This window comes from Macaca nemestrina, chromosome 2 (assembly GCF_043159975.1).
Source record: "Macaca nemestrina isolate mMacNem1 chromosome 2, mMacNem.hap1, whole genome shotgun sequence".
NCBI classification, from domain to species: Eukaryota; Metazoa; Chordata; class Mammalia; order Primates; family Cercopithecidae; genus Macaca; species Macaca nemestrina.
This window is the reverse complement of record NC_092126.1, coordinates 160,336,140-160,624,497: the sequence shown is the minus strand read 5'-3', so window position 1 is coordinate 160,624,497 and position 288,358 is coordinate 160,336,140. Positions and strand designations below refer to the sequence as shown.

Here is a 288,358-nt window from a genome sequence, read left to right as displayed (position 1 = left end):
CTAGAATAGTCTTTACTATTGGGCTAATTTAGCTTTAAAGTGTGGTCTTTTTAGGGTCTCTTTACCAAATGCTGCAGGTTTTTAATAAGATTTTTCATTCTAATCAGTCAGAGCCTGAATGTTTCCAAACTCTATACAAGTTCTTGTAGCTGTTCAGCTTAAATTTCCCCAGTAATTTTATTTACCAGTCTCATATGGTCTACCCTTAAAGTTATACCAAAGATTCACAGGAATCCTTATGTATATTTCTAGAGCTCTTTCTCTGGCACTCTGCCCCACAAATACCGTTTGTCTCAATCTCTATTAATTCCAATATCTGTGTCCTCAACAAACCCTGCTTGGCTTTCTTCTATCCTGTGCTTAGGTAAATATCTCCAGAAAGAAATCTGTGGATATTCTGGGGACTCATCTGTTTTGTTTTCCTTTCTTCCAAGATCACAATTTTACTATGCCAATTGTCCAATGCCTGAAAACACTTGTTTCATAGATTTGGTCCAGTTTTCTATTACTGTAGTGGGAGGTCTAGTCTAGTATCACTTATTCATTCATGGCTGGATTGCCCTTAACCTTTGGAAAAACATAAACTTTCTATTCAATAGTAAAATACATACTGAAAAATTGGATAAGTATAGTGTACAGCTTGATGAATTTTCTTTTTTTCTTTTTTTTTTGAGACAGGGTCTCACTTCGTTGCCCAGGTGGAGTGCAGTGGCACAAACATGGCTCACTGCAATTTCAACCTCCAGGACTCAAGCAATCCACCCACCTCAGCCCCCCAAGTAGCTGGGACTACAGGTGTGCACCACCACGCCTGGCTAATTTTTGTATTTTGTTTTTTTCAGAGAGGGTTTGGCCATGTTGCCCAGGCTGGTCTTGAACTCCTGAGCTCAAGCAATCTGCCTGCCTCGGCCTCCTCAGCCTCCCAAAGTGCTGTGCTGGGATTACAGGTGTGAGCCATCATATCTAGTCCAGTGAATTTTCATTAATTGAAAACACCATGTAATCAACACCTGGATCAATAAGAACATTACTAGAACTCCAGTAATCCCTTATTGCTCCTTTCTAATTATTAACACTAATAATTGTAACTAATTGGTTACCTAAGGGTAACCAATATTTTACTTCTATTACCTTATATGAGTTCTTATTTTGAACATTATGTAAATGGAGTAATATAGTAATCATTTTTTGTGTCTGACTTATTTCACTCAATTTTTGTGATTGTAAAATTCATGCATGCTTTGCATATAGTTGTAGATTATTGTCCTTCCTATATAGTATTCTATTATGTGAATATTCTTTTTTTTTTTTTTTGAGATGGAGTCTTGCTCTGTTGCCTAGGCTGGAGTTCAGTGGTGTGATCTTGGCTCACTGCAACCTCTGCCTCCCAGTTTAAGCAATTCTCCTACCTCAGCCTCCCAAGTAGGTGGGATTACAGATGCCCACCACCACGCCTGGCTAATTGTTTTGTATTTTAGTTGAGACAGGGATTCACCATGTTGACTAGGCTGGTCTCGAACTCCTGACCTTAAGTGATCCACCCCCCTCGACCTCCCACAGTGCTGGGATTACAGGCATGAGCCATCGCGCCAGATGAGAATATTCTAAAATTTATTCATTTCATGAACATTCTTATACATATGTTTTCCGGTGAATATATGAATACATTTATGTTGAGTATATATCTAGGACCAAATCTATGTTAGTTCAGGCCTTTCTTCTGAACTTTAGACCTACATATCCAAATCTACTTGACATCTCTATTTATAGACATTTCAAATTTAACATATTCCAAGCCATTTGCTCCTCCTCCTGTGTTCTGTGAATCAGTAAATGGCTTCTTAATCCATCTAGTTACTTAAGGAGTTATCCTTAATATTCCTCTTTCTTGACCCTTCCCGGCAAACCAATCTGTTATTAAGTCCCTTGGATACCATCTCTAATTTATACATATCTTGAAATTATCTACCTCTTTCTGTCTCTAACTCCCATTATACTAGTTCAAGCCATCATTTCTGGCTTTGCCTGATGCAACTGCCTCCAAATGGCCTTCCAGCAGCCTTTCTTGCCCTCTTCCGAACTATTCTCCACAAACAGCCTGAGTGATTCTTAAATATGCAAATAGGATCCTACTTAATAGTCTTTATTAGTTGCCCATTGACCTTGGGCTGAGATGAGACAAGGGCCAGACCATGCTGGCTCTTATTGGCCACATTACAGATTTCAGGCTGTATTTTGGAAGTTTCTCCTTGCTCCCTACACTCCATCCACACTGACTTCCTTTTACTTCCTAGAGCACACGAAGTTCTTTCATGCCCCAACAACCTCACACATAATAGTTCCTTGACGGGTAACATTCTCTAAGGTTCTTTAATATGCCTGCAGCTTAAAAGGCACTTATTCAGAAGTCTCTTTCCTGACAGTCCAAAATTAATTCATCATTGCACCCACTAATTTTCCCTCCCAGTACTGATCACAATTTATAATTCTGTAACTATTTATGCTTTCATATCTTTTGCTCCAATTACGTCTTAAATTCCATCAAGTGTTATGTCCACTCCTGTAACCCCGCGTTTAACACGGTGCTTGGCACATGGTAAACAGCCAGTAAATGCCTGTTTAATAACGCATGACCGATGCGAAAGCTGGAAGGGGTCAAGGGGTCGGCATCTGGCACTTCTCTGCCATAGTTTGTTTCCTTCTTGTGTGTGGGTATAGACGGGGCCAGGTCCTCTCCTTGCTCACCCACAGGGGGCTTTTCTCCCTGTCCCCTTTATAAGTGTCTGCTGTAGGGGCCGCGTGTGAAAGACAAAATGCCTGCAGATACAGGGCGGCGAGCGGAGGGGATTGGCCCTATTTCTAAAGTCAACGTAGTTCTGTCATCAGAGGACTGTACTTTTCTGGCGCAGGTGGGAGAGACGCTGCCAATCTCTCCTGGAGCGGGTGGGACTAAGGCGGGTCCTGGGATCGGGCGGGTTGTTGTGTCCTTCCTGCAGAATCCGATTGGCCTGGGCGAGCCGAGGGAACGGGGGCGTGGTTTGATTCAGCGGGCGCGAGCCACGTTGGACGCGGCGCAGCCCCGCCGAAAGGCCCCTCCCAGGCCCCACAATGCACTGCGGGGTGCGTCACTCGGAGCGGCGGGTCCCGTCTCGACAGGTATTAGCCGGCCCCTCCCAGTCCTCTTCTTCCTTTCTTAGGGGTCGTTCGAACCCCTGCCGGCCTCTCCCCTCCCTCTCCCTGCCTCCCGCGACAGCCTCGGTCTTCGCCCTCGGGACTGAAGACCTACCCGACGGGCAGGAGCCAAGTCCGTGCCTTTGGGGTGGGAGCCGGGGCCGCGGAGCGCTGGAGGGACGGGCAAGCAGGGACCCCGTCCCCTTCGACTTGAGGTTTCTCTGGGGCCACGCGGGCGGCCGTTGCGCCTCGTCTGAGCCTGGGGTATTGGGCAGCCAGGGAAGGAGTGTCTAAAGGGGAGGGACAGTCGCACTTGGCTGTCAGTAGGTTGGTAGGGATTCCCTGGCGCCCAGTTGTCAGAAACACGGTGATCTACCTGTGTAGGTGGCCCGCGGGAGCTTGAGGTGGTATTTCCTATTTCTGTTAGGCAGAATGGGACTTGAACCAGTGTCTTACTTTACGTCTTGCGGGGATGGAGTGAGCACTGAACCCAGATATTTGCCCGTGTTGGCTCACGGAAACCTCTTGAGACCCTGCCTCAAGAGTCACTTTGGGAACGATGTGGCAGAAGGGAGACCTGAGCAATTGGCTCAACAAGTGGAGGAGGCTTCCGAAAGAAAAGGACAAGCCCCAGCTGTCCTGAATCTCTCTGCCAGTGAAGACAGCTTAAGATAATTTTTCTCCTGCTGCTTAGTTTCCTGGGTCATCCACCTGGGGCAGGGGGCTAGCTTGAGAACCAGTCCCTCCTGGACCTATTCAGCCAAGGCAAAGCCTAGCCCAGAGCAAAAATGTCAGCCACCAGACTGGAGATGTTGGGAACTTCAGTCAGGGGAACAGCCACTTTTCAAACTCTGAATCACTTTTCATGTTATTGATATTTGCTTACATGCTAAGATCGGAAGGAATCAGGCAGTGCCTTAAACGGTACCTACAATTTCTGGCATATTAAGGTTCCTTCAGTATTTGATTCTGACACCTGTGACCGTATCCTAAAGTAATGGGACATTCGGGTATTTCCTATGTTGAAAACCATCACATCTGTTTAGTGCCTTTTTGTTTGTGTGTGCGTGCAACTGGTTAAAATCGAAGTATATCTTATGTTGGTCTATGAAAGAGGCCCAGGTATCACAGGGGTGCCTGTGACCTTCCTTGAGTGTCTCACAGAGTTGTTAGAGTTGGGTCTGAGTTTAAATCCCTACTTTGTCACGTACTAGTTTAGGGATTAAAAAAATTCCTTAAGCTTTCTGGGCTTGAATTTCCTCAAAGGTAAAATGGAACTAATAATACCTACTTCACAGGTTTTTGGAAGGCTTAAATGAGGTAATGTGTATAAAGTGCGTGGTCCATGGAGAGTAATCAATAAATAATATAGCAAATATTTAATATAGTGCTTTTAGTATGTTACAAGGCAGTGTTTCAGGCGCTTTACATGATCCTATGAGATAGATACTATTGTCATCTTTAAAATAAGCCTATGAGATAGATACTGTTAGTAGCCATAATGTATAGATGTAGAAAGGCAAAGCTTACCCAAATTTACATGTCTGCTACATGGTGGAGCCAGGATTAGAACCCAGGCAGCAAGTGAATAGCTAGTTTCTATATCCCTGGTTTCTTATCTCTTGTTGGTTTTGGTAGACTGATGAAGCATAGTAGTGTGTAGATACTAGAAACTTAGACTGAAGTACCAGTTCTGCTATATACTAGCAGTGTGACATTGAGAAAGTAAGCCTCAGTTTCCTCATCTGTAAATTGGCAGTTCTACCTACCCAACTGTGAACTATGTGGCACTATACAAGTGTTGGAATTGACACATTTGAGCATGTATTGGGGGCCCTGTCCTAGATGTGGGTAAAATCTGTTGTGAAGCCTGAGGTCTTATACATACTGTGCAGTGTAAGCACCCATAATAGGAATGTCACACACTGCTAGTGAGGTAGAGGGCATAGGCAAAATGACAGAAATTCCATCCTCTTTATCACCCAATCTATCCCCCACCCTCCCTGTGTATCACAAGTAGTATAGCTTTCTGTCCAAATTAACTACCACCCTTTCCCATTCCCACAGATCTCAGCTAGCACTTGTAATAAAATAATATGTACCATATTGGTACTGTCACATATGCAAGATAATTTGATAAGCAAATGAATATTAAAGTTCTCCCAAAATTTTCACACACATACATATTTGAATGAAACAAGTTCTTTTAATTTAAATTAGGAGAAAAACCTAATATCTCAAAACTGATTTCACAGATATTATTACTAAAAAATAAAGGACAAGAAAAGTAAGTCAATTCAAAGACCAATATTAGGTAAATAGTACAGATGGATGAAGATAATTCTGAAAGTGGTACTTGGATGACTGAAGACTGGGAAATTACGAACTAAAACAAATATGAGTGCTTTTGCCCCCAGTATAAAATGTTTTTATCTTAAAAGTGGCATTTGTGAAAGCATTTGGTTAGAACGTATATACAAAATCCACTTATATGTTGGGCTTTATTACCTTTTGAGAGATACCTTCCTGAGACATTGAGCCCATAGTCATTACCCACACAAGGTTCTGAAGAAGAGGGGTGTCTTGTTATCTTGGGTCTGAGAACTTGCTAACCATTCATTACCATAGTAGTTTGGCATTGTGGGAATTTATTTTCCTCAGACTTTACATAAAAGTTTACCCAGATTTACCTAGATTCTAACTTGTGCTTTTTCCTCCAACAGTTGCTGATGGGGAGAGGAAAAAATAGCCACTGTTCCGGTTCCCTATGAGTTAACTGCTGCTGTCCAAAGGCAGGTGTAATATTTTCTGTGTATTAAAGGTGAGGAGAAATGGCCCAGTGCCCTAAACATTTATCTATGACCCTGATAAGCTAAAAACTCCTAAATCTTCCCATGCAATTGTTGTAACCTCTTGCTTTCCACAGTTCCACTGATTCTTCCTTGGGATTTTCCCAACCACAACCCTCCTTAGACCTTAAAGATACTTTAACCTAGTTTAGGCCTGACACGGACAGATTTCCTTTTCTGCTAGTGCAGTCTAGATAAGATTAGTTTAAAAAACAACAAACTATATTATGAATCCAGGGTAAAAAGAAAAAAAGTAGGGGTATGTTTATTGAATTGATGGAGCGACAGCTTAGCCTAAGGTGATTGGAGTCTGTCTACAAATTAGTTAAGCCTGACGTTGATCATTGGACATTCATCCCAGTTTGTCAGGCTTAAATTCAAGTGGTTTGGATGCTGAATCAAATTACTCTGGTAGGAAGAGGTTTAATTTTTTCCCTAAGAAAAATCTTATCTATAGATATGTAGAAACAATTCTCTGACAACCTTGTAATAGTTTTGACAGGGAATGTCACTGCTGTGTTCTGCTTTTGGTTAAAGGCTAAAGTATGTATTAGGAAAATTTGAGGCTGGGTGCAGTGGCTGACACCTGTAATCCCAGCACTTTGGGAGGCCGAGGCGGGCAGATCACTTGAGGTCAGAAGTTTGAGACCAGCCTGGCCAACACAGTTAAATCCCATCTCTACTAAAAATACAAAAATTAGCCAGGCTTGGTGGGGGGCACCTGTAGTCCCAGCTACTTGGGAGGATGAGGCAGGGGAATTGCTTGAACCCAGGAGGCAGAGGTTGCAGTGAGCCATTGTACTCCAGCCTGGGTGACAGAGTGAGACCCTGTCTCAAAAAAAAAAAAAAAAAAAAATTGAAATTTAAGTTTGTCCAACTTTAGTTTTACAGTTAGTGAAGTGGTGGGCAACACACCTATGTTGTTTGCTCTTTTCATCTGAATTTCTCTAATTTGGGGGTGTTTCTTGATGGTAGCACTCTTTGTTCCTACTATCTGGCAAAATTCATGGCACACAGTAGATACTCAGTGAATGTTTGTTAAACGAATGGAACTCAAAAATTGTATTCTTTTTACAGTACGTGTTTTAGAAAGTATGGATCATATATTTATTGATCTGTCCTCCAAGTCATTAAAGAATAACTTTGAAGACTACATGAAATTTGGCAACCTATTAATAAAGACTATTCCTAATATTTCTATTAGGATCCTAGAGAGGCCAGACATAAAGTAATGCAGTCTACTTTTATTTTACTTTTTGAGACAGGATCTCGCTCATCACCCAGGTTGGAGTGCAGTGGCACAATCATAGCTCACTGTTGCCTCGAACTCCTGGTCTCAGGCGACCCACCTGCTTCAGCCTCCCCAAAGCAAGGACTGTAGGCGTGTGTCACCGTGCCCAGCTGATTTTTAAAATTTTTTTGTAGAGACAGAGTCTCACCATGTTGTCTAGGTTGGTCTTGAACTCCTGGCCTCAAGCAGTGTTGGGATTGTAGGTATAAGCCATGGCACCCAAACCAATCTACTTTTAAATACTAAAATATGGGTATTTAGAACTGTAAGTTACAACTTGCCCTCAAATTAATTCCCAGAATGGTTATTGTGTTGCAGTGTATTTCTGGAAAGACAACAGTTTTATAGTTAAATAATAAATGCTTAAGGGTATAAAGTAAGACATTTTCTTACTTTCTTACACTTAGGCTAAATGTTACAGTTTTGATTTAATAATTAAATAAAACATGGTAAAAAAAATTTAAAGAGGAGTTTATAGTATAGGTATCTTTTCAGGGATCCCAGCTTTTTCATGCCACTGCTTTTAGAAGAGAAAAAAACTGGATGAATGGAAAAAAACACCGATTGGGATATGTCACGCTGGGACTTTAGTTTGGAGATTCCACTGTAATAAAAAGACTAATTTGCTTCTGGATATTTTTCTCTTTAAATGAATGGAGGGGCTGGGTGTGGTGGCTCACGCCTGTAATCCCAGTACTGTGGGAGACTGAGGTGGACAGATCACTTCAGGCCAAGAGTTTGAGACCAGCCTGACCAACATGGCAAAACTCTGTCTCTACTAAAAATACAAAAATTAGCTGGGCGTTGTGGCGTGTGCCTGTAATCCTAGCTACTCGGGAGGCTGAGGCATGAGAATTGCTCAAATCTGGGAGGTGGAGGTTGCAGTGAGCTGAGATCGCACCACTATACCCGCCTGGGTGACATAGAGAGACCCTGTCTCTAAATAAAGGAGAAAAATATTAAAGGGTAATGACACAGTAACACCTAGAGATTTCTCCTCCTTCCTCATGAAAAGAGGAAAAAGGGATAGTGAACTTAATGCATTAGCTTTATTAGTTGGGTTAATTTTTATTGTCAGATCAGTGATCACCATGAATGGGAAGTCGGATTTTGACTTCACACAGCAGTGAAAATTATCAACTCCTGATTTACAAGCTTTGTAACAGTTGGTTTTCTGTGGGTTTTTTTTTTTAAATATGTATTACTAACTCATTTTTTCCTTTTTGGAATGAGATAATATTGACCTAGATGAAGTGGTCAGGTAAGGATTAATTTAGTCTCTAAGATACAATATTTTTAGAAGAATGCCTATGAGATTTTAATCAAATTTTTGAATTTTCACCGGTTGCCTCACCACTAGTGAGGAAGCCCTTAGTGACATTGTGCCTGACAGAGAAGAGTCATCACTTAATCTTAGATAGTGAACGTGTTTTCATTTAATGTTTTAAAAAGTATGAGCCTTAGACAGTGAGCAGATTGTCAAGCCCTATCTCACAGTCAGTGGTTCAGAATTTTGAGGGCAGAGCCCAGAAATCTGCATTTTTAACTATCAACTTCTTATGCAAGCTGAAGTTTGAGAGCCACTGTATATTTTATGAAAGGTTGAGTGACTGTTGACCTGAGCTCCTTCAGACTCAGGCCTGTGAAGTCCTTTCATCTGTTTTTGTAAAGCAAGAAGAGAATCCAATAAAATAGGCCATTAAGATTTACTTCCTGGTAAAACAATTGAGAACAACATTAAAACCAATATCCTTTAGCTTTAGGATTTACTTTAAATAATTTTTTTTCGATTATAAAAGTAGTATATGTCTACTGTGAATATTGAGAACATTTAGGAAATTACAAAATAATAATTACCCATAATACCATTTCGTAGAGGTGGGCATATTCTTAATTTGGCATCTTTTTCTGCATCCATTTTTCAATCCCTTTTTCCTTCTCTTTATCTTTGCCTCTTTATCCTTATGTTTGTGTAAAACAACATTTGCAATTGTTATCCTGCTTTTTTCTCTTTAACATATAAGCATTTTACCACATTATTAAACTTTTTCCACAAACATAACTTTTAGTTGCTGCGTTATATTCTGTTATATGAATATACTATAATTTACTTAACCATCACCATGTTATAGGATATTTAGATTGCTTTCAGTTATTTGAGTGGAAGAATGTCTGTTTAAAATTTTGTCTGGATTTCTGATTATTTTTCTCAAGACAGGTATATATTTAAATTTATTGAGGTCAAAAGATATGCCTTTAAACTCCTGTTGAAATTGCCAAATCATTTTGAGAACTGTTTGTACCAGTTTTTACTTCCATCTGTACTTATGAGAATGCCAGACAGAAGTATTATTTTTTAAAAAGCTAATGTGACTGGGTGCGGTGTCTCACGCCTGTAATCCCAGCACTGTGGCGGGCGCCGGTGGTCCCAGACACATCCTATCCTGTGGCATGGGATCCCAGGCTGAGGCAGGAGAATTGCTTGAACCCTGGATGGGAGATGTTGTAGTCAGCCAAGATGGCGCCATTGCACTCCAGCCTGGGTGACAGAGCAAGATGCTGTCTCAAAACAAAAAAAGCTAATATGTTAAGTGAAGCATAATATGTTATTTTAATTTGTTTTGTTTTGTTTTTTTCCTGAGACAAAGTCTCACTCTGCTGCCCAGGCTGAAGCTCAGTGACACGACCTCAGCTCACTGCAGCTTCTGCCTCCGAGGTTCAAGCAATTCTCCTGCCTCAGCCTCCTGAGTAGCTGGGATTACAGGTGTGCACCACCATGCCCGGCTAATTTTTGTAGTTTTAGTAGAGAAGGAGTTTCATCTTGTTGGCCAGGTTGGTCTCAAAACTCCTGATCTTGTGCTCTGCCCGCCTTAGCCACCCAAAGTGCTGGGATTACAGGTGTGAGCCACTGTGCCTGGCCATTTTAATTAGTATTCTTATATTACTTGTAAGTTGAACAGTTTTACATATGCTAATCAAGTTTGGCTTTAATTTTTATCTAACCCAAATTGTTCATTTTGTTTTAGGTCTTCTCTGTTGGTTGAGATGTCTATGATTTTATCTGCCTCAGTCATTCGTGTCAGAGATGGACTGCCACTTTCTGCTTCTACTGATTATGAACAAAGCACAGGAATGCAGGAGTGCAGAAAGTATTTTAAAATGCTCTCGAGGAAACTTGCTCAACTTCCTGATAGATGTACACTGAAAACTGGACATTATAACATTAAGTAAGACTTCAGTTTGCTTCATTTGACTCGCTTGCCCAGTAGTTGTCATTTTAATGAAGTTTAAGTGGTTGCAATAGAAAGGAGTGATTAGGAAAGCCTGTTCAAGTCAAGAATCATATTCTGAGCTTATACTAAATAGTCATCATGTCAGCCGCAGCCTTTTTGTAGTTTCTTTGTGTTTATATCTGGCTCTAGGAAATTTTATAGTTGCACAGATCATAGGTATTCCTCTTATAAGTTCATCACTAAGTATTTATTTGCATTCTTACTTACCCAGGGGTGTAGTAGGCAAACTATAATTGGAAATAAAATTTTTTTACCTAATATCTGCCCTCAAAGAACTGAAGCAGCTTACATCTAGTGGGAGGGGGTAGCACTTATCACTGTATCATATATAAATCAAGTAAAACTGGGCAAATGGGTTAGAGAGTGACTATTTATGGTGGTCAAGGGACTCTCTGAGAGGGTGACATTTGAGCAGAGACCTAAAAGATGAGAGAGGAGGTAGTTACATGAAGGATGCTGTGTATGAAGAGCAAGGCAAAGGTAGCAGCCAGTGGAGAAGCCCGTTTTTACATACCAAGAGACAGAAAGAAAACCAGTGATCCTGAAGCATTATGGACAATTAATAGAGTTGCAGAAAGTGAGGCCAGAAAGGTAGGAATGGGGCAGGTTATGTAGTAAGTTTGGAGTCTATTAGTCTGTTTAGTTTAATGCAGTAGGAAGATACTGGGTAGTTTTAAGCTGGAGAGTTACATGATTTCATTTGGCTTAGAGTAGGTCATTCTGGCTGCACTGTAAAGAATAAAGGAGAAAGTGGAAGCAGAGAGGTCAGATGGAAGACTCTTAGAGAAGTTCAGGTGGAGGTGCTGATTGTAACGAGCTAGGGTTGTAATGAATAGAAATAGATTGGGGCTATATTTTGGGATTAATACCAGCAAATCTTCCTACTGAATTGAAATGGGATGTGAGGGAAAAAGAAGAATAATCACCTGTAGTTTTTTGACCTGAGGAACTGGATGAATAATGAAGCTCAAATGAGCAAGAAAGGAGAGGATAAGTGTGTCTGATTGGTAAAAAGTAAGAGTGCTGTTTGGACATGTTAAATCTGAGATGCCCATTAGACATCCAGGGGGCACTGCTAGGTAAGCAGCTGGAGATATGAGTCTGAAGCTTAGTGAAGAGGACAAGTATAGACATTTAGATTTGGAAGTCAGCCTACAGTTTGTGATTAAAACCATGGGAATGGATGAGACCACCTTGGAAAGCTTAGACGTGAAACAATTACGGAACGATTAACGTCTGAGCAGCTTGATATTGATTACACATACAGAAGGAAATAAGGTAAAAATACAGTCCATATAGGATATAGTAAACAGAGGACTTCATTGTTGAGATGAGACATGAGCCATGTCCTGAAGAATTAATAAGAGTTGGCTAAGGTAGGGAGGAGGACATTCCAGGTGTACGGAGGAGAGGCAGAATAAGCAAAGAACATGACTTAGCATGGTAGGTGTGTTAACATGCTTATCCTGGGTCAGTGGATGGTGATTTAGGGATAGTTGTGAGACACGTGTGATAATCACTATGGGGCCAGATCTTGGATTGCCCTGAAAGTTCAGATTGAAGGGTGTCACTTTGAGGTAATATGTTATAGGAAGTCTGCTGCAAATTCAAGGGAAGTGACTTGATAAAAAACAGTCCTGAGACAGTGGAACTTAGGGTGAGATGGACAGTCCAAGAGGAGAGAGATAAGGCGGAGAGGCCAACTTGTTATTAGGGCCTGAAATAAGAAAATAAATGTGCAAATGAAAATTAGAATGCCAAAAGAACTAGAATGATAATGAAGAGAAATAGTTTGATTGGGGATCACTTTGAAGTTAGATCACTTCAAAAGAAGTGACCAAGCTGGATAGGATGGAATACCAGAGATGAAAAGAAGGAAGAGGCAAAGATGACTGAAGCCTTGGAATTGGACAGAATGATGGTGTCATTGCCAGAAATGAGATCTTTGGAACAGACTGTTTATGAGGTGTGAGGCAGAAGAGAAAGATAATGAAGCTCCATTTTGATCATTTTTTTAAGACACTGGGGCTTGCTCTGTTACCTAGGCTGGAGTGCAGTGGCATGAAGACAGCTCACTGAGCCTCAACCTCTTGGGCTCCAGCGATCCTCCCACTTCAGCCTCTCAAGTAGCTGGGACGACAGGGGCACACCACCACACCCAGCTAATTTTATTTTTAGTGGATGAGGTCTCACCGTGTTGCCCAGGTTGACCTCAAACTCCTGGGCTCAAGTGATCCTCCTGCTTGGCTTCCCAAAGTACTGGGATTACAGACATGAGCCACTGCACCTGGCCCACTTTAATTATTTAAGTTGAGGTTTTAGGCCAGGCACAGTGGCTCACACCTGTAATCTCAGCACTTTGAGAGGCTGAGGCAGGCAGATCACTTGAGCCCAGGAGTTTGAGATCAGCATGGGCAACATGGGGAGACCCCGTCTCTACAAAAAATTAAAAAATTAGCCAAGCATAATATAGTCCCAGCTACTCTGGGGACATAGGTGGTAGGATCGCTTGAGCCTAGGAGGTTGAGGCTGCAGTGAGCCGTGATCTCACCCCTACATTCCAGGGTGACAGAGCAAGACCCTGTCTCAAAAAATGTATATATAAATAAAATAAATAAATTGAGGTTTTGACAAGGTAGTTCAGTGGAGATGGGATAGAGATTTTGGAAACATTCACGTAGATGTGGTTGATATTGTGAGGGGAAAAATGCCTACTGGGTTTAGAGAGAGGCCCAGGATAGAACCTTAGAGAATGTCTACAATTTCTTGGATCACCTGGGTAATGGTAAGATAATGGTAAGATGTTATATTTAATTGGGGTTTCTGAGGGCTTAATTAGAAAATATTGTGATTATGGTGATTAAAATATATGTAAAATGATGTCTCAACCTACTTCTATTTTTTTAGAGGAAAAACTTGAAATATTTCAGTATTTTATTTAATAGTCTCTGTTAGTGCCCTGGGTCATTATTCTGAGTTTTATTTGTGAATGTATAGTGGTATAAACAAATATCAAAGTTATAGGAGATTGGCTTGAATGTATATTAATTCTGGTAGGTGTGCTGTACTTAAACACTTTTGCAATTTTTTTCTTTTGACTCTCTTTTTTAAAATTAAAAAAATTTATTTTGACTGTTCTTAAAAGTAAAATGTAACATTTTAACATCCCTTCATTCTATTTAACTGAAAATTCTAGATTTTGTATTATGTAGTTTTATTTAGTTGTACTCCAGCTTATTCCACACAAAGGATTTGAGGCAATTTAGGAAAAAAAAAAAATTGAAGGGGCCAAGTAAGGGAGTCAGAAGAAGGAAAATAGATACAGGAGAATAATAAACTACAGTAACATTTCCTTCTGGAGATGCAAACTAGATAGTCCATCCATTTATTAGAGAAAGGTTGCACATATTACCGTTGACTTTCCTTGTGGCCAAAGCAAAGGGGAATAATCCATAGGTTTTAGTGTCCATTGGATAAAAACATTGTTTTTCCTGTTACTGAGACCTGAAGTACATAAAGAGGACAGCATTTGGATAACATTCTTCCAGCAACCATAATTATGAGAGTTCAGGAGTGGGATAAATCAGCAGAAGTCTAATCTGGTCTAGTTCAAGAATACAATTCAGATAAGTCAAAAGGAAAAGATTACCTGGCTTTCAGAGCCATGCATAGAAAAATGTCTATGCGTGTTTTTTTGTACCAGACCTTCAATAAGGATTGGAAAACAGAAGTTCTAGTTCAAGTTCCTGACAAGGACCTGGATTTCATGTATTTTCTATCGCTAATAAGAGATCTTGTGGTTTACTTTATGTTTATTGAGATTTTTACCTTATATGACATTGAGCTTAGACTGAAATGCATAAAATTGAGAATTTGTGTGTTACCTGACTTAAAATTCTCACATCACAACTCTTTTTCTAACCACTATGAGTTTGCGAGATAAAACTCACAGGTCTGCCATAGCAACGTCGTAGCACAGCCTGAAATTGCCACCATGCTGTCCCTTTTTTCTCCTAGCCATATTAAATGCTTCTTTCCTTCAAACCCTACTTGTTTTGAATCACCTTCTTTCTCATTACTATTTCATGTCTCTAATGATCTCACTGCTTTCACAGATCTCCTGTAGAACTTGGTTGACTGCCTTTTTCATCACTTACTAAAGTTTCTTATTTTTAATTTTATCTCTCTATCCTCTCTATAACAGGGTTGTAATTCATTGAGGGAATTGATCTGCCATGGCTTATACTATTTTTGATTCCTCAACTCTTGGCATTGTGGTTTTCAGATTTGTATAGAAATTGAGGTACTCTTTCTTCACAGAATCTCAAAATCACTAAGTGTATAATTATGTGCCAAATGAGTTGATACCTCACATTAAATTCTGGTTGAATAGGCAAGGGAAGACCAGAGTTTGAAAGAAAAAAAAAATAGGGGAGTAACATTTAAAATTGAGATAATTAGGCCGGGTCTGGTGGCTCACACCTGTAATCCCAGCACTTTGGGAGGCCAAGGCTGGCAGATCACCTAAGGTCAGGAGTTTGAGACCGTCCTGGACAACATGGTGAAACCCTGTCTCTACTAAAAATACAAAAAAAAAAAAAAAAAAAAGGTCGGGTGTGGTGACGGACATCTGTGATCCAAGCTACTCAGGAGGATGAGGCAAGAGAATCACTTGAACCCAGGAGGCAGAGGCTGTGATCCGAGCTACTCAGGAGGCTGAGGCAAGAGAATCACTTGAACCCAGCTGAGATCGTGCCACTGCACTCCAGCCTGGCGACAGAGTGAGACTCTGCCTCAAAATAAATAAATAAATAAAATTTAAAAATAAAATTGAGAAGATTCCTTTAGTTTTCTCCTCCTCTGTATTGGGAAAATGATGAATTTCAAATGAGTGTAGTGGCTGGATACTTCTGCTTTGCCAGTGAAGGACGTTCTGTGGAGCGTGGCTTGTGCTTGCACAGTTCCTTGTGCGTGTCATAGTAGCTACTAAATGAGGGATGGTTGTTTTGGGAGTATGACAGCATTCAGAGTGACAGAGAAACCTTGTTGATTGGGCAGGATGGTGTGTAGTGTGGGGTATTCAGTTTTATGATTTCTTCTCACATTCTGTAGTGATATTCCAATTCTCTCTATATAAAATTTTAAGGAATTCATCTGTTTTATAAGTCGAAGGTTTTTTTCCTTAGACTGTAATTTTTATTTATTTATTTATTTTTTTGAGACAGAGTCTCGCTCTGTCGCCCAGGCTGGAGTGCAGTGGCCAGATCTCAGCTCACTGCAAGCTCCACCTCCCAGGTTCACGCCATTCTCGTGCCTCAGCCTCCTGAGTAGCTGGGACTACAGGCGCCCGCCACCTCGCCTGGCTAGTTTTTTGTATTTTTTTAGTGGAGACGGGGTTTCACTCTGCTAGCCAGGATGGTCTCGATCTCCTGACCTCGTGATCCACCCGTCTCGGCCTCCCAAAGTGCTGGGATTACAGGCTTGAGCCACCTCGCCCGGCCACTGTAATGAATTTTTAATGAATAAACTTATGTTACCACTTAAGAGAAAAAATGGCTAAAGTAAGTATGAACCATATGAAAATTAGGTTGAGTCATCTGAGATCTTTAAAACTTTGCAATTGGCTTTAGAGATTTAAAAATCATAGTTGTACATTTTGAAATCTCTTTATTTAAACAGTAAGATGCTGAAAAGACAAATACCTTTTGGGAAGCCAGTCATATCCTATTGTGAATTTTAGTGCAAGAAGTAAAATTTTTTAGTTCTTTCACTGTGAATTCATTTGAAGCCAGATAATGGCTGTGAGCCTCCTAATGTTCTTTCCTTGCCTTAGGGTTCACTTTCTCCCTATGTTGCTACCTCCAGCCAGGAATACTATTTTAGGCTTACCTGCGTTTTGGCTTTAGTGTCTAGCAGTCTTTCCCTTTCACTCTTTCGGGATATTTTCTGATTACTAGAGTAACAACTTAAGCTATAACCCAATTATTGAGTACTTGCAATTGCCAGGTACTTTACTGACATTATCATTAAGCTTTCTAACAGCTCCGTGAAGGGCTGTTAAATAGCGCTCTTTTCCATTGCTGGGGCAGACACACAACTCACATTAGCTTAAGGAAAAATGGGTATTGTGAAGGGTAGTGGTGGAGCTGGCCTCACAGATGTTGTCAGGAATCTTTCTCGTTTCTACATTGTCTTACCTTTTGCAGATAGATACTGTCTACAGACTTGAAAACACTACACAGACAGCTCTAGGCTTACTTCAGTCCAACTGAGCAACTCCTCTCCATGTCTCAAGAACAAGACATTGTTTTTGCTTGTGTAATTGACCATTTCTAGACTAATTAAACGTTGTTGTCAGAGGAGATGAGGTACTCTTATTTGGCCAAGACTGCATCATGTGTCCTTACCCCTTTGAGCTTTACCACAGGCAGACAGAATGGAGCTGAAGGTAATTCCCCAAAGGGAAAGAGGGAAGGGATGCTGGGTAGTGCTATCACTACCCTATTTTACAGATAAGGTAATTGAGACTTAGGAATGTAAAGCAGATCCTTCAACATCACAAAAATAGTAAACGATATATCTGAACCACAATCTTGGATTCAGGAATTGCATTATTATCTGGTAAAAAATGACTGCTGCTCTTTACCCTTAACCCCTTTCTTGGCAGCATGTGTTCCTAATTCTCCTAATTATTTTCACTTTTTATGGAGAGAGAAATGAACCAGGGAAGAGAATGAAGAGAAATACCACACCTCTCTTTTATTGGTTGACAATGATGAGGAACAGAGTATATGTGAATCCTAGAATTGATGGGACAGCATTGTCTCATTGGAGGCTAGGTGTTTGAAAGGGAGAGGGTGTGGCAGGGAAATGCAACCAACCTGTAGCTACTAAACCAGTTGGGGGAAGGAGATAACCTGGGTATTCGATTTTCCTATTTTGTCTCATCACTGGCATCACATTCCTTTTCTCCTGCTTATTATGGCAAAATGTACAGCTTTTCAGCAGCATATATGTTAAATAGGCTCTTGTGAACTGGCCTAGGAACCTAATTATTGTTATTGTACAGTTTCTGTGGGAAAATGAGATCTGGGTGCAATAAGCTTTGGGAAATATACCCAATACATAAGTTATGGATTATCTGATCAGTTATCTAAAAAAGTCGGGATCTTCATCCTCTAGAGTGTGGCTGTGTTAGGGAAGTGAGAAAGGGTGAATTGGGAGATTAACTCTGAAGAAAAGGGAATAAAGATGTCAAAGGCAATCTTTGCTTGCTCTGTGTTTTATCCAAGTCGCTCATGGTGTAGTTACCATTGGCTTCTTAAAATGATCTCAGATTCTTCTTTAGGTTACTGTTGTGAGTTACCGTCATCTGGCATATTTCATATTAATAAATATTTTCCTTTTTAATGATGTTAAAATTTGTGGCTAAAATGGGTCTTTTATTCATAGGATGATTTATTCATGATTTGGCGCTTCACCATTGGAGGGTAATTGAAAGTTAGCCATGTGAGAAAGGAGTAAGTGAGAAAATAGGAAGTTCCTGGTAAAATGCTACATGTGGTGGACACTCAGTGTTACTGAGCCTTCATTCTTATCTCCTTACTCTCCCACTAGTGGCAAAGTCTTTTGTTTTCATCTTGTTTTCTATGAGACATATTTGGTGATAATACAATTCATAAGATATACTCACTTTGTTAATGTTGAGCCTCTCTATTTAATTTTTTTTTTTTTCATTTTTAGAAATGGGGTTTTGCTCTGTTGCCCAGGCAGGAGTGCAGTGGCACAATCAGCTCATAGCATCCTTGAACTCCTGGGCCCACGCGATCCTCCTGCCTCAGCCTCCTGAGTAGCTGTGACTATGGGTGTGTGTCACCACACCTGGCTAATTTAAAACAATTTTTTGTAGAGATGGCATCTCACTTTGTTGTCTAGGCTGGTCTCGAACTCCTTGGCTCAAGTAGTCCTCCTGCCTCAGCCTCCCAAAACATTGGGATTATGGTGTGAGCCACTGTGCCTGGCCCTATTTAATATTTTAAAGTTTCAACACTTTATTTTAGAGACTAGAATTCAATGTGGAAGGCTCTATTCCAAAACTTTTTTTTTTTTTTTTTTTTGAGATGGGGTCTCGGTCTGTCACTCAGGCTGGAGTACAGTGGCAAGATCTTGGCTCACTGCAAGCTCCACCTCTTAGGTTCAGGCCATTCTCCTGCCTCAGCCTACTGAGTAGCTGGGACTACAGGCGCCTGCCACCACGCCCGGCTAATTTTGTGTGTGTGTGTGTTTTTTTTTTTTTAAGTAGAGACGGGGTTTCACCTTGTTAGCCAGGATGGTCTCGATCTCCTGACCTCATTATCCACCTGTCTCGGCCTCCCAAAGTGCTGGGATAACAGGCGTGAGCCACCACGCCCAGCCCAAAACATTTTTTTATATTTGGCAAATTTAACAGTAGATTAGAGATGGTATGTCCTATTAAATAACTTTTCTGCACCCAGGAAAGCTGTTCACTGGGCAAACATGACTACAAAGGATAAGCAGAGTTTCTATGTATAGTGGTACAATTATAGCATGAAAATTACATGTTATATGTAATACAAATAATATATCAGTTCATAAATCAGTTTGCAATACTAAATCCTTTGCTATATATGTACCTTGTCATTTAGCATGCTACATTTTATGTATATATCTTGGTTTGTAAATCACTGTGATAAGTACATCCCCAGTAATTATATGGTAAGCTCCTGGCAGGCAGGGACTTTAACTTTGACATCAGAGCCTGTGAAGTAGAATGCTGGGCCTGTGCTAGGTGTTCTCTCTGCTGAGAGGAAGATCTTTGCTATTACTAGTTATTTAGTTTGGTGCAACAGGCCAGAATTGTCCTAATAATGTCAGTGTTTAATTGGTGATATGTAAAATTTCTTTGACAGTTTGTAAATAAAATTAGATACCAGAAAAAAAGTTTAATATGTAAAACCATTTATTCATTTTGTTGGATGTAGGAATCACTTGTGGAATGGCTTGGACACATTATAGAATTAGCTTTATAGCAAAGAGATTAGAAGGGGTAAATTTCCTGTATCTGGTATTTGGACTTCTGCCAGTCTTACCTGTTAAGTTATACTTGACCCTAAAAAAGTTCCTAGTGGGTGTGCCAGGGAGGAGAACCAAACATGTAATGAAATTGGATAAATTCCTCAGGTAAAAGAAAAGCAGTGGCAATAAAGACCAAACCTCATTGGCACCAAAGCCCGGAAATGGAATGGAGCTAGACAATATAAAGGAAATTAGAGCGAAGTAGGAAAAACCTTGGCGATTTAAAAATTGTGCCCAAGGTAGAGAAAAGAGGAGAGAGAGTGTGTTTGTATGTGTGTCTGTCTGTGTGTGAGTAATGACAGTGATAAAGGGAGAGCAGACAAGTCTTTGAGACCTGCATAGCCATTCTTGAGGTACTCACTGTGAAGGTGAGTAATTCTACATGGCTCTTGAGAACATCCCTCTCTTAAGGACATGTCGAAGATTTACTGACCTGAACCCTAAATAAAGCCTTCTGGAGAACAGTAACTAGAAGACAAGTGAAGTTCTACTGTTTTCTGTCGTTTAGTTAAGTATTTATTGAGCTGCTGCTTCGTGTAGATACGACTAAGCTGTGCAATTACTGGTGCATGATATACTCAACAAATTAGTGTACAAATTAGTAAAAGAATGATGCCACCTTTGCAGTCATTTATTCACTGAGCACTTCTTGTTTACTAGACACAAAATATTCTAAGTGCTAAGAATATAACGGTGAGCTATACAGAAATCATCCCTGCTCTCATGGAGTGTGTATATTAGTGAGAGAGACATTGCAACAAAAATATATTAATATACAATTACAAATTGGGTTAGTTTTTGAAGAAAACTAACAGCTGCTATGATATACTGTAGGAGTGGGATCAGTTTAGATTGTGTGTTCTGGGAAGGACTTTCAGTCTAAGAACTGAAGGATATGTAGGAATTAGCCAGGTCAGAATTGGAGCACTGGGGAAGACAAAATCATGAAGTTTCTCAGTTTGGGAGTGGGAGGGCTGGAAGTGGGTTGGTATCCTTGGGGATCTGAAATAAGGCCAGTGGGTGGCTAGAATGTAGAGAGGGAGGAGTAGAGTTGTACAAAATGAAGTGGAGTGTTTGGGAGGGCTTCCAGAAGATAACTGTAATACAGGTTCCAAAACTCTCGAGTTTCGTTACTCTTAATTTAGGGAATAAAATAGAGATTGATTTGGAAAAAGTGAGAAAACATTGGTGAATTTGGAATAATTGGTTAATCTATGCTACATGGAAGTTGCTATTGTATTGTGGAAAAAATGTGGGCCTTGGAATCAACTAACTTCATCCCATCTTTGCTTCTTAATGGTGTGTGACCTTGGATAAGTTACTAAGCCTCTCTGAGTTTCTTTTCTTTCATTTGTAAAGTGGAGATAATAGTGCCCCTTTATTGTGAGAATGAAACTAAATATGTAAAATACTTAGCAAAGGGCCTAGCTTATACTAAGTGGTCAGTAAACTACGGGGTGCTATTACTCTTACTACTATTTCTCTTCTTTCTCCTCAAGGCAGATAGACATCTGCCAGACTATCTATAAAATATTCACTAGGTGAACCTGATGAACACAGCAAAAGCATGCACAAACTGGCATGCCTATAATGACTTTAGACTATTTTATGGGTAGTCCTCAGTGAAGTGGTGGGAGTATTTCAATCTGTCCCATGATTGTTGAAAAAGCAGAATTTTTTCCATCACAAACATAAATGGAACTGTATGTACTTTGGGAAAACTAGCTTTGCATTTCAAATAAAGCATTACAAAGCTAAATTTACTATGAAAAGCCATAATGTTATAGAACACACTATAGCCTTTTCAGAGAGAATCTTGCAACTGTAGTAAAATAAAGACTTCCTGAAAATGCTCACATGCCATGTTAAAGACATAGGGTTTCCTTTATTTTACATACAATTGTCTAGTTACATTTAGCACAAGTAAGATAAACCATTTGGGATAAACTGTCATGTAGGTGTCTGTGGCTGACTCTGTTATTAATATGGAAATACAGTAAGACTCTGACACAATACAAAAAATGGATTCTAAAACCTTCAGTCGTATTAATGAAGGATAATCAAATAACTCCTAGCTAGCCAGTTGGGAGTTCCTAGGGTGTGGAAGCCAATTACCAATTGTCTTCAGGTTATTGAGGTTATTATGGGGTATATTTGAATGCTAATGACATGTTAAATAATTTTGATAATGACAGTGAAGATTTTTTTTGGAAAGAGAAAATCATTTGAGAAAGCATATTTTGGCCTTTGATTTAGATATTAAGTTGTAGAAAAAGGCAATATGCTATGGCTAAATTAATTTGACTATGATCCTTAAGAAGAGATACATTTTACTTTGTAAGCACTATATATACACATATAGAAAACTAAAACAAAAGTTTTATGAAACAATATGTATTCCAATACTTTCTGTTATATTTTACTTCAATTTCTGGAAAATGCTGTAGTTCACTAAACTAGTTTCATGACATAGTGGTTTACAACTTGCACTTTGAAAAACGTTGCCCTAAATGAGTGTGTATTAAGTGATGCTTCAGAAAGGAACAACCAGGCTACTCTAGAACCATAAGATCAGAACTATTTCACCACTAGTATATCCCATACCACTAGTAATAGATGACTAGTAGGTGCCAAGCCCATTTGGCAACCTGGGATGGTCTTTTAAAAGGGATTCATATATATATATGTGTGTCACATGTATATATTCACACACATATTTACTTGCTTACACACAAGCTCTCACAGGAAGGATACATAAGAAATTATTACTAACATGGATTGCCCAAGGGAAGGAGAACTAGGTATCTGGGCAAGAGTGATAAGACACTTTAAGTGCCATATACCCTTTTATTTTTCATTCTTGTTAAATTTGAATCCTGTGAACTTATTTATTCTAAACATTAATAAATTCTGCTTCTATGTTATTCGAGAAAGAAAACAGTAAGGTGACCAGTATGGAACAGAGTTTTACAGTAAAGATTACTGTGTTGGCTGGGCGTGGTGACTTATACCTGTAATCCCACCACTTTGGGAGGCCAAGACAGGCAGATCACTTGAGGTCAGGAGTTTGAGACCACCCTGGCCAACATGGTGAAACCCCGTCTCTACTAAAAATACAAAAATTAGCCAGGTGTGGTCATGTGTGCCTGTAATTCCTGCTACTCAGGAGGCTGAGACAAGAGAATCACTTGAACCCAGGAGGCAGAGGTTACAGTGAGCTGAGATTGTGCCACTGCACTCGAGCCTGGGCAACAGAGCAAGATTCCATCTCAAAAAAAAAAAAAAAAAAAATTACTGTGTAGATTAGCAGAGTCCAGCATAGGAATGGGGAATTACATCCTGCATGCTGTTTACTGCCCTTGATGTAGACCAGCTATATTGACAGTGCTATGCAATGATGTTTAGGTGACTCATTAAAAAGGGTTACTTTGTGTTTTGTGCTCTGCTTATTTATTATAGTGGGGTATATACTAGATTCTGGAAAGCTTTTTTTCCAATAGAATATGGTTAATTTTAATGTTTCAATGCTTTTTTTTAATTTTTAATTTCTAAATTTGTTATTTAGAAGTAATTTCAAACTTACAGAAAAGTTGTATGAGTAAGAAAAGTTCAAATAACACCTGTTCCCATAGTCACCTTTGGTCAACATTTTACCACATTTGTCTTCTCATTTTATCTACCTACCTACTTAACTATCTGATTTATTTTTTTTCCTGAACCCTTTCTTCATAACTGCTTCAAAAGAGTATTTTCTAAAATTAGGGATATTATCTTACTTAACCACAGTACACGTGTCAGCCTCGGTAAATTTCTTGTTCATACCATACTTTATCTACTGTACTGCTAACTTTCCTTTTTTGTCAGTTGACCCAGGAATATGCTTTATATCATTTTTTTTATTGCTTTTTGGCACAGGATTTGGACTAGCATTAGGAATTGCATTTAGTTGTCATATCTCTTTAGCTGCTTTTTTTTTTCTTGGGAGACAGAGTCTCTCTCTTGTCACCCAGGCTGGAGTGCAGTGGCGCAATCTCGGCTCTCTTCAACCTCCATCTCCTGGCTTCAAACGATTCTCCTGCCTCAGCTTCCTGAATAGCTGGGATTACAGGCATGCACCACCATACCCAGTTAATTTTTATATTTTTAGTCGAGACGGGGTTTCACCATGTTGACCAGGCTGGTCTCAAGCTCCTGACCTCAGGTGATCCGCCCACCTCGACCTCCCAAAGTGCTGGGATTACAGGCCCCCACCGCGCCCAGCCTCTTTAGCTTCTTTTGATTGGCAACATTTCCACTTCCTTTATTTCTTTTTTACAACCCTGGAATTTTTAAAGAATACACTTTTTCCTTTTTAAAAATAGAATGTTGATCATTTTGGTGTTTTCTTATGATGAAATTCAAATTATGCATTCTCAGAATATTATATAGCTGATGTGTCTTTCTCAGGATATAACATCTGGAGACACAATATCCATCTAACATTAATGATGTTAGAGAGTACTTGGTGAAGGAGTTGTCTAGCTTCTACTGTATAATATTTTCCCCTTGCAACTAAGAAACAATCCATGGAAAGACATTTTAAAACCATGCAAATATACTAATCCATAAAAATTTCCCCCTAGATTTAACATCCATGATTGTCCTTGCCTGATCCAATCTTTACCATGTTGGTTGCAAATGCTGATTTTTCCATTGCTAGCACTACCTCTGCATTTACCAGTCAACACTCAGCATTCTGTTTTAAGCCATAGCCCTCAGTTCTACTTTTGCGTTTTTATATAAACTCATAAATTCCCACCTCCCATGGTTCATAATCAATTACTGTGTAAAGCAGAGGATTTGATTCTGGGGCATGTCATTGATGACTTCAAGAGGTCAGTGATCACCTTGAAATTGTGTGCAGTCTTCTGTGTTCTGACATCTTTCTAGGGAGAGTGTTCCTTTCATCAGAATCTTGAAAGGGTTCTGGACTCAAAAGTGGGGAACATGTTGAAGGGTTAGACTTTAAACTGTCTGTAATACTTATAATACATTTGTATATCCGTTCCCCTGCTTTTTACCCCTAGTGATAACTGAAATGTTAGAACCATATTGTATGTCCCTCTGTAGTACATTCTATTTTTTGTCATCTGTTTTTAAACCACAACTTAAAATAGTACTGTATTTTGGTTCCTTTAAATTTTTTCCTAGAATATATAATAAATGTTAAGATCTTCATTGCCACCGTAGTAGCAGTTTATGGTGTATGGAGCCAGTCTTGTGAAGCAGTGAATTACCTTGATTTAATTTGAAATTTTAAAACCAATGTTTTTTACACTATAGTTTTATTAGCTCTCTGGGAGTGAGCTACATGATGTTGTGCACTGACAATTACCCAAATGTTCTCGCCTTCTCTTTCCTGGATGAGCTTCAGAAGGAGTTCATTACTACTTATAACATGATGAAGACAAATACTGCTGTCAGACCATACTGTTTCATTGAATTTGGTAAGGGCCTGATTTTTTTTTCCTTTTTATTCATCTCCATCCAATCATAAGTAATTTTAAATCTAATATTGGGTGGAGGGGGGACTTCAGCTATCTTGCTTTTGATAGAGTAATTTGGTAAATGATCTATAAATTATGGTAACTTTTTACTTAGATGCTTATTAGAAAAAAAATTGTGTTTGAACTGTGAAGGGGATTTTGAGTATTGGTCCAAAGAATTAATGCCAGAGGATAACTTCTCAATGAGAAATTTGTAAGCCAGAGATTCAGACTTTTGTGTTTCTGTAATAATCTTTTATAGTCTGCTTCATGTAGAATAGGGGATGGCAAACATTTGCTGGAAAGGACCAGATAGTACATATTTTAGGCTTTAAGAATCATATAGTCCCTGTCACAACTATTCAGCCCTGCCGTTGTAGCTCAAAAGCAGCCATAGGCAGTACGTAAATGAGTGCAGTTATATTCTAATAAAACTTTACAGAATAGTCAGCAGGCTAGATTTGGCCTGTGGTCAGTAGTTTGCTCAACTTCTGATGTAGAAGGAAAAAGTTGTAAATAGTAAAAATAAAATTCCACTTGGAAAATATTTAGGAAATGTCTTATATTAGTTTTATTCAATTTATTCTTTAAAACCTACATTCTAATGGTGTAAGCAATAACAAGAAAACAGATTTATAAAAACATGCAACTTCTAGTGTGTGTTCTTATGTAATTGCAGCTGGTAAATCTGACAGATTTAATATTTCATGAGATAGGAATCTGTATAAAAATCAAGACTTTGGGCGAGGTGTGGTAGCTCATGCCTTTTATCCCAACACTTTGGGAGGCCGAGGCAGTAGGATCACTTAAGGCCAGGAGTTCGAGACCACCCTGGGCAACAGAGAGAGACTCTGTCTGTACAAAAAAAATAAATAAGCTGGGCATGGTGGCAGCCCCAGCTGCTTGGGAGACTGAGGCAGGAGAATCACTTGAGCACAGAAATTCAAGGTTACAGTGAGCTATGATTGGACCACTGCATCCCAGCCTAGGTGACAGAGCAAGACCCTATCTCAAAAAAAAAAAAAAAAAAAATGAAGACTTTGGTTTAAAGTTAAAGCTCTTTTTCGTTTTTGCAATTTCTTGAAGTGGATATAATACACTTAGGTAGTGTTAAATCCTTAGTTTATTTAAAATTACTGATTTCTAGAGGGTAAAACTGATGACTCCATGATATATTAATCATTAAACACAAGTAATATTGGAATACTTCATGACAAATTGAACAATTTTGAATAATAAACTACCTGTAATATTTACTATCCATAAGCATCATATTCTGAAACGATTAATTGACAAGTGACTGCAAGGAAATTTATGTTTTATTTTACATAGATAACTTCATTCAGAGGACCAAGCAACGATATAATAATCCCAGGTCTCTTTCAACCAAGATAAATCTTTCTGACATGCAGACGGAAATCAAGCTGAGACCTCCTTATCAAATTTCCATGTGCGAACTGGGGTCAGCCAATGGAGTCACATCAGCATTTTCTGTTGACTGTAAAGGTGCTGGTAAGATTTCTTCTGGTGAGTTCTGGATCTCAGTTATTTTATTTTTTAAAAATCCTTGGGAAGAACTGAGAAGCTCTTGAAAATGAATTACTTCATTCTAATATTTTAAATCAAGTACATGAGAGAATATAGAAGTTCAAAGCAATCGTTTTTCAGTGATTTATAAAGTAAGCTACCAGATATGTGACTAGTCAGGAAAATACTTTCAAATAGCAACCTCAGAGGATCTCTTTGCTAGAAAAACATTTTTTTAAATTTAAAATTTTTAAAAGTTAATTTTCATGGGTACATATTCGGTGTGTAATATATTTATGGGGTACATGAGATATTTTGATACAGGCATGCAATGCGTAATAATCACATTAGGGTAAATGGGGTATTCATCACCTCAAGCATTTATTATTTCTTTGTGTTATAAACATGTTAGTTGTACTCTGTTATTTTAAAATGTACAATAAATTATAAGTTATTGTTGACTGTAGTCACCCTATTGTAGTATCAAGTACTAAATCTTATTCATCTTAGCTAACTGTATTATGTACCCATTAATCATCCCCCTTTCTCCCACCCCCACTACCCTTCCCATCCTCCGGTAACCAAAATTCTACTCTCTATCTCCACGAGTTCAGTTGTTTTAAACTTTAGCTCCCACAAATGAATGAGAATATGTAAACTTTTCCTTTCTGTGCCTAGTTTATTTAACTTAATAAAATGTCCTCCAGTTCATCCATGCTGTTGCAAATGACAGGATCTCATTCTTTTTTTGTGGCTGAATAATACTCTGTTGTGTATGTGTGCCACATTTTATGCATTTGTCTGGTGATGGGCACTAAGGTTGCTTCCAAGTCTTACCTGTTGTGAATAGACTGCAGTAAACATGAGAATGCAGATGTCTCTTCGATATGCTGATTTCCTTCCTTTTGGGTATGTACCTCGTAGTGGGATTGCTGGATTATATGATAGTTCTCTTTTTAGTTTTTGAGGAACCTCAAAACTACTACTGTTTTCCATAGTGGTTGTACTGATTTACATCCCCACCAACAGTGTTCCCTTTTTTCCACATCCTCACCAGCATTCATTATTGCCTGTCTTTTGGATAAAAGCCATTTTAACTGGGGTGAAATGATGTCTCGTTGTAGTTTTGTTTTGCATTTCTCTGATGATTGGTGATGTTGAGCACCTTTTCATATACCTGTTTACCATTTGTATGTCTCATTTTAGAAATGTCTGTTCAGCTCTTTTGCCCATTTTTTAATAGGCTTATTAGATTTTTTCATATAGAGTTGTTTGAGCCCATCATATATTCTGGTTATTAATCCCTTGTCAGATGGATATAGGGATTCACATTCCCTTGTCATTTTGCAAATATTTTCTATCATTCTGTGGGTTGTCTCTTCACTTTGTTGTTTCTTTTGCTGTACAGAAGCTTTTTAACTCAATATAATGCAATTTGTCCACTTTTGCCTTGGAGGCCTGTGCTTGTGGAGTATTACTCAAGAGATGTCCTGGAGCGTTTCCCCAATGTTATCTTTAGTAGCTTCATAGTTTGAGGTCTGAGATTTAAGTCTAATACATTTGATTTGATCTTCATATATGACTAGGAAAACATTTAAGGTTTCTTTGTAAACATTTTTCTAGAAATGAAAAATAGGTTATTTGTACTGCTTATTTATAGGCATGTAAAGTGCTTTACATTTTGTCAAAATGGCTACATTTAAGGCCAGAGTGCTTGACTGTCACAGGTGTAAATACTTTAGTGATCATCTGCTCAAACCTTCCATCCCAAAGAAGGAATACTATCTTCAACAACTGTGAAAGGATATAAACTTTTGCTTAAAATGAACACCTCATTGTTTTATAAGGTAGCATATGACATTGTCAGACTGTATTTTTAAAAAAATTATTCCAACCTAAGCCTTTAGGGGAAAAGAAAATCTTCCTTACGTAATTGAGCTAAAGTCGGCTTCCCTATGTCTACCAGTTTGTTTTGTGATCTCTTTCTCCCTTCCTTCAGCAGAACCAGAAAAACAGTTAAGTCAGCAACTGTGTGTCCTTTCCATCCTCTTAGTCTAGTCTACTTCATATAAATATCTCCAGTTCACCAGTGAGAACACATGGACACAGGGAGGGGAACATCACACACAGGGGCCTGTCAAGGGGTCAGGAGTAAGGGGAGGGATAGCATTAGGAGAAATACCTAATGTAGATGATGGGTTGATGGGTGCAGCAAACCACCATGGCACATGTATACCTATGTAACAAACCTGCATGTTCTGCACATGTATTCCAGAACTTAAAGTATAATAAAAAAAGAAATAAAAATGCAAGACAATATCAACTATAGAATACAAGACAAACACATTTATCATTGTGTATTGACAAAGGGTGAAATTTTCAATTAAACTGTAACAAACATGCACCTTTTTGAATCACGAGGTCAGGAGTTCAAGACCAGCCTGGTCAAGATGGTGAAACCCTGTCTACTAAAAATACAAAAATTAGCTGGGCGTGGTGGCAGGTGCCTGTAATCCCAGTTACTTGGGAGACTGAGGCAGAGAATTCCTTGAATCCAGGAGGTGGAGGGTGCAGTGAGCTGAGATCGCACCACTGTACTCCAGCCTGGGTGACAGAGCGAGACTCCATCTCAAAAAAAAAGAAAAAAAAACACCTCCAGTTAACTTAGCCTTTTCCTTTATGGCATTTCAAGTTCTCCCCATCCTAAAAGCTTCCTCTAGACATGCTTTAGTTTGTTAATATTCTTTAAATTTGGACTGAATACAACACTTCACATACAAATGTGGGAGAAGAGGGTAACAAATTTTATAAAAATAATCCAGTCAGTTAGTAAACAAGCAGAAAACAATAACAAGCCCAGTTGGTCAGGGGTGGTAGGGGGAGGGTGGGCCAGTACCCAGATTGTTACAATATGTTACCTAAAATGTCCAATTTCCAGTAAGTTATAAGACATGAAAAGAAACAGGAAAATGTGGCCAAGCATAGTGGCTCACACCTATAATCCCAGCAGTTTGGGAGGCCGAGGTGGGTGGATCACCTGGGGTTGAAAGTTCAAGACCAGCCTGACCAACGTGGAGAAACACGTCTCTACTGAAAAAAAAAAAAAAATTAGCCAGGGATGGTGGTACATGTCTGTAATCCCAGCTACAGGAGAGGCTGAAGCAGGAGAATTGCTTGAACCCAGGAGGCGGAGGTTGCAGTAAGCCGAGATTACACCATTGCACTCTAGCCTGGGCAATGAGTGAAACTCCGTCTCAAAAAAAAAAAAAAAAAAAAAAAAAAAAAAAAAAAAACGGAAACAGGAAAATATGACCCATACACTGTGAGCCGGGGACGGGGACAGAATGTAGGTAACAGAAACTGCCTCTCAGAGCAGTCAGGTGTCAGATTTAACAAAGACTTCAAAGTAGCCATTATAATTGTATTCAAAAACTAAAGGAAACTATTAAAGGAGTAAAGGGGGAGGTATGATAATGTTGCATCAAATAGACAATACCAATAAAGAGAAATTATTTTTTAAAAAGTGGAAATTCTGGAATTAAGTAAAATTATTAAAATGAAAAATTCATTAGAAGGGCTTAACAACAGATTTGAACTGGCAGAAGAGTTAGCAATTTGAAGATAGAGATTATTTAGTCCGAAAAACAGAAAAAAGAATGAAGAAAAATGAACAGAACCTCAGAAAAATAGGGGGCATGCCACCATAGGTGTGACAGGATACTGAAGAAGAAGGGAGAGAAAAAGCAGAAAAAATATTTGAGGAAATAATGGCTGAAAAGTTCCCAGATTTACTGAAGAACATTAATCTGCTCTTCCAGGAAGCTCAGTGAACTCCAAATGGGATACACACAGGAGATCCACAAATAGATGAATCATAGTAAAATGCTGAAATCCAAAGACAAGAAGAAAATCTTGAAATCAGCAAGAGAAGAAGAACTTGTCACTTAATGAGTTTACCTGTATAACAAACCCGCACACATCTATCCCTGAACCTAAAATATAAGTTAAAAGAAAACCAAAACTCATCACTTACAGTGAACCTCAATAAGATTAACAGCTGACTTCTTAGCAGAACCAATAGAGACTAGTAGGCAATGGAATGACATACAAAGTGCTGAAAGAAAAAAATAAAAACTACTAGTAACCAAGAATCTTATATCCAGCAAAGTTATCTTTTAAAATGAAGGCAAAAGAAAGACATTTACAGATAAATGAAAGATAAGATAATTTGTTCCTAGCAGAATCACCTTATAAGAAGTAATAGAGGAAATTCTTGGCTGGGCGTGGTGGCTTATGCCTGTAATCCCAGCACTTTGGGAGGCCGAGGCCGGCAGATCACAAGGTCAGGAGTTTGAGACCAGCCTTGCCAACATGGTGAAACCCCCGTCTATACTAAAAATACAAAAATTAACTGGGCGTGGTGCCATACACCTGTAATCCCAGCTACTCAGGAGGCTGAGGCAGGAGAATTGCTTGAACCTGGGAGGTGGAAGTTGCAGTGAGCTGAGATTGCACCACTGTGCTCCAGCCTGGGCAACAGAGCAAGACTTCATCTCAAAAACATAAAATAATAATAATAATAATGGAAATTCTTTAGGATGAAAACAAGTGACCCTAGAAAATGATTTGAATCCATTTGAAAAAAAGCAAAGAACAAGGGTAAGGATAATTAAGTAATTTAAAAAGACAGTAAAGGCCAGGTGTGGTGGCTCATGCCTGTAATCCTAGTACTTTGGGAGGCCAAAGTGGGAAGATCCCATGAGCCCAGGAGTTTGAGATTGCAGTGAGCTAGGCTGCCCTCCAGCCTGGGCAATAGAGCAAGACTCTGATGCATAAAAATACATTAATACATTTTTCTTCTACTCTCTACTCTTAACTGATTTAAAAAGTGATCATATAAAACAGTGCATATATAATATCATTTAGGCCTATAACATATAGAAATGTAATATATTTTCCAATACAGCAAAAAGGACATGGGCGGTAGTTAAGTTGTACTGGGCTAAAGAGATTACTCCAGATAGTAATTCATATCAACAGGAACTAATGAAGAAAGCCAGAAAGATAAGATAAACATTAACAAGAGCTATAAATATATAATTACTATCCTTTGTTAGCATTTTTAGAAGACATAAAATTCTATAAAGTTATAATTTATAACAATGTATTTTGGAGTTTGTGATGTTTATTGATATGTATAACAGCAATACCACAAAAGAGAGAGAAAGGGAATACAGCTATATAGGAGTAATGTTTCTGTGGCTCATTAGAATTTAGTATAAATTCTTATAGTTAAGATGTACATGGTAAGCTTAGAGCAACCACAAAGCAAATAAAAAGTAGTAAAAAATTATTGAAGTAAAATACCGTACTACTAAATATTCACTTAATGCAAATTAGAAAAAAAAAAAAACAGTGAAGGAAGGATAGAGCCAAAAAAAGCATCAGATGGATAAGACAAAAGGAAAAAAATGGCAGATGTAAATCTGTATCAATAATAATAATATATGTGACTGGATTTTAAAAGTGTTAATATATTAAATAATCCAGTCAAAAGATGGAGATTGTAAGATTGGAGTAAAAATTAAAAAGCAAGATGCAACTATATGCTGTCTTCCTTAGATTCAAATATATAAATAGATTGAAAGTCAAAGGATAAAAAAAATACATAAAGAGCAAAAGAGAGCTGGAGTAGCAATAATAATATTAGACAAAATGGACTTTATGACATTGTTATGAGAGGTAAAGCATGACATTTTATAATGATAAAAGGATGAATCAATTAAGATAGAGCTATAAATGTATATGCATTTAACAACAGAGTCCCAAAGTACATTAAGTAAAACCTGCCAGAAGTGAATACAGAAACAGACAATTGAACAATAATAGTTGAAAACTTAAATACACAACTTTCAATAATGGATAGAACAATTAGGCAGAAAATAAGAAAATACAAAACTTGAACACCTGCACCACCATACACCAATGAGACATAACAGACATCTATTAGGATACTCCATTTAACAACAGAATTTATGTTCTTAAGTGCATGTGAACTATTCTCCAGGATAGACCTTATGCTAAGCTAAACAAAACAAAAAGAAAAACAAAACCTTCATGAATTTAAAAGGATAGAAATAGTACGAAGTATGTTCTCCAGCCACATTAGAATGAAATTAGAAGTGAAAACAGAAATTTGGGAAACTCACAAATACGTGGAAATTAGAAAATACATTCCTAAATAGTGAATAGGTCAGAGAATAAATCAAAAGGGAAATGTGTACTTTGAGATGAATGAAAATGAAGACTCAGCATACCAAAATTTACAGGATGTAGCAAAAGCTATATTTAGAGGAAAATTTATAGCTGTAAATGCGTATGTTTAAAAAAAATAGATTTGAAGACAACTTTCCACTTAAAGATAATGGACAAAGAAAAGCAAATTAAACCTAAAGCAAACAGAAGGAAGGAAATAACGATTAGAAACAAATGAAATAGAGGATAGGAAAACAGTAGAGAAAAATCAACAAAACCAAAAGTTGGTTCTTTGAAAAAACTGGCAAACCCTTAGCTAGATTGACCCAGAAAATAATTACTCAAATTAGAAATGAAGGGGGCAGGCACAGTGGCTCACGCCTGCAACCCCAACGCTTTGGAAGGCTGAGGTAGATGCATCACTTGAGGCCAGGAGTTCAAGACCAGTCTGGCCAACATAGCAAAACCCCATTTCTCCTAAAAATACAAAAAATTAGCTGGGCATGGTGGCACATGCCCATAATCCCAGCTGCTCAGGAGGCTGAGGCATGAGAATTGCTTAAAACCTGGGAGGTGGAGGTTGCAGTGAGCTGAGATCACACTACTGCATTCCACCCTGGGCAATAGAGTGAGACTCTGTCTAAAAGAAAACAGAAATGAAAAGGAGGGCATTTCTCCTGACCTTCTAGAAATAAAAAGGATTGTAAAGAAATACTGTAAACAAGTGTATCCCATTAAATTCAATAACTTTGATGAAATGGACAAATTCCTAGAAAAACACAAACTACTGGTAATGATGCAAGAAGATAATCTGAATAGATCTATAAAAGCAAAAAGATTCAATTAGTAATAAAAACTACCCACAAAGAAGACTCCAGACCCAGATACATTTACTGGTAATTTTTACCAAACAGTTAATGAAAAGTTAATAAACAATTATTTACAAATAGTTCCAGAAAAATAGTAAAGGGCCAGGTGCTGTGGCTCACACCTGTAATCCTACCACTTTGGGAGGCCAAGGCAGGCAGATGGCTTGAGCTCAGGAGTTCAAGACCAGCATGCGCAATGTGGTGCAACACTGTCTCTACAAAAAATACTTCCGTATTCTGTGACGCCAGTATCACCCTAATACCAAAACCAGGCAAAGTCATCACAAAGAAAGTAAAATGCAGACCAACATATCTTACGAATATAAACACAAAAGTCCTCAACAAAATACAAGCAAACCCCATCCAGCAATGTATTTTAAAAATGAGAACAGGCACTGTGGTTCATGCCTATAATCCCAGCACTTTGGGAGACTGAGGCAGGAGGATCACTTGTGCCCAGGAGTTTGAGACCAGCCTGGATAACATAGGCAGACCCCATCTCTACAAAAAAGTTTTGAAAATTAGCCTGATGGTATGCATGTGTAGTCCCAGCAACTCAGGAGGCTGAGGTGAGAGAATCACTTGAGCCCAGGAGTTTGAGGCTACAGTGAGTGATGATGACACCACTGCACTCCAGCCTGGGTGACAGAGCAAGACCCTGTCTCTAAAAGAAAAAATTATAGTTATGTGCTACATAACAACATTTTGTTAATGATAGACTGAATATATGGTGGTGATTTCAAAAAATTATAATAGCATATTTTTACTGCACCTTTTCTATGTTGAGATACACAAATACCATTGTATTACAGTAGTCTACAGTAGTCACTACAATAACATGCTGCACAGGTTTGTAACCCAGGAGCAGTAGGCTCTACCATATAGCCTCGGTATGTATTAGGGTGTACTATCTAGGTTTGTGTAAGTACATTCTATGATGTTTGCACAGCAATATCACATAATGACACATTGTTCTGAATGTATCCCCATTGTTTAAGGATGCATGACTGTACACCCTGACCAAGTGGGATTTATCCCAGGTGTGCAAGTTTGCTTTAACATCTAAAAATCAGTTAATGTAGTATATTGATAAGAAATTAAAAAAAACACGTGATTATCTCAATACATACAGAGAAAGCATTTGACAAAATTCAACAGCCTTTCATGGCAAAAAAAAAAAAAAAAGAATAGAAGGGAACTTCCTCAACTTGATAAAGGTCACTTATGGAAAACCCACAACTAACATTATACTTGATGGTGAAAGACAGGATGCTTTTTCCTAAGATCCAGGGAGAAGACAAAGATGTCTGCTTACACTACTTCTACTCAACATTATACTGGAAGTTCAAGCCACAGCTGGCCATTGGACAAGGACAATAAATGAAAAGGCATGTAGATTGCAAAGGAAGAAATAAAATAATTCTATTCACATATGACATAATCTTTCATATAGAACATTCTAAGGAATCCACTGAAAAACTATGAGAACTAATAAATGAGTTCAGTGAGGTTGTGGGATACAAGATTAATATAAAAAACAATGGTATTCTATATACTAGCAATGAACAATCTGAAAATGAAATTAAGAAAATCCTATATACTGAAAACTATAAAACATCATTGAAAGAAATTAAACAAGACCTAAATTAATGACAAGTAGTCTCATGTTCATGGATTGAAAAACAGTATTGTTTAAACGGTTGTACTTCCCAAATTGATAGAGAGATTCAGCACATTGTCTATAAAAATCCCAGCTTTTTTTTGTAGAAATTGACAAGATGATCCTAGAATTCATATGGAAATGCAAAGGATGGAGCATAGCCAAAATAATCTTGGAAAATCTTGGAAAAGTACAAAGTTGGAGGACTCACACTTTCAAACATACTACCAACCTGCAATTGTCATGACTGTGGTTCTAGTTTAAGGATAGATACATAGATCAATGGAGTAGAATTGAGAGTACAGAAGTAAACACATTATGGTTATTTAATTTTCGACAGTGATGCCAAGACAATGGTGAAATAATAGTCTTTTAGACAAATGGTGCTAGGACAATTAGGTAGCCACATGCAAAAGAATGAAGTTGGACCCCTACCTAAAAAAAAATATAGATTAATTAAAATGTATCCTTAAAATTAACAACAAAACTATACAACTCTTAGGAGAAAACATACATATAAATCTTTGTATAGTCTTGTATTAGGTTTTTAAGACTTGACACCAAAATCACAATGAAAAAAGAAAAAATACACCAGGCACAGTGGCTCGCACTTGTAATCCCAGCACTTTGGGAGGCCAACACGGGCAGATCACTTGGGCCCATGAGTTCAAGACCAGCATGGGCAACATGTTGAAACCTCGTCTCTACAAAAAATACAAAAATTATCCAGGCATAGTGGTGCACGCCTGTAGTCCCAGCTACTTAGGAGGCTGAGGTCGGAGGACGGCTTGAGGCTAGGAGGTGGAAGTTGCAGTGAGCTAAGATCGCACCAATGCAGTCCAGCCTGGGCAACAGCCAGACCTTGTCTCAAAAAACAAAAGAAAAAAATGGGCAAGGTGGACATCATCAAAACTAAAAACTTTTTTGGAGATAAGTTCTTACAATGTTGCCCAGGCTGGTCTCATGCTTGTGGGCTCAAAACAGTCCTCCCACCTCAGCCTCTAGAGTAGTCTGGATTACAGGTGTGTACTACTTCACCCAATTCAAAATTGAAAACGTTGTTCTTCAAATAACACTATTAAGAAAGTGAAAAGGCAACCCACAGAATGGGAGAAAATACTTGTAAATCATATGTCTGATGAGGAACTAGTATCTAAAATATGTAAGTACCTCTTACAACTAAACAATAAAAAGACATAGTCCAGTTTAAAAATGGAGAAAGGGGCCAGGCACGGTGGCTCAAGCCTGTAATCCCAGCACTTTGGGAGGCCGAGATGGGCGGATCACAAGGTCAGGAGATCGAGACCATCCTGGCTAACATAGTGAAATCCCGTCTCTACTAAAAATACAAAAAATTAGCCGGGCGTGGTGGCGGGCGCCTGTAGTCCCAGCTACTCGGGAGGCTGAGGCAGGAGAATGGCATAAACCCAGGAAGTGGAGCTTGCAGTGAGCTGAGATCCGGCCACTGCACTCCAGCCTGGGCGACAGAGCGAGACTCCGTCTCAAAAAAAAAAAAAAAAAAAAAAAAAAAAAAAATGGAGAAAGGATTGAACTAGGCATTTTTGTAAAGAATTTGTACAACTGGACAATTAACACATGAAATTGTTACATCATAGTCATTAGGGAAATACAAAGCAAAGTTACAAGGAGATGCCACTTCATACCTATTAGGATAGCTAAAATTAAAAAGATAGACAGTAACAAGCGTGGATGAGGATATAGAGAAATTGGAACCCCTATACTTTGCCAGTGGGGTTGTAAAATTATGCAATCACTTTGGAAAACAGTTTGGAAGTTCCTCAAAAAGTTAAAAAGAGTTACCGTATAGTCCAGCAATTCTACTCTTAGTTATACCCCAGAGAAATGCAAACATATGTCCTCACAAAAATGTGTGTATGAATATAGTATTATGCAAAATAATTCATGAATAGCAGCATTATTCAAAGCCAAAAAGTGTGGACACCCAACTGTCCATCAACTGATGAGTGGATAAATAAAATGTTATATATCCATATAGTGTATTATTATTCAGCCATAAAAGGGAATAAAGTACTGATATATATAAAACAACATCTATGAATCTTAAAAACATTATGCTAAATGAAAGAAGTCAATCATACAAAGGTCACATATTAATCATTCTCTTTATATGAAATGTCCAGAATAGGCAAATCCGGAGAGACAGGAGCTAGAGGAATGGAGGGAAATAGGCAGTGACTACTACTAATAGGTACAAGGCTTCTTTTGGGGGTGATGAAAATATGGAATTAGGTATTTACAATTGTTGTACAACTCTGTGAGTATACGAAAAACTCCTGAATTGTGTATTTTAAAAGTATGAATTTTATTGAATATGGATTATATTTCAATTTTTAAAATCACTAATAAATTCAATTATTACTTTGAAGACTTCCAGTTCTAGTAGTGATGGAGTAGGTAATTCAGATCACCAGTCCCACTGAGTACATGTAGAAAAGCTCAATGAAATGTATATATTCCATAGAATATATGTGTCTCATCTAATATAGAATTTAATCCTATATAATCTTCCTGATATCTCTGGAGATCCAACAAGATTTCTAAGAATTAGTGGGATACAGAGGAGGATGGAGGCCCAGGGAGATGAGCTCAGTGTTCAGAGCTACTTTTTCCTTTGGTGCTTTTACCCATTTTGGAGAGAGCAGTTGACAGATTACAGAACAGGGTCTGCCAAGATGGTGAACCTTATGAGCATCTCTCCAGCTTTGGTTTATGACCTCAGATTTTTTGCACCCTAGGAATATGGGTGAGCTTAGTTTTGAATCATACTGTTCTCTAAAATTGGAGTGAGGTGATTCCACTGTGCTAATTCTCCAAAGGTCCTGGCAGAAGCAATCAAATATCTTCCTTGGAAGAAGATAGTGTCATAAGCTTCAAATTATGTCTACAACAAGATTTTGAAAATAAAATGTTTAGCGAACAATCATAGATAATTAAGCACCTTAAGAGACTACACTACATGAGCAAAGATCATCAGAAACGCGCGCGCGCGCACATGCACACACACACACACACACGCACGCACGATCTGATAGAAACAATGGAAGCCAGAAGACAGCTTAATGATAACTTTGAAAGGATAAAAGAAAATAACTGCAAATGTAGAATTCTGTGCTTTACAAAAATATCCTCAAAGAATGCAGTGGCAAGAATAGATATCCGTGTATTTTTCCTGATCCTGATATTAGCAGCGAAAACATTCAGTCTCTAGGTTTTGCTGGTCATATGGCCTCTGCTGGTATAACACATGAAAGTAGCCATAGGTGTTACATAAAAGAATGAGTGAGGCTGTGAGGCAATAAAACTTTATTTACAAAAATAGGTGGTGAGCTAAATTTAGTCTGTGGGTCATAGTTTGCCAACCTGTGCTGTCTGCTAATCTCTGGCACAGAGTTGACATAACCTTGTGACAGTATGGTAAATATACTGATATCTTTATCAGATAAAAGTACAATGCTTCTGATTTTTCTCTGTTTATCAGGATAGAGAAAAATGTGTTACCAAATGAGTACCTACAGATCAGAGAATGAATTGTTTTGTTCTATAAGAAGACTGCATTTGGAAAAGCACATGCAGTTGAAACCTACAATAGTCTACTGTCATCCTCCAAGACACATCCATTTGGGAGACATACTGGAGAGTTAAATGGGAATATAATAGGAATTGCTACCTATATGTCTTTTAAGCCTTGGATGGTGGCACTGATCGCTGTAATTACCTTGATGATATTTGGGTTGGGGGAGCTCCAAAACTTCCATTGGCTCTTCCTTCTCTAACTCCATGGGTCTGAGAGTCAGTATTGCAAAAGATATCTGTTCATTAATATACACTAAGGATTCAGGAATATAACCTAAATTAGGGGTGGGGGTCCAACCTGACTCACCAGGATGTGGACTCTATTAGAAACTCCATGTATCACCTGACTTCCATAAGTCCCCACCCTGACCTGCAGTAACATCCTGGATCACCAAACGTTAGACACTTGGAAAATGGGGAGAGTCTGGTATTTGTTACTGTTTTAAGGAAGAGGGGCCAGGTGCAGCGGTTCATGCCTGTAATCCCAGCACTTGAGGAGGTCAGGGTGGGAGGATGGCTTGAGCTTAAGAGTTTGAGACCAGCCTGGATAACAAAGCAAGACCCTGTTTCTACAAAAAATTAAAAGATTAGCTAGGCGTGGTGGCACGTGACTGTAGTCCCAGCTACTAGAAAGGCTGAGGCAAGAGGATTGCTTGAGCCTGAGAGGTTGAGGCTGCAGTGAGCCTTGATCAAGCCACTATACTCCAGCCTGGGTGACAGAGTGAGACCTTGTCTCAAAAAAAAAAGTTTTGAAAGCAACTCACAAGTAGAACTTAACTTTAGTTTTATTTTTGAGATGGGAGTCTTGCTCTGTCGCCCAGCAGGCTTGAGTGCAGTGGCGCAATCTCGGCCCGCTGCAACCTCCACCTCCCAGGTTCAAGCAATTCTTCTGCCTCAGCCTCCCGAGTAGCTGGGATTACAGGAGCATGCCACCATGCCTGGCTAATTTTTGTATTTTTAGTAGAGACAGGGTTTCACCATGTTGGCCACATCTGGTCTCTAACTCCCGACCTCATGATCTGCCAACCTTGGCCTCCCAAAGTGCTAGGATTGCAGGCGTTCACCACCGCGCCCAGCCTAGAACTTTTTTTAATATAACTTTAAATATACTTTTAATTCAGACCAAGCCTACATAATATTTTTTATAGTCCCCAAGTTAAAATATATGTTTATGTTTTGGAACTTCTAAATAAAACTATTCAGTTTATTTTAGAATCTGGTTAATAGTTACTTGATAAACATCATTTTTCAGGCTTTTCCTCCCTCTGTTACAGTACCTTACTCTCAATATCTTTTTTGTATTTCTTAACTTTTTTCTCTTTCCGGTCTTTTGATCCTCTCCCCACAGTCTGGCATGAGTGTTTTTATCTTGCCATACTTATCATGTTCTGAAGTCTACAGATGTTGTTCATGGTTTTAAAATGTGAAATGAAGGGTACTGTGTTCTGCTTTTACTTCTTTTAAAACTGCTTATTATGGAAAATTTCAAAGTAAACAGAATAGTATAAATAAACAGAATGGTATGATTAACTCTCATGTACCCAACTATACCAACTATATCAACATTTTGCCATTCTTTTTTCATCTGTACTTCTACCTGCTCCCCACTCATCCACTCAGTAATTTATTTCTACATTTTTTTCTTAAGGGAGATTTACATATATTAAAATGCACAAATCTTTGCTATGTCCACCCCGTTTTAAAGTATATGTTTCATTATTACTCAGGTATGGTGAGGAAGAGATGACTATCATAAAAAAAGATAGTTTGTTATACTCACTGATCCCTAGAGAAGGGAGCACACAAGGATGTACTGATGTGGGTCAGGAGGAAAATGTGGGCAAGAACTTTTATTGTGGCTTTGGTGGTAAGGAATGGGTGAGGCAGGGTAAGGAGGTTTTAAGATTGGCTAGTTTGAATAATTTCAATGGACTCTGGGGCATAGGTTCTATCTCTAATTGTCTGATACCTGGCCCTGGGATGATTGGGATAGGGAAATAGCCCTGGGTGTGATGAGAGCCTTGTAGAAGAGTTGGTTGGTAGCGTGAGTCTGGATTGATTGGAATGCATATGAAAGGTGGACTCAGGCGAGTTGTTTGCCATCCCTAGGAATTAGCTATCCCTGGGAGAGGCAGTTCTTCCAGGGCTAGCAAGGCCCGAGAGGTCAAAGCATCAAAAATACAGAATAAAAAGACATGATTAATAAACGCCCTTATCACAATATAGGACATTTCCATCTCCCCCATAAAGTTTCTTTGTGTCCCTTTTCAGTCAATTTCCACCATCCTCTAGACAACCACTGTTTTTATTTTTTTCCACTGGAACTTTATTTTGTTCTAGAACTTTATATAAAAAAAGACTACATTATATGACCATTGTGTTCAGCTTCTTTTGCACAGCAAAATGTTATACATACATGTTGCCTGTCTCAGTAATTTGTTCCTTTTTATTCCTGGGCAGTATTCCATTGTATGAATGTACCACAATTTGTTTGTTTATTCTCTTGCTGATGGACATAAACTTCAGTTTTTATTATTGTACATAAAGCTACTATGAACATTCATCCTTTTGTTGACATGTATTTTCATTTCCCTTGAGTAAATATTAGGAGTGGAATTGATAGGTCAAAAGGTTGCCTGTTTAACTCTAAGAAACTGCCAGTTTTCTGAAGTAGTTGTACCATTTTATTCCCAAAAAGCAATTTATAAGCATTTTGATTACTCCACATCTTCACCAATATTTAGTGTTGTTAGTCTTTTTACTTTTATGTTGTGCTTTAAAAAAGAAAACTTCATAAAACCCTAAATTTAGGGTTTAAACTGATAGAAACACTTCTGTCAGTTTCTCTGACACTTGTATATTTTTAATCTCTTTTATCATTTTCTAGATAATTTGTCAGTTGCCTGAAAATGCTGCTCTGTTTTGGCTAGTGCCCACAAGCCAAATAGATTTACTAATCTCTCTTTCTTACACACACATACACCCCCCCACCCCTCATAATCCAACAGGTATTTATCATTTTTTTCTCTAAAGTATTATGCTAAATTTTGTGGAGGCACTTTTTAGAAATATAGTAAACACATTAACCGTACTCAGAATGGGAAAGGGAAATACAATCCAATAAGTAAAACACATAGTAGAATGTGATACATGCTCCAAAAGAGGTAAGAAGGAAGACACTTTCAGATCTTGGAGCCTTGAAGGATATGCATGATTTTTATAGATGGTGATGATAAAGAAGGGCTTCACTGATGAAAAGAATAGTGTGTTTTTGTGCCAGACTGTTAGTCTCATTCGGTCATACTTCAGTAATAAATTAGGCTCATTTAGATGGAACTGACCTGAAATTTCTCTCTTATCTTCCACAGACTGTTTCCCTAGGCATTTTGGGCATCTTTGAGATTTCTAAAGGTACTGTCTCTTTGAATCCTCATAGGACTATTCTGGGACTTTGCTTCATCAATTATTTTTCCTTTTTCTTGATTCTTCTATTTCATCTTCACTAAATTCTTTCATTCCACCTATGTATGTGTTCAAGTCTGCCTCCCTCCCTCTGACATTGTAGGAGAAAAAAGAATTATTTTCTCAATCCTGTTATCTCTGTTAAGCTTTCATCCTGTTTTTCTCTCCTTTAACTTCAGTAGTATTCACTTAATGCTTCCACCTCTTAACATCACCAGTTGTTCAATCTCTTGCAATCTGAATTTGGTAAGGAAAATGTGGTTCATGTATACAGTGGAGTACTATTCAGCCGTAAAAATGATGAGATCCAGTCATTTGCAACAGCATAGAGGGAACTGGAGATCTTTAAGTGAAATAAGCCAGGCACAGAAAGACAAACATTGCATGTTGTCACTTATTTGTGAGCTCTAAAAAGCCCGCAACCACTTTTCTGATTTTTTTTTTTTTTTTAAAGGAGAATTAACTAGCATCTCCTGGTCAGTAAGTCTAATACTTTTTACCTTAAGGTCAGATTTTTGTGGCCTATCTATAGCCACTGTTAGCCATGTGTTTCTTCTTGATGGTCTCTCCTTCCTAGGTTTCTCTTGATTCTCCTGCATCTGCCTTGCCTGACTCTTCTTCCATCCCTTCTGACAGTGTTTACCAAGGATTTCCCTTGGCCTGCTTCTTTCCTTGATCCTCATTTAAACCTTTCCCTTCAGCTGCACACCTCTTCTGCTTTTCCAACTCTACTGCTATTCCATTCTTCAGTTGCTTGTTAAACATGGCCCACCATCACCTCAAATATGATGTTTAAAATGTCCCCATTTTTTATCGAACTTAAGTTTCTTCCTGTGGATCTGTTGCTAAGTACCCTCATCTTTCCGATCACCTAGAGGTAAAACCTCAACATTTCTTTGAATTTTTTCCCCTTCTGTTTGCCACATCTAATTAGTTGCCAAGTCTAATAATTTTAACCTCCATGACATCTCATTTCTTTATTTTTCCCCATTTCTTTTTTTTATTATTTAATTTTAGCTTTATTATTTAATGAACTCCCAAGCACTCAGATTCCCATTTCTACTGTGACTATTCTGATTCAGGCCCTGATTTCAGTCAGTCTTTTGCAGTGACTCTCCCACAAACTTCCTAATGTAGAATTGTAGAAAGAGCATGGGCTCTGCAGTCAGATAGACCTAAGTGCTAATTGTGAAGATGGTCCTTCTGGCTGTCTGACTTATAGAAACTTATTTAATCTTACTTTACAGATGAGAAAGTTTAGGCACAGAAAAATTAGTCATTCCAGTTCAGTCACAGAGAAGTTAGTCATTTCTACCTCATCAATGAAGTATGCAGTTCTGAAGGGTAAATGGGACAATGTGTGGTTAGTGAGAAGGTACTCAGAAAAATATTATTTCTCCCTCCCTTACTTTTGATCTCTTTACAACCCATTAATAGATTAATATTCTTTAAGTATAACCTTCATCATATGAGACTCTTGTTCTTCAGTGGTTCCGCATTGTCTAATTTTCCATAATTCTTAGCCTAGAATTGTATACTATCTATCAATTTGTGTCCACCTCCCTTTCTGACCTTATTTCTCCCCACTTTTCACAAACATCGCTTTGAACCAAACCAAACCACTAGCAATGCCCTATAGCAGAATGGCTGAGAACATGAATTCCAGAAGCATCTAAATCCAGTTCATGTACTTACTTTGTGCCCTTGAGCAAATTATTTAATGTCCCTAAACGTTTCCTATTCTGGGGAAGGGGAGCAGGATAATTATAGTGCCTACTGCATTGGGTTGTTGGAAGGATAAAGTGAGACCAAGTATATAGTGTTGAGAGCAGTCACTGTTGGTAGTAGTAGTAGTAGTAGTTGATGCTTTTGTTATTTGTTTCTCCCATTTCCATCTCCATCACATTCACGTTCTTTTCTCTGCATGGAATGCATTTCTTCTCCTTTGTACCTGACTACATTTTATCTATCTTCAAAGATCTTTCGTGGTTCTAGTCACCACCCTCCCCTTTATCTTTCAACTTCATCATTCCTTGCCTCTTTTAGCTTAGAATGCTTATTACCTTCATATACTTATCTGTTTTATCTCTTTTATAAAAGACTAGAAGTGCCTTGAGGATGGAACATGTAATTCAATTTTTGTATCTTCTAAAGCATAGCATCTTACACAGAACCAGGCCAGAAAGTATTTACCGAATAAATATATTAATTTACTGAAACCAATAGCCCTTTGTTTCCAAGGGATTTATTCTTACTTCTTTAGGAACTTTTGCAGAGTCTCCATAAACCATTGGTACATTTTCAGAAACATTGAATTTTGTTATCAACATGCCATCCTTGGGTTCAAGAAGACTAAAGAAAAGACATTGTAGCAGAAGGCAATAATAACAAAAGCAAAACAAAACAAAAACTGACCAGGTGACACTGCTTTGGATTCAGCAAAATTATTGTTTTTCTACACTGGCTCTCATTTGTTACTGTTACAAATACTGTACACCAAATATTATAGTACCTAGAATAGTGCCAAATTAAGCATCTCTGGATAATAGTGGATCTAAAATCTGTTTTACTGAAGTAAAAAAAAATAGCATAAATAGCTAATACATTAAAATGTGGTTAATATCTAGTTCAGTTTGTTAAAATGAGAAATTATTCTTAAGGAGTGTCACCTTCTTATATTGTGGGCAGATGAAGTATTCTCTTGATAACTTCTCAAGGTACAAGCCACAGAACCTGGGAAGTGGGTGGGGGTGGAAGTGGGGGAATCTCTAGAATTTCTTCCCCACAGTGATTTGGCACAACGCCAGCCTGTCCTTCATCAAAGGTGTACTGTGTTCTTGTTAAAGGAGGCTTATGCTTTTTAAAGGCTTTTATGCCTTTAAATATTTTTGGTCATTTTGAAATAATTTATAAGTGGTATACTATCATTATAAAAAGTGTTCTGAGGCTAAGAGGCAAATGTTAGAAATTTAAGAAATATTTAATTTACATATATGTATTTTTTATTTCTTAAATAGGTATTCATCAATACACTAAAATGGTAATATTTTTCCATTGAATAATGGCTACACCTTACTTGACTTAAAAAGCTAAGGTTTTTTTAGTTATAATACAGAATATTATTTGAGGTTTTTGGTAAGGTAAACTTGTTTTATATACTTTGGGGTGTGATTTATGTAACCTATTCAGTTGCCAGGTGGTTTTATTCTTGAGACCTATATTAAGAATTTCCTTTTTTAGTACAGGCCAGTTCTCCCTTACTCACTACTGAAAAGGGGTGGGGAGGGAGGCTGCAAAACATAATTAATGTATAGACCAATTAGATAGATTTTTAAATTGTGAAATTTTTTTTTTCTTTACTGATATAACACTTGGAAGCAATGTTGAATAGAGACATTTAATTTTCTATTGTCATAGTAAAATCTCAAGGAAATTGAGAGCAGGCAGCTTGGGCACCAAAGAAGTTTAAGAAAATGTTATTTAAGCACTTTCTGCTGAACTAGGGGAATAAATACTTTTTTGTGATATGTGGATTCTTGTGTTTTTGTAACCGTTTAGGGAAGATGTTCTGCTGTAATGGCTGAATATAAGTTGCAGAGATTTAAGCCCGCCCTTATATTAATATTCCACCTCATTAACTTAATTGTTAGGGCGTTTACACTTCAGTGATTTAAATAAAATACTCTAAATGTGATTCTTTTGTCTTCTCTTTCCCTCTGTCTCCTGTTTGAGGTCTAGATGATTATGTATTTAGTTTTGTGTTTTCATGTAGACCCTGTTGTTAATTCTATTAAGCGTAAGATGATGATGAAGGGAAGCTATTGTATAACTCTTATGCTGCTAAAGCCCTGGAAGATAAGGGAATGTATTTGTGAAAATAAAATGGTCACTTCTTCAGCTGGTGTTTTATCATTTTTACCTTCCAGTGTTATTCAGAGGACCAGGAACTTTATAGCTATAAGACTATTCTGTTTTGGAGTTCAGATTGCTGATTATATATGAGCTTTCACACATATCCAGTGATATAACCCTAGAACCCAGATAAGGGAAAGTTTTGTTTAAAAGTAAGCTATGTTTGTACTTAAAAATGTTTCCTAAGCATTTTCAGCAAAAGTAGGATTATTCGATGAATTTCCAAGCAAAGTCACCTTTACAAATACTTGCACCTACTTGCAAATAGTAGACATATTTATGCAGTAAGTTTTTTCTAAATGATTTGCTGCCAGTTGTGAGCATTCCTTAGCACTGTCTATCCCAAATGCAAGTTACATGTCTTTGTTAAAAATGTAGAGAAAGGCCAGATGCAATGTCTCATGCCTGTAATACCAGCACTTTGGGAGGCCAAGGCCAGAGGATCACTTGAGGCTGGGAGTTGAAGACCAGCCTGGACAACATAGTGAGGCCCTGTCTCTACAAAAAGAAAGACACATGCACACATATGTTTATTGCGGCACTATTCACAGTAGCAAAGACTTGGAATCAACCCAAATGTCCATCAGTGACAGACTGGATTAAGAAAATGTGGCACATATACACCATGGAATACTATGCAGTCATAAAAAAGGATGAGTTTGTGTCCTTTGTAGGGACATGGATGCAGCTGGAAACCATCATTCTCAGCAAACTATCACAAGAACAGAAAACCAAATACCGCATGTTCTCACTCATAGGTGGAAATTGAACAATGAGATCACTTGGACACAGGAAGGGGAACATCACACACCGGGTCCTATTGTGGGGAGGGGAGGGGGGGGAGGGATAGCATTAGGAGATATACCTAATGTAAATGACGAGTTAATGGGTGCAGCACACCAACATGGCACATGTATACATATGTAACAAACCTGCACGTTGTGCACATGTAACCTAGAACTTAAAGTATAATAATAAAAAAGAAAGAAAAAATTAGCCAGGCACAGTGGCACATGCCTGTAATCGTAGAGAGTCGGGAATCTGAGGCACGAGGGTCACTTGAGCCCTGGAGTTTGAGGCTTGTAAGGGGCTGTGATCGTGACCCTGTCTCAAAAAAAAAAAAAAGAGAAAAGTTAATTTTTCAGGGAAATGAAGCTTTTATGTTGTCAAGCATTTTTCATTTTATAACAGTATTTAATTGTGAATATATGTTGTTAAATAATTCTATGAAGTATCTGTTTGACCCATTTAAGTTGAGCAGTGAATTTCTGTTTTACCTAAGTTCATTTGTGAGGTATTGGTGTTCATTTCTAACTATTTATTTTATTTTCCAGCTCACCAGCGACTGGAACCAGCAACTCTGTCAGGGATTGTAGGATTTATCCTTAGTCTTTTATGTGGAGCTCTGAATTTAATTCGAGGCTTTCATGCTATAGAAAGTCTCCTGCAGGTACTGTGCTATTTTTGCAATTTCAGGTGACTGTGCCTGTTCATTCTACTTGTTACATAATTGATTTGAATTGGATTGGGTATTAGTATAATTTACAGTGCAAGCTCAAAATCTGTGTTTTTTTTTTTTTTATAGCTGCTTTAGCCTCCTTTCTTCTAAAAGCACTGGTTGGCTTCTTTGATTCCATCATCACATGTTTATTTATCATCTGCTCTTTAGGAGGCACTATAGGCACTCTGGGGACCCCAAGATGTGTGTGACATAGGCCTTGCAGTCTCATAACTGAAAGTTGAACTGGGAAGGCAAGGAAGTAATTGCCAAATACACAGAGTTGGGAAGGGGGAGAGGTCAGTATAATCAGGATTGGAGAAGGAAGGTTTTGTGGAGGAGAGTTGAGCGGGCCCTGGAAAGATCTGACCAGACAGACAGCAGTGGAAGAATGAAGAGGGCACACATGGGCTGTGTTTGTACCACTTCTGCGTATTCCCTACTTAGTTCATCTGCTCCTTTTTCTTTTTTTTGTTAGTGGCTTCTTAAAACTTGAGCTTCCTGGAAAACCACAAATTTATTCAGATATTTCTAGCTATTTCATTTTCAAGTGGAGTTCTTTTCAGAAACTATAGCTATCAGAATATACTAATTTTTTCTCTTACACTTTTTGTAAACTTTTTGAAATTTTCTTCAAGGTTAGCACATTTGAGACTGCACAGCTTTCCTTTCCTGTATTTCTATTCACTTTCTCTGAAGAACTCTTGACACTCCCACATTATAAATCAGTCCTCTTTCGTTGGTCAGCATTAAGTACAGAATACCATTTGTAAAAATCCACTCAGCATACTTTATATTCTGTTTTTAAATTGCTGTTACTTTGGGGAACCCTCGGAGGGTATCTTTCTGCATCTATTTAGCCATGTAAAGCCAACAGCAGATGACATCACAGGTTCCAGCAGCAGAGCTGTTCCTAAAGGATATGTTATGACTTCCTAATTCCTCTTCCAAACACCCTTTGCCTGCAGGTTAAAGCTCCTCTCCCCTTTTAGGCACAGGACAGCCAGCTGCCTTCCCTTGGCCTATTTCTTATCCACATGCCAGGTCAGATTTATTCCAGCAGAAGGAGTTCGGTTTTCAGCTGTTTAGATTACCTAACAAAAAGAAGAAAGAAAGGCAATTTGGAGATTGCTGATAGAAAAAGCTTATAAATAAGATACTCTTTTTTTTTTCTTTTTTCTTTTTTTTTGTACTCAACATAGTAGAAATAACGGTAGTATAGGGGTGTGAAGAGTTGTTGGTGAAGCAGGCTTGGGCTTGGGTAGAGAAAATATTGACCACCGCAGAGCCTCACTATCTTTGACTTATAAAACAGTATACAAGTTATGGAACCTGGGGCTTAGACTGCATTACCTTTAAGTTAAAATTCAGACAAGGCTATTGTATTTCACAAAACCAGTTTAAGGGAACAGTAATTTATTTCAGCCACTCAGATCTTATATCCCTCCTCTTCTTGGGCTGATTTCTTTTTTTCTCCTCTGATTTAAAACTTAAAAACTGAGGAATGTAGTATAAATTACAGCTTTTTGCTTTTGAGATACTGCAACAGGCTAAAGCCTACCTTGTTTCTTAATTGTTCCTTGTCTTCCCTCTGATCAGTAATGTCTCTGGCTCATTGCAATTGATAGAGTTTTAGGTTTCAGAAGAACAATAATCTGATTAATTACCACTTAAGTGTAACTGACTGACAGCTCTGAGATTTCTCAGCCTATTACATTTTTAAAAGACGACTTTACAGACCATGAATATAGATAGAAAATCCTCAACAAAATACTATCAAATTGTATCCAACAATGTGCAAAAATAATTAACACCACAACCAAGTAGAATTTATCCCAGGTATGCAGGGCTAGTCACTATTAGAAGCCAATTAATCCATCACATCAACAGGCTAAAGAAGAAAAATCACATGATCATATCAGTAGGTACAGAAAAAGCATTTGACAAAATCCAAACCCCATACATCATAAAATCTTGGAGCAAACTAGGAATAGAGGGAAACATCCTCAATTTGGTAAACAGCATCTATTGAAAGAACCTACAGCTAACATCATCTTTAATGGTGAGAAACTGATGCTTCCCCCTAAGACTAGGAACAGGGCAAGGATGTCCCTACTTACCACTCTGTCCAGCGTCATACTGGAAGTTCTAGTTGATGCAATAAGATGAGAATAGGAAATAAAAGATATACAGATTAGGAAGGGAAAAATAAAGCTGTCTTTGTTTACAGATGATGTGACTGTATAATATTGTTGATTCTTTTTCTATGTAGAATATGCCCCATGTGTGCAGCACCACACCCAGCTGATTTTGTATTTTTAGTAGAGATGGGGTTTCACCATGTTGGTCAGGCTGGTCTCGAACTCCTGACCTCCAGTGATCCACCTGCCTTGACCTCCCAAAGTGCTGGAATTACAGGTGTGAGCCACCTTGTCCAGCCTCACATGCTCTTATCACTCAAGAAATTACAAAGGACCCTGTGTCAACACCAGGGTCAATGACCAAATGGAACAAAACAAAAAAGATCAGATACGGAAACAAGAGTCTCCTAGCATCTTTATTTACAAGGGTTTTAGGAGCTCTTTGTCAGAAATCAGGGGCAGAGGAGAGAAGAAAAATATGTGGAACTCTCTGCTTAATTTTCTGTAGACCTAAAACTGCTCTTAAAAAGTCTATTTTAAAAATCCATCATTAAAACATAGACTTTCTCCATAATAAGAAGTTGGAGGGGCCGGGCGCGGTTGCTCACACCTATAATCCCAGCATTTTGGGAGGCTGAGTCAGGTGGATCACGAGGTCAAGAGATTTAGACCATCCTGCCCAACATGGTGAAACCCCATCTCTACTAAAAATACAAAAATTAGCTGGGTCTGGTGGCGCGCGCCCATAGTCCCAGCTGTTGGGGAGGCTGAGGCAGGAGAATTGCTTGAACATGGAAGGCAAAGTTACAGTGAGCTGAGATCACGCCACTGCACTCAGCCTGACAACAAAGTGAGACTCTGTCTCAATAAAAAAGAAAAAAAGAAGAAGAAATTGGAGGAAAACTGGAAAGGGAGGAATGTTCTCACTCTGGGCTTTGATATTCTTTAGTTAGGTGTTGCTCCACTTGGCAGTTACAGTAGAACCGGTTGTGCCCAGCCCATTCTTAGGAAGCAGTAGATTGGGCCTTCTCTTCCTGTGGAGGGACCGAGCCTTCCCCTGCACACAGGCCAGGTGAGGATATTAGAGTCCCCGCCATAATGGAGCCTGAAATCAGGAATTCATGTTTCAAGGTTACATGTACAAATTTATGCCTTCTCAGAACAATGGCCATTTTGAGAAAGCCAGTGAGAGACAGCCATACCAGGTCCTCTGGCCTAGCACCCACCAGTCCCTGCCAGCTCAGCCCAAGTCTCATCTAGGATAACTTGGTGGAACAACAATATATTTTAATTTGCATAAAGAAACTCTAGAAAGATAAGAGACTAATGAACATGTTCGGAACTGGACAGATGGAAAATTGGTGGGAATGAGACTTTTGCTGGTATATATTTATATGTATCTTTTATATATTATTTTTAATTTTTGAATCATGAATATTTCACATTTTAAATAATATTTATTAGCACCTGTTATGTAAGCAGAGAAAAAAGACAACTTTTGTTAACTTAATTAGTAGATTTTTAAGCAACAAACATTTCAAGCAAGTAAAGGTAAATATGTTTGTGGGGGAGCCTGAACATTTTGCAGGGCATTGCAACTTCTTCCTGTCCCATGTTAGATTTCAGTTTTCCTAGAAACTTAGAGATTTTTGTTGTTGTTGTTGTTTTTTATTTAAAACAGTTCGTCACAACTATGGTGGTGGAGTGTGAAAGAAGCATGGGGTATAAATTATGAATGGGGAAAAGGTTAGAGTGGTCTTTATTAGTAGGTCGTTTATAATTTGGGAACTCTGTGTATAGGCTTGTATGTTTCTGATGGTGGATACAGAATCTTTTCTTTTGTCTTAGACTAAATTACTCCAACATTTCTTACTTAGCTGATTCAAGGAACAGTGAATTGGTTCACATGGGATTCTTAGCTATCTAGAAAATGAGGGCATTGGTACCTGCCTCTGTGTTCCCTTAGCATTTAAAGTCTGTTCAGCCATAACCCACCTGAAGTATTCCACGTACGCTCATTTAGTAGTTGAGGTTCCTGAGAGTGATTCTCAGAGGAGCAAGAAACAACAGAATACAAAGTTGGGGATAATGTAGTCCACAAGTAATTTGTCACTCATAGGTAGTTTTAAAAGATTTTCCAGCAAATTCTGATCCTCTCACCTAAATGAAAATCAGTACCTTTGCAAATCCACTTGACCAAAAGTAGAAACTCCCGTTGTTCCAGTTATTGAAGACTTTATATCTGCATTGAGTACGATGTTGTGGTAAGTAACGGGTGCTTGGAAATATTTTTCCTTTCCTTTTCCCACTGTGAAGATAAATGAAGGAGCACTATATTAGTGTTAGAATTATCTGCCTTGTAAAGATTCTGTGTCCTAAAAGATGGAATGGATGATAAGTGAACAAAAGGAGAAAATGAAATGTCAGAATGTAAATGGATACAATGATAAGAGCTTTAAACCAGATAGGTTCAGGAGTGCAAACTCGAGTAATTTTCCAAGTACATCCTTAGCCTGACTTAACCTGAAAGAAAATACATACAAAATTGGGAACCAGAGGTCTCTTACTTTTAATTTTCCCTTATTGAAGTCTGTTTTATCATTGTTCACAACTTATATTGGATAAAAGATCCTTTTTATCTTCACTAAAGCCATTAGTCTTAAGACATACTCTTAGCCTTCTTTCTGGTTGATCATTACATTTTCATTAGGAATAATCTCAAATGTCACTCTAGATAATTTTTGGTTAGTAAAGGTTGAACTTTCTGAGGTGGTCTGCTCTGAAGACTTGAGTGTAAATCCCAGGACACAGGACTTAAAGTTTTATCTATTTTGAAGTTACCTACAGTGGTGTTACTCATATCACAGTGGTGATAGGAGAGGGGGAAGGGCAGTACCCCAGATTGAGTGGGCTTACTGCTTCTCTGATACTTGATTTAAGAGCAAAGGACTTATTTGGGAATTATAATTTTAGATCTGACTGAAAATATGTCATGTATTTCCTGAGTGTGAGTAATATATAGACTTTAAAGCTTACTTTTTTAAAGCCATGAATTCTAAACACTCTTTTCAAATGCTAGAAATGGCTGCTACATTTATCTCTAGTATCTTGAGGCTCATTTAAATTTGAGGACCCACATGAATCAGCATTCTTATATATTATTAATGGTGTTTGAAGATTCAGCACAAGTTTGTTTCTTCCAGATTATTAACTGCCTCATAGGGTGATAGCAAGGGATTTATTCAAATATGTAGCACTGAAGTTCTTCTTAGTATCTAAGTTTAGACTGAGGAGGCTTAGGATGGGTATAGTTTTTTTAAGTTCATAAGTTTATTTTGGTGTCCACAGTAATATATAAATTAGAGTATTTTCACTTCCTAACTTTGCTGAGTTTAGAGATGGTAATAAGTTTCTTGTGAATTGATACCTTATGAAGGCATAAATTTGGCTTATATTACATGTATTTCTTTAAGGATCAACCTTGAAATGATTACATTAATTAGGCTAATACCAAACTGAAAGTAATTTGCGTATGGCACATTAGAAAACAAATGGAATCTTCTGATATCTCAGTAGAAATTCTGGCCTAGAAGTTAAAATACCTGGGTCCCATCTGCTAGTAACTAACTTTGTGACCCTACATGGGTTGTTTTACCTTCTTGTATCTCATCTTGCAATTCTGCAAAATGAAGGTTTTAGACTACATAAGCCCAGGGACCATTTCTTAGGTCTTAGGACAGGCAGTCTAAGATTTCTCTGATTCTAAAATTGTTTGTAAAAGCTTCTACAAAGCAGAAGTCATCAACTTGCTTTTATTTCTTATCTTCTTTCCTATAGACTTGTTAATACCTTTTAAAGAAATTATGTCCCTGCTGGCCAGGCACGGTGGCTCACGCTTGTAATCCCAGCACTTTGGGAGGCCAAGGCAGGTGGATAGCGAGGTCAGGAGTTCGAGACCAGCCTGGCCAAGAGACCAGCCTGGCCAATATGGTGAAACCCCATCTCTACTAAAAATATAAAAATTAACTGGGCGCAGTGGCAGGGGCCTGTAATCCCAGTTACTTGGGAGGCTGAGCCAGGAGAATTGCTTGAACCCGGGAGGCGGAGGTTGTAGTGAGCCGAAGATCACGCCATTGCACTCCAGCCTGGGCGACAGAGCAAGACTCCATCTCAAAAAAAAAGAAAAGAAATTATGTCCCTGCTAATACTTAACAGAACTTTTTCATTTATTTAGTGACATATCTATGCTAAGATGTGGTGTCTACTTTCATTCAAAAGAAATAAAAGTATTTTTTCTGATTATATGCTAATTCATTGTTAAAGAATTAGGGGATCATACAAGACAGTGCCGTGAAATAGAAGATAATAAAGATTAAATAACATTTAAAAATGGAGAAAGAAAATAAAAAAGTTATAAATAAATAAAAATAACATAAAAAATAATTGGGTGAAATGTATAAAGAATAAAATAAAAATTATCCCCAGATTTTCATATAGGCACATATATCCGTTATGTCCTTTTTTTCACTTAATATCAAAAAGTAAATGTTCCCTAATTATTATAAACATTTTAATAGTATCCTCCTAATACATTGTGTGGCTACTATATGAGGCTTTTGTTTACCTTCATCCTCATCTTTTTTTTTCTTAAAGAGACAGGGTCTCGCTATGTTGGCCAGGTTGGTCTTAAACTCCTGGCCTCAAACAGTTCTCCCATCTTGGCCTCCCAAAGTGCTAAGATTATAGCATGAGCCACTGCCCCTGGCCCCATCCTTATCTTTAAAAGAAAATTTACTTTATTTCTTTTCAGAGCAATACATTGGTACTCTAGTATCCCCTAAAGGTGAATAGTGACATTCATAAAGATTTGTATTGGAACTCCTTACCTCTGCCCTCTTCTTTCCCTCCTCTGCCTTTCTCCCTGTCTCTGTTTCCCCAGCACTGTCCACCGCCACTTTTGTCCCTGCTGCTGTCCTCTGCCCACCTTCCAACCTCTGGCTATTCCTTCACCTACATTTCATCTGCGCTTCCCTACTGGCTCGTTTCCCTCAGCCCTGCTGTTCTTTAAAAAAACAAAAATAACAAAACCAAAAAAGCCTCTTTACATATGTTCTCTTCTGATTTTTTGAGAGAGTAGAATATGTTTGTTGTCTTGTTCCTTTGCCCTCTATTTCTTAGTCTACTATGATGTCTTTTCTACTCCTGTAATTCTCTTAGATATCCACCATTAAGCTCACCGGTGTCCTTTCAGTTGCCAAATACAGCAGCTACTCTTTAGAGTCGAGTCTTATGTACCCTCTCTGCCTCATCTGTCATTATGTTCTTCCTTTTAAACATTTCCTTGTTTAATTTCAAAAAATAAATTTTATTTCAGGAAACATAGACACAAATCACTGTTATAGTTTAATGTATTTACAGTTTTCTTCTTGACAAATCTCTTATCCGTTCATTTTTGTGAAACCATTTTCTCCCATTTTGTTTTGTTTTGTTTCCTTGTTTCTCTTCCTATTCCTCAGTTTATTTAATAGACTTTCTTCCTCCATCTGTCCTTTATATAGTGGCATTCTCCAGTATTCTGTCCTTGGCTTTGTATTCTTCCAACTCCATGCCTTCTTCTTGGTTACTTTCATAATGGCCTTTTTGAAAAAATACACATATATATACATAAACACACACACACACGCAGTAAAATATGCGCTTGAAAAATTTCAAAGCCTATAAGAGTTGATATTTTTACAGAAAAGTAATTCTCTCCCAATTTTCTTCCTCAGAGTCATCCTTCTAGGGAGATTATGTGCATATGCTAGTATATAGGTATTTATATATTTACTTATGCAATTCTTTAAAAAAATTTTATAGAAATGATAACATACTCAATACTAATTTGCATCTTTTTAAGTCTAAAAATATGTAGGAGATTATTCCACATCAGTACACAGAGACCTATTCTGTTCTTTTTAGTGGCTGCATGACTGTGTATTAAATATTTGTGTTTTCCTTTCCCTGCACCACATAACATCTTATTTTGAAATAATTCAAACTTACAGAAAAGTTTAAAGAACAGTAGAATTAACATCCACCCCATATACCTACCTACCATTTTCCTTCTTTCTTTCTTTTTTTTTTTTTTACTGAGTCATTTGAAAGTTAACATTGTAGGTATCATCTCAGTTTATTGCAAAATTGAATTCAATATGTATGTCTTAAGGGCTAAGATATTCTTTTACGTAATCATAATCCTCTTAATCACACCAAAGAAATTTAACATTGGTATAGTATTACCTAATAGAAAATCTGTATTCAAATTTCCACAGTTGCCCCCAGAATGTTCTATATAGTGTTTTGTTCCTCTCTCTCATCTAGGAGCTAATCAAGAATTGAGATTTTTACTTGGTTGTCATAGGCCTTTTGTTTAACTAACTACTATTAAAATAGAAGACTGCCAAGTTAGATCTCTGGATCAAACTCTTTCCTGAAGCAGACTGAAATATCTGCTAAATATAATTATTTGGATGTCCCACTAGCAACTCCAGAATAGCATGTCCACAGTGCGCTCAATATTTTCTGCTCTTGAGTTACTTTTCTTCCTATACGCCCAACTTAGTGCATGGTATCATTCAAGCATTGCCTAAACCAGAAGCCTCTGAGTTATCTTAATCTCCTCCCTCTTTGACACAGTACATGTTAATTCCTTTGCCTTTGATTCTCTTCCTACCTTGTCTACCAGGTTCAGCCTTTAAGACCAGCCTTTAAGACCCAGACTTTAAGCTTTACTCCCTTTAGGAAGCCTTCCCTGGCCTTTCTTTTTTCTCTATGCAGAATTAGATGTGTCTCCATTGGGCTCCTTTAGTATCCTCTACACACACCTGTGCCATCAGTTCTTACTTTGGGTGGTAATTATTGATTTACGTATCTGCCTTCTTAATTAGATATGTTGATGTGGACTTAACTCTCTTCTTTTTCTTTTTTTTTTTTTTTTGAGACACAGTCTCGCTCTGTCACCCAGGCTGGAGTGCAGTGGCACAACCTTGGCTCACTGCAAGCTCCATCTCCCGGGTTCACGTCATTCTCCTGCCTCAGCCTCCTGAGTAGCTGGGACTACAGGCACCCGCCACCATGCTCAGCTCATTTTTTTGTATTTTTAGTAGAGATGGGTTTTCACCGTGTTAGCCAGGATGGTCTCCATCTCCTGACCTCGCGATCCGCCTGCCTCAGCCTCCCAAAGTGCTGGAATTACAGGCATGAGCCACTGTGCTGGCCGGACTTAACTCTTTTCTGTACTAGGGATAGTAACAAAGTACCTGGCTTGTAAATGCTTAATAAATATTTATTAAATGGAAGAATAGGCTAATAGGCAGTCTTCTCTTTATCAATTAAAGATTTTTCAAATGACGCAGACAGTAACCCCAGGGAGAGAGGAGTTAGTGAATGTTTCTGAGTATTTACTATGTACCAGTTACTTTTCTTTGTATTTGCAAATGTTATTTCACTTAATCTCTACAACTTTTAGCTTTCAAAAGAAGAAATTAAAGTTAAGTAACTGCCCCAGATTGTAAGTAAAGATTCGAACCCAAGTCTGACTGACTGTAAAAATATGCTTCTAAGTGTTTTAAAGGCATTTAAGGCTAGACGCGGTGGCTCACGCCTGTAATCCCAACATTTTCGGGGGCCAAGGCAGACAGATCACTTGAGGTCAGGAGTTCAAGACCAGCCTGGTCAACATGGTGAAACCCCGCACTCTACTAAAAAATACAAAAATTGGCCAGGCATGGTGGCGGATGCCTGTAATCCCAGATACTTGGGAGGCTGAAGCAGGAGAATTGCATGAACATGGGAAGCAGAGGTTTCAGTGAGCCAAGATCGTGCCACTGCACTCCAGCCTGGGTGATAGAACAAGACTCTGTCTCAAAATAAACAAAGGCTAGGCGTGGTGGCTGACGCCTGTAATCTCAGCACTTTGGGAGGCCGAGGCGGGCAGATCACAAGGTCAGGAGATCGAGACCATCCTGGCTAACACAGTGAAACCCCATCTCTACTAAAAATACAAAAAAAGCTTAGCCAAGCATGGTGGCACGCCCCTGTAATCCCAACTACTTGAGAGTCTGAGGCAGGAGAATCACTTGAACCTGGGAGGCGGAGGTTGCAGTGAGCCAAGATCGCACCGCTGCACTCCAGCCTGGGTGACAGCAATACTCCATCTCATAAACTTAAAAAAAAAAAAAAAAAAAAGGAAAAGAGAAAGAGAAAAAGGGTGATTAAGAGAGTTAGAAAGTCGAAATTTAGAGAAAAAATACAGTATCCAATTGTAGGACAGTAAATTATAGTATATCCCCACAATTAAAGGTTATATAATCATTACAAATTGTGTGGTTGAGGAATATTTACTGTCTTGGGAAAGTGTTTATGATGTAATGTGAAGTACTAAAAAGTATATGAAAGTATCAATCTATTTTTTTTAAAGTGTATCTACATACACAGAAAAGACTGGAAGGAAATACATGAAAAGGTTAGAAGTAATTTTCCCAGAGTTGTAGCATTTATAGGTTATATTAATTTCTTTTTTGTATAGGCTGTATTTTCCAGATTCTTTACAATGAACATGAACTTTTATAATCAGAAAAAAGGTCATTTAAAAACTAAAGGACTAAAGAAAAAATAATCAAGCAGAACTTATTTAAAGTTTTAGAATTATTACACTGGAAAGGTTTCATGTTGACCTTCCTTGTCTCTGGGGTGCAACAGGCCTGAGCATCCCAGACAGATGAGTGGTTCCTATTTTAAGATCTTCTCACTAGGATAAGCCAGCTCTCCTCTGCCTTACAGTCTGTTCTGTTGCCCAAAAACCAGTACAAAAGAAATTTTCCCTTTATACTATTTTATGAAGAAATGATAATGAGATACTCTTCTGTGTCTTGTAGAAATTTTCATCGTATAAAGAGATTTTTTTCTCTCTAATATAAGAAAAGGGCCAAATTAATGCTCCTGCCTGGAAGAGAAAAAAAATGTAATGCTCCTGTCCGGACTTTATGTTTTACTGTATAAAAACATTGAAAGAAGTTGATAATGTAGATATTTAAGAAGAACCAGAAAGGAATAGGAAAGCATGAGTTGTTACCTGTCTCCATTAGTTTTCTTTGCAGAGACATTCTATGCATGAGGTATCTGTTTTTCCTCTGGGTGGCTGTTTTTCTAGCATAGCATGCAAGACTGATTAGTCTTAATTTTTCTCATTGGGATTTAGCACACTCTAGTGGATAGTAGCTTTTCAGTTTTCACAGTTTTTTAGAAAATCGTATCACATTACTTTATTGGACAATTCGGTGATATACTTACTAGTAGTAAAGTTTGTCAGTATTTGAGTCAAGTAATGACCCTAGTGAGCCAGAGTAACTTTGTCAGCCACTGGGGCGTTGTACATTTGTACGTGATTTTTTTAGTAGTAGGATGAGAGGCTTTTAACAGTATGTCAGAACTTTTCCCCAGTGGTTTTCCTCTTTTGAGTGGAATGAAATTGTTGGGGGTGGCCAAAATGTAGAGGAACACTTTTACCTCTACCTCACACTCTTTAGGCCTTAGAATGTGCTTTATGTTTTCATTTTAGGACTCTTGAGAATTTTTATATACCAGTGTGTGACAATTTTGACTGTGTGTAAACATTGTTATAGCCTATCTTGATGGATTGTTTCTGGAAATGGGCTCCCACCAGAAACAAAAATAATCTTTTATTTTGCTTTTGCAGAGTGATGGTGATGATTTTAATTACATCATTGCATTTTTCCTTGGAACAGCAGCCTGCCTTTACCAGGTAGGTTTTCTTCCATTTTAAAGAAACACTTTCCATTATTGTTTATTTCAGGTATCAATTCTAACAATTGATTGTGCATTTTAAATAAATTATTAAAACTCTGAGTTATTTGCTTCTCTTTTAATTTGAGCCTCTTTTAACTTTGTGACCTACATCTCCATTTTGAGTGGACATAGATCCCAGTGAACCTGATGTTAACCTTTTTCCTGTGCTGAGGCTTCAGTGGTGGTATGTCATCTGCCTGTGGTAGTAAAGACCACTCCTAGGCTGGGTGTGGTGACTCATGCCTGTAATCCCAGTACTTTGGGAGGCCGAGCTGGGCAGATCACTTGAGGTCAGGAGTTCAAGGCCAGCTGGCCAACATGGTAAAACCTTGCCTCTACTCCTCTACTAAAAATACAAAAATTAGCCAGGCATGGTGATGCATGCCTGTAGTCCCAGCTACCTGGGAGGCTGAGACAGGAGAATTGCTTGAACCCAGGAGGTGGAGGTTGCAGTGAGCCGAGATCACGCCACTGCACTCCAGTCTGGGCAACAGAGCAAGGCTACATTAAAAAAAAAAAAAAAAAAAAAAGACTACCAGATTTTCTGGTGTTTGATCATTCAGCTTCCAGGTTCTGCTTATACTCTAGGCTGAGGATTTTGTATTTGGGGGAAGTTTTTGAATAGAGAGTGGCACAGCAAAAGCAGGATTTTCTGATTCAATTTAGCAGTAATGAATAGAATGGACTATAAGAGCAGAGAGACTGGAAGCAAGGAAATGGTTTGAAATTATTACTACAGGTAGAAAGTAATGCAAGCTAACATCGTAATGGCAATGAGGATAGAAAAAAATAGACATTGAGAAGGAAGACTCACTGGGACTTGAAGACTATGAAACTTAAGGAGGGAAGAGATTTTGCACCTGGGTGACATGGAGACTGATAGTCACATTTCCAAGGCCAGAGGAGGCACACATTTGTAGGAAAGGAAGTTACCGGTTACCCAAATGCAAGAATGTCTTTGTTAAAACATGTTACAGCAAGCAAGGCGTTTTGACCTAACTTTTTTTATAAGTGACACATTTTTCTAGCTTGAATTAAAAAAAATTAATATTAAGAGTCAGAACTGCAAATATAAGACTACCTAAAGTTCAGTGGACGTCTTTGGGGACATATTTTGAATATATGTATTTGACTTTTACATAAAGACATTAGACATTTTAGTTCCAGTGGCCCCATTTTTTAAAACTGCTTGATTTTTTTTTTTTTTTTTTTTTTTAAACGGAGTCTGGAGTGCAGTGGCGCAATCTCGGCTCACTGCAAGCTCCACCTCCGGGGTTCACACCATTCTCCTGCCTCACCCTCCCGAGTAGCCAGGACTACAGGCACCTGCCACCATACCCAGCTAGTTTTTTTGATTTTTAGTAGAGATGGGATTTCACCATGTTAGCCAGGATGGTCTCGATATCCTGACCTCATGATCCGCCCTCCTTGGCCTCCCAAAGTGCTAGGATTACAGGCATGAGCCACCGCGCCCAGCCAAAAAATTGCTTGATTTTCTTAACCATTTATATTATCTTCAGAAATTTTCTGTCAAATCTGACATTTAATAATGAATGACATTTCATGCAGGAAATGTGAAAACTTATATTTGTTAATGTCACATAGTCTTTAATTTTATGAAATATTGTATATATAGTTTTTTCTTTTCTTTTTTTTTTTCTGAGACAGAGTCTTGCTCTGTCACCCAGGCTGGAGTGCAGTGGTGCAATCTCGGCTCACTGCAAGCTCCGCCTCCCGGGTTCAGGCCATTCTCCTGCCTCAGCCTCCCAAGTAGCTGGGACTACAGGCGCCCGTCACCACGCCCAGCTATTTTTTTTTTTTTTTTTTTGTATTTTTAGTAGAGATGGGGTTTCACCGTGTTAGCCAGGATGGTCTCAATCTCCTGACCTCGAGATCCACCCGCCTCGGCCTCCTAAAGTGCTGGGATTACAGGCGTGAGCCACCGTGCCTGGCCTCTTGTATTTTCTATTTTAATTTCTATCGTGTCACAAAAGGGATAATATCTCTCTTCTTTTTTTTTTTTTTTTTTTTTTTTGAGACAGAGTCTTGCTGTGTCGCCCAGGCTGGAGTGCAGTGGGGCAGTCTTGGCTCACTGCAAGCTCCGCCTCCTGGGTTCACACCATTCTCCTGCCTTAGCCTCGCGAGTAGCTGGGACTACAGGCGCCCGCCACCACGCCCGGCTAATTTTTTATATTTTTAGTAGAGATGGAGTTTCACCATATTAGCCAGGATGGTCTCGGTCTCCTGACCTCATGATTTGCCCGCCTCCGCCTCCCAAAAAGTGCTGGGATTACAGGCGTGAGCCACTGCTCCCGGCTAATATCTCATTTTTTAAAGTGAGAAAACTGAGGCAGTTTCAGTACTGTTCTGAGATCACATAGTCAGAAAGCAGTAGAGTCAGGACTTAACTCTGGGTCTCTGATTTTGAGTATTGTGTTCTGTCTACTATATCATGCTGTCTCTAGGCAAAATTCCTAATTCGTGTAATTTTTATAATGTAATAAACTCAGTTTTATAACTATACACATGATCTCATTTGATTTTTATCTAAAACTGTGAAGTATTAGCTTTAATATAATTTTATAAATAATCATTCTTGTAAAATATAAGTTTTGGTTGCTTTGTCTTAAGTAATTGTAAATGCTTAGTAATAATGGCAGAATGTATTGAGCTCTTATTTTGTGTTAAGCCTTTTATATTCATTGTGTTAAATCCTCACAAAAAGGAGGATATACCATTATATCCTCCTCACTGAGGTATAGACAGTTCTTATAGCTTATTAGTGACTTGAACCCAGATCTCTGTGACTTCAGAGCACTTGACTACCAGGCTGTAGATATGCACACCTCTGTTACATTTGCCAGAACAGCCTCAGGTAGTTTTGAGAGTTGCCTCATGGTAGAGTGGTGTCACTCAGGTGTTCTTTTACTTGAGAGAATTAAATAAATTCATGTTTTAAAAAAGAGAAGAAGAAAACTAATTTCCTTCACATTGAAAGGTATGAAACTTCCTGCTTTCTAAATATGATGAGCAGGGTGATAATAATGCTGTTTTTCCCCCCACAGTAAAACTTAAGTAATTATGTTTTACCATATAACGTGCTCTGTCTCCAGTTGTCAGGATATTTTTAAATCCTCTTTAGATCAGATCTGAAAAGCCATTACTACATTGTTTGTCACCTTTTTCATCAGGATGCAGGTGCTTATGGAAGCCCAAAGCTCAGCCCGATAGGATTAATCTTGATATGGAACATTTCAAATAGAGTAAAGGATCAGTGAAGAAACTAGAGACTATTCCTGTTCCTTCAGTGTTTTACTTTGAAAACTTGAAACTTACCGAAAAGTTGAAAAACCAGTATACTTAGAGTCATCAATTGTTAACATCTTGCAACACCTTCTTTATCTCACTCCCTCTTTATATGTGTGTGCGCATGGCGTGTATAAACAGACCATCCCCGACTGGAACTTTTTTAACTTTATAATGATGCAAAAGTGATATGCATTCAGTAGAAGCTATGTTTCAGGTACTCACATGACCATGCTGGTTTTCAGCACACTATTCAATAAATTATAGGAGACAATGAACATATTTTAATAAAACAGGCTTTGCATTAGATGATTTTGCCCAACTGTAGGCCAAAGTTTTGAGCGTGTTTAAGGTAGGCTAGGCTAAGCTATGATGTTTGGTAGGTTAATTGTATTAAATACATTTTTAACTTAGGATATTTTCAGCTTATAATGACTATATCAGGATGTGACCCTATCATAAGCCAAGGAGCTTCTGTTGTTATTTGTAAAGTAAGTTTCAGACATATGTGTATGGGTAAAGTTTTTCTAATTAAACTTTTTATTTTGGGATAATTGCAGATTTACATGGCGTTGCAAGAGAGATCTTATGTACTCTTTACCTGGTTTCCCCCAATGTTATCATCTTGCAAAACTATGTAAAACAGTATCACAACCAGAGTATTGGTACTGATATAGTCAAGATACAGAACATTCTTCTCCCCACAGGGATCCCTCATGGAAGCCATATCCACTTCCTTAATCTAACCCCTCCTTAATCTCTGGCAATTACTAACAAGTTCTCCATTTCTAGAATTTTCTCATTTTAAGGACATTATATAAATGAAATTATATAGTATATAACTGGCATAGTTCAGAATGCTATAAGAAAATACCATAGATTGGGTGGCTTAAACAACAGATGTTTCTTTCTCATGGTTCTGGAATCTGGGAAGTCCAAGTTCCAGATACTGGCAGATCACGTTCTTGCTGAGGGCCCTTTTCCTGGCTTGCATAAGGCTGCCTTCTTAGTATATCCTCACACAGAGAAAGTGCTGAAATCTCTTCCTCCTCTTACATGGTCATTGATTCCATTATGGGGGCTCCGCCCTCATGACTTTGTCTAAACCTAATTACCTCCCAAAGGCCCCAGCTCCTAATACCATCACATTAGGGATTAAGGGCTTCAACATTTGAATTTAGAGAGGACACAAACATTTAGTCCGTAACAGTAACCTTTTGTGGTATGCATTTTGTTGTTGTTGTTTGTTTGTTTGTTTATTTAGGGGACGGAGTCTTGCTCTGTCACCCAAGCTGGAGTGCAGTGGCCAAATCTTGGCTCACTGCAACCTCCGCCTCCTGGGTTCAAGCAGTTCTCCTGCCTCAGCATCCTGAGTAGCTGGGATTACAGGCATGTGCCACCATGCTTGGCTAATTTTGGTATTTTTAGTAGCGATGGGGTTTCACCATGTTGGTCAGGCTGGTCTTGAACTTCTGACCTCGTGATCTGCCCACCTCAGCCTCCCAAAGTGCTGGGATTACAGACATGAGCCAGATAGGCATTTTTTTCACTCAGCATAATTCTCTGGAGATTGAGCCAAGTTGTTGCATAATCAATTATTTGTTGCTTTTTATTGCTGAGTAGTATTCCATGATATGTATCAATGATTTGTTCCTTTTTTTTTTTTAAAGACAGAGTCTTGTTCTGTCACCTAGGCTATAGTGCAGTAGTGCAATCATAGCCTCACTGCAGCTTTGAACTGGGCTCAAACTCCTGAGTAGATAGGACTATAGGTGTGTGCCACCACACCCAGCTAATTCTCTAATTTGTTTTTGTAGAGATGGGGTCTTGCTATGTTGCCCAGGCTGGTCTTGGACTCCTGGCCTTAAACAATCCTCCCACCTCGGCCCCTACAAAGCTCTAGGGTTACAGGTGTGAGCCACAACATCCAGCTTCATTTACTTATTGAAGGATATCTGAGTTGTTTTAAAATATTGGCTATTATAAAACTGCTATAAACATTTATGTGGAGGTTTTTGTGCGGACATAAGTCTTCACTTCTTTGGGATAAATGCCTAGGAGTACAATTGCCAGGTTATGTGGTAGTTTTATTAAGAAACTGAAAAACTGTTTTCCAGAGTAGCTGTACCATTTTACATTCCCTCCAGCAATGTGTGAGTGATATAGTTTCTCTGCATCCTCACCAACATTTGGTATTGTCACTATTTTTTATTTTAGCCACTCTTGTGTGGTGATAGCTCATTGTGGTTTTAACTTGCATTGTTTAACATCATTAGCTAATGATGCTAAACATTGTTTCATGTGTTTTTCATTTGTATATTATCTTCAGTGAAATGTCTACATCTTTTTATTATTTATTTATTTATTTATTTTTTTAAGACAGAGTCTCGCTCTGTCACCCAGGCTGAAGTGCAATGGCATGCTCTTGGCTCACTGCAACCTCTGCCTCCCGGGTTTAAGCGATTCTTCTGCCTTAGCCTCCTGAGTAGCTAGGATTACAGGCACCCGCCATCATGCCCAGCTAATTTTTTGTTTTTTGTTTTTTGTTTTGTAGAGATGGGGTTTCACCATGTTGACCAGGCTGGTCTTGAACTCCTAACCTCAGGTGATCCACCCACCTCGGCCTCCCAAAGTGCTAGGATTATAGGCGTGAGCCACCGTGTCCGGCCTTGCTTGTTTTCTAATTGGATTATTTGTTTTTTCACTGTTTTTCTTAGAGTTTTTCATACAATTGACCCTTTATATTTGTGGGTTCTGCATTCGTGGATTAAACCAACCATGAATTGAAAATACTTGGAAAAATATTGCATCCATACTAAACATGTACAGACTTTTATTTTTTGTCATTCCCTAAAGAATATAGTATAATAGCATTTACATTGTATTAGGTATTAAAAGTAATCTAGAGATTATTTAAAGTATACAATAGGATGTGGATAAGAGTTAAATGCAAATATTGTGCCATTTTATGTCAGAGACTTGAACATCCACAAATGTTGATATCTGAGGGAGGTCCTGAAACCTATGGATACTGGGGACAGCTATATATTCTAGATATTAATCCTTTGTCAGAAAGGAAGTGTGCAGATATCCTTTCCCAGTCTATGTTTAAAAAAAAAATAGTTTCAGATCAGTCTGTATCTTGTCTTTTCATCCTCTTAACAGGGTTCTTCACAGAAAAAAGTTTTTAATTTTGATAAAGTTCAGTTGATCAATTTTTCCTTTTATTGTTCATGCTTGTGGTGGTCAAGTCTAAGAGCTCTTTGCCTAACCTAAGTTTCTCTACTATGTTTTTTCTAGACCTTTTATTACAGTTTTATATTTTACATTTGTGATCCATTTTGAGTTAATTTTTGTATGAGATGTGAGACTTAGATAGCTTAAATCAAGGTTCCTTTGTCTATATTGTTCCAGCACCATCTATGGCAAAGGCAATTTTTTTTTCCTCCATTAAATTGCTTTTACACCTTTGTAAAAAATCAGCTGGACATACTTGTGTGAGATCATTTCTGGGTTCTGTATTTTGTTGCATTGATTTTTTTGTCTATCCTTCCACCAGTACGACAACATAGTATTGATTACTGTAGCAGTATAATAGGTCATAAATTTTCTTAGTAGTTATAGAACTATTCAAATTATGTTTCATGTTGAGTGAATTTATGGTAGTTTGTGTTTTTTGAGGAAATGGTCCATGTTATCTAAGTTATCAAACTTATATGTTTACAGTTGGTTGTAGTATTCTCTTATTGGCCTTTTGATGTCTGCAGGGTCTGTAGTGATATCCCCTGTTTCATTCCTGATAATGGTAATTTGCATGTTCTGTCTTTTTCTTTGTCAGTCTTACTTGTTAATTTTATTGATCTTTTCAAGAGCCAGATCTTTGTTTCTTTGTTTTTTCCGGTTTCAATTTTATTGATTTCTGCTTTTATCTTTACTATTTTCTTCCATATGCCTGCTTTGCATTTATTTTGTTCTTTTTCTAGGTTCTTGAAGTAGGCGCTTACATGATTGGTTTGAGAATTTTCTTTTTTATAATGTATGCACTAACTCCTAAAGATTTCCATCTTAGCACTTCTTTAGCTGTATTCCATAAATTTGGTATGTTTTATTTTCATTTTCTCTTAATAATTTTTAAAATTTCCTTAAGACTTCCTCTTTGACCTGTGGATTATTTAGAATTGCATTGTTTCTCTTCTAAATGTTTGAAGATTTTCTTGTTATCTTACCATTACTGATTTCTAGTTTGATTCCATTGTGATCAGAGAACACACATTGTGTGATTTCACTTCTTTTAAATTTGTTGAGGTGTCTTTTATGGCCCCAAAGTATGGTCTGTCTTGTTACATGTTCCATAGCCACTTCAACAGAATGTGTATTCTGCTGTTATTGGGTGAGTGTGTTCTGTAAATGTTTAGATCGTGTTGCTTGGTATTTTCAAGTTCTATATTCTTGCTGATTTTCTGTCTAGTGTTACACCAGTTGGCTAGAAAAGAGTATTGGATTATAGATTTTTCCATTTTGTATTTCAGTTCTATTGCTTCATGTATTTTGTAGCTATGTTGTTTTGTTCGTACACATTTAGGATTGCTGTGTCTTCTTGGTGGATGGGCCCATTTATCATTATATATGTTCCTCTCTGTCCCCATTTATTTTCTTTGCTTTGAAATATTTTGATATTTATCTGGTATCAATATAGACACTTTTGCTTTCTTTTGATTACTGTTTATGTGATATATCCTTTCCCATCCTTTACTTTTAACTTTCCTATGTTATTTAAAGAGAGTTTCTGACAGACAGCATAGAGTTGATTCATGTTTTTTAATCCACCCTGCCAATCTCTGTCTTTTCATTGCTGTACTTATTTATAGTTAATGTAATTATGGATATGTTAGGGCTTATTTTTTGTTTTTTTTCATTTTTCTTTTTTTTTTTTTTTCTTTATTTTCCTGTGGGTTACTTTAACATTTTAAAAGAATTCCATTTCAGTTTATCTGTGGTATTTTTTAGTATATCTATTTGTGTAGCTTTTTAAATGATTGCTGTAGGCATCACGTAATACATACTTAACTCTTTATGGTCTTCTGGTGTCGACATTTTACTAGTTCAAGACACCTTATCTCCCTAGATGTGTTTTTGCTCTCCCCTATTTATAATTGGCTCAGATATTTCCTCCACATATATTTAGAACCACATCAGCCAGTGTTATAATGATTTTTGTTTTAACCATCAAACATAATTTGGAAAACTCAAGAGGAAAATGAAAACCTATTGTATTTACCCATATTTTTGCATACCATGTCCTTTTTTCTTTCCCCACATTTGAAGATTCCATCTTATTGTTTTCTTTCTATTTAGAGAGCTTCCTCTAACCATTCTTTTATGGTAGATCTGCTAGCAACAAATTATCTTAATCTTTCATCTGATAAATGTTTTTATTTTCCTTTTATTCCTAAAGGATATTTTTGTTGAATACAGAATTCTGAATTTGGCAGCATTTTTTTCTTTCAGCCCTTGAGAAATGTTCTACTTTTTTTCTGGCTTCTGTGGTTTCTGATGAGAATCCCACTGTCTTGTTACTGATGAGAAATGAATTATCTTATTACTGTCAAGTGAAGATGGATGTCCAGAGTCCCACGTGTTCTCCACTGATACCACAGTAAGAGGGTAGAGGAGGGATTCATTGCCATCTAGTGAGAACGAAAGTCCTGGCTTCTACCTGCCGTCTCTGAAGCCACGCTGAAGGGTTAGAACATCTGCTTACAATGTTCTAGGCTCTCAACATTTGGTGGTGTGGGTATGGGTGGGTCACAGGTTTTTTTGTGTTTGGCTAGAGTATAATAGTTACTGTTTAAAAGTTTTCTGTCTTGCTAAGGTGCCGCTTTCCTGGTCTTTTACCAGAGAGAGCAAGATCTTACTGAGTTACTGAGGGGTTTTTTTTTGTTGTTGGTTGGTTGTTTTGATATGCATGCATTGGCGTTTCTAGTTGCCGGCTTCTTCAGCTCCAAGTCTGGGATATATGAAGCAAAAAAGAAAACTCAGAGAACCTACCACTGTGTCATTCTTGGATCTCAAGATCCTTTATTTGTCTGCTTTTCCTCCACAGTTCAGTCTTCTTATGCTTGTTTTACATATAATGTCCAGTGTTTTTATTTATACTTAGTGGGAGAAATAGGGAAAAGTGTGTCTGCTCCATCTTCCCAGAAACAGAAGTCCCTGAGCAGTTGTTTTTAAAGTAAGATACAGACATGATATTTTTTACCTTAAAATACTTCATGATGTATCTTCTGAGAACACAGATATCTTTCTACATAGCCAGGACTTCATATCACGTCTAAAAATTTAACATTGATAAAATGTTATCTAATATAGGATTCCTATTCAGATTATTTCAGTTGTCTCCAAAATGTTTTCTTTGGTTATATTTCCCCGATCCAGGATTATGCATTTCATTTGATTGTCGTGTAGTTTTTGGTCTGTGATACAGTCTCCCAGCCTTTTTGTTGTTGTTCTGTTTTATTTTGGTTTTGTCTTTCATAACACTGACTTTTTTAAGGGTTCAGGCAAGTACCATATAGAATGACCCACAATCTGGATTAGTCTCTGTTCCTCGTGATTAGATTAAGGTGAAATATTCTGGCAACAGTGCTATATGGGTTGAATATCTCTTGTTGCTTCAGTCAGGAAACGTGATAAGTTTAATCATTTGGTTAAGATGGTGTCTACCAGATCCCCATTGCAAAGATATCTTTTTCTTCTTTGTAATAAGTATTATGTGGGGTAGAGACCCATTATTTTAAAAAGCCCTGGAAAACCATGAATTAAATATATATATATATATATATTTTTTTTTTTTTTTAATTACTGGAAAAGCTAGCTCATTTTTACAGTAGCATTCCAAGCAATAAGTATAGATAAAAACTGGAAATATAAAATCACCATTAAGCGAACACCACGGTAATCATTGTTGCAGGCAAGAATCATTAATGGATACTAAAATTAATGGGCAAAAGTATGATGAGATAAGATATTCACATAATCTCAACTCCCTGCCCCAAAGACAATAATTGCAAAGAGAATAGATACCACCTTATTAAGTGATCCAATTTAACATGTAGTAACATGTATTGCATATCACCTCTGTGGTATTCTTGCCAAAATTGTATAACCTTATTTCAATCTTGACAAAACATCAGACACACCCAAGTTGAGGGACATTCCTACAACATAACTGATTACTACTCTTCAGGACTGTCAAGGACATGAAACTTTTTTTTGTTTAAAAAAGATGGAGGAGCTGTTACAGATTGGAATAGACATGACAACTAATGCAATACAGAATCCCAGATTAGATTCTGGACCAGAAATCTAGTGGGACAGTTGGCAAAATCTGAATAAAGTCTGTAGATTAGCTAAGAGTATTGAATCAATGTTCATCTCCTGGTTTGATGAGGATACTATGATTGCATGATGATTACATGATTACATGATGATTATACTATGATTAAATAAGAGGATAACTGGGAACAGGGTGAAGAGTATACAGGAACTATTTTTGCATCTATAAGTCTAAAATTATTTCAAAAGAAAAAGCTATTTTTTTCTATTTCTTCAATCTTATATGATGAAAATCACTGATAAATACTTCCAATTCATTTTGCTTGGATAGCAGTCTTCTTCTTAAGTAAACAGTCCAAATTTATATAAGAACTAAACATATTTAACAGAACATTTCCACATTCTTTCTGCATTATAACAGACACTGGAATGTCCTTCCCATTCTGAAGCCTAGATACAGTTCCCCAGAGAGACCTGGGCCTCTCTCCTTAGACTTTGTGATTCCTACACTTACCAGGTTGTGAGTTTTAGACATCTTCTAGAAAACAGTTTATTCACTCAACACATTGAGCACTTACTGTGTCCCAGGCACTGTTCTGGGCACTGGAGATAAATGAGGAAATAACAGTAAAAAATCTCACCCCTCATGAAACATAGTTTCTATTGAAAGCCTATGGATGACAAACAAAATAAGCACATTTCTCAAGTATGTTTATAGTATGTTGTGGAGAAAAATAAAGCAGTAAAGGGTGAATGTGAGGATAAGCAGGGGCGGTGACGGGGAGTACTTTCTTTACTGTTTCATCTAAAATAGCACCCACTATCATTCTTATCATTCTCTATCCCTTTTTCCTGCTATCTCTTTTTCAAGACATAACTATTTGATATTACGTATTTAAAATACATCTATAATTTTTCTCCATTAAAATTTAATATCTATATGAGCAAGGGCTTTGTTTTACTCACAACTGAAGAACAATGCCTGACTTGTAGCAGGCCCTCAGTAAATATTTGTTGAGTGAATTCTCCCTCAAATGTTCAGTCAGATGCTGTACCTAGCATAGTTCCTTGTGTTCACTGGGGGACTAGTAAAATGTTGTGGATTTCATTAATACTCAGACTCAGGTTATATAAGAGTCCATTTTGTAGAATAGCTTGTATGCACTTTTTGTATTTTCCTGGATGAGAATGGAACCCCTGCAGACCCTGGGAATGCTTCTTAGTTGCCTGTCACCATGGGGAATTTGCCCAGCCTGTTTACAAGGGAATCATTCCATTGCACTTCCATTTAAAATATGATACAAAATGCTTTTCTTCTGAAAAATGAAAAACGTAAGAGGAAAAGTCTATGTCCCTTTCAAACTGTGGAACTTTCATAGCTGAATGTCTTAGATATATGCTACATTATCTTATCCCTAGATAAAAAAAATAACCTTATCCATTCTTGTATTTTACTCTCTGGCCTGTTACAATTTTATATTAGAAATACCTGTTTCTTTTCCTGTAACACTAATCATCTTTCATTTTTATATTTTGAACAGTGTTATTTACTTGTCTACTACACCGGCTGGAGGAATGTCAAATCTTTTTTGACTTTTGGCTTAATATGTCTATGCAACATGTATCTCTATGAACTGCGCAACCTCTGGCAGCTTTTCTTTCATGTGACTGTGGGAGCATTTGTTACACTACAGATCTGGCTAAGGCAAGCCCAGGGCAAGGCTCCCGATTATGATGTCTGACACCATCCTTCAGATCTATTGCCTTGGCTTCAGGGGGAAAAGGAGGGAACATATCATAACTGCCACTGTGATGAAGAAGCTGTTCCCCACAAAGGAGAAGCTCTGCTTTCTTTCTCTCCAACTTTCCTTTTTTAAAATCAGCATGGCGTGCCTGTGAGCATGGAAGACCTTCTAGGAAAAGTCCTCAGAAGAATGCTGGCCATGAGATTATCATTCAGAGGAGAAGATTTCTCTCTTCAAGGCCGTAACAGTGGAAGAATAGTCGTATGCCATTGGAAGACTTGGCCAGCCGTCCTGAATCCTTCCTGAAGAGTTCAGAAAATAGATGTGGTATTGCTCTGAGGACCAGGCAGGAGGAACTCTACAATCTGAGTTTGCCTTTGTGAGGCATTAGTATAGACCAAATAAAAAGCTGCAGAAATTGGAAAGTTTATGTTTTAAATAAATGACTGTGATAAATATCAGATTTTACATTGTTGCAATGTACAAATATTTTCTTTGCTTTGAAATATTTTGATATTTATCTGGTATCAATATAGACATCAGATTTGCACATTTATGGTACTAAGAGTTTATAAAGTCCAAGATGGTGTGAAATTGGTTCTTTTTACTTTTATATTTTTGCTTGAATCTTAACTCTGGAAATCACCTGATGTAGAAGAAGGCTGTGATGAGCTCGTCTCTGGAACATCACAAGTATTGAAAATACAGTAATGGATGTTTCCTTTCTAATCCATGTTTATTGTTTCTTTTGAAATCACGTCTAAAAACTATGACTCATTAGACTATAGCTGTTGTTTCCCAAACTTCAGTCTCTTGAGTACTACTTGTATTATTTTCTTAATATTTATCTTTTATATTTTAAAGTTTTTTTAAAAAACGAATCCTGCTCCAAGTGGAAAACCAGTATCCGTTTGCCGTAAATAAAAGGTAACCACAAAATAAATAAGACGAACACAAAAAATGTTTTTCAGTTCTAGCTAGAAACTAATGCCTAGAAAGGCTCCGAATCTTAGGCTCGCGCTTTGTGGCAGTGAGGGAGATGTTACCAGCACCAGCATGAGGCACTGTCTCTGGAATAGTCAGAGGATGAAAGGAAACTGTAAAGGGAATGACGTTCTCATTGTGATTCAGCATTATTCTGTGTTGTGCACCACTTAAAGACATCTTGTTTGCCACCAGTGGCATGGGTCCTGCACTATGGAAATGCTTGACTGTACTAAGAATCAGAAGGTAGCTTTCCTAGCAACTCATTATTTTATGGCTTTGAGGAATTAAGCCCCTAGTATCTGAGATAACTTACTTGCTTTTTGATAACGTTTTAAAGATTGTTTAAGCAGTTATGAATTAATAATATAGGAAGCACAGTGTGATTCCATTAGCAAAATCTGTAACTCTCATGGTTTTGGAAGTCATCTTCATGAGTGATTTTCCTTTGTTTTTTAAAGAAAATATTTCAAACAAGGAATTCAAAGGATGCTGAAATTGGATATCATCCAGAAAAACAGATCCCATTACATTGTAATTGTTGTTACTGGGCATATTGATTAATTAGAAGAAATAGTCCAGAGGGTAAAGTTAGTGAACTGTCTTGTTTGCGTGAACCAGTATTTGTGGATATGTCTAGAACTGTAAAATCTTGCTTAACTAGAATGTTAGTCTGCACCCTCCTTTTAGGAGAGTGAGGTAAAAAGACAGTAAGCTTATGATATCAGGGATTCATGTAAAACAGGAAACTATAGTTTGCTCCAGTTTTCTGCTCTAACAAAAGTATACATATTCTGAGAGATACCCCAAGGCATCACAATATCCTGAATCATCAGAACACCATTGAATTGTGTTGGGCATTTTGTAGCCAGGAAAGTGAAGTGGTTCAATTTAGAAAGGTTGTCAAGCCAGGCACGGTGGCTCGCGCCTGTAATCCCAGCACATCGGGAGGCTGAGGCAGGCAGATCACTTGAGACTGGGAGTTTGAGAACTAGCCTGGCCAACATGGTGAAACCTCATCTCTACTAAAAATACAAAAAGCTGGGCACGGTGGCGCGTCCCTTTAGTCCCAGCTACTCGGGAGGCTGAGGCAGGAGAATCGCTTGAACCCAGGAGGTAGAGGTTGCAGTGAGCCAAGATCATGCCACTGCACTCCAGCCTGGCCAACAGAGCAAGACTCTGTCTCAAAAAAAAAAAAAAAAAAAAAAAAGATTTTCTAAACTAATGGTTAAAACAGAGTTTTCTTGTAAATAGGGAAGTTGAAGCGTTCTGGTTAATTGAGATTTGGCTCTGTATTGACACAGCTCGCACTGGTTTGGTTTAGGAGCTACCTCCTTGTCATTGAATTGACCAGTTACAATGTTTGGTATTCAGATACATTCAGCAAGAACACTTGAAAACTCCTCACCAACTATTTTTTTTTTTTTTTTTTTTTTTTTTTTTTTTTTTTTTTGAGACGGAGTCTTGCTCTGTGCCCCAGGCTGGAGTGCAGTGGCGCGATCTCGGCTCACTGCAAGCTCCGCCCCCCGGGTTCACGCCATTCTCCTGCCTCAGCCTCCCAAGTAGCTGGGACTACAGGCGCCCACCACCACGCCTGGCTAGTTTTTTGTATTTTTTTAGTAGAGACGGGGTTTCACGGTGTTAGCCAGGATGGTCTCGATCTCCTGACCTTGTGATCCGCCCGCCTCGGCCTCCCAAAGTGCTGGGATTACAGGCTTGAGCCACCACGCCCGGCCCTCACCAACTATTTTTAAAGGCTTACTTTGTTTTTTTTTTTTTTTTTTATTTTTTCACTGGCTATTTTGAATAAGAGGATGTTTACATCTTAATGTAAAAAAATGAAAAGTATAAATGTTTTATGTATAGAAATGTTTCATTATTTGGTGCCTATATCTCCATGTTTATATCATTTCCCTACCTGTATCATGTTGCCAAAAAAAGAACTGAATTTAGAAAAAGAAATTGGTGTAAAGAAGTCCTGGCCAGGCACGGTGGCTCATGCCTGTAATCCCAGCACTTTGGGAGCTCGAGGTGGGTGGATCATGAGGTTAGGAGTTCGAGACCAGCCTGGCCAACATAGTGAAACCCCTTCTCTTCTAAAAATACCAAAAAAATAAGCTAGGCATGGTGGCGGGCACCTGTAGTACCAGCTACTTGGGAGGCTGAGGCAGGAGAATCGCTTGAATCCGGGAGGCAGAGGTTGCAGTGAGCCAAGATCGCGCCATTGCACTCCAGCCTGGGTGACAGAGTGAGACTGTCTCCAAAAAAAAGTCCTTAGGCTCTTTAGAAAGAATCACATTAGGCCTTCATGGTGTATGATCTTATGTTTTATATTGCACTTTTACTTCTAAGAACAAGCCTGAGTTTACCTCCTCATAGTGAGTTTTGTAGCATAGGAGCTACAGTAGTAGCTGCCCTCATTCTAAGGGGGAGGACACAGAGGTGATGAGATGGTAATGACTTACCCAGTTCACATAGCTAAGCACACACAACCCTGATCTAGTGCAGGGCTCTTTGCACTAGCATGGAACTAATGAAGGTGACCAGTGTTATATTCAGGCAATATGACTGTTCTTGGTAAAGCCAAGGAATTGAGGGGTTCTGAAATTGGTGAGTACAGGCCTGCTGCTGGGATATTTTATCCTAAGAGGTGCATTTTAATTTAGATAATTCCTCAATACTGCTTTTTGATTAAGGTATACCATGAGAGCAAAGATACCCTCTTTTATATACTCAAAATAATTGCAATATTTGCTTGCTTTTTTTTTGGTCTGTATTTGAAATGTATTTACATTAATACCTGGCCTCTTTCCCAAAAGCACTTGAAGCAGCATACCAAGAAAAGACATATACAACCATGTTAATGAAATATGAACAGAAAGGGAAGAAAAACAAATGAAAATTGAAAGGAGGATTTACATACATTATTGTATGTAAAATTTGATTCTGGAACTTTCCGGAACCAAGGCTAAGGGAAGGGAAAGAAGTTATGCACTGCCCTCTCAGTAGGTCAGAAGCATACCGGTTCCTTAGGGGGAGCCTTTTCTGATGCCTTCCAGTAAAGGTGTTCTCACTGGGGTCCTGTGAAGTGCTAAAATGAACAGAATTCTCGATTTTCACACATGTACATGTTATGATTGTGCCTTGGATCCTTGTGCCAACTTTCAAAGGCTTCCATTTCAGGGTTTGGGGGATTTGTGTAGGTGTGGTTAATAAAGGATTTTGTTTTCATAAGAATCCTAAGCTGAAAACAAGTATTAAGCTTGAAAATCATTTGAGACAAAGGCCTTAAGACATGGAGAACCTTTACCCAATTTTGCAATTAGCACATTTATATTGCAGTAAATGTGGTCTTCACAGTGGAATCTAGTGTGGAGAGATGGATGGCTCCATTTCTGTTAGGCTGCGTGTGGAACCCCATTAGACTCCTACTTTGTAAGGGGTCCACAGAGACCAGAAGTTTGTCATAAGGGACCTAACCTCCGTGGCTCCTGAGGTTAGCTGCTCCCCTAAAAGACAATTGCTTGGCCTTTATTTCAAAAGGTTTACTAAGTGACCTAAGGCCATACTCTGAGCTGTTGGGTTTCCAAGAAACTCAACAAAGTGTGTGTGTGTGTGTGTGTGTGTGTACACCTTCCTTGTTACTATTTTAACGGACTTTTGGCTCACTGTAAGAGTTAGAACTTCTGTGGAGTGTGTGGTAAAAGAACACATACAGCCGGGCGCGGTGGCTCAAGCCTGTAATCCCAGCACTTTGGGAGGCCGAGACGGGCGGATCACGAGGTCAGGAGATCGAGACCATCCTGGCTAACACGGTGAAACCCCGTCTCTACTAAAAAATACAAAAAAAAACTAGCCGGGCGAGGTGGCGGGCGCCTGTAGTCCCGGCTACTCGGGAGGCTGAGGCAGGAGAATGGCCGGAACCCGGGAGGCGGAGCTTGCAGTGAGCTGAGATCCGGCCACAGCACTCCAGCCTGGGTGACAGAGCGAGACTCCGTCTCAAAAAAAAAAAAAAAGAACACATACATTCAAGAGCAGCCACCACTCAAAACCACGTTGAACACTTAGCCTTACCACAAGTTATAGGTCACTCTTTAGGGCCACATTCTTTGTCTATGTTCAAGGCTTTATAGTATTTTTCTGCCTTATTATCTCTAAGGAACCAAAGTCTTTCTCCCTAAAAATGCTGTGGTACAATAAGATCTGATTTTAGGGTTAAATTGACTTTAGCAATATCCTCACTAAAAGTTAACAAAAGAAACCCGGCTCCAGGGGTTATGACTGAGTTTGTGCGAAAGGGCTGAGTCCGCTGAGAATGTACTCTGAGCATTACTGGTAAGGTTGGAGGTGTCTGATCATTAGTGTTCTGGGGCTGCTGTTGAATGTTGGCAGATTGCAGCCTCCTGTTTAAGCATCGAGCTTTTCAAAGAGAAAAACTGGCTGCCACTCTTGCAACGTCTCTTTCTTGAGTGGCCAAGTTTTCTAGGTTATTTAGCAGATGAAATCAAAAGAAACGTGGAAACACTGTGGTTGGAAGCCACATGGCGCGCATCCTTCTGCTTGTTAATGGTGAGTGGTGTTGATGCGTGGGCATTCAGGTTTCTTCTGCGTTGGCAATGCTGATGTGTAATCAGTTTTCTCAGCACAATTGGGGGTTTTAGGAAACAGTGAGAGATCAGCCTTAGTTCTCAGAGTTTTTGAAATCAATATCCTAGCCTTATGAATCGTTCCTTGTGTTTCCTTGGCAACAAACAGTATTTTCAGCCCAAACCCACCCACAGTTTACATTCACCCCTTTCTCCTGCATCTCACAGCGCAGCTATACAAGCATCACCCAACAGAAAGCACATTCAGGCGCCATCTGACAACAGGAAGCAGGACTCAGGCATTCCACTCCCCATTTGCTCCTGGTGTCCCCTCCCCGGCTCTGCCTTGCTTGCTTACCTTCTTTGTGCCAGCACTTTTCTTTGAGGTTGGGTTGCAAAGGATCTTACCTAAAGATGAACAAACTATTTCTCCCTTGCACTTTGAATTCCTCCAGTGCCTAGGACTAATGAGAATGCTTATTAGCTCATTTTTTGGGCCAGTGCTGGCTTCTCCGTAGTTAATCCTTATGGCAGCATGAGGTGGAGCAGGGGAGGCTATATCATTTACATTTGAGGAAACCAAGACTTAGGAACCTGTCTTTGTATGATCTGACACTTAGTGGTGGATGTGAAGTTCAAATTTGGAGTTTGGGTTTAAGCCGCTTAAAAGTTGGTGCTCATTTTCCTATGCCACAGTGCATCTCAGAAAGAAACCTCTTAGGGAATGTGTGTGTTACGACAGCTGGGTTCTTACTGTTTTAGCAGCAGTGTGAACAGATGAAGCAGACATGAAGGGGGAAATGGCAATGTATGCTGTGTGACAGGCACTATGGTAAGCATGTCATCTTCACTGAAAGCATTTATGAAGGTTTTCTCTTTTGAAAATGAGCCACCTGGGCCATGAAGAAGTTAAGTGACTTGACCACAATCACAACCTAACCCAAGTGGTAGCATCAGGATTTCAGTCCGGATCTGACTCAGAACTCAGATGAGTTCTTAACTACCATGTGATTTTAAGCTGGATAACATGGAAATACGTTTAAATATATAAGGAATATATATACAGGTAATAAGAGATCAGGTCAGTGCTAAGTCCTACAGTATAGATGTCCCAGGTTGAATAAAATAGTTTCCTAAAATCTCTACATTTATAAGAATGACATAGGACAGATGGCTGCAAGAGGTATAGTGAAGCTTATGTATACCTTAGCTATTGGGGCAAGAAGTATACATTTTAGTACTTGTACTAAAACTAACATATAAATTAATGACTCTTGATAAGGAAAATAAAAGCATTATTGGTGATTTGGGTGTTACAAACATTGCTTTGCCTAGCAAAATGCCAGAATGGGTTGATTATTTGACTTGACATCATTTCATGGGAATTCTGTTAGGTGATTAGGGAATTTGTAATCCCTCTGAAAACATTAACCAAAAAATAGAAGAGAACTTTTCACAGTGTAAAACAGTGTTTAAGAGTTTGGAGCCAGAATCATCCCTGGCTCTCTCTTTTACTAGCATGATGACCTCAGCAAATTACTTAATCTTTCTGCCTCAATTTCCTCAGATGTAAAGTGGGGATAATAATCATACCTTTGGCAAAGCAGTGTTCTGATGATTGAGTGCGTAAATGTAAAGCACTTAGAGGCTGGCACAGCAAGTGCTAGGAAAGCATTTGCCACCACGTTGTGGTCTTCCTTGCTGCAGTTACTTTAAAGGTAGTAAGAGTCTTAAATTGCAAATGCCCCCGAATGTCATAAATCATTGCACAAAACTTTTCAGAAGCCACCACTTAAGTAAGAATCCCATTGAAATATCTAGCAGGCAGGTGCTTGTGGACAGACTTCTGGGCAGGGCACTGGAGGTGCATCCAGAGAGAAGAGGGGGTTGAAGGACTCACATTTGCCAAATGCCTGCTGTATGCCAGGTGCTTTGCCCACCTTAACAAAGTCCTCCAGAGGGAAGGAAGTAGGATGAAGCCCCGTGTCACACACCTGGGAGTGGTAGGCTGTGCTCGCCAGTACCTGCAGAGTCTCTCAGGCACTGGGGTGCTGGTGAGTGAGGGAGGTGCCTCTAGGAACCTTGCCCTATCCAGTGTGGAACCAGCATTTTGGTCCCAACACACCTGACTTGGAACATTCGAATCTGATCTACAGTTTGCTCATGGATGGTGGCAGCCCTCGTGCCCACACTCTAAGGGCCCTCGTGAGTGTGCACACGTGTTGATGGGAAGTTGAGGGGTGTGGGGAGGCAGCCACAGCCTTCAGCTGCAGTATCATGAAGATGCTGGGGACGTGAGAGCTAAAAGGCACTCTTAAATTGCACAAATGCAACATGGATTTTAAAAGAATCTGAGGCAAAAGAGACCCTCCAAAAAAACCCATGTGAGCCGGGAGGGGACTGCCACTATGGCTAACAAAGTGGGGAAGCAATTTTGCAAAATAAGAAAACTAGTGTCAGGCTAACCAGAGATGCTAACAAACCTGAGATTCCAGGCAGATCTAAATTAGAAATCGGTCAAGGGAAAACACAGTGATAGTCTCCCTTATGGATTCCAGTGAGAATTCTTTAAATTCATGGTCCTGATGGAGTAGCAGTAGGAGAGAGAGGCCCCTGGGGATGCATAGGCCCTCAGTGATTCAGCTCTGCTCACTAGACACTCAGGCAGGTGAGGTTGGGCGCTAGGAATCCCGTGGGGACTGGATGCCTGCCTACTTGGCTCTCAACCCTAGGTGAATCTTATCGTCTTCACCGTCTTCCTCCCCTTCCCTCTCTGGACCCTCTGCTTGCTCTGTGAACCTGGATTGATCTCCACTCGCCCCTCACTCCTGAATGGGGCCCTCGAAGGGAGAGGCCCCTGGCTGTGCTGATGTCGTGAATGCTGCTGGGCTGGACTGGTGTCTGCAGGAGGACAAAGCAAAGGCTGGTTCTGACTTTGGTTTGAAGGTGATTTTCCCACAGATTCCCCCTTGGCACGATGCTTTTACCTCATTTGTCTGTGCCTTTGGCTCTAATCTTAACGTCTTAATTACATTGTGTTTACATTTGCACGGTACATGTGGTCTGGCACTTGAAGACTGGATGAAGAGTTACACAAATATTTAGACTCAGGGAGTGCTAGTGGAGGGAGAGAACCTGGAGACCAGCCACTCCAATGCCCTCATTTGCCTTTGCTCATGTCCGTCTCATCAAGCAGGGACGCTGCAGGTGGGAAAGAAAGATGGCGAGAGGACAGCCAGTATCACATTTTCCTTCCCAAGACAGGGATGAAAAGCCACCAAGACGGCTTTTGTGAAAATCCGGAAGGACAAGAAAAGCCCAGTTTAGTCATCGGATCTCATTTCATCTATTGTTAACCTTGACGAGTGGCGAGTCCACTGTTCCTGCCAAGCTCTTCAGTACCCAGCTAGATGGGCACCCTGAACAGAAGTGCTTCTGGGCTAGTGCCATAGGGACTGCTCTGAGTACCAGGGTGGCCTCAGGCCAGGCTCCGGTCTTTTCTCGAATGGCTTCCCAGGCCTGAGGAGGCACAGGTGAGAAAACGTATGTGGAAGCTCTCTACACACCGTGAAGTTCATCCAAATGGAGCGGGATGGTCTCTGGTCTGCTGTGCCCACCCCCTCCCCAACCCATAAATAACAGCAGCCTTTCCAACTCTCCTTCTGATCCCGTGCTCAGTGTTGGGGGCCTTGCGGTGGGCAGCCAGGGCCAGCATGGCCAAGCCCTGTCAGTTCCCTTCCCTCTGAAGGTGAACTGGACAGCATTTGTTCTCTGTAGCGTGTGATTTGGATTTAGACAAATTCAAAAACTGCCGGATTTCAGAGCGTGTTTGTCACTGCTGTCGTCGTCCTCTTGTTCAGGCAGCAGTGAGAATCTGCTCAGCACTTGTGAGCACTATATGCTGAAATGCCTGAGAAGGCTTTCCTCCCTGCAGGGCCCTGGGCTCAGCACCTTTTTCAGGCTCCAGGAAGCTCATATCCCGCTGATGGACGGCTCGTGGTCCTCGCAGCACTATGGAAAACCCGCAGCTCCTGGCATCATTTACAAGCCACCCAGGTAATTTCGCTTTTGGAAAAGTTCTGTGAATGTATTTCTAACTTTTGTCTTAAGAGTAACGTGGCTAGCTGGTGAATATTTATTTCCAGCCTCTCCAATGCACCAGGATTCACTGTCTTCCCACTGATTAGCTGCTACACTCAAAGCATCACCATGCTGGCTGAAGTCTGGTCTTGGTTTTAGTGATGTCTGCTGTCAGTGGGCGTTAAAGTGGTGTTCAAAACTCACCCCACCTATCAAAAGCATCTTTTCAAATAAACAGTTATTTAGTATTCTAGATATGAATATGCCTTTGGAAAAAAGTAGACCCTCGTAAGGGAAGAACAAGTAAGTTCTCTGGGACTAGCTCAGTGGGGATGGGGTTGGAAAGGGCTTTTGAAGGTTTTGAGTTGCATTTCCTTGGCGTCTACACAGCGGTTTCATGGAGGCTGCCTGAGGGCCTAGTCTCTACTGGCCACAGCAGAGTGGACGTTGTTTAGGAGCTGAGGTTCCCACTTAGGCCAATTGGCCCCTAAAGTTTGAACATGTAATCATTCGGTCTCCTTTTCTAATGAATGTACTCCAGCGTGAAAACTTCTCAGCGTTAAAGTCACACCTCAATAAAATGGCATCTTTCACCAGGCACGTTGAAGTCCTAATGATGTCTACCTTCTTTGGAGCAGGAGGCCACATGCCCAGGACTGTCACATCTATGTCCCCACATGGCTATTGGTCAGTGAAGCTGTGAAATCTTTCACTGCTGCCTTTATTTACACCTGTGTTCAACTTCACGTGAGCAACCCCCTCTGAATTTCTTTCCTTAACCCAAATATAACCTGGCATTTGATGGCACAGCAGGCAGGAAGTGCTGACAGGGGCCCCTGCCTCCCCTACCACCTCTCCCTTCCTCTCAGTGGGGAGAGGAGTCCTAGGCCTGCAGGAGGTTCCCTGCATGGGGTTTGATGGCAGACAGGCCTGCTCTGAAACTCATCTCTGTTCATTACCAGCTGTGTGGCCTTAGGCAAATAACTCAACCTCTCTGTGCCTCAGTTCCTTCATCGGTACGATTAAATGCGATAATGTTTGTATGGCGCATATCCCAGTGTGGCACACAGAGAGTGCCATCATTATTAGCTATGCAGGTCAAATCAGTTCACTTCTGGCCTGCAGCTTGTCCGCACTCACCTGCTTGGGTCCTTTCCATTATCTGTGTTCCATGCCTGTGTTTTCACCTTTCTTTCTCGTGGCATATAAACATGTTTGGCTCATCTGTTTAGAGCATCCTTCCCTGGACCTGGTCTTTTCTGTTCTGATGCTGGATTTTGTATCCCCTTCACTCCTGGTCCCTACTCAGCCCTTGTTCCTCAGCCTCCTGTCCTGGGTGCACCTGCTCCCCAGCCCCATACACTGACTCTTGCTACGGTCACTAGTGTTCTCCCACTGGCCGCCACAAGGACCGCAGTCTTCAGCCAACATTATCTCTATAGCAAGGTGCTGTCCCCTGCTCAGGGGAGTTCTCTGCCCTCTGTGACTCCCCTCCCCAGCACCCCGAAGGCTGGGTGCACTGTTCTTCACACCAGGGCCAGGGCCCCCTGGCCCAAGCTGCAAATCAGACCAGGACACATTACCAGTGAAAGTGTTTAATAGTTAAATTATTTAAATAGACTTTTCAATTTCCATGGGAAATCATAATCGTATCTGTTTTTGCAAGAGTAGGAATAAAAAGAGTGCACACCCCTTAGAGGGAAAGAAGAGCTAGCACTGCACCTGCACGCTGTCACCAGTCACTGCTGGGATGAGAGAGGGGTCCCCATGGGGCCGGGAGGCCATGACCATGGGGGAACACGGGATGAACTCAGCACACACACTTTACTCAGGTTGGAAGCAGAACGAAAACCCAACACCACTGGCGGGCGATGTGGAGGGGCAGGGAACTTGAGAACAACAGCTGGAAGAAAGCAGGCCTCCAGCCCTCGACGGCAGGATGGCAATGCAGAACTCAAAGGATGGAGCAGCAGAAGCACGGGACAGACTCAGGCTTGGCAGTTTTGGGTCCGCACACTTTGTTTCTCAGAGCTGTGTTCGAATTGTGGTGGGATTAGTGTGCGGCGAGGGGAGGGTGGTGCTAGAGCCCAGTGAGAGGTGGTGCAGGTGGATATCAAAGTCACATTGTGGCAGCTGGCACAGAGCCACCGCCTCATTGCCTCCAAGCTCATGTTGGAGGTGAGGATCATTCTAACCTGAGAAGCAATGGGAAGATTTGGGCATGGGCCCTAAGGAGTCCATCGAATTCTGTGGTAGAGTATCATTTTCCAAATGCCTTCCTCATAGCTTATAAAAATAGTATTTTTTTCTTGGTATATTTAACTGCCTTCTCCCGACAAAACAAAATTCCTGCTAGCTTTCCCTGTGGACTCTAAAGCTGGGCTCTACCCATTCCTCTGCCTGGTTTGCCGGTGGAGGTCAAGGCCACTCCCTTTCCTCAAACCCGAGGGCTGCACATTGCAACCCTGTCTGAGTGCAACCCTGTCTGAGTGCACAGCTCCCGGAAGAGCCACCTGCACCTTGGCCAACTGAGTAGGCCAGGGAGGCTTGGCTTTCTTGCCCCAGCCTGCAAAGCACCCGGCCTTCTGTAAGCACTCCAGAATCCGGGGGAGCCGCCTCTGTAAGCAGCAAACGTCTGAAATCTCAGGGCGTGGAGGGTGGAGGGCGCCACACTGCCTGCCTCAGGATGAGGTTGCTTCCCTTGGTTCCAGCTCGGCCTGGGATGGGAAAGCAGCTTTTTGTTTTCTTATCATTCCATCTGCGTTTTGCTTAGGGGAAGCAGGGTGTGTGCATGTGTGTACACACGTGTGCATGTTTCAGAGAAAGATGGGGCAATGTGTCCATGCATCCTCCTCCTTAAGCTGAGCATATGGTACCCCAAAAGCACACACCCACTGCTCTGGTGGTACCTGCGAAAACCCAAAACTGCCAAATCTGAAAGGAGGGAAACGCATCCTGTGTGAGACCAGTTCCACAGCATGAACACACGCACATATACACCAGTACATACGCCAACATACGCACAGTACAAATGAGCACACGCCTCGCTGTGCACGGCTGTTTTCTAATATAGAGAATTTACAAAATATAGAATTTGGCATATCTGTGAGATCTCCAAGGCTTTCAATAATACAAAATAAAAAATACAAAAAAGACAAGTGGGGATCCCTGCCCTCCCCCCGAGTGGCGTCCTCGTTTGCTTGTGGGTCTCTTACACGCATACAACTAGCATAGTCTAAAGAAGGGCACGGAGAACTTGTTTTGTTTTATTTAATAAATATTTTTCTCAGAATCACCACTCCTTGCTTGGCGTCCTCTTGCCTCCCCCTCATAATTAGTTCTGTTTCCCTCCTAGGGCACTGTCTGTGTGCGTGGAGGTGTGGGCAGAGGACCACGATGAAGGCCACAGTCCCTCCAAAGCCAGCACTCCTGCCCCAAAGCCCCTGCAGGCGCAGGGTGGCGGCCTCTCTGTCTGAAGTTTAAAGGCTCACATAGAAAAGCAGACCCCTGGGGTCCCTAGGCTCCCCCAGGCCAGAGTCGAGCCCGTCTACCCCCAGCTGAGTCGGAGGCCCCTCCCTCAGCCCTGCCCTTGTCCGGGCCGCGCCACACACACATTCCCACGGCTCCTTTCCACCTGTGCAGCAGCACCTGTTAGAAAACTCAAGCTTCAGACCCAGTCTAGCAGAGTCTTCTACAGAGGGAAACATCTTTGGTCAGCTGGGTGCTCGCAGGACGCTGGCACCCCAGGGCCTGGGACGGAGGCCGCTGCCCACCAGCAAAGGCAGCAGCTGCTCTGGAGTCCAAGTGGAAAATCTCAACAGCGCAGCCCTGCGGGCTGGAGCATGGCTTCCCCGCCACCCCCGGCACACAGAGAAGCTGCTTCCGTGACTCTGGAGGCCAGGCTGCCTGGCACCGTTGGCCAACAGCTGCTAACTGAGCGGGGGCCCTCCATTGAGGAAGTAGGTCATCATCTCGCCTTTGCCCTTGACCTTGACCACGCCCCGGCACTCCAGTTGGTACGTGTTGGCGGCCAGCACCTGGTACATGTCCGTGGTGACCTGTGGGGGAAAAGGAGGAGAGGGGACAAGCCACTGATGGCCTTGGCCATGAACTGCTGTGGGGTAGAACCACCTCTGACTGCCCAGCCCTGCTGCCACCCCTGACACAGAAGGAGGGGGCAGCTGCTCCACTGTGGCGCTCTCAGAAAGTGACAGCAGCTCACCGTGGAAGGGATCCTAAGAAAAGAGTGATGCCAGCTCTCACCCTCAGCACCTGTTCGTGCCAGGCACTGTGACGGGCAGCTTGCGTGTGCTGCTTCAGTGCCACTCAGTGTGGCCTGTGGTCCATGGACTGACTGCCCTGAGTCCAGGGAAGTTCAGGAGTGGAGAGTAAGGGCGGGGGAGCTTTCACAGCCATCTGACCTGGCTGCAGCCCGTCTCCAACGGTGTCCCCGGTGCGCTGTACAAAAGCATCCCTCCGTGACAGATCAGAATGATTTTTAAAAGCTGTTTTTCACCACAGGTCGTTTGAGAGCCTTTGCTTATCTCACTGCATCTTCCTGTGAGGTGACTACTATTATTACCCTCAGGCTCAGAGCATCTAAGTCACGTGCCTGAGGTTACACACTTAATAAACGGCAGGGCCTGGGTTTAGGTCCAGGTCTTGTTACCTGGCTCTGCTTTAGCTTTTGGAACAAAGAAGGGAGCTCACTGATGGCTTCATTAATTTCACTATCCCATTGCTGGGTGAAAGAGGAGAGTGGCGGGGGACAGGTGTGGGGAGTGGCAGCACGGCCAGTGCCTCCTGTGATGATCCAAGAGCCATTTGTGAGCGTCATCAGAGCTCCCCACCCCAGCCACGCTGCAAGCCCGCTGCTGGGAGCACCAGGGAGCAGGGGCGGGAGTGCTGGGTGGGCTGCTGAGAGGGACCCCACTGTGTTACTAGCTGCAGTTCCTGTGTGGCAAAGCCCCACGCAAGGTAAGGTGCTGGGTCATTGTGGTGGCTGCTGTCCCTTGCACCTGTCCCTGAATGGGCTGGAAGCCTTGGAAACACACATGCCTCTCGCTCCTATCTCTAGGCCCATCCCGCTGCCCTCCTCAGCAGGAGGAGGTGAGAAAAGGCCATCAAGGCCAGGCCCCTCGGCCAGCTTCCACACCCCAGCCGGGTCAGCTTCCACACCCCAGCTGGGTCAGGCTGAGTGGACCAGGACTGTGCTTGGGGTCAGGCTCTTTATTCAGAGGCCCTGTGGGGGAGAGAAGTCGGGACATTTAAGCAGTATCATCAGTGTTGGCAAAAGGCCTTAGAAGCAGCACAGTTAGCACCTGGAAAAACTGAGACCAGGCGAGCTGACTTCCCAGAGCCTCACACAGAACTGTGGGTGAGGGCCTTGCAGGGGACTACTGCCCAGAGCAATGCCTCTGCCATCAGACTACAGCAGGGAATCAAGGAAGGCTCGAGAAAAAGCAGCAGCTGAAGAACAGCAGGCCTGGAAACCACAAGCCCAGCTTGCAAAGGAGGGAGCAAGGGGAAAAGGCCTCTGAGTCTCTGGCCAGGGCCCTTGGCTGCTGGGGCTGGGGGAGGCACCATCCCAGGGCCAGCAGCCTCCACTGGCTCTCCTGAGCCAGGCCAGGAATGCTGCAGGCTCAATGGGTAAGACCTGCTCCCTGCAGACATCTTTGTATCCTCTCTGTGTGCCTGGGCTAGAAGGCACTGGGGCCTGCATGTGCACTCTCGGCTAGGCCTCTACAATCAGATCCACTCCCAACAGCCCCCAATCCCTTCCATGCCCAGTAGAGGGCTCTGCAGAAGCCTGAAGATCTGTCCAAGGTGCTGAGGGCCTGAAACACAATTGTGTTCTCCAAGCTTCCAAGCGTCAACAGCCCCAACACCCTTGAATCTGGCTGCAGAGATTCTGAGTGGGAACTTTGGGTGGCCTGTCCTAAAGACCTCTCGGTGTCAGACACAGGCCCTCCCATGGGGGTGAGGGGTGGCGGATTCTCCTGCACTCACCTGGATGCGGTCAGGTACACCAGTGCTGTCCATGCGGCTGGCCACGTTCACGGTATTGCCCCAGATGTCGTACTGAGGCTTTCGTGCTCCTATCACCCCGGCCACCACGGGGCCGATGTTGAGCCCTGCAGGGGAGAGGAATCAGCCACACTCATCAGGTTAGGACTGACACACGTCTGGCTTGACCTCGCCACCATCTCTCTCTCCACATGCCACAGGTCCTGACTCCCAGCCTGAGACACCCATGGGCCTCCAGGCCCAAGGCCGTGCTTAACCCTGCCTCCCGCTTCTCTGCTCCTATCAAATGCCTGTGAATGCAAGACACAAGGAGCCTGCACCTGTGTCCTCGACACCTCTCAACCAAGAGCGCCCTCTTCAAGGCCTCCTGTATAATGCAGTTGCCTTTCCCTAATCCTCTTCCTCTTGTAGCCATTTAGGCTCAACCTATCAGACTGGCTGTCTCCCTCTTCATTTTTCTGTTTCTTTCCTCGCTATTCTCACTCTTAGATCCTGGCCAACTCATCACCCTGTGCCAGTCTCCTCTCTCCGAGTACTCCTGCTCCCCCGCCTCTGAGCTGGGGCAGGCACACTGCAGCGACCAAGCTCCAGCTACCACTTCGGCTCTCCTCCGCCCACCTTCCCAATCCCACCCAAGGCAATGCTGAGCGTCACTGCCTCTGAGCCTTCGATGAGCTGCTTCTCTCTCCTGAGGCGTTCTCTTTCCTCCTCCCCAGGCTAAATCCTGCCCCCACGTATCTGGTTCAACTGATATTCTCTAGACATTTCCTGTCCTGTCTCCAGGCATGGGGCATTCCTTTCTATGTAACCTGCCGGTCTCATACTGTCCTCACTAAGCACCACTGTTGCCTGTTTCTTGTATGTGAAGGGCACGACTGAAAACACAGCAGAAGCTCCAAACTAGGCCCCTGGTGACCCTCACTTGGTCAGCAATGCCATCAGTCCTCAGGACTTCCTTCCATGACCCTCCTCATCAGTCCTTCCAAGCCACAGGCAGCTTTATACCCCATGTGCCATCACCAGGCTGGACTGTCCATCTTGCTGACTGGACTGAGCCCTGATGGCTTCTATATCCCAAAGCCACGCCACCCAGGGAAGATAGGCCTGAGTCTGTAGGAAGGGAGCTGCCACACAGGCTCCCAGCTGCCTGCCCGGCTCCTTATCTACCTCTTGGCAGATTCTACACTCAGTCCCTAGGCCTGGTCCAATCAAGGAGTTGAGGCTTTTCAAAAACACACACTGGGAGAAAAACGCAAACCAAAGCAGGCGGACAAAACACAAACCAAAGCAGGATGGGGTGAAAGGAAAACAAGAATGTCAGTGTTACACAAGACCAAGAGTGTATGACGTTAATGCAAAAATGTAGGCTGCACATCACTTAAAGCGAACTCCCAGCTGGCTGTCTCGGGGCCTCCAGCAGCCAGTGCAGGATGCAAACCTGGCCAAGCCCACAAAGCACTGTGCCTATGGGATACAGCAAGCCAGCTGGCCCAGGGAAAGCCCGATTCCTGACACTCTGGCTGCAACAAAATGTCTCCTAAGGACACGAATGATCACAATACTGGTTTTTAGTCATCCAATATTTCGGTATAATGTGTTAATTTTGAGAATTGAAATGCCCGTATTTTTATGGGTGATAATTGTGATTTTTAAAACTTTGAAATCTGAATCACTGATGGTTTGAAACATACCCAGGGAGTTGATAATGCATTAAATGGCGAATAGAACAAAGGCCTGCTTGTTCAGAAAGCATTCTTTACCTCCACAGACCTCAGGAGGAGCAACACTCCACTGCGTCAGCTTTCTATTGCAAGACCAACTTGTGCGCCATCAGACTGTACACCCTCGGTAAGATCCATTCTAAGGACAAAAAAACTGCAGAAATGCCTCGAGCTTTGTGGAACGAGTTCAGAGCTGGCATTCCACAGTCATTTTATGGACACAGGAGGGTGGAACACACGGGGCAGTGTGTACCTGGGTTTTCATTGTACCATTTTTTCAACTCTTCTCTAGAGTTGAAACTTGTCAAAATAAAAGGTTAGGGGTAATGAAACAAAACTGACTTAGAAAAAAAAAAAGAAAAATACATATGTTTTTGGTTCAAAGACTTTCTGAGCAAGAATATGGTCATGACTATTTTGAAACTGATTCAGGACCTCTGTCGGACGCCACAGAGGCATTGGCACAGCCCCTCCAGAGCCATCCAACCAAGGCGAGGCACGTGACAAAGAAGGAGCCCAGGCAGATCCAGGGCTCTGACCTATCACAGGCTTCTCACCGTTTCTTTCCCTGGTTTGTGTGGATGAACAGCCGCTGGAAGATTTTGCTCCCCACCTCGACTCAACAATAACCCTACTTGAAACTTGTGTAAAAAGAGCAAAAAGTTACTCTTTAAAAAGTCGGAATAGAATCATTTCACAGTCACTATCACATGATTCTTTGAATGTTTAGTTTTTTCAAACTGTTTCACTTTATTTTGCTAACGATTTTGCAGCTTACATGTTTAATGTTCTAAATTTGCAAATTTAATGACTGGTAACATGTTTATGCATTTTGTATTTAAAATGTATCCAGTATTTGATTTTACTGTTTTCCATTTTTACTGAATGAATGTGGAATACTTTTAAATAAAACAATGCTGTTAGGTCAGTATTACTTGAAATAAATGGGACTGCCATCTGCCCGTGCTGCAACTACCAGAAGGCCCCATGCCCTCGGCACAGAGTACCCCCCACAAAGCCCTTCGAGCAGGCACAGCCTGGGCCCCACCAGGCCATCCCTGCATCTGAGTGAGGTGGGAACTCACCAAGGGGTGTCCTGCCCATGTGGCCCTCATGTCAAAAGGCAGCAGAGGCATCACCAGGCTCTGGGCGGGTTCCACTGTGAGTGACCCATGCCTGCCCCCACCTACTAAGGGCAGGGAACACGCCACATCAGCCTCGGCTGCCCCTGGCCTTCTACCTTGGGACCACAATGGCGGATGCGGGCTGGGGTATGGGGGAGCTCCTGCCAGCCCTCCTCCTGACTGCACCCTGGGCTCAGCACTGCCGGGGGCCCCACTCACCGATCTTCATCTGGAAGTTGTTGAAAGAGTGCTCATTGATGTACTTCATCTGGTCCATCAGCTTCATGGCAAAGTCGGCCAGTGCCTTGATGTGGGTCTTGCCCACCTTGTCGTAGGTGGAGTCGTTGAGGCCGGAGGCAGCCATGTAGGTGCTGCCGATGGTCTTGATCTTCTCCAGCTGCCGGAACCGATCCTCGCTGATGATCTGGATGAAAGAGGCCAAACCTGGGTCACCCTCAACCCTGGGACACCGAGGGCCACAGGGAGGGACAGAGGATGTGCAGGGAAGTGCAGCAGCATGGCCCTTCATGTGTCCCCTCTTCACACAGTGGGCCTGTCTCCACCCTCATCAGTATGATGCTTGCAACGCTCCTGACACAGCCAGGCCCCTCCACACTCTCACCCGCCGGACAGTGCCTCCGGGCTACCTGCCCACCCTCATGCCGAGAGCCCTGAAGACAAGGTCACTAGTCACCTCTGAATCTCTTGTCTCCTCTTCAACAAGCTCACTCCCCCATCCCACCCAGGGAAACCTCCATTTGTCCAGCAGGACACGCTTTCCCTACCCCCTGGCCCCAGCCCTCCTAGAAGCCTTCCCAGACTCAATTCAGCCAAATCCCATCACTCCACTGCCCCAGGAGTCTCGCAGGCTGTTCCCAACACTGCCTGGCCCAGCTCCATCGTCTTGCTCCTCTCTGCGCCCTGTGTCCAGGCCATGCCAGCCCGCTGGGGTGGCCCCTCTGACACCGATGACTCAGGAGCTCCCGGGGGCGAGACTGCGCTACAGGGCTCCGCATCCCCAGTTCCTCCACACGCCGGGTGCTCAACAGAGGTATGAGAAGGAAATGAAGGAATGCCTCAATTTGGCCTCCGCTGCTCAGGGCCTCGCATCTTTGTCCTGCCTCCTCCCTTAGCCGAGGGACTCCTCCTACCTTTGGTTCTCTCAAAGCCCTGGGTCCTGACACTGAGTTGTCCCAGGCCCTGGGGCCCCGTGCCCCCTTGATGGCGTGAGAGGAATGGCAGTCAGCGAGCCAGTCAGGCAGCCGCCAAAGGCTAAGTTCAAATAGTGTGGGCTGAAACCCCAGCTCTGCCACTTACTGGCAGTGACCTTAGGCCAGACACTTGAAGTCTGTCGGCCTCAGTTTCCTCATCTGTCACATGATGATGAGACAGGCCATGTGTCCAAGGTGCCCATTGCAGCACCTGGGGACATAGTCAGGTTCCTGCTGGTAGAGCTCTCATCATCACTGTTTATGTCAGGATGGTAGAAGGGGACGCCAGGTCTCTTTACATCCCTCCCACACCAGGGACCTGTAGGCCCCTCCCAGGAACACAGCCTGACCCAGGCCCCACTGTGCACCTCATCAAAGTCAGCGATGATCTCATTGAGTAGCCGCAGGCACTCGACACCCTCGTTGTTGGCCTCCAGCTCAACGTAGAACTCGGAGAAGTTGGCGATGGAGGCGAACATGACCGCCACGCACTCACAGGACTGATAGTAGAGCTCATCGTTGCGCCGCTCGCGGGCCAGGAAGTGAGCGGCCACATCCTTGGGCAGGATGTTGTGCAGCAGCCGCCGGTTGTAGGCCTGCAGCTCCTCCATCTCCTCCTTCTCCTCTGTGGCCTGGGAGAAAAAGACTGCAAGTCACCCAGATGCCAGCGCGAGCCCAGGTGTTGGCCCCTCCACCTCCTCCTCTCCATGGCCTGGAGAAAAAGCGCCAGTCACGCAAATGCCAACTCGTGCCCAGGATGTTGGCAAGTACCGCTGTCTCTCCTCCTCCCTCTGCTGTTTCCACTTCCAGGTTTTCTCCAAAGAGCAGGACTTCGACAATCAGAAAAGACATTTCTGAGCATTGAACTCTCTCTGCCGGCCTCTCTGGGGGTGCTGAGCCTGCAGGGGGGAGCCCCGAGCAGGAACAGGCCTGGAGGCGAGGCTGCAAGGATCCTGTCTGCCAAATGCCAGAACCAGGCTGGAGGGGAAAAGAATCCAAAACACAGCCCACACAGCCCTCCAGCTCCGCGGTGCTCCTCCACTGTTCATTACCTTAATTGATGGACCTGTGGGGGAGAACAGCCCAAAGCCCTGCCCAGTGTCCCTGCCTCCCAGGAGGGCAGACTTGCCCCAGAGCCAAGTGCAGCCAGGAGGAGCAAGTGCCATGAGGGACCCCCTGGGATGAGGATGGGACATCACCAGTGACTTTAGTTTACCCCCCAGTTTGGGTCCTGGGTCTGTGCAGTGGGATTTTGTGGTCACCCACCCTCCAGGTTAAAGGATAGTGCAGATCCCTTGCGTCAAGAAGCCAGTAGTGCCCTACACGGTGCTGAAGGGAAGAGGTGTCACACACTGAGGTGTGGCAAGGAACCATCTAACAAGAGTCTTCACGAGACACTGCATTGTAGTGGTCAGCTGGCTTCCTCACCCGTGGGGGCAGATAACATGGCCCCCTTTAACTGGGAGAGACCGTGTTGGCAAAACCAACCAGGAGAAGATCATTAATTAGCAGAGCCACTTTGAAAAGTCTGGCTGGCCCACTTGGGCTTTTCCTAACTAAATGAAGACACCTTTCTGCTCGGCTGCAAGTAGAATCTACAGCAGGACCAGGACTGACTCTCAGGACCTTGGCTGTCCCTGTGGGTGGTGGCTGTCCATGGGGAAGGAGCTGGCGTCCCTTTCCAAGGCTTCAGGACCTGGGTCCAGCAGGAAGGAAGAGCTCCCAGGGCAGAAGATCCAGGACCCCAAGGCTCAACGGCCAGCTCTGCCCCTAAGGTGAATGGGCTCCTGACTGTGCTGCCTATGGCCTGGTGGCCTCTGGAGTCCCTGGGAATGTGGCTGTGAGGACAGGGATCAGCCCGAGGGGTCCTGGATGCTAAAGGGCCCCGCCTTCCACCACCACCCACAGAGGTGCGGGGAGTCAGCTTGTCTGTGCTATCTTCTTGCCCAGTCTTCCTGCCCAGGTAACCTAAGCTCCTGGGAGGCAGAAATGCCCCTCCCCAAGAATAAGGCTACCTGTGTCTGGCTCTGAAACAGCTGTGCCCATGGGAGAAGGCTGGGGGTGGGGGCCATTCCTGTGCTTCTTCTCACGGGCTGTCCCATGGAGGAGCCCGGCAGTCAGTTATTTGCCTCTGAAAATGCACCACACTAGACAGTCCTGCTCCTACCTCTGCTGAGACACATGCCTGGGGGCCCAGGGATGCCAGGAGCACTGCAGCTCCTTTGATGCACCCTGTAGGTGGCAGACAGCATCAGCCCAAAGTGTCAGACAGAATGGAGGTGGAGGCTGGGGGCAGGGCTGCTAGAGCAGGCTCCTGCTGGGGGCAAAGTCAATCCCCAGGGCCAGGCCAGTTGCTATGGCCACCTCTGCAAACTCCACCTCAGCACAGGTGGGCACCTGCCAATGGAGCCAACTACTTCTGGGGCTGGGCCCTGGCAGGGCAGAAAGGTTCAGGGGGCTACAGCCTCTTGGTGGCCCCACTAAGGTCAATGCTGGAGGAAGGGACAAGAGCAGGCTCTCCTGAGAACTCAGACCCTGCAGTTAGGCCAGGAGGGGGCCAGGTGGGGACCTGGCAGGTCAGAGCGTATTCCTTGTGCAGGTGCTTCAAGAATGCTGAGGAGTCCACCTACCAGCCAACTGTACAGGGGCTGCTGGAGCCAGTCTGGGGGTGGGGCAGGGACTATCACTCACCCATCCCAAGGGCCTGCTTTCTGGCGTTTCTTTATTTGTATTTATGTGCTGTTGGCTCCCTCTCCCAAAATCCCAGGGGAAGAATGGGAGAATGAGGGACCTGCTGGAAAACTTCAGGGAGAGAGGTTGCCACAGGCTGGCAGGTAGACACAGGCTCACTCACACATTCCTACACACACACACACGCACACACACTCATGTGCCTGTGTGTACACACAGACGGGGAGAGGGTGGTGGGGGTCACGACTGAGCAAATAAACACATATATGAAAGATAATGGGAGGGGACTTTCTCATTGCCAGAAATGACATTGCAAGCATGGAAAAGGGAAGGCTGGGAAGAAGCCTGAGGTATTGGATTAAAATGGGAGATAGTGGTATGAACTCAGGATTATTAAAAGAAGATCTATACAGACGGATACTGAAGTAGTACAGATACATATGTACACATGCTTCCACGTATGTTTCCACACTTACATATCTTTCTTAGCGTTGTCCATGGAGAGGACCTACAAGCGCGAGCACACCAAGCACTCAGACCTTGGTTTCTAAACACCACTCTCTACTATAAAGAATGAGGGAGGGCTCTTTGAAGAAATCAGATTCCTGGGCTGCAGCAGGGAAAGCACAAGATTACCCTGAGATCGCTTGTGTTACAAAGTCAGGAAAAGCTCAAAGCGTGATGGAGACCTGTCAGATAACACAGACAACAACTTGAAATGCACATGGGCCAAACCTAGGACAATTTGAGTATTAAAATAGTGAAGGTTGCAGATGATAACCCACTGGATTACACGGGAATCTGTGAGTCTAGGCTGAGGTAGAGAAGTGAATAAATAAGCAAATCAATGGAGGAGGAGGGACAGCTCTTCTGTGTAGTAGAATGCCAACCAGCAAGTCCAGAAGGAATGGCGGACACTGGGCATTGCTATCGGGCATTTCCACCGCAGGCACTGAGACAAGCAGGAGCCACCATGGATGCAAAGGTTGCTGGGCAGAGATTTGCTGAGGATCAGAAAATTACTGGAATATCAGACTCTCTTTCCATAAAGTGCTAGTCAAATACAAAGGGGGAAAGGGGGACTTGACAGTGGAGAAATCTGGTGATGCCGGCTGAGCAGGCATCAGGGCTGACATCAACAGTGGTGGGATGGGTCAGCGCGGTAGAGTCTCTCAGTGTGAGGCATCGAGGGGTGCCTGGCTCCATTTCTGTGTGCTTCCTCCAGGAAGGGCTCAGCCTGAGTCTGGACATGGGTCTGAAGGTCCCAGAATAACAAGTTCTTTAAGATTGGCAAGGACTGTGAGACGAGGAGAGACTGAGGATCTGCTGCAGACCCGAACAGCTCGATGCAGAGGGCCCATGCACAGGATCCTGGACCAGCATCAGGACAGGTGGCAACACTAAGTGGGGCCTGCCGCACCCCTGGTAATTGCCTAGGTGGGGAGGGTGTGCAGGGATGACGCAGGGAGTGTCCTTGTTTTTGCAAGGTAGACATGGGAGTATTTAGGGGTGATGAGGCATCATGTCAGAAAGTACATATGGCAGGGGGTGATAGAGCAAATGCAGAAAAATGCGAGCCTCCTGAAAATGTTCCCAAAGAAGAGGCGATTGAGGGAGAAGGCAGAGGCCTGACAAGGGGGGAGGCTCACACAGGATCTTCCCCAGGGTGCCCCAGCCCAGGGCTTCCCAAGGGCATTCTGCACAGAACCCTTCTGGGATTCTCCCTGGTTCCCCCAAACTCGGGGGATCCCCCCAACTACAGACCTCCATGCTAAGTTCCAGCCAGAACCCATGCAAAATACTCAGCAGAAGGGACAACCATTTGCCCCCATTCTCACTCAGCATCCAATAAAAAGCGGGGCCTCCTGCTCCAGCCCAAAGACTTCCATTCTGACGCCTCTAACAAGTCTGGGATAGAGGAGGCCAAGGAGAGCTGTGGGTGAGCTCAAGTGGTCTGGAGATAGGGGCTGGGCCAGAAGAGGTAGAGACCAGGCCAGGCTAAGCTCTGCACAGGGCTGGGCTGGAATAAAAGGTGTGAGGCAGCCCACAGGAAGACAGGGCTTTCTCCTGCTGAGCGTTCTTGGGCACTCCCTCTTGGCCCTTCCGAGATGCTCCAGCAGGTAACCTGGCCCACGGGCACCCCTTCCTCCAGGGAGACAAGGCACAGGGCACGGGGCATGCATCCTGGAGAGCCATGTTGGCTGGAATGCACGCAGCATGGTCAACAGTCTTTGCTCCTTCAGTCCATCCCCTCTGGAGGAGTCTTCGACCCAGCTCTGGCCAGGTCAAGCCCTGCTGAGCAGCCTTTGGTACCAGCTCCCTACCCTGGCCACACTCCTTCCCTACTCCTCCACTCACCTCTTGCCACTCTTCCTTCCCCCACCGTCCATTGCTGCCCCCACCACAAAGGACCTGCCCGCACCTCCCCTCTGTCCCTGCGTGGCAGCACACAAAGTAAGTGCCCCGCCAGTATTTGCTGACTTCAAAGCATGCCTCCTGGGCCCATCAGAGTCCCAGCACTGTCAGCATGGGTTTGTCTGCATACAGTAAGTCCCAGGGTTTTGCCCCTTGGCTCCAGAGAGCAGGGAGCAGACCCACGGGGACATGGGGCATCAAGTGGCTTCGATGGGGCCTGAGCAGGACAGCTTGTCAGTGTAAAACAAAGGCCCAGCTTGGCGTGGCCCAGGACACGAGCCTGTTGTCTCTGTCACCTGCTCCCAAATGCCTCCCCTCCCCAGGTCCAGCCCCAGGTCCACCCACCTGCAGTTTCCAGAGGAAGTCGAGGCGGGCAGTGGACTCCACCTGCTGGGCGTGCAGGTACAGGGCCAGCACAAAGACTGAGATGATGATGGGCGTCACCACCTTCAATGCCACCTTGGTTGCGTGCTCAGGGCTGTGGGTAGGAGGTGGGCAGGCCTGAGACCGCCCTGGCTCCTCACAGCGGGCTCTGAGGACCCCCCACCCCCACCCACTGCTGTCCTGTTTTTCTTCCTCCCACTATACCTTCCCCTGTTCCTTATCCCCCTGCTCAAACTTTGCCTCACACGTGCCTCCTCCAGGAAGCCTTCCTGGCTGGCGGCCCCATCTCAGACCCTGCTTGCACCTGCAGCTCAGGCAGCCATTACTCCTCTCCTGACGCCTCATAATCCCCCGTCACTTGGGAGCTCCCCTCTTGTCAGATCAGGGAATGTTGGACAAGACAGGGGCAGTGGGTGCAGTACAAGGGGGCCAGGCAGGCCATGCTGACCCTGTCACTGGACAACCTTGGGCAAGTGTCTTAATCTCTCTGAACTTTAGTTTGCTTATCTGTGTACAACAGGATAACAATACCCACATTTCAAGATGGTAGTAAGGATTAAAGAGATATTATAAACAAAATGCTTAGTGCAGCATCTGATAAACAGTAGGTCCTCCAAAACTAGTAGCATTATTGTCTAATTCTATTTTTGTTACTAATAGATACTCTTAACGAAAGCGGCCATTCCAAACCCTATGTCTCGTGCCAGCCAAGAGCTCAAGCCCTGGAAGGCTGCACAGAGGCTCCAGTCACCACCTCCCCCCTTGCCCAGGCAGCAGCCTTCAATGCAGGGACGGGTCCCACAAGCGCTGCAGCCCTCGCCTTTATTCCTCAACTCCAGAGGGAAATTGGGTACCAGCTTCCATTCTCCTGGGTCTGGGGTTCTCACAGGCTCCTGGGGAAGGGCTTGAGGCTAAATGCTTTAAAATGAGGCCTATGGAATGATCTGAAGCCGGTGATCCCAACCACAGAGCCTACAGATCACCTTGGCAGGTATCATGAAAGTGACCAGGGCCTCTGCCCCTCAGGATGTCTTGCTGCCCCAGGAGGAACCAGCCTCCCTGTTCCTGCTGGCCTCCTCCTTCATTACCCACCTTGCCACCAAGGCCCCTCCCACCTGGGCACCAGCTGCCTTCCCTGTCTGTTCTCTGCTGAGGGCAGGGAGCGGCCCTATCTGAGGAGCATCAACTCACCACTGGGAGGTCCCGTTGTTGAAGAAGTCTCTGTGAAGAGAGTTGGGGAAGACTGGTCAGGGCCACCCTTCGGCATAAGGCGGCCTCCACTCCCGCTCGGCCTCCACTCCCGCTCGGCCCCCACGCCCTGCTCGGCTGTCCCCACCACTGCTGCTCCTGGCTCCCCAGCCCCAACCCCTCCATATTCAAGGACACTTTCAGGATGGGAGGTGGTAGAAAACGCAGCCCCAACTAGCACTGGATACTCATGACCACAAACCACCCAGCTCTTACCTGAAACCCTGCCTTCCCTGACCCAGCCCATCTGCCTGGGTGGAGGCCTGCCTGCCTCTCCCTCTCCCAGGCCTCTGCTGCCATCCAGAGGGAGTGGAGGAGATCCCACAGCTGCACTGCTTGGTGTGGCAGCCGCTGGCCACGTGCAGCTGATGAGACTTAACACGGGGCTGGTGCAAGTTAAAATGTGCTGTACGTGTAAAACATACACCAGGTTTTGAATAATTAGTGTAAAAAAATGTAAGATATTTCATTAAAAATTTTATACTGATTATATCTTAAAATGATATTCTGGCTATATAGTACTCATTAAATAAAAGTCAAATTATACTTTTTGCCTTTTTAATATGGCTATAAGAAAATTTTAAATTACATAAGTGGTTTTTTTTTTTTTTTTTTTTTTTTTTTTGGAGACAGAGTCTTGCTCTATCTTCCAGGCTGGAGTGCAGTGGTGCAGTCTTGGCTCACTGTAACTGCCACCTCCTGAGTTCAAGCTATTCTTGTGCCTCAGTCTCCCAAGTAGCTGGGATCACAGGCACATGCCACCACGCTTGACTAATTTTTATATTTCTAGTAGACACAGGATTTTGTTGGCCAGGCTGGACTCAACTGATCCGCCCACCTCAGCCTCCCGAAGTGCTGGGATTACAGGCGTGAGCTACCGCACCCGGCCCACTTTTTATCTATTGGAAAATGTTGCCTTAGAGCCAAACCACGGTCTCCCAATCCAGAAATAACCTTTACTGTCTGCTGCCAGCTTCAGCACCTGAAGAGGAGATGCTGGGGACGGGGAAGGAGCAGTAAGAGGAGGGCAACATTCCCTGCTCCAGTCCCGACCCATGGGGAGAAAGTTCCTGGACCCTTTCTTCCTCCTCAAAGGACTGCAGCCTGTCCCATGGTCGACTGCCCCACGTCTTTGTGGTCATCTGCCCACGGCCCCTACACAACCACCAAGAAGTTCTTCCTTGAATATGACTTAAACCCTTCATTAGAGCTCCACTTTCTCAGGCAACACCACCTTCCCGAGAGAGAAACATTCCTGAGTTTTCTGTGTATCCACATTGTACCTCCACTGCCTAGGCCAGCGGCTGGCACATAGCAGGCCCTTAATAAATATTTTTGAATGAATGAATGGGTGAACAAAAGAACGGATGGGTGAATCCCTTCCTCTAACTCAAAAAAGGTACAGTTTGCTACATTTTTTCAGGGGACACAGAACTGTCACTTTTTTTTTTTTTTTTTTTTTGCACTTCTTGGTGTGTGTGTAGGGAGTGGTGATGCATAGAAAAGAGTATGATGAATCAGGCACTTTAAATACATCTTACTACTATAGGCATTGATAATCTACAGGTCACATTTGCCAAGCTTCCAAATTAACTTGCTTCGGGGAGGTCTTGTGATTTACACCAATATCCTGTCCCTGAGTGAAGAATCTTATCTGAGCTCCTCAAATTGCTGATGTACTGATTAATGCATAACCTATTGATATAAAAAAATGCTGATTCATTTCTGAATCATGAATTTGTACTGATTGCTGGCATGTAGACATTTTAGTCTGTATGTTGTGATCTGTAGCCAGTGATTGTAACCCTCCAATGACAAAGGACAACTCTGGTCTGAGGAGTCCCCTTCCCTTCTACTTTCTTACGAAAGCATTCCCGAAGCTTCTGGAACACACCCAACTTGGTGTGTGTATCTTCCTGGCCAATCCTCACATTCGGCTTCCATCAAAACTTAATCAAATTATTTCTGCCTCAACCACCTTCATTTAGGTTGACAATATTCCCATTTTACAAGGAAAAGGTTATGAGGTTCAGAGGAATGACCAATGTGTCTGATGCTGAGATTCTAACCCAATTTCACCCGAAGCCTGAGGTCTTTCCCCTCATGGAGCCACCTCCCTTGGAAATCTGACATCTGTCACTACATGGCCATGCTGACTATGGGGCCAGACAGCCGTGGGCCCCACCTTCACGCCCACTACTTCTAGGACGTGGGACCTAACCTCTGCCACCACAGCCAGGAGCCTTTCGGTAGTGCACAGATGCCCCGCCTTATGTGGTGGGTCTGCCTATTTGGCTGGGTTGCTGGAGGATGAAGAGGAACAGCAGATATCCAGGCACCTGCCTTGAGGTGGGACACAGAGCCTGTGAACAACAAAGCTTGTCCCTCTGCTCCCACACACCTTACTGCCTGGCTCTGCTGGACCGTGACTCCTCTGAGCCTGGGGCAGCTGGACTGAGCTGAAAGCAGCCCACTGGAGGCTGCCCTGGCAAGGGAGGAGCAAATCAGAGAAAGAAACACAATGGGGCCTGGTGACCTGAGGCCACTCCAACTACTGGGGACGGGAAGGAAGGAAAGAAACAAGGCCGTTTCGCCAGATGTCAGGGCTGGGGAGGAACAAGACACTCTCCTCACAAGTTCCCCGTGGTGCCGGAACCCTAAACCTCCTGCTCTTGCCACCTCCGTGCAATGTCCCGTGCCCCATGGGGAGCGTGAGGAAGGTGTCCCGTACATGGCATTGGCGGTGACCAGCAGGTCGGCATTGTCGAAGAGCGTGACACCCGGCACCTCCACGATGAGCACGTAGATGAGCTCGATGGCCAGCATGAGCGCCAGCTTCCCGATGCAGTTGATCTGCAGGAACACGGAGCAGGCCAGCAGGCTGAGCAGCACGCTGTAGGTGAAGTACTGCGGGCAGAGGGCAGTGGCATCAGCTCCCCAGGCCCTGCCCGCCCCCTGGCCCCGTGCATCCTCCAGTCTGAGCTGGCTCAAGTGAGGCCTGGGCTGGGCATGTTTCTGCTGATGTAAATTTCCCAACAGGTGTGATGTAAGGCGAAGGGCCCTGGTTAGGAACCAGGAGATGGGCTCCAGCTGGAGTCTGGCCATTGCCTGCAGGACAGCCCCACATTACAGCTACACTGCAGGCCCAGGCTGCCCTGGGTTTCAGCCGTGATCCAGGCTGGGCTTTGTGTGCCTCGGGCTGTGTGCTCAGCCCCTCTGAGCCTCAGTGTCCCCTCTGCAAGACTTCCTATCTCACGGCTTGCTGTGATGAACACAAGCAAGGAAGCCCTCGCTGCACTGTCCGGCACCCTCAATAACCGTGGGGAGCCCCTCATCTGCAGCTTTGAACCACAAAGCTCCAAAAGCTGAATGTGTTTTCATGACTCCTGCAGGGGCCACGCCTGAACGGAGCTGCTCTGGTGACAAGAGCTGACCTCACTGCTGGGACGCTAGTTATCTTTATCATGTCTCCTGTGACATGCAGACATGCTACTACTGTGGAAATATGACCACTTCATGATCAGACTCCACTGGGGGTGGGAGGCAACCTTTTAAAATCTGAAAAATTCTGAAGTCCAAACAATATGGGGCCCCAAAGGTTTCAGAGGAGGGATCATGCCCTGTGCTGTTCCCTCTGGGGAAGCCCCTTCTGGTCTCTGAGCCTCCGTTTCCTTCTTAGACAACTGAGGGGCTGAACCAGGTAATCTTGGAGGTCCCCATCTGCTGCTGTCCCTTGATGCACATCAACCTCGGTTATTGTTGTTATTATTTTTAATTTAGCACCATTGTTTCTGAGTCAGGCCTCCAGACATTTAGTCTTCGCACACAGCCTCGGCCCTGGGCTGCAGCAGCCCCCAGGGCAGACCCTCAGCCTCCCCAGGCCTTCTAGAGCCAAGGAAAGACTGCCCAGGGCCCCTGGGTGATTGGTTGCTGGGGGAAGCCTCCCATCACCACTGGGAACAGGAGCAGAAGAGGGAACGAGGAGGGCAGCCTAGAGGAGTAAGCTCAGAGCCCCAGGGCCCCGGTCTTTGAGAGGAGGGATGGGAGCTCCAAGAGCCAGCCTGGATTCCCATTCAGACCCTGGCCCAGATAACCAGGAGGCCAACACTGGATGCTGGGGACTCCCCCGGGCCTGGTCTGTAAGGAGTTGCTGAATCAGGAGAAACCTTTGAAGGGGGTGGTCAGCTGGTGGGGGCTGAAGGCTGGCACCAAGCCTCTCCCACAAATGAGGAGCCAGAATCTGCCCACTGCCACCCTCTCCCCCCGGCCTTAGCCTCACCAGGGGAACCACCACCAAGGGGCAAGTACGAGACTGAAAATAGCCTCTGCTCCTCACATACAGCCCTCAGAAAGTTGAAGTGCTCCTGTGGGCTCTCAGCCAGATGTGAGAGGCAGCGGAGGCTAGGGAGGCGAGGCTGGGGAGGGGAGGCTGGGTGCAACATGGCTGCCTGGAAGAGACAGAGAGCTTGCCACCAGCCCGGGGGGGGGGGGGGGGGCGGGGGCGGGGCAGGGGTGGGGCTGCACCTGCCTAGGTGAGCAGGGGCCAAGCCCTGGTCCTCCCTGGGCCTTCCCTGCCCTATCTGTACAACTGAGAGCCAGATCCCAGGCTGGGAGGGAGGCCCACACTGGCAGCCCACAGCACCCCTCAGCTGCAGTCACAGGCCCTTTGGGAGCTGGATGAAAACATGAACCTCTCTCCAGAAAAAGGCAAACTGCCCCCATCTTACTGGCTTCATGTGTGCACCCATAGGGAGCTGGGGGTATGAGACGGGGGAGGCTGGAAGCCCGGCCCAACTGCTGACTAGCGAACTGCTCCCTGGCAAATGCAGCACCGTGAATGAAGCACCTTGCACGCCACAGGTGCTTAATATATGCTGCTCTCCGAATAAGGATACGTGGCATTATTTTTAAACCCAAATGCCTGTGGGCACAAAATTTCTTTTTGAGGTGATAAAAGTATTCTAAAATTAGATGATGATGATGGTTGTACACATTGGTGAACACACGAAAAGCTACTGAACTGTGCACTTTGAACAGGTGAGGTTTATAGTAGTGCTGGTTTGGGATTGGGTTGCTTTGCTCCCCTCTCTCCTCTCTGACCCTAACAGCTGGGGCTTAGGTGGGTTCTCCTGAGGTGGGGTAGGGTCTGCTAGAGAAGCGGAGGGTCCAGAAAGTTTTGCCCTCGGATCAGGAGCACGAACTCTGTCTGGAGCCGGACAAGTTGAATGACAGCTCCAGCTTTGTTGAGTCCTGGCTGTGTGACCTGGGTAAATTACTTAGCCTCTCTGTGTCTCAGGTTCTTCGCCTCTACAAAGGAGATAATATAACACTTAAGTCATAGGCTGTTGGGAGGATTTCATTAGTAAGTGTGTATAGAGCCCTTAGCCACAGTCCCTGGTAAGCACTATAGAAACAACAGCTACACCACTGTCATCGTCATCGTCATATGGAGGAGGCTCCCCTTGTTCCCAGTGTCTGGCATGTAGGAGTGAGAGACATTGGGGTAAGCGGGTCTGTAGAAGACAGTGAGCTGGTGAGACCCTGTCCTTCAGACTGTCCTGAGCAGCTGAAGGGACAGTGGGGGAGGGCAAGGGACTCTTCACCACTCCCTTCCAGCCCATGCGCACCCAGTACCTCGGGGAAGTTGCAGTTGGGCCAGGGGCTGCCACAGAAGCCCTGCTCATCGCCCAGGCTGTAGTTGGCGGCCGACTCCACCACATGACATGCGTTGACCTGGCTTGCGCTGATGTTGTGCTCCTGTGCCAAGCAGCCCAGCAGGTCCTTGGAGTTGCACGTGAACTGGGGGCAGGGAGGAGGGTGGTGAGGGGAGGGTAAGCTGCTGGGGGACAGGCAGGGCAAGCCCAGCCGCAGGCTCCCACCCGTCCTCCGCCTCAGGTGCAGTATGACACTGATGGGGACAAAATCTGAAAGAGGCTGAGGAACGGGCAAGGTTTGCCCAGCTGCCCTGGCTGGAGGGGGTGTGGCTAGCGTGCCCTGCCAAGGAGGGGCTCTTAAGCATGCCTTGGGGACATTCCCTAAACTCTTCCTGGCCCCACCAGGCTTGAGAATGAAGAGCTAAGAACTTCACTTAGTGGGAGAGTAGCCAAGCATAGTGGCTCATGCCTATAATCCCAGCATTTTGAGAGGCCAAGGCCAGCGGATCACTTGAGCCCAGGAGTTTGAGACCAGTCTGGGCCTGGCAACATGGGGAAACCCCATCTCTAAAAAAAAAAAAAAAAAAATTAGCTGGGCATGGTGGTGGTGTACACCCGTAGTCTCAGCTACTTGGGAGGCTGAGGCAGGAGAATGGCGTAAACCCGGGAGGCGGAGCTTGCAGTGAGCTGAGATCCGGCCACTGCACCCCAGCCTGGGCGACAGAGCAAGACTCTGTCTCAAAAAAAAAAAAAAAAGAACCTACATGAGGCACATTGAGTCAAAGCTTATCCCAGACCCAGGAGCCACACAAATAAGAAAGTCTCTCCTAGCCCTGCCGGGCAGGTACATGGCTCCAATGGGTTTGATCCAATCGGGCTGTGGAGGTGCTGGGAGATCGTGCAGCCACCCACCATGTTGACAAAAGCTGCCAGGAACACCAGGGTGATGGTGAACACCCCAACCAGGGTGCTGTTCATCTTGGACCGCACGATCTTCCTGGAGAGAGTCTGCAGCGGGGAGGGGAAGAGCTAGGGTGGGGGTGGGGGGGAGAGAGGGAGGGAGGGAGAGACGGAATAGCATTCAGCAAGGACTCCACAAATGGCCCCGGGAGTGTAGTGGACCTACCTGTGTCTCTCCCCAGCATGACCCCCGGGCCTTCCTGGTGGCCCTCCCAGCCTGCAAGTCTCCAGCCTTGAACTGCTGCACCATTGCTTCCAGGTCAACAGCAGGGCAGATTCTGCAGCTGACCAGGAGCGGGACTATGTGGGGAACCCAGGTGAGAGAGGCAGGATGAGAGGAAAGATGGTATCTTGACCCAACAGAGAAATCAATAAAAAAGCACATTGGCCCGCTGTGTGCCATCAGGGAGGGACGGTGGGTGGCAGCTGAGGAGTCGTGGAGGGCTCAGAATGTTCCCCGGAGGGTTGAGAAGGCTTCTGGGAGGGAGTGGGCAGTGGTAGGTTTAAGGATTTGGAGAGGATTAGGCCTCACTCAGGAGGAGGAACTGAGCAGCAAGGAGCAGGAGGGAGGTGGATGTGGCCCTGAGCACTGAGTGAGCTCTGTCCTTAGCACAAAGCTCCATGGACCTGCCATTTCCCTCACCCTCTCCTCCTCTGTATTCTTCCACTAGACAAACCATGTCTACTCAAAGACCACCTGCAGCTTTGGTAATTAAATGATTGGGCTCCTAAGTCCCATTTCTGCCACCAAATCTGATGCAGCTGGCCTTGTAAATGATGTCCCCCTCATCTCCCACGCAACCTAGGCTGGAAAAAGAACCTGATGGACAGAGAAGCAAAACAGTGGATCCATGATGCCCCACCCCTACCTGCCCCAACCCTTCCTGCTGAGGTCTATCTGCTACAGACATCTAGGTGTCCATAAAACCCCCCAAGGGCAGACAGGGTGGTTGAAAAAGCACTGAACCAGGAGTCGGGAAGCCTGGGCTTGGCTTGGTTTTTCCTTTCTGTTCCTGAGCAAGCCACATCCCATCTCTGAAGTCTCCTATTTGTAGGGCTCTTGGGACCTTTGGGCACCCCCAGCTTTTGTGGTGAGTGAAGCAGGCAAAGGTCTCTACCCCAATCATGGGCCATGAGCATCCCTGAAAATTCTTGCTGAAAGTGCCAGACCACAAGGCTTCTCCATCCCCTGATACTGAGAGTGTCTGTAGTTGGCCACACTGACAGCTAAATAGGTCATGGGGCTGTAGCATCACTACCATGTGACCACTCATTCCCAGTGGGGAGGGGAACTGGCTTGTGTGCTGCAGTATTTGCTGCCAACTCAAAAAGGTGTCGGGCCCTTGATCCAGTGTTCTTCAGCTGCAACCCAAACCCACTACGTGTGCAGCATCCACGAGGGCCCATCACATGGGACTTCAGTGGCAAAGGGACTTCAAACACAAATATGCTGACATTCATGCTGCTGACTGTAACATGAGTAATAAAGTTTTTCTCTCTGACCCAGGAGTCTCGTGTCTTCTGCCAGCCTCTATGGAACAGCAACCAGCAAACTCATTAGCTTGTAAGTAGGGTAAAATCACACCTTACACCCTTCAGAATTCTAGACAAAAAGTCAGGTCCCTGCTCATCCCCGGGTCTTGGGCTTGGAGCTGGCTGTGTGCATAGGGAGGGTGTATATCTTTCTGACCCCAGAATCCTCCTCCACCCTTCCAGCAAAGCCATTTCCTATCAGCAGAGGGAAAGAGGGGACCACAAAGACGGATAGATCACAGGAAGAACTGCTGCCATGGCAGAGGTCTGGCAGTCTCGCATAGGCTACAGGCTGAAAGATGAAGGCCTGGGACTCCATCTCCCCAGCAGGAGAGCCTCCCAGGTATGCTCCTATACTACCAAGCCTGTGGCACATGTTCTGAGCAAACACTGGGATAATAAAAGAGACCCTCTGGGATAATAAAAGAGACCCTCTGACCAAACCATCTTATGTGGTAGAAGGAAAGTTAAGTGTGATCTGAAGAGCATAAGCTTGTATTAAAATCTTGCTTAATAGACATAGAAATGAATCAAATAGATTAAGGGTCCAGAAACAAATCCTTCCATTTATGGCCCAATGATTTTGACAAGCGTTCCAAGACAACGGTGAAAGGACAGTCTTTTCAACAAATGGTGCTGAGACACACGGATATCCACAGGCAAAAAAAATGAAGTTGGGTCCCTACTGCACCCTATACAAAAATTAACTCAAAATGGACCAGAAAACGTAAATGTAAAAGCCAAAACTGACAGAACTCTTATGGGAAAACATACAAGTAGATCTTTGTGACTTTGGATCAGGCAACGGTTTCTTAGAGGTGACACCAAAGGCACCAATCAAAAAAGAAAAAATAGATAAATTGGACTTTATTAAAATTAATTATTTTTGTCCTTCAACTAACACCATCAGGAAAGTTTAAAAAAAAAAACAAAAAACAAAAAGTATTGGTGAGGATGCAGAGAAGCTGGAATCCTTGTGCATTGCTGGTGGGAATGTAAAATGAGGCAGCCACTGAGGAAAACAGTAGGGCATCTCCTCAAAAAAATCAAGCATAGAATTATTATATGATCCAGTAATTCCACTTCTGGGTATATGCCCCAAAGAATTTGAAACAGGGACTTGTACAGATACTTGTACACCCTTGTTCACAGCTGTATTCTTCCTAATAGCCTGAAAGTGGAAACAATTTAATCGTCCATCAATTGATGAATAAACAAAATGTGATATATCCATACACGGGAATATTTTTCAGGCATAAAGAGAGTAAAGTGCGTTACATGCTACAACATGGATAAGCCTTAAAACTAATATGCTAAGTGCATGAAACCAGTCTCACAGGGCCATGTGAGATTCCCTTCATGTGAGATGTCCAGAACATGCGAATCATAGAAACAAAGTAGATGAGTGGTTGCCGAGGGCTGTGGTGATCAGGGAGGGAGGAGTGACTGCTAATGGGTCGGGGGGTTTCTTCTGGGGATGACAACAACGTTCTGGAATTAGCATCAATAGTTGAATAACTTTGTGAATATACTAAAAACTAGTGTATTAAAAGTTCATTCACCTGTATAAAGGTGAATTTTATGGTATGCAAATTATGTCTCAATGAAGCTCTTATTTTAAAAAATCTTGCTCAGCCTCTTACTGGTTGTGTGATCCTACACTCTGAGCTTCAGTCTCCTTACTGGGAAATTGGGAATAGCTCTCTCCCAGAGTGGCTATCAAGACTTAGCAAAGTGATGCATTTGAAAGTGCTCTGTAAGCTGTTAAACGCAACAGAAAAGTGAGTTAATATTTGCATTTTAAAGAGCTATATTGCCGATAAGAATGAAAGTCCTTATTTCCCATGTAAAGGAATTTTTGGTTTCACAGCTGGGTAAAGTGTTTTGGCACTAGCATGAGGGATCTTACTCTGAAATGGTATGACAGATGGTTTCAAATCGCTGGCTGCTGAAAACTTTGTCATTCTATCTCCATCCCCTTTCCCCACCCCCACCCCAACTCCTATTTGCCCTACGTTGTTTAAACTGCTGAGTTCTGATCACCCCATCCACTGATTGAGAGGCTTCCTTCATCATTTTGCAACCACCAATGTAATGACTGATAGAGGCAAAGGTTACTAATGCATGCTAAAACTTTCTTAACAAAAGGTGGTCGGGGAATAGGGTATGCACATTAGCTTCCTGGTGAATATGGGACCAGGAGCCCCACCAGGACCATCCAGAGGCCAGGAGAAGAACTGCAGGCTTAAAAAAAAAAATCAACGTTAGATATGGCTCTACCAGCTAATGAATGACTGCCTGTGCACTGGTTTGCTTGCTACAAGTCAACTTCCCTCCACACTCTTTTTTTTTTTTTTTTTTTTTGAGACAGAGTCTCCCTCTGTTGCCCAGGCTGGAGTGCAGTGGCACAATCTCTGCTCACTGCAAGCTCCGCCTCCCGGGTTCACGCCATTCTCCCGCCTCAGCCTCCAGAGTGGCTGGGACCACAGGCGCCTGCCACCACGCCCGGCTAATTTTGTTTTTGTATTTTTAGTAGAGACAGGGTTTCACCGTGTTAGCCAGGTGAAACCAGGATGGTCACAGTCTCCTGACCTCGTGATCCGCCCACCTTGGACTCTCAAAGTGCTGGGATTACAGGCGTGAGCCACCGCGCCGGGTCACCCTCTACACTCTTTAAAAAGACTTTCTCTTGACTTTAAAACCTCAGTAGGAACTCAGGAATTGCTGCTTTTTTGAAGTCTCCAGAAGATTTGACATCCTGTCTTGATATCAGTTTATAGAGTGTCTCATTTCCTATAATTAGAGAGTTCATCTCTATGTCAACCCTAAATCCAGATTTTACCTCAGTGTGGATCTTAAAACTCTTGGCTGGGTGCAGTGGCTCATGCCTGTAATCCCAGCACTTTGGGAGGCTGAGGCGGGTGGATCACAAGGTCGGGAGATCGAGACCATCCTGGCTAACATGGTGAAACCCTGTCTCTACTAAAAATACAAAAAATTAGCCAGGCATTGTGGCAGGCACCTGTAGTCCCAGCTACTTGGGAGGCTGAGGCAGAAGAATGGCATGAACCCGGGAGGTGGAGCTGGCAGTGAACCGAGATCATGCCACTGCACTCCAACCTGGGCGACAGAACAAGACTCCGTCTCAAAACAACAACAACAACAACAACAACAACAACAACAACAACAACAACAAAACTCTTTGCCAGGGGCAGAGTCTCTTTCCAGGGCTACACCACAACTGCAGTCAGATTGTGGAGAGGATTTTCCAGCAGGATAACTGTCTGTACCAGCCAATCACTTAATGCCTGCTCACAATCAGAGCCCAGAAAAAGAACTCATGTTCAAAAAAGAAGTTAAGAACCAGTACATTCCCAATCTGATTAATTCAAATCAATTCAACATGAAAAACAGGAGTGGGAACATAGTTAATAAACCATGATTGGGGTAAGGAACAGTTTGATCCTGGCCTCTTTGAATGTCTCCAGGCACGTTGAAGACTTCCCTGGGCCCCTGTCTGTGATGCGGGGCTAGGGTATTGCAAAGATAAAAGGAGGGGATGAAATTGGATGGCAAAAAAGTTTAAGAATACAGCCTCTTTGACAAGGAGCTAATAAAAGAAGCAGTAGCTCCTACTTCAGAAAAAGAAAAAAAAGGTAAGAAAACCACAGAGGTCAAACCTGGCAAGTAGAAGGGGTCTACCCAGTGCTCTCATCACTTGGCCTTTCAGGAGTCAACTGGACATATTAGCAGAGGCAGTGTCCTGGAGGGGAGGCTCATGGGCTCTGAATTAAGAGCCACCTGGTTTTAAATCCTAGCAATAACCACTTCCTAACTATAGGATCTAGAAAAAGCTGTCTAACCTCTCTGGGCTTCCGTTTCCTCATCTGCAAAGTAGATTCAATAAAAGCCACCTTTGAGGCTCAGGAAACACAGCTTAAAGTAGCATAGCTTGGATGTGGATCCTGGGCTGTCCTGTCTTGAAAAACACAGGGGGAACCTACGATATGCCTCCTGGAACGAAGACCTCTCCATCTCCTAAATGAATGATGTGTGTGATGAGATGTGAATGGTGAGAGGAATGTGCCCCCTGAGCATGCAGGCAGAAAGGTGAACATGGGAATCCTAAAATCCTCACAGGATAGAAGGCACCTAGGAGGGGAGGGGTACTGGTTGCACAGTTAGACCCTATTTTAGAAATTGTGGACCAGGACTTGAGTTGGAGTGGTAGAAAGGAGAACCAGCAAGGTGGGCTTAGCTACACACAGGCTGCAGGGAGAGGAGAAGAGGCTCTGTCGGTGACTGCAGAGCAGACAGGGCCCACAGGAGGCTCTGGTCACAGATCCCAGGTGCTCATATGATCAGGTCCAGGGGATCAGTACGAGGTAGACCAAGAGCAAGCCATCAGGCTGGGGGATAAGAGAGATTCTCTCTCTCACACACACACACACACACACACACACACACACACACACACACACACACACAGAGCTACACAGCTGAGTTCCCCCACAGGGCCTATCTGTACCTAAGTATTTGGAGCTGGCTAAAGAGGGAAGGGGCTGCACTTAGGAGCCATGAGCAAACTCCCTATCCCTGGAGGTGATCAAGCAAAGCAGAGGCTGGCGCACCCCTTGCAGGGTTATCACTGGGAAATCCAGCCTCAGGTGGGTGGCTGGGCTCTCTCACTGCATGGGCCCCTTCCAACCTGAGATCCTCTGAGTTGTGGACAACGTGTGATGGTGAGCAGGGCTTTAACATGGTTTTCTCTAGGAAAAGCAGTTCTGGGGCCCAGGTCAGCACAGATGCCAAGGGAAGGAGGGGGGGTTTGTGCAGATGTGCAGACTTGCCCTCTAAGACAGCATCTCCAGAAGGAAGCACTCGGGGGGACGGTCCCCAAGGCAAGGCATCTGAGGGGCAGTGGGGGCTCTGCAAGGCAGCTGAGGCTCAGGAGTGAAACCAGGACTTGAGGACACGATGAAGACCAAGGCACCAAGTTAGCCCCACTGAGAAATCCAGGGGAGTGTGTGAGCTGCACTGAGCTGTGTCTGGAAAAGACTGAACAGGCCCAAGATAAAAAGGCCACCAGAGCACTTAGTAAGAAGGCAAAACCCAACCCAGAAAGGACCAGGGAAAACTGCTCCCCAACAGCCAGAGAAGACAATTCACTCAGCCGACACTTTCTCATATTTCTGTCTTTGAAAAGGTTAAAATATGGACAGTTTAAGGAAGTTAGTCCACGTTGTTCTGGGAAAATGAAAAAGTAAATGAAATAGAGAAAGAGACTGACACTACCTGGCTTGGGGGTAATTTAGGAACTGTCGCATCTCTTTGCAAAGCCACTCCCTGTGACTTCTGAGAGACTGAGAAAATGAGAAAAAGTTTCTGAGTTCTGGTAAAACCACAAATGTTTTTCAAAAAGAAAACAGAAGAACCCTAAACACTGCAGGCTAGTCAGCTTCATGTCAGCACCTGCAAAGGTGAGAAAATGAACTTCATGCGGTCAACCCACTTGTGCCACGGTGCTCAGTGACAGGCTGACATCTGCATCAGGGAAGAAGGGGTACTGTTCCCTGCCACGCACATGGCAGGAGGTAGAGCCAGGTAGAATCTCCTTTCATGTCTTCACCTGCAAGCTGTTTAACCCACAACACGAAAGAGGGAAGAAGAAGAAGAATTCAATGGAAAGAAGTTCATATTACAAATGACTTTTCAAATTGGGCTCTGCGTTCCAGAAAGTGGATAAACCCTGAGAAAATGGCTAATCAGGCCACGAGAGAAGGAGGCGGCAGGGATAGGAGCTGAGGGTGGGTGCTGGAGTCTATTTAATGGGTCGACCACCAGCCCAGAGCGGCAGGTTCCAGGCTTCATAAGCCACTCAAGTTCTTTAATGAAGCCTTCTATCTGTAAGATGGAAAAAGCAGGCTACCTAGCTGGATGGTATGGGACTGGGGGGACGGTGTTTGTGTGGCCTGGGGATGGAGGGTGAGTATTCCATCTACCAGCCCCCTCCCCCACCCCAAGGAAACTGAGGCCTCCACAGAACAGAGGCAGCAAAAATCACTGGGCTAGACAAAAGAACTGAGAACATGCTCAGTGAATTTGGCATTGATAACAAAATAGGCAAATTCAACAAAAGAAGGCAGGATGATTTTCATAACTCAACTTGAACTGTGGGGAAAAACCTCATGAGACCAACAATGGCCAGTGAAGGTGGCTGCAGGCAGGAAAATGGGCCCATCCTTCCCCTCCTCCACAACTGACTGCAAATCAGGAAACTCAAACGGAATGAAATCAGTAGAGCTCAGGTTCACCTAAGTCCCTAACAGAAAAGGAAGGAAATTTAGGTTCAAGCTTAAAAAATGGCAGACTATGCACAGCTTTGATTCTGATTTGAATGGGCTAATTAAGTGCCTGAAACAAACAAACAAAGAATGACTTTGCCTCAGTTCCTTACTTAAAAAGAAATGTTCTCTTTGGGGTTCAGCAAAATAACTTTTAACTATGGTGTACTTTTTTTGTAGGTGGCTGTGACTTTTCATTGTGGCAATATTTATACAACACAGAATCTGACATTTTAACCATTGGTAAGTGTACCATTCAGTGGCATTAATCACACTCATGTTGTGCAACCAATATTGCTATCAATTTCCAAAACCCTCTCATCACCCCAAACAGAAGCTCTGACCCCATTAAGCAATGATGCCTGCCAGCCACTGGGAATCTCTAGTCTGCTTTCTGTGTCTATGAATTTGCCTGTTCTAGGCATTTCATATAAATGGAATCAGATGACACGTGTGACCTTTTGTGTCTGGCTTCTTTCACTCATTGTCATGTTTTCAAGGTCCTTCTATGTGGTAGCATGAAACGGCGCTGCATTCCTCTTCGTGGTGGAATAACATTCCACTGCAGTACACGGCGCATTTTGTTTATTCATCTGTTAATGGATGCCTGGGTTGTTTCCACTTTGTGGCTATTGAGAAAATACCGTGTCCTTTCACAGCCACGGGATGAAGAAGTGGAACTGTCCACTCTGGATAAAGCAGGCTAGGGGGGCCTTGACAACTGCAAGACCAAAAGGCAGGAGTGGCTGAACATGGGGCAGGAGGGAGGAGGATGTGGCCTTGAGGAGGGAGGGTCAGTGGAGAGGCAGGGAACCAGCTAATGTTAAGCCCTACGATGCAGCCTATCAGATGCTACAATACCAGCAACTGACGGAGCACGCGGCTCAGCGTGGTGTGCTTCTCAGACGTGCCCGATGGCTCTGGCTGACCCTGCCCTCTCTGGCTGTCCACCTCTGCACCTGGCAGGGGAGGTGAACCACAGAAGGTGATTCCTAAGGTCCCTTCCAGTTCTGACAATCAGTCCAACAAGACCTTGACCACGATGTGACTATACAGTTAACAGACTAATAACGGCCCTCTCTGGAGGGTGGAGAGAGAAAGGGGACTTTGGAGGGGATGAAGGTCCAGTTCCTCCAGAAGGAAGACATGGTGCTCACTGCAGAGGAGGGAGTTATGGCAAGGCTGCACCTGAGTGCCCCACTGCCCACCCCAGAGGCTTGGCTCCCAGTGAGTGTCAGGGAGGAGTCGGAGAGGCTCAGCAGATGTGGGAGAGGCAGATCTGCCCCAGGGATGAGTGCTTCCTGGGGGCCAGCCTGGTGCGTCAGGGAATTCTGAAACCACTGGTGAAGAAACTGAGGGAAAGGCCTGATGGGCACGGCAAACAGGAACATAAGTGGTTTCTACCACAGACCAGAATGACCCGGAGCCAGGTCACATTGAGGGACACAGCCTGGACAGGGGACACAGCACGCCTAAGAGATATGGGAGAAAAACTCAGAACAAGAGCCACATTTCTGCCGCCAACACCAGCCGGCTGTGTGGCCCGCTTGGAAACACCGAATCACTCTGGGGCCACACTCCTCACCTATGTGCTAGGTGGCTCAAGACCTATAATCTCTGAGGTCCCCTCCAGGGAAAATTCCAGAGCACATGGGAGCACCAAAGTGTGTGTCGAGAGAGACCTCCCCCACGCCCATTCTCTCAGCAAATATTCACCGGCCACTGCTCTGTGCCAGGCTTGGTGCTAGGCGCCCTTCCTTCCTTGTGCATAACATGAACAGGCGCAGTAGCCACAGCATCTTCTGGTTGCAGAGATTTGCCAAGGGCAAGTTAAAGCAGCCAGTGAAGAACAGGTTCCCACGGACCATTTGCCCACCTCCAGGTGAGCTTGCTGCCAATGCCAATGGAGAGGTGTGGCTGGCAGCAGGCACTCTCCCACCCCTGCCAAGCACAATACTTGGGCCCCTTCACATTTCAGGCCCCTGCGTAGGGCCCCTACCAGGGCTGAGACAAGCGGGAAGAAGGTGGCTGCAACCCAGCTGTCAGCTACACTCACCTTTACGCAGGAGTAGATCACAGACACAAACACCACCAAGGTCAGCAGCAGGGAACAGGTCAGGTAGAAGCTGAGCATGAATACAGAGCTGGAGGGAGAGAGGAGGGGAGGGAGAAGCCAGGCTCAGGTGGCAGGGCTGCAGCTTCTGGGGGGCCTGCCTGACAAGCAGGCCACAGGTCCCCCGTGCCCATCCTCACAGCTTCAGAGGGCCTGGGCTCTGAAATCCGGAGAGGGAACCTGAAGTTGCTCCATCTCCCCTAATCCACTGCCCAGCCTTTTGCACTGACTGCCTGAGCCGGGCTTACCCAGCCTTGCAGGTGGATTCTGGAGCCCTCCCCATAAGGGTATGGTTCCCTCCCCTTCCGGTGGGGACAGCAGCCCACAGGAAGCTGAATGGAGAACCAGGTGACACCTGATAGGTATTTTGCCTAGTTATCAGCTATTCACTGATGTGCTTCATTTAGCTTGGAAGAACCACCTGGTGATTCCCTCCAAGTCGTCACTCACGGCTCCATAAACAACTGTGAAGGCTGAAAGCTGATTGGATCAGTGGCCTTCGTTTCTAGAAATGCCTTTGTCAGCAGCACAGCCAGTCACTCTTTGAGAAACAGGGGTGACTGTCTCTTTAGAAGGGCAGAATCTCTAAGCCCCACCCCCTTTCCACTGCCAGGTCCCAAAACAAGTCTGTGGGACTGCCAGGTCCCACAGTTTTTGCTCCTCTATTCCTAGCCAGTTCAACAAGAAAAATGCAAGGATTTCCCTCTGCCCCTCCTTTCAGATGCAGATCACAGGTGACCTTCAGCGCCACCGCGGGTGGCCACCCTCAGACAAAAGAGCTGTAAGTGACTTTCCATCCGGAACTTCCCATTGGCCCTCCTGGGGCAAGGGCTGGCCTGGAGACAACATACCCCGCCATACCACCAGGTGGCTGTTCAAGGGAGGAAGAGTGGCCTGAAGATGCCAGGTGTTGTTACGGGGTTAAAAGCCAGTGGGGGGCGTGAGAGGCAGGTGAACACCTCTAGGGAGGATTCAAACAGCATCTTTGTTCCAGGCCTCCACGGAAGCCAGCACTTAGCTGCCTTCAACAAACGGAACAAGACAAACGAATTCTCTTCAGAGGAAAAGAAAGACCTTTAGAGTGGCTTTTAAGGCTTTCCTAGAGAGGAGGTGGCTAGAGAATGACCTCTGCCAATGTCTAAGCCACTTGGAGGGAATGAAGCCGTTGCAGGCAGGGCAGGTAACTGAGACGACCCAGCCCTCAAGACGCTGCAGAGAAGGAAAAGCAGCAAAGAGGCAGGACTATGCACTCAAGCTACAGGGACTGTCAGTTACAACAGGATTATAAACCAGATTGCCTTTTTTTTTTTCTGAGACAGAGTCTCGCTTTGTTGCCCAGGCTGGAGTGCAGTGATGTGATCTCGGCTCACTGCAACCTCTGCCTCCCAGGTTCAAGTGATTCTCCCACCTCAGCCTACCGAGTAGCTGGGATTACAGGTGTGCACCACCACGCCTGGCTGATTTTTGCCTCACCACGCCTGGCTGATTTTTTGCATTTCCACTGTGTTGGCCTGGCTGGTCTTGAACTCCTGGCCTCAAGTGATCCACCTCCCTTGGCCTCCCAAAATGCTGGGATTACAGACGTGAGCCACTGTGCCCGGCCTCCAGATTGTTTCTTGATACTTGTGGGTCCACATCAGTACAGAAAGATGGGGTTTTATGCCAACAAGGAGCCCAGCTCTGCACAGCCTCAGTGCCGGTGTCAACCAGAGTGGAGCTGGCTGCCAGTGCCTGGTTTTCACCTGTGGCATCCAACAGAGTCACGGCAGATACAAATGTAAGGGAGATCTTTTCATTCTTTTAATAATGTTGTTAAAAATAAAATACACGTCGACATCATGTACCTCCTGCTATGGTACACGGAGAAGGACACATCATCACTTCAGTGGGAGCCTTGCCAAAATCTAATCATGAAAAAACATCAGACGCACTCAAATGGAAACTACAAATTAATTGGCCGGTACTCCTCAAAAGTGCCAAGGTCATGAGAGACAAGCAAAGGCTGAGGAACTATCACAGATGGGAGGGGATGGAGGACACGAATTAACTACATGTGACGCGGGATCCTGAAAAGGCTCCGGGAACACAAGCTGGATAGTGAGGGGGAAACGACGAATTAGAATAAGGTCAGTAGATGAGTTAATAGTATCATTTTAGTGTTGATTTCCTGGTTTTGATCATTATACTACAGTTACAGAAGTTGTCAACATTCGGGGAAACTGGATGCAGGACGCACAGAATCCCTCTCGGCTACTTTTGTAACTTCTCAAAGACCATTGTTTCAACATGAAAAACAGAAGGTACTGGCTTTGGGGACTCTTTTTTTTTTTTTTAAATTTATTTATTATTATTATACTTTAAGTTGTAGGGTACATGTGCATAACGTGCAGGTTTGTTACATATGTATACTTGTGCCATGTTGGTGTGCTGCACCCATCAACTCGTCATTTACATCAGGTATAACTCCCAATGCAATCCCTCCCCCCTCCCCCCTCCCCATGATAGGCCCCTGTGTGTGATGTTCCCCTTCCTGAGTCCAAGTGATCTCATTGTTCAGTTCCCACCTATGAGTGAGAACATGCGGTGTTTGGTTTTCTGTTCTTGTGATAGTTTGCTAAGAATGATGGTTTCCAGCTGCATCCATGTCCCTACAAAGGACACAAACTCATCCTTTTTGATGGCTGCATAGATGAAGCAAGGCTTAGAAGATACAACCAAATTCAACCAGTGGATTTTGAGTAGATCCTGGCTACAAATAAAACTAAAAGTAGAAGACGTTTTGGGGGACAGTTTGGGAAATTTGAATATGGACTGGGTAGTAGGTGATAGTAGGGAATTTATGTTAATTTTTTTGGTATATAAAGTATTGGGGTTAAGGAGGAAAATGTCCTTAAATTAGGTGTACATTGAGGTTTTTATGGGTAAATGTCTTTGTGTCTAAGTTTACTTTAAAACAATCAGAATAAAATAGATGAAACAAACACTGCAAAATATTAACAGTTATTCTATCTAGGGGATGGGTACTGATTAATTACTTTACTTTTCTGTGCATTTGAGGAATTACATAATAAAAAGTAAAAATATGTATTTATGCATACACTTATATGTATGTGTGTATATATATGTATAGGTGTATGTGTATAGGTGTACATACATAAGGCAATTATGTTTCTCTTTCCAAGCGAGACTCTAATGTGAATGACAATTTAACAAACACCTCATTTCCAAAAGCCCTGCATACTTCAAAGTACCCCCCATAGAAGCCACAGGCTTTCTCAGTGACACAGCCAGTCCTCAGAAAAGTTCAGAAACACCTCTTTGTGAAATACTTTCAGAACTTGAAATCCATTCTTAGAAATATCCACAGTAGTAGAAAACCTGCATCTTTTGAATATATATGTATTTTTTTTTCCAAGAACTAAAGGTTACACAGAAAGTGGCCCAGGGAATACTTTGGGTGACTCAACTGTCAGTGGTGGGGTGGGTTAATGGGACGAGACAATTAAGTGATAAAAAGGCGTCTCTTGACCAGGCACGGTGGCTCACACCTATAATCCTAGCACTTTGGGAGGACAAGGCGGGTGGATTGCCTGAGCTTGGGAGTTCGAGACCAGCCCGGGCAACATGGTGAAACCCTGTCTCTACTAAAATACAAAAAATTAGCCAGGCATGGTGGTGGGTGCCTGTATTCCCAGCTACTCAGGAGGCTAAGGCAGGAAAATTGCTTGAACTCGGGAGGCGGAAGTTGCAGTGAGCCAAGATGGTGCCTCTGCACTCCAACCTGGGCAACAGAGTGAGACTCTGTCTCCCTCCCCCTAAAAAAAGCATCTCTCGTACAGCTAAGCAGCGACCGGTGAGAAGTCGCCCATCCTGGAATGAGCACATCATCTTCCTACCCAAAGAGGTCAGAGCCCTGGCTTCCTATCCCACTGAGGGCACACTCAGAAACTTCTCTCCCTGCCTGAGCAAGTGTAGGCCAGACTCCCTGCTCTGTTCTCCTAAATGACCACCCCCTCCCAACCCTGGGATTCCCTGCAGCCAGAGGAAGGAGCCCAAGAGGGCTGGGGATACTCACTGGGGCACGATGGTGATCTGGACAAAGCAGATGAAGAGGAAGACGAGCGAGGCACACGCCACATAGGCACCAAATCGGTCGTCTACCTGCTTGGAGTACTGAGAGGAGACGGGCATGGTGAGAAGGGCCAAGACACCTGGCCCAGTCCACTCCAGCCCTGTCAATCCCACACACCCAGGGCAGCCACTCAGGGCTGGTCACCTGTGCGGCCCACTCCCACAACAGGGAAGACCCGAGGACCAGAGCCAGACTTAGACCCCAGGAAACCATTCCAGATCACCAGACGGTGGTGCCTTTGGAGAGGGCAGTTGAGAGGGATCTGAAACCTTCTGCAGGTGGGTCACCTTCAGAGTAATCCACACTGATCACGGCTGTACATGACTGCACACCATCTACCCGCTAGGAAACATGCCAGGTGTCTACAGGCCTCATCTAGCACCCCCACAACAGCCCGGGAAGTCAGAATATAACGGCTGTCATTTCTTCTTCAGAGATGAGCAAGCTGGGCCTCAGAGAGCTCAACAAGACTTGTCCAAAGTCACATCTGAGGCTCCTCACCCCAGCTCCTCCCATGATACCAATCAGCCACACTGATGGAGGTTGGGCTGGCACAGTCACCCAGAGTAACACCCAAGTCAGGTCCATACACTGCTGGTCCCTTTCCACAGCTCCGCTTCGCTGATTCAGTGTGCTTGTCTGGTTGAATGCTGATGAGCATACCCCAAGTCCACTTTAACTGAACCCTGGGGAGACGCTGCCACGTAGTGCAAAGAGAACTGACTGGACTGGGGTCTGGCTCCAGCTCTGTCGCTGCTTCACTGGGTGGCCGAAAACAGGTGCCCCAACCACTCTGGGCTTTAGCTTTCTCATTCACAATGTGAGGAAATGCAACAAAGAGATCTTGACTATCCCTGCCAACTTTACCACCTTGAGGTCTCAGTGTGACAAAGCAGTTGGGCTATCCATCAACAATGATAATAACAATAATGCAAATAGCAACGAATATGCACCGAACGCCTACTATGCGACAGATACTGTGTCATACATAGAAACTCTGCTGGGCATGGTGGCTCATGCCTGTAATCCTAGCATTTTGGCAGACTGAGGTGGGTGGATCACCTGAGGTCAGGAGTTCAAGATCAGCCTGTCCAACACAGTGAAACCCCATCTCTACTAAAAATACAAAAATTAGCCGGGAGTGGTGGAGGGTGCCTATAATCCCAGCTACACAGGAGGCTGAGGCAGAAGAATCACTTGAACCCAGCGGGAGGAGGTTGCAGTGAGCCAAGATCAAGTCACTGGACTCCAGCCTGGCCAACAGAGTGAAACTCCGTTTCAAAAAAAAAAAAAAGAAATTAATTTCATCCTCACTATAACCCTATGAAGTGGGAATGTTAACTGCCCCATTTTCTAGATAATGAAACTAAAGCACAGAGAAGTTAAGATGTATCCCTTCCAACCAGGGAAGCCTCCCTAGAACTCACATCTTCCTAGGCAGCGCAGCATCAGAGCTGGGGAAACTGAGGCCACCCCTTCCATGGTGCTGGGGGCGGGACGGAGCTGTACTGTTTCCTTGCCCTCCTCCTCCTGGTCCTGATTCAGTACAGGGGCCTCCTTCCCACCCAGGGTGCTGTACCTTCTTCTCTAAGTCAGGCTCCCTGAAGGTCAGGAGGAACTTGCGGACGTGCTCAGACCGAAGCCTGTCAATGCTCCTGGCGTCAATGGCGCGGCCCAGAAACTCATCCACTTCATCCTCAGGGTTCGCACTCTCCTGGGCATTCCTGGGGAGCAGAAGCCACGGGCGTGAGACAGGCTGACCACAGGGGCACCAGCAGAGGGCTGGCTCTTCCGACCATCCCCCCAGACTCTCAGAGAGGCCCGGCAGCTGTCCACCATCAGCCCAATCAGGGCAGCGGGAGCTGAGACTGAGACCAGAAGCCTAAGCTCTTAACAACTGCACAGGTGAACAGACAACTGCCCAAGTCTCAGCCCTTCCGGCTTAAGGGGGTTGTTGACAATAGGCTTTTCTGACTCTGTTAACATATTATATTAGCATAACAATGTGAGCTACCATTGATGGTTTAATTGGACTTTCCCTACAGCTAACAGGCTTTGCTCTTTACCCTCCAGCTCTGCTATCCTCCTGAAAAGAAGCCCTAGATCGGGCAGCGAGAGTTTCTGCGGGTTTCTGCCACGGGGACTGTGGCCCACCTGGTTTCTTTCACCCAGCTCAGGGCACTCTTGAGAAGCAGGTTTCATGTAGACTTGAGTGCTGACCTTCAACACCCTGTTTCTCAGGGTAAAGCCCAGTCCTGGAGTGGAATTTCTGACAGTCATGAGAACCGGAAGTGAAGGAGGGAGATGTGGGCATTGCCTCGGGGCACTGGATGCCAGGCGCTGCTGACCAGTGTGTAAGGTCTGCACTTTCCTGAGGGAGCCCACGTGTGTGCACACATGCACGTGCATGTCACGGAGATAAAATGGGCAGTGCTGAGCCCTGTCCTTCTGCTGGGTGGCCTGGGTTCCTGGGCTGCCCTAGCCTGTCTGGGGCTGCTGCTGACCACCTGACGGCTAGGGGGGGCTCCATTCACTCTCAGCGAAGACTGCAAGAGGGGTCATTTTCCATGGAGTGTGGAGAAACCAAATGATAAGGTGGATTGGGAGATATCCCCTAGACCTGGGAGCAGGAATAAGGAAGGGCATATTACTCACTTGTCCTTGGGGTCTTCAAAGCCCTAAAAGAGGATAGAGAGAGAAAGAGAAGAGAATGAGAACAGAGAGAACCCAAAGCTCAGAGGCTTCTAAAAGGCTGCAGCTCATCTCTCTACAGTCTCCCAAAGGGCGTGGACACAGAGAGGAGTGTCACTCAGGACCTCCTTCCTTCCTCCCTCCGTTTGTCCCTTCCCTGGCAGTGTGGAGCACTCTGCTGGGCAAACAAGAGTTCGGCAAACACTGGGTGAACCCAAAATCCAAATGAACACACCCCTCTTCATTCCCAATGAGGACACAGTTTGAAAATACAAAAAGAGGGATTTATGTTCCTCTCCATGAGCCAGGGCTATCAGGGATTGAAACAGACCTGGGGCCCTGGTGGCACAGAGACTCTACCCCCAGCTCTACCCCCAGCTGAGGGCTCCGGGGAGCCTCAGCAGCCTCTGCAGTCACCTCCAAGTGACCAACTATGGGCTCTGAGCTCCTCCCAGGCTGCCAGCGCCAGCCCAGGATGGCCTGGTAGTTGTCTGCCTAGGCAAACTGCACCCTTCTCCTTGTCCTCTGAGAATGGCCAGGCTCTCCCTCCAGGCTATAAAGTGGTCCCACGTCACCATCCCAGCCCTGGGCTGGAGGCATAGATGTCACTCAAGTGAGCACTCCCTCCGGGGGGCAGGCCTGTGCCTGATGCTCCCAGGATCCCTCAGAGCACAGGCATGGCGGGCAGCGGGGAGAGCTGGACAGGCGAGCTTCCCACGGAAGACCCCCTGCAAGGGGCTGGCCCACTCAATTCCATCCCAGGAGCTGGTAAAAATTCTACTATAGAACCGAGAAGAACTGAGCTATATTACATGCACGCTGGTCTTTACGACTCAAAAATAGGCCGAAATGTTGTGAATAAGCCTGTTCTGGCTTTTCCCGATGCTCCTTTGGTCATCTGTTGAGGCTGGTGCAGGGGACCCAGTTTTTCTTCCTGTGCTGAGTGGGGGGCCGGGACCATGCTACCACACTGCTTGTCATGTTGGTGTGGAGAGCTCAGTGCCAGGTCAGTATGGCAAGTTGGTAACAGGACAGATAACACTGGTCCACAAACCATGGCAGGGGGACTGTTAAGAACACAACGGAGTGGACTGGGCTCAAATCCCGCCGCCTACTTACTCTAACAGTTCCAGGACAGCGGCTACTTGGCCTCTCCCAGTCTGCCTACACTCCCTCATGCAGCACCCGGGCCCCACCCTACTGGCCATTCCTGGGTTTGGTGAGGGGAGCTCGAGCCCACATGTGTCCTCCCACTGGCAACCTTTTTATTAATAAATAACCTTAAAGACCTTATGACACAAGTGCCTAAGCATCAACCAGCACGGCTCATCACTGTGTTTTAGAAGCTGGGTAAAAGCTGGAAAAAGATTTAAGAGGCACTGCTGACTCCGAGTTCAAACCTTCTAACAGCTCTCGGTCACTACTATGTGCTCCCGGGCCCCCATCCCCCCTTCAGTGGACTATTTCTCATAGAACTCATCCAGTATGGGCAGCTCAGGGTGAAAGCTTGCCTTCTGTGGATCTCTCTCCACGATTCCAGGCACGTGGAGCACGGAAAGCCCAGTGGCCCTCGTGGCAGCTGCAGAACCTGCCTCCATCCCCAGCCTAGACATTCCCACTGGCCATGCTGGAGTGGCGCCCAGAGGCTGGTCATTGCTGGTGGTCCCCTCAGGGGACACCGGGCCCAGCCAGGACAGGAGCCTCTGTTCCCACAGCCCTGTTCTTCTGCACTCCTTCCCCTCCCTGCTGGGCAAAGCGACGAACGCCATGGAGGAGACTTCCTGGCAGCCTCCTTCTCCAGAGACTGTCCCTTCGCCATGACAGTCCTGACTGAATTCTTCCAAAGTTCCTTGTCCTAATGATGAACAATATATCTGCCACCCCAGTGCCTACAGTCCAAACTATCTCCTTTAAGACTTCAAGATAACTAAAGATACAGCTTATATCAAACATCACTAAAAAATAACTTTCCAAGAATTCTAAACAGACAGAATCTCTCACCACCAGTCCTGCCTCCCTGCTGGTTGCTCCCTGCCCTTCCCCGGCCACCTCTCTGCCTTCCCTTCCTCCCCATCTCCCTCCCCTACTCCCCAGCTTCCCCTCCACTTCCTGCTCGATGCTCCATGCCTCCTCTCTGTCGGTTCTCCTGCCCCTCTTTGCTATCCCTGCTCTCAATCCTTCCCCCTTTCCCCCTTTCTCCCTTATCTTTATTTTGAGATAGGGTCTCGCTCTGTCCCCCAGGCTGGAGTGCAGTGATCATGGCTCACTGCAACCTCAACTTCCTGGGCTCAAGCCATCCTCCTGCCTCAGCCTCCCAAATAGCTGGGACTGAAGGAGCATGCTACTATGCCTAGCTAGTTTTCCTTGTTATTGTTTGTAGAGTTGGGGTCTCACTATGCTGCCCAGGCTGGTTTCAAACTCTTGGCTGCCCTAACCATGTGGGTACAGAGTCTCCAGGAGACTATCAAAGGGCTGGGATGACAATGGGAAGGGTCGCCAACTGCTCTTTGCTCAGGGGAGGGAGGGTGGTGGCTGGAGCCTTTAGTGACACTGACCAGGTCTGTGGAAAGTCAGGTTTGGAGCCCTGGGGAAGGCCAGGTTTCTCCACTCTGCTGTCTGGTAACCCAGGGCCCCCCCTCCAGAGGTGTCTCTGCTGTCAAAATGTTAAATGGGGGTCTTGGCTCAATTCACTTTTCCTCCTGTACATTTTCCTTAAACTTATATCATCTGCTACTCGTTGGCTAATAAGGAGCAGAGCGACTGGGTCCCTGCCTGTCCCCTCCTCCAGGCTCCTGGCTCTTGTCTGCTGACTCCGCTGGATGTCCACGGAGTCCGCCTCTGATCCCTTCTGCCACAACCTCAACCGAGTCTGCTCCAGAGAGCCCAAACTTAGAGCTACTTGTGCAACATGCCCCTCCTTTGCTAAGTGGCCACACAGAAACACACACACAAAGACAGACACACACACAGAGTCCCTGTGCCATCCCTCGGCCCTTCCTGGCGTGGGTGACTCCCATCTGGGAACCTGGTGCCCCTGAGCTGAGCAGCATGCCTGAGGGGCAGAAGCCAAGCTCTCAGACAGAAGGAGAGAAAACGCCACCACGGCAACGTGGCTCCTTCCTCCTCTTCCCACCGAATCCATCTTCCTGTCATTGCTGTCAGAGCCCAGGCAGTGCATCCTGAATTCACCTGTCCCGGTGTGTGCAGGTCCCTGGAGGTGGGGCTGACACCCAACCATGGCCTCCCCGACTTGCTCAGGCCCTGTGCTCCCACTGGAAGGCTGGCATTAGTGGGGGGTGTTTCTCAGCACAGAGGGCAAAGGGGACCACCACCTGGCACTTCCCAGAAAGCACTAGGATAGTTTCTGAGCAACTCAACCAAAAGATGTGGTTTCACTTGCCTGGGAAATGCAGGAGGTGCTGGAAGAGGGTATGACAAGCTGGTGCCCACCCAACTCCCCAGGGCCTCACCAGACAGTGCCAAGAGACAGCTGGCCGAGTCTAGCCAGACATGCCTGCTTCCAGGCTATGCCGCGAGCTCTGCCAAGAGGGAGGGAGGAAGGGGTGCTGCTAGTCTGTTCCAAAGCCTAATGAGGCATGCCATGGGGTGGTGGGAAGAGCTTGGGGCCAGAAGCAGGTGCCCTACTCCTAGTCAAAGTTGGGGTAAACCGCACTTCCATTTCCTTGTCTGGCTCCCCAGATTCCCTTGGGCAACACAAAGTGTCTGGTGTGGGCCTCGCGCCCACAGAAGGCCCTAGCCTTGAAGAGTATTGCCCACAGACTGCCCCACCAGCCACTCACCATCCGCTTCATCTCCTTGGACACCTGGTTGCCACCCAGGTGGTTGTAGAAGGGGCGCTCAGCCCCCCAGTGAGGTGGGTTGTGCCCGATGGAGTTGGTTCTCTGGCGGTTCATCTTGGCGATCATGGCCTTCTCTTCTTTCTGGGAGATGAACACAGATGCATCAGCCTGCAGGCAGGGTCACCTAACGAGTCCAAGTGGTGAGCTCCTCACCCTCCCCCAAACACGGTACCTGGCCAGGTAAGGGGCTAAGGCAGCTGCCCTTTCCTCTCAGCAAGCCCTGGAGCCCAGAGCTCTGCCCGGATCCTGGAACATCCCAGGCAAGCATCCTGGATCCCTCCAAACTCCCTACTGCCAGCCCTGGCTGGCTCAGGTGGGAGTGGCAAAAGATGATGAGAGTTGGTCTTGTGAGAAAGCAAAGGGCTTGGGAACATCTGCCATTTGCAAAGAGTTCTCCCTATAAGTTTGACTATAAGATTCCATCCTGGGTGCCCTTCTCTCCTCTGGATGGCCTAGGCTCCCAAAGGCCTGAGCTGTCGCGCCCGGCTGCCCGCAGTGTGCTTCCTCACCCTAGTCCGGGGGGCAGGGCGATCAGCGAGGGCTGAGCTTGGGTCTCCCAGGCAGCCAGGCCAACTCGTGCCTACGCCTCCCAACTTGGTCTCTGGCAGGCTGTGGTGTCATGTCAGGCTTTGCTCATGGGCAGGCCAGGGCTCAGGGCAGGGTAGGGCTCTAGCTATAGCCTCAAGGGTGGGTGGGGCCTGATCTGAAGGTGCCCAGGGGGTGCCAGAGGGAGAGGAGACTTGGGATCACAACCTCTGCTCAACTTCTCCAAAATATGCTATAACAGAGACCAAAATATGCTATAACAGAGAGGGCACCAGGACTCACCTGGGGCCCAAGAGGGCACTTCCAAAGAGGTTTGGGTCAGTGAAGTTATGAGATTCAAGAGCTGACAGGCATTGTACAAATACACAAACGGAGTCTCAGTCTATGGGCCAACACACTCCCCAGGATCTTGTCTATCTGTCTGTCTATCCATCCAAATGGGTGCAAGAGAGCTGGAGACCTGAGGCAACTCTCCCCTCAACTCCCTCCCTTGTCAGATAAGGTGACGGTGGGAACACACAGCCTGCTTCAGCTGACACTGCTGGTGGGGGTGCCTGTCACTCTTTCTGTCTCCATTTCATCCTTTTTGGACCACTTGTCCAGCTAGAAGAACCAAGAGCCAGAACTCAGGGTCTAGGACAGGAAGCTGTGGGAGGCCTTGCGACCCAGGCGCCGAGAGGAGAGATGTGGGAAAGAGCCCGGAGGACCCAGTTCACTGATACTGTGGCCAAGGAACTGGCCAACGCTTACAAACGTGTCAAGGAAACCATGAGGAACTGTCCCCACAGGGCCCTGAATCTCCCGTCCCTCTTCCTGGTGCCTGTGGGGGGTCTGACACAGCTCCCATGAAGAGCCCCTGCAGCCAGGATCTGTCCCCTGGGGCACTGCACAGTAGGATACGGTGTCCCTCTGATGTCCCTCTCGGCACGGGCACCTGCCCTCAACAGCCCTGCCTGCTGCCCTTTAAACATCGCCTTTGCTGTCATCCTAGACTCTCTGAACTCTTCTCACAGCTTAATTTTGTCTTTCATTTCACTTCTTAGGAAGAGAAATGAGGAAGCTTTTCTCTATCAAAGGGCACTGACCGACAGATAAATTCAAAAGAAAGACTCATAAGTAAAAGGCATTTTAGTTTAGGAAGAAATAGAAAATGTTCTCTTGATTTGCTTTAAAAATTAAGAACATGGAACATGACACTATTAAAAATAGAACACTGGAGTCTGCTAATAATTTAACTTTATATTTCAGCAAGTGTGGGCTGAGACAAAGGGGGAAAAAGAAAGAGACTAGAAAGGGAAAGGGGAAAATAGGTTCAAGAAACAAAGATACATAGGCACATGTGGAGATGAACTCCCATCTATGGATCAGAGAGGGAAGAGATTAGGACAAGTGTCCACCCAGTAAAAGGCAAATGAAAAGGAGAGAGATGGAGATAAAACATATGGTATCCACAGACTCCCTTGATGCTGATCTCCAGCTTGTGGACTTTTGATGTCTTGTTGCTAATTTGAGGTCTGTTGCATTTTTGCAAAAGAAGCAATATTAAAAGATTCCCTCTTTACCATCCTTTTTGCAAGGCCTAACTGCCGGGGTCCTTTTTAAGATGCAGGAACCACAACGGCATAAGAAATTCATGACTTCACTCAAGGAAAGAGAAGAAAGCAGCAGGCCACGAACATGTTCCTCCCTGGAGGAAGGGAGCCCCTCAGCCCCCCGGCCCCCGCCCCCCCCCCCCCCGCCCACAGACCCGCTTCTGGGTGCAGCGCAGGATGAGGAAGGTCTCGATACTGTGCTCCTTGAGGTAGGCGTTGCGCTCGCCCCCACAGCCTGGCTCCACCTCGTAGTCCCCGTTCAGGTAGTTGAGTGTAGCCTTGGTGATGTGGATGCGTCTACAGCAGGGCAGGGATCAGGGTGGAGAAGGCAAAAAATGCAAAGTCAGAATGTCAGCTCCCGTGAAAAACCAAACTGCAATTAGTGGATTCATCACAATTGAAACCCTAGGGCCCCAAGCTCTGCTCAAATCCTAACCTCAACCTTGCATGGTACCCTCCATTACTATCAAGTGGGCTCTCGTGTCCACTGCAACCATACTATCTCACACTGAACATCCTGGCACAGACCGCTACATTAGTGTGCCCAAGAGAACATGGCCACCAGTCTTGCAAACTTTGCAAGCCTCACACTCCTGCTCAGAAGCCAGCAATGGCTCCTGCACGCGACAGGATGGAGTCCAAATTCACAAGCCTGGCACTCATGCCTTCTGAACACAGGCGCTGTTTCTCCTAGCCATCCCTAAAAGGCCATCTGCTCTTCTCCCATTCCTTGGAAATGCTGTGTTTCCCACACCTGTGCCTCGCCTTGCTGTGTTCCCTCTGCCTAGCAGCAGGCTCTTCCCACCCCACCTGCCTCACCCCTCCCAGTCCTGCCTCCTTTATGGTCTAGTCATCCCAGAAACTATCTGTGCTTCCTCCCTCCTCCAGAACTCTATCACACCTCACCAGCCACTACAGTTTGGCTCAATATCTTCTGGGCCAAGGCTCAGGGAAGGGTGACATGATGCTCCCACAACTGACCAATGGTGGCACAGGAGATTTGGCAAGTAGAGGAATTTCTACTTCCACTATGCTCACCCCAGCCCCACCAGGTGCTTGCTACCCATCCTGCCCACACCACCCTGCCCCACCTCGCCTCTGCAGGATGGTCACCCTGGGTGGGCTTGAGTGGGAACCCAGGTTGGGGCCCTGAGCCACCCACAGCCTTCACTCACCCCGCCTTGCCGCCAGCCTCCATGTGGTTGGCTAGCGTGACGTCGTTAGACCAGACGTCGAACTGCCACTTCCTTAGACCAAGGACACCGCAGTGTACTCGCCCGCTGTGAATTCCCACACGCATGTTCACGTTCACCCCTGTCACCTCCCGGACCAACCTGGGGATGGAGCAGGGGTAAGGCTGGGAGAAGGCTGGAGGCTGGGCACACAGAGTGGGGGTGAGGCTGCAGGTGCAGGGAAGGGTGAAGGTGCAGGGGTCAAAGAGTCTTCCTTCTCCCATCCAGCCCTAGAGTCCAAGAATGTTCAGCCTGAAGGGCCCTGGGGTGGGCAGCAGGTGCAGTCGGCTGTGAACGGGGCTGTTCCCGACTTGGCCACAAGGTGGCGCGGCGCCACACTAAAACCCAGAGCCCTGCTGCTTCCCCTCCAGGAGGGCACCTCTGGCCAGCACTGCCCTGTCAATTAAATTGTGATTGGAAAAATGCAAATGCATGTTAGGGCCAACTTGAATTAAACGGGGAAGTTACCACCACTCCACACCCTATATGTATAATGCTCTTGTGGGTAAGGCAGAAATGGCTTTTGGATTATCTGTTTATTGGATTTATCCATACTGCTGCTTCCAAGATGTTAGCAGGGTGATGGCAAAAGGTGGTTACCCAGGTTTCAAGGGTATGCCCTGCTCAGGAGGGAAGGGGAGCCTGGGCAGGAGCAGAGGCTTAGGGTGCTCCATGCCCTAGAGGAAAGCTTGGTACCGGCCATACGCACCACGTATCCATATCTGGGAGGCCCCAATAGACAGGGCAGGCCCTCCGTGTGCACTTATAACTCCTCATGCTAGGCAAGCAGTGGAGGCAGAGTGGGAAGAAAGCCATACATCTCCAGGTGCGTGTCTGAGGCCCATGGGAACCTTCCCAGCATTTGCAGGAGAGGGTGCAGGTGCCAGGAAGTGGCGTAATGGATGAATTCAGATTGCACTTTCTAGGGCCCTAGACCCTCCCTGACACCTGGGGCATGGGTGCACTCAGCCAGCCATGGGACCAGCAGTCTGACTTGCCCCAGTGGGTGGGATCACCACTGAGACTCCCTGACCCCATCCCACGCCATCAGCAAGAGGCTGACACCCACTGCAGGGGAGACTGTGGTCATCCATCATTTCTCTTGTCCTGAATCAACTTGGTAAATACCTATACTGCAGCAGAATACCTTTACTGAAACACTTTCCATCCACAATGCCTTTGGATACTTGCTTAGCTTGACAATGGCTCATTCTGTCTTTTTGGCTTAACTCCATGGCCACCTCCTTCAGGCAAACTCTCTCGATCCTCTCAGTGGAATCAACTGTCCCCTCCTGGACCCTCCTACAATAGTCTGCCTCCCTTACCTCACTGTGTCCACATGACATGCCTCGTATCTGAGGACCAGGAGTCCTGGACTCTTTCCCTTAAGGCTCTGTGCTTCTGGGGAGACTGACTGTCTAGCTCAGGCATGCCGGGGACACTTGGCAAGTGCTGCGAGTAGAACTGAGCCAAACCAATGGACCCGGCCGCCTTCCTGGCCAGACACTCCCGTCTCTGACCTTGCCCTCTGTGCCTTTTTTCTCTGCCCCTGTCCAGGCTATTTGTAAAGCCCAAAGTCTCTGACTTGCTCCCTTGGCTGTCACAGAAGCTTAGACCATCCATGTTTTTCAATGACCAGGGCCCCTTCTGTGGCCAGTGGTAGCCATGAATTGGCCAAACTGCCTTTTTGCTATGGTTCACAGGCAGGGTGATTCTCTCTAAGCGGACCACCTGCATTTGAACCCACCTGCCTGGTGGTAGCACCCTGGGGAGTTGTCTAACCCCTGTGAGCCCAACCTTTCACATCTGGGAAGAAGCGGAACCAGCAGCTCGACACCTGGCTGAGTGTTTGTAGGAAACGTGAGGCCCCGGAAGTGCAAGGGCCTCACACGGCACAGGGTCCTCACACGGCTGCCAGCCTCTCCTCCACTCCTGGAGTCTGCAGAGCCCTCCCTTCCCACACACTTCCTCTGGGAAAAGCTGCCCAGGCTGCTGTAGGGCACAGGAATCCTGGAGAAGGCAAAAAGTCTGGTGGCATACACCAACCCTCAGCTTGGCTGGGCACCTTTGGGAGACAGTTTCACCCCACTGTTTCCCTGCCTCCAACCAGGCAGCCGGCAGGTCAGTCAGTCTCTTGGGCTGTGGACAGTCCCAGGGAGGGAGACGGTACCCGGGGGCGGGCACTTACGAGATGGCCTCGATCATGTCCATGCCCATCTCCACGCAGCAGTGGGCGTGGTCAGCCCTTGCTTCAGGAAGCCCCGAGACGCAGTAATAACAATCCCCGAGGATCTTAATACGTAAACAGTGATTCTCCTGGAAAGCAAATTAATTTTACAAATTAAAAATAGTAGGAAAGAGAAGTGGGAGGAAAGACATGAAAAGCAAACAGATTCACCCCGTGCTTGGAATAACTTGCCTTTTAGGGCAGTGAGCGCAGGCCCACGCCGGAACTCGGCATGGTCCCGGGACAGGCTTATCAGGAGACGTTGGGGAGGGAGGGATTGTGGGGATGGAGGGATGGGCTGGGCAGCCCTGAGTGGCATTCCAGCCTCCCAGACTCAGAAGCTCACTTTTAAAGATCCGCTCCAGAGCCCCAAGAGGAATTTGGCTGGTCGAACTGTGGCCCAGCCAGCAGGGTGGCCCTGTCAGCTTAAGGAAGGCCCCAAGCCCCAGTACAAGGGTCTCTGGTCCCCTCCATGCCCCAAGAGTCACTCTGATTCATTGCTTGAGATTCTATCAAAAGTTGCCTGATTCTCCTCCTTTTACAAAAACACTGAAGCAGGGAGAAATGAGCTTTAACCAAAAGCTGGCTGACTCTCAGCCTGAGATTTTTATCCAAAAAGAATTTTGCTAAACTAGCAAGCAAGAGTGCCAAGAAACCAACAGAGCTGCTGCTGAGTGACAGGTGCCATGGGGCCACCTGCAGGCCACCATCAATCTGTAAGTGGGATTGTGATGGAATATCACTAATCCTCAATTATGAGCGGTCCAGCTCTGGATCCCAAAGGTAGTTGGGAAGCAGGGATTCAAGTGCCCGTGTGGCCTGGACTCGTTTGAGACTCAAGTGCCAAGCAGGTACTATTCACCTCATTCAGTTCAGTGATGAAACTCACAGGTGAGTACATGTGCCCCACCACGGAAGCCCCCAGAGAGGCCCTGGCACTGGCTCCGATGGCACCAGCCTCTCTCATCAATAACCCGGCCTGCTGTCCTGTGTGGGCCAAGGGGAATGTGTCTACCTGTCAGTGGCCACTGACATTTAATCACTCTACAAAGGCCTAGAGCTGGGAAAGGATAACGGAGGGGTGAATAGGGGCCTAAGGAATGAACGTGTAGTTCACCACTCCCTGCCATGGAGTGTTACTTCCAATTTATCCAAACGTTTAAGAGTCCTCTTTCTGGATGCCTCTAGGGAATGGCACACAGCCGCCTGCAGGCCAGCTGGGGACTTAGACTCATTCTCTTATCAGTCTGGCCAATCTCATCAGGAATGTGGCTTGATGGCACCTAATGTGCCCCCAGACAAAGAGCATATTCCCCTGAGGGTTTGGGCAGTGTGACCAGCAGCCTCACCACCCGCTTCCACAGATGGAGGCATGGAGGGCTCCCTACGCTCTCGCTTGTGGTCAGCGACAGTGCTGAAAGCAACTCCAGCTGAGTGTGTCTCCAGCACCCAGGTAGGGCGTGAGGACACAGCCACAGCCTGAGGGGCCCCCTGCCCATCACCAGCAGGCTCTACCCAGCAGGGTACACCCAGGCATATGCCCATCCCTGGGGTTTAGCAGGTCCTCGACCACTGCAGCCTCCCTCAACAGCCCAGGTCGGGCCACCCTAGCCCCGGCTCAGGGGGACTCACTGCGGCCAGCTTGTCGAAGCGGGCGAAGAGCTCGTTGAGGGTCATGACCAGTTCCTGTGCGGTGCACTGGGATGCCAGGCTGGTGAAGCCCTCGATGTCAGCAAACAGGATGCTGGGGAGACAGGCAGAGGAGGAAGACCCTGCTATAGGCTGAATCTTTGTGTCTCCCAGATTCATACATTACATTTTTTTTCTTCATTTTTTTAAGAAGAGGTCTTGCTCTGTTGCCCAGGCTGGTGTGTGGTGGCATGATCAAGGCTCACTGCAGCCTCGATTTCTCAGGCTCAAGGGATCCTGTCGCCTCAGCCTCCCAAGTAGCTGGGACTACAAGAGTGTGCCACCCTACCTGGCTAATTCTTTTTTTTTTTTGGTAGAGGCAGGGTCTCACTATGTTGCCCAGGCAGGTCTCAAACTCCTGGGCTCAAGCAATCCACCCACCTTGGCCTCACAAAGTGCTAGGATTACAGCCATGAGCCACTGCACCTGGCTGCATTAAATCCTAATGCCCAATGTGATGGTATTTGGTGAAAGATAATGAGGTCACAAGGGTGGATCCCTCACGAATGGATTAGTGCCCTTATAAGAAGAGACACGAGAGCTTGCTTCTTCGCTTTCTGCTCGCCACCTTGTGACGATATAAGAAGGTGGCAGTCAGCAACCTGAAAGAGGACCTTTGCCAGACCCTGATCATGCTGGCACCCTGATCCCAGACTGCCAGCTTCCAGAACCATGAGAAATACAGTGCTGCTGTCTGTAAGCTCCCGGTCTTTGGTATTCTCTTAGAGCAGCCTGAACGGACCAAGACAGACCTCCATGAGGGAGCAGAGGCAGGGTTTGCGGCCAGGGCCCAGCCTGGGGCTCCTTGGGCCCGAGAGGGCTGCCAGCCAGCAAGAGTGCTGGGGGCTCCACACGGCTGCTGGGCAGGGGACAAAGAGGCCCTGGCACTGGAGGGCCGAGGATGCTGCCTCTTTCTGTTGCTATCCTCCTTCTGTGCTCTAACTGCACCCTCCCCCAGCCCAGGAGGAAGGCAGGGGAGGGGCGTGAGGCCTGGGTGTGTGCCTTAGGAGGGTGCAGGACAGGGGTCCAGGCCCCAACTTCCAGTCGTCTCTCAGGCCTGCCCCCTTTGACCTCTGAGCACACCCTGAGGGCGCTGGGCCCGCTCCTGGGGAAGAGAGGCCTTTGATGCCTCTGCTCTGGAAGGCATTTCAGGCCAGAATGGTGGCCCTGCAAACTCTGACTTCCTAATCCCACACAGAGGGGACTCTAGCCCTAAGCCCTCCATCCTGAGGGAGTCCTCTATCCCCTACAAGAAACACAGTAAAAGAGGCCCAGGGAGGAGAAAGGAAGGCACAGCCTGTCAGCGTCCCTGGAAGCCCCCAACTCCTCCCTCCCAGTTCCTCAGTGTACCAGCTGGTGATAGATCTTTCACCCGTCCCTGTGGCTTGTGTTGCCTAAGTTGAAAACATTTTCTTTCCTTTTCCTTTGAAACAGGGAAGGAAGACCCCAGGACCAGAATCTGTAAGGGCCCCTAAAGTTATTTTTCTTAAAAGGGACACAAAATCTAAAAACTGTGGTGTACTGAGATGCTCCTGGCAGCCAGACCTGAGCGGGAGGTTTCCGACATGTCATCTCACTGAGTCCGCGCAAGAGCCCTGCAAGCGAGGGGTCAGTGTCCCCATTTCACAGACAGGAGCCAAGTCTCAGAGCAGCCAGGCAGGATTCCTCCTCCAAGGTCTGTTCTCCTCCCCAGGCAGCTCGGGACTCCTGAGGCTCCAGAACCCAGTCTCAGTTTTAAAATTAATGATGGTGAACTAAACATATTTTGTCCTTTTATTCCAAAAATGCATGTTGGTACATTAAACACATCTTTTTAAATCAAATATTGGGCTCACACCTATAATCCCAGCACTTTGGGAGGCTTAAGCGGGCGGATCACTTGAGGTCAGGAGTTCGAGACCAGCCTGGCCAACATGGCAAAACCCCATTTCTACTAAAAATACAAAAATTAGCTGGGCGTGGTGGCACGCACCTGTAATCTCAGCTACTCAAGAGGCTAAGGCAGAAAAATCACGAACTCGGGAGACAGAGGTTGCAGTGAGCCAACATAGCACCACTGCACTCCAGCCTGGGTGACAGAGCTAGACTGTCTCAAATAATAAATAAATAAATAAATAAATAAATAAATAAGATACTGACAAATGATAATTGCATATATTTATGGGGTGAGTGCAAAGTGATGTGATGATGTCACATATCCACCATGTGGAATGGCTGATTGGGCTAATCAGCAAATCCATTACCTCACATACTGCTCATTTATTCCTCCTGTCGTCTAACTGGAACACGGTACTCTTTGCTAAGCCTGTCTTGATATTCTCATGCTTTCACATCCAAGGCCCCAGAGAGTTGGTGCCTCCCAAGACAAGCCAATTCCCAGAGACAGTAAACAACTTGCCTTAGGGTGTGCCTTTCACACACAGACCAACCAACCCAGAGTCCACTGCTGACAACAATCCCTTGCCCTCACCACCCCAGGGACAGGCACCGGGGTCCCAGGCAACTTGGGACAGCCCCTACATACCGAGCCAGCGCAAAGACATGCTTCAAACCAGCCAAGCAGCTGCCTTGCTACCCTTCCTTCTCGCACAAACCACAATAAACAGCCCTGCTCCCTTGGCCTCCTGACTGCCCTGGTGCCTCCTCCTGTGGCCCCTGCATGGTGTGTCGCCTCCTCGTGGGAACTGTGAGTGACAATCTTAGCGGCAGTTCTCTCCCGATCTGTTGGCCTCCCCATCATAAAACCCACATTTTAAAACACACTACTTTAAGCTCACAGAAGTATTCATTCGTTCACACCTCACAACCACCCTGTCAGGAAATGAGGACACAGAAAAGTCACCTGGCCAAGGCCACACAGGCAACCTGGCTCCACACTTTAGGAGTTGAACCAATCAAGATGATGCTGTCTGTAGGCCCCACAGACATCTTAAATGGGTAAAGGCACTGTGAGGGAGGTGGGAGGACCTGTGGGAGCTGCTGCTGTGGTCCTGGACAGGTACAGGACCCCTGAGAGGGGTCACTCTCAGCGGCTGCTCACCAGCTCACACGAGGAGAGCCACAGGGCCTGTGGAAACAGGTTGGCCACCAGGAGTACATCCCAAGGCTTCGGCCAGGCTGTCCCACCTCCCAGGAGAAGCACAGGAGGGCAGCCCCCAGCCACTGCTGTTTCCCCAAATCCTGGCTCCTCTGGCCACTTCAATCCTAGCCTGGATCAACCAAGGCAACTGTAAGAGGGAGGTCAGAAAGAGTGTGAGAAATGGGGACAGGGACAAGAGATGGAACAAATGAGAGGGAGAGAAGAAAAGGTGAGGAGGTGGAGCAGAGAGGACAGGCCCTATCCTGCTAGGCCAGGGACTCAGGACAGCAGAGAGCTGCTCCAGCGTGTGCAGCTATGGGATGGGCCCAGAAAATGAAAGGGAATTTGGATTCTCCATAAGCTGTGATGCCCGGTGTCTGGCGTGGCTGGTGGGCCCACCACCCTGCCCAGAGGTAGGTACGCTGGCGTGTGCATGCCGGGGGGAGGGTGCCTGCAGACCCCCATCGTGGCCCACCCTCCGCCTCCCTGCCTCCCAGGTGGCTGCCCCCTCCAACCAGGGAGAAGGAGAAGGTCTTTCCCACAGTTTGTGAAAGCACCCCTTCCATAGTTGTTCTGAAGATTCTTCTTCATAACTCAGGAAATCAAAACCAAGGGAAGCTGGCGTCCGGATTGGCTGCACATGAGCCAAGGAGCATGTTCAGCCCCTGAACATGGCCAAGCATCCTCTTGGGGGATCCCCTTGGCCAACACCAGTACTTCAGACACAAAGCTGGCAGGCAGCATGACCAGTGGCTGGTCCAGCCCCGGTCTGAGGCTATGCAGCAAAGGCCTGGCTTTGGGGGCTGGAGATGCCCCCGGGGTAGGAAGGAAAAAGTCCCCTAATCCGGCAGAGGTAGGACTGCCACTGAGCAGGGTAACCCGTAGCACCAGGCAGAGCAGAAGAGGTGAAGAGGAGGAGGGTTGGGTACCCCAGACACACGAGGCAGACGTATGTGGTCCCAGGGGCTCCACTGCACTCCAGCCTCCTGTGCCTGCCTGGCTGACCTAGCCACTCAGGTATGCCAGGCCTGTGCCCATCCGTGTACTGGGATGGCCAGGCCACGATCAACTCCTTCTCCACAGATGACCCTGCTGGACCTTGGCAAGCACATTCTTCCACGGCAACTCTTGTCACACTAGACCATATGGTCCTGGGACCAGACATCTCATAGAATCACCTGGGAGCTTTTACCCAGATAGGCCCCCTACCGCAAGCCCCAGAGATTCTGACTTAATCATCTGGGGTGGGCTCCTCTGTTGGTTGTCTTTGTTCTGTTCTATTTGTAGCTTCCCTGGTGATGCACTATGCAACCAGGGTTAAGAACCACCACACTAGTTTAAAGGTTGCCTCAAGAAAGCTTCTACCACCCCATTTAAATTTACAACCTCTCCCATCTATCTCCCTTCTCTACCATATTTTTCTCCACTGACTAGGCTGTGTATTACTGTTGTTTATTATTATGCCTCGGTCTGTCTCCTCTCACTCGAATGTAAACTCTTTGAGGGAGAGATTTTTTATCTACTTGATTCATGGCTACATCCCAGCCCCTAGGAAACATGCAGCTGAATGACTGCCTGGATGTGGCGCGCCATGCCTACCTTGGCCTACCTTGGCCTCTGCTCTACACCCAGCACAACACCCAGACATGCAAGGTGCCCCTGGTAGTTCCCTCAGGCTGCTGTAACAAAGCACCACCAACCAAGTGGCTAAAAACAACAGATTTTTATTGTCTCGTGGTTCTGGAAGCTGGAGGTCTGAGATCAAGGAGTCAGTAGAGCCCTGCTCCCGATGAAACGCAATAGAATATCTCCTGGTGTATTCCTAGCTTCTGGAGGCAGCTGTTACTCCTTGGCATTCCTGGGCTTGCAGCCACATCACTCCAGTCTCTGCCTCGGTCCTCACCAGGCCTTCTCCCTGTGTCTGTGCTTTCACAAGGCAGTCTCTTTTTCTCACAAGTTCGCTGTTCCTATTGGATTAGGGGCCCATCCTACTCCAGTATGACCTCATCTTTACTTGATTTCATCTGCAAAGATCCTGCTTCCAAATAAAGCTACATTCACAGGTACCAGGGGTTCAATGTATCCTTTAGGGGGATAAAATTCAACCCACAACAGTGCCTAATACTTATTTGTTGAAAGGGAAGAAACTTCACTGGTTCCAAAGCAAGTAAGAGGCACAATTAGTAACTCAAAATTGTGACCTCTTCCTTCTGCCCCACAAAGCCTCTTGGAGACTCAAGCATGTCACCTGAGACAGGAGCCCATGAAGTCCACAGCCTGTCCCCCAGCAGACGCCATGTGCACGGAACCAGTGGCTGAATGGGTACCAGGGACATAGGGACATGGGTGGTCTCTGGTTGTGTGCCAGGAGACATGAGAAACAACAGTGGTATGTGAGGAGCCCCAGGTGCCTTTGAAAACCTGTACCTCCCTGCAGCCTCCTGGGAATCCACTCTTTCTGGTCAGCTACTGAGGAACCAGGGAGGGGCAGGTCACTGCCTGCCAGGGAAGAGCCACTCAAAGCAAGGCTTCTATGCCAGGTGGGCGGAAGCCCAGGGAAGGTTGCTGCTGAGGCCCTGACTCTGAAGCCCCCAAAGCCTCCCCACACATTTATATAAACCCTGCCACCCCCACATCCCCCCACCTCCTGTCAGAGACAAAGTCACATTTCTCCGCAGCTTTGGGGGAGGATTCTGCTTAATGACTGTCACTTCTGCAGGCTCTTCGGTTTTATCAGGTTTACCCTACAGCAGACTGTCTGTTCTGCTGGCCAGGATTTCCTGATCTTCCCCAGAGTAACTCTGAAGGCCATGTCCCAACTCAGCGCTGGCCCAGACGTGCAGGAAGGTGCTCATTCATCTCTTAGCTCCCATCGGAGAGCTCCTCTTGGGAACAGGATCAGGCCCTCATGGCGGGTGCACAGAACTGAGGTAGGGCCACCCTGGCTATGCACACTTCCCTAATTGCCTGCCATCCATCATTCACAGTCTCCTGCATTCTATTCCAGGGGCAAGAGTGGGAGACACAGTCCCAATTACCACAATAGGCCCTTCAGCCCTCCTGAGCAGCTTCGGCTCAGCTTTCCAAACCACGTGCGCTTTTGGTGAAGTGCATTTCCTCACGGTTGTTCCCACTTGCTGCTAACAGGCCCATGACTTTATGAAGCTGTCAGAGCCTGGCCCTTCTCCTGTGCACATCCTGCAGCACCTCTGGACACCCAGGTGCTGAGTTCTCCTGGAGGTCTAGGGGAGCCTGCGGTGGTGATCACCAGCTCCTCTGATCTCCTGCAGCCCTTGGCATCGTTAGAGCTCCAGGACCACATCAAGAACTGTGCTGAGTGGTAGAGGGTGGGAAGGGAGTATGGCAAGGTCTCAGCCCAACTCCCAGGAAGCTGGGAGCCAAAGGTGCTGGGGAAGTACCCGGGCGGGCCCAGTGTGGGCTGGGGAGGCTGAAGTGGCCACACCTCTGGATGGGCCAGTGGTCTCTTTCTGACCAAGAGTGCTGTCCCCTGCAGTGTGCCCTCTCCATTTGTCCCCTATCATCCAACCTGAAGAATCCTTTGGGCTCATGCCCCTAGTAAGGTACAGGAGGAGCAAGGAGTCACTCATGTCCTTTAGGGGAGTCAGCACAATCAGGTGTGGTCTTATTAACACTGGGCTGAGATCAGACACCAGACGCCTGTTTTCCAAGGAGTGGAACAAAAAAAGATGAGAGAGGGGCATGTGAACTGGCAGCAGCCACAGGTCCATCCAGGGGCATAGGCTGGGAAAGGGAAAGGGGGAAAGGCCTATGGGAGCCTGCTGGACACGGAATGCCTGCATGAATTCCACCAACAGGGAGAGCCTGCCCTGGGACGGCCGCGCTCTCTCCACTCTTGCAGGGACAACAGGACGCCTTTCTTCAGCAAGTGGAAACCAAGACAAGGGACCCAGTGACTGGTTTGACTGTCAGGACTGGGTCCAGAGGTCCTAGGTCGAGGCATGTCCTGGATTCGACTAGAGGCCTCCTGCAGGCCCCCTCCCACCCACCCAAACCCCTCTCTTGTTTCTGCCTACCCAGATCCTACCCCTACTGTACATACGATGGAACGCCCCACAGCACCTACAGACATTCTGTTTAGAAAGTCTGGAAAGATTTAGGGAAATGCTTCCTGAAGGAAAATCACACAAAAGGAAGAAGAAACTGCACCAAGACCTAGCAATAGTTAGTGACCTCGGGGGTGAGTCTATGAGTGCTTTTTCTTCTCCATACTGCTCTTATTTTCCAATTTCTCTACAAAGAACATACATTCTTCACATAATGAAAATGTTTATTTTTTGCCACACATGGTGGCTCATGCCTGTAACCCCAGCACTTTGGGAGGCTGAGGCAGGAGGAATACTTGAGCCCAGGAGTTGGAGGCCAGTTTAAGCAACATAGTGAGACCCGGTCTCTGCAAAAAATTTTTTTAAATCAGTCAGGTGTGGTGGCGGGTGCCTGGAGTCCCAGTTACTGGGGGGCTGAGGTGGGAGAACTGTTGGACCCCAGGAGGTCTAGGCTGCAGCGAGCCATGATCACACCACTGCACTCCAGCCTGGGTGACAGAGTCAGACTCTGTCTCAAAAAAAGGTAAAAGAAAAAAGAAAAATGTTGATTTTTTAAAAGGTAAAAAATCGCATTCTTCTTTTAGGGCCTGATTCTAACCCTTCCGTCTTCATGGTGTCTTCCTTGACTTACCTCAGCCCAGAATGATACTTCCTATGTCTAAATTTTTATTAGAATCATAATCATAAGTAACAGCTGATTCCAGCTGTTTCAAAGACATAGCAGGGCAAATTCAACTGGTCAGTGCCTGTTTGCTCCGTCTTCCCTCCCTTCTTATCTCCCACAGGACCCCTCATTTTGAGTCCACAGAGCTAAAATAGTAAGTCCTTGCTGGCTACTGACTCCAGTCCCCACCAATCCCCATTCTGCATTTAAGGCAAACTGAGGTCTTTTGTTGAGACACAATCCCAGGTAAGGATGTGGAGGAATTCGAACCCTTGTGCACTGCTGGGAGGAAGGTCAAATGGTGCAGGCCCTCTAGAAAACAGGATGGCAGTTCCTCCAAAAGCTAAAGATAGAATCGCCGTATGATCCAGCAATGCCACTCTAGATATATACCCACCAAAACTGAAAGAACAGGCCAGGTGCGGTGACTCACTTCTGTAATCCCAGCACTTTGGGAGGCTGAGGTGGGCGGATCATCTGAGGTCAGGAGTTCAAGACCAGCCTGGCCAAAATGGTGAAACCCCGTCTCTACTAAAAATACAAAAATTAGCCGGGCGTGGTGGTGTGCACCTGTAATCCCAGCTACTAGGGAGGCTGAGGCAGCAGAATTGCTTGAACCCAGGAGGCAGAGGTTGCAGTGAGCCAAGATCATGCCACTGCACTCTAGCCTGGGTGACAGAGTGAGACTCCATCTCAAAAAAAAAAAAAATAGAAAGCACAGATATGAAAAAAGTATTTGTACACCCATGTTCCTAGAAGCACTATTCACAACAGCGAAAAGGTAGAAGCAACCCGGTGTCCATCAGTGGACACTCTGTATGGATCAATAAAATGTGGTATATTCAGACAATGGAGTATTATTCAGCCCTTAAAAAGGAAGAAAATCCTGACATATGCTATAACATGGATGAACCTTGAAGACATCATGCTAAGTGAAATAAGCCGGTCACAAAAAGCACAAATACTGTATGTGTCCACTCACATGAGCTACCTAGAGTAGTCAAAATCATAGAGACAGAAAATAGAATGATGGTTTCCAGGAGCTTGCGGGAGGGAGGATGGGGAGTTAGAGCTTAATGCGTATACAGTTTCAGCTTGTGAAAATAAGAAAAGTTCCAGAGATGGATGGTGGTGATGATGGTTGCACAATGTGTATGTACTTAATGCCACTGAACTATACATTTAAAAATGGCTAAGATGGTGAGTTTTATGCTATGTATTTTTATCACAACTAAAATAATCCATAAAATTTTTTTTTAAAAGACCCAACCCTAGTGACTCCACCAACAGGGCCCCCTGGACTGTCAAGCTGCTGTTCCTGTAGCACTTAACTCCCTCACTGAGAGGGTTGGATATTCCCTAAGGAGCAGAGACGGTGTCTTTTTCATAGTGGCAGGCTGTATATAGCAGCAGCTCAGTAAATGTTTGTGGAATGGATAAAATAATAACACAAAGACCACTTACATCTATAACTGGTATGGGAGTAGAGTTCAGAATACTTAAAAAAAATAGAGAGAGAGTCTTGCTCTGTTGCCCAGGCTGGAGTGTAGCAGCAAGATCTTGGCTCACTATAACCTCAGGCTCCTGGGCTCCAGCAATCCTGTTGCCTCAGTTTCCCAGTATTCTGGGCCTGGGATTACAAGCATGAACCATCGTGCCCAGCCCAGAATACTTTTCTTCATGTCAGGTTTGAGACAGGAATGCAGGATGTTCACAGCCCCTCCTCATGTGGTCTGTTGGCTGAGGGTGTGCGTGGAAGGTAAACATTTTCCACCCTCTGCCTACAGGGTGCACAATCCACCCACGGGTATCTGAGTATCTTGGACATTGTCGCGTGGTCATTATAATTCAGAACCATGCTGCAGCAGAGCCAGACACCAGAGCAACCTGGGGAACGCGGCCAAGTCCTTGAAGGAGACAGGAGAGGAGATAGTAACCTTAAAAGCGGGAGGTGCTGGGGAAACACTGAGGAGAGAGGGGATCTCTCCCCAAGACCCTGCCACACCCCTGATGTGTGGGGAGGTGGGCTGGCTACCCCATTGCCACACCAGGCTTGGCAGCCCCTCTGCTGGGACCCCAGCTGCAGATCCACAGGACTCTGGTGCCTGACCCCACCCATGCTCTATCCTGAACCCTGGAGCCCTGCGGGGAATGTTTCTTAGGCAGAGGACCAGCACCCCCTAGAGGAGACGGCCTTCTCTCCCTTCACCCAAAGAAGAGTCTGGAATGATTTCTCACCCACCCACCACCTACGACCTTTAAAACCTCAGGGCTCCAGCTCAGGCACAGACCAGTCAGGTGCAGCGCCATCCACACTAAGAACGAGCTCTCGTGAAAGCAGAGAATCTTTCAGAGCCCTCTTGGGCCTAGCTGGGGCGTTCTCTGGCCCCTGAAACTTTTGGGGTGTTGAGTTACCTGACCTTGACTCTCACCTGGTTGTCTGCCCTGCCTCAAGGGCAATCAGTCTGCAGCCTCCTGGGCTGTGCGGGGCTGGGGGCCTTCCATGCCCTACCTCACCTCAGCTCCCAGCAGCCCTGCAAGGAGTCCTGGGCTAGATAGCTGGGCCCCCTCTTATGGATGCTGCTCCTCTGTGCCTTTTATCACAATTAGAACAGAACAATAGAGCAGTACGTTGTCTAACATTAATACCCCATGAAGTCCGTGTCTCCTGGTCACTAAACCCTAGCACCTACAAGAGTGTGATAAACTCAATTGACTAATTATTCATTGTTTAGTGTCTTCTCTAACAGAAGACGAGCTTCATGATGCCAACGATGATGTGTACTTTAATCTGTGTCGCACTGCCCACCTCTAGCTGAGTGTCCTGCAGTGTGGCTGGTGGTCCCCAGTGATGAGGCAGAGGTCAAACACTAGCTGAATGGATGAGTGAACAGCCATCCCATGTTACAGATGAGGACTATCCCCATCCCATGTTACAGGTGAGGAAACTGAGGCTCTGATTAGGTGCCTTGCCCAAGTTCCCACAGTCACCAGGCGGCAGACCTGGGTGTGGACCCGTCTGCTCAACACAGGTGCTCATCTTGTTCCCTTCTGCTGACTCCTGGGCAAGGGTGAGCTGGTGATGCCAAGGTCTATCTGCATCTACCTTTGCTGTGACCCACGTGGTATGGCGCCTTCTCTGGCTGAGAAGGCCGAGACTGACTGATTTCTCCCCTCCCCAGGCAGAGTTCCAGGAGCTGTCCCTCCCTCCAGAATAGCCTCTGCTGGCATGTCCCAGAGGCCCTTGTCCCTCCCAGGTGTGGGGAGGGCACAGCCCCCCCAGCCCTGGTGCTGTCGGCTGCAGTGAGCGCAGGTATCTGGGGTGGGGGAGGACAGGCAGGAGGGCTTGCAAGCCACTGGTGGATGTCCCAGCATGGGCCCGGGCTCCAGCTGACCTGCCCCATCAGAAACGCTGAAACATTCCTATTTGTCACCACACATCGGACAGGGGAGACATCTAAATATCTCTAGGGGTCTCCAGGGGTCCCCTGGCCTCTGGCCTGCCTCTGCCCATGGCCAGTGGTGGCTCAGCACCAAAACATCCTACAGGCCCCTTGGCCAGTCCCTGGCCGCCCCCCAGGAGGTGTGTGCTGCACAACCATTCTCCTCAGGGGAGAATGAGGCCATGGACAGTGGTGGCCTCTGCCTGTCACCCCTCCCTACTCAAGACAAACTCTTCTCCCCAAACCCCCATCAGTCTCTTCCTCTTCCTTAGATCCAGGCCCAGCCTGTCATGCTGTGCAGTTGATTTATTTTTCTTGTGGCCTTGCTCTCAGTGGGGCTAGAGAACAGCATGTCATCACCCTCTCTAAATATTACAACTCTGCAGAGAATTGATGAATGTGACTCATCACCCTCCATTCTCCAACTAGAGAATCCCCAGGCCTTTCTTTGTTGATATGAGTGTGATCATAATCATAAAAATAACAGTAATAATAATAATGGCAGCTCACAATTACTGAACACTTGTTATGTGCCCGATATTGTGCTAAGCACTTTCCCCACATTATTCCATTTACTCTTTGCAACTCTATTATGTAGGTACTCTTCCTCTCCTATTACACAGATGAGGAAACTGAGGTTCAGAGTGGCTCAATGCCTGTAACTTGTCCTGGTCACATGGCCAGGAAACAGCAGAGTAGAGGCAACGTGCAGAACTGCTTAACCCCAGAGCCTGGGCCTAACCACTGTGCCCCACTGGCTCTCCATGAGCCCAGCCTCAAAGGGTGTTTTTAAACTATGATGTCACCCCTCCATCTCGTACTTAACCATCAACCCAAGCCAAAAGTTCAACCCCAAAACAGAGACCAGAGTGAGCATTGTGTTTCTACCAAGGGCTATAACCAGTGCTACTGATGGAACAGGGAAAGAGGCCTCAGAGGGACATTTGCATATGATTGCTTGCAGTTGGCCTCTGATGTGTACCAGCCACCTCTGTCCCTGGCGATGTCAGAGTCAGAATCATCTCTGACCCCATGAAAATTATAGCATCTTGTTTTTTCTCTCCTTTCATCTCTTTCCTGATTGCCATCATTGATCCTGGCACATCCCAGACAGAAATACCCCCACTGTAGCAGGGGTCTGATGTGCAGGCTGTGATTAGGGCAGTGTTCTTTTATCAACCCAAAGTCACTGCCTCCGTGGGAGAGAGACAGAGGGAGGTGTCACCCCAAGGGCAGTCACCGTAGAAGAGGCCTGAGTCAGCCCCTCTGACCAAACACCCTTGCTAGAGGGCTGGGGCCCAAGAGCCAGCACCATGGAACGAGGAATAGGAAGATGCCTGCTGAGTGGGAGAAGACATGGTGAGAGAGGGCAAGGAACTGGGCGAGGCGCAGGGGTGGCGGGTGAGCCGGCTGTGTTGGCCGAGGCAGGCTGGGAACCTGTGCTGGAAGGCCAGACTGCTTCTGAGCAGTGAATTTTCTGGATTTCCTTTGTGTTCCACTGAATGAGTGAAACCTGCACAAAGCTTGCGGAGCTGAGAGCAATCAAGGAAAGCACCTTTGTCCACGCTGTGCCAGGGACAATGCCTGGGCCAGTGAGGTGGTGAGGACAGGACCAGGAAAGAAAATTCCAGAAGGGGGAGCTCAGTGGCTTGGCTTGTACATGTTGGGACCACTTGGTGGGCTACCCCTTCCCACTTTAAACTTGAGCCTATGGGATCTGTTCTAATAGGAAGTGTGTTTCCTCATATGTCCTAAGGGGGAGACCCCTGGATTTCAGGAACTGCCATCAGACAGGAAAGGCCCCTGGTGGCTCCTCAGTCACAGACACACACACACATACACACACACACACACACACACACACACACACACACAGAGACAGGAAACCAAATCTCTCTCCTGTCTCTCCTCTGAGTCTCCTGTGAGCCTAAGGGCTCCCCAAACCTCCTTCCCACAGATTCCTCGGACACACTCCTTTCTCCTGGGCACGTAAAAACATATGTCTGGTAGTCAGGCTGGGTAAAAGCTAGTATCAGAAAGTGTTCTGGGGGTGTTTCTCCCATTTAACCAAAGATGGGATCTTGGAAAAGTTACTTCATCTCTGTGCCTCAGCTTTTTCTCCTGTAAAATGGAGATAATCACAGTACAGCCCTCTTCTTTGCTGTGGTGATTGAGTAGATGAATGCACTAGGGCAGTGGCTAGTTCAGGCAAGCTCTGCATAGGCGTGAGCTCTCACTGCTAGCGATCATTCCACCATGGGAGGGCCAAGGTGGGTGGGAGAAGCAGCAGGGAAACAGCACATCTGCACTGCCTGAAGGGCTCAAGGCCAGGAGTCCAGCCACGCACTCCACTTCCCTGAGCTCGGCTCAGCTGCAACACCCGCAGGTCTCTCCGGGATGTGGAGATTCAGCCAGGGGCAGCCGTCTTCCTGGGAGACCAAGGTGACTGCTGCCTACACTGTCCCTACCTGACAGAGGAGCGTGAGGGGTTGGGAGAACCCCAGAACTGGGGCCAATGTGTTTTGCAGATACATGTCTCTCCCAAAGGCTTAGAGTCTCAGTTTTGACAGACAGATGGAAGACACGCAGGCAGAATCCACAGTCTTGGATCCCAGGGCAGACTTGGGAACTGGGCAGTTCTCATTCTGCCTGAAAAAAACAGTGCTTCTCTCACCCCTGCCGTTGTCAGCCTCACCTTCTCTGTGTGTGTGTGTGTGTGTGTGTGTGTGTGTGTGTGTGTGTGTAATTTGCACTATTTCATTTAATCACTTCCTTGAAAACTCAGGCCAAGCCTCTAAAGAGTCCTCTTTACACCAAACTTAGAGGACTCGTGAGTCCCAGGGAAACTTGCCTGGGGAGAAGGAACTCTCCGGAAGGCAAACACAGCAGCTCCTTTTCTGGGCATATGGGAGGATTATCGGGCTCTCCAGGAAGCCATGCTGGATGAAGGCCACTGTATCGCTTCGTGTCCCCATGGAACTCATAAGCAGATTTTGCACTCTATTAATCTACATCTGTTTGCACGTCCCTGCTGTCAGCAGCTTCTGTCTAGGGAGGCGGCAAACATGCAGTGAAAGGAACGTGGGCTCTGGAGCGGCCACTTGGGTGCAGCCTGTCTGTACCACTGCTGGCTGGGGGACCTTGAGCTCTTGAGTCTTTTAATTTAGAACACATTCCCCACCCTTTTTTCTTTTTCCATGACTGACTTTTTAAAGAGTACACAATGTAGACTGTCCCACGTTCTGGATTTGTCCAGTTGTTTCTTGGTGATTTTTTTTTCCTTTAAATTTATTACGGAAAATTTCAAATAGAGTATATATGAAGTAAATAGCATACATGACCTATCTATCAACTGGGTGTGCTGATAAAGGTAGCTGGCTTGCAGTGCTGTCAGGAGGACTGGTGATAAGGTGGGCAGAGCCTGGCCCAGTGCCTGGCACGCACTGGCTTAGAAGGCATGGAAGCTGCCAGATGGTGGTGAAGATGAGATGATGGTGGTGACATTCGGGTCCCAGTCTATGCTTTCCGTCTCTCTTGGTAGGCTAGGAGCTCCTCCCCAAAGCGGGTGGTGGTGCTTCCTCCTTTCTCCTCCTCCTGTTTCTATTCTCTCCTTGCAGCCTCGCTGTCCCCCTCTCCCCACCCCCCAAAAAAGTTACAGGGGACACCATGATAATTCACATTTAACATACCTGGAGGGGTGGGGCTGGCATGCTCTAGACAACACATTCTCCAAAGTCAACAAACCACCCTGTCAGGCTGTGACCACTTGAAAGGAGGGAAGTGGGATGTCTCCGTGGGGGTCCAGCTCTCCCTCCCTTCCCTCCTCCTCCCCCAGCCTCACCCCTACCTCACGTTGTCATGTTTCTGGATGTAAATCTTATGGAACATCATATCCTCCTGCTTGGCGTTGATGTCTGCTTTCATCTCCATGGCAACATGACGGGGAAGGACAGACAGCAGGAGCCGCTCCTGCGGAGGGAAGCACATTCTTTCATCACGGCGCCTTCCACCTGCCTGGCAAGTGCTCTCTCCTCCACACCTGTGCCCCTGCCCTGGAAAACCTTTCAGGCTCTCCCGGGACTCCTGGGCTAACACTGTGTGTGTGTGTGTGTGTGTGTGTGTGTGTGTGTGTGTGTGTGTGTGTGGTGTGTGTGTGTGTGTGTGTGTGTGTGTGTGTGTGTGTGTGTGTGCATGCAGGCTACCTGTCCCCCATCTTCCCTCCCCAGGACACCATGTGATCCTTCCGCCTCACTCTCCACGTTTCTCTGGCAAAAATGCCCCTGGTGAACCTGTGAGTACTGAGCACCTCGGGTTAGAATCCTGGATGTCACTTGAGACTCTGCATGACCTTGGGCAAATTACTGAACTTCTCTGAGCCTCAGGTTGCTCATCTGTAAAATGGGGATGGAGTTGTTGGGAGCATTACATGAGATCCACTCCATCAGTTTTCAAATATTTATTGAGCACCTACCATGTGCCAGGCACTATTCTGGGGACCAAGAGAGTTAACACCAAGAGTGAGACAGGCAAGGTTCCTCCTTCAGAAAGCATCTGGTGTAATGGGGGTCTCGGGGGCTACTATGGGGGCACTGATCAGGGACACCTGATCTCCGCTGGGGTAGTCAGAGAGGGCTTCCTGTAGACTGGAAGGATGGGGTAGGAAGGAGGTGCTCCAGTTCCACTTGGGGGACAGTGGCCCAGGAGAGAGGGAAAGCAAGCTGACTTAGAGAAACCACATCACAACCAGCTACAGGGGAGGTGGGAGAGAAGCAAGTGGAGGGGCAGGCCACATCACAGAGGCTCACGTCAGCCTGTTATGGAGTCTGGACTATGCCCTCTTTCTGAGCTCCTCTCCTGGGCCTGCCCTGCTCCAAGATGCCCACCTGCCTCCCTGCCAGACCAGACTCCCTGTCAGGCTGGTGCACATCATTTGCTCATCACCAGCCTTTCATTTTGGCTGCCTCCAGCCCTCCTCATTCTCCTGCCCTTCACACCACACCAGATGCTAGAGCCACCCTCCTACGTGGCCCTGAGACTCTTCTGCTTCTATGTCATCTCTGCTTCCTCTCCCTCCACCTGGTCCCAAACATGCCATGTCCCACCTCTGTCCTCGCCCCATCCATGCCTGCATTCTGGGAGTAAATCCATGGCCAAGGCTCCCACTGTAGAGGTAGCTCTATCAGCCACTTCCCACATCCCTACCTCCTGTCCATGGCTCGCCAGCCTCCAGCTGCCCACGTGGATGTCTTGCCACCACCACCCTGACATCACACCCAAACCACACTCGCTTTCCCACACTGTCATTCCCCAATCACTTTTCTTTCCATTTCCCTGCCTTTACCCGGGACAGCCCCATTCTGCTGCACCAGTGTCGAGGCCCTGCCCACATAAATGGCTTTTGCTTTTCAGATCTTTCCCTCTGACACTCATTCCCTTCCCCTGAGCCGTACGCCCTGTCCAGCACTGATGAAGTCCTGCTCATCTGGAAACAGCTCTCGCACTTGTCCTTTCCGTTGTGCCTTCCTCCACTGCCCATATGCAGTTCTCACCTGGCTCTTGGATTCTGGTTGCGACACCCTGGACAGACAGCCTCCCTCTGCCCTCCCTGATGCCTGCACAGCCCCGATCTCTCTGAAACACTACCTGTGCTCAACACCGTCACAGGTTTTCTAGTTTCACCAGCCACATCACATACAGGTTTCTCCAGACCCACTAAACTCACTCTTCCTTATTTTCCACTGCAAATCAATGCCCATGTCCCCTTACCCCCTTGCTATGCCTCACGCTTGCCTGGCCCACTCCTGCCACCCCCAGACTGGCTGCTGCTCCTCTCCTTGCTGAAGCACCCTCTCCACCCCAACCTTAGCCTGTCACTGCCCAGGCCACCTTCAGGGCCAGACTGGATGACCGGGGCAGCCTCTAGATCACTTTCTTTGTCTCCAAGCTTGCTGCCTCTGGTCCATCCTCCCCTCTGCAAGCAAGCAACTGCTTTTCCTAAAACACACCAGACCATGTCGCCTTCTAAGCCTCCTGACCCTGCTGAGATCAGCCCATGCCCGCAGCCTGGCCTGGAGGTTTCCATGATCTGACTCCTCCCTGCTCTTCCACCTGCTGTCCCAGCAGCACTGAAATGAAATCCACACTCTGCTCCAGACAGAGCAGAACCCAGAGTCCCCTATGCTTCCTGGGGTCTTTCTTGCTGCTGCACACAAGCTCCTCAGCTGGCATCACCCTCCTTCTCCGCTGCTCCCCACCCTCCTTCAGGGTCTCCCTTTTCCCAGGAGGAGGTCCGACTCTGGCTGCCGGCATCCCCTCCCCACCTGCTGAAACCCCACATCAGTAGCCTGTTAACTGTGTGTGAGGAGAGGCCACCTTGGGGACCGGAGCTGTGTCTTGCCCAGTGCCACGGCCCACAGCCTTCTGCTCGAGAAGCTGACACATTCGTGAAGGGCGGTGTTCCCTGTGGGTCGGTCTGGCCCCCCAGGCAGCGGGAAACACAAGCACCAAAGGCCAACTCTTAGTAAATAGTTACTGGTGACAGAAATAGGAATTAAAAGACAGCGTGGGATGACTGGGAGAGACAGCACTACAAACCGTTTGGCTTCATGATAGGCCTCCTACATTTACAACCACCTCCAGGGCTGAGGGCCAGGAGGGGTAGTCAGGAGGCCGCTGGGGAATAATTCTGAGTCCAGTCATCACAGGGCCCCTAGAAGCTTCCCCAGGGAGCCCCGGCAGCTCTCTCTGCATGCCTTGCTGGCTGTGGCTCGCTGAGAAGCACCTGTCCGCAGAAAGCGTCCCCTCCTCAGCACATTGGCTCCGAATATGGAATGGCAAAAATATTTTCTCCCCTAAAGCCCTGTGGATTTGGTGGAATGTCTAGACTGGCCCAGGCCAGAGCAAGGAAACTGTGGCAAGCTGTAAAATGGTAATTCCCCTGGAGAAGTGAGAGAGGAAGCCCCAAAAATGGAATAAGGAGGAGGTATCCTGATCTCAGGTGAGAGACGCTGAGGCCTGGAATGGGGATGAGATAAGGGGCTTTTCAGAAATGCTGAGGCCTTGGGGTGAGCACGGTGCAGTGTGCCAGAGGTGACGTACATGTGTTAATAATAAAGGGCAGTGGGAGGACCCCAGGGACACTGCCAGCAAGGGCCTCCTTCAAGATGCTGGACCAGAAGCTCCGACAGGGCCAAAGAGTGAATGGGGAGAGCCAGGCCGAGGACTGGTCAGCGTAAGTGGGGACCTGACAAGACATGCCGACCACCGAGGCAGCACTGGAAAGGAAGTGGGGACATGTGGGGACTCGGGCGCCTGGAGAGGTACTACAGAGCTTTGCCCCCTCGTTTGGCTGTCTGGATGTCACCAGCCTGTCACTGTGACTCACTTAGGATGCAACCAGATGGCATCAAGGACGTCCCCCGCAGTAGTAAAACATTCTGCACTCAGGGTGGCCACAACATGTGCTCCATGCTGGCCTGGAGCCATGAGTGACCACTGCCATCTTGGCCCTTTCTCCATGTCCCCCACACTCAAAGGCAGACCTTCCATGTTCGTGTCAGCCATGGGGGCTGACGCCGCATGCGGCACTCAGGTGGGCTCCACTGATGCTTGCTCAGGGTCTGGGGAGATGATAATCTAAGAGGGGAGGGAAGGCCTCCGGTTTGGAGCAACCTTATCTCATAGGAGCCAGTGGGAGCCCCATTGCTCTGCAGACCTGCCCACTCTCTCCCCTAAGCCACACAGCCCCCAGGCCTCCTGTGTGGGAGCCATCACTCGGAGTCACCAGACCCCTACCTGATTCACACACAGGAGAGGAGACAGTGGGGATCCACACCTGGAATCCAAACAGGACTCCAACCCCAAAGAGGGAAGGGCTGGACCCCTGATGTGGCCCTTAGCTCTGCTCCCACCCCACCCAAGAGTGGTGCACACAGGGCAGGTCCCTCTTTGCACCAGGAATCTGTAACCCTGGGAATGGCCCTGCCTTCCCTGGCCCAGGCAGGTCTAGGGAGAGATGGAACTTTCTTCCTTCTCTGAACCACCAAACCCCAGAACTGAGAGAGAGGAATAGCCAGGTGTGGGCTGTCTCAGGGGATGAAGCTCCTGTCTCTTCTTTTCCCTCATCCCTCCCCTGTGGAGCACTTAATCCCAGTTAGGAACGCTGGCCTCTCTCCTTACTCCAACTCAAGGGGGGAGCAGTGTGGGGAGGGAGTGGGGAGCAGTGTGGGGAGGGAGGGGGAGCCGTGTGGGGAGGGAGGGAGGGGGAGCCGTGTGGGGAGGGAGGGAGTGGGAGCCGTGTGGGGAGGGAGGGAGTGGGAGACATGTGGGGAGGGAGGGAGGGACCCTCTTGCTGCTGGGCTTGTTTGCAAACCACAGGGACACCACATGGCTATGGGCACCTGGCCTTAGGCACGGGCAGGGTAGAGCTCCCTTCCCACAGGGCCTGGAATGCTGGACTCTCTCCAGGGGAAACATTCCCCACGGGTTGGGCCCCTCCCAGGGAGTGGGACTGGCAGCTGTAACGAGCACCACCTGCCCCAGGCCAGGCGCTCAGGGGAGGCGCATCTCGGGTCTCCACTCCTTCCCACTGCGCAAGGGCAGGGGGCTCACTCACCTGTTGCTGGTTCTCCCGCTGTGAGTGGAGCCGCGCCTGGATGCACTCTCGGGTCTCCTGGAAAGCCTGTCTCTGGGAGACCTCAGCTGGGTAGTGGGTGCAGACACCCACGATGTTGGTGCAGGAGAAAATGAGAACATTGGAGACAAGCTGCAGAGGGAGAGAGGAGCACACCGAGCTCAGATCCTGACCCTCCTGGCCCCAAAGTGTGGAGCCCTCAGCCCCTGTCTCAGCAAACTCACACCTGGCGCTGGCAAACAAATGCTGAGGGCACCCCACACGCAGCCAACCACTGGGAGCAGCCGGGCATAATCGATCGGGCTCTCTGATGTCCTCACAGCCAGAAGTTTGGCTGGCCTGTCTTGGGGTATGTCTTTTAAGGACACTGAATCACCTAGTAATCATACTAAACATGCCTATCGTACCAGAAATGAAAAGGTTACATGTACTGTGACAGAGCTGTGTATGTGCTGGAGGCAGGAGGGCCACCGCAAGGAAGGTGCCACAAGGGTGCTGGGATTACACTTTTGAAAGTGTGATAGAGTCCAGCACAGGCAAGGGGCCACCCTCCCCCAGGGATCAGCTCCAACGAATCAAGGCCTCTCAAATCCCCTCAGGTCCCCAGCACTGTGCTAAATGCTCTAGGGAACGAAAGGACAAGGCTGGCCAGTCAGGGTCCGTGGCCACAGTGGGTCTCCACTCCTTCCTCCCTAGGCTTCTGGTCTTTCTGTTACCAGCCCTCTGACAACCACCACACCAGCTGGCCAGTGCCTGCCACTCCCCTGCTTCCCAACAACTGAGATGTGTGTGTGGAAAAATACCACTGACCCTCCAGGTCAGCAGAGTTGAAGCTGGAATTCCATTGAAGGAAATACTTACTGAAAAGCTAAGGGAAAACGAAACACAATACAACACAACGCGGAAAGCAAGGTTATATGGTACATTCAGATCCCAGTGAGTGATGCGTAGGCAAAATTTCTCTTGGCAGATAGAGCTCCTGGGTATCTGAGTACATGGGTCCTGTTGTCGTTGACTTGGGGCCACATGGGACAGAGCCACACAATGATGCTCCGGCTCCCAGGCTGTGGGGGCTTTGAGCTGCACCTCAGTTACTCCCTCCAAAAACTTCCTTCTTAGTCCCAGCTCCAGAAGGGGAGCCCGGGTCAGTCGCTGCACCTTCTGTTGTGGCTCCCTCAGCCCTCAGGAGGCCTGTGTTGGTCCCAAGTCCTGGGGTATGGAAGGCACTTGGCCATTTGCATCCCAAAGGGCCTTGCTGTGGGATGTTGGCTACCTGGCAGTGGCCCCGGCAGATGACTCCTACGCTCTTCTCAAGGGGCCTCTTGGCTCTCGACTCAGGTCTGCTTTCTACCTGAAGGCTTTGCCCACCACAGCTTTGAGGTGGTCCTGCCCTTGCTCCTTGCTGAATGTGGTACCACCTTTCCCTGGAGACATTGCATGGTGTGTATGCCCCAGTCCATGAAAAGACTTTCTCTTTCCCATTTCAGACTCTTACTCCCTACCGGCTGAAGAATGCCCTGAGCTCCCCATGTGTCTCCTGGATACGCCTTCCAGGAAGGGGCAAGTTCAGATTTCCAGCTCCACTGCCTCAGCCGACTATTGTTGCTGACTTATAACTCCCATATTCTTCCACCCCAACCCCATCTACCCTAGAATCCCATCGCTGTCATTTTATGTAAACACACGGCATAGGAAAAGCCAACCTATTTATCACAAGGAAAGAAGACCCTTGCTCTTCAGAAACTGACAATCCACTTGAAGAGTGTTATAGATGGAATGTTTGTGTCCCCCAAAAGGACTGTTGAACCAAAGAGTGGCTGGATGAGCCCGTGGCTTCTGGAAGATTCATCAGAGGCAAGAGTGCAGGAATGGGAGACGGGTCCAGACACTGCCACAGAAGCCCAAAGCATGAGGGAACAAAGACCTGTGTGTGGCTGGGAGCCAGTCAGGGCAGAGCTGACACAGAAGGAAGAGCCCCTAAGACCAGGGAGAAGAAAGTCCAGGAGGAAATAGACCGTGGCCTGAAGCAGTAACCAATGCTGTGATTATGAAGTGAGATCCCAAAAACAGGCCTCTGGGAAGTCACTGGGAACCACTGGGAGAGGATAAGGAGGAAGAGACGAGGAAGTGAAGGTGGAGGGGTAGGCCACAGGGAATTCTGAAGGATGATCTAGTTAGGGGAGATCTGTGTGAAAAGAGAGGAAGGTGCCAGGTGATAAAAACAGAAGTGAGACAGGAGAAACTGGGAAGGAGAAGATAAGGAGCTAGCCTCAGACAGGCTAGTGCATCATGAAAATATGATACAACATGACCAAATGGGCTTAATCCCAGGAATGAAGGCTGGTTCAACTTCAAAAAGCAATCAATGTAATTTTCCATATTAACAGACTAAAATTTAAAAACCATATGATCATTTCAATAGTTTCTAAAACATCATTTGGCAAAATGCAATATACATTAATAATTTTTAAACTTACCAACTGAGGAATAGAAGTCCCTTAATCTGATCAATAGCATATACAGAAACCTACAGCTAAATTATACGATACTTAATGGTGAAAGACTGAATGCTTTCCCCTAAGACCAGCAACAAAGCCTATTTGTCACTCCTATTCAACATCACACCGGAGGTCCTAGCCTATGCAATCAGACAAGAGAAAGAAACAAAAGACACACAGATTAGAAAGGAAGAAATAAAACGGTCTCTATTTGCAGATAACATGATGGTCTACATAGAAGAACATCAAAAAATTTAAAAAACTACCAGAATTAATATGCAAGTTTGGAAAAGTCATAGGATATAAAATTAATATACAAAAAGCAGCCTACTTTTATATATGAGTAAATACCAATTGGAAGTAAAATTTTTAAAGGTATAGTTGGCTCTCTATATCCACAGGTTTTACATCTGTAGGTTCAACCAACCTTGGATCAAAACTAATAGAGAAAACATAAGCAGATGGCTGGACAGAGAAAGAATGGCCTTCCCTCTTTCTGAGGCCAGAAAGAGAGGCCAGAGTCTATTTTGAGACATGACCCCCAAAGTAATTATCAAGTGTCTGCTGCAGCATCTCTGTACTAATCCTCTGGGTCTCTCCTGCTGTAATCTGACTCCTCCTATAGCCAGAAGGCCAATAGCAACCGACAGTGCAAATCCAGGTAAAAAGATGCACGGTAACCCAATATCCATCCAAATGGCTTTGCTAAGCTTAGTGTGCCTTGGTGTTCATCTCTCTTCTACTAAACACAAAACCAGGCAGGCAGAAAGAGGGTGCTGTGGTTTGAGGGTGGGGTCTTGAGCAAGGCTATTGGAAAGGTCGGATTTCAGCAAGTTGGACCTGAAAGTGAAAAAGAGATTAATAGCTGCCTCACTCACACACACTCACACCATCTGCCAAAAAAGCAGGAATCTGGGCACCAGGTCTTAAAGGGTGCTAAGGTCCCTGTGCAGATGCTTTGGTTATGAATAGTGAGGAGGTTATCGGTAAAATCTGATGGAATTCTGCTTACACACAAAGGGAGTCTGAAGTTTGAAAATGATCTCACACCTTGGGGACAAGAAAGTATGTCCAAATGCTGCCGGGCTCTCTTCTCCACTCAAGCAGTGACCAAATAATGAGCCACCTCTTACACCCCCATAAAGACAGGCACAGTAAAAGTAAGTATAAACCCTGTCCTTGTGTAAAGGACCTAATTAGTAAATAGTAACAGATATCAGTCACTGCTGAGGCTTCACAATAGCAGGTAAACAGGGCCTAATTAAGGGTTTATTGGTTTTCCCTGTGCTGGCCTCATGGGACACATCTAACCACATGGAACACAAGTGGGGTGTGTGTGTGTGTGTGTGTGTAGGGAGTCAGTGGTATGGGGGAGCATGTGACATATGCCCACATTACACCAAGTGGAGTGAAAAGGAGACCCAACAATACAGCAGACTGCAAACCTGGAGTAGCCTCAGCATCTGCTTTAAAACAAGCGGCCGGATGTGGTGGCTCATACCTGTAAAACCAGCACTTTGGGAAGTGGTCCTTGGGTGGATTTGGAAAATCAGATCTCACCTCTTTGGCTTGCACCTCATCGGGGTCATTACAGACTCTGAGGCACAGGGAAAATGCTGTAGTCTGTCTACTCTGTCCTCACAAGTGGAGGAAGATCTGGAAAAGGGAGTAGGGAAGAGTGGACAGGCCGAGGTGGGAAGATCACTTGAGTCCAGGAATTCAAGACCAGCCTGGACAGCATAATGATACCCCATCTCTACAAAAAATAAAAATAAAACATAAAAAAATTTACCAGGTAGTACCAGCTACTTAGGAGGCTGAGGCAGGAGGGTCACTTGAGCCCAGGAGGTAGAGGCCGCAGTGAGCTATAACCATACCACTGCACTCTAGCCTGGGCAACAAAGCAAGACTCTGACTCCAAAACAATAACAACAAAAAGTTTAAAACAAGCCCTGCAGATGGATGGGGTCCAAGTGAACAAGGTCCAGGGGGTCACAGGACCACATCAAGAGGGACTCCACTAGAAGGGGAATGTTTGACTCTCTTCTCAGAGTCAAAACCAAGGGGAGATGCCGAGGAATATTTAATACTTCTAAAACCCCAGCATTTCTGAAACCCAATCTCTGGCTGCCCGCAGGCTGCAGGTTTGATCTGAGCCAAGAGTGGGAAGTTACGGTGCTCAGTTTGTGCAGTGTCTCCTCGGGAAGACTCAAAGAAACCCCAGCCGCCGGCCTCAGGCACTACGGTCGTTTCTGCCTCTCCTCTCTGAGTTTTCAGGGGGCTCTGTGGGCCTACTACAATAGGCTTGCTGCTGGATAATCCTGGGAATGGTACAAGGCAAAGGGGAGTGAGAAATGCATGGTTTTGGAGTAGAAGGAAATGAGTTAGGGAAGACCCCTGCTCAGTTTGCTCTTTTATGTGGTTCCTGTTGCTGATAAGTCAGCTTGCTCCTTGCAGTATCGTTCACAGGTGAATGGTGGTGGCTGTGGTAGGAGTCAGAACTTCCTGGGGAGCCAGATTTAGTGATGGGGGAGGGAGCAGGATGTTCAGCTAAATTTGAATTACAGACAAACAACACATACATCTTTTAGTGTAAGAAGGTTCCAGGCAATATTTGGGACCTACTTATACTAAAAAAAATTATTCATTGTTTATCTGAAATTCAAATTTAATTAAGTGACCCATATTTTACTGGGTAACCCCACCAGGGGTCCTTTTCAAACCACACCTGCCCTCCCCCAGTCATGACAACCCTCTCCCCAAGCTCTTGTCCACTCTTCCCTACTCCCTTTTCCAGATCTTCCTCCACTTGTGAGGACAGAGTAAACAGACTACAGCATTTTCCCTGTGCATCAGAGTCTGTAATCACCCTGATGAAGTGCAAGCCAAAGAGGTGAGATCTGATTTTCCAAATCCACCTGAGGACCACAAGATGCTGGACCACCTCAGGGACCCTGGGGGCAGAGGACCAGCTCCCCCTGCTCTGGCTAGCAGAAAAGGAGGAGAGGCCCTCTCCTGCAAGGTGTCCCCTGGCCCCGGCCCTAAAGACAGGCACAATTCCTTCCTGATTTAGTCCTTTGTTGGTTTACAAACACATAAAACTAACAACGAAATGAATCCCAAATAAAAGAAGCTGACATCCTAGCAAGAGTTCCTTCCTCCTACACTGAATTTCATTTGTCTTACACAGTGGTGGCGGGAAGCTCAGGGAACCTCGGCGGAACCCCATCAAGATATAAAATAAAATAATTCAAGGAAGAATAATCTTAAATTATATACTCTTAGAAGGCATATCGGCATGGTTCCTTGTACACTGCACCATGCTCGATTAGGTGCTTAATTTTTTTTTTTAACTATTACATACTTTTAACTGTTTTTCTAATCACAATGAGTGACACCTCTAAAATTTTTCCTTTCACAAAGAATCAAGATTGCTGTATGTGTTTTGGTAATCAAAGCTGCATTATATCTGCTTGGGGGCTTTTGTGACGAGGTCCTCTTTCAAGGAGGTGGCCAGTTCTATACCACTGGCTCTGGACAAACATCATCAAGCCCATCTCTCTGCTCACTAGGGTCCTGCCCAGACAATATCCCCCTTCTCCTCTCCTTTCCAGCTAGGATCTAGCTGCTCTGGGATTGTCATTCTCCCTTGCTCTGGAACTTCCCCTCGACTCAAGAACTGAGGATGCTTCCTGAGGGGCCTCCACCTCTGTGAACACCATTCTCTATGCCAGAGATCCTCAAATGATACCCTTAACATTATGACATTTTCCTACCCTAAAACCCGCCAGGACTCTCCATTACCAGTAAGATAAAGCCCAAACTCCTGTGCCAGCATCAATGCTCTCTAAGTCTCATCATAGACCACATTCCCTGTCTCATGCCCACCCCAGCTACTAACTGTGTCTGAAAAAAACAATCTGAAATACGATTTTAAAGTGCAATGTTTAATACAACTTTAATGTTACTAAAATTAGAGCATGAAATATTGACAAATCAACAATTAGCATCTGCTTAATACATTTTAAGGAAAAACAAAATAGACTAAAATGTGAAGAAAGACAAGTATCTAGGAGTAATTGGGTACAGCAATATACAGTCTGCAAAACACTTTCTCACATGTAGTTCATTTCACACTCATCAAATCCCTATAAGATAAGCAAGTTAGGCAGCATCATCCCCCTCTGCCAATGAGGAAACTGAGGCTCGAGGCAGGGGTCCTGCCTGGAGTTACACAGCAAGGCAGCTGCAGAACTGGGATCACAGCCATCTCTTTCTGAGCTCACAGTTCATCCTACTCTACTGTACTAAGCTGTTATTTATCCCAATTTAATTTAGATCTAGTTTTGTTTTATTCTATTTAATAAAGAGACACTCAACTTTCTCTCACCCTTGTCCCAGGCGCCCCAGGCCTTCTTCATAGATCCTGGTCACATAAAGTACTGCTGATTAGGGACCTACTCCCAGCCACTGCCAGATTCGATGAATGTCCTCTGGGGTCACTCTCTCTAGGGAACTCACAGCTATGGGTAAGAAAGGCCCACCTGTCTCACAAAGCCAAGTCTTACTCTAGCGTAGCTTCCCTTAATTATTTTTTATGGAGATACAATTCACATACCATAAAATGCACTCTTTTAAAGTGCAAAATTCAGTAGTGTTTAGTGTATTCACAAGGCTGTGCCACCATCACTACCAACCTTAGGACATTTTCAACATCTCCAAAAGAAACCCCATGCCCATTAGTCACTGCCTATTCCCCACCCCACCCTCCCCCAGCTCCTGACAACCACGAACCTACTTTCCACCCCTATGGATTTGCCTATTCTGGACACTTCATATAAATGGAAGTGAACAATAGGTGGCCTCCTGTGTCTGGCTTTTCTCGCCTGGCATATTTTCAAGGTTCGTCCACGTGGTAGCACACACAGACTTAGAATCCTTTATCCAAAATGCTAGGGACCAGAAGTGTTTCATAGTTTGGATATTTTTCAGATTCTGGAATACTTGCATATACATAATGAGATATCTTGGAGATGGGACACAAATCTAAACATGAAATTCATTTATGTTTCATAAACACCTTCTACATGTAGCCTGAAGGAAATTTTATACAGTATTTTAAAATAATTTTGTGCATGAAACAAAGTTTGTGTTAAGTACTTATGTGTGGAATTTTCCACTGTGGCGTCATGTCAGAGCTCAAAATGTTTCAGATTTTAGCGCATTTCGGATTTCAAATTTTCAGATTCAGGATGCTCTACCTGTATCAGCATTTCGTTCCTTTTACAGCTAAATAATATTCCACAGCACAGATCTACCATATATTGTTTTATCCGCCATCAGGTATAGACATTTGAGTTGTGTCCAACTTTTGGCTATTATGAATAATGTTGCTGTGATGAACATTCATGTATATGTTTTTATATGGATATATTCTGTTTTCTTGGGGATATACCTAGGAGCAGAATTGCTGGGTCACACGGCAACTCTGTGTTATTTGAGGAACTACCCAACTGCTTTCCAATCACCTGCACCACCTTACATCCCCACCAACATTGCATGGGGGTTCCAATGTCTCCACATGCCCTGTCAACACTTATTTTGTTATCTTTTTCATGATAGTCATCCTAGCAGGAGTGAGGATGGTATCTCATTGCGGTTTTAATGCCCTTAAATTTGTAAAGTAAATAGCAACAATTGCAAGGGAGATAATGTCTTCTATAACTTGCACAGCTGTGCCTTTAGAGAGAAGTGGCCACATTGTACATTTTATTTTTTGTTATTTTTAGTTACTTATTCCTAGGAAGACCCCATGCTTTGCGCAACCAGAGAGAAATAACAGCTTTCATGTAATAGTGCTTACATGAACAAGACAAACACTGACTGAGTGCCTAGCACTGGGAAACCATGCCGCCGGCCACCTTGCCCTCTAGGACTCCAGATCTGGTGGGGAAGTCAGACAAGGTATGGAAGTGGTTGGGAGGACATAGACTCTGCAGGCTCCACAATCTCTATCCTCTATTCTCAAGTTAATTTCATAAACATTCAGTCCCCAGAGAATATGCCAGAGGAAACACCCTTAATATACAAAGTATTTTGCCAATTAACAATAAATGGGTAGAATTTAACAACAAAAAAAGGCTGGGCACAGTGGCTCATGCCTATAATCCCAGCACTTTGGGAGGCTGAGGTGGGTGGATCATGAGGTCAGGAGTTCAAGACCAGCCTGGCCAATATGGTGAAACTCTGTCTCTACTAAAAATACAAAAAATTAGCTGGGCGTGGTGGTGCGCACCTGTAATCCCAGCTACTCGGGAGGCTGAGGCAGGAGAATCACTTGAACCCAGGAGGCGGATGTTGCACTGAGCCAAGATCGCGCCACTGCACTCTAGCCTGGGCAACAGAGCAAGATTCCTTCTTGGAAAAAAAAAAAAAAAAGAATTGAGCAACAACAACAACAAAATGGGTAATGTGGATGAATAAGCTATTCAAAGTAAAAATACAAATGATTTACAAATGTATGATATCAAAAGATGTGAACCCTCACTAGTAAGCAAAGAAATAACAATAAAAGCAGTATTTTGCCTATTAAAATATCAAAGCTTTCTTTTCATAGTAACAATGTTGGCAAGAATGCAATGGAATAGGCGCCCTCCTACATTATCAGTGGGAATGCAGATCAGCATAACCTTTCTGGAAACCAGTTTGGCAATATGTATGAAGAGCTTTCCAAATATTCATACCCTTTAACCCAATAAATTAGTTCCCTCCCAGGAATCTATACCACAGAAACCTCAGTAGCTTGAACAGGGCTTTATGTCCAAGGATGATTATAAAAGTTAACAATTAGAAACAGCTAAATGTTGAAAAACTGGAGAACAGTTAAATAAATTATGGTGCTCTCACCAGGCACAGTGGCTCACGCCTGTAATCCCATCACTTTGGGAGGCCAAGGAAGGAGGATCACTTGAGGCCAGGAATTTGAGACCAGCTTGGGCAACATGGTGAGACCCCATCTCTACAAAGAAATAAAAAATTAGCCGGGCATGGTGGCATGCACCTGTAGTCCCAGCTACTCGGGAGGCTGAGGTGGGAAGACCACTTGAGCCTAGGAAGTCAAGGCTGCCGTGAGCCATGAATACGCCACTGAACTCCAGCCTGGGTGACAGAGCAAGACTCTGCCTTAAGATAAAATAAAATAAAACTATGGTGCTCAATACCCTAGAACATCTCAAAGCCTTTAAAATGTCTTATTTAAATAACATTCAACATTGTGGGAAATTTTCCAAAATACAATGTGAAGTGGGGGAAAAAAGAATATGAAATTGCATATACCTCATGAGCCCAGTTTTTCACATGTATACATTTCAAAATGTTAACAGTGATGGAATATCTCTAGGTTGTGGGATGATAAGTGCTTTTTTACTTTTTTTTCTTTATACCAATGAATACTCTCCAACGTTTCTATTGTATATATTACTCTAAAAAGAAATACTGATAAACTTATATAAAGAAAGAAAAAAGTACATGCTTGTGCTGTGAGTACGGCAGGCTGAAGAATCTTTCCTTTTGACAGAAGAGATAAAATGAGAATGAAAATGCCTGTAAAACCAGAGAGAATAAGTCAAATGGGAAAAGAGATTCAAAATAGAAAAAGAAATCATGTCTGGGCAGTGGGGACTAGGACCCTTCCTGGAGAAGCGTCTGCAGATGGGAAGGACCTGGCCAGCGGCATCCCAGTGGAGGGGCATACAGGTGACGCAAACAGCATCAATATGGATGGGGCAGAGGAAGAAGAGTCCAGGGCTACACTGGGAACACCAGGTAGTCACCGCTGACCAGAAGCAAGGAGAGGTGGTCAGAGATGAGACAAGGGGGTTTATGGCCAGATCATGAAAGAATTTTTTCTATGTCAGAGTAAGGAACCAGCACATGATCTAGGAGGCGTTAAAAACTCTTGATGGCTGCATTTACAAAAATAAAAAGTATATTAATTCCCCAAATTATAAAATGTACATTCATTATGGAACACTTCAAAATCATGGTAAAGGAAAAAAAATCAATTAACACCCAAAGACAACCAGTATTAACGTTTTCATTTATTCCTTTTATTTCCTTTTTTAAAAAATCTATTTATGGCTTTTTGTTTTTGCTTTCATAAAACTGTGATCTTACTGTTTATATAATTTGGTATCCTGTGTTTTCACTTTTTTCTTTTTTTTTTTTTGAGACGGAGTCTTGCTCTGTTGCCCAGGGTGGAGTGCAGTGGCGCGATCTTGGCTCACTGCAAACTCTGCCTCCCGGGTTCAAGTAATTCTGTCAGCCTCCGGAGTAGCTGGGATTACAGGCGCCCACCACCATGCCCAGCTAATTTTTGTAGTTTTAGTAAAGACGAGGTTTGTATATTTAGTAGAGACGGGGTTTCACCATGTTGGCCTCGAACTTCTGACCTCAGGTGATCCACCCGCCTTGGCCTCCCAAAATGCTGGGATTACAGGCATAAGCCACCGCGCCCGGCCTTCACTCAATATCGTAACATAAGCATGTTCCCCTGTTATTACAACTTCTAATGCTGCCAGCTTTCAAAAGGGAAATGTGATCACAGCAGAACTTTGGGTAGATTAAACTGACAGCTGGAAAGGAGGCAGTGAAAAGGAAGATGCTAGAAGTAGAGAGCCTAAAAGAGGACTGTGGAAATAGCACAGAGGAGAAGGACCAGGGGCCTGGGAGAGGCTGGAACTCTGAGAAGGGAAAGCAGAGTGGCCCCCAAGCAAGGCATCTGCAAGGAGTATTTGAGCCTGGGGGATGCACCTACGGGAAGAAGAGAGCTTCGGTTCATAATCTACTTAGGGAAGTCCAGGAGGAGCTGGCTTTGGGGTGAATGGGTTATGAATAAGAAAGTGTCACAAAAGCTAAATGCAAGAGTAGGAAAGTCAACAGAATCAGGTGTTGTGGAAAAGGTTGAAAAGAGATGGATGAGCAGACTGGGTAGAGGAGGAAGGAGTTGAGCTATAAGGGGTTAAGTCATTAGGTCATGAGGGGACGGTGAATGAAGGTGACTCTGGATGTTTGGCAGTGAAGGGAGAACAAGTGGGTCACAGCTTGAATGAATACGGCATGGAGGTTAGGAAACTTGATTTATCCAGAGGCAGAGGGAGGGGAGGGGCCAAAGAGGCAAATGAGGGCAGCACCGTACTTCCCCGCAGAACTGAGCTGTCCACCACGGGAGCTACTAGCCACACATAGCTAGAAACATTTGCAGTGTGGTTGGTCTGAAGTGAGGGGTGTTGTAAATATAAAATACACTGGAGTCTGAAATTGTTTTTTATTCATTACATGATAAAATGATATTCTGGATATATTAGGTAAATAAAATGTATTATTTAAATTACTTTCACCGGTGGGTTCGTTTGTTTTGTTTTTTCGTTTTGGCCCACTGGAATAGCTGGAAGGACATATGTGGCTCTCAATGTATTTCTGTTGGACAGCACTCATGTTGTACACAGGGGAGGCAGGACAGGAGGGACCTGGAGCACAGTGGATGAGGGACAGATCCCAGGTTACTTGTGGAATATCAAACTGCTGGGCAATTGGTGGCCCACCTTAGGCCCACAGAGTGATCTGCCTCCCTACTGCCTCTGAGGGGGTAATTTCCCAAAGGCTCAGATTCATCTGCCAAGCTCAGGGCCGATTTCAGATGGTACACCAGGACAGTCATTCTCTGTGGCTTTCAGGAACATGAGATGTGGCAATAGAAAAGGGAAGGGGGGCTGGAGGTGAGACCCAAGGGACATGGAGGTGTATGACAGGGGCTCAGGCGTGATGACTGAGGTATCTAGGACAGTCTAGAGAAGGGTATCAGACTCAAAATTCACCTCTCTTGCACATCACAAAACTTGGGGCTTTGGGAGAACACGTGAATTTAAAACCATGGGGAGGAGGGCATCCTCAAGAGCAATGAATGAACATCTAGAGGCAGCACAGTGTGGAGAAAGGCCTGGGAACTTAGGTATGAGTTCTCAGCCTGGATCTGCAAACAACAAACATGTGGCTCTGGGCATGTCACCTTTCCTCTGGGAAGTTCAGCTTCCTTCCTCTGGGAACTTCGGCTTCCTCATCCATGAAACTGAGAGGCTGTGGGTGATGCCCAAGGTCTTCACCATCTGGGACAGTCCGTGGAGTGGCCACAGCCTGGGCCTCCGGCTGCTCAAGCAGGGACAATTTGCATTTCCCTCTAAATGGAGATGCTACTTATAAAGACTTTTAGAGAAATCCCTGATTTCAAATCTTCTGCCTTCCGTTCTCCTGCAATGCAACGGAATGCTCAGCATTGCAGTATATAAGCTATAGCTTTAAGAAGGCCTGTCATACCTGGAAGTCACACAAAAGTCCCCCATCCAACCGTGCTAGATCCACGGGGAATCCCAGAGGAAGCCGGAGTCCTTCGGAATCTATGCCAGGCACCGGCCCCCACCTCATCCCTGGACCAGGCGTGGGAATCACATGTACAAAGCAGCGGAGAAAGGCAGACATGTTCCCATAAAAACCAAGGACATGAGTTGGGGCGGGAGGACAAGGAGAGGCTGGCGTGCCAGCAGTACCTTGCAAAGGTTTTCCAAGGAAGCTCATGATGCTTCGCCCACCCACAAACTGCTTCTCCTGCAGTTCTCTGACCTCTAGGATAAGGAGATGTTTGCTTTGTGGCCTGGCAAGAAGTTTTGTGGGCTAGAAGTTTATTTATCCTCCAAGTGCAATCAAGTTGCTCTCTTCCAAAAATCTCATCTTGGAGAATAATTATCCCCACTCCCCCAAGCTCTCCCACCCTCAGCTTCCTCCTCCTCTCCCGGAAAATCAGACAAACTTTCATTGTTTCCCATGAGTAGTGGTGACAGCTGAGGGTGGTGCCAGCCGTGTAGGTGGAGGGAGGGGGCTGACAAAAGGCTGGAGTCAGATTCAGGGGCGGGAAGAAGGAGCCCACCTGAACTCAGAGTTCTGGTTCCCACCCTACACAGGTGAAGTGCGGCTTCCCTGGTGCCTTCCCCCATCCCCTAGCCTGATCTGCTCACGCCCACATCTCCTCCCTCTTTCCATTCCTCACCTCTGGGGCTCATTTTAGGTCAGCAGAATCCAGAAGGAAAAAAACACTAAAGAGAAAATGAAACTGCCGCCAAGTGCTTACCTAACCTCCAATTGAGTGCGGAACCTAGATGAGGCCGTGTCTTCTGTGGGGCAGGCCTGGGCCCTACTCAGCACTGCACAGGCTGCCCTGTGGGGATGGAGGGACCATGGGCACCTCAGCAGGGATCTAGGGGCCCCAAAGACTGCCTAGGGGAGAGAGGCAGGAAGATACAGTGAGAGGAGTGCTATGCTGGGAGTCAGGAGCCCCAGGGGCCAGTCTTATGACTTGGAGCCAGTCATGCAACCTACAGGAATCTGAATGCACTCGTCTCTATAATGGAGCTAATGACACCTGCTATAAGACACCAATGCTAACACTGTACGGGTGTAAACCAACACAGGCTAGGACTAACAATGCCATTAGAGATCTGGAGGGCTGAGAAGTAGATGGGAGGCCAGGCATGGTGACTCACGCCTGTAATCCCAGCACTTTGGGAGGCGGAGGTGGGTGGGTCACTCGAGGTCAGGAGTTCGAGACCAGCCTGGCCAACATGGCAAAACCTTGTCTCTACTCAAAATACAAAAAATTAGCTGGGCATGGCGGTACGCACCTGTAATCCCAGCTACTTGGGAGGCTGAGACAGGAGAATCACTTGAAGCCAGGAGGCGGAGGTTGCAGTGAGCCAAGATCGCACCACTGCACTCCAGGTTGGGTGACAGAGTGAGACTCTGTCTCAAAAAAAAAAAAAAAAATTAGCTAGACATGATGGCACATGCCTGTAGTTCCAGCTACTTGAGAGTCTGAGGTGGGAGGATGGCTTGAACCCAGGAGGCAGAGGTTGCAGTGAATTCAGATGGTGCCACTGCACTCCAGCATGGGTGACAGAGCAAGACTGTCTCAAAAAAAAAATAGTAAATAGGAGCCAGGTCTCCTCTGCTCACTGCTGTGACCCTATTATCCAGGACAGAGGCTGACACATATCAGGCCACAATAAATACTTGTTAAATGAATACATGGATGAAAAGAAAACTGAAGGCTGCAGGGTACCTTTAAGGCCTTGAACATTCCAACTCACAAGAGAAGACAGTCCCAGACCCCCAGTTGCCTCTGATGGTGAGCATCAAACACAAGGTAGGAGATGGGCTCCAGGGTCTCTGCAATGGTTTTGCATGTACCCCAAAATTTAATTTGCTGGGAACTTAATCCTCAAATTCACAGGCAGATTGGAAGTGGGGTCTCTGGAAAGTAATAAGGATTAAAGTCATCAGGGTGGGGCCCCATGATGAAACTGGTGGCTTTATAAGAAGAGGAGGAGAGACCTGAGCTAACACGCACACACGTGCTCTTTTTCGCCATGTGATGCCTCCCACCACATCATGATGAGCAAGAAGGCCCTTACCAGGTGCTGTCACCATGCTCTTGAACTTCCCAGTCTGTAGAACCATGAGCTAAATAAACCTCTATTCTTTATAAGTTACCCAGCCTGTGGTGTTCAGTTACAGCAATAGAAAATGAACTAAGACAATCCTTACCTGCAGGAATGCCCAGGCCCACATCAGAATTAAATGAAAGATGAGTGTTGTACTAACTGCCATGGCCACTAAGCATTTGGAGATGGTTTCTATTAGGGAGATGAGACATGAGACAAGTCTGTGTGTCCCTGTGAGTGTCTGGGAACTGGGAGACCCAGCCTGAAGTGTTGGAGAGTCCCTTATTTGCTGGCTGACCTTGAGCATATCACTAGGAAATCCCCAGAAGAGATTGAGTCTACTGGAGAAACGAGCTAATGTGCAAACGAATCTCATGGAAAGGCTTGGTGAACAGCAAGAGGCCTGGATTGCTGCAGTGCAGCCCTTCTCCTCACAGGCTGGGCCAGATCAGCAAACTCCTCTGCTCTCTGGGTCCTATAAAGTTTCTTTCTATGTACAATGGGAGAATGTGACCAAATGGTTCTCAGCTGCTTCCCAAGAGCACTGACATCCTGAGGACTCTGGGGAGTCTTATCTGCGATGTCATTCAGCCTCCCAGAGAGAAACCAGGAGATTCTGCCCTGGTCTCCATTCTCTCCTGGCTGTGCTGCTAACAAGGGGGTAGGAAGGGTGACCAGAATTGGCACCACAGCCACAGGAAGCACTGATTGCCTTAATTCTTGGGGCATGAGGAGTAACAGTGTTAAGTCTTCTCTCCCAGGGCCAATGGAGACATGACCTAATGCCAAAGGGTGAGCCATGAAACTCAACCATTATGATGGAAGACTATAAAAACGGCCAGTGGGAGGAGTGGCAAATGTTCATTTGCAGACTCACCTGCCCTGCACACTCCCTAGCCCCTGGAAACATATTCTCAGCTTGAGCTCCAAGTGATGGACTATAGATTATCACACCATTGCCCGCTTTAGAATAATTAAGATTAACCTTTTTATTTAAAAATAATAATTTTTAAAAGGCTGTGACAGAGACTGTAAGTTGTCCAACTAAATTCCTTGCCCCATTCTTCCCAGGCAATACACAGTCACTGGGCACATGGCTGCCCAGCCACAAACAGCATTTCTCAGCCCTTCTTGCAGCAAGGTGTGGTCATGTGACTATGCTAGTGGGGTATGAATGGAAGTGCTACATGCAGCTCCCATGTCACCTCCCATTCTGTTATCAAACACTTTCTTCTGGGCTAGAACACAGATAGGCTCCAAACCCAGCTTTGACCATATGAATGAGGATAATGTCCTTAGGAGTGGTGGAGCAACCCCATGGAACTGAATCATCCTACCAACCTGGATCCCATCACTTTGAGACTATGACACAAGAGAAATAAATTCCCATCTTCTTAAAGCCACTGTATTTTGGTGTCTCTTTGTTACAGCAGCTTAGCCTTGACCTTATACACCTGCAAACAGCAGGTGTTTCTAGGTCTGAGTATCCAGATGGCAAGCCCCTATCCCATCCCTCCTTCCCCCTTGCCCTCTCCCTTCCTCCCTCACGTCCTCCTCCTCCCTTCCCACCACATGCACCGGGGCAGAAGGGAGAAATCACAGCACACAGGGCACACAAAGTCCAGGGAAGGCAGGATGGGGCTGGAGGTGTGAAAACACCAAGGCCACTCCAAGAATGGTTGAAGGCATCTGAGCAGTGCTCCTGACAAGACCTGGGACCAAGCCCAGAAACCAGAGCAGAGACAAAGCAGACAGAGGGGCTAATTCTCAAGACGGAAGGAAGCACAGTGGCCGGACTCTGCACGGTAACAAACAGCGGCCCAGAGGAAAGAAGGAGTGAGCTCTGCAGTATCTCAAGAAGATGAAGCATGCTGTGGCGAAAATGTGGGATCTGGCTGGGACCTGGTATCCAAGTTCACATCCTTTTTCCTATGTGTGGTGGTGACTGAGTAACTTAACCTTAGTAAACCTCAGAATCTTCTCCTACAAAATAGGATGATACTATCTACTTCTCAAGGACTGTGTAAAGATTAAGGTGATGGACTAAATAAGGCGATAATATAAAATGTCAGGAAAGCAATTATTCTTCCACTGCCTATCTAGGTTTAGTAAAAGCAAGAAACTGAGAGCTCCAACCAATCGATCGCAGTCCCCTGAGGAGAGTGGAGAAGATAAGAACATCGGTAATTTGTCAACTGTCTTGAAGCACCAGGCACAGGCCTGGGTGCTTTACCAGAGTACTGGCTCCCAGGGGAAGTGGCACGTGGCCGGACCCAAGCCGGGTTCTGGTCCTGAGCCTCGCGGCATTGCACATGGCAGCCAATATCTCTCTCAGCCAGGCCTGGAGAACAGAGCAAGAGCTGGGGATGAGGCTGCCACTTCTGCACCCATTGTGGGCAATGCCTCAGGGCTCTCCCCATCAGCAGCGAAAGCCAGGCCAGGTGTGGGTAGCATGGGATCTGAAGCTCAGTTTCCTGCCGGATTGTCCCCCACCCCTACCCCTGCATATCTACATAGTGAAGGGCAGAAAAGCAAAAGGTGCCCCAGGGCCTCAGGACTCAGAAGCAGCCCACACTGCTCTTACCCCAGCACATAAGCAGAGAATGACATTCCCCAGGATGCAGGAGGATCCAGGGAAACATCACAATGCCCGATTGAGCAGGCTATCAGCCCACGCATGGCACCCACATCCTGAGGGCACCCAGGCAAGGAGATAGGGGAGTGTCCCTTTTCCTCCCCATTTGGAGGAAGCAGCACCCCTTCCCAGAGCTTGAGATGGAGGGAAAAAGCCCCAAGTCCTCAGAAAGGCAGACTGGAGTGAATTTAAGCCCATGACACCAGATGCTATTCCTGGCCACATGCCTAAGATGACAGAGCAAGAGTACCTCAAGAGGAACACACATGCCTGCCTCCCACCCCCAAAACCACTGGGTGCCTGTGCCCCACACCAGCAACGAGGGCAGGTAAGCCCATCTGGGCAAGAGGCTGGCAACAGGATCATTCCTGAAAGTCAGCTGTCAAAGTCTGCACCAAGGGAGCTGCTGTGAGAAGAAACCCTGGGTGTGTCCTTTGTACTCTGCTATCCTAAGCAAATGACCACTCTGTTAAAAAATCAGCGTTAGCATATCTGAATATGTGTCAACTGGTTTTTAAAATGTTGTTTAAAGAGGGCCACAGCTACAGCAGAAAGTAGAGCCTACAAAGCCACCTTTGAACCCGGACAAGCTGAACCCTGACAAGCAGAGGAAAAGGCAGGGATACTGCGAGAGGTGGGCAATGCAACATTCAACCACCGTTCTCTCCTGCCCGGTTAAGGTTCTCATTCACTCTAGGAATTATCCACAGCAAACCATTCCTCCAAAGCCAGCCAGGCTGGGGCCAAGTCTCATGGAGCTGCCAGTACCTCCGCAGCACCTAGCATGCAGCAGGTATTCAGTAAGTGTTCGAGTAGGAACAGGGGCACACAAATCAAGTAATGACTGGTGTGTCCCAGTCACAGCCATTTCCAGGCAGCTGGTATGTACATGAGGAATACAGACTAATCTGACTTCAGCATGAGCCAAAAATAATGAAGAGAGGAAGTCTGCTATAAATCATCCAGCACATTTAGAAGTCCTCTGTCGCTGGGCACTATCCATGCCCTTGGCTTTCCTGCTTAATGCAGCAAACTGGATTGATACCAGAGGGATGGAGAACTCTTCTTGGAGCCTCCGAGTCTCAGCTGGGCTGCCCCAAGAGCCAAAATAGAACTGGAAGGATGAAGGCCACGGAAGGGACAGATTCTCACGCTCCCATCCACAGGGTCTCACAGAAATGACTCCTTGCCCTGAAGGGCGCAAGGGAGTTAGGACAAAGGTCTTTGACAAAGGAGTGAGTCAGGTCCCTGTTGTGAGCACCCCAAGTGCTAGCACAAGTCACTTAAGCTAAATTGCTCTTGTCAAAACAAGCCCTCTGCCAGCACTCGCAAGGCTGGGCCCGGCTTTCATCACCGACACTTGCTGAGCTGTGGAATTTAGCCAACAGGCCAGAAGCACCCCCCGCAGGTAGCAGAGGATCAGGACTGGCGAAGCATAGGCTCTGGGCTGGAGGTCCACTCCCATTTCTACCACAGGGTGATCTGGCAACCTTGGGAAACATCTCTTTACCTTTCGGTTCCTATAAAATCAGGACAGGGCTTCTGCATATTTGATGGAGAAGCTTCTAGTGATCATATGGTCAACTCCCAAATATCCACATTAAGGGAGGCAACAGTACATGGCCAGCACCACGGGACATAAGCACTCATGGTGAAGGTAGAAAACACAGGAGAAACCACACAAGTGGATGCTGAATAATGACATGGCTAGGTTCAGATTGCAAATGCCTCTGTCAGCCAAAGAGGTTAAGACAGGCATCAGGGATGGGGTGAGGTTTGGGCTGGGAGCTGAATAGGGTTGGGGTATGGAGGGGAAACTTCTGAATGAAAGCAACAGTCCTCAAAAAATCACAGCACAGGTGGGGCAGTGAAGAGGCCACCATAGCAGGATCAGAGAGTGACAGATGATGAAGCTGCATCAGTCAAATGACCCAGATAGTGAACCCCTGTCTGCCATGAGGGGAAGCTTGGCTTGGTCCCACAAGCAATAAGGAGCCACTACGAGCTGCTGATTGGGGTTGTTTCATGATATTTAATAACAGCTACTGTCTACTGGATACTTACAGTGTGCAGGTATAACCTCATCTAATCCTCGGAACAACACTATGGGCTGGGTGTAAATAGAATTACCATTTTACAGACAAAGGAAGTGAGGCACAGTGAAGTTAAGCAACCTGCTCCAGGCCACACAGCCAGGAAGTAGTGGCACTGGAACCTGAACCAGGGCCAGCTGACTCTGAAACCCATGGTCTTAATCACTGTGCTACACTGGCTCCACCCCAGAAGGAAGAACTGTTTGTCTTCCTTGGCAAAAGGGGGGCAGCAGCATTTGTCTGGAGGCTGGGTCTGCAGACTAGGAACGCTGCTGCACTCAGAAGACGGCACTGGGGCTGGAAGGGAGGGATGAATCCAGTAGATTCTTACAAGGGAAGTATTGGCAAGATTTGGGACTGACACACCCAAGCCTGGGGAAACTTGAATGTTTATGGAGACCTTGATAGAGATGGAAAGTCGAGAAGGGCACCAGTTATGGGGCAGATGATGAGCTCACATTGAAGTGTTGAGAAGTGCCCATCAATGGGCTCTCATATCTCTCCTTGAGAAGTTCTTCTTCTCCCTTCTAACTTAGACTTCACCTGCAGCCCAGGTCTTCATAAATTACCCTCCAGAGGAATGAAGCCTCTCACCATCTCTCAGCCCCTTCACGGGCCCCATCTCTTGATGACACCTCCACCCCTGCCCCCAGCCCCTTTTCAAGGGCAGCACATCTGTCCCGAGGAGAAAGGGCTGGGATCTGGTTAGTGTCTGCTCACTGCTGAGGAGTTCGACGTGGAGGACTCATTTATCTTCCAGTCTGTGTGTGTGAAAGTATGCATGAGTGTGTCAAGAACCTGCAGATATAAACAGCTCTGCCTTGGAGAAGGAAGCATACTCTCATTTTTCCTCAGTGGACGACAAATAGAGATAAACCAGATGCTGTTTTCCCAGGTCCTGTTGCCAGTAATCTCAGCCAAGGGGGCGCTGGCAGGGTATCCTTCCTGAAGACTCTCTGGAACCCAGTGGTCCTCAAGGCATCACCCCAACAGCTCAGTCCACCCTGTTTTTGGGCTCGGCCACCAGTCTAGGGCAGGCCGCCCATTCCCAGTTCTCAGAGCAATCGGGAGAATGAGGGATATTTACAATCCAAGGTCAGCTGGCGCCATCTTGCTTCCTGGGAAAGAATGTCTCCAGCTAAGAGTCTGCCCCAAGAATGCTCGAGGGGTCAGAGGCACGAGAGGTCTCTGGCAGGCCAGTCATTCTAAGAGCTTACTTCATCCTTCAGTGTTTCCTGAGGGCCAACTGTGTGCTGGGCACTCTGGCATGCAGGGATGCTGGACAGGGCATTTGCATAGCAAGTGGATAGCTGAAAGGCTGGGCAGAGTGACCACGAGGGCCTCAATTAGCCCTGGGTAGTGAATGCCTGTTCACCTGTCCATGTCAGTATGTCTGTCCTAGTGATTCTTAGGTACTCACTGTGAGGAAGGCAGTCCACAGTCCCAGAGCTGGGACTCCACGCAGGCCTTTGGAGCATGGTGGGAATCATGGCAGTGATGGTGATGAGGAGTTTTAACCCAAAAGCTGTTGAGAGCATGTGTGCAGTAACCCTGAAAGGCCTGCATCTGCTTGCTCACTGGGCCAAAGACTGCCCAGGTACAAGGGAGACTGGAGGTCTGCTGGGCAGTCCTGCCTGTTTCAGCAGGACTGTGACTAAGGCAGCCCTCAGTTTGGGGGTCACAGAATTGAAGTGCAGGGAAATGCCAAGAGTGTAGCTGAGATGGCCACAGTTAAGCTAAGGGGCTACTGCACACATGCTCTCAACAGCTTTTGGGTTAAAACTTCTCATTACCATCACTGCCATGATTCCCACCATGCTCCAAAGGTCCCAGCTCTGGGACTGTTGACTGTCTTCCTCACAGTGAGTGCCTAAGAATCACTAGGACAGCTAAGGGGTTCTCAGCCTTCGTGCATCTATAAGAGAAATCAAAATTTCTTCCAAGGAGCGTATGTTCTTTCTGCCTGAGGCCCAGGGTGGTCTCCCAGTCCAGACTGTAAAGTTTTGAGAAAAGTGTTATTAGAAGGAGGTAACACCTATTCCACCCCACTCGGGGCCTCAGGACACTGTCTGCTGAGTGGAAATCACTGCCAGCCAATGGGCCACCCTCCTACTATGTGTGTGCCCATAGAGGCCCAAAATAAATAACAATGAACACCTCAACCTTAGTCTCAGGTGGCCCCAGAACAGAGTGGCTGGGTGAGTGAAGATGATGAACTGGCCAGAAGAAGGATGAGAATGGGGAACAAAAGTCTGGGCAGGCAGGAGCGGGGAAACCAGGGCGAGCCCTCATCAAGACCAGGCAGGAAGAATACTTTTCACTGAAATAGTCCCAAAGCCTAATTTTAGACAATAGTTCCTTTCTCCACTCGCATTCTTCCCAGAACTAGGATTTGTATTCAGTTGAACTCCTGTCATCCCCTGGGGAAAGCTGCATCCTCTGGTGTTTGCAGTGCTTTTTCTCTGTGCTGAGCCAAACAATGAGGAGATGTGCCCCAGCAAGAAGAAGGAAGGCTTGGCTGCAACCCTTCTAAAATTGCACACGTGTTCTCTGCCACACACACACACCTGTCCACCTCCAGCTGACAAGCGCACAGCAGACAAGAGCTGGAGGTGCACACAGCAGCCACGATGATCTCAAAACACACATTGGATCATGTAAACTGCACTTCCTCTCCCACTTCAAACTCTGATAGAACTTCCAAGTCTCTTGGAATGAAAGCGCCTTAATTCAGCAATCCGGGCTTCAGTTATCTGGCTCCTTCTGCTCTCCAGTGTCATCTCACACCACTTCTTGCTATCACTGCCCCTGGCTCCAGTCCCTGCTCCATGCTAACAAGGCTTCTGCATGTGCCAGCCCCTCTCCCAAGAAAACTCCACTCCACCTTTCTTTGCCCAGCTACCTCCTACTCTTCCTGTGGACTCAGCCAATATTCAATTCCTCTGAAAAGCTTCTCTGACCTCCCAGAGAGGCTCCCCCGACAACAGCCATCATAGGCCCACAGCTCCCTCCCTCTGAGTGCCAAGGTCAGCCAGCATTCTACCATGACCAGTGTGATTTTCCATCAGTGTGCAACTTCCCTGCTAGACTGTGAGCTCCATGAGTGCAAGGCCTGTTCTGCTCACCACCTGGGGAAGTTGCATCCTCTGGTGTTCCAAGCATGGAGTGCTTTTTCTCTGTGTGGAGGGAAACAAGGAGACATAACCCAGCATGAAGAAGGAAGGTGCTTAGCACAATGCTAACATGGTGAAACCCCGTCTCTACTAAAAATACAAAAATTAGCTGGGTGTGGTAGTGCATGCCTGTAGTCCCAGCTACTGGGGAGGCTGAGGCAGAAGAATCACTTGAACCCGTGAGGCGGAGGTTGCAGTGAGCTGAGATTGTGCCACTGCACTCTAGTGTGGCAACAGAGCGAGACTCTGTCTCAAAAAAAAAAATGCTCAAAAAATATTGCATGAATGAATGGATAGATGAATGAATGAACGAACAAAACAATCAAACTGGTATAAGCTTTTGGGCACTCTGCAAAGGTTTAAGTAAAAGCACTCAAACAAAGCTTCTGAACAAAGCTAAAAACCAGCTCAGGTATAGCAGTCGCCTGCTCTCATTCTCACCCTGAGCCCAGAAACCGTTCCTCTCCACCATCCTGAGAATCAGCACCCATATGGTCACTCAACTCTCACCTTCGCAGTCTGGCCAAATCCCAGTCCCTGGGAGGGGTGGATGCCCTGCTTCTTCAGATGAGGAAATGGGTCCAGGGTCCAGGATCACACTGTCAGACATCAGAACAGCAGGGTCTACACCAGGACCCTTGACTCTAATGTGCTGTTCTATTAGAACAGGCAAGACCATGCCACAGGCCTCGAAAAAAATAAAGAAAGAAAAGACTTCCCACTCTGTTTGGGAAGTCAAGTTGCAGAGAAGGCTCGAGGGGAAGGTCAGGCTCTCCCAGACATCAGCATGTCATCTTCTGGATGGCTGCAGAGTGGAGGGAGAGGGACAGATGGAGGGAGGCAGTGACTGAGCTCCCACCTTAGTGCTCTGACCCTCCCAATCTCACGCCTTGGGCTCCAGATGTCCTGGCTGGTCCTGGCCTGCAGGAGGGCAGTTTGACACTGTCTTAGGGAAGCCCCACTTCAGTGTGAAAACTCAAGGCTCAAATCCTGGTCACTGGTCAGAGATGTGGAAGGACTGGCTGGGACGGGGAGCCTTGGCATAGGAAACCAACCCTGGATGCAGGTCCTGTCCCCGACTCTGACTGGGCAGATGTCATTAATTATGTCTCTTCATGCCTTTGTTTCCCCAAAGGTCAAAGGGAGATGCTCAGCACCAACTCCCCCGCCCCCTTGCCAGGGTTAGTGTACAGAGTAAAGAAGAGGTGAGAAATGGCATTCCCATGCAAGTGACATCAATTATTATAGATGGAGAATGTCATCTAGAGTCCCAGGGAAGACTTTTCCCTTCAGCGGTGCCTGGCTTTGTGGAAAAGGCCCATTTTGTCAGTCCCCTGTCCTCCTCTACACTCTTGTTCTCAGAGTATCCTACCCTAGTTTCCACGCAGGCTGAGATTCTCCAAGCTGGGTGAAGTCCTGGAGACTGGCAATGGTGCCATGGGACTGGCCAGGGCAGCAGATGTGAACACTCACTTTAATACACGCCTGTCATGGGACTGGCACTTCACTCCCCCACCCACATACAGGTTCCTGCCACCCCCAGTGAGGGACACAGGCCACTCGGAGGAGACACTTTTCCATCCTCCCCTGGTCCTTTGCTGCTGGAGTTCCAGGGGTGGGAAGTGGGTTGGTTAGGGGGTGGTGCTGGTACAGACGACTCTGGAGTGAGGTTTGGGGAAGTTGGGGAGCATGACCTTCCTGGACCATGACCTGCCAGTAGCTCCCCTCGAGGAAAGTTTCCAAGCAATTCTGCTTCTTTGACATCACACTCAGTCTCCCTCCCTGAGGGAGGGAAGCCTCATGAGATGAGCAAGGAGCTGAGGTGAGAGACTTGGGGCCCACAGAGCAGGCGGGTTTGCAAGAACCTTGAGAGAGCCCAGAACAGCAATCCAGCAGCCGCCATCGCTGCTGTGAGGTGCAGGGAGCAATGGGAAGGGAGAGAGGAGGTGTGGAGAAGGGGTGGGTGAGGCAGATGATGGAGGCTGTCAGGAGAGGCTCTGTGAGTGCACAGAGTGGGGGTGGGTGTGTGGGTGAGGGTGGGGAGGCCTCACAGGGCTCAGAGATGGGACTTCAGAAGTTGAGAAATCCAACTGGAGCCTCCAAGTCTTAGCCAACTTCTGATCAGACCTTCTGTGAACAGCACAGACTCCAGCCTATTCTGGAATGGCATTTCTCTTCTTGTTAGCTAACACCCAGGTTTCTAATCGAGCCTACTCTAATAGATTCTTCTCATTTTTACAGAAGAACCAGAAACTCAAAGGAGAGGCCAACTCAACCCGAGGAGACACAGATAAAACACAAAGGCAGGGTCAGAATTCAAACCCAGGCCCCTCTAACTCCAAAGGACACAACCAGACATCTCCAGGTCTGATTCACCTCCTCCTCACAATGGATGAGATTCTCCTATTTAGAGCCACTTCCCTAATTAGAAGTAATGAGGAAACATCCCTCCCCAGTCTTCTCAGAAACAGGGAGTCCAGATTTGAATACAGTTTGGTCTCCTAGGAAAAAATAAGCCAGAAAAATTCCAGTTGCAATTACCAATGCCATCCGTGTGATTATCAACCACAAACGTTTACAGGGAGCCAGCTCTGGTGAACGGGCTTGAATAGGGGAAAGTGACCACCAGGCCCTCTGCCCTCAAGTGGATTCCATCCCATCCCCCACAGCCAAGCCCTGAGTAGCTGGCGTTTGAAGGCTTGTGGATCCTGGGCTTCCCAAGGGGAGATGCAGAGAGAAGAGGTCTGTAAGCCCAGATGACCTAAACGATGTCCTATGAAACTGCCCACTGCCTTGGCCCTCTAAACACAAGGCACTGTTGGCTTCCTCTCCTGAAGTCAGGATGCCCAGCAGGGCCACCCTCCTAATATTGGGGCAGGCACACACCACAAAAGCCAGAGCCTAGGCCACCTCCACTGACCTTCCGCAGATCCTGTCCATCCCCACGAGAAATGCAAACGTCCCAGTGCCCCCAAGGTGCTTGACCTCTCCCCATGGCTAGTACCTGTCTGTGCCTCAGCTGTCTCTCCTGGGAAATGGCGACCACTCTCTGGGTCAGCGTGAGACTTAAATAAGCTATCATATGTAAAGTGCTAACTGTGCTCAATAAACATGTCATCAACATCATTACTGCTGGGAAAGGGATGGACACAGATGGGCCTGTAAGGATGGAAGATCTGGCCTGAGAGATACTTGCCGGGAGAGGGAGGGGATAGGAACTCATGCTTCTCAGGGTTAATGACAGGTCAGGAGCACATGCTAAGGAGACAGCAAGCCTGGGTCTCATTCCTAGCCCTTCCACGTCATACTGTGACTCTGGGCAAGTTACTTAACCTATCTGAGCCTCAGTTTTGTCGTATGTATCATGGGGATAACAGTGGTGACAGTTTTCCCCATTGAGTGGTTGAAGTAGTATAGGCAATAACATGTGCCAAGTGCTAGCACATTTTTAAAAAGAATTTATTACTTTGTTTCAGCTCTTCTATTATTGGAGGGCAGCAGCCTCTTTGCTCTGCCCTCTTCTAGTAAACGCCAAGGATATTCACTTCTCCCTTTTATCAGAGCCAAAAGGTCTCCGTCACAGTACACCAGGGGTCAGGTCAGGAGCTCGGCATCTGCTTCAGCCCTAAGCCCTCATCTCCATTCTCCTGAGAGTCTTTACCTGTGGCCTGTGCCACATTCAGGGGAAGGAAATCGCCAATCCCAGAAGCCTCTCCCCAAAGACGTGGCTGGGAATTGGCTCAGTGGCAGGTGCCAACTCTACCCTTGCATGACATTGACAGCGAGTATCTCCAAATCCCAGCCCTGCTCATTGGTCTGGGAGAAGCTGGATGGTTTAGCCACAGGGCCAGCTTCATGCATGTGTGATCTGTGCAGCCGCACAGGGCTCCACACTGAGTTTAATACTCTGTTGTGTTGTTTCTGTCTTGAAATTCTCAGTACTTTTTGTACAAGGGGTCCCTTATTTTCATTTTGCATAGGTCCCACAAATCGTGCTGCTGGTTTAGCATGCTTATCCACACATCTCCCACTAGCTTCCATCACTCCCGAGAGCCACTGCCAGCACTAGATCCAGGCTGCACATCTCAGACCTTTCCTCAGCATCAGCTCTCACCTGGGCAACTCACTGCTCTCTGGCTTCTACCCTTGGGCCTGTACTCTCTTTTCAACAAAGCAACCAGAGGATCCTTAAAAATGTGAGTCAGAATCACATCACCCTCTGCTTAAACCCTGCAATAGCTCCCTTCTCACTCAAGGGAGAAGAAAGGCCCAAGTCCAGCTGGTGGTGGGCAAGGCCCTCTGCGGTCTACCTCCCTCCCTTACCTCGCTGACCTCATCTCCTGGGGCCCCCTGTTGTCCCTCTGCTCCAGCCATACTGGCCTTCTTGTTCTTCTGAATAGGCTGCAGGCACATTCCCACCCAAGCGCCTTTGATCTGGCTGTTCCTTCTGCATGGGACACTCTTAAGCCAGATATCCATCCCGAAGCAAAGGACCAGATATCCTTTTAATGCCAGAAAAGTCCTCTAACATCATCTCATCTACAAAGGACAAACACTTACAAACACTTAATCCAGCCTTTTAAAAAAGCATGAAGTGTTGGTGAGAATGGAGAAATCGGAACCTCCAGGCATTGCTGGTGGGAATAAAAAATGGTACAGCCCCTGTGGAAAACAGTATGGTGGTTTCTCAAAAAACGAAAAATAAGATTACCATAGGATTCAGCAATTCCACCTCTGAATTATATACCCCAAAGAACTGAGAGCAGGGGCTCAAACAGATATCTGTACACACATGCTCACAGCAGCACTATTCACAATAGCCAAAAGATGGAAACTACCAAGGTACCTGTATCAGATGAGTGAATAGATAAAACATCTATATACAACAGAACATTATTCAACCTTCAAAAGGAATAAGATGCTGACACATGCTACAACATGGATGAGCCTCGAAAACATTATGCTAAGTGAAATAAGTCAGACACAAAAGGACAAATATTGTGTGAAATACCTGGACTAGTCAAAATCATAGAGACAGAAAGCAGATTAGAGATGAACAGGGGCTGGGGGGAGGAAGGAATGGAGTTGGTGTTTAATTGGTAGAGTTTCTGTTTGGAATGATGAAAAAGTTCTGGAAATGGGTTCTGGTAGTGACTGCCCACCATGGTGAATGTACATAATGTCACTGACTGGCACACTTAAAAATGGTTATAAGATAAATTTTATGTCATGTGTATTTTACGACAGAATAAACAAAAATAAAACAGCATAGGTGGAAGACTCCATTTAACTTGAAATCCACTCTGGCCCCTGCACTCCTTCCAGGCCCATGTCTCCCACCAGCCACCCTTAGCCTCCTCCACCCCCACCCCATGCTCACCCCCGGGCCCCGAGCCTTGCTAACAGGTGACCCCTGACCACCACGCACAACTGATGGCCAAGTCCCAGCCCTGTCCTGGTGGGGGTGAGTGGGTAGACAGGGACACACATGTACACAGGAATGTAGCCCAGGCCATGGGGAGGAGTCACATTTTGGGAATCTGAGCCCTGCTCGCAGGACTAGAAATGCCAGTGAAGCCAAGTGAGCAGCCATAGTGTGTGTCAGGAAGGCAGGGAGGAGGCATCATTCCCTCTGCAGCCAGGCCCGCAGCTGCCCCCCTTGCCTCCTCGGGAATGTGAAGTACATCCCTGTGGCCTTGCACTTGAGGCAAGCGCAAAGGCCCACTCTCTCCACTCGTGGCTTTACGTGGCAACTGCCAAGGCTTAGCCAGGAGGAGTAAGATTCTTCTGATCGCCTGGGAAAATGTGAAGATGCTCACAGCTCAGCCTCAATGCCAGAGTGAGGAGGGGAGGGGCTGCCCTGGTATTCCAGGCTCCCACCTTAGTGGAGATGGACAAGCTCTTTAGGGAGAAGAATGCCAGACGGCAAAGTGCCCGCCCACGGGGCTAATTTTAGGCTGGTCTCCGCAGCAGCAACAGCGATGGCTCCTCATGCAAAGCCCTCTGCACAACTCAGCTAGGGAGGTTTAAACTACTGGGCAACCCAGACGGAAAGGAAAATGTACACAAGCCCATATCCACATCCACACATGCAGGCAGGCACATACACACACCCTTCCTCAAGGCGCACACACACAAACACACACACCCTTCCTCAAGGCGTACACACACACAAACACACACACACCCTTCCTCAAGGCGTACACACACACAAACACACATACACCCTTCTTCAAGGCACACGCACGCGCACACACACACACCCGTCCTCAGGGAGCGCGCGCGTACACACACACACCCGTCCTCAAGGCGCGCGCGCGCACACACACACATACCCTTCCTCAAGGCGCACACACACAAACACACACACCCTTTCTCAAGGCGTACACACACCCTTTCTCAAGGCGTACACACACACAAACACACACACACCCTTCCTCAAGGCGTACACACACACACACACACACACCCTTCCTCAAGGCACGCACGTGCACACACACACACCCTTCCTCAAGGCGCGCACACACACACACACACACACCCTTCCTCAAGGCGTACACACACACACCCTTCCTCAAGGTGCGCGCACACACACACCCTTCCTCAAGGCATACACACACACACACACCCTTCCTCAAGGCACGTGCGCACACGTGCACACACACACACACATCCCTTTCCTCAAGGCACGTGCGCACGCACACACACACACACACACCCCCTTCCTCAAGGCACATGTGCACGCGTGCGTGTGCGCGCGCGCACACACACACACACACACACACACATCCTTCCTCAAGGGTGGCCTTGTAAATGATCTTTTCTGCCCTGCAGAGGGGGGAGTCTGTCCGTGCTCCCAGGACAGTACTGACTGCTCCTTAGTCCCTGCAGTTCTGAACTCAGTAAGGAACTCCCAAATGTTATTACCATGTGACCCTTAAGATTCCTGAGTCAGAGGGCCTGAGGTCACTAGGCCCCAAGAAAAGACCCTGAGGGAGACGTAAAAATAAACAGCCTTTAGCTCACAAGTACAGATGGGACCCGCTGTCTCCTCTGACAACAGAACAGGTCGGCTGGACAGTACATATTATCAAGGAATTGAGTTAGGCTTGAGGGTGAATCTTCCAACCAAGGGGAACCAAAAACATAGAGCTACAGAGGCTCCTCTGGCGCGATAACTGAGTCGCCTTGGGCCAGGGCAAGTACAGCCACCCGCACACAGGAGGTTGGCTTCGTGGCCCCAGAAGCCCTGCTGGTATTTTTGCCACTCCTTGTTGTGCCCTTTATATACATTACCTAAGGCTGTTGCCCAGGTCACAAGGGCCGGAACTAGGACTCAAAGCCAGGTATGTCCACAGACACTGCCCTTCCTCTGACCCCAGAACCAAGCTCCAGGGGACTGCTGGACCATCTAAAATTCACTACGCCCACAAATTATTCCTGTGTTGCCCCCTTCTCAGTAAAGCCAAGGGAACTGGCTCAAGCTCCAGGGCACCTCTTCTTTCCCACCTTCCCACTCTGAAGTGCAGCCATGCAGACAGTCTCCGAATCCCAAGTTTTCTAACTTGGGGAACATGAAGAGGTCACTAGTACCACTCTGGCTTCTTTGTTATTCCTGGAGCCATCCTTTGTCCCAGGACCCCTCGGCCTGGGAGGAGAAGGGGGGCAACAGGACTGTCAGGGGGTACAGGCACCAAGGAGGACCAGCCCTTCAGTCTCCTTGAAGTCCCTGGGACCCCGCCCTGGTCCTCAAAGTCATAATATTTACAGGGAACACTGAAAAGCCAGCCCCAGCAGCTCTGCCTGGCTGGCAAGTTACCGCAAACAGCAGATGGCTCTGAACAATTTGAATGCAGGCCCCCCTCTTCTTACAGCCGGCACCCCAGCCCACCCCCAGTAAGTAAATAAACAAGCAAGAAACTCCAGAACGAGGCAAAAGCACAGCTCTGGATGGCTCTATCTAAGCAAGCTGCCCTTCCTGCAGAGGCCACCCTGGAGCCAGAACCACACATTCACACTGCAGGGAGAGCCGGCACACATCCTTCTAGGGGCAAAAAATGTCCACTGCAGACACACACACACACACACACACACACACAGAGCCAATGCTGTAGTCTCTGTGTAGCTGTGAGCATGTGGGAGCAGGGCAAGTAGAGGGGATGGAGAAAGGAGAGGGAGGGAATGTTAATAGAGTCAGAGTGCTTATTTTATTAAAACCTTTTATAAATAAGCCTCACTTAGCCCCAGCCAGACATGTAGTCTTGGTGCCTAAAATCATGACTCCTCTACTTTCTGGAGACCTAGATGGTGAGCCAGGAGTGTGTACAGGGTGGGAGAGGAAACCCACCAAAGTTCTGAATGCCTACCCCTGCCCCCTCCAGCTCCCAGAACTCCTGCATGGGGCCCCATCTATCTGCAAGTTAGCTAGAAAAGCAGGAGTCCAAATGCCACCATAGCAGTTACTGGCTGTGTGATCTTGGACAAGTTACTTAACCTCTCTGTGCTTCAGTTTCTCATCGGTAAAATGGAGAATAATATCTGTAATCGAGAGCTGTAGAGTTAAAATAGATACTAGCTATCAAGATAATTCTCCCATTTTTCATTTTTCTTACCTCTCTCTCTACAGTCTAAAAAAAAGACTTCTTTTGTGGACAGGCTGAGAATAATCGTCACCACCATTACCCTCTGTCTAATCCCAAGACAGCTCTCCGGAGTAGGTGTTCTTATCCCTATCTTATTGATGAAGACACTGAGGCTCAGAAAGGCTCTGACACTGACCTGAGGTCAAAGCCTAAGTGACGGCGCCACAGGACCGTCAAAGAGGCAGAGTGTGAGAGCCCAAGCAGGCCAATGGAAAGGTTTCCAGAAGATCCAGCTCTCCTCAGAACTCCAGGCCAGCAGGAGGTCAGGAAAGGCTCAAAGGCATGAATGAGCCCAAAGCAGCTCAGCTTTGGTTGGACAGGAGGGCACAGGGCCAGCTGCCAAGCTGGGTGACTCAGCCTTGACACCTTACTCCTCCTGGGGCCCAGGCACTGAGCCCTGGCTCTCCTCATCCTCGGCAGAGGCCACCATCCTTTAAGGTCAACCAGCAGCCCAGAGGCCCAGCAAGCGAGACCCCACAGCACGCCGGTGGCTCCAGGGATCCTATCTTCCACCCTGGCCATCTCTCGGCTTTTCAGAACACCGTCTATCACGCTGCCACTCCCCACCCATATGTGCTCTCTGGAAGGAACTGGGGTGCTCCCAGAACTGGCCCATCTTCCACTTAGGAGACATGTTTCAATTTGCGCAGCACAGTCTCGTTATTCCTATTGTCTGGAACAAGTTATTAACAGCACCCTCTCACCTTCCACTCTCAAAAGAGTCCTGGTTTTGATGCTAAATCATATAGTCACCATACCCTGACCCTCCCTCAAGGCTACCTGAGCCATGGGCCCAAATCTGTTAGCCAAGGAGGGGCACCCCATCCTCCTTGGACAGTTCCAAGGATGTCCAGGAAACACCCCTGACCAGTCTTTTTTACTTGGCAGGCTGCAGAAACTTTCTTCCCACACTGCCTGCCAGCGCCCCCCACCCCACCCCATTTCCTGTAACTTCTCCTAGATGTAGCCCAGCTGGGTCTTCTCATCATAATGCAAATGACCCAAGGTCTTAAGCCCGTCAGCGTCAGCGTCAGCATGGAAGGGAACCTCCAGCAGAAACCGGCCACTCCAAAACAGAGAAAGACGACAGCCAGAGCCATGACCCAGCACAGCTCATGCCTACACTAGGATCCGTGAGAAAGTGCTGGGTCTCCAAGGAGAGGAGAAACAGGTATTCCTTCAGGCTCCATTCCATTCATTTCTTCACTACTTCATTCATTCATTCAACAAAAAATTGATTAAATAACCGGGTTCAAGGCTGCATCCCTATAATCAATGGTACAAATATAACAACCTACAGAGTTAGGATGTAGATACACACAGACACATGTATGTGTATACACAGATTTCATTATTCATGTGTGTGGGTTGTGAGAGCTATTCCAAGAATAATCTGAAAATCATTGGTATCAGGTTTTGAAATGCATCAATGCTTTTTAATACATTTACCTCCTTGGTGATGTTTGAGCCCATGTGATATTTACTACATTGTTATTTAAATGAGTCTAGACTCTGAGACCTCTTCCACTTTCATACAAAATGCCACGGTTGGGGAAGCTAGCCAGGGAAAAAAATCAATCCTGCCAAATCCATTGATCTGAGAGTAGGTATTAATTGCCCAGGATTTGATCAGCACAGCAGGAGGCTGGGGGTAAACCACAGAGTGCAAAGTAGGTGAGAGTAACAAAAAAAAAAAATACAAATCTACAAGGCTGCAGAGAAACTCATCTCTTGCCTAGGAGGACATTCATCCTGACCCGGCCCAGACCAGTCATAGACAAACATGAGAATATTCAAACCAAGGGAAATAGTAACCCCCCTTTAAAAAGGCCTATTGCAGATACAAAAAAGAATTTATTTTCAACACAACGTTAATTAGGCAAACATGTACTAAGGCTAATGGCAGGCCAGGCACTCTGCTAGGACTGGAGAAATCGGCAATAAATAAGGTCTATCTTGGGTCTTGAGACACACTCAGTCTAGGAGGAGAGAGATAAAACCAAGAGAGTACAACAGCGGGTCACGGTGTGTGGTCACAGAGGAGCACCAAGAAAGGAAAGGGAAGAGTCCATCCCTGCATGCTGGAAGGTGACCCAGGAAGGCTTACTGGAGGAGGTGATATTTGACTTGGGTTCTGGAATGCAGATGAGTAGCAAAGGGGGACAAGACACTGGAGGGACAGAAAGCATTCTAGAGAAGCTTGGCAGAAGAGAACAGCTGTTCAGGGGTATAGGGCAGATGGGGGGAAGCCAGTATTTCGGGCCAGAATGGCAAGGAAGCGATGTGCTCAGACCTGAATTTTGGAAACGTAGCATTACAGCTGTATGGCAGGTGGCCCAAAGAAGGACAAAGCTAAGTAAAAGGCTGCGCAACGGTCCAGACGAGAGATGATGAAGGTCTAACCAGGGCAGGTTGGGAGGGGCCACGGAGGTTGGAGGAATTGAGGGGATGTTTCAGAGCCAAACCCATCAGCACTGTATGACCAACTGAAAGTGGGAGGCGAGGAGAGGGAGTTGTCAAGGATGACTTCAGTTTCTAAGCAGGCAACAGGGAAAATGACAGGAAACAAGACAGAGAAGAGAGGCGGTGGAGGAGCCGGTCTCGGTGAGGACAGTGGGGTGGATGAGTGAGGGGTACACATGATGGGTTTAAAGTACCCTGGGGAGCAATAACTAACACGCAGCTGGAAATGTGCAGGTATGTCTCCAGAGGCTGGGCCAGAGGAACAGACATGGGGATGGTTAACAAAATCACAGAGATGGACAAGATGAGCCGGAAGAAAAGAGCCCACGATGGAGCCCTGGGGAAAGCAAATGCTTGAGGAGGAAAAGAAAAGAGGAGGCCAATCAAGAGGCACAGTGGGAACAGCCAAAGAAAGAAGAGAATGGGAGTGGGGCCAGAGCAAGTGGCGCCAGGTGAAGGAGGCCCATCATGTGGCAACCAGGGGCCCCCAATATGAGCGGCAAGGGCTGCTTTCACCATGAGGGGCCTCTGTGGGTTTGTGGAGTCACATACGCTGAGAACTACCCTGTCGAGAGAGCCAGTGGGGAGTTGGAGCACAGAGACATGAGAGATGGAGGCACGCCGGGGAGTGAAGGTGGTGTTACTATACTGGGGACCTGTGTCCCTAGTTAGCCTCTACGGGAGGGACCTGGGGAAGGAGGCAGGGCGGGAGGCCGGGAGTCATGGAAGGAAGGAGGGAGGAAGGTGGCCAGAGGAAAGAATGGAGGCCAGGCCGACAGAGGGAACGCCCCAGGCAGGAGAAGGAACTGGGCTACTCTGAGAAGCCAGGAGGTGCAGGACATCAGCTGAGATGGAGAGGGAGGGCTTAAGAGGTCTTCAATGAGGCAGAAAGTTTCTCTGCAGAACAGTGAGGGCATGGTGGAGACACAGGGCTGGGAGCTATAGACAGGACAGCAGTGAGGGCTCAGACTGGCCACTCTGGAGAGGAGGACATGACTAAAACAGCAAATCTCCTCAGAAGATCCTTGCCAAAAAGTCTGGCCCAGGAGAGGAACTGGTTCAGAAGAGTTAGGAATGCAGCTTCAAGACTTTCCTCTGGACCAGGATTTGTAGTCCTGACCACTCCCACGCACTCTCCCTGCCTCAATCTTCAAACCACTTTTTCCCAATACCAGTAGGGTCTATTTGTACAGGGAGAGTTTTCGCAAAACAGAGCTAAGCACCCCCCACCCCACTGCGAGCACACACGCATGTGCACACACTCCACACCATGCTGGGCACTCCTAGTTCCATACATGCCCACATCTGTGTCTTGCTCTTGGTGAAGTCCCCAGCAGAGCGGCACATGTGGAGAGGCATGTGACAAGCAGATGAGAGGGACACTAACCCCGAGGTTAGAAAAACCTGTAACTTTCCCCCTCGCTGACCACAGGGTCAGTCAACTCTACCAGAATTAAGTGCTTCTCTGTCCGTGGCTCTGAATAGGACAAACTCCAGCCTGAAGTGAATACCACCAGAAACTAATCTAACAGACAGTGCACAGATGTCCATGCAGGCCTTCTGAGCTGCAACTACAAAAAACAAATGGTGCAGTGCTCGCTGGGGAGCTTAGCTCTATGGGAGGACTACAAATGGCCCCTAGCCTTCCTCAAGAGTGCAGAGAGGAGAGGTACAATAAGGGCAAAGCTGTAGGAAGGGCCTGGCGTATGATCCTGTACAGGGCCGGGTGCACCAGGACAGAGCAGGTGTTCCCGGTGATGGGGGTGAGGATGACTGCCAATCCCTGAGCCATCACGACGCCAGGTTCAGTCTCAGGCCAGGAAGCTGGACAGACACTTCGGGCCATCAGCTAGAGGAGAGAGCCTGTCCCCTACGACTCTTCCCCAGCAGATGCAGCTCACAGCCAAGCCTGACTTTTTCTTGTGGAAAAACGGGGAAAGAAGAGGGAGCTGGTCATGTCTGGATGCTGTGCTAGTGGCCGGATGTCAAAGCAGCCTATATAATCCCCTTGATCGCCCCGTTTGGTGTCTATCTTTTGCTCACCCTAAATGAATGCCTCCACTGTGTCTTCAAGCCTATTTCCCTCCTGTGTACTCTGGTGGAATGAGCCATGGGAGGGCCACCTCCTCATAGGAGACCTGTTTGGCAGCAGCTCTGCTGCCATGTGCACAAGTAGTCTTTGGGAGCCTAGATCCTCCTAAAATCGTTTTGAGCTTTCTCCGCATCCACAGAGGTGCATTTCCCTGCAGGGAAGGATGATACATCCTTAGATTTTTCAGAGGCCCAAAGGAAGATAAAAAATTGCTTTGGGGGATTAAAAGGCACCATGGTGTAAAGACAGAGGGCTGGGCTTGGCCTACCCCGGGGCGTGGCAGATGTGAGTGAAACGCCTTCCTCATAATCCCATGGTGATCCTGGGCCATCAAGGTTGCAGGTGCAGCACGGCCTGAGGCTGGGCCACCCAGTCCCATCCTAGGAATGGACTCAGCTCCTTCTCACCTTTGCCTGCTGAGGACAGCAGGCTGAGGTCTGCATCCCCGAGGGTTCATCTCTGAGGTCTGCCCTCACATTGCCAGTCAACCTGCAACTGCACGCTACAAACAAGAGACACGTGGGGTGTGAGATGGACATTTCAAGGCCTCCCTCTTCCCTGGAATGAGGTGCCTAAAGCTGACTTTGGAAAACCAGAAGCCAAACACTACAAGGACACTGTGCTGACCCAGCCTTGGGCAGAGGCCAGCACACTTCCCATCTGCCCCTCCAGGGGCTTGGGGGCCGCCCAGCACACCTGCACATGAGGACCAGCTGCCCAAACAGACTGACCAGGGGTTCCCAGAAGCTCAAAGGATGTACAGGGCATGCTGATACCTCCAAGCGGGCGGGAGGGGAGGAGACGGAAGGGAAAGGAAGGAAAAGTGTGTGGGTCTGGGGTGAGGAAAGGGAGATACATTCTGAGAATTTTGAAGCACGTGCCACTCCTGAGGCTTTCAGGCCACGAAATCCGGCCAAACCCACCCTTTCCAGCCTGATGACCACAGACTGTCTAAACACTTCCAGATGTCCTTGAGGGCTGTGCAGGGGACGGCAAGTGCAGCTTGGACAAAACAGAGTGAAAGATCACCTCTTGGGAAAGAGAAGCTATAAATTACCATTATGACTTCCCACCCAGAAGGAGGGAGACACTCTGGGACTGAAGACTGAGAGTGGCCGATGGAGATGTCCTTCCCAGGAGAATACCCAGTCAAGGACACTGCCTGGGCTGTCTCCAGTTGCCTTGTTCCAGCCCAGCCTCCACCATCACCCCTTTCCAAGGTCTAAATGCCACACTATAGAAATATTACCAAAATATCCTTAACCTCACCCCAAGCAATGGACTTAGCTGTTTCCAGGGCCTGGGGCTCCTTTTAGGTCACAGTAGTAACACAGGCAGGCCCTGCAACTTTAGTCTAACCTCCACTTGCACAACTCCAGGGGGTGCCATTCACAAGTGGGCCACATCTGAATGACTGCCCTGAAGGTACAGGACCTTATGCCATAGTCCCACCGGCTAACAGGTCGCCCTGGGGCGGCCGGTGGATCTACAACCAGCTCTCCTCCACCACGCTCCCAGCTTGTCTGCCCAGCAACTTCATCTCTGTCCCAGGGGTACCCACAGTCCCACCAGTGTGTCCTGGGGCCCTCACAGCATCCCCATCACACTGGGACTCTGGCAGCAGGGGCAGAGTCAGCGGCTGCTGAAAGCCTGCCCACTCTCCTCACATCTAAAGTGTTTGTCTTAATTTACTTTACGTAATTAAGAAAAATCCACCACTGTTGTGGCAGGAGTGGGGGAAGCAAGTTATACAACAGTATATCCTCCGTTATACTACTTTGTTTTAAATGATTTCTAGAAAGAAATAGCAAAATGTGATAGAATTAAGGGGGATTTTATCTTTTCTCCTTTATACTTTTTTAACTTTACAGATTGTTCAAGTGGTGTCTATGGCTTTAGGATCAGAGAAAGAGGGCTATGAATGTGATCAAGTTTTTTTCTTCCCCTAGAGACACTTTAGATATAAGTTCTGGGAGCTCCTGGAAGCCTGCAAACCCGCCTGGGGTTCAGAAAGTCTGAGGAAGGGCTTAGATGGGCTGGGTCTGCAGGCAGCACAGGTGAGGCCGTGATCCACAGGGTTATCATAAACCGCAGACTGAGAAAGGCCACAGAGACCATCCGCAGCTCTCATCAAAAAGTCGTTGACCAAGGCCAGAGGGCACAAAGCTTGCCTAAGGCCAGTGAGCTGATGAGTGGTGACAAAGCTGGAGTCTGAACCCAGGCCCTCGGTCCCCAGGCAGACAGCGTTACTCCCCTTCTCTGGATCTTTCTTTCTCTCTGCATGTCTCTCTTTCTCCAACTTTGTTTCTTTCTCAGTCTCTGCCTCTCTGTCTCGCTCTGCCTCTCTCTCTCTCCTCCACCACCACTCCCTCTCTTGCATGCTATACCTCTAAACCTCACTAAAGACTCTAATGGTACCCCTTATTCACCCTCCCCCATAGGACGGTCACTTTTTTGTGGCGGGAGAATATAGCATCCGCAGCAGGCCATCAGTGTCTCCCACCCCCATGACTCTAAATGCACTGAGCTGAGACAATGGCACATGCTAGGAAAACTGGGAATTTCAGTCCCTGTAAACAGACCACAAACAAGGCAACAGGTGACGCAGGCACAGAGGCCCATGTTCCTGCCACCTGCTCCCCTGACACACACTATACCAACAGTCTTCCCCGAGTGATACAAAAGAGCCCAGGGTCGAGAGTGAGGCAGGCCTTGGTTCAAGCCCTCTCACTCAGAACTCTGCAGCCTTGGGTTCATTAAACCTTCTTGGAATCCCTGCGTCCTCATCAATAAAATGAGGGTGTTGGCCGGGTGCAGTGGCTCCTACCTATAATCCCAGCACTTTGGGAGGCAGAAGTGGGAGGATTACACAAGGACAGGAGTTCAAAACCAGCCTGGGCAACAGAGCAAGACCCTGATTCCATTAAAAAAAAAAAATTCTAAAAATTAGGTGGGCATGGTGGGGTAATGCCTGCAGCCTTAGTTACTGGGGAGGCTGAATCAAGAGGATCACTTGAGCCCAGGAGTTTGAGGCTACAGTGAGTTATGACTGTGCCACTGCAATCCAGCCTGGGCAACAGTGTGAGACTCTGTTTCTAAAAAATACAATACAATACAGCCGGGCGTGGTGGCTCAAGCCTGTAATCCCAGCACTTTGGGAGGCCGAGACGGGCGGATCACAAGGTCAGGAGATCGAGACCATCCTGGCTAACACGGTGAAACCCCATCTCTACTAAAAAGTACAAAAAACTAGCCGGGCGAGGTGGCGGGCGTCTGTAGTCCCAGCTACTCGGGAGGCTGAGGCAGGAGAATGACGTAAACCCGGGAGGCGGAGCTCGCAGTGAGCCGAGATTGCGCCACAGCACTCCAGCCTGGGCGACAGAGCTAGACTCCATCTCAAAAAAAAAAAAAAAAATACAATACAATACAATGAGGGTGTGAGGGACAGCATCACATGCAAAGGAGACAGCATATGCAAAGTGCCCATATGGCCCGGCAGGTGCTCACTACATGGAGATTATTCTTGTTATGAACTCAGGCCTTCTGCAGACCAGACTCCCCTGCGCCTTGCTTCCCTGCCATCCCCAGCCCTGGGCTGGCTTCCCCTCCCTCCCTCCAGCCCCAGCTGCTGAGGACCCTTCAGGAACTACGAACAACAACAACAGCTTTTAAAATAGGGGCCGGGCGGGCGCAGTGGCTCACACCTGTAATCCCAGCACTTTGGGAGGCTAAGGGCAGATCAGTTGAGGTCAGAAGTTCAAGACCAGCCTGGCCAACATGGTGAAACCCTGTCTCTACTAAAAATACACACACACAAAATTAGCCAGGCATGGTGGTGGGCACCTGTACTCCCAGCTACTCAGGAAGCTGAGGCAGGAGGATCACTTGAACCCATAAGGTGGAGTTTGCAGTGAGCCGAGACCACGCCACTGCACTCTTGCCTGGGCAACAGAGTGAGACTCTATCTCAAAAAAAAAAAAAAAAAAAAAGGCCAGGCGCGGTGGCTCAAGCTTGTAATCCCAGCACTTTGGGAGGTCGAGGCAGGCGGATCACAAGGTCAGGAGATTGAGACCATCCTGGCTAACACCGTGAAACCCCGTCTCTACTAAAAAAATACAAAAAACTAGCTGGGCGTGGTGGCGGGCGCCTGTAGTCCCAGCTACTCGGGAGGCTGAGGCAGGAGAATGGCGTGAACCCGGGGGGCGGAGCTTGCAGTGAGCCGAGATCGCGCCACTGCACTCCAGCCTGGGGCACAGAGCAAGACTCCGTCTCAAAAAAAAAAAAAAAAAAAATCAGCAACACTTTAAATTTGCTTTTCTAACTTTAATGAGATACACATAGTTTTCTTTCTTCTCTTAACTCAATTTGATTTTAAAACATTTCTTTTCATCCAAATCAGAAATAACAAAGGATATTGCCTCCAATCCTATCACCTTAGCAAATCAACTGTTTCTATGTTTCCTTCTGCAGATCTCACTGTTTTTGAATGAATTTTTTTTTAAATGCATATCTAGGGTAGCACCTTATCCATCTATAGCACAACTGAGAATGGGGAAATAGCCCAGAAGGCATCTGATGGGACAAAGTAGCTGTCACTCAGACTCCACACTCACATTCATGACTTGAGCCAGAAGTGATCACCTCAGGTTGTCACAAGTATCTGATAGCTGTGGGTGTCCAAAAATTCTAATAATATACTTGTCAAGCTCGTGCAGTTTAGAAATAGCAAACTGGAAGGGAGGGTAGGATGGGGGCGGGGCAGAGCCACTTTGGCAGGCACTGTGATAACACTGAAAAGTGGTAAGGCACAGTCTATTAATGAGAAACAAGACAGAAAATGAGTTCTTAAAGTATGCATAAGTTATCAAAACACCTAGCTGGACCTCTCTAGGGTACGAGCAAACCTCCTCTGACCCTCCCGAGGCCTGCGTTGTATTCTGTCAGGGGACGATAACTAACTAATGCAATGGTGGCCTGAGTCACCCAGAAAAGCTCACACCAGCAACTACTTAAGGAAGTAGACAAAGCACATATTTTCGGAAGACTTCTATCAGGACGAATTGTAATAATAAACACTGGCATGAATTTTTGATTATCCAGAAAAGCAGGCCCGTTCCCCAAGGGTTCTGAAGAGAAGGTTGTTACTGAGACCCTTCGTTTTTTAAGTGAAAATGGCCCTTTGGACAGTCCCCACTTTTGGTGGTCCTGTGTGATGTGCAGAGGGGCTCCCTAACTCTCAAGGACACAGACCTCTCCCCACGCAGAGGGCTGAGCCCTTCAGGCCAATGCCCAGACCCAGAAAGGAATGTCAGTCCCACGTCTCCTGGTCTAACTATCTGATAAGTGGACAATCCAGGGCCTTCAAGGCCTCCCGAATTGGTCTCCATGTGGCTCCACAATGGCTTATCTCCCAATAAACAGCTAAGCTGTTACCCAAGTCTACCTTCTCCTCCCTGAACATGTCCATCCTCCTTCACAGCACCTGTTCAGCCTGCCTCATATCTCCTGCCACTTCCCTCCCCATCAAAATCCTACTCTGCCTGCTGAATCCTTCTCCCCTCGCGGGCCCCTTTCCAGATTGAGTGGATGGCACTGCCTGTACACCGCTTCGCTGGCTCTGTAAGCTACGTGCAGACAGACACTCGGCCTATTTGGTTCCCTACAGGAACAGCATTGTCTCGGCACCTGGTGGACCTTCAATAATCTTTTGCTGGATTTGAAAACCCACGTCAGCCGGACATGGTGGTTCACGTGTTACATAATCCCAGCACTTTGGAAGGGCGAGGTGGGAGGATTGCTTGAGTCCAGGAGTTCAAGACTAGCCTTGGCAACATAGTGTGACCCTGTCTCTATTAAAAAAAAAAAAAATTTTTTTTTTTTTTGAGACGGAGTCTCGCTCTGTTGCCCAGGCTAGAGTGCAGTGGTGTGATCTCGGCTCACTGCAAGCTCCACCTCCCAGGTTCACGCCATTCTCCTGCCTTAGCCTCCCAAGTAGCTGGGACTACAGGTGCCCACCACCACGCCCAGCTAATTTTTTGTATTTTTATTAGAGACAGGGTTTCACCGTGTTAGCTAGGATGGTCTCGATCTCCTGACCTCGTGATCTGCCTGTGTCGGCCTCCCAAAGTGCTGGGATTACAGGCATGAGCCACCACGCCGGGCCCAAAAAAAGTTTTTTAATTGCCAGGCGTGGTGGCATGTGCCTGTAGTCCCAGCTACTTGGGAGGCTGAGGTGGGAGGACCGCTTGAGCCTAGGAAGTCGAGGTTGCAGTGAGCCATGATTTCACCACTACACTCCTGACTGGGAAACAGAGTGAAGATCCTGTCTCAAAAAAAAGAGAGAGAGAGAAAGGAGTGGAGAGAAGGAAAGAAGGAAAGAAGGAAGGAAGGAAGGAAGGAAGGAAGGAAGGAAGGAAGGAAGGAAGGAAGGAAGGAAGGAAGGAAGGAAGGAAGGAAGGAAGGAAGGAGAGAGAAAGAGAGAGAGAGGGAGGGAAGGACAGAAGGAGGGAAGGAAGGAGGGACGGAAGGAAGGAGACAAAGAGACAGGGAAAAAGAGTGGAATGAACGAAAGAAAGAAAGAAAGAAAGAAAGAAAGAAAGAAAGAAAGAAAGAAAGAAAGAAAGAAAGAAAGAAAGAAAGAAAGAAAGAAAGAAAGAAAGAAAGAAAATAAAAGAGAGGGAGAGAGAGAGAAAGAAAAGAAAAGGAAAGGAAGGAGAAAAGAGAAGAAAAGAGAGAAGGGAGAGAGAGAAGGGAGGGAGGGAAGAAGGAAGGAAGGAAGGAGAGAGAGAGAAGAAAGAGAGGGGGGGAAGGAAGGAGGGAGGGAAAGAAGGAGACAAAGAGACAGGGAAAGAAAGTGGAATGAATGAATGAACGAAAGAAAGAAAGAGAGAAAGAAAAGAAAAGAGAAGGAGAGAGAGAGAAAGAAAAGAAAAGGAAAGGAAGGAGAAAAGAGAAGAAAAGAAAAGAGAGAAGGGAGAGAGAGAAGGGAGGGAGGGAAGAAGGAAGGAAGGAAGGAAGGAAAAGAAAGAAAAAAGAGAGAGAGAAAGAAAGGAAGGAAGGAAGGAAAAAGAAAAGAGAGAAGGGAGGGAGGGAAGAAGGAAGGAAGGAGGGAAGGAAGGAAAAGAGAGAGAAGACAGATGAAGGAAGGAAGGAAAGAAAGAAAGAAAGAAGGAAGGAAGGAAGGAAGGAAAGAAAGGAAGAAAGGAAGGAAAGAAAAAAGGAAGAGAAAGAGAAGGAGGGAGGGAGGGAAGGAAGGAGACAGAGAAAGAGAAAGAGGGAAAATAAAGAAAGAGAGAAAGAGAGAGAGAGAAAGAGAGAAAAAGAAAGAGAAAAAAGAAAAAAAGAGAAAAGAAAAGAAAGGAAAAGAAAAGAGAAAAGAAAGAGACAGAAGGGAGGGAAGGAGGGAGGGAGGGAGGGATGGAGGAAGGAAGGCAGGAAGGAAGGGAGGGAGGAAGGGAGGGAGGGAGGGAGGGAGGGAGGGAGGGAGGGAGATTTAAAAAAAAAACCCATATCCGTACCACAGTGGATCAGGGGCCCTGCTTTCTCTAGCACACAGGGGCATGCATGCCTGCGGGCACTTCACACACATGCTTTACCCTTCCCATGACTTTGGGGAAACTTCTGTACAATGTGAGCTCCCGGAATTGGGAAAGGAAGAAAGGTCCCGCCGAGAAGGAATTCCCCTTGCCCAATAAGGATTTATGCTATTATTTTTCCTTCCACAAACCCTCAATAAACAGAAGAGCTAAATTTGTCTCTGTCCTGACATTCCTAAGAATGGGTGGAACTAGGTGGAAGGGAAGGGGCCCTGCCAGCACTTGCCTCTGTGCCTCGTCTAGTTGACTTTTTCCTTACTGCTTGATGCGGCATAGCAGAGGGGGAGGCACAGAAATATCCAGAATCACTTGCCCCTCTTCTGCCCCACTTCAAGCAGGAGTCTTGCCTGTGCTCAAAGACTGCCAAGGAAAGGAATGGACTCATCCATGCCAGCCCGTAATCACCATGGCTGGCCAGGCGCAGTAGCTCATGCCCGTGATCTCAACACTTTGGGAGGCCGAGGCAGAAGGATCACTTGAGCTCTGGACTTTTAGACCAGCCTTGGCAAAAAAAATCAAGACTCTGTCTCTACAAAAAGTTTTAAAATTAGCCAGGCACGGTGGTGTACACCTGTAGTCCTAGCTACTCGGGAGGCTGAGGCAAGAGGATGGCTTGAGCCCAGGAATTCAGGGTTACAGTGAGCTGTGATCACACCACTGCACTCCAGCCTGGGTGACAGAGAGAGACTCTGTCTCAAAATTTAAAAAGTTCATGTCTGGAAAAAGTTCATTCCTGGTGTCTGGTTTAAATTTCTTCTGTTCTGCAGGGAGGATCTTCTTTGCCCTTCTCAACTATTTCTTCCTCTGATCTAAAGTCAAATGGACTTTTTCAAGCCAGAGGGGAGGAGGTTGAGGAAGGGGACTGAGGAAAAGGGGGCTTTTGTAACTATCCCTGGCTCAAACCCTGGCAGGCCAGATGAGGAACTAAGAGGGTGAAAACAGACAGAGAAGGGGATTGTGTGGGTATAGACACAGCACAGAGGCTGCTAGGAGAGTAGAGAAGAGAGGACCAAGAGAACAGCAAGAAGGGAAATTTAAGGGTTAACCCTCCTGTCGAAAAGTCTATCTGACTGCCAGGCACTGACAAAGTTGCTCACGGGTGTCTTGGGGTTCAGGCACCTCTTTGTCTGGGGTACTCTACTGCCTCAGCCCTGCAGCACCAAAGCAACCATCTGCTGCCCTCCTGCACACAGCATTGGCAACCTGTGCCCACTGCCGTGGCAACCAGCTCTCCCAGTACCTGGAGGTCGGGTCTCACCAGCAATGAGTGCCCCACATGATTTCTAACAAAGTCCCTTCCCCTCCAAAACCAAGTGCTCCCCCGCCCCTCTACTGGGACCCGCACATTTTGACTGCAGAGTATGAAGGGACCCGAGGGTGCCCCAACTCGAACCGGTCACCCATGGCCATCACATGGTCTAGGGGGTCTGCCCTGGGGTCTCCTGCACTGAGACAACACAAGATCCTGAACGAGGCTTGGTTCTCTGCAGTTTTGCAAGGACAGATCTGAATAATATCTGACCATTCATGATCACTGCACCCCAGCCCTTTGTCGCCTCCAAACCGTGCAGCACGCAGGGCCACTACCACAGGGATAATCTTCAAATACCATTTTCATCCAATCGCTCTTCAGCTCAAGCGCCTAAAATAGCAGTCCCAGCTTATCAGATCAAATCTAAATGTTTATAATATTTCCACCCCTACACACACACTCCAACCTCTACCTTAGGTCCTCACCATTCAAGTCACGTACATCTCCTTTCTGTCCCAATTTTCTTGTCCCTGCCATGTTTTCTTTGCCCATGCCATTAACCCCCTCCTGTGATGTCCTTGTCTTCTGGGTCATATCCACCTCCTTTAGCAAGCCATGCTGCAGTCTGTCACTATAACTATTTGTACCTACCACAGTGTTAGGTGCAAATTAGTAAAACTGTAAAGGATCATCTTTCTGCTTGTGGGTTCCAAATTTCACTGCAAGTTCATCAATGGGAGAGCTTTCTCCTTCATTAGGCCTCAAGATTCCCCTGTTGGACTGGGAGCTCCCACAGGGCCGGCCATCCAGCTATCCCCTTAGAATTTCCCAGGGGCAGGACTGGGGGAGCTCTCTCCATACGCTCCCAACGCTTCAGCCCTGCATTGGCTTCTCTAAGGGTTCCAAGGCAAGCTGGAGGGCCAAAGTCTAGAGCGGTGCTGCCCAGTGGAACTCTGTAATGCTGGAATGTTCCATAGATACCAGATTGCAAAGACTTGATGTGAACAAAAGACATAAAGTCACCCACAGGTATTTTTTATATTGGTTACCTGTTAAAATGATAATATTTGGATATGCTGGGTTAAATAAAGTATATGCCAAAAACTCAGTTTACCTGTTTCTTTTCACTTTTTAAAAAATACGGGTATAGAAAAATGTTAAATTACACATATAGCTCACATTATGTTTCTATTGGACCATGGTAAAATGGTCTCTACTCCCCGAAGGGTGTAATGAGTGTCCCATATGAATTGTCCCTAGGTCTTACTGTTTTTCCCTCTCCATATTGCTTTGCTTTCTAAAGTTTATTTTTTTTTTTTACTGTAGTAAAAAACACATAACATAAAATCTACCCTCTTAACACATTTTGAAGTGAATAGTACAGTATTGCTAACTACATATATATTATTATTGTACAGCATCACTTTTTTTTTTTTTTTTTTTTTTTTTTTGAGACAGAGTCTTGCTGTCGCCCAGGCTAGAGTGCAGTGGCACAATCTCGGCTCACTGCAAGCTCCGCCTCCCAGGTTCATGCCATTCTCCTGCCTCAGCCTCCCGAGTAGCTGGGACTACAGGCACCTGCCACCACGCCTGGCTAATTTTTTGGATTTTTAGTAGAGATGGGGTTTCACCGTGTTAGCCAGGATGATCTCGATCTCCTGACCTCGTGATCTGCCCGCCTCGGCCTCCCAAAGTGCTGGGATTATAGGCTTGAGCCACTGCGCCCGGCCACAGCATCACTTTTCTCAGTTTAGTTTTCTTTAACCTTGATGTCTGCTTCTTTGATAGATACCTCCAATTCTCTCTGGAACAAACTGGTATTACAAGTTAGTTAATTGACTTAGACCTTTAGTGCCCTAATGCTGAACCTTTCATCCCAGGAATGCTTCAGGAATAACCATAATCATAGCAGCACATTTCATTTGTACTGCTTACTGTATGGGTGTGCTTTTTGCATGAGTCAGTCCATATAACGACCCTGTGGAACATACAAGTCGGGCATTAATATCCCCAAGTCAACAGGTAAGGAAACAGAAGGCCAGGGGTTAAGGGCTGTGTACAAAGGCAGTTGCACAACTAAAGCCCAACCCCTGGACCCCTGGCCACTTTCCATTCCACACATACAGTAAGCGCAAGGAACATGGGTTCAGATGCGGCAGTTACATGTTCTCTTGTCCCATCAAGAATTGTCTCTGCAATAGGAGGGACTGGGACACTGCTGATAAAAAGGGAAGTGTTACTAAGATAGGAGTAGGTAGTAAGAAGAGTAAAGAGGTCTAAAACAGAACCTGTGGGTCTGGGGTCCAGAATCACCTCTGCTCCCAAGTAACTGCATGCCCTTGGATCACTGCTTTTACATCCTGGGCTTTGTTTGGTTTCCTCATCTGTGATAGAAGCAGCCAGATGCTTCAAGACGCAGCTAGACCAGCACCGCTTGCCCTTCTAGTGGGAATGCAAACCAACTCAATCCTTTTGTACAGCAATTTGGCAATATGTGTCAAGAGCCTCAGAAACTCTTTGACCCAGTAATTCCGCTTCTGAGAATCCTAAGAAATAATCCTTAAAAAGGAAAAAGCCTTATGTGCAAAGACCTTCATCTCAGCACTATTTATAACACTAACAAACTGGAAATGAGCTAAAGTCTAATAATAGGAGAATGGTTAAACTGTGATATGGTAAATCCATTTAATAAAATATTATGCAGTTATTTAAAATAATGCAGCATCTGTAGAAAACATGCATTTGGCCATATGAAAAGAGGCAGGATATTTAAAAGCTGATATGGGCCAGGCGCAGTGGCTCACGCGTATAATCCCAGCACTTTGGGAGGTCAAGGCGGGCAGATCACGAGGTCAAGAGTTCGAGACCAGCCTGACCAACATGGTGAAACCCTGTCTCTACTAAAAATACAAAATTAGCCGAGTGTGGTGGCACACGCCTGTAATCCCAGCTACTCAGGAGGGTAAGGCAGAAGAATCGCTTGAACCAGGAGGCAGAGGTCGCAATGAACCGAGATCACGCCACTGCACTCCAGCCTGCGCAACAAGAACAAGACTCCGTCTCAAAAAAACAAAAAATAAATAAATAAAAATAAAAAATAAATAAATAAAGAGCTGATACGGTATGAAAGCAGTTAAATTTTAAAAAGAAAAAGGAACACTGCACTCCTATGGGGACACACATGTGGATGTCCACAAAAAGCTGGAAAATAATTCACCGTAACGCTAATAGTGGCTAGTTAGAGTGATGGGACTAGAGGTGTTTGTTTTTTCTTCTTCTCTCAGTTTCCAAGTACGCATAAATAATTTTGAAAAACTTACATAGCAAGGGTCCTGGATTTGAAGTTCCCCAAGAGCATGCATGGTTCTAACATGTCTGGGTGAGTCAGACAGGTGGTAAATGAGGTTGCATGCTAAGCCCAGGCTCAGCGTTGGGGGCTCAGGGAAATGCCAAGCACCAGAGGGCTGCGGAACCAGGGACCAGCAGAGCCCCATCCAGATGCAGAATGGCCATTCCTACTACCCCATCCCTCTACTTTAAAAAATGAGAGGGAAGGGCCATTTTTGTGGCTATTGGCACTCAGGATGAAAAACAAGCATCTGTCTGACCATCCTTGGAGCCCACATAGTGGCTAGAGGCAGGTAGGGGAGCTGGGCAGGGAAGGGAGAGACACCACCCTCAGTGGCTATTAACAGCTTTGCCCAGGGACACTTATATAAGATTTTGTTGGAACAAGTGGTGGAAAGGTCAAGGCAGCTTTTCTTGGGGGGTAGGGAAGAGAAGCTGGGATCCTTCCTGGGTCCTAATCTCCCTCCCTGGTCAGCATTCCTCATGACAAGAACTTTTCCCCAAACTTCCCAGTCCCTTTCGGCTGTTCTCTGAGACCTCTACTCAGAGGCAGTGAGGAGAGGCAGTGTGGCAGGTAACTGTTACCGAACCCACCTAAAAACCTGGCCTGTCCCAGAAAGGGTCTTAGAAATATACCGAGAGACTCAGATGTCCCCCTAGATGACTCCACGGTGCCTGTCCCCGCAGAATCCACAGGCAAAGACCAGATGCCCAGGTCATACCTCAGATACGACCTGGACAAGCTGGAGCAGATCCAGAGGGGACAGTCACATGGACAAGTGCTATGAAGAGAAGCTTATCCACCAGTTCCTCCAAGACCAGTGCTGGGCACCCCTGAGAGCTTAAAGGTGGTGTGATTAGGACACAAAAAGGAAAGGTGTTCTGAGCTGGATGGGGACCCATGGCCCTCATCTCTCTATGAGCTGAGACAGGCTGAGAACACAAGAGGCGTAGGGAGGGTTCCAACATGTTAAAGATAAGGCAGAACCACAATCGGTTATCAGGGCACGTGAGAGATGCCTAGACCACGAGCAGGACCTTTTAAGGTCTATGGCAAGGAGGATAACCCTCGACTCTCCAAACATACTGCCTGGAGCAGGCCCAGAGGTGGAATGCCGGGCTGCAGAGCATGGCTCCAACCCAGAGTTACTATTCTTGGGATCAAATCTGGCTGCCTGACAGCACTGGATTGATGGTGACTGGTGGCCATGTGTTGACAATGCTGGCAGGATGCTGGAAGCCAAGGGGGCCCAGGAAGGCATGCACGGGCTTCTTTTGAATCTCTCCATCCACGGAAGAGCAGCTCATAGGACCAGGTTGGGAAAATGTTTAAAGGAGCCCTAGTCGTGTCTACAATTTCTTCTTTTTCACAGGGAAGATGTATTTATGTTATATTTATTATATAATTAGAGATTGGTGGTTTAAAAAGAAAAAAAGGAAAGCAGTAAAGCATTCCTCAACACTGTGTGATGGCAAGGAAATCAAAAGATGTCTTCACCAGTGTCTCCCCATCTGTCCTCCGCATCGTGCAATGTCTTGAGCAGTACTAAGAGCACAGATTGGCCAGGCATGGTGGCTCACGCCTGTAATCCCAGCATTTTGGGAGGCTGTGGCAGGCAGATCCCTTGAGCTCAAGAGTTGGGGATGAGCCTGGGCAATATGGGGAAATCCCATCCCTACAAAAGATACAAAAATTAGCCAAGTGTAGTGGCACATGCCTGTGGTCTCAGCTACCTGGAAAGCTGAGGTGGAATTCCTTGAGCCTGGGAAGATGAGACTGCAGTGAGCCATGACTGCACCAACCATGACATGCCAGCCTAGGCTACAGAGCGAGACCCTGTCTCAAAATAAATAAATAAATAAATAAATAAATAAATAAATAAATAAGAGTACAGATTACATATTTAGCGCCAGAAAGCCCCAGGTAAATTCAAGCTGTGGCTCCACCACCTATGCCCTGTGTTGCCTGGACCTGCTTTCCTGACCAGTAAGAGAGGATGGCAGTAACACCTACGTGAGAGGATGGCTGCGAGGAAAAACTCAGGCAGCACTGTTGAGCGAGCAAGTGAGGTGCACAATCAGTTCCTGGGTCCATCCCTCTAGGAATGCCGCTCTCTCCTCCCAATCTACCCCACACCACTGCTGTGAGAATCAATCAGCCACATCACTCAGAAACTCCTGGAGGGTCCCTGCTGTCCATGAAATTAGGAATGAACTCCTGAGCTGGGCTTTCCCAGCCCGCCGGGAGCTGCTCCTCAGACAGCTGCCCTGCATGGACCCTGGGTCCCTCCTTCCTGTATGTCTTTGTCACACTCTTCTACCCCTTTGCCTCTCAATCTCATCCCTCTCTGGAATCCATATCCATCCTCTGGACCTTCTCTGCTCTCTCCAGCCAGAAGGGAATTCTCTCTCTCTCTGTAGCCTTCCTTACATGCTATTCTGACTACAGCCAGCTACACACAGGTGTTCATCTTCCTGACTGTAGCCAACATTTTGATTTACAAAATGTTAGTTTATAAGAAAGGAGTAAGATCCAGTTCTCTTCCCTTGAAGAACCTGAAATCCAGTGAGGAAGATCAAGATATGCCCACCCAGGAAACATTTAACAAAGCAGAACAGCCGATTACAAAACACCAGCCAAGGCCGCAGAGTCAGCACTGTGTCTGAGTCACAATGTCACATTACCTCGAGGCTCTGGAAGGGGACTTTCAAATGCAGACCAAAAGGCTGGTTGACAAGCACTGACCAAGCACCTCAAGTGCTGAGAACATAAGACTCAAATAAGAGACAGTTCCCTCTTCACTGTGCTTTCCAACAAACACCATCCTTGCCAGACACAGGGTGAACAAGGTAACCCCTCAAGCCACTGGTCAGTTCAGAACACTAAGCAGAAGGCCTCCAGGCAGCATCTTCAGCCCTTCCCTTCTCACTGCTCCATCCAGACCTCCCACTCCACCACGGTCAGGGGCCAGGAGGTGGGCAGTCGGCCCATGTCCCCTGCCTGTGTCTGGGGCCCAGCTTCTGCCTTGCCCCATCTCTCCAGCTGTGTTCTGGAGAGAAGAATGCACACTATGCCCAGAACAAACACTAGCACAGGCCTCCTGAGTGGGAAGGCCGCTGGGGAAAGAAGTGAGAGTCTCCATCTCAGACAAGAGCTCCCAGCTGCAGGGGCTCTGAGTGTGTTGTGGGTCCACTCTGAGTTCAGCACTCGAGAATTTTTGGATTAGGTGGAGCCTGATGGGAAAAACCACAAGATCAGGGCTCACTACCTTGGCCAGCAGGGAAGACAGACTGGAGGAGTCAGGCCAAATGTGGACACATCCGGGCAGGAGACCCCTCCGCTGAAACACACATTTCTGTTTTATTGTCTCTTTTCAGACCCCATCTTCAACTGGTTCTGAAAAAGAGACCCTGCCAGTGTGGTCTGATCAGTGTGTTTATCTTGGGGTCTCAGCACCTAACTCTGGGTCTCAGTTTTCTGACAAACCTGCCCCCTTGTGTCACCAGTGCTGCCGGAATGGTAAGAAGATGCCGAGATGGGCGGATCACGAGGTCAGGAGATCGAGACCATCCTGGCTAACACGGTGAAACCCCGTCTCTACTAAAAAAAATACAAAAAACTAGCCGGGCGAGGTGGCGGGCGCCTGTAGTCCCAGCTACTTGGGAGGCTGAGGCAGGAGAATGGCGTAAACCCAGGAGGCGGAGCTTGCAATGAGCTGAGATCCGGCCACTGCACTCCAGCCTGGGCGACAGAGCGAGACTCCGTCTCAAAAAAAAAAAAAAAAAAAAAAAAAAGAAGATGCCAGAAGGGCAGGGCAGAGGAACGAGCCTGCAAGAGCTGCTGGAAGTGCCACCTGTCACCACACTGCTGCAATGCCTGCTGGAGCGGCCCTGAAAACAGAGCGGCTCAGTGAAGGCCGGGGAGGCCAAACAGCACAAGCTCCCCAGGCCTGTCCTCCCTCGTGCTGTGGCTTTGGTTTTCATGCCAAGGGACTCCGGCCCTCCGCCAGGCTGCAGCAGCCTTGCTCTGCACACTCCCTCGGCTGCATGGCCAGGCTCTGAGCACCAGTCTAGAGCACAGGATGGAGAAGCAGAGACAAGGCGTCTGGGGCTGCAGAGTTTCCACGTCAGAGTTCTTCCCTTGCTTTGAACGCAAATGCTTCCAGACCCAGAACACTGGGACAGAGAGGACTGAACACCAACTTGGTTCTCTCCTTTAGGACCTGAAGGATCTGTGAGAAGTGAGGAGGGAGCAGGACAGGAGGGGAGAGGTGCCTCCTGCCAGGCCTGATCAGGGCCATACCAAATGCAAGGCCCATGGCCTTCCCCACTAGACCATCACACCTATTTTATTTTATTTTATTTTATTTATTTCTTTTATTATTTTATTTTATTTATTTTGAGTCAGAGTCTCGCTTTGTCGTCCAGACTAGGTGCAGTGGCACCACCTTGGATCACTGCAACCTTCACCTCTCGGGTTCAAGCAATTCTCGCATCTCAGCCTCCCAAGTAGCTGGGACTACAGGCACCTGCCACCAGGCCCGGCTAGTTTTTGTATCTTTAGTAGAGATGGGGTTTCACCATGTTGGCCAGGCTGGTCTAAAACTACTGGCCTCAAGTGATCCGCCTGCCTTGGCCGGGCATGGCATGTGCCCTCCTCTTGGGAGCCATGAGTAACAAACTATCTTTTCCATAGTGGTTGCCTCCTGATCTGTTGGCCACACCATACCTGAACAATAATAAAACCTGTGGTTTAAAATACCCACATGCAGGGCTCCCCAGGCAGTCACAGAGATTATTGTCTGGTGCCACTGATCAGCAAACTGGCATTTTCATTTCAGTTGGAGAGAGTGAAGAGGAGAGGACAGTGATTTTTCTCTTTCCTCCTGAGATTGGGCTCTAGGGACTCAAGGTTATTCCCTTTCCATTTCTCCCATGGTCACTCAAAATGGCACAAATAATGGCTTAATGAGCACTGGCTCTGTTGTAATGATGGGCGGGACAAGGATGCTTGGCCGACTGGGGTTGAGCAAGTCTGTGCTCCCATGACTCCACCCAGTTGGACTCCTAATAAGGCCCTCTCAACAGTTCCTGGGCCCTCTCCACTTGAGCTGACTCTCCTCCAGAACACGCCACTGCCATCCTTGGCCAGCCTGCCACTAGCATACCCACCAAGCCGCCGCCACTGCTCCTGCTCCTATGGGAACCCAGGACCTTTTCCATCTGGGCACTAGGTCACTCCTTGGTTTTGGACCAAATGCCTCGCCTTGAAGCCATCCACACCCAGACCTGCAGACATCTTTGGAGTTCAGCCATCACATTTCCCTGAACTGGCTGCTCCTCTGTTCTAGGAATGTGACAGCCCCTCAGCTGCCCCTCCTGGCCAAGCTTTATCCTCCTACTCTGACCTTTGGATCCCTCAAGACCACATACCCAGCCCCAGCTCTAACCATCAACTCTCCCTTCTCCAGACACCCTACTGCTCTCAGCCTCCCCACAGACCATGCCATCGCCATCAGTGCACACCCCTCTCCTGAAATGCCCTCTCTTCTTAAACATGCATCACACTTCAGCAACCAACAGTAGCACTTAGATTTCTCTGGTCCCCAAAAAGAATGGGATCAGATAAACAAAATGTGCTCTAGCTATAAAATGGAATATTATTCATCCATAAAACATGAATAAAGCACTGATTCATACTACAATGTGGATGAACCTGAAAAATACTCTGCAAATGCCTGGTATAGTGGCTCATCCCTATAATCTCAGCACTTTGAGAGGCCAAAGTAGGAGGTATCACTTGAGCTCAGGAGGTTGGGGCCAGCATGGGCAACATAGTGAGACCCTATCTCTACTCAAAATAAAAAAAAATTAGCTGGGCATAGTGGTACGCACCTGCAGTCTCAGCTCCTAGGGAGTCTGAGGTTGGAGGATTGCTTAAGCCAGGGTGATAAAAGCTGCTGTGAGCTATTATATGATTATGCCACTGCACTCCAGCCTGGGCAACAGAGTGGGACCCTGTCTCAAAAAAAAAAAAAAAAGTTGCAAAGTGAAAGAAGTCAGACACAAAAAGATACATACTGTATGATTCCACTTACAGGACATATCCAGAATAGGTAAATCCATACAGACATAAAGCAGACTAGTAGTTGCCAGGGACTGAGGGGAGAAGGAAATTGGGAGTGACTACTAATGGGTATTGGGTTTTCTTTGGGGCTGACAAAAATGTTTGGGATAGACAGAGGTGGAAAACTGAATTTCAATTTTTTAAAGTGTGGTTTTAGAAAATGCGTCAATTACGCACAGTGGCCACATGGAAAGAAATATCAGAGGTGGTCTCAGAGAATACAAAAATCTCTGGACCTACAGTGGAAAATCTAGACACCAGTTCCATGTTTGATGCCTGGGACACATTAAGTAAATCATGGAACACCACTTCCAAGGGATGCTGTACTGTGTGAACACGGTCATAACACGTATTTTCAGTGTTGTTTTGAGAATTGAGTGAGATAATGTAGGAACAGCACACAAATGACATTCATTTGTACACTCAGCAAGAAAATTAGTATACAAATGTTACGTTTAAAAAAAAAGACATTAGATTGGCTAGGCATGGTGGCTCGTGCCTGTAATCCAAGCACTCTGGGAGGCCGAGGTGGGTGGATTACGAGGTGAGAGTTCGAGACCAGCCAGCCCAATACGGTGGAACCCCATCTCTACTAAAAATACAAAAATTAGCCGGACGTGGTGGCATGCACCTGTAGTCCCAGCTACTCGGGAGGCTGAGGCAGAAGAATCGCTTGAACCCGGGAGGCGCAGGTTGCAGTGAGCCAAGATGGCGCCACTGCACTCCAGCCTGGGCAACAGAGCGAGACTTCATCTCAAAAAAAAAAAAAAAAAAAGCAGACACAAAGTTCTAGCTATACTCGGCCGGGCATGGTGGCTCACTCCTGTAATCCCAGCACTTTGGGAGGCCGAGTGGGTGGATTACCTGAGGGTAGGAATTCAAAATCAGCCTGGTCAACATGGTGAAATCCCGTCTCTATTAAAAATGCAAAAATTAGCCAGGCATGGTGGCAGGCAGCTGTAATCCAGCTACTAGGGAGGCTGAGACAGGAGAATCATTTGAACCCAGGAGGCAGAGGTTGCAGTGAGCCAAGGTCCTGCCACTGCACTCCAGCCTGGGCGACAGAATGAGAGACTCAAAAAATAAAATAACATAAAAATAGCTATACAAACCACATTTACTTATATAAAAGTGTATCTCTGTAGATAAAGTATAGAAAAGATTTAGAGAGCTAGCTGGTGTTTTAAGCTTATGAAATATTTTCTATAAAATTATCTTATACAGGCAGCCAGGCTCTTGATCTGGCTCTGCCTATAACCAGCCTGTAAAGTCTTTAAAATCCCCTCCCCATCTGACACTGGGTTTTTAGAAAGGTTTAACCCTTATAAAGGTTTAAAGTCTGCTTTAACTACATCCACTCAATACCTATTTCCTCTATGTGCTACGGGCTGTGCTAGGTGCCAGGGGCCCCCAGGGATTGGTAAGAGTGAGTCCCAGTACTCCAGGTGCGTACAATCGTGGGCCATGAAACCAGGTAGCATGTGGGGAAAAAAGGACAGATGGCCCAGCACATGCTAGTTCTCAGGGTGGCCACTGGAGAAGGTATCCCTGGAGTCAGGGTCTAAAGGTGGGATGCAGCTTTCACAGGTGGAAAGCCTGTGTTCCTGCTATCAGTGCTGTCCAAGCAGCACAGAAAGGCAAGGGAAGCACCACCAAAAATCATTTTGATTATCTAGAGCAGTGGTTCTCAAAGTGGGATACCCAGAGCAGCAGCAGCTGCAGCATCACCCAGGAAGCAGCTAGACATGCAAAATCTTGGGCTCTATCTCTGACCTTGTGAATCAGAAAGTCTGGGAGCCCAGCAAGCTCTCCAGGAGATTAAGATGCCCACTCATGTTGAGGTGCCTCTCTTGCACCTCACCTGCTTCCTTAACAGAGGCTGGGCAGAAGGTGGAAACTGCCCCAGAGACATTCCCTCACTCGCCGGCCCCTCCCACTCTCCAAGCCCCAGTTGGATGACCTGAGAAAGTTCCCTGTGGTTAGAAGAGCTAATCTATCACCTGGATATAAATTAACTTGTCCTTCTCTCGTCACCAGCCCACTGACCTGGGAAAGGCAAACATGCAGCTGGCAGGGAAGGAGCAGTAATAAATCTGTATTTTTCTACAGGTCCTCCCACACCCACTTCCCCAACTGAGACCTGTGTTCCCTGAGGCAGTGTGGCCCCATAGCCCTGAGGTCCCTCTGCTCTCCCACATGAGCAGGTGCTGGATCCGGTCAACCCAGTGGGAGGCCCCCATCTGCCCTCAGGGCCTCCACCAGAGCTAGGAGAATGAGGAAGGGAGGGAAGGATGGGGGCTGGAACACAGCTCATCACTCTTAAGGATGGTAGAGTGACTGGAAGTTTCCTTTGTAGCACTCCTCAGGAAACAGCCCACAAAGACTCCCTCCAGGGCAGCTCTGTCCCTCGTAGAGTTCCCTCCCTCTCCTCTTCTTCCCCTGACCCTTACCCCCCCACTTCCTCCTCCTCCTCCTCAACACAGCAGCCTGGGGCCACCCTGTACCTCCCAGGCATAAGTAGGAATGGCAGAGCCATATCCCAAGGTGAACTGCCTGTTTGGGAAGGGCTAATGTCCTATTATTCCAATGCCCTTGGCCACATCCTGCACTCTGCCTGCCTTTGGAATGACCAGGTGAAAAACAATATAACATCTACCTTAGAAAGCTGCAGTAAGGATGAAATCTAACAGGACACATAAAGGACATAAAATAAAGGCTCAACAATGGCAGCTCTTAGATTAATCACCATCACATCCATTCTTTTTTGTTTTGTTTTGAGGTAGAATCATGCTCACTCTGTCGCCCATCGCATGATTGCAGAGGTGCAATCATAGCTCACTGCAGCCTTTAACTCCTGAGCTCAAGCGATTCTCCCACCTCAGCCTCCCAAGTAGCTAGGACTACAGGCATGTACCACCTTGCCTGGCTAACTTTTTCATTTTTTGTAGAGATGCAGTCTCACTATGTTGCCCAGGCTGGTCTCAATCTCCTGACCTCAACTGATCCTTCTGCCTGGGCCTCCCAAAGTGCTGGGATTACAGACGTGAGCCACCTCACCCCATCCTTATTCAAACAATTTAAATAGCTATCACCTACTGGATACAGCCTGAATTCCTTAGCACTAGCCATTCCAGCACCCACTCATCTCCAAACCAGCAGCTACACCAAATCACTCAGGTTTGTCAAATATGCCCTCTACTACCAAGCCTAACCTGTTCCCTCCATGAGCTTCCTGTTCCAGTTTGCCAGAAAGCTCTTCCTCCTTGCCCTGTGCCTCCACTAACCTCTTCCCTTGCAGTTTCCCTGGGCCTCCTGGAATCAACAGTCAAGGGCGTACTAGTGCCTGCTTCAAGGAGAGCCTGCCATCCACCACGGGGGTCCACTCACAGAGGGTTGAGCATGTATAAGAGCAAAACAAATGTCTGGCAAGTGGACTGGATTCTCTCCAGTTCAGAAGAGAAACCAGAGCTTCAAATAAGCAGGGAGCAGACCCCTGCCAGGCCTCACCCATCACTGACCAAGGAGTCAGATCGCCAGGCTGGGGGCCTGTCCTCGACGCCTAGGGGACCAGCTGAGACAGAAACTCCTGAGACAACAGATGCTGACTCAGCCTGAGCGGACAAAGGACAAAGGCCTAAGCCTGGCCCAGGATCCCAGTGCCTACCTTTCTCCTTCCCCTGCCTGTTACACCCAGCCAGCAACATGTTTTAAGTCCAAGCTCCCACAGAGTACCAGGCCCAGCACCCCCAGTTCACCCCCAGGACTCATTCCAGAGGCAAAGCAGGGTGGGGCAAGAGTTGCTCCTGTCCTCACAGCCTGGTGACCAGGGTGGCCCTGGGACCAAAGCCTCTGGGCTCACAGCTTAACCTAATGGGACACCTGAGCTGACATGTCAATACAGGTGAGCAGGCCCATGTGGGGCTCTCCACTGTTGACAGCACAACAGAGTCCCAGGTGGACGCACTGCAGCCCTGTCACCCATCCCCCACCCCCACACAGCCCAGTGTCCATCCCTGCAGCCTGTGGGCCCAGGTACCAAGCCTACCCACACGCAACTCCCTACCTTTGGAACATGCCCTCTCCCCAGAGAGGCATCAGAACTTCCCCACCCTAGGCTCTGCCAGCATCCAGGAGCTCAGGATGCTTGCCCTCTCCTTTCTAGAAGGTGCCAACAAGCCCCCACTCATAAAACCTTCCTCCACATAGGGGAGGATGGGAAGAGACAGCAGGAGGGAACGAAGCTAGACCTCGAGGCTTCCTGACTACATGGGGCACGCTGTGGCAGGAAAGAGGACACTTTGCCTCATAGGCCTCTCTGGCCATGGCCTGGGGGCCCTTATTTGAGGCTCTGGCCCAGCACCCCCAGTCCTACTGCAGATTCCTGCCACTAGGCTGCCCTTAGAGAAGGTATTCACCTCACCGGGAGACAGGGTGTGGTGGGAGAAGTAAGAACAGACAGTAACAGAGAAAGGACCCAATAGGACGTCCCTGTGGGCTCTCCCCCAACTCTGAATAGACGCCAGACAGTGCAACCACCGTGTCCTCCAAAAGCCCGGAAACCTTGTACGCTGGGGTTCCCAAAGGGGCCAGGGCCACAGGGATGGTTTGAGGGTGAGATTTCAAGCGTATGGAGACAGCAGTTACAGCACTGACAGCCACTGTGTTGTGGTGGCAGAGAGAGCTCGGAGAAGCTAAGAGCAAAAACCTTGGAGGAAGATGTGCTGGGGAGCTGGGAGTCGGGCTTAATGGGGGTCTGGTGCAGAAGGAACCTGAGCCCCCATTGAGGGTCATCTGGTCATGTGGAAGGCTCTGGGATCCAACTCACCCAATCCCTCATTTCCTATCTCTGTTCTTCAGCTTTACCACAAAAAGACATCTGCAGAACTAGAAACATCTGGATCCTTCCTCAGGCTAAAAACAAAACAAACAAACAAACAACGACCAAAAAAAAAAAAAAAAGGGCAGTCATGGTTATGTGCTTCGTTCAATGATTGCCCTAAATAGCCCTGTCCAGGAACGTGCCTGTCAGAACAGCTGGTGACCGCGTCCCTCTCCCGGCACAGACGCCCAGCACAGCCTGATAGGGCAGGCGGCACAGGCCAGCATGCGCTGTCTCCTGGTTAAATCCACATCTCTAAGAAGTCACGGAGCCCCTGGAGACGCCCTCACCGTCCTCAGCAGACACAGGCTTCATGACGCCCGCTCCTCCGGGACGGGACCAGCCTCACTCCCCTGTTCTGTTTTCCCATTTTCATCTTGGAAACTGCCAGTTCGTGGGAGAGGAATCGCAGCCCATCTCCCAGCAGATGGGCCAAGCCAAGGACCAGACTGTTTTCTTAAGCAGTGACCTTTCGGAAGGCAGGAGCTGAGCGTGCCTAAAACACGGAACACGGAACATTTCCCTAATCTAAAGCACGCAGGAGCACTTCCCGTCCCTGACCAGAGAGATGGCTGAGCCATGAGCTCAGGCCCCTGGGTGGGCTGGGCCCAAGGAAGGGTGGTTGATTTCTGGGAGGCCTCTGATCTCAGCCTGAGCAGGGAGGGAGATGCCCCCTCCCAGAGAGAATTTCCACAGTGGAGTCATAGAAAGCCGGGCTTGCAGAGGGTCTCCCCTCAGAAACCTGAAGCCTGTGTTGAGAGGCCAGGTCAGGGGTGGATTCTGTATCCAGAGCTGCACAGGATCCCAGCAAACAAATCCCAGAGCCGTGAGCCTCTCACCAGAGGGAGCAACTGATTAACAGCCTTTGGAAACAGGACAGCAGGCCCATCCAAGTCACTCTGCTTGGCCTGCTGTCAGTCTAACGTAAATCCCTCAGGCTGCAGCTTGAGGCCCTCTTGCTCTTCCTCAGTGAGGGCAGGGAAAGCAGTTCACCTGCCTTTGCTTTGTTCTACAAGCCTAACCATGTTGGGTGCGAGAGACATGAAACCCAGTGTCTGTCCTCGAAGGAGCAAATGGTAGCAGAGAGCGGGGGAGACAAAGGGGTGCTGCAGAACGGACAGAGTGAGGCCCAGGAGCTGCACCCCAGCCCAGCTGCGAACTGTGTGATCCTGTGTGTTCAGCCTCACTCTCGGATGGGACGATGCAGAAAGAGTTTGGGGAGGTGACTGTGAAGCTCCCTGCCAGTCCCGATTCAGATAAAACTCAGAAGGGAGGAGGGAAAGAGGCGAAGAAGGTGGTCTGGACAGTACATCTTGGGCTAAAGGCATATAAACTGCCCGGCATCTGCCTGGGATGGATCAATGAAGAATGACTTTGGGGGACACCAAACTTCAAAGACCTGCCATCACTCCTCAGTCCACCCCACTCTTCTCTGCTCCCAAGTGGATAACCGCAGCATGGCCCTCCTGCCGGCCCCTCTACACTGATCTCACCTACTAGCTTGTCCCACACCCACGCCCCACCTGCACACTTACTGTGCAACTCTGTGGGACCCTTTATCCTCTCGAAGCCTTTTTTTCTAAACTGTAAAATGGGGATGATAATAGTTCCCACTTCCCTGACACTCCAACGAGCTAACATATGGCAAATGTTCCTCAGAAACCATATGGATGTTCTTTCAGCCAATGATTTCTTGTGTCCAGGACTAAACACCAGGGGATGAGGAGCTCCAACTCAGGGGAGAGAAAGCAGCATTTCTGAGGACCACTTCTGAGCTAGGGCTTGACCTGATGGCTTTTTTTTTTTTTTTTTCCGAGACAAAGTCTGGCTCTGTTGCCCAGGCTGGAGTGCAGTGGCATGATCTTGGTTCACTGTAACCTCTGCCTACTGGGTTCAAGCAATTCTCCTGCCTCAGCCTCCCAAGTAGCTGGGATTACAGGCACGCACCACCACGCCCAGCTAATTTTTGTATTTTTAGTAGAGATGAGGTTTCACCACATTGCCCATGCTGGTCTCTAACACTTGACCTCAAGTGATCCGCTCACCTCAGCCTGCCAAAGTGCTTGGGACTATAGGCACAAGCCACCATGCCCGGCCCTGATGGCTCATCTTTAAAGCAACCCTCCCGAGGGTCTACAGATGAGGAAACTGGGGCCCTGAGGGGCTAAGTAACCTGCCCAAGGTTGCACAGGTAGTCGCAGCCAGAAGCAGGATTTGAACATAAGGCGGACTCCAAAGCTTCCCACTGCGGCCCCTTGGGTCCCTAGAGAGAAGATCCTTGGGGTGAGCTAAAGCAGAGCCCGCGACCACCCCTCATCACCAGGGAGAGGATCCATGGGTTCTCCCACAGCCCCCACTGCTCCTCGGGTCTGATAGGAACTGTTTATTCTAGACTCGTATTTTCTGTAAGCACAGCTTAGGTTGCCAGGGGAGGGAGAGAAATGCATTTGTTAGAGAGGAATGGGATGGAATCATAAAACTTCCTTTGGCTCAGCTGGGGACCAGGGGACAGGGTGGAACCCTCCACCATGCCTGGACAGAGGGTTATCCAGCCTCTCCCCCAGCTCCATGGTATACAAGTACCACCACCACGCCAGAGCCAGAGCGAGCCTGCCAAGTGTCAGTGTGCCTGTGGTCTCGGCCAGTCAGATCACTTCTCACCAGAGCCCTGGGGAGGGCTTCATGGCACAAAAGAAAATGACCCAGATTCTTTCTGAGCTTGTCCTCCCAGGGGTGATGGCAGCCCCTGGGAGAACTAATGAGCCTCTCTTCAGCGTCTGTGGGACTGTTTAGAAAGTGATTACTTTTCCTGAAACGAGAAAGGAGGTGGCACATCCCACAGCGCCCCTGTGGCCTCTGTGGCCTTGGGGAGGAGCTCCAACCACAGAGAATGCAGTTTAATTACAAAGCCCTGGCCTCCAGGTCTAATCTGGTGCTCCTTCTTACAACATTGTTTTCCTTTTTAAGTTTTCCTTCATTTAACCCGAACACATGCCCTTTGGGGGTCACTCACAGTGAGGAAACTGAGCGGCTTTAGTGGACCCAGGGTCACAGAGAGGCAAAGATCAAATTCAGGTAGATGGTTTTCAGAAATACATGCTAGGTATACAGGGGTAAATGGACATGATGGCTGGAATTTGCTTTAATATACTTCAGCAAGAAGAAAAAAAGAAAAAAGAGTAAGTGAAATCAATGCGGCAAAATCGTGACAACTGCTGGTTGAATGGTAGGTATATGGTAGTTCATTATTTTCTCTACTTTGAATGTTCCATACCAAAAAATCCAAGATAAAGGCTCCACCTAGGGTCAGGGGTTATAGTACAGGCCCCAGGTGAGGTGTCCAAGAACGGGGCAGGGCAAAGGAAAAGGAGAATCAGCAGAAAGGGACAGGTGGTGTGGGAGGCCTGGGTGGCCACGACACTGACCCTCCGAGGGGCCCATTCTCCTCAAGGACCTGTCTGAATGGACAGGTCACCTCTGCCACAACAGCCCTCTTTCTGAGACTTCATTCCTCAGAACTTACTTCCAGATGCTTCCCCCAAAAGGGGCTAAAGGCAATAACCTCCTTCCCTGGGACATTTATAGCCAGAACATTTTGTCCCCTTGTCTTGGGGAAGACATCAGGCTGCTCAACAGTGGAACAGCCTGGACAACCTCCTAAAGGGCCTCCCTGTCCCTGATTTGATTAGAAAGGAGGCAGGAGGCTCTAAGGCACTGAGGGACCTGGAAGAAGTCTCTCACAGAAACTGGTGGAGACCTCAAGATTTTGAGCAAACTCCTACCCGATAGGGCTTTCATGCTGGGGACAAGGCACCCTGATAGAGGAAAATACCAACCCGTGGCTCTTATTATTCAGAAACTCTCTCTGCCACGAACTGAATTATGGCCCCCAAAGTTCCTCTGTTGAAGCCCTGTCCCCCAGTGTGAGTGTATTTGGAGATGGAGCCTTGAGGGAGGTAATTAGGCTTAAATGAGGTCATAAGACTGGGACTCTCATCTCATAGGAAAAAGAGTAGGCTCCAGAGATCTCTCTCTCCGTGAGAACACAGAGAAAAGACCCAGCGAAAGGCAGCCATCTGCAACCCAAAGAGAGAATCCTCATCCGACCCCAATCCTCTGGCACCTTGATCCTGACGTCCAGCCTCCAGAACTGTGAGAAAATACATTTCTGTTGTTTATGCCCCCAGTCTCTGGTAAATGTTACAGCAGCCTGAGCAGACGAATAGCTCCTTCCCCTGAGAGAGCTGAGAGCCAAAGGTGCACTGCAGTTCCATCTGTCCCCACAGCAGATCTGTCTAGCTCAAGAGCCCCTGACTTCTTGGCATCCCCCAAGGTACCAGGTTCTCCCCTACCCCACCCCCACCATGTGATCCAGGGCAGGAGGCATGAAAAGGCCACAGGTGGCTCTGCTTCTTCAGGAAGTCAGTGAGAGGCTCCCACGCTCTCTCCTCATTCCTCTTCCTGGGCTCCCTAATGGGGCAGTGAGGGAGATAACTGCCCGCTGGCCAGTGAGCCCTCCTCCCCTCACAAATCCTGGACAAACAGGTCCCCAGAGAGAACATTACCTTAAACCCTTGCTCCCAGAACTCTGTAACTGAACAGATATTTGCACAGGCTAGTCATTATCCTTCTCTCATTCAAGGACAAGTCCTTATTAAATGTCCACTTTGCTGAATGCTAGAGATGGATGTGTCATTCCTGGCATTGAAGTGGCCAGAAATCTACAAATAAAGGAGGTAACAGGGAAAAGATATGGGCCACGGGACAGTATCTCAAGTCAGAAGACAGCAGGTCTAAATCCAATCCATTCAGATGGGTCTAAACCAGCCACGGAGTAGCCATGTGACCCTGGGTGGTCACCTCACCTCTCTGGGCCTCTATTTGTTCCTCTGAAAATGAGAGGGCTGGAGATGATGGTTATACTTCTTTCCAGCCCTGACATTCTAGAATTTTATGAAATAGAACTCAGAAAATGATATAAATGAAGGCTTGTAAGGTAAGATGGCCTGGGATGCCTACAATGTGCTGGAGGAAAATGCAGAGTGGGTGGCCTTCCAACAGAGTGAGACTCTAGACCAGCCATGGCTACCAACAATTCTGCAGGCAAGGAGACAGCCATTCACAGGAATCAGAGTGGGCTCACTTCCCTGGTGAAGCCAGCCAGTGCACCCGTCAGCAGGTCTAAGTTACAGAGCACTCAGACCTCAGGAGCTGAGGCCCACACTGATCACTGGTTCCTGGAAAGGCCAGTGGCACATGTTCCCAAAAGATCCCACCTTACCACCTGGTCCATGTTCCCACCATCCCTGGCATGAGGGCTAATTTTACATGTGGACTTGACTAGGCTAAGGGATGCCCAGATAGTTGTAAAACATTATAACTGGGTGTATCTGCAAGGGTACATCCAGAAGAGATTAGCATTGGAATCAGCCGACTGAGTAAAGAAAATTGCTGCCTTAGTATATTTTGTGTTGCTATAACAGAATACCTGAGACTGGGTAATTTAGAAAGAAAAGAGGTATATTTAGCTCATGCTTCTGCAGGCTGAAAAGTTCAGGAAGCATGGCGCCAGCATCTGCTCCGCTTCTGCGGAAGGCTTTTCATGCTGTGTCACAACATGGCAAAGATCAAAGGGGAAGCAGATATGTGTGAAGGAACAAAACCTATGGGTGCCCTGGCTTTACAACAACTCACTCTCCCAGGAACGAATCCAGCCTCAGCAGAGTGAGAACTCACTCACTACCAGAAGAACAGCACCAAGTCATTCGTGAGGGATCTGCCCCCAAGACCCACACACCTTCCACTAGGCCCCACCTTCCAACACCACCACACTGGGGATCAAATTTCAACATGAGTTTCGGTGAAAACAAACTCAAACCACAGCAATCGCCCTCACCAAATTCAGGTGGGCGTTATCAAATCCACCGAAGGCTTGACTACTGAAGGCTTGAATAGAGCAAAAAGGTAGAGGAGGGGAGAATTCGCTCTCTTCTTGAACTGGGACATCCATCTTCCCTTGGCCTTGGACAGCAGGCTCCTGGTTCTCAGGCCTCTGACTTAGGCTGGGACTTACACCATTGTCTCTCCTGGGTTTCAGGCCTTCAGGCTTGGACTGAAACCACGTCACTGGCTTTTCTGGTCCTCCAGCTTACAGACAACAGCTCATGGGTCTTCTCAGCCTCTGTAACTGCATAAGCCAATCCCCCAGAGTGAATCTTTCTATGTCTATATAAATCCTAAGGGTTCTGTTTCTCTAGGGAACACTGATAGCGCACCCGGTACCCGAGAGAGCGCTGCATCCCCTCCCCTCATCATGATTCCAGGCCCTCCACGCATCTGAGGAGCACACAGTCAGGTGGCACTCAAGGCCCTCCCCTCCACGCGCCCCCACAGGCCAGGGAAGTGCCGTCCGCCCACCCACTTCTCTTTGAATGGCAGCAGTATTCCATCACTCTGGCTCATCTTCCACGCCTCCTCTTCCTCACTTGCCAAATCCTGTCACTTTTCCAACAGAAATGTCTCTCCCTTCACCATTTCCTTCCTACTCCCACCTCAGGCCCCATACCCACGTTGCCAGACTTGCATCAGCCTCCTCAATCCTGTAAATGCTCCCTGTCCAACCGACCCTTCTAAAGTACAGACTGCACCGTGCACTCCTGCCCGCAGACCTCAGTGGATCCCCTTTTACACCTCGGTTCTATAGATACTCCTCGCCCCAGCATGTGAGGGCAGCCATGATGTGTCACATTCAGCCTCAACTCCTGCCTGCTCCAGGGAGGACCCTGTGCTTGGGTCACCGGGGAAGACTCTATGTACCCGGACATACGTGGCACATTGCAGCTTCCAAACCTTTGTTTCCGCTCCCCCTGCCAGCAAGGCTTTTGCTGCGGGGCCCCTCTCAAAAGTGACCTCCTTCATGAAGCCTTCCCTGGGCTCTCCCCCATCCAGCCCTCCCCAGCTGCTGCTCAGCTCCCCTTCTCCTCTGAGTCGCTCTTCCCACTCCGACTGTCACCTTGCACTTCCCCCGTGCTCATTTCATTCTACCTTGTATTGAGTTATTCGCGCAGTTGTTGTAGACGCCCCCCACACCTCCACCCAGCACAAATGATGAGCTCCCTGTGGGTGAAGCCTGCACCATCCTCATCATTGTATCCCTAGGCTATGCATACAGAGATGCTCAAGACATATCTGTTTCCTCAAATGAAACTGAACAAACCGTTCTTTAGAGGGAGCAGGCGGGGCAGGCTGCCAAGGTGTGCTGCAAAGGGCCTTGGCACTGGCTGCTATATCAGGAGCTGGCATCACCCACCCTGGAGACAGGTCTCCTCTGTCCAGCACAGCTTGGTTGTAAGTTTATGAGTCATGGTCACGAGGCCACAGCAGCTTAATGAAGGACATTCTCTATCCACACTCACATGCATGCACAGACACACAGATACACCCTAGACAGACAGATCATTTCCCGCTTAGAGATCACAGTTAAGGCTCCAGGAGATGGCAAGAAGGGCAGAGATGTTCAGGCCAAAACCCTGCTTTGGCTTGTCCTCGCAGAGATTTGTTACCTCCCTTCTCCTTTTCCTCCTGCCTGGAGCAGGGATGAGGCAGGAAGTGGGTTAAGAAAGAGATGAGGGGCAGGAAGATAGGGTGGGAGGTGAAGGGTGAGTGATCTGTGCCCCAGGCCTTACAGATGGCCCCATCTCCATTCTCCTACACGGTCAAGAGCCTGGACCATCTGAGACAGATGCCAGAGGCTTGAGGCCAGCCAAAGCCTTGCCACCCTGGCCTGCTCAGTTCTGACACTGTTTGTCCCTGGGGGTGGCAAGCAGCTCAGGGCAGCAGTGAGGGGCAGTGGCCCACACCATACCCGCTTCAGATCCTGCACTAGTCTGCTAGGGCTACTGCAGCAAAATTCCACAACCAGTGGCATAAACAACGGAAATCTATTGTCTCACAGTTCTGGGGGCCAGAAGTCCAAAATCAAAATGTTGGCAGAGTTGGTTCCTTCTGAGGGCTGTTTCCCAAGAAGAAAAAAATCTGTTCCCTGCCTCTCTCCTGGCTTGTGGTAGCCTCAGGTGTTCCTTGGCTTGTAGATGGTGTTCTCTCCCTGTCTTCAGGTCGTCTTGCCTCTGTGTAAATTTGCATCTGTCCAAATTTCCCCTTTTTATAAGGACACCAGTCACGCTGGATTAGGGCCCACCCTGATGACCTCATCTTAACACTGTCATCTGCAAAGACCCTATTTTCAAATAAGGTCGTAGGTACTGTGGGTTGGGATTTCAACATCTTTTTTGGGAGACAGTTTAACATATAACAGACCCCAAGGGTGAGAATCACTCCAAGTGCTTATTGTTCTGTTGAAAGAATGACTATAAAAGAGTAAATCCTTATAGGGCTGACCAGGTGCTACACACTATTACAAGCAGGTTTACCAGCACTGAGAAGTAGGTTACTTTTATTATCTCCACTTCCTACTGAGAAAGCTGAGACCCAGACAGGTTAGGTAACTTCCTCAAAGTTGTACAGTATATGAATGATAAACCCAAGATTCACACTCAGGTGGTCTTTAGCCACTACACTACAATAATCACATCATACTATGTTAGCACTTATGCCAGTTCTGGGCAGCACAGACATTATCTCATCATGACACCTAGTCCTAAATCTAGTACCTGGGTGTGGTCCACTATGACCATCAGATTGAGCCATGGAGAATTCTCACAGGGCAATTACTCCCTGTACCCTGGCTCACATCGTCATCCAAGGGTGGGTGGTAGGCAATGACTGGGTGGGAGGAGTTCTGAGTGGGCAAGTAAAGAGTAAGGGGCATGGCGGACACAGAACAGATGGAGACCACCGCCTTCCTTTTTGAGAGCTCCCCCACTGGCCTCCCAGGCAGGCACAAGACCACATTATATCAAACCCACTGCTATGCTATAGTGGAAAGGATTTATTGATATGTCCTGTTGGCTTTTTATTCAATGGGGGAGGACTGTGGGAGAGTTGAGCATGAAAAGCCTGAAACTCACTCTCTTCAAGCGCCACAGCCATCCCTGGTGTGCTAACCACAGCCCTGGCCTGGAGCCAGCCCCTCAACTCACGGCCTTCTCCGTAAATGTGTGTGGCTTGTTGGTGTGCTGTTGTTGTTATTGTCACTGTTCTAATAATCACATTACCCGGTGTTTCTCCCCTGGCCACTCCAGGGACAGCACAGACATTAGCTCATAATAATGCAGTCTTTACTGGGAATCAGAAAACTGTGCAGGCACTGGGACTGTCAGCTTCCTCCTGGGCAGAGGGGCCCTTGAAGGGTTCTGCTCAGCTCCTGATGCTGCCAGGCTTTCTATCCTTTCTCTCGGCAAAGTGGCACCAAAGCTGAGTCTAGATTTGGATGAGCAGTTAAAGCAGCCAGAAGCTAAAATGAACAAGATCATGAAAAAATGAGGGCAGGCACGGTGGCCAGAGGAGCTAGTCATTTAGCAGACATACCTCCTCTCGGGCTGCCCACGGAAGTCCCATAGGCAGGGAGGTAGGTTAGGGCGTTTTATACAGATTAGTACACAAATTCTCACAACAGCCCTGTGGAGTGGATATCAATAGCGCCAAGTGCTAAATGGGGACACTGAGGGTCAGATAGTTGCCATCGCTTCTCCAAGGCTCTTGTATACAGGTAGGTGGCAGAGCTGGGTTTCAAACGCAGAGCCGCCTAACTGGAATGCCCCAGCACCTACCATTAAACCACACAGCCACTGAGTCACAACTGCAGGGCAGAGGCAGTGAGCTCAGCTCATGTCTGGCGGCAGGGGGCGCTGTGACTCCCCTCCTCAACCCCAACCAGAATGCCCAGCTGTAAGGACTCGCCTCCTCCTAGACCATGGCTTAATGGCTCCAGGCTGGGCCCATCAGCAGCAGGCTTGGTCTCTCTTCTCATCACGCCTTTACAGGCCATAAGGCTCCAAAAGAATCCAAGGCCTGTGGCCATTCCAGGGGAGGGGGCGAGCACACCAATTAATGAGATGGTCCTTTCTCAAGTAGGGGAGATACAGACACAGACATAGCACCCGATAGGAGCCCAGGAATTTTTGTACAGCAGTATCTGGACACACGGTGCAGAAACTTCCCTGTTTCCCTCCTGGGGAGGAGTGTCAGGGCTGACTTCACAGACAGGAGAGACTTCCCAGCACCTTGCAGTGAGAGGACAGACCAGTTACTGGGACCACCCTGGCCCCAGGCTCAGGAGTGGGTCAGACAAGGCAGCAGCCCAAGAGGACACAGGAGGTCTGGCCTCAGTCTTGAGTCCAAGAGGCACCAGCTCAGCCCTCCCTGATTGCCGGTCCATCCCACACTCACATCCACCTCTTCCTTACTCACGCCCATGCTGGGCACGAGCCCAAGCTAGGTACAAGCTCCACTGGCTATCAGGCTTGTGGAATCCTGACCCCAGCTATAAAACCCATCCCCGCCCCACCCCTTCGGAGAAGGGGAAGCAGAGGGAAACCACTGACTAAGGGGATGTGATTCTGTGCCGTGGGAGGTGGGAAGTTTCTCTCTTTCCCGCATCACCAGCTACAGCCTTGAGGCCTCCACATCCCACAGCCTCCTTCCCAGATCTTCAGGCGCCTAGGACTGGGCACCTTCTGCATCCCACAGCTAGAAACTGGGTCCTGATGGGAGAGAAGAGGGGATGCAATGCCATCCGCAGGGGGCTCTCAGACTAAGGAGCAGTACCCGTTTCTGTCCTCAGAGTTCCCAATCTGCTGGAGACAGACAAGCCCCTGCCCTCAAGAGCTCCCTGACACCATTTTAAGAAGACCTGTCACCAAGCCCCAAGGCAGAAGGGCCCCAGAGGACAGGGCCCGGCAGCTGACAGTCCCTCTGCAGTAAGAATCCAGTCCCAGGAGCACAGTGTCTTCCTGAGGCAGAGAAGGGTTCTCGGGTATGAGGAAAGAAGGGCAGGGGAGGGTGGCCAGCTCAGGGGGAGAGCATAGGGGGCCACCCCAGGACTCAGCCCTGACACAGCACCTGCTCAGGCCCTGGTGTCCTTGGAGTGGCAGGGAGCACCATTCCCATCTCTTCAACACACAGGCCAACGCCCTGAGAGAGGCCTCGGGCAGCCTATGGCAGAAGGTCCCGCTTTTCATCCTGTCCTCCCTGTGGTTCCATGCCGGCCTTTGAGCGTCCCAGTGCCGGGTGTGGAAGAAACATGGTGAGGCCACCATCCCAGAGCAGATGGCTGGGCCTGAGACAAGGAGACTGGAAGCCAGCATGAGGATTATCCCACGGTCACCCAAGCGTCTGCGCCGTGCACACGCACATGGGACTGTGGGGGCCAAGGGGTGGCCATTGGCCCTGAGATGGAATGGTGGGCAGGGCTGGGCACACGCTGCCCCTCCGCTCAGGCCTATGCCTTCCAATACTCTTTGATCTCAGATGCTGAGACAGACCCAAGCCTGCACCTTTCACGAGCAGAGTCCAGGGCTGTCCTCACTAGGCTGGGAGCTCTCTGAAGGCAGGAGCCAAGTTTCCTTCCTCTAGAAAATGGGGGTTTGGTGGGGTCAGGCAGAGAAGCAGACCTTGGGGCCTCCCCAAGGGGAAGGCGAGCGCTCTCCTATATCCTAGCAAGGGGCGCTCAGAGGTCCCAGTTCCCCATGCCAATTTCCCTGGAAAGATGGTCCAGGCAGAATGCACAGTCCTCTCACATGAGCCCTTCCCAGGGCTGAACACCTCTGAGGGCTAGAACAAGCACAGCGAGGCCTTTGGGGCTGGGGGCATTTCTGAGGAGGCAGCTGCCTCCTGCCACCCCGACAGCCCTTCCTCCAGTCTTACCCAGGATGACCGTCCTCCTGATGGCTTCTCCTTCTCCACCCCATGTTCAGCCTGGCGAGTACACGCTGGCTTTTCTAACGGGTTCCAGGTTTGAAGTGTGTATGTGTGCATGTGTGTGTGTGCGTGTGTGTGTGTGTGCATGCGCATGTCAGTATGCCTGTGTGCCCATCTGTCCTGGGGAGCAATAATAGTTAATAAATAAGTGAATGGCAAAAATAGCCTCAAAGGAGCTGACAGGCAGAAGGCCAGAGAGGCCGGGCGTGGGGCCAGCACCCTGAAATGCCAAATGTTAATTTAGCCAAAAAGAAAAAAAGGTCCATTTCGAGACTGACTCCTTCAGCCAGGGTCAGGGTCTGTTGTGACTTCTGGTGCACTGGCGCAGCCCCTCCCCAAGCGTACTGAGTGCAGCCCAGGCGTGAGTGGCCCCTCTCAATGTTAGGGTAACTGAGTGCTGCAGAGAGGGGCCCATCCTGGTGCACACAAGGTGATGGATGGGCAGGAAGCTGGCAGACCGCTTGCCAGCAGTTCTCCAACCATCCACCCAGTTGGCCAGCCCTGTGTCCACAGGTCCAACCAGCCAGAGGAATGTTCTGGACATCATCACCACCTCACACCCCAGGCATGGGTCCTGCCTCACCTAGACACTCACTCGGGGGAAGGGGATCGGGCTCATTGTCTCTATTATCTCCAGCCTTCGCCATATCCCTCGGGTGTCACATTTGATGTCTCAGGCCTTTGCCATGCAAGGCCTTCTCTGCAACAGGCCTCACAGGCCCACAGCTCTCTCAGCACTGAGGCCTCTGGTGGTCTGTGGGTGGTATCATCATGCTCCACTGCATGCGTGCATGTCTTATGAAGTTACAGAAGGAAGTACATCTGGAAGAAGCAGCTATATGGCTTTCCTCTCTGTCCCAGTGGCCCCAGCCCTTTCAAAACCATGCGCAGCTTATTGACCAGATCCTCTGGAGCAGTCCCCAGAAGGGATGCTGGTTACAGGGCTGACCTCGCCACAGCCTCCCTCAGCTGCAGCCGCCCCCAGATTCAGGAGGATCCCAGCCCACCCCCCAGTTCACACCACTCACCCCAGGGAGCTCTGGCCCCAGCTCACAAGCTGGTCTCAGTCAGGTTCTGGGGGCAGCCTGGCTCCTGGAAGGTCTGTGCCGGTCACTTGGTGGCCAACAGCCAGAATAAGGACAGGGCCAGGGGAGGGTAAAACCCATGATCCAGGACCTAGCTCTTCTTCCACTTCTTTTTGGAGGCAGTGCAGTTTTCTTCTCGCCTGTTTACTGCCATCCAAACATACAGGCAGTCCAGAGAAACACAAGCTCTCCTGGAATGTGTGGGAATTTAAAAGTACAAACCATCCACATCTGGGACAGACCCCGAGTCATTTATTGAGGGCTTTGTACAGTCCCTGTGCTAAGTGCTCTGCCTATATCATCACACGTAATGCTCCACACAACCCTCTGGGGAGCAGGCATCATGATATCCCATTTCATGGAGGAGAGCACTAAGGCCCAGAAAGGGCAGGGAGCTTGCCAAGGAGAAACACCCTGCAGCATGGGGGTGGACAGCAGTGAACAGGATGAAGTTCCTATGTGTAGGAGCTGACATTCTTTTTTTTTTTCTCTTTTCTTCCTTTTTTTTTTTTTTTTTTTTCCAGAGTCTCACCCTGTCGCCCAGGCTGGAGTGCAGTGGCGTGATCTTGGCTCATTGCAACCGCCCCCTCCCGGGTTCCAGTAATTCCCCTGCCTCAGCCTCCTGAGCAGCTAGGACTACAGGGGTGCGCCACCAAGCCAGTCTAGTTTTTTTATTTTTAGTAGAGACAGGGTTTCACCATATTGGTGCAGACTGGTCTCAAACTCCTAGGAGACCTCAGGTGATCTGCCTGTTTCGGCCTCCCAAAGTGCTGGGATTATAGGCATGAGCCACTGCGCCCAGTCAGAGCTGACATTCTAAAGAGGCTATGGATGGAAGGAGGGCAAGGAATAAACAGAAGAGTTAAGTATATACTTTGTCAGGCAGCCCCTGAGAAAGGAAGCTATATGGCGGTTGGCACAAGGAGCCTGTAGGAGTGCCAGGAGCTCTGCTGGGGCTTGGGGTGCCCTAGACACCAGGGTCCAAGGAATGAGGTCCTCAGAGGCACCCAGTGGGGGCTGGCAAGAGTGTGGGCTCCCAGGTTTCAGAGGGAGGAGAAGCTAGGAGGTTGACTCTTCAGGTGCTTAACACCTGGATGAAGGCAGAGCCCTGGGAATTTGAAGGAAGGAGGCTGATATGGGATATTTCAAGCCCAGGAAGAGGAGGAAGGCCTTTGGGATCCATCCAAGTCCCCTGGGGAAGAGGTGATATCTGGTTCCCCAGAGGCTGGAGAAGATCTCCTGATTGGGGGACATGAGGGACAAGTTTTAGCGCCATTGGTAACCAAGGTAGGAAGACACTAACAGTCAGATGCCCAGGGGCTCCCTGTGGCCCTAGCCCTCCAGCTCCCTTAGTGGACCTCTTCCAGCCTCCCTGGACAAAGGCAGCAGCCACCACACCCATCACTGGCCTCCAGGCTCTCCCTCTGTAGACCACCTCCATGCCCTAATGCTAGAGCCACCTTTCTAATCACAGGTGGGACCATATCTACTTACTTTTCTGCACACAGCTTTCTAGAAATCTCCTTTCCCTCCAAGAAACCCAAATGTATTGGTGCGGACGTCTATACACTTTCCAACCCAGTCCCACTTCCCAGCCAGCCTCGCCTTTACCACCATATTCCTTGGCCACTCTCCCTGGCCCCTGGTTTAGTTTCTTGCCTCCATGCCTTCGCTCCTGCTGTTCCCTGTGTGAGGGCTGCCCTTTCCCATGTCTCTGCACATGGAAACCCCTATTCATTCTCTAAGCTAGCTCAGAGAACATCTTTTTTGGGAAGTCTCCTAGGACCCTCCACTGGACTTGGGAGGTGGTGATGTATAAGAGACCAGACCCCAGAGCCAGGCTGCCCAGTTCCTTGTATGAGCTTGGACAAGTTACTTAACCTGCCATACTCAATGTCCTCATCTACTAGATGTGGGTGACAATATCAGTGCTTACTTCATAGGACTACTGTGGAGATTAACGGAGTGAACAGAAGTACTTAGAACGCAGCTTGACACAGGTGACAATATTTACAGGTTTGCTGTTGAGGACAGGGTCTGTGGCTTGTTCGTCTTGGTTTCTCGGTGCCTAACACATGGTAGATATTTGTTAAATAATTCAGTTCAACAATCATTTAACACCAGCACCTAAGCAAAGAGAGAATTGATAATAACAAAAATAAAGTCAGGTTAGGGATGATGAGGAATTTTGTTTAGAAGCATGCTCGGTTCAAGCAGATGGAGGGACAGTGACTAGGAGGATCAATGGACAGGGACCCATGTCTGAGGTCGAGTCTAGAAAGAAATATTTGAGAACCATGCACCACCCGGCCTTGTTGACTATCTGCTTCTCCAGGTTTGTAGTACATTCATCCCCACAGCACTCCCTGTCCCTGGAGTACAGTCCCTTCTTATTTGAACAAGGGCACCCTTTATGGCACACACAGGCAGGACCTTCAGGAACCGTCTGATCTTGCTGTACAGACAAGGAAACTGAGGCAGTGGTGGATGTCTTCTTGACAGGATTTTTGTGCCTGCAGTCATGCACTGTAGTGTAACAATCGGTGTCCCTGCAGTCACCTGAAAATCCCTTTGTCTGCCTCCTCTCTCTGGCTGTTGACATATGTTCTGCAACCAGGCTACTTCCTAGCTCCTGCTCTCTGGATTAGAGTGTCTCCATCTCCTGGCTCCCTTGCTTCCTTCAAAGCCTCCTCTAGCTCTGTCTTCTGAGAATCACCAGGCATAGGCTCAGCAGGAAGTTCCCCTCCACTCTCAATGTAACCATCATATTGTGCCCTTCCTGAGCCCACCTCCTGGTGCAGTGAACATAGAAACTTCTGTCTCTCAGAGGGGCCTGCCACTCCCCATCACTTCAGGGAAAGGAGAACCTGATAACTTCAATCTGTTCTCCCCCTGGGAAGAGCACTGGATGGTAGAACTGCATCCCCAGGGCACATGCCTCTAATTTGGAGGGGGGTGCCTATTTGGGATACAGATTCCTGGGCTCTACTGCAGACTCACTGGATCAGACTCTCTTGACAAGGGGCCCAGGAATCAAATTTTTAAACAGAGTTCCTGGGGAATTCTTGCACACCCACGTTTGTGAGCTACTGGAGTAGTGGTTCAGAGTGCGAGCACTGGAGCCCCATCATATCACTTTTTAACTGTGCAACCTTAAGCAAGTCACTTAGCTTCTCTGAACTTCAATTTCCTTATCCATAAAAGGTTCTCATCTGAAGAAAAATAAAAAGACAATACCAACCTAATGGGAGATTATGAGGATCAAATGAGCTACTAAGTGTTCAGCACCGTGACTGACACTCTGTGCGTCATAAATGGTAGGGACTGGCAATATTTGTATTGCCTATTATTTTTAGGCTGGGCATCTCCTAAAAGTAGATTTCCATCAGACTGAACATTCTGCAAAGGCAGGGACAAAGCCTCCCGTTTCCTCTCCATGCCCAGAGCCCCAGGGGCTCATTAGGAAAGTGCACAAGCTGCTGCATGGAAAAGAAAGAGCTGCTGTTCCCAAAGACCGCTAGATGCCATGGTCCCCACACCTGGCTGGCTGTTAGGATACTTCCAAATCTAGAGGGGACCCCAGAGAAAAGGAGGATCCCCCCAACCCTGCCCCAGTGAGTATCTGTGCTCAGCCCCCTCATCTGAGACCACAAAGCCTGCCTCTCCTCAGAGCAGAAGGCAAAGTAAGTTCCCTCATCTCAGGAGCATGGCCCACCCACCCCCACCTGCCAATCACGCAGCATCCTGAAGGCTTCTTCACTGAGGGGGCTCTGGAGTTCACAGAAACACAGAGGCTGCCACATTCACAAGTGACAGAGCAACAGAATGATAGCAACAGAGCGAGGCACCTTCCTCTAAAACCACCTGATGGCCCATCCTCAAGAGGGCAGGGGACAGGCATGGTCAGGGAACAGCAGGTGGAAGAGTATGGGCTGCACATGCACCATCAGAGTGGCATATCCCACCTGTGTGGCCGGCCCAGACTTCTCAGCTTCTGAAAAACCCAAGACTCTGAGCAACCGCACTCTGCTGGGGAAGAGGCTGCCCCACCCCATACCCACGTTCAACCCCAACTGTTCCTCCCCAGCTCACCCGCCCCAACGGCTGCCCTGGGGGTGGGGTGTGGAGACCCAGCAGGAAAGTCAGCGGGGGCAGCTCGCCCTGGGTAGGGAGTGAATACCGGCCTCAGCCCTTCTCCCACCTCTCGACAAAGCGTGCAGGTCAGCATCTCCTCCATTCCCCCACGCCCTCAGCACAGCCTCCCACATCTGCCCACGGCAAACACAGAGAGACCCTCTTCCTGCTCCACAAAGGAACCTAGAGGAGACCCAGGGAACACAGGATGAGCATTCCATATCTTTCAGTTCCCTGAAGAGAAATTAGACCTGTTCCTTAAGTCCCAGACTGAGGGTGACTTCCAGAAGACACAGAGGGAAAGCAAAGAGCAAAAAGACTGTGGGGAATACAGGCCGGACTCAGCCTTACAGATCTGGACTCACAGGGACAGGCCTCGCCTAGACACCATCGCATCCTCCAATGTGGCTCCCCACCACCCCACAAGCTCGCCTGGCTCCCGGACACCCCAGGATGGGAGCAGAGGCTGACACCACTTCAGGCCCAGCAGGAGTTCCTCACAGCACCGTCTGCCAGTGAAATCACCCTGAGGCCTCGGAGGAGGACCGAAATCAGCCCCACAGGCGTCAGGTGGGAAAGAAGCAAAGGCAGCAACACCCCGCACAGGGAAGATGTCAGATGGTGACTAACGGGCTTTTCTAGGCCATTGTCACCAATGCTGGAGAAATATTCCACTTTAAAAATAAGTGTAAAGCAAAATCCAAAATTAACTCTCCCCAGATAACCCCTTTCCAAAGAAAGACCACATCACAATCCACATGTGGTCATTCGTGGAGGATTTAACCTGAGGACATCTCCCTGTCCTGGCTAGGGATGCTTCCCAGGCCCCAGGTCCCAGCCCCACAGCTGGTGCCTGCCAACCTTTTCAGTCCTCAGACAGACCCCAGCTTCATCTGCTTCTCTGTTCTCCCAGAGCCCGGACCTGCAGCAGAAGGGTCCTTGCCCTTCTTGCCGTGATCTAAAGGTGCTAGAAATTAACTGACCACACAGAGGACAGGAAGGAAATCCTCTGAGGGTACAAGCCCCATCCTTTCCTCACCCTGCACATCACCCTTCTTTACTTTCCTAGTCTTGGCCACATATGCTAATAACAAACGCATATGGGGAGTTGCCAGCTATATAATTCCGTGCTTCTCATGAGCTACAGAGGTGAAGAAAAAGTACTAGTGCTGGACAAACACTGCTATCTACCTGTTGAGTAACCTGGAACAAATTCATTCATCCAGCCAGCAGCTATTTATTGAGCATCTACTACAGACACTTCTAGTTTACAGTGGAGTCAAAGAGAAACTCACAAAGACTAAAGAACACTGCTGAGGGTTTTAAGGCCACAGGTGTTTATACAATTTCTCCCTAATCAAAAGTGAAATATCATATCCTCCCTACTCAGGAGGTTGGGGCAGGAGGATCACTTGAGCCCAGGAGCTCAACACTGTAGTGCACCATGATCGTGCCTGTGAATAGCCCTGTACTCCAGCCTGGACAACAGAGCAAGGCTCTCTCAAAAGAAAAAAAAAAAAAAAAAAAAAAACAAGGAGGAAAGAGCTAATAGAGTTAATATTTGATGGATCAATAGGCATTTGTTTGTAGCTAACAAGCCTTCAGGAATGTTCAGTGAGGTTTGCTGCTCTGCTAAGATGGTCAGTTTATCAGCCATGTGTAACAGTCATTTCCCAAAATATTCTTGCAGTTATTACAGCACTGCACTAAGCCATTTATCCAGCCACATTTGGGGTTAATTGCTGGTGATAAGAGCAACATAAATATACTAAGCCACAGCCTTGCCTGACAAGGTTTTTATACCAACCACCAACCAAGTTTTCTTCCCCTCTTACACGCCTGCAATCATTTTTAGTGGCCATCACTCCTACTGAATCACCACAATAAACCCTTTAGATATAAACAACTTGCCTTTCAATACAGCCATAAATCATACTCGGTGTCATCACATGACCCCTCCACTGATGAGGGAGGCTGAGGGCAGTAGTTCTCAATCTTGGTGCACATCAGAATTACCCAGAGCGTTACAAAACGCTGATGCCCAGCCACTGTCAATGTGCCTGGGCACTGGGATTAGGTGAAAGCTCCTTGACATGCCTTTACTTCCCACACCTTAAGTTCTGATGGACTCCTTGGGGTTAACCCACCCAGAAAGCCTAAGTCTCAGCCCCGGGCATTCAAGGTGAAAAATTGAGGCTGACACATGCACTGTAATACATGGCAGTAAACTACAAGGAAGTTGAAAAGGCACTGCAGGAACTGCTATTTCCTGGGACTGCTTTGAAAAGAATGAACAATCCTCTTTGGAATTTGTGTACTGATCCACACTCATATTTATTGTCCTTCAATATGCCCAGGAACTTGCCTCTTGTCAAGTCTTTGCGGTCCTCCTGCATCTTAACAGCTGCAAAGAGAGAAGTGGGGAGGAGGCAGCAGGCAGGAAAAGACACCAGAAGAAAGATTCGAGAAGGAACCGGGTGGAGGGAGAGAAAAATGGGGCAACACAGCCCCTCCCGACATGGCCTGACAGCACAGTGGGGGATCCCAGAAAGGGAGAGGAGATGAAAACCAGTGTTTTCTATTTTTTGTTTTACTTATTTTTATTATTTTTATTTATTTTTTAATTAAGCAAGGTCTTGCTCTGTGCCCAGGCTGGAGTGCAGTGGCGCAATCACAGCTCACTACAGCCTCGACCTCCTGGGCTCCAGTGATCCCCTTGCCTCAGCCTCCTAACTGGACCACGGGTACATGCCACCATGCCTGGCTAATTTTTTCATTTTGTGTGGAAACAGGGACTTGCTATGTAGCCCAGGCTGGTCTCTAACTCCTGGCCTCAAGTAATCTTCCTACCTCTGCCTCCCAAAGTGCTGGGATTATAGGTGTGAGCCACTGTACCCAGTTGAAAACCAGTGTTTTCTAAGGCAGAGCTCAGGCACAAGGAAGAAAAGCAGAGCTCTGGTAAAGGAGATGCCAGCCCAAGGAAGAAGCACCCAGAGGGACCCCTTCCTGCCAACGTCAGAACTCCTGTGGAACCTGAGAATGGGCACTACCTGCCTTCTTCCCACAGTGCTGGGCAAGTAGGGATCTAAAAGTCAATAACATTCAGCAAATATTTGGGGATTGAAACAGACAAGATCCCTGCCCTCAGACAGCCAACAGTCCAGTGGAAAGGCACATAAACAAAGCTACTGAGAAAAATTACAAACCAGCAAAGTGCTACAGAGAAAAAGAAGGGGATGTTTCTTGGTGTCAGATGCCACAAAGGCAGGCAGGGCCCCAGAGGAGTGCAAGCCCACACTGCTCACCCAGGGTTCAGCTCAGGCCCCTGTCCCTCTGCAGCCTGCTCAGCTGAGGTGCCAGAGCCAAGACACTTCCAAGCTGGCATCACCTACAGGGAGCCAGTCAAGGGGGCAGATGGATTCCTTCCACTCAGCGTGGTGAAATGCTTACAGGAAAGGGATTTGGCCAGAGGAAGACTGGGGACTAGGGCACATTAAATGAACAAACAAACAGCCTTCCCACCCCCAAAAGAAAATGTGAAAATATAATCTCAAAGATCTACTTAGCAAATGAGTTTCATTTTCCTTTAGCTTTCTTAAGAAGAGTGACAGGAACAGAACTGAATCTGAAGCACAGCTCAAGGATACTGGGGTATCTCTTAGGGTGTTGATGGTGCCGGGGAACTGGGCTTTAGAGACACCCTAGAAACGCTCTAGTAAGCACTAAGCTCTATCTACTGAATGCTACTCAACAGAGAGACCCCGGGTCCGACTTCCAGGGCTGTACCAAGAGGTGATCCTGATGGGTCCCCAGCAGGCTCCTCCCTTCCCTCCCCGTCTCACTTATGCCACCAGAAGACAGGCTGTGCGGCAGCCTCACCCCAGAGGTGAGCTGTCGTAACATCACTTCTGATACCTCTTCTGGGTCTCAGTCCCTACTCAGTCATCCATAAAACCACTCAGGAGCTCTTCATAGGTAAACAGTTGATCCCAGCTGCCCCCTAAACAAACACTTCAGCACAGCACCAATGACAGCTCAGGAAATGACAATCCATTTAATGCCCATCTGAACCAGACACCATGGGGAAAGGAAGGCCGTTACAAATAAAAAGCCACGCATTCCGAAACCAAACGGAGACAACTGCCTGAGAGCAGCTGGGCCCTCCACACAGCTTCTGAAAGCACCACAGGGAGGACCTAGCACTGCCCTACCTCTGAAAAGAGCACTGGGTTTGGAGTCAGAGATCTGAATTTGCACAGCAGCTCCAAAGTTAACTAACTAGCAATGTAACCTGAATGGGGTCAGTTCACCTCTTTGAGCCTCTTATTTACTCCTCTCCAAAACCACGTCGGCATCATACGTCTGTAACCCGCCTCACAGCTTACAGAGTGCTCTCACCTGCATTAAGTTGGGGCGCCCAGGAACAGATCCAGTCAATCAGGAATCTATCACCCCCAGTGTATACAGGAGAGAAAAAGGACTGAAAAGAGGTCAGGGCAGGGCCAGGTGCAGTGGCTCACGCCTGTAATCCCAGCACTTTGGGAGGCCGAGGTGGGCAGATCACGAGGTCAGGAGATTGAGACCATCCTGGCTAACACGGTGAAACCCTGTCTTTACCAAAAACACAAAAAATTAGCTGGGTGTGGTGGCGGGCGCCTGTAGTCCCAGCTACTTGGGAGGCTGAGGCAGGAGGATGGCGTGAACCTGGGAGGCGGAGCTTGCAGTGAGCCTAAATAGCTCCATGCACTCCAGCCTGGGAGATAAACTCTGTCTCAAAAAAAAAAAAAAAAAAAAAGAGGTTAGGGCCACTCCACCAGGATTACACAGTCAGGGCTGCTGTCTTCTGGGCCTCCAGGCCCCAAAGCCAATGGTTATCTCATTTTAACACGTCACCTCGTCAGAGCTGCCATGAGAAGCAAACGAGATCACACATAAACAAGTCCTTTGTCACCTAAAAAATGCTAATTAAATATAAAGGTATTTGAGCCTTTTGGCTGGTATTTGAGCCACTGTCTAGTCCAGGTGTCAACCCTAGGAATGCCCAAGCCTCATCCCAAGAGTTAAATATAAATAATCTGGGGTGGGCCTTGTTAAGGTATAGTTTTAAAACTCCCCAGGGGATTCAAAGGTGCACCCAGGATAAGAAATCTCTGGTCTATAGCCCTACTTTCCCCTTCCTCGCTCCATCACTCATACACCCACCCTAACCCTAACCCTAACAGACCATGCAGGATGACACAGGGACCCTCAAGAGGACCTGGGCCTAGGACTCCCGCTAATATGTGACAATCCCCTCTCTGGCAAGGGCCATGTTTCACTCCTTTGGGTATATGCCACGCACAGTAAGAGCTTAATAAGTGAGTACTGAGGCTGGGCGCAGTAGTTCACACCTGTAATCCCAGGACTTTGGGAGTCCAGGGTAGGCAGACTGATTGAGGCTAGGAGTTTAAGACCAGCCTGGGCAACATAGTAAGACTCCATCTCTACAAAAAATACAAAAATTAGCTGGGCCTGGTGGCACATGCCTGTAGTCCCAGCTACTTGGGAGGCTGAGATGGAAGAATCACCTGAAGAGGTCAAGGCTGCAAAGAGCCGTGATTGCACCACTGCACTCCAGCCTGGGCAACAGGGCAAGACCCTGTCCCCAAAAAATAAATAAATATGTAAGGGAGCACTGAATTGAACTCAGCTGAGCTTTAGATGCTTGAGCACGGTGGTCTGGGCTGGTTTCATTGTAGTAGTGCCAAAACTAGAGAAATGCTGAAGAGAGACTGCCTCCACAGACGAGGTCCCTGCAGACTTCAGTAGAAGAAGATTTAACCAATGACTGAGTCCTCCACTGACTGAGAGATGTCACAGCCTCTCCAGGAAGCTGGCAGACCCTTTAGTCAGCACATAACTTCTTTCAGAACCTGCATGAAATGCCCCAAATCAAGGGTCCTTGTTTCTCATACTCAGAAAACCTTTTTTTTAAGACCACAAGTTCTGCTGCCACCTTACAACAGCAGCTTAGGAACCTGAAGACAGGTCAGAGTATAAATGAAGAAGGGCCCAGAAAGCCACACATTTTTAAGAAGTAAAAATTCAGCTGGGCGTGGTGGCTCACACCTATAATCTGAGCACTTTGGGAGGCCAATGCAGGTGCATAGATTGAACTCAGGAGTTCAAGACCAGCCTGGGCAACATGGCAAGATCCCCTTTTTTTTTTTTTTTTTTTTTTTTATATTTTTCTGAGATGGAGTCTTGCTCTGTTGCCCGGGCTGGAGTGCAGTGGTACAATCTCAGCTCACTACAACCTCCACTTCCTGGGTTCAAGCGATTCTCCTGCCTCAGCCTCCCGAGTAGCTGGGACTACAGGTACGTGCCACCACATCCGGCTAATTTTTTGTATTTTTAGTAGAGACGGGGTTTCATTGTGTTAGCCAGGATGGTCTCCATCTCCTGACCTTGTGATATGCCCGCCTCAGCCTCCCAAAGTGTTGGCATTTCAGGCATGAGCCACCATACCTGGCCAAGACCCCATTTTTATTTTAAAAATTGCCAAAAATGGCTGGGCATAGTGTTGTGCACCTGTGGTCCCAGCTACTTGGGAGGCTGAGGTGGGAGGATTGCTTGAGCCCCAGAAGCAGAGGTTGCAATAAGCCAAGATCACACCACTATACTCTAGCCTGCGTAACAGAGTAAGACCTTGTCTCAAAGCAAAAATTTAAAAAAAGTAATTTATCTTTTAAAAAAACTGTCTTTTGGCTGGGCATGGTGGCTCATGCCTGTAATCCCAACACTTTGGGAAGCCAAGGCGGGCAGATGATCTGAGGTCAGGAGTTCAAGACCAGCCTGGCCAACATGGCAAAACCCCTTCTCTACTAAAAATACAAAAATTAGCCAGCCATGGCGGGGCATGCCTGTAGTCCCAGCTACTTGGGAGGTTGAAGCAGGAGAATTGCTTGAACTCAGGAGGCAGAGGTTGCAGTGAGCCAAGATCATGCCACTGCACTCCAGCCTGGGTGACAGAGCGAGACTCCATCTCAATAATAATAATAATAATAATAATAATAATAAATTTAAAAATAAAGTAAAAACTGTCTTTTAAATTTCATATCATTCCTCAAGTCCAGCAATCAATCAGCTGTTGATAAGCACATGCTATCAAATGGAAGAGAGAGGCCCAAGACAGGCCCAGGGATCCAACTCTGCCATGGAGGTCTGCACTTTATGCATTTTCGTTCTTAGTAAGCAGCCTCCCCACCCCGCTGGTGTTCAAGTCAGACCCGGGTTAGGATGCAGGCTTCTCCACTTTCTGTTTGGATTCCCCTAGAAAAAAGCCCCTGAGACAAGGATTTGAGTACAAGAGACTTTTCTGGGAGGTGAGCCCGGGAAACATTAGGAGGGGAGGAGGGGAGTGAGAAATGAGAAAGGAAGGAAAGAAAGCCCCCAAAAAGAAGAGTGTTATCAAAAGCCTGTAACCACTGTGAGCCATTAGAGATTAATCCTTCCAGACAGTTCTAGGAGACGATGCAGAACACCAGCCTCAGAATAGGATTCCCCCAACCCCGAGGTCAAACGAGCTGGGGCGTTTGTCTGCCAGTGCCAAACAGCCACTGGTTGAAGGCTGCTCTCGGGGTAACTCCCTGGCACTTCTGAACTACCCTATCCGCAGGCCCCAAGGTTTAAGGCCAGCGAAAGCGCTCAGGTGCTAGGAGCTGGAAGTCTGGCTGGTATGAATGAAAGGTACATGCCCAGGGGATATGGGCAGGGTGCTGAACCATCTGTTACAAGTTTGCTGTGTGACCTTGGGGAAGTTACTTACCTTCTCTTATCCCAGTTTCTGCAGTGGTGTAGAATTAAAAAAATGGGGATACAAAATGTCTTCCTCATAAGGATGACATGAAGATTAGATGAGGTCATGCATGGAAGGGATTAGCCCAGTGCCAGGTTTGCAGTAAAGACTTAATATAGGCTATAGGTTATCATCAATATGCTTTATGAGCTTCCTCCTTTTGGAGAGTGGGGATGGGAAAGAAACATTTGGGGAAGGCTGATCTGGAATGGTCTAACACTACTTCCCCATGGGCAGCCACGCACTCAGTGCCTTGCTAAGAAAAAGTTCCAGAAAGACATTCAAGGGACCCCAAGCCCACCAAGGGTCATTGTGCAGACCCAACCTGTTCTGATGCATAACAACAGCAGAAAACTCCTAAAAGAAACTGATGCAAAATAAAGGAGGCATTCCCCTGGTCCCCGCCAGCCCCCTCAGTTTATTTTATAAAGGATTTCTGACCCAGATGGAGAATGAGACTTGAAAGCAGGCAGCAGGCCAATGCAGTCTAAGCAATCTCCTTCCTGAGGGAGGAAAGCCACCAAAAAAAAAAAAAACCCCATCTAGATGCCTTCGGGTAGGCCTGGCCCAGAGGCAAGGGGCTAGATTTTGAGAAACTTCAAGGCTCCTCCCAGCCCTTGAAGAAGTGCGTCCTAAAGTTTGTCCCAACAAACACTAATGCCCTCCCCACAATAGGTTCCTTCGGAAAATGGTGCTGGAGTCAAATGTGTTTGAAAAAGGCTTCATGCCATATCCCCCTCTTGGCAAATTCTTATACCCATTACATATTAAAAGCTTTAATGTCCAAGAATTCTGTTTAACCCAGTATTTCCTAAATCTATTTGACACCGACCGTATATGTGTAAAACAGTCCCCCTCTAACCTCAGTTTTGCTTTCCGCGGTTTCAGTTACCCACGGTCAACCATGGTCTGAAAATATTCACTGGAAAATTCCAAACATAAGTAATTTCTAACTTTTAAACTGTGCACCATTCTGAGTAGTGTGATGAAACCTCCCTGTCCTGCTTCGTCCTGCCCAGGACATGAATATCCCTTTGTCCAGCAGATCCACGCTGTGCGTGTTACCTACCCCCACCCCATAGCCGGCTCAGTTATCAGATCAACTGTCACAGTACTGCAGTGCTTAAGGAACCCTTGTTTTACTTAATAATGTCCTCAAAGTGCAAGCGTAGTGATGCTGGCAGTTTGAATATGTCAAAGAGACGCTCTAAAGCACTTTCTTCCTTTCTTTTTTATTTTTTTGAGACAGGATCTCTCACTTTGCCACCCATACTGGAGTACAGTGGCATGACCACAGTTCTCTGCAGCCTTGACCTCCCAGGCTCAAGAGATCCTTCCAACTCAGCCTTCCAGATAGCTAGGACTATGGATGCGTTCCACCACACCTGACTAACCTTTTTAAAAAAATTTTTGTAGAGACGGAGTCTCACTGTGTTGCCCAAGCTGGTCTCAAACTCCTGGACTTAAGCAATCCTCCCACCTCAGTCCCCCAAAGTGCTGGGATTACAGGCATGAGCCACTTTGCCTGGTCCCACTGTGCCCAGACCCTAAAGTGCTTTCTTTAAGGGAAAATGTAAAAGTTATCAATAAGGAAAGAAAAAAATCGTATGCTGAGATTGTTAAGATCTACGGTAAGAACGAATCTTCCATCGGAAACTGTGAACAGTATATCGTCAAAACTGTTCTATTTTATTATTAATTATTGTTAATCTCTTACTATGACTAACTTATAAACTTTATCACAAGTATAGCTATACAGGAGAAGAACATAGTGTTATGTAGGGTTTGGTACCATCCGTGATTTTAGGCATCCACTGGGGGTCTTGGGTTGTACCCCCCTCGGATAAGGAGGGACCACTATATGTGAGACATCTACGAACAGCCCTCCAACGGGCACATTTAGTGGGAGAGCCTGGGCTGAAGGCGGTCCTCAGAGCCACAACCCATCATCTTTGCAACCCCATGGCCTAGCACAGTGCCTAGTGTAAGGTAGGCACCTAATAAATGATTATTATCTGAACAAATAGGGAGAAGGCTGAAAGAACGACTTAATGATGGTTTTCAAATCTGTGAAGTGATATAGTATCAGCAGTGCCAGGCAACAGCTCTCTGTTTCTAAGAAGGCACACATTTTAAATTGCAGCAGGAGGGATTTTGGAAGCCCTGCTCAGAGTTTAGGATTACAACCCACCAAAATAGGCTTCCAAGCCGAGCTGCGTCGCTTCCTTCTGTGGAGGTGTTGGTCTAGCACTTCGGCAGAGCTTAGAGTCTGCGTGCAGACGTCCACCCACCCCACCACCCATTCATTCATTAGCTTGTTCATTCAAACCCTCACTGAGCACCTACTGTGTGCTGAGCACTGATGGAGGTGAGGCACTGGGTCCCTCAGGATTTCCTCCAAAACCCAAGTGGGACCACAGTGAGTTCTGTGATAAAGCCCAGGGAGCCCTGAAGGGGAAGGGAGAGGGGACCATGAAAGTGTGAGGTCAGGAGGCCACAAGCCCAGATGCAGCAGCTCATAACCCGACCAGAGCAAGAGGCAGTGGGCAGGGAGGGGGGGCCTATTACAGTTTCACACTGACACATGAGGCTGGCCTAAAGAATAAAGCCTCTACTGTCTCCTTGTGCTTGTTTGTCTAACCTACCCCGCCCTTTCTCTTGTGACCATATCTCATTGTTCCCAGAGAACAGCCCTGCCCCCACTTCCAAGTCCCTCCCCTCTTCATACTCACAGTTCCAATCTTCTCTTCCTTTCTTTAAGGCACACTCCCCTTAGAAGAAAATAGGAATTCTTCCCTATCTCCTGTCTTGTTCCTCCACTCCCTGACTTCCTCATTCTCCACACTCTATACCATCCCTTCTAGATCTGGGATGTCTTCAGTGGTTTTCATATCCACTCACCAGACAAATGAATGAATAAACCAGAAGTCAAACCTAGGCCCATCTTTCTACTAACCTCCCCTTCAAAAGGTGAGCCACAGATTGTTTTGCCTCAAAAAGGAAGGGGGGACTGGGGCGAGGGGGCAAGAGAGAGTCCAGGGCTGAGCACCCCTCTCATCCTGTTTTACCACCACCACTATGACCCAATCGCCTTCCAGATCTGCATCTGTGCATCAGTGCACACTCACCAGCCCCACCTGGATGCCTCCCAACAAGTCTGCATGTATGCACTCACTGTGCTTCTTTTAAACAGGGGCTGAGATGGGCATGATAAGAGGACACCCTGGAGGACTTTAGGAGGTCTTGACACTCTATTGCAAGACACTGACCCACAGAATTCCGGGCTTAGGTGTAACCTGAGCAGTCTTCTTGGCCAATGATCCCAAACCTAAGAGCTGGTCACCAAAATCACCCGGGGAGCTTTGAAAACCAGCTCCAAGTTGTTTTAAATAGAGATCCATTCCTGGGCCCCACCCTAGACCTTCGGAAGTTGTACCTTCCCAGTGGGGCCTGTGTCTGCATTCTTCAAAAACTTCCCAGGTGATTATTAGAAGCCAAGGTTAAGAATCAATGATGCAGTCAGTGACCCATCCAAACTTTCACCAAGCAGTCAATTTCCTCAGTAACAAGCCAAGGAGGTGGCCATCTAGCCTCCACTTGAACACCTCCACTGACGGAGAGCTGGCTACCCAGGAGGCACCAGATTTGGCTGCCACAACCCCAATGGCTAGAAAGGTGTCATCTACCTCGAGCTGAGACCTGTCTACTACTTCCGCCCATCTGCCTCAAGCCTACCCTTGGGAGCAACAGAAAATAATGTAGCCCCTCTTCTAATATCTGAAAACAGGGATCCCAGCAATAACACCTTGCCCTTCGCGTTAGGTTTTCTTACCTGATACGGTCTGCTTTTCCCCCAGCTAAATATCCTCCATTCTCTCAAATGCTCTCTCAGAAGTTTCCCCTCCCCTTACAAAACTGGTCACTCTCCTTTGAAGTCTAGAATCGGAGGCCATTGTATTTCAGACCAGGCCTCAATCCTCTGATGAACTGGATAAGGCTATAAACCTAACCAAGATCCTGTGGGCCTTTTCTAACAGCCATTCCAAAATGCGGGCTCACATTAAGCTCACTGTCCGCTAACCAGAAACCCCCAGACTTTCTTCACAATGCTGTAAAAGGAGATCTTCCCTGTCCTACATTTGGATATTGCCTTAAGAAGGGGGGAAAAAAAAAAAAAGCAGGGCTTTCCAATTTTGCAATTTTGTGTTTGGGAGAAGAATGAATGCTGATCCTGCCTTCCATGAGCCAGCTACCCTCATCCGATAAGCATGGATGAGAGAAGGATGCTAGGGCCTCACTTATGTAACTATATCCAAGGGACTTACGGGCACCATCATGTTGAAGCCCACAGAGCAAACTTTTCATTCTCAACGCAGGCTACACTCCTGGGAAACACATGACAGCAGGTTGCACCCACCACCAAGATAAAGTGAACTGAAGTAGCAGGCAGGCAGCCATGGACAGGAGGCACTCAGCAAGAGGTTGTGCCATCACGGGAGGCTCCCTCCTCGGGTCCCTGTTTGGTGAGGACCAAGGTGGCAGTTCCATTCACACCTCTTGTGGGAGAGAAGGCCTGGCCCGAGCATGGGCCACCATCCTTCGTGTGCTCCAGCCACACCCTCGGACAGAGGGACTCATGGCCAGAGCTTGAATGCACAGGAGAGTTCCTGTCCAAGCCTTGAACACTGATTTTGAAACTCTCTGTGAGGTTGATGGGGTTTAACGCATCATCCACGTCCTCATTAAAGACAAACACGAACACACTGTTCTGTGCTCCCACAGCACACAGACCTCACACTCCTGTTGCAGATGAACACTGAGATTGAATTATTAACAGTGTACATTCCCACAAATACAGCAGCTGGGCACTGTGCTCCTCCGCTGAGTCTCCGCCATTCCTGAAGTCTTCCCTCAGGGATGAAGGCACTCTAGGGATCTAGAAGATGACCCCCACCCCAGCCACTTCTGCTCCCCGCAAATATCCCCTCCTAGCTTCTGGGAGAAAGAAGCGATCTAATAAACAATCAATAAATATAATCGGCAAATACAGTCAGCCTTGAGGTAAGAGAAGCAGACCCTCCTCCACTCCAAACCCAAAGCCAACCCCCAACCCCAGCTTGCTGCTGCGCTGGAGTTAAGCCTGCTGCTGAAGTTCACTGCCACCAAATTTCTCCTATCCAGAAATGCAGATGATAGGGGAAGTAATTGGTGGCAGACGATACCCAGGCCTGTGGGTGAAAGTATCTTTCTCCAGTCTACCCAGCGTCTCACATTGGGCAGTCAGAGTGATCCACCAGACAGGCCTCTGGGCCAAGTTCCAGAGCAAGGTGGCAGCTCTTCAGCAGGGCTTACTGGGCTGGGCTGCTAAGCAGGTGGGTAGCAGGAAAGGTTCTTGAAAGAGAAGAGAGGGACTCCATGGAGTCAGAAGAGCCCCAGGTACTTCCCTGGGGAGCCAGAGGTCAAGGTCTGAAGAACCATCAAGACCCAGGACCAGAAAAGCAAATGGCCAGGGGAAGCCAAGTACCAGCCAAGAATAAATAGGACAGGCTGCCATGATCTTTCAAAGTTAACACAAAGACTTCCCAGGCCCACGTCCACCACCTGGGTCAGCCTCATACCAGATAGACAGATGTGCACATGCTCACATACACACATGCACCCCTGAACGGCCACAGCCTCGAATCTTGGTCCATATCCCTACCCCCACCCCTCACTTGCCTCCTCGCTACAGACACACGTGCTCACAGTCATAGAATTTCACCCACACAGCGCCTGTGTCTTTCTGATCACTGGAACAACTGGCGACAGTTGTAGGTTCAAACAAGCACAAAAGAAGAAATGCAGGAAATCACTGAGTGCCTCTGCAAGGGGGAGGGGGAAGCGCCTAAGAAGCTGAGGAAAGACAGGGTGGGGTGGGAGATGGGCTGTCCCACACTGCAGGGAAAACCCCTAGCGGCTCCCCCAAGCTCATGGGGATCCACGTGGGGTCAGAATCTTCTCCTCAGAAACCATATCAGGCAGGTTGAATGTGGATGCATAATAATAATATCCCATATTTGAACAGGACTCTCCACTTTTCAAAGAGCTCTTCCATCCATTATCACCTACAGTCACGCCAGACCATAAAGCTGCTCATCTCCTGGAGTGCAAATGACTATCCCGCCCCCACAGGACACAACGATGCCTTCTCCAAAATAATCGTTAATAGCTAAGCATATGTAATAGTTGTGTGAGCATGCTTGTTTTTGTGTGAGTGCGTGCAGAAGCTTTATGTAGCAGAGTGGGATACAGTCAAACAAAAATGAGGTTGCCATGGCAACAGGCTCCGGCATCATTGCAGCCTATTAACACAAGTGAGGAATGTGTTTGGCAGATGCTCCAGTGTTATTTATGGTATGGGTGTAGCAGAGGGACTTCTAACAGGCAAAGGAGGAGGAAAAAAACAACCCCGTGACGCTCCTACTATACCCCAGCGAGGAGACAGGAGACGACAGTGAGACAAGAGCACAGAAGAGGCTGAGAGGCCTCGAATGGGGAGAGAGAGATGGCAAAGCAGAGCCTGCAGGAAGGCAGCAGAGAGGCGAGGTGGGCAGACAGTAACAGGGATCAGAGGGAGAGGGAAGAGAAAGGAAGTCAGAGAGGAAAGGAGCAGGCAGAGAGAGAGAAGGAGCCGAGGGGGAGGGTGACAAACACTAGGGACAGAGCCAGAGGGACAGAGAAGGGAAGAAACACCATCCTACCAAGAGGGACTGTGGCACCTTGTGTCCTGTTCCTCCCTTGAGTCAAAACCGTCAGGAGCCACTAGTTAAGAAGCCAAACGCTTCTCCTAATTGGAGCCAAGGGCAGAGCCCCACACATAAGAGAGGCTGAAGAAGAATAAAATACACAGGTCAGATAATGATGTTGAGGACCTGAGCAAACGGGGAGGGGTCCAGCCTTGCAAGAGGAGCAGTGAAGAAATGCCAGTCCAGTTTACTGAGGGCCTACTATGTGCCCAAGCCACCAAATGGAGAATTCCCAAAGCCCCAACATAGGAACTGCTCATTGCCACCCATTTCCCTGGACATGTGTCTCATCAAAGAAAAGAACAAGGCATCTAATCCAAACCACTCTCACACGCCTGCTGCTCTGGAGTAACCTGAGGCAGAGGTTGATGCTGGACTTCCCCCACCAGCCAGCAGGGTTTGCTCAAGAAAGACAAATTTTATATGAAGCATAATCAAAAGGGTAAATCAAGTACAAACAAAAAAAGATACAGTTTTCTCTGAAGCCAAATAGAGGAAATGTTTGCATTCCCTTGTCTTGAACCACTCATAACAAGCTCTGCACCACTCAGAGCAGATCATATAAAGTAAGTGTAAATCCACCCAAAATCCTACAGCCTTGCAAAGGTCTAAAGACCAAAATGGGTAAAAGAAGAACAGGGCAGGAGCCAGTGGGGGTGGGGAGAGAAGGGAGAGGGATTTGCCTAAGGAACCAGAAGGGGAAGTCAGTCAGACAGACAATCTGTTGCTGCAATGGTATTTTCATGCTAAGGTGGAACTGGGGTTCCCCCAGGTTCAGCACCCCTTTCCTGGGATCTGACTCCAACCTCCCTCAGGAGAAACCATACCTATAGCTGTAAACAGACCTTGTGTCCCAAGTTTGGTTCACAAAATACCCTGAATTATCCTGAAAATCTCCACATGGATGACATGCCCCTTCCTCTACAGAAAAGCTACATCCACCCAAATCAGGAGCAGTCCCCAAAGATACAACAACTGCCTGAAAGCACGAGTCCTCGGGTCAAAAGAGTTGGGGCTTTTATAAGCACTGACAATGGTAGTAACTTTTAAACCACCACCTCTCAAAAGGCTTCTTCAAAGCTAGTCTCTAAATATTTTTTTTTCTTCTGATCTCAGATCAGAAAAAAACTTTTAACTTAGCATCAACAGCCCCACCTACTCCACTCACTGGACCCCAACTATACTGGCAAGCAGTGATTAAACTCCTACTAAGTACTCTGCACTGTGCTAGGTAAGGGTGAGAGAATGGAGGAGGAAAAACACATATACCTTGGGATTTGTGCATCCATGGAGGTTACACTGGACAGACAGCAAGACCAGTGGACACTGGAGAATGAATAAGTGCTCCACTCTGTGCCTCTGACTCTATTGTTAATCATGCAGAAGACCAAGAGACCAGTGTGGTTGGAATGGAAGGAGAAGGTTCCTTGTAGGGGTACGGCTTGGGGCAGAGAATGTTAGAAGTGGAAGGGACATAAACAATCCTCTCATTCTCTAGAAAAGGTAGCAAAGGCCCAGAGAGCTTGTGTGTCCCCTCCCTCCCAGTCACAGAGCACCTTGCAGGTTCAGCTAGAGCCCAGAGCCCTGAAACCCATAACAGTGCTATTCCCTATGGGAGAATACTGTGTCCAGGAAGCCAGGGGGCACAGGAGAGCAACTCAAGAAAGATGCGGTACTCAAGAGGATAAAAGTCTAAGGGAAGGCACTAGAAGAGGAGACATGGAGGAAAGCAATGACAATGGAAAACCCTTAAGAGGTTCTATTCGAGAAGGCAGACACCAGTGGGGGGATGTGTGCACTGGGGTCCAAGGTGAAGAGACTTGCCTGTAGCAAGGGCCCAGTGGACTCTCACAGTGGAGCAGCATGCAAACAAGCAGGTTCAGAAGCAATCATGGATGAGGACCAGGAAACCAGACCACAGGACACTAAAGGGAGATATGGTATGGATGTCAGGGGGCTCCTCTCACCCTGAGGTCAGGATGGCCAACATGCCCCTCTCCCAGAAGCCTTTAAGAGAGTCACCAGTTAACCAGGCAAAAGTTGTATTTCTTCCTGAACCTACAGTTCTAGGCTCAGCCAACAAATCCCAGCAGGGATAAAATGTCCCTACCACAAGCAATGACCAGGGGCACCCACTTGAAGGGGTCATGATGTTCAACAACAGCCTTCTGCTCAGGCCGGAAGGGGAATTGCCACCACACACATCTCAGAGGCTCCTTCTCACTTTAGCTAAGGGCAGCTTTTTGGCTTGGGGCACTTTGCTAAGTGAAACAAACTTGTCAGTCCTCCTGCAAGTTCAGGGATATCTCCAGCTTCCAAATCCCCAGACTTAGACAGGTGGCAGGCTCATGCTATCTCCTCCTTACCACTGAGCAAGCGGTGCAGGGTGTCCCCTCACCAACCCTCTATCCAGGTCTGGATTAACAAAGCAGCAGTGGCACTCAGGAGGGGGTGGTTGCTAGAGGGTCCAGCCAGTTTTGTTAGAGGCCTTTTGTATATAAGAACAGAAGCTCAGGAAGAGATGGGAAACACTCCTTATCATTTTCTCCTCCAACCTTCCTTCCTCACTGCATTCCCACAGTGATGGCTACAGTTCAGTATACGTTATCTAAGGGGCAAGGAACACTGCAAACGACACAAGGGCAGTCTTTTTGTAAACGAAGCCGCTGCGGCTCAGAGCGGGGTAAGAAGCTCCCAAACAGCCTACATGGCCAAGCCCTGTCTCTCTGGCTCTTTTCACCATTCGAAAGGGTGAGGGTGGGATCCCTTTCTTTGGAGTCAAGCTGAGGCCTGCCCGCCCTGCAATCCAGCCCCGGTGGCCAGGTGGGCCCCTACCTGCTTGAGCAGGAACTGGTCCTGGGCGTTGGTGCGCAGGGCGATGACCAGGTGGAGGGCGGACAGGAGCACCCCGCTGAGCACCGCGGCCCGCATGCGCACGGGCAGCAGCGTGTAGATGGTGTAGATGAAGAACACGGTCCACCAGATGCCCTCAGAGGCGCTGCGCGGCTGCGGCAGCAGCAGGCCCACCACCTGGACGGCCAGCACCACGGCGATGAGCGCATAGCAGGCCAGGCCCATGTGGTCCTGGTGGAAGGCGGCGCGGTTGCAGAGCACAGCCATGATGAGGATGACGCCCACGGCGGCCGCCAGCACGGCCAGGTAGGGCAGCTGGAGCGGGGGCCGCGCCGCGTGGAAGGCCAACATGACCAGGCACACGAGCACCAGCACGGCCATGAGCATGGTGAGGCTGCTCTGGTTCAGGCGGAAGAAGTATCGCTGGTACAGCCGCTCCAGTTTGTCCGACGGGAACTTCTTGGAGCGGAATATCTGCAGCAACGCCAGGCAGCAGGCGCCCAGGGACAGCACCGCGCCGGGCCCCGCGCCCGAGCCCGAGTCTGCCGAACTACCGCCATCTCCGGACTCCTCGCCGCCCTCGACGGCGCCGGCCTCCAGCTCGTCGGCCGCGCGCCCCTTGCCCCGCCGCTCCTCCAGGCCCACCTCCACCGAGCGAGGGCGCACCTCCGTCCCGCCCGCCGAGGCAGCCGCCGCCGCCGAGCCGCCGCCGCCGCCCGCAGGGGGCGCCCGGGTGCTGCCCCCGCTGGCCGCGCCCCGCCGTTGCCGGCGGCTGCCGCGACCGCAGTCGTCGCCGCCGCGCTCCTGCCAGGCGGACTTGGAGCGGAAGCTGAAGCCGAAGCCCCCGGCCAGGGGATCGTCGCCACTCAGCGGAGGATCGTCGTCGTCGTCGCTGCGCCAGCGGCTGGCCAGGCGCTGCTGCTGCTGCTGCTGCTGCGGGGTCACCGCCCCCCCGGGTTTCTTGGTGGAGCCGCGGGCAGAACCCCCGGGGGCATGGGGGTAGCCATTCGCGCGGGAATCGGCCTCGCCCCACGCCGAGCGGTGTTCGGGGCCTCCCCGGGGCGCCGGCGCCGCAGTCTTCTGCGCCGCGTAGCCCGGGGGGCTCACGCTTTTGGAGCTGGACATCCCCCCCTCGGCCTCGTAGTCTCCTTCCTCCTCCTCCCCCGGAAGCCGGGCCGGGGGTCTCCAAGGGGAGGGCGGACGGCCGAGCAGGGGGACCAGGCTAGGGTCACACGTCGAGGGCGGCCCGGGGCCCTGCGCCGCAGCGGGGCATCTTGGCACCCCCGTCCTGAGCGGAGGAGGAGGGCACAGCCCCGAGGTGAGAAGTAGCTGAGGATCCTCGTCAGAAGTCCCAGGTCCGAGATGGAGTTGCCTCCGAGGAGGGGTCGCGGGGACTAGTCGGGCTGCTGCTGCGCCGCACGCGGAGAGACGTCCGGGATCCTGGCTCGCGTCGAGCTCGACGAGGGCCGGAGTTGCGGACGAGGCGGGACGGAGCGGTGTCCTTGCGGGCGGTGCCTCCCCGGACCGGCAGTGCCCGGGCGCGGCGCTAGCAGATTCCGCCTAAGCGGAGCCCAGCTGCTCTCGGGGCTCGGCGGCGGCGAGGGAGGCTCGGCGGGGGTCCCGGCGAGGAGACACTGCGGGTGCCCTTTCCTCGCAGCGGACTGGGAGCGACTGGGAGGTGCGGGCGCCAGCCAGCATTATTTTCTTACGAGGGGTGGGGAGGTGGGATGGGAGGTGGAGAGGACGGGGGAGGGGGCGGCGGGCGGAGCAACAGCTCCGGAGCCCCGGGGGGGAGGGTCCTGGAGCCCGGGGGGGCCGTCGCCCGCATCCCCCACCTCCCGCGGCGAGAGTGGAAGCGTGGCCCCGGCAAAAGCCGAGCCGAGCCTTCGGCGCGTCCGCGCAGGGGGCGGGGTCCGGGTCCGGGACCGGCTCCTGCGGTGCGGCCCTTCCCCTCTCGCTTCCCCCTTTCCCGCAAACGGAGCGGGGCCGGCCGGGACCTGCCGGCCCGGAGAGCTGTCGCGCCCGCTTCGCAAGCCCCGAGCTCCTCGCCGCCGGCTGCGGGCCCACCGCGGCCGGTGCGGAACGACTAGGCGGAGGACGGAATCCGGCGCAGCGCTGCCGCCGTTCTGCCCCAACGCAGGCAGGCTTCTCCCGAGGAGTAAGGCATCCAGAGATCCAGGGCCGGGGCTCAGAAGCAGCCGGCCCAGAGGGGCCCGCCTGAGAGCCGCGGCGCCCGGGAGGCGCTCCGGGGGGGCCCGCGGGAGCCCGGCTCAGGGCGCGCCATGCACGCTTCGGGCCCTGCGCCGCTCCGGCCGCTCGCGCCGCTCCTCCCTTCTCGCCCGCTCGCCGCCGCCGGAGAGCCCTCCGCATCCCCTCCTCCCGCTGCCTCCCCGCCCCCCGCGCCGCCCGGGCCTCGGCTCACAGCGGCGCGAGGCCGCCTCCGCCCCCGGCCTGGCCGTGGCCCCAGCCTCGGCGCCCCGCGGGCATCCTCAGGCCTGGCCGCTGGCACCCCAGTTCCCCTTCCTCACCTAAAATTCTCGCTGCGCCCCTCCCTCCCTGGGACCAGGAGCCGCATCCAGCCTGCGGTCCCGTTACCAGACCTGGGTGGAGCGCGGTCTTCTCCCGCCCCCGGCTGGGGCTCCAGCGCCCCCAGTCCTAGCTCCCCTCTTTTGTATCCCCCTTTAATCCCCCTCCCCCCATTTAGCCCAACTTCAGCCCCAGCGCTGCGCCCCCCTTCCCTGGCCCGGCTCGATTGGCCGCTTCCAGAGCTGTCAGACTTCAGTCCGGCGCTCTTATTGGGCGATTCTCTGGCCCGGCGGCTGTGCCGAAGGAGGGCGTACCGGGCGGGGGGCGCCTGGGAAGCGACTGCCTCAGGGAGAAGGAGAACAGAGTCCCTGGAGGGGTTGCAGGGGCCGGAGAGCCAGACCCGGAAATGGACGGGGGAGATGCAGAAACAGGACTTCTGAGACGCAGGAAGACAGTGATGGAAAAGATGGTGATGCAGTGGGTGAGGCCGATGCAGCCAGGGCGGGGCGGACAGGGAGGCTTTGGTGGGTAGTTACCAGGAGAAAGCCCCACAGTCAACACTGGAAACACCTGGGTTTTATAAAGCGCTCTTTGCCTGTTCATAAAGTCTCATAAATCTCACTTGGTTCCCGTCAGTAACCCTAGGATGAGACAGGACAGAGACCGTGTAGCTATTCCCAGCTTATAGATGCAGAAACTGAGGTTCAAGGAGCTTATTCAACTTGCCACAGGTCACACAGGTCTCCTAACTTGGCACCCAAAGGTCCTTCGTCAGCGCCAGACTGCCTCCCTAACCTAACAACGTGTTAGCAGGAAGGGTGGGCACCTGAGCAAGCTGGCGTGCCCGCTGGGGGAAAGCAGGGTAAGGGGAAAATGGCTAGATACACAGCACCAGCCACAAGAGGCAGGAATGGAGAGAAGGATTCGACTGCCAGGCAAAAAGGATCTAGGCCTGTAGAATGATGTGTCTACCCGATTCCCTTTGTCCCCAAGCTGTCCTGCTGGAGTTCTGACAGTCTAAACCCTGGAGAGTGGGAGACCACACCCCTACCCAGCCTGGGGGTAAACAGCTTTTACTTTCCCCTTCATCCTCCAGCTCTCTCCTCAGAGCTTCCGACAGGGAGCCTAGAGGTCTAAGTGAGCTTCCTTCTTTGTCTCTCTCTGCTGGTCATCTGTGCAGACTGGAAGATAAACCTTGCCAGAGTTACAAATTGGGAGGAGAAAAATTCCAAGAGGTCAGAATAAAATAACCCTTGAGTAATCCAGCCTTTGAGTATTCCACTATTAGCCAAGTTGTAAAAAAACAAAAACAAAAAAACAAAACAAACATGAATTTAGTCAATAAAAATTCTAGAGAACCCTCCATGTACAAAAGCACTGCGCTAGTTGGTACCAGGATGGAGACATGACCAAGCTCTACTGGGAACAAGTCAGGGATGCAGAAGAGCTAGCCACTATCTCTAGGTCAGAGCAAAGTTCTGGGTTCAATAGAAGTCCACACAGCACCTCGGGCATTCAGAGAGAGGGGGTGTCACTTCCCACTGTGAGGGCCAAAACAAGGGCCTGGAGGTCAAACCTGGGTCTAGCAAGGAAGGATGTCTAAGAAAGGGAGGATGGACTAATATTTACTTAGCAACTATTGTATGTCTGTAAACATTTTATTGTCAGATAACTATTCTGAGGAAGGTTCTCCCTACTATAAAGATGAGAAAACAGATTTAGGGAATCAAAAAGTTTGTCCAGCAGCGTGTGGTGGCTCACACCTGTAACCCCAGCACTTTGGGAGGCCGAGGCAGGCAGATCATCTGAGGTCAGGAACTCATGACCAGCCTGGCCAACATGGTGAAACCCGTCTCTACTAAAAATACAAAAATTAGCCAGGCATGGTGGTGCGAGTCTGTAATCCTACTCTGGAGGCTGAGGCAGGAGAATCACTTGAATCCGGGAGGTGGAGATTGCAGTGAGCTGAGACCACGCCATTGCACTCCAGCCTGGGTGACAGAATGAGACTCCATGTCAAAAAAAAAAAAAAGGTCGGGCGCGCAGTGGCTCACACCTGTAATCCCAGCACTTTGGGAGGCCAAGGCGGGCGGATCACAAGGTCAAGAGATCGAGACCATCCTGGCCAACATGGTGAAACCCTGTCTCTACTAAAAATACAAAAATTAGCTAGGCGTGGTGGTGCGTGCCTGTAGTCCCAGCTACTTGGGAGGCTGAGGCAGGAGAATTGCTTGAACCCAGAAGGTGGAAGTTGCAGTGAGCCAATGTCGCACCACTGCACTCTAGCCTGGCGACACAGTGAGACTCTGTCTCAAAAAAAAAAAAAAAAGGTTTGCCTGAAGCTCACAGTTGTAGCAGTCTGCTCCGTGTATTCTACCATGCAGCAATGTAGCAGATGTGACATGGGTGGCACCCTCAAGACATAGTCAACTGCATGGACAGGGGCCACATGGCCGGAGGTATCAAGGCTATTGATCAACGTTCCATCCTTGATCCTCTCATCTTCTCATTCCCAGAGCTATCCCTAAGTCATTCCTCTTAATTTTATTCAATGTTTTAAAATAGTTGTCTTACAACAAAAGCCATGTATGATTGATGTGGAAAAAATTAAAAAGAAAGAAAACACACTCATAATCACATCACCTAGAAAGAATCAGTATTGGCTGGGTTCGGTGGCTCACGCCTATAATCCCAAGTACCTTGGGAGGCCGAGGAGAGCGGATCATGAGATCAGGAGTTCAAGACCAGCCTGGCCAACATGGTAAAACCCCATCTCTACTAAAAATACAAAAATTAGCTAGGCGTGGTGCTGGGCGCCTGTAATCCCAGCTACTCTGGAGGCTGAGGCAGGAGAATCGCTTGAACCCAGGAGGCAGAGGTTGTGGTGAGCCGAGACTGCACCATTGCACTCCAGCCTGGGTGACAGAGCGAGACTCCGTCTCAAAAAACAACAACAACAACAAAAACCACAATATTATTGTCTTAATTTTTTTCTTAGACAATAACTGGATCTTTCACTCTACAATTAGTTTTAGAGTCTACCATTTTCTACTTAGGCAAAATACTGTGGATTTTTTTTTCATGCCAATAAGCATTCATCTACAATATCCATTTTACTGTCCAAATAGAATTCCATTGCATGTGTATAGTATAATTTATTTAACCAATCCCCTACTGTTAGGCATTTTTCACTGTCATAGCAGTTTATAAATAAAAGTTTCCACTCCTTTACTGTTATAAACAGTGAGCATTTCTGTAGATAAATTTTCACACAAGCTGGGCACAGTGGCTCACATTGGTAATCTCAGCTACTCAGGAGGCTGAGGTGAGAGGATCTCTTGAGCCCAGGAGTTCGAGGCCAGCCTTGGCAACATGGAGAGAATGCTGTCTCAAAAACAAATAAATAAAAATTTACACAAATCCTCAGGAGAAATTCCTACAAGTATAATTGCTGGGCCCAAGGATAAGCATGTTTTTTTTCTCTAAGATATTTCTGAAATCTCTATCTTCAGCCCTTGCCTCCCTTCCCAGTTCCAAGCTTCCCTCTGGCTACTGGAGAGCTCCTCATGAATGCTCCTTGGGACTCACCAGATCCCAAATTCACTGTTTCTGAAAATAAGGTCATCTCCCAAGTAGCTTGCTCCTCCCTCCCTTTTCCTGCTGCTGGTGGAATTACCTTCACCCAAACTCCCTGATCTTAAGAGTGGTAGTCTCTCCTCTGCCCTTGTCTTTTCGCATCTGTCTCTTCTTCCACATTCTCTTACCACAACCTTCATCCAGATCATCCCCTTCCTTGCCTGGATAATTGCCACTCTCCCTCCTTGCCCTCAAATCTGTCCTACGCCTTGTCCTCATCTGATCTCACTCCCACTGAAATCATGTCCACAAAACAGCCTCTTCCTACCTGCCAGCTTTTACTGTGAGTTCACCCCCTTCCTGTCACCCAGCCCCCATGAACTGCTCTTGTGCCTCTGCAGAGATAACCCTTTTTCCTCCACAAATCAAACTCAGCCCCTGAGGGAAGCCCTCCCTAATATCCCTCCCCTCCCTCCACCCCTTCCCCATGCCGATAGGCACTCCGTCCTCCTCTGCCCCCAGCACACCTTGCTTATATCTATTATAGCACCTGTCACATTGTATTATCTTGACTTGTTTACAGAACGGTCTCCACCGTCTGCTGAATGCCTTGAGGGTAGAGTTGCGATCTTATTCCATGCCCAGTGTTTAGCCTGGTGCCTGGCACATAGGAGGTGCCCAATAGTTGCTGGATAAACACATGGTACATCTGGGGAACGGTGAGCAGGATGGTGTCTCAGGTGTATGTAGGGGAGGAGGACTTTCAACAGTGGCTGAAGATGGACAGGTGAGTTAACTCTGGAACACAGTCCAGAGGAGGTTGGGCTTCCGTTTAAAAACAATAAGGAGCCTCCGAATTTAGGGACAAAGTGTCCTGGTTCATTCTGTTTTAAGAGGCAAACTGGCTATAATGTTACTGCATTCAAGAAGCAAGATCCCTGTAATCCCAGCACCTTGGGAGGCCAGCGCAGGAGGATCGCTTGAGGCCAGGAATTCAAGACCAGCCTCGGCACCATAGCTGATAATAGTGAGACCCCATCTCTACAAAAAATTTTTAAAAATTAGCCTCATGTGGTGGTGTGCCCCTGTAAAACCAGCTACTCAGGAAGCTGAGTGGGAGGACTGCTTGAGCCCAGAAGTTCAAGGCTACAATGAGCTGTGATCATGCCACTGCACTCCAGCCTGGGTGACAAAGTAGGACCCTGTCACTGGGGGGGAAAAAAAAAAGCAAAATCCAAGAGTGTGGGAGACCAGTCAATAAGATATTGCAGAAGAGATGTAGATTGGGCCCAAAAGTGACCTGGTGATGGGAATAATGCCATTGGCTGGAAGAGGCCTGTGGAGGGCTGAGAAGGAAACCCCGCAGGGCCAAACCCTAGGTAAAGGAGGAGTCGTCACAGTCAGAAGAAATCAAGAAAAGCTGAGGATCACAGGAATGAAAGGCAGAGGTTTTCAAGACAAATTCCAAGGTGTGCATCTGGTATCGAAAGGATGAGGCCAGGCATAGCAGCTCACACCTTTAATTTCAGCACTTGGCAATGCTGAGGCGGGTGGATCACTTGAGCCCAAGAGTTCAGACCAGCCTGGGCAACATCACAACACCCTATCTCTACAAAATATATATATATAAAAATTAGCCAGACATGGTGGCACATGCCTGTGGTACCAGCTACTCAGGAGGCTAAGGTGGGAGGATACCTTGAGCCCATGAGTTCTAGGCTGTGGTGAGCTGTGATCACACCACTGCATTCCAGCCTGGGCAACAGAGGAAAATCCCATATCCAAAAAAAAAAAAAAAAAGACATAAGAAGGATGTTGTCATCAGACAGAATGCCGACCTAAGCACCATCTCTGGTCTCTCTCTTAAGTGAATGCTTAGTTTGCTGGAGGTATGGGGAAAACAGACCCCAGGGCACAGCAGGCCCTTTGGGAGACCTGTAGATACGCCCCTGTCCCCCTCCAGCCATCTTCCCCCTCATGCCTCAGTTACCCTTCAGGACTTAATTCTTCACTCCCACAGGCTGCTTTTTATAAGAATATTTCTATTTCAGAAATTAGAATATTCACATATTAATATTTTAGAATAATCAGAAATACTTTTAGAAGTGGGTAGCAATAATACTCCCCTACCTAAAAATAACTCCCCCACACAGTGCTTAGAACTCCACTATTAGATAGTCATGCTTTGGGATAACACTCATTTGCTAAATTGATTCAAAATCAACGCAGAAAATTGAGAGACAGAAAGATCAGTGCTTGCCTAGGCCTGGGGAAGGAGAAGAACGGGCAGTGATAGCTGATGGGTATAAGATTTATTTGGGGGGTGATGAAAATGTTCTAAGACTAATTATGGTGATTGTACAACTCTGTAAATAGAGTTGAACCTTGAACAACACCGGTTTGAACTGCAGAGGTGCACTTATACCTGGATTTTCTTCTGCCCCTGCACTCCTGAGACAGCAAGACTAATTCCTCCTCCTCAGCCTCTGAAGATGAGGATGAAGACCTTTATGATGATACACTTCCACTTACTGAGTAGTAAATAAATTTTCTCCTCCTTATAATTTTTTTCTTTTTTTCAGACGGAGTCTTGCTCTGTTGACCAGGTTGGAGTGCAGTGGTGATCTCAGCTCATTGCAACCTCTGCCTCCTGGGTACAAGCGATTTTCGTGCCTCAGCCTTCTGAGTAGCCGGGATTACAGATGTGCGCCACCATACCCAGCTAATTTTTGTATTTTTAGTAGAGACAGGGTTTCACCATGTTGTCCAGGTCTTGAACTCCTGACCTCAAATGATCCATCCATCTCAGCCTCCCAAAGTGCTGGGATTACAGGTGTGAGCCATTGCGCCCAGCCCCCTCTAGTTTACTTTATTGTAATAACACAGTATATAATACATACAACATGTAAAATATGTGTTAATTGACGTGTATGTTATCTGTAGGGCTTCCAGTCAACTGTAGGCTATCGGTTAAGTTTTGGGAGAGTCAAAAGTTTATATGTGGATTTTTTACTGTGCAGGCACTGGTGCCCCAACCCCTGCATTATTCAGGGGTCAACTGTATACTGAAAAGCACTGAATTGCACACCTTAGCCAGGTGAGTGTTATGTTATGTAAGTTATATCCCAATAAGATGGCTGAAAAAATGAATGCAGATACCCCTGGGAGGTTCAGAGATTTGTGGCAGGACATCAGTCTTTGACAAGTCAGTGTAATGAGTTTTTGTTTTGTTTTGTTTTGTTTTTGAGAGGGAGTTTCGCTCTTGTTGCCCAGGCTGGAGTACAATGAAGCGATCTCGGCTCACCACAACCTCCGCCTCCTGGGTTCAAGCGATTATCCTGCCTCAGCCTCCCGAGTAACTGGGATTACAGGCATGTGCCACCACGTCCGGCTAATTTTGTATTTTTAGTAGAGACGGCGTTTCTCCATGTTGGTCAGGCTGGTCTCGAACTCCCAACCTCAGGTGATCCACCCGCCTCGGCCTCCCAAAGTGCTGGAATTACAGGTGTGAGCCTCCACGCCCAGACTCAGTATAATGAATTTAATCAGCCTCTGTTACTGCCTGGCCAAAGTAGTGGGCACTAGGAGAATGAATGCTTGCTATTTAGGAATAGGGATGAGTTAAGAAGGAGAGAAGAATGCTTGGGACCAGAGAGCATTTCCTGGGTCAAACGAAACCATAGAATGGGAGACACTGGGTAGAAGAGGGGCTGAGGGCCTGGGTGCCTGGGAGCTAGAAGGAGGAGTGCAAACATGAAAGCCAGTTAGGAACTGGGGGTCAAAAATAAACTTTGCCCCCTGCACAATTTTGTCCAGGAGAGCCCTGCACTGTGAGTTATTCAAAAGGAGTTAAACTCTATGAACCCAAGGCTCTTTTGAGACTGAAAAGGATATTAAAGATTATCTCATTCCAACAATCAGGTAGAAATGACTCTACAAAGTGTGTCCAACCCCTCCTAGATGTCTACATTTTGAGAGCAAGCCCCATGCTCCAAACTAGATAGATGACTTACCTTTCCCACAGGGAACTAACTACTTATTTTCCCTAAGTCAGAGAATAGCTAACAAGATGGTGCACTGGACATCTTGTGGACTGGTCATCCATTGGGGGTGGGGCCCAGCATCTTAGCCATCAGGTACAAATGACTGAGTCCCTGGGAGCCATCCTCCACTGCAGCTGGGACCCCACCATGAACTCTGAACGTCAGCCCTGTTACTCTTGACCTTTGGCTTGGAAATCAAGAATGATACGTTTGCAGTTAGCCATCTGGGGAACTGGACCCTAGATTTTTCCAGACCTCATCCTTATGTCTAAACCTCTGGGCCTCAGGGAATAGGAAATATTCAAAGAGCTCAGATTGGAGCTGAGGTGGAAATGGCTGATAATAGCATGATCTGCCACTCTCCCAGGTGTTGACATTTGCATTTTAATGGAGGTGGTAAAGACCTCCAGTGCAAAGAGTGACTAATACGTTATTTCAATTGCTCCTGGAGGTAGGTGGGAGACCCTTTGTGGCCCAGGGCCTTTTGATGTCCCTCTAGTCACATCACAAGGACTGCACCTGATTGGTAGCTGCCAACCCTTTGGACTCTGATGCCCACATTCTACATTTGATCTTTGCTCCTGTTCTTGATTTTGCTTTCCTTCTTGCACTTTTCCTGAATCCTTTTTTACTAAAAGTTTGGGAACATCCCCATGAGTCATTTATTCTTTCAACATACATAAACTGATTACCCATTTGAAGCAGAAAACTATGCTGGGCACAGCTGAGTAGGGGGCACCTGTGAGGTATGTCAGCAAGATCCACCCCCAGGAAGTCAGAGGTGAGGAATTCACAGAAAGAGCTAGAGAACAGACAGCACATCAGCAGCAGAGATGGGCCGTGCAGCTTTTGCCAAGTGCTTCTTGAACACGCCAGACAAGAGGGAGTGAGTTCATAGGAGAAACATATTCCTATAGGTTGGAATGAACAAGAAGTCTTCGGGGAGGCTGGCCATGGTGGCTCCCTCCTATAATCCCAGCACTTGGAGAGGCCAAGGTGGGCAGATCGCTTGAGTCCAGACGTTCAAGACCAGCCTAGCCAACATGGCAAAACCCCATCTCTATAAAAAATACGAAAATTAGCCAGGCATGGTGGTGAGCGCCTATAGTCCCAGCTATTCAGAGGGTACTGAGGCAGGAGGATCGCTTGAGCCTAGGAGGCCGAGGTTGCGATGAGCCGAGATGGCACAACTGCACTCCAGCCTGGGTGACAGAGTGAGACTCCATCTCAAAAAAAAAAAAAAAAAAAAAAAAAAATTAGCCAGATGTGGTGGTGCACACCTGTGGTCCCAGCTACTTGGGAGACTGAGGCGGGAGGATCACCTGAGCCTGAGAAGGTCAAGGCTGCAGTGAGCCACGATCGTACCACTGCACTCCAGCCTTGGGCAACAGTGAGATCATTTCTCAGTAAAAGCAAGGAAGGGAGGGAGGGAAGGAGGGAAGAAGGAAGAAAGGAAGGAAGGTCAGTCTTCGGGGAATGGAGGTGGTTGGGGTGAGACAGGGTCTTAAAGTGTGCATAGGAGTTGGATATATGAGACTGGATTGAAAATATCCCACTAGTCCCAAAAGAGCACAATCTGTATGATCTTGTTTATGTGAAATGTCTAAAAGAGGCAAATCTATAGAAAGTAGAACAGTGATCACCTGTGTCTAGAGCTTGGGGGAGGGAAATGGGGAGTCATAGCTAATGAGTACAACAGGGTGGCGAAAAGAGTTCTAGGATTATGATGATGTAGTACAAAGCTTCCATGACTCTGTAAATATACTAAAAATGAATTACACACTTGAAATTTATGGTATGTAACTTATATCACAATAAAGCTTTTTTTAAAAAAAATGAGGGAAAAAAGTGGGGTTAAAAAAAAAGCAATACATCAGTAACCCTGCTTCATAAGTATGGAGGGAATATCCTAGTTTTAAGTCCCTCATCTTTTTTATCTCTAAAGTGGGCCTGCATAACTTGTCATGAGGAACAGAACAATAATGTGATGGTCCTTTTCAAACTATTCACCCTTACATAAAATGGGAGGCATTCTTGATAATAGCAAATTAATAAGTTTGCTCTTAATAAATCAGATGTTCATTTATGAGGTTAGCATGGAATGAGATACATCTCCAGGTCTCAAGCTCTTGCATACATTTATGGATGGCTGTGATAAATATTTTTATGTCTGTGCCGTATGTGTACCAGCTCCTCTAGTAGTCTGGGAGATCTGCTCTTTCATCTCTTCTGTGTTCAAAGCAGGGCCCCCAGGGCCATGCAGATGAGGTCTGTGTTCTCAAAGACATTCCCTCTTTCAGGATTCTGACAGACTACAGCCTGCCTGCCCCGCAGACTGGAGAGCTACCTCCTCCTGCAGGCGTGGGTGGTGATTAGAGTGGCCTGGGGGAGCTTGAGTGGTGCCGAGCATTGTTTCTCCCTCAGTGGTCGCTCTGGCCTTGGAGTGGTCCTGCCCATTCTCTGTGTGGCTGACTCTGAATCTGTGATTGAGGATGGCAAACCAGGCTGTGTTAGAGATCGTGCTGGGGCTGGCTGACCTTCCCCAAACCCGGATAATCTCTCTCCTTGGCAACAGGCTGGGGCACCGAGGGACAGTGACAGATTGTGAAATCCTGTGGCTGAGCTTTCTAGAATTTACTTAAAAAGAGAAAACAGTAACAATACCTTGCATTTGTATCATGCTTTTGGAAACAAAGCAAGCAAGCAGTCTTTAAAAACTGCTCAAGGAGAAAACAGCTTTAGAACTGTCTGGCAGAGAGCAAATCAGGTGGGTAAGAAATGTTGTCTTATTCTTCTCCACTCAACAACATTGAGATGCCGAAAGTGTTAGGAGAAATAATTTTCTTGGGGAAATGCAGAGAAAGAGAGAATGGGAGTGACTTGATCAAGATCACACAGCATTAGGGGCTGCATTTGACCTAAACTTCTCGACTTTTTTCATCAGCCCAAAGCAGGCAGAGAGGATGAAGTGGGATGACATTACAGTTCACTTGGTCCACCTGAGAACCTGAGATTCTGGTATGTACATAGCTCGTCTGAGTCAGGTTGTGAACTTGGTCCTTTAGGGCACATGAGAATATGTCTCTGCTTACAGGTCTGAAAGTTATAAGGAAGAATAGGGTTTGGGGCATGAGAAAAATGGGCATTTTCCTGCAAAGTTATTTGCACTAAGGATCTTTAAGCAAGGCAGGACCAGACTCAACAGATAGGGATGCGTGGGGCTGCTTCTGTTGCCTAGGGAAGCTTAGTGGAGTTTGGAGATTTAAAGGTGAGCAAACTCTGACCACTGGGCCAAATACAGCCCACTGCCTATTTTTGTAAATAAAGTTTTATTGAATCACTGTCACACTCATGTATTTATTGGCTCAGCTTGCTTTTGCTCAGAGATCAGACGACCCACAAAAACTAAAATCTTTACTGTCTGGCCCTTCAAGAAAACTTTGCTGATCCTTGCTTCACACTATACACATAAAAAATTAACTTAAAATTGGGCCAGGCACAGTGGCTCACGCCTGTAATCCCAGTATTTTGGGAGGCCGAGGCACACAGATCACCTGAGGTCAGGAATTCGAGAACAGCTTGGCCAACATAGTAAAACCCCTTCTCTACTAAAAATACAAAAATTAGCCAGGCGTGGTGGTGCATGCCTATAATTCCAGCTACTCAGGAGGCTGAGGCAGGAGAATCGCTTGAACCCAGGAAGCGGAAGTTGCAGTGAGCCAAGATCTTACCGCTGCACTCTAGCCTGGGCGACAGAGTGAAACTTCATCTCAAAAGAACAGTCCCAGCACTTTGGGAGGCCGAGGCGGGCGGATCACGAAGTCAGGAGGTCGAGACCCTCTCGGCTAACACGATGAAATTTTTAGTACAATTTTCTTGTACTAAAAAAATTGTACACATTTGTACAATTGTAAAAATACAAAAAGTTAGCCAGGTATGGAGGCGGGCACCTGTAGTCCCAGCTATAGGCTGAGGCAAGAGAATGGCGTGAACCCAGGAGGCGGAATTTGCAGTGAGCCAAGATCGCACCACTGCACTCCAGCCTGGGCGACAGAGCGAGACTCTGTCTCAAAAAAAAAAAAAAAAAAAAAAAAAAAAAAAACTCAAAATTGGCAAGACTTGGTGGTTCATACCTGTAATCCCAGTGCTTTGGGAGGCCGAGGCAGGAGGATCACTTGAGACCAGGAATTCAAGACCAGCCCAGGTAATGTAGCAAGATCCCCATCTCTACAAAAAATTTTAAAAATTAGCTAGGCACAGTAGTGCACACCTGTAAGGAAGAGCCTGGGAGGTCGAGCTGCAGTGAGCTATGATTGTGTACTACACTCCAGCCTAGGTGACAGAGTAAGACCCTGTCTTGCAAAAAAAAAAAAAAATTAATTTATTTATTGTAAGTGTAAAATGTAAAACCATAAAATTTCTAGAGAAGTGTGCAGGAGGAAAATCCTTGTAACCCTGGGCTAGGCAACAATTTCTTTGATACAACACCAAAAGCAATTTATTATTTTTCAAATTATTCAATTTTTTTGATAAACTTTATTAAGAACTGCTCTTCAAAAGAAATTATTAAATGAATGAAAAGATAAGGCACAGGCTGAGAAATTATGAATAGTTAATGTCTAATAAAAGACTTGGCTGGGATCGGTGGCTCACTCCTATAATCCCAGCACTTTGAGAGGCTGAGGCGGGTGGATCACCTGAGGTCAGGAGTTCGAGACCAGTCTGGCCAACATGGTGAAACACTGTCTCTACTAAAATTGCAAAAATTAGCCGGGCATGGTGGCATGCCCTGGTAATCCCAGCTGAGGTGGGAGAATTGATTGAACCCGGGAGGCGGAGGCGTCAGTGAGCCAAGATTGCGCCACTGCACTCCAGCCTGGCAGCCTGGGTGACAGAGCAAGACCTCATCTAAAAAAAAAAAAAAAAAAAGAGAGAGAAAGATTTATATCCAAAATCTCTAGAAAGTGCTCTAAAGTCATAACAAGAAAACAACCCAATAAAAAATCGGCAAAAGATTTGAATAACCGCTTCATTCAAAATGGGTGAGGATATATGGATAACATATAAGGACATGAAAGGATACTAACATCATTAGTCGTTAGGGGAAAGCAAGTTGAAATCAAATGAGATACCACTATACACCTGTTAGAATGGCTAAACTTGAAGAGTGGCCATACTAAATGTTGGACAGGATGTGAAGCAACTGGAACTCTCATACACTGCTGGTGAGAATGCAAAATGTTACAATCACTTGTAGAACAGTTTGACAGCTTAAACTGTCAAAAAAAGCAAAGCATACTCATACCATAGAATCCATTATTTTACTCCTAGCCAAGAAAAATGAAAACATATGAACATATGTCCACAAAAAGACCTATATGCTAATGTTTATAGCAGCTTTATTTGTAACTAGAAATAACCCAGATATCTGTCAACAAGTGAACAGGAAAACAAGTTGTGGAATATTCATGTAATGGAATAATACTCAGCAGTAAGAAGGGATGAACTATTGTTAAATAACGACATGAATGGCTCTCAATTATAACTGTCCTGAGTAGAAAAAGCTAGACACAAAAGGAGTACATACTGTATTATTCTATTGACTAAAAATTCTAAAAAATGCAAATGAATTATATAGGGATAAAAGCAGATTGGTGGTTCCCTGGGAATGGCAGGGGCAAGGAAGAGCAGAAGGGCTTGATTGCAAAGGGACACATGGAATTTGTGGGGTAATGGATATTCATTATCCTCATCGTAATGATTTCATAGGGGCACGTGTATGTGTGTATAATGTCAAAGGTTATCAAACTTTTCACGTTGAATGTGTGCATTTTATTGTATGTCAGTTGTGTCTCAATGAAGCTATTTTTTAAAAAAGAAGAAAAATCCTGATCATGTCATTTCTTTCTTTAAACACTCTGTGTAGTTTAAGCAGCCAGCCCAATTCCCCAGGCTTTCTGTTTCTTATCTCACCACAGTGGCTAGTTCAGCAGCCACTCTGTCCTTGAAAGCCTTCCCCTTCATTCTAGGTGACCACAGGTGATATCTGCATTGCCACTATGTGTGGTACGGACTACCAGGTGCTATCTCCCAGTGTAAATAGAGGATCATTGTTGCCTTCCAATCCAACTAGGTGAGAGAACCAATCTCAGATGCTTATTTCCTTAAGAGTCTGTTGCTTGCCACCATCCTGGTGTCAAGCACTCTATTGGGGAGGGTTAGTCACAGAAAGCAGAAAACAGTTAAAACAGAAATAATATATTAAAAGATGCTGGAGACAAGTTCAAGGAGGAAGCTCTCAGCCATTTCTGCATAAGGGAATTACCTCAGTATGTGGGGAATGATCTGACTGTAGAATGATGCTATCTCCATTACCCAAGTACCATTTAATAGTGCTTCTCCCCAACACATCATAACTTACCAAGTCACCTTCTTATCAAACTGCTACTAAACCTCAACTTAGAGCCTTCGATGAATGGTGCATTCCAGGTGTGGGGTAGGGAAAGGACGAGGTGAACCTGGAATACCTCATCAGGCTAGAAAGCAAAGATGTGCTCAAAGATTGATGGGGACATGTCAAAAGAACATGGGATGATACACATCTGTTAAAATGGATGAAGCAAAACAATGACAACAATAAAAATCTGACAAGGTTACAAGAAGCGATTCCAGACACCCCAGGATGATTCAGCAAACCAGCCGCCTGATGTGAATGAGACATCCCCCACAGAAGACCTGGACGTAGATCAAAGACACAGCATCAGCCTCCCTGGGAACTCTTTGAGGATCGTGTCCTGGTGGAAATCAGGAGTCCTGAGTTCTAGGCTGGTACTGCTGCTTACTTGCCGGTGCCTGCCAAGAGCAAGTCTTTCCTCCTCAGAGCTGCAGGTGTCTGTGTGTGTTAATAAGCAGGAAGGGGTGGACCCCAAGAATTTTCAAACTCTGTTGCCTGAAGCCCAGGACTCCTGGGGATTGCCCTGGGATGCTGCAAGGGCCAGAGGGAACCAGGTTAGGGGAGAGCTGCCCCCAGAACAGACCAGCTTTTATCTGCTTTACATTTGGCAGGTTTCATTCTCAGTTGACAACCTCAGGGGGTGCAGAAACATCAATTCCTTTACTTTCTAAATTTCTAAATTAATTTCTGACTCCCAAAACCCATCCCAGAAGCTAGATGAAGTGTTTACCTCTCTCTCTCTCTCTCTCTCTCTTTCTCTCTCTCTCTCTCTCTCTCTCTATATATATATATATATATTTTTTTTTTTTTTTTGAGACAGAATCTTGTGCTGTCGCCCAGGCTGGAGTGCAGTGGTGTATCTCAGCTTACTGCAACCTCCGCCTCCCAGGTTCAAGTGATTCCCCTGCCTCAGCCTCCCAAGTAGCTGGAATTACAGGGTATGCCACCATACCCAGCTAATTTTTGTATTTTTAGTAGAGATGGGGTTTTGCCATGTTGGCCAGGCTGGGTCTCGAACTCCAGAGCTCAAGTGATCCAACCGCCTTGGCCTCCCAAAGTGCTGGACTTACAGGATGAGCCACCACGCCCACTAAGTTTTGTATTTTTAGTAGAGATGAGGTTTCACCATGTTGGTCAGGCTGGTCTCAAGCTTCTGACCTCAAGTGACCCGCCCACCTTGGCCTCCCAAAGTGCTGGGATTACAGGTGTGAGCCATCACGCCTGTTCAGATATTCTTAGGGTTCTCAGACAAGGGTGCCCACTAACGAGCCACGTCTCTGCCCAGTGGCCCCTGTGGGCCCAGCTGTCTCTGCTGATTCCGTGTCACTCCTGAGACATGGGTGCCTTTTGGGAACTGACCAATGTCCCCCTGCTTTTCTCACCTCATCCCACAGCCTCACTCCCCAACCTGGGAAAGCCCTTCCTAGCCTGGGGGAACTCTCCCTTTGCCAGTGAGTCCCCATTATGGGATAAATTGTGTCTCCCCTATCCCCAAATTTCCTATGTTGAAATCAATCCTAACCCCCAGTACCTCAGAACAGACCTTCTTTGGAGATAGATTCTTTACAGAGATAACTTAAAATGAGGTCATTAAGATTGGGCCTAATCCAATATGACTGGTGTCCTTATAAGAAGAGGAAATTTGGTCACAGGCATGCACAGGGAAAAGATGATGTGAAAAGATGCGGGGAGTAGACAGCCATCTACCATCCAAAGAGAGAGGCCTGGGGCAGATCCGCCCTCACAGCCTTCAGAAAGAGACAACCCTCGTGACACTTGGATCTAGGATTTCTAGCACCCAGAGCTGTGAGGCCATCCATTTCTATCATTTAAGCCACCCAGTCTGTGGTATTCTATTATTACAACCCTAGCAAACTAATACAGATTCCTTCCCCGTCTTTAACCCTCTAAGTTCTCCCAGGTATTACAGGCTATTCCCCTAATGTCTGTTTGAATGGGAGAAAGCTATAGGGAGAAAAATTTCAGTTACTACTTCATAATCTAATTCAGCTACACATACATAAGGTTCCATTTGAACAGAGGACCAGAGGCTAGAAACAGTTTAAAAATGACTGGGTTCGTCTGGGCATGGTGGCTCATGCCTATAATCCCAACACTTTAGGAGGCTGAGGTGGGTGGATTGCTTGAGGTCAGGACTTTGAGACCAGCCTGGACAACATGGTGAAACACCATCTCTAAAAATACAAAAATTAGCCAGGCGTGGTGGTGGGCGCCTGTAATCCTAGCTACTTGGGAGGCTGAGGCAGGAGAATTGCTTGAACCAGGGTGATGGAGGTTGCAGTGAGTCCAGATCATACCACTGCATTCCAGCCTGGGTGACAGAGCCAGACTCTGTCTCAAAAAAAAATAATAATAAATAATAAAATAAAATAAAAATGACTGGTTTGATGAGTTGATGAGTGTTATCATTGGGTGATGGGTCTGTGGGGGTTGACTATACTATTCTCCCTACTTTTGTGTATATTTGAAAATCTCCATCATAAACTGTTAAGAGGAAAAACAAAAGACTGAGAAAACATCACTTAGACTAGACGACTCGGGTGCTTCCCACCTCTAGAGTCCATCATGGCATCATCAGTCCCTCTTCTTGTCCCCCCCACCAGCCAGGCTCAGCTGACAGCATCAAGAACCATCCTCGGCCAGGCACGGTGGCTCATGTCTGTAATCCCAGAGCTTTGGGAGGCCAAGCTTTGGGTGGCCAAGGCCACGAGGTTAGGAGTTAGAGACCAACCTGGCCAACATGGTGAAACCCCCATCTCTACTAAAAATACATTTTAAAAAATTAGCTGGGCGTAGTGGTGCATGTCTGTAATCCCAGTTACTTGGGAGGCTGAACCCAGGAAGTAGAGGTTGCAGTGAGCCTAGATCGCACCACTGCACTCCAGCCTGGCGACACAGGGAGACTCTGTCTCAAAAAAAAAAAAAAAAAAAAAAGCCATCCTCCAGCCCCCACAACCCCCACTGCCACCAGAGCCCATGGCCTTCCTTCTCCAGCTGGGCTTGGTGCAGAGGCCTCCATAGCCCTGGGCAGCCACAGCGGAGCAGAGCAGGCATGGCAGCCAGACCCCAAAGTACCGAGCGGACTCCCCAGGCGAACCTTGGGTGCCTCTCTGGGTCGTCCTGAATGGCCCCAGACCCCAGCTCCTCTCTCTCTGACCCCAGCTCCTCTCTCTCTTCTCAGGAGTCATTTTCCCTGAATCCTTATTACCATTTAAAATATCAAATGACAACTCCAGTGTTACTAATGACCACTCAAATCATTTTTCTGGGACAGCACTGTGGCTCTTGCCCAGGACTTCTCCTCGTCGAAAGTTCTTGTTGACCCCCAACAAGGTCAGGGCAAAAGAACCCATAGAAATAACAGTATTTAAATGGCATTTAAAATGGGTTCCAGATACTATTGGTATGAGGCTCATGGGTCACATTACTCCTGGCACTATGGTTAACTAGTTACTAAATAGCAGCAGCGCACTCCGTCTCAACTTCCTCATGTCCCATTTCAGGGGCTACTCTTTATTTATTCCCTTTTAATTCCTCCTCTAAACTCACTTCTTCCTTTAGAAGCAACACTAACGTTGAAATTTCCACTGACAAAATGAGAAGAGGAAAATGGGCTTTTCATGGGACTGATTTCATAAAATTTAAGAGACTGTCTTTTTTTTTTTTTTTTAATGATTATCTTCTTATTTTTTGGTCTTAAAATATCTTTTCTTTCCTGACACGGTGGTATCAGTGTGTCATGATGTATCAGTCAGAGTTTAATTGCAGGTACAGCAATCACTCTATTTTAAGCAGAACAGAATTTAACACAGGGATTTAGGACTTTACAACATTATTGGAGGGACTGGTAGTGCAGACTGACACCAGGCTTCTAGGAATGCCTCCCAAACACGGTAGGACTGGTTTGCCGAGAGTCCCACCATTGATACCAGCATCAGGAATCTCGGGGATCAGGAAGCCACTGCCCCCATCTGCCAACTTCAGGACTGCATCACCAAAATGGATGCTGCAGACTCTGCCTCTTGACATCCACAAAACTGGAGATGGGACCTGGGCTCTTTGCCAGGTCTGCCCCGGGAAAACCAACCATCTCACCTCCAAGCTTTCCTGGAGAAACAGTGGAAGCGGCAAAAGCACAGGCTTGGCCATGCTACTGCCTTGCAAATCTCATGCCAGTGCACCTGCCTGGCAGGGGCTGGAGTCGTGTGTGGACCTGGAGCTGTAAGGCCTGCTGCAGGGGTGCAATGGAGTTGTGTGAACTAATCTGCAAGATCTGCCGCTGGTGATAGTTTGTTTTCTTGGCAACAGTGTGGCTGATCTCCCATATTATATTCATTTGTGAGATGCAAAATCTGAGAGAGGGGGCATCAATCCTATAGAGAAACCCTATCAAGGACAGAAATTAAACTACCTGTATTCATACCAGAATGTCCGGTACCTAGGGAAAGGCGCTCCTCTTCACTGTCATCAGGGCAATGCAAATCCAAATCATGACTAATCACAACTAAAGTAATCGCTCCATACATTCTAGAATGACTAAAACGAAAAGGAGTGATGATGCCAAGTGTGAACAAGGATGTTCATGTATCTTATTAGCAATGCTTTGGGGAACCGTGCTACAGCATCTACTAGAGCAATGAGTGTGAGTGACCTCTGAGCCACTAATTCCATCCTGAACCCATGAGGAAAACATGTACGAGAATGTTCATAGCACCACTGCTTATTTATCTATTTATTAAAACAGGGTCTTTTTCTTTCACCCAGCCTGGAGTGCAGTGGCACAATCATGGCTCACTGCAACCTTAACCTCCTAGGCTCAAGCAATCCTCCTGCCTCAGCTTCCTAAGTAGCTGGGATCACAGGCACACACCACTCTGCCCAGCTCATTGTTTTTTGTAGAGACGGGGTGTTGCTATGTTTCCCAGGCTGGTCTCAAACTCCTGGTCTTAAGTAATCCTCATGCCTCAGCCTCTCAAGTAGCTAGGACTAGAAGCACATTCCACCATGCATGGCACATTTTAAAATTTTTTTGTAGAGACAGGGTCTCACTACGTTGTCCAGGATGGTCTTGAACTCCTGTCCTCAATTGATCCTCCTGCCTTGGCCTCCCAAAGTGCTAGGATTACAAGCATGAGACACTGTGCCTGGTGGCACTGTTGTTTTTAAGAACCAAAAACTGTAAACAACCCAGATGTCCCTTGGCGGCAGGATGAATGAATACATTGGGGTATAGTCACACAGTGAAACTCTACACAGCAATGGGAGCCAACAAACACCACCACCATGCAGTAGCATGGAGGAACATCACAGACATGATGCTGAGCCAGCAGGGACGGACACAAAGAGGGGACACTATTTGTTTCCATTTATAAAGCTCAAGAGCAGCGCCTTAGCAGTTAGCGCAGTGGCCCTGCTTGTAAGTGGATGGGAACTGGAAGGGAACACAAAGGGGGCTTCCTGGGTGTTGATCATGTTCTGTTTCTTGATCTGGATGCTGGTGACACATGTGTGTTCACTCTGTGAAGTTTTGTCTTGCTCTACACTTGTGACATAAGTACTTTTAAATATGTGTAGATACTTCAATAAAACTGACACATACCAAACAACTACTTAGTGTCAATCTTTCTTTCTCTGAGCACCCTCCCACTTACACCAGGCTGATGATCACGATGGTTCCATTTATGGAGCACCTGCTGTATGCCAGGCTCTGCTGATTCTCATGACCTCGGGGCAAGGTGGCAGGGTGCTTGCCCCATTTTGTGGGTAGGGTGGCCTGTCCACAGCCCTCCCAAGCACATGCCCCTGCAGTGTAGCTCACTGCTTCTCCCTTGTGCTCAGTCTCTTTTCCTCATCTGCAGCCTGGGTAAGTGGTCCTTTGCCAAGGATGTGGCACCTCCCTGTCCCCTCCCCTCTGCTGCTGTCCCCGAGCTCCAGGTTGGTAATGCAGAGCAGCTGCCGCCATCGCCAAGCGCCCCAGAGGGCAACATGTTGTTCCTTGATGACAAGCCTCAGGGAGCCATGCAGTCACTGCCGGCCACACGTGGGTGGTCTAGGATTCTGGAACTTGTTCTTCCCCTTGTGCCAGTCTCTCCTGAGAGAAGTATGGGCGGTGCTTGAGGGATCTGCCAAGCCAGGACCCACAGAGGCAGGGAGGGAGGGTTTGTACCCAGGACTAGCCCCTTGTGGTTACCTGCACTGCTGGACCATCTCTGGGGAGAGTAGGTTCAGAGCCTCTGGTTAGTCTAAGCCCTCGTACCCCAGATGGCTCATAGAGGAAACTCCTGATGTCCTTGGGGAGGACCCTTCCCCAAGCTTTGGGAATATTGTGCAGGTGCATGTGTGTGTCTGGTGTGCTCCCTGAGGGCAGGCACTGCCTCATTCTCCCCTACCCTCAGCCTGACACTGGCAGTGCCTGGCCTCAGCAGAATGAAAATAAGTGCCAGGTATGGACAGATGAGATCAAGAAAGACACACTGTCCCTGCCCTCAAGTAGCTTATAGCTTTGGTGATGATAGCAGCTGACATTAATTAATTAATTAATTTATTTATTTTGAGATGGAGTCTGGCTCTGTCACCCAGGCTGGAGTGCAATGGCACAATCTCAGCTCACTGCAACCTTGGCCTCCCAGGTTTAAGTGATTCTCCTGCGTCAGCCTCCCAGTTTGCTGAGATTATAGGCACCTGCCACCATGCCTGGGCTAATTTATAGTAGAGATGGGGTTTTACCATGTCGGCCAGGCTGGTCTTGAACCCTGACCTCAAGTGATCCGCCTGCCTTGGCCTCTCAAAGTGCTGGGATTACAGGTGTGAGCTACTGTGCCTGGACCACAACCAATGAACATTTATTGAACACTCACGATTTGCTGAGCACTGTTCTAATTTCTTTCTTTTCTCTCTTTTGTTTTTTTTTTTTAGACAGGGTCTTACTCTGTCACCCCTCTACCCTCGTACCCCAGATGGCTCATAGAGGACACTCCTGATATCCTTGGGGAGGACCCTTCCCTAAGCTTTAGGAATATTGTGCAGGTGCGTGTGTGTGTCTGGTGTGCTCCCTGAGGGCAGGCACTGCCTCATTCTGGAGTGCAGTGGCGCAATCATGGCTCACTGCAGCCTCAACCTCCCAGGCTCAAGCAATCCTTCCACCTTAGCCTCCCAAAAGCTAGGACCACAGGCATGTGCCATCATACCTGGCTAATTTTTAAAAATCTTTTGTAGAGATAAGGCCTCTATGTTTTCCAGGCTGGTCTTGAATTCCTGGGCTCCAGCAATCCTCCTGCCTAGCCTCCCAAAGTGCTAAGATAACTGGTGTGAGCCACTGCACCCAGCTCTTATTTCTTTATAGACATTGTCTCATTGAGGTCTTAAAATGACTCTTTGAGGCAGGTCCTGTTGAGTCTCATTTTGCAGACGAGGGAACTGAGACTTAGAAGTTTAAGGGACCTGTGGTAGGCAGCCTCTGAGAGGGCCCCAGCGTCCCACTGCCTTGTGTTCATGCTCTCGTACAGTCCCCCTCCAGTCCAGGGTGGACTCTCTTACTGAGCAGAACAGGGCAGAGGTAGTGGGATGCTGCTCCTGAGATCGTTATTCAAAGACTGTGGCCTCCATTCTGGGTGCTTTCCCACTCTCTCGGGTCACTTGCTTCAGGGGAAGCCCTCTGCTGTGTTGCTAGGCAGTCTCATGGCGATACCCTCACAAGCGAGCTTGGACCTAGTTCCTCTCTTAGTTGAGCCTCAAGGTGGCAGCGGCCTCGGCCTCCATCTTGACTGTAACCTCATGAGAGACCCTGAGCCAGAGCCACCCAGCTAAGCTGCTCTCAGGTCCCTGCCTGACCCACAGAAACTGGGAGATAGTAAGTGGTTGCTTTAAGCAGCCAAACACTGGGGTAATTTGTTACATAGTAGTAGACAGCTAGCACACTTGCCTGTCCTCACACGGTGTGTCTGTGATCCTGTTGGAATTTGAAGCCAGTTATGTCTGACCTCAGCATCCATGCTTTTAAAGAAATTTCAACTTTTATTATAGATTAAAGTGTACACGTGCAGGTTTGTCACATGGGTAAACTGCATGATGCTGAGGCTTGGGGTCTCAACGATCTCATCACCCAGGCAGTAAGCATAGTACTCAGCAGGTGGTTCTTCAGCCCATGCCTGCCTCCTCCCTCTCCTCTCTAGTGATCCCCAATGTCTATTGCTCCCATCTTTTTCATGTGTATTCGATGTGTAGCTCTCACTTGTAAGTGAGAACATGCAGTTTTGGTTTTCTGTTCTTGCATTAGGTCACTTAGGATAATGGCTTCCAGCTCTACGTATGTTGCTGCAAAGGACATGATTTCGTTCATTTTTATAGCTGCATAGTATTCCATGGTGCATATGTACCACATTTTCATTGTCAATTCACAGTTGATGAGCACTTAGGTTGATTCCATGCCTTTGCTATTGTGAATGGCGCTATAGTGAGCATACAGGGGGCTGTGTCTTTTTGATAGAATGAACTTTTTTCCCTTGGGTGTATACCCAGTAGTAGGATTGCTGGGTTGAATGGTGGTCCTATTTTAAGTCCTTTGAGAAATCTCCAAACTACAGTCCATGGTTTTTTTTGAGCTGGAGTTCGCTCTTGTTGCCTGGACTGGAGTGACCTTAGCTCACTGCAACCTGTGGCTGCTGGGTACAAGTGATTCTCCTGCCTCAACCTCTGGAGTAGCTGGGACTACAGGTGTGCTCCACCACGCCCAGCTAATTTTTTTGTATTTTTAGTAAAGACAGGGTTTCACCATGTTGGCCAGGCTGGTCTCAAACTCCTGACCTCAAATGATCCACCCATCTTGGCCTCCCAAATTACGGGGATTACAGGCGTGAGCCACCATGTCCAGCTGCATCCATGCTCTTAACCACTCCCCTATACTGCTTCCCCTGCACAGAAGAAACATAGTCAATGCTGCTTGGACTGAATTGAGACTACCCTGAACAGATGAGAAAGCTGAGGGATGCCTAACCCTGGTAGATTCTTAACCATTCTGGGATGCAGTTTTCTCATATGTAAGATGAAAATGATAATAATACCTTATTTCATAGGGTTGTTGTGAGCAGTAAACAAGTTTATAACTGTGAAGGTGAAGGTCTTCCAGCGATAACAGTTAGCCATTATTAACAGTAGATGCAATAATGTACGCAAATTTTTTTTTTTTTTTGAGAAGGAGTGTCTTGCTCTGTCACCAGGCTGGAGTGCAGTGGCACAATCTTGGCTCACCAAAACCTCCGACTCTCTGGTTCAAGCAATTCTCCTTCCTCAGTCTCCCGAGTAGCTGGGATTACAGGCATGTGCCACCATGCCTGGTTAAGTTTTGTATTTTTAGTAGAGACGGGGTTTCATCATGTTGGCCAGGATGGTCTCAATCTTCTGACCTCGTGATCTGCCTGCCTTGGCCTCCCAAAGTGCTGGGATTACAGGCGTGAGCCACCATGCCCAGTCTAATGTATGCAAACATTACTAATGTATGAAACAATACATTCTAATGTATGAAACAATACTCGGCTCAAGCTCCTCTGACAATCAGTGTTCTCCTTTGCAAAATGGAGGTATCAGTATTGTCATTCCTTGTTGTCAGGATTAGATGGACTGGCCCAGTGCCTGGCAAATACTAGAGGCTTAATAAATGGGCCAGGTGCAGTGACTCACACCTGTAATCCCAGCAGTTTGGAAGGCCGAGGTGAGTGGATCACCTGAGGTCAGGAGTTTAAGACCAGTCTGGCCAACGTGGTGAAACCCCATCTCTACTAAAGAAAAAACTAAATAAATACAAAAATTAGCCAGGCATGGTGGCAGGCACCTGTTATCCCAGCTACTCAGGAGGCTGAGGCAGGAGAATTGCTTGAACCTGGGGGCCAGAGGTTGCAGTGAACTGAGATCGCGCCACTGCATTCAGCCTGGGTGGCACAGCAAGACTCTGTCTCAAAAAATAAAGATAAAAATAAATAAATAAATAAATAAATAAAAATGGCATCCACAAAATGATACATCAACAGATTTTTAAAAATTTTTTAAATTTTTATTTTTAGAGATGTTGCCCTGCTTTGTTAACCAGGCTGGTCTCTAAATCCCAGACTCAAGCAATCCTCCCACCTTAGCCTCCCAAAGTGCTAGGATTACAGACGTGAGCCACTGCACCTAGCCCATTGACTGATGTTTGAAGGGCGGCATATGGCAGATGAGTGATCTGTAATAGCTGTTACAGGGCACTGCTATGGATCCTGCTCATCGGAGACACCCCCTGTTTCCCTGCCCTGGAGTCTGGGAACTGGCTAAAGGTAGAGGGCAGGGTGAGGGTGTGGTGTGAAGAGCTTGTGGCTTGAGGGACATCTAAGAGGCTTGGACCTTCCTCTTGGTCCTTGGGAACATGCTCCTGAAGAGGCCCACAGCAGGCCCACTGTGCTGGCTGCTGGCAGGACCCTCAACTCTCCAGTGAAGGGATTATGTTAACAATCCCAAGAAGGAAATTGATTCCATGAAAATCCCCAACCCCTGGGGCTGGGAAACTTAATGAGTCCCAGCACAAATGAGTCCCCGCCATCTCTCGTTCCAATTGGATCTTTCTTGCAATGGCATGGTTTGTGCTTCAGATGTGCTCCAAAAGAAATAAATGAGTAAATAACACAAAAAAGATGGGCCTCACTCTGCAGTCCTATGTGGAAACGTTTGGGAAACTGTGATGACCATCTTTGTTCAAAGATTTGGAGATTTGTGAAACATGTTTGTATAACTTCTTTCGCCAACTTCTCGTTGAGTTTTTTTGGCATATTGAAGTATGAAATATCATAAAAGGGAAAACAAAAAACACATAGCCCCCAAAGGACACTGGAACGTACTTATTTAAAAGGTGTGACCGGGCACGGTGACTCACGTCTGTAATCCTAGCACTTTGGGAGGCCAAGGCGGGCGGATCACGAGGTCAGGAGATCGAGACCATCCTGGCTAACATGGTGAAACCTCGTCTCTACTAAAAATACAAAAAAATAAGCCACGCATGGTGGCGGGCACCTGTAGTTCCAGCTACTGGGGAGGCTGAGGCAGGAGAATGGCGTGAACCTGGGAGGCGGGGCTTGCAGTGAGCCGAGATTGTGCCACTGCACTCCAGCCTGGGTGACAGAGCGAGACTCCATCTCAAAAAAAAAAAAAGGTGCATCTGCAGAGCACCCCAAACGTTATCATTTTCACTGAGGTGGATGTTGACTGTGAACTTCAGGACGGGAAAGGTGAGTTGTGATCTGGTTGGAACAGATCACTTCCCTTCTCGGATTTTCTCATCCACTAAGTATTAGGCTTGGACCTGATCAGTGATTTTCAAACTGGGTTCCTTGAAGCTCCTGGGGGTGCCCTGAAAGGGCTCCCAACCTCTTACATCCATCAGAACTGTTTCCTTTTTGTCAGCCTCACATTTTAGAGATGAGATTCTCTAACTGGGAAAAGGGATTTTCCCGCTTAGGAAAAAATGGCTCAAAACGTTCTTAGATCATCTATAAGCTCCTGTGAAGTTCTGATATTGTGAGAGAGTGCATTCAAGAGAGGGAAAAGGGATTGAAAATGGGATGCAAAGTACAAAGTAAAACTCAAAAAAGAACTTCCTAAAAGCAAACAGCATAAGTCTCTGTCACAAGCAACGTGGAAGGAAAGCGGAGGAGTTTTCGTCTGCAGGGCTCTTTGAGGAGAGCAGCAGAAGAGTCTGGATGCAGTGAGGAAACTGCCCATGCCTGGAGGATTCCATGCTCCTGTGAAATTCCTAAGTGGGCTGAGCAATTCCTAAACGGGGAAAGGCCTTGCAAGGCACAAGGCAAAGTCTACTTTTCACATTACTTTCCTTCCACCTGGACTTACTCCTCCCATATTTCCAACCCGAGTTGTGCCTTTGACAAATGTTTGCTGAGTGTCTACTCCGTGCCTAACGCGATGCGTGTGCTCGGGAGACAGCGCTGAACAAGTCAAGAATGACTGCCCTCTCGGAGCTTCCCTTCCGAGAGGAAAAGAGGCAGAACCGGACTACTAACCAGTCACTTAGCGATGACTGTGCCAGGCTTCAGAGGGAGAAACATAGAACAACAGAACATTTCCAGGGCAGTCGGACACAGAGGGCTCCTGGGATAGGCTTCCTGGAGAGGTGATGTTTGAGAGAAAACCAGAAATAGAGGTGAGAACCAGGTGGAGAGGGAAGGATCCCTGCAGGGGGTGAGGAGCCCTCTCCAATGAAGGAAGTTATCGGGGCGCCCCAGAGATGGCTTCTCTGATGCACACACATGCTGACCATGCCGTGTGGGTTTAGCTCGTTTATAGGTTCTAGATCAATGAGTTCACTCCCTTGGTTGTCTTGCTATCTGGATTAGCTCCCGCCACCTCCTCTAAACCTGCTGCAGACCTGCCTGGCTTTTCTCTGGGGCTCACTGCCTCCTCCTAACTTCTAATTTTGGCTGGAACTCGAGGAGTCCATCAGCATTTTCACATGGTTGTCACTGTAGGGACCAGGGACAGGAGACAGAGAAAGAACCAGAGAGGGTAAGGAAGGCAGGGGTGAAAAATAAATGGGTTTCACAGATGAGCAAACTGCTGGCCCGAGTCGGGGCAGGATGAACCCCCGTGGGAGTGAACTAGGACACTTGGCTCTGAGCTTTGGAGCTTCTCCCACCTTTGGAGCCCATGACCCCTTCCCCAGTCAAGGGACTCCATCCGAGGCTTTTAGAGGCGCCTGTACAGAGCGGGGATGTTCAGTGGATATTGGCAGGGTTGCTGTGCTGTGAGACACTTAGCCAGCACAGCAAGTACTCAGTACAACATAGTTCTTTTTTTTTTTTTTTTTTTTTTTTTTTTTGAGATGGAGTCTTGCACTGTCGCCCAGGCTGGAGTGCAGTGGCGCGATCTCGGCTCATTTCAGCCTCTGCCTCCCAGGTTCCAGCGATTCTCCTGCCTCAGCCTCCCAGGTAACTGAGATTACGGGTATGCAACACCATGCCCAGCACATTTTTTGTATTTTTAGTAGAGACAGGGTTTCACCATGTTGGCCAGGCTGATCTCAAACTCTGACCTCAGGTGATCCACCCGCCTCAGCCTCCCAAAGTGTTAGGATTACAGGCATGAGCCACAATGCCCAGCCTCACATAGTTCTTAACAACAGCTATAGTAGCAGCTGTGGCTGAGAAACTGATCCTATTGTGGAGACTGAGCCAGGATCCCACCTACCTTGCCCCATTGTGAAAGCAGAGGTGAGCAGTGGGACTTCTATTTTTTTTTTTTTTGAGATGGAGTCTTGCACTGTTGCCCAGGCTAGAGTGCAGTGTCAAGATCTTGGCTCACTGTAAGCTCCGCCTCCCGGGTTCACGCCATTCTCCTGCCTCAGCCTCCCAAGTAGCTGGGACTACAGGCGCCTGCCACCACGCTCAGCTAATTTTTTGTACTTTTTTAGTAGAGACGGGGTTCCACCGTGTTAGCCAGGATGGTCTTGATCTCCTGACCTCGTGATCCGCCCGTCTCAGCCTCCCAAAGTGCTGGGATTACAGGCGTGAGCCACCCCGCCCGGCAGGACTTCTATTTTTGGCTGTTTTGTTTTTGTGTTTGTTTTTTGGGTAGTGAAGATTTAGGAAACAGAGATCAGCAGCATAATTAAAAGACGCTAATAACAAAATCAATCTGCCAAGTAATTATATATATAGCTGCTTTTTGCTGCATGGTAATTAGTCATAAATAATAAACAGTCGATAAAAACAAAGGTAACTGATTGGGCTTTCACACAGCCAGGCCATAGTAACATCCTTCCTGTTTTTGTCTTCTTAGTGCTCCCAGACTGGCCATGGATCAGGGCTGAGAGTTGACCTGATGCCAGGGAGCATTCAAGCACACTCAATGCTGACACTCACCTGTTATGCCTCAGTTGCCCTGATGCCCCAGGGCGTTCCTTTCATTCTCTCATCAACCCCAGAAACTGCCATGTCCCCCCACCGCGGGGGTGTCCTTTGGCTCCATTCAGCTGCCCCTTTGTGTCTTCTCTGACTTCAGCCTGCCTTCCTCCTCTGTGTGCCCCTCCCCCATGTGCCAGGCTCTGCAGCAGGTGCTGGAGGGACAAAACTGAAGGATACCAGTTAGATTATCAGGATAAAACTGTGAAACATTTGGGTGTATGATGATGAAATATTCTAGCTCTGTGATGTCTCTATACACGTACATATTATTGCTCGTGACCAAGATATTTTTGTAGGACTCAAAAAGGGTTATTTTAAAAGAGAGAGAGATGAATAAGATCCAGTTCTTGATCTAAAGGAGCCAATAGGCTGCGAGAGGAAACAGCCTCTATACAGCTCATCCCGACGCCCATGCTAGAGGGGCGTCTACAAAGGCCGCGGAAGCAGATGTGCAGGCAGTGCTTTCACTTGGGTGAGAAGAAAGGGGTTGGGAGACAGCTCCGAGCAAGTTTCATTGAGTTGCATCTTGAAGGGTGAGGAGGAGTTTGGCAGGTGGCAGAGGGATTATAATAATAGCTCACATTTATTGAGCACTTATGAAGCACCAGGTGCTGTTCTAAGAACTGTTTGTGTGCTGACCCATGTAACCCTTGAAACCACGCAGTAAGGCAGATGTTATTGTCTTCGTTTTTAGAGGAGGAAACAGGGTGTAGTGAGTTGAGTTTTGTTCCCACCAGAAGGATGTGTCTAGGTCCTAACCCCTGGTCCCTGTGACTGTGACTTTATTTGGAAATAAGGTCTGCAAATATAATTAAGGATGGAGATCTCATTTTCAGATCTTAAGATCTTATCATGAGATTATAATCTCATTTCTTGATGAGATAATTTTGATTTAGGGTAGGCCCTAAATGCAATGACTGATGTTCCCATGAGAGAGAAGAAAGGAGAGGGGGATTCAAGGCACAGAGACACAGGGGAGAATGCGATGTGAAGGGAGGGGCAGACACTGGAGCGAAGCTGCTGGAAGCAAAGCAAACCTGGAGCCTCCAGAGGCTGGAAGCGGTGAGCAAGGGTTCCCCCTAAAGCCTTCAGAGGTAGCGTGTCCCTGCCCATAGCTTAGTTTCAGAAGCCATAGAACAAGCTCTCCTCTGGAGAATCATTGGCTTGAATCACTGTGAATGATCACCCCCTCTTCCTCTCCCTCCCCACAACAGAAGTCTTTCAGTTCCACATCAAGGAAGGGTAAGACTACCCTCTTTCCCCAGGGTAAAAATCAATGACCCAGTGAACCAGGCCCCAGACTTGCCTTAATGCACCACAAACAAGAACCCTATGAGCTGATGATACTTTCCCTGAACAGCAGGCTGTTCCCACTGGTGTGTGCCTGGGCCACCAGCAACAGTTTGACTTCAGGAGTCACTCAGTAGGGGCAGTCCTAGGGCTGAGGGAACCCCTTAAGTGGAGAGATGGGAAAAGGCTGGGTTCCTGCTTTGGGGAGGAGTCTAAGGGCTTTAGGCCAGCAGCAATGTTGGCTGCCTGTCCTGTTGGGAAGAAGAGAGACTCCCTGTCAGGCTGGTCCACACCTCCAGTGCCACTGGACCATTCAGATGGACAGTGCTGGGGCAGGCAGAGCTTTCAGGTGGACGGTGCTGGGCCAGGCCAGGGGGCAGGACTTGGGCAAGGGGCATGTTTCTGTGTCTCTGCTGTGTTTTTGTGTTTTTGTTCCTTTGTCCTGATTCTCAAGAGACGGCTGGGGACTGGTTGTTTTTTCTAGGGAAGTCAAGTCTTGGCGGTAGCAGGAAGGAGACTTGGTGCTCTCATGGGAGGTGAGAGCAGCAGCCAGGACCTGGAGAACCCGAGGATGAAGGCGGGCAAGGTTTGGAAGCCTGTGGAAAAGAAATCATATCACGTTTCCTGGGTGCCTGAGTGCTTGGGCTTGGGAACTAATGGACCACAGGGACATGCTGGGCTCCAGAAGGCCGAGTGAGCTGAGCAGCTCCACCAACCTTTCAGTGGGAATTGCCCCCACGGAGGGCCAGCTGCCCAGCTCAGGGCCTTTGTAGGGCTGAGGAGGACTGGATTCCTGTCAGGGCAGAATGCGAACAGATTTCCTCCCTTCTTTGCTTAGATTCTCCATCTACTGGTCCCTGCCTGGCATGCCTTCCCCTCCCAGGATAACTATTACATTTCTGCCAGGGTCCAAGCAAGAAAACAACACAGCTCCATTGTGTCTGGTTCTGAGAATTCTTTTTGTGACTGTCAGGTTGGTGTCAGTGTCCCTAGGAGGGGATGAAGGAGCCCGCTAGTCCCCAGGGAAAGGGACCCAGGCTGCAGGTGCAGAAGGAGCTGTATCAGGCCCTCAAGGCTAGCACTGAGCAAGATGGCAAAATTGAGGAAGAGAGATGTGGGGATTTTACCATTTTGTGGGCACTTGAATGGATTGCTTTATGTTTGTGACAACAAAGGGAAGAGGATTTCATTGTTGAGCACTTACTTTCTCTGTGTGATCAAAAGATTGACTTTCAAACGGGAGTTCTATCGCCAGGCGTTTGCCTATTGCGGGCGTTGTTTGGGCTCTGCCATCACGTGGTGCTCCTGGGTAACCAGCTCGGGGGCCAGGCTGGGCTGCTGCAGCTGAGAGTGATTCAAGATGGCGAGAGGAGGGCTGAATGCTCAGCACAGCATTCACTGTGGCCTGGGAGCTACAGGAAAAGCAGTATATAATTAGCAGTCATGAAAGGTGTGAGTTCTGGAACTCCACAGCCTCCCTTGATAGCCAGACTCTACCACTCACCTGCTGGGTGATTACGTGCCAGTTGTTTAACCTTTCCTCAACCATTCATGTTTCTTCCTCTGTAAAATGGGAGTCTCACAGTATTGATGTTGTAGAATAATTGGGAGAATTTCAGGAGTTAACATGTGAAAAATATGACCAGTGCTTGGCACGATACATGCTGAGCAGTATCAGCAGTATCCCCTGTGGTCCTGCGCAGGGGCAGACACCTGGCTTTGGGGATTTGGAGGGAGGAGGGGGAGGCATGGCATGAGATCCTGGGTGACTCCTGGGTGGAGCCCAGCCTGGGCCTGACTAGTGCCTAGCAGCCTGATGAGGTTTGTCACTTAGGAGAGTTCCTGTCCTCAAGGGTTGGAGGTGTCGCCACCTCTGGGCCCCACTGGGGGTAGCCTGTGCACACGTGCCATGTCCTGAGACCACAGAATGGGGAAGTGGCTGAGGTTCCTGCAGGGCCAGGAGAGGAGGCCACAGTCTCTGCTCTCCACTGAAACAAACTCTGTCTTTGACCATTTCATGAGCTAGGGAACAGGGCAACCCTGCAAACGAGGTATCATTTTCTCTCTATTTCTTATGTAAAAGAGGCTCAGGAAAGTGGTGAAGACAAAAAGTGGAGCAGGAGTCGAACTCAGGCCCAACTCCAAAGCATCACGAGGTTCTGTCTCCAAGGAACCAGGCAAGGGCTGGGAGATTGGTATTGGGCAAAAATAGAACCACACAAGCCAATGATATAGGGTACTCAAGAGGGGTGCGAGAAGAAGGGAGATAACTCAGAAGACTGAAGAGTGAAGAGAATGAGGAACCTGAGGGAGGAAAAGGAGAAATGAGGCTCTATGGTACGAGGGGTGTGTCTGCTCTATCTCTGCTGGAATGGAAGGCCCTAGGTATGTGGAGCTCTAAATCCAGAAATCTCCAAGGCCCAGGCAGGGAACTCAAATGAACACACAGGCCTGGTGAGGTGACCTGGAGAACCCACTTGGAGAAAGGGGACAGCCTCCACTCAGTTCCCGCGGGTGTGCCGAGGCATGCAGGAACCAGGCCCAGGCTTGCCGGAGTGCCACATCTTCTTTCCAGAGAAGCAGGAAACTAATTGTTTTAAATGTGAACTCTCATAAGTTTAAAATGCTGGTAACCAAAACAATTTAAAATATCATTTTAAGAAAAACAAAAACAAAAAGCCTACTGGCTGCCAGGATACAACCTCTCCTTTATGCCACTTGTTTACATGAGGGGCTCATGGTCCGATTGCGAGCCAATCCAGGCCTTCGCAAGACCCCAGGAGGGCAGAGTGTGTGTGTGTCAGGGAGGTGAGAACTGAGGACTCTGAGGAAGAAACATCCAGATTTCCAGAGAGAAGGAAACAGAGTAAGACCAATGCATTGCTACCAGAAGATGCAAAAGGGACGTTTGCCTTTGACTGCTGAGGTGCCTTCTACCAGCCCTTCCCTGTCACAGTGGGGCAGGGCCTTCAGCTCCACCAGAGGATATGAGGATACCCGTGCAGAGAGGGCTGAGGGAGACAGGGAGGAGGGATGCTTGGGGGCGGTGGAAGCCGCTCAGCTGGGCTGCTGAGGAGTGAATCACATTTCCATGTGATAGGTGCAGTTCACACTTTGTAAGGGAGCAGGGAGCCTGACTTTTCTAAATATACCAGGCAAGCCAAACAGCCACCTGCCTTGGGATTGACATTCCTGACAGGAGGCTGGGCAAGCCCTTGGATTCCATATCTGTAGGCTGCGTCTCAGGATGCTGCTCTGACTGGGGGAGAGTGGCTGAGGCAGGAGCTGGGCCTTCTAGAAGGTGCCCAGAGATATCAGTTCTCAGGTAAATACATGTAGGAACCTTGGGAAACCCTCACAGACCCAGATTAAGCTGTGCGAGCACAAGCTTCCAGAGGGGTTACTGGACACTCCTGGTGGACTTTCCTCTTTCTGTTGCCCTCGGCCCTCCCAGGGCTGCCTGAAACAATGGTCCCTGGTTGTGTCCTCCAAGCGTATTCATGCCAGTATTCACGACATCCTCCTCAGGGCCTGGGAGGGTCCTCCCTAAATCCACAATCGCCTGGAAAGTCCCCTCCTGAGAGCACAGTGTGGGCAGCCCTGACTCTGCCTGCCTTGGCAGCAAGCTCAGGTCCCTGGAGGAGTAGGAAGTTACCTACTTGACTTACCCTGAAATGCCCTGCACGCCATCCTGCAGGCTGTAGGGTGGGGTGGTGGGGGGATGAGGAGCGGCTCCTATCCCTCTTTTTTTTTTTTTTTTGAGATGGAGTCTTGCTCTCTTGCCCAGGCTGGAGTGCAGTGGTGCGATCTCGGCTCACTGCAAGCTCCACCTCCCGGGTTCACGCCATTCTTCTGCCTCAGCCTCCTGAGTAACTGGGACTACAGGCGCCGGCCACCACGCCTGGCTAATTTTTGTATTTTTAGTAGAGACGGGGTTTCACAGTGTTAGCCAGGATGGTCTTGATCTCCTGACCTTGTGATCCACCTGCCTCGGCCTCCCAAAGTGCTGGGATTACAGGCATGAGTCACCGTGCCCGGCCAAGTGGCCCCTATCCTCTTGGCGTCAGTTTCCAACTCTGTACAAGTGGAGGCTGGAGGTGACAATGCCAGTCTGAGGCCTCCTCCAGGCCTGGTATGGCATAGTTGCCTCGGGTACGATGTGGGCTGGAGGCTTGGGGTGCTGTAGGGGGTAGGGGCAGTCTTCCATGGAGCAGGTGGGGCTGCTCTTCAGCTTACTTTGGGCATGAGGCACGGCAGCCCGAGCTGTGGGCAGGCAGCGCTCAGGGTCTGCTGCTGGACCCAGAAGGGCTTTCAGGGAAAGCTGGGGCTTGATGAGCTGCCCTAATGCTGGGAAGAAGAGGCAGCAATGACCCAAAGAAATGTAGGCAATGTAGGCTTTAGGCTGTGGGCAGAGGTGCCCCTGGCATGGCCCACCCAACCCAGCCCTGGGGAGGGGGCTCGGTCCCAGGCTTCTGCAGATAAGGACCTGGAGGCCTGTGAGAATCTTGTGAGCAGATTCTGAGCTGCCAGCAGCTCTGCTAATGACCAGTACCTGAGGATGACACTGGGTCCCAGAAAAATGTGGAGCTCAGATGCCTAGTGCTCTGAATGCAGCCTGGGCTCCAGGAGGGGGGGTCCTCCCAGCACCTCGACGTCTTATCACATTCACTGTGCTTCTCAGGAGCCCCAAGGGCTCAGAGAGGACTCCAGTCTCTAAGGAACTTCTGCAACCTGTGAGAGGCTGCCTTGGTGGGCAACCCATATGATATTCTGCCACAAATGAGGCTTGACCCTGGTGGAGGGAAACAGTTGTGGGCTTTGGGGTCAGTGAGATCTGGTTCAAATCCTGAATCATTCCTCAGAGAGACTTCACCTGACCATACTTTCTAACACATTGCCTTTCTAGGTTTCTTCACAGTCCTTTAAACTACCTGATTTAATCATCTGTTTATGAGCTTCCTGACATCTCCCAACCCCCAGTGAAAGGCTGGGCCCTGAGAATACAGTGGGAAGCAAGCCTGGAGAAGTCCTTACCCTCGGGGAGCTTTCTGTCCTTGGTGTGCAAACAGGTAAGAGTCGGCATCGAGGACTGTGATGGGGAAACATGCTCATTGTCACAGAGCAAGTTAGCAAATTATTTAAAGTGGTTTTTTTTTTTTTTTTTTTTTTGAGACAGAGTCTCGCTCTGTCGCCCAGGCTGGAGTGTAGTGGCGTGATCTCAGCTCACTGCAAGCTCCACCTCCCGGGTTCACGCCATTCTCCTGCCTCAGCGTGTAACTGGGACTACGGGCGCCTGTCACCACGCCCCACTAATTTTTTGTATTTTTTTAGTGGAGACGGGGTTTCACCGTGTTAGCCAGGATGGTCTCGATCTTCCGACCTCGTGATCCGCCCACCTCGGCCTCCCAAAGTGCTGGGATTACAGGCGTGAGCCACCGCGCATGGCCTAAAGTGGTTTTTAAAAACATTATTATGTTTTTGTAGAGGCAAGGTCTCACTGTGTTGCCCAGGCTGGTCTTGAACTCCTGGGCTTAAGTAGTCCTCCTACCTCAGCCTCCCAAAGTGCTGGGATTACAGGTCACTGCACCCAGCAAATTATTAAACATGTTGCTGGACAACACTTATGCTAAAAAATTCTTCATTGTTGTCTGAAATTCTAATTTAGCTGGGCATATTTGTTTTGACAACCCTGGCACTGTGGGAGCGTCTAGGAGGAGCACTATAGCCAGTCCTGGGACCTGGAGCAGGTATTTCCTAGAGACGGGGGCCCCAGCCACACCTGAAGGATGGGAAGGAATTAGCAAGGTGGAGGGGGAGTGAGTCTTCCAAGTGGAGGGAATGTGGTGTACAAAGGCCAGGACGTGAGAGCCAAGCACCCTGAGAGCCTGATAGGCTTTCTCAGGATGGGGAGTGGAGGGGCTGGGGGCACAGGCAGGCACAGTTCGATGAAGGTCTTGGGTCATGTTCAGGAGTCTGGACTTTACCCCAAGAACAACACATTTACTGAAGGCTTTTAAGTGGAAAAAAACATGATCATCTCACATTTTGTTTTGTTTGGGTTTTTAAATTTTGAGACAGAGTCTTGCTGTGATGCCCAGGCTGGAGTGCCATGGTACAATCTCTGCTCACTGCAACCTCTGCTTCCCGGGTTCGAGCAATTCTCCTGCCTCAGCCTCCCGAGTAGCTGGAACTATGGGCATGTGCCACCATGTCTTGCTAATTTTTGTACTTTTAGTAGAGATGGGGTTTCACCATATTGGTCAGGCTGGTCTCAAACTCCTGACCTCAAGCCTGGGCCTCTCAAAGTGCTGGGATTACAGGCGTGAGCCACCACGCCTGGCTACATCTTGCGTTTTTAGCAGTTGATTCTGGCTGCTCTATGGAGAATGAATTTGGGAGACCAGAAGTGGAAGGCGAGAGGCTGGTTAGGAGGCTTTAGCTACCATCCAGCTGAGAGATGATGGTGGCTTGGACAAGAAAGGAGGCAGTGGAGGAGGGAAGTGGATAGATTTGATAGATTCAGTCCATCCTCAGGAGAAAGAATCAATAGGATTTAGCTACTGATTCAAAGTGAAGGGGGCTGGGGGCCAATCAGGGAGCGGAAGAGAAAAAGTGACTCCCAAGTTCTTGAGCAACTGGAGGGTGGGATGCCATTCAGTGAGGTGGGGGAGACAGGAGGAGGGGAGGAAGAGGAAGAGGAAGAAAAGATTGGTGGCAGAGGGAGAGAAGGGTGCTTCATTTTGGATAGGTTGAGCCTTAGGTGCTCATGGAATACCTCAGTGGCAATGGCCAGCAGAAGTCTGAAATGATGCAGGTCTAGACCGAGGCCTGAACCACCAGCATGGAGATGCAGCTGGAAGCCACGGGAGCCTTGCTGCTCCTCTCCAGCTCCTGCTTCAGAAGTCTGCAAGGCCGGCTGGGCAAGGACAGGGCTGAACCAGACTCTCTGGACAGGAAGCACTGGGGCCTGAGCTCAACCCTTTCCCTAGTGCTCCATCCGGTGCGGCAGCTCCCCCTGGTCCTTGTGGATGCCTGACAGGTAGGAGTGTGGACTCCTGCAGCCTCGCTTTCTGATTTTTCTTAGATGGTTACAGGATGTCTCTCAGTTTTAAAGGGTTTATAACTGATTCCATTTTAATACAATGTGGGCAGAATAGAATACATCTATGGGCCAGATCTGCTGTGGGGACCACTGGTCAGGGGCCTGGCTTTCGAAGTGAGAGGAGATGCTGAACAAAACCCTCAGGATCAGGCGCCTTTAAGGCAATGTTCCCCCAAATTAACCCATAAGCCCCTGCATCAGAATCACCCATGAAGTGTGCCTAAAAATGGAACCCTAAGCTCTGTCTCTAGCAATTCAGATTCAGAAGACCTGGGGAAGGTCCAGGAATCTGATTTTAACTAGTGCCATAGGTGCACACTCAAGTCTGAGAACCTCTGAGTTGGGGGTTGGCAGGGGAGACAGAGAAAGGTTGGTTTAGGCAGGAGAAAACCAAAAGATCAGGCTCTCAAAAGAAAAGGTCATTTCAGGAAAGATGGCCGGTTGATGGGAAGGAAAGATGTCGGCTTCCTGGGAAGGATTCCAAAGTCCATCTTCATTCTTCTCCGACACATCTTTTTCCTCCCCAAGGAAGAGGAATGTGGATCTTAATGTTCAGTTCTGAGATTGTGATAGAGCTGTATTTGCTAGTGGGAGTGATGGAGCCAATGGGCACTAAGAGGTCTGTGCACAGGGCTTTGGTTCCCTCTTCTCTCTCTCTTCCTAAGTGGTAAGTGGAGCAGGGTCGGCTGTCTTCTTGGATGCTTTCCTGTCCTTCCTGGCCCAGGCCCCATCAGCCGAGCATGGTGGCACATGCACTCAATCTTTATGACTTCCTGTCCTGGAGCTGAGGGTGTGTCGGAGCAGCCTTTCTCCCCATTTCAGTGGATAAGAGCTAAGTGCTGGGATGGAGAATGAGATGGGATTGGGTGAGAGGTGAATTGAGCAGGTCTCACAGTTTCCTGTGCCTAAGCCACTACCTCTCACTGGTTTAGGAAGCAGAAGTGTTCTATGAGGTTCTGCCCAGACTAGCATAATCCTACCCTAGGGCTCAAGCCAGTTAATTGCAACACTAGTCTGCTTGCTTTCCACTGATTCTTTTGTATACAACTCCACTGGGAATGCATCGAGGAGAAATGAGAGTTCTGGGCTGGGACTGGGCATTGTTGGGCCCCTCAGTCTACTCCAAAACCGTATCATTATTTCTAACATCCAGCAGGACTGCACCCCAACTTCAACCATAAGACAGGGACTAAAAAGTGTGCAATGGCTTTCATAACAAGGTCATTAGTGACCTTGAACAGAGAGGGTAGATAGGAAAAGCCAGGCTAGAGTGAGACAGCAAGAGCGCCACATAAGAAAGACAGAAGTGGGCCGGGCACGGTGGCTCACACCTGTAATCCCAGCACTTTGGGAGGCTGAGGCGGGTGGATCCCTCGAGGTCAGGAGTTCAAGACCAGCCTGGCCAACATGGTGAAACCTCGTCTCTACTAAAAATACAAAAATTAGCCAGGCATGGTGGTGCATGCCTGTAATCCCAGCTACTGGGGAGGCTGAGGTAGGAGAATCACTTGAATCCGGGAGGCAGAGGTTGCAGTAAGCCGAGATCGTGCCACTGCACTCCAGCCTGGGTGACAGAGCAAGACTCTGTCTCAAAAAAAAAAAAAAAAAAAAAAGAAGTGCTTCATAGGTGTCTCTTCCAGAGGACAGGAGAGAGGTGGAAGTAGGGGAGGACATGGGGTCAAGGCCAACATGGGAACTGCTGGCCAAGAGGAAGTACAGAGAGAGGGAGAATCAACAGAGTGAGGTCTGTGAGGAGGGGAAAGATAAAACCATCTGGAGCACAAGGTAGGGATTAGTTTTGGTGAAAGGTCACCCCATCCATTCTAACAGCAGGAAAAGGAAAGGATGATCCCAGCATGGGCAAGTTTATAGATCTGGTGACAAAAAAAGTTGAAGGAATTACTATCTGATGGCTCTGTTTTCTCTGTGAAATTGAAGGTAATATCCTGAGCTGACAGTAAGTAAGAGACTGAAAGATGAAGTTTAAAGGGAATCATAGATAGTGTCCTACGCAGGCAGTCCCAGGGTGAGGCCCAGCAGATTGATCTCAGCACCACGGCTACTGCCAGTCCCAGCCCAGTCTGCTCAGACAAGTTCACATCAAGTGGAAGCCTCCAGCTAGTGCTGCCGACACCTGGGTTCTCAGC

General features: G+C 47.3%; 2 protein-coding genes across 8 annotated transcripts; one reads left to right on the top strand and one right to left on the bottom strand.

Annotated features, from left to right (window-relative positions):
• The first annotated feature begins 3,068 nt into the window (after nucleotides 1-3,068).
• LOC105470271 (SEC22 homolog A, vesicle trafficking protein) lies at nucleotides 3,069-74,599 on the top strand. 7 transcript variants are annotated; one of them, XM_011722076.2, is made up of 8 exons: nucleotides 3,069-3,156; nucleotides 5,895-5,992; nucleotides 10,338-10,538; nucleotides 25,023-25,186; nucleotides 26,558-26,752; nucleotides 47,860-47,975; nucleotides 59,904-59,969; nucleotides 72,196-74,599. In XM_011722076.2, the coding sequence occupies exons 3-8, from the start codon at nucleotides 10,357-10,359 to the stop codon at nucleotides 72,394-72,396; spliced, it is 924 nt and encodes a 307-aa protein (XP_011720378.1). In that variant the 5' UTR covers nucleotides 3,069-3,156; nucleotides 5,895-5,992; nucleotides 10,338-10,356; the 3' UTR covers nucleotides 72,397-74,599. The 7 variants fall into 7 exon arrangements, with proteins under 7 accessions (XP_011720378.1, XP_070948448.1, XP_011720383.1 ...); XM_071092347.1 differs by having other exon boundaries at nucleotides 3,141-3,156; nucleotides 5,895-5,963; XM_011722081.3 differs by lacking the exon at nucleotides 3,069-3,156 and adding an exon at nucleotides 3,168-3,319 and having other exon boundaries at nucleotides 5,895-5,963.
• Nucleotides 74,600-83,628: 9,029 nt separating this feature from the next.
• Nucleotides 83,629-248,936, bottom strand: LOC105470270 (adenylate cyclase 5). Its single transcript, XM_071092343.1, has 21 exons — nucleotides 247,245-248,936; nucleotides 153,329-153,478; nucleotides 148,562-148,683; nucleotides 133,387-133,498; nucleotides 131,716-131,843; nucleotides 129,471-129,629; nucleotides 128,451-128,592; nucleotides 126,098-126,238; nucleotides 122,262-122,284; nucleotides 121,186-121,330; nucleotides 119,550-119,647; nucleotides 115,418-115,505; nucleotides 105,437-105,553; nucleotides 104,505-104,669; nucleotides 101,602-101,777; nucleotides 98,814-98,843; nucleotides 97,584-97,716; nucleotides 92,501-92,764; nucleotides 91,141-91,345; nucleotides 88,059-88,183; nucleotides 83,629-86,107 (listed from the first exon to the last, which is right to left on the bottom strand). Exons 1-21 carry the CDS (start codon nucleotides 248,385-248,387, stop codon nucleotides 85,979-85,981), a joined length of 3,795 nt encoding a protein of 1,264 aa, XP_070948444.1. The 5' UTR covers nucleotides 248,388-248,936; the 3' UTR covers nucleotides 83,629-85,978.
• Between the last annotated feature and the right edge of the window lie 39,422 nt (nucleotides 248,937-288,358).

Coding starts and splice junctions, on each gene's coding strand:
- LOC105470271 (XM_011722076.2), top strand. CDS start 10,357: ATGTCTATGATTTTATCTGCCTCAGTCATTCGTGTCAGAGATGGACTG. Junction 25,187..26,557: donor ATACTGTTTCATTGAATTTG/GTAAGGGCCTGA, acceptor TATTTTACATAG/ATAACTTCATTCAGAGGACC. Junction 47,976..59,903: donor CTATAGAAAGTCTCCTGCAG/GTACTGTGCTAT, acceptor TTGCTTTTGCAG/AGTGATGGTGATGATTTTAA.
- LOC105470270 (XM_071092343.1), bottom strand. CDS start 248,387: ATGTCCAGCTCCAAAAGCGTGAGCCCCCCGGGCTACGCGGCGCAGAAG. Junction 122,285..126,097: donor CCAAGGAGATGAAGCGGATG/GTGAGTGGCTGG, acceptor ATCCTCTTTTAG/GGCTTTGAAGACCCCAAGGA. Junction 91,346..92,500: donor TCATCGCTGACTTTGATGAG/GTGCACAGTGGG, acceptor TCTTTCATCCAG/ATCATCAGCGAGGATCGGTT.